The sequence below is a fragment of the Typopeltis vanoorti genome, chromosome 5, assembly GCF_054136105.1.
Source record: "Typopeltis vanoorti isolate ZY-2024b chromosome 5, IOZ_Tvanoo_1.0, whole genome shotgun sequence".
In the NCBI taxonomy this organism is placed as follows: Eukaryota; Metazoa; Arthropoda; class Arachnida; order Uropygi; family Thelyphonidae; genus Typopeltis; species Typopeltis vanoorti.
The window spans coordinates 128,609,941-128,816,996 of record NC_143553.1 but is presented as its reverse complement, the minus strand read 5'-3'; the positions used below and the strand labels follow the sequence as shown (position 1 = coordinate 128,816,996).

At 36.1% G+C, this 207,056-nt stretch overlaps 1 protein-coding gene across 1 annotated transcript; it reads left to right on the top strand.

Moving 5' to 3' along the window:
- The first annotated feature begins 20,880 nt into the window (after nucleotides 1-20,880).
- Nucleotides 20,881-187,728, top strand: LOC150106808 (ER membrane protein complex subunit 2-like). The gene is made up of 9 exons (XM_090393485.1): nucleotides 20,881-20,980; nucleotides 59,695-59,808; nucleotides 92,625-92,689; nucleotides 110,571-110,656; nucleotides 123,491-123,634; nucleotides 144,387-144,393; nucleotides 156,135-156,245; nucleotides 174,817-174,921; nucleotides 186,127-187,728. Exons 1-9 carry the CDS (start codon nucleotides 20,956-20,958, stop codon nucleotides 186,202-186,204), a joined length of 735 nt encoding a protein of 244 aa, XP_090249611.1. The 5' UTR covers nucleotides 20,881-20,955; the 3' UTR covers nucleotides 186,205-187,728.
- The last annotated feature ends 19,328 nt before the right edge of the window (nucleotides 187,729-207,056 follow it).

Sequence of the window (207,056 nt, the reverse complement as noted above, 5' to 3'; positions counted from 1 at the left end):
ATTTATTGCCTAAGTCAGAAGATATGAAAATGGAAACTAATAATCTTTAAACCAAGAGGTTCAAACAACGGTAATGGCAAAACGAATTCATTAACAGTTAATGGAATAAAATCGTTAAATTCGGAAATAAATTCATTAGACTTCTTAAAATCGGTAAACCTGCCACTGGAAATAGACGAACTATGTTAGCATATATCTCTGCTATATGCTAACATATAGCAGAGATATATGCTAACATAGCAGAGATATATGCTAACAGAATAGTGCTAACATAGACGAACTATGTTAGCACTATTCAACAACGCGATCTCATTGAGTGAGATCGCGTTGTTGAATAGTGCGACAGAAAGAGCAAAACAGCAGCTAGAGTGCATGAAAACAAAAGTAGACTGAATGAACCAACCAATAATAAAAGGTATGACAGGAAAAATAGACTTATGAATGTGAACATGAACAAAATGAAGGATAGAGTGCTGTATGGAGACTCGTTAGTACGAGGTGTGTTAGTAGAGGATTTGACAAAATCGTACCAACCTGGTGCGACCATAAAGGACGTAACTGCGTCTATTAGAGAGCAAAAGGAAAGGGTGAAAGAAATGATTGTTGTGGCAGGTACGAATGATTTCAAAGGAGATAAAATGGAAATGATAGAAGACCTGAACGAATTGTTTGAGGTAGCAAAAGAAAAGAGTGAGAGAGTTAGAATGATTAGTCTTTTGCCACGGTATGACAGTGAAATGTTTAAAAGGAGGGCTATAATTGCGAATGACTTTATGCGTGGGTTATGTATGACGAGTGGTGTGGAATTTGTGGATGTGTGGAGTGAGTTTGATGGGCGAAAGGATCTATATAAGATGGATGGCTTGCATTTGAATGGTTACGGTGTAAGAAGACTTGAGAAAGTGTTGCTGAATGTAGTGGATGTGCAAATTCAGGGAAACTAGATTTGTTAGGGGGGGGGGAATAGAGATACAGTCCTTATGGAGGCAGTTGAATGTAAGAATGAATATAATATGCCAGAGCAAATAAGGACAACAAATTTCAGTGGGATCCTTGATGCCTTATATTAACTATCCCACTCAGATTTGTTGTCCTTATTTGCTCGATATAAGGACCCCCATTAGCCCCAACTTGGTTGGGGCTAATTGGGGTCTTAAATTCATGTATACTAATACTAGGAGTATTAGGAACAAGAATGAAGAGTTTTTGGCCATGGTTGGCACTTTCAAACCACAGGTTATAGGTATTAGTGAAACATGGCTGACTGTAGATGATATAACTAGTGGGATTGAATGAGATGGGTATAGTGTGTTCAGGAATGACAGAGAGAATAAAATGGGGAGAGGAGTATTGTTGATGATAGCTGATGAACTCCAGCCAAGGAGAATAGAAGTTGAATTGCAGGATAGAGAAAAGTGCACATTTGAGGCCATTTGGTGTGAGATTGTGGCTAGCAGAAATAAATATACAATTGGGTGCTGCTATAGACCAGGTGATGGAAAAGATGGTGGTGACAGTATGCACAAGCAAATAGAAGAAATGGGTGGAAGGAGGGTGATTATTATGGGAGATTTCAACTATGGTCGCATTGAATGGAGTGAGGAGAGGACACACGGGAGGAAGGAACTGGATTTTCTGCAGTTATTAAGGGATAACTATCTGCGACAGCATGTAATGGAAAATACTAGGGGTCAGAGAGTGCTTGACCTAATAATTACATCTGAGAATTTGGCTGTAACAAATATGACCACATTGCCACCAATCGGTGAGAGTGATCATAGGGTCTTAACTTGGGAGGTGGCTAAAGCTGTAGAATTTTCAATTAAGACAGGGTACATGTGGAATCATCGGGCTGGAAAGTATGACAAGCTTAGGAGTTTGATTGGTTCAGTGCCATGGCATGTACAACTGCAAGGACTAGAAGTTGATAGTGCATGGGAGGTAGTTAAGAAGTGCTTCCATGAAGCAATGGCTGACTGTATACCTAGAGTCCGAATAATAAATCAAGTAGGGGTTAAATGGATGAATAACATCATTAAGCTTGAGTTGCAAAAAAAGAAAAAACTATGGAGGGAATTTAAGGAGAAGGGTGACCGGCAGGCACATGAACGGTATAAAGCACAGGCCAGAAGGGTGACGAGTGTGGTAAGAAAAGCAAAAAAGGATTACGGAAGAACATTGGCCATGCAGGCTAAAGAGAATCCTAAACAGTTTTTTAGATATGTAGCAAGTAAAAGGAAAAATGTACATGGCAGATTGATTTTAAGGAATGCCGATGGTAGGAAGGTAACTGAATCAGTTGAGATAGCTGAGTTACTGAGTGAGCACTTTGCAAGAATATATCATCCAGGTGGTGACATTGCAGAAACGAATTAACCAGTAGATTACACGGGAATTGTGGTTAATAAAGTGGAGGTGAGTAGTCTATTGCATAATCTCAATGTCAATACATCTGTGGGATTGGATGGTATACCAGCTCGTGTTGTACGAGAAGCAGCTAAAGAATTGTCAGTACCCTTGACCATTTTGTTTAATTTGAGTCTCGGTTCTGGGTTAGTCCCGAGCGGGTGGAAAGAGGGGAAAATAGTTCCACTGCATAAAGGTGGTTCCAAGACTGCTGTTGTAATTTACCGACCGATTAGCATATCAGGAATCATTGTCAAGGTCTTAGAGAAATTAGTCAAGAAAAGAATACAGGATTGGATAGATGAAAATGGGATATTGTATTGGGGACAACATGGTTTTGTGAAGAGTAGATCATGCCTCAGTAACTTGCTCACGTTTTATAACACAGTGATGGCTGAACTGGATAGGGGTAATGGGTTTACAGTGATACTACTGGACCTTTCCAAGGCCTTTGATAGGATACCACATGAAACCCTAATCACTAAACTGGAGCAGATGGGGATAGATATAGCGTTGGTGAGATGGATAACAGGGTGGTTGAAGGAGAGATATCAAAGAGTGGTTTATTCAGGAGTGGAGTCTAAAAGACGTCTTGTGACAAGTGGAGTGCCACATGGCTCTGTTCTTGGACCACTGCTTTTCAATTTGTTCATCAATGATATTGGAAAGGATCTGAGAGGAAGTGTTCACTTGTTTGCTGATGATGCAAAGTTGGGTTGAGCAATTGTGAGTGCACAAGATGTCAAAATTTTACAGGATGATTTGGATAGTTTGGAGGACTGGGCTAGGAAAAATGGATGTCAATTTAATGTGGCAAAGTGTAAGGTTATGCACTTTAGGGTGAAAAGAATAGCAGCAGTATATCGCATTGGTGGAATCATACTCCAGGAGATTGATGAGGCCAGGGATTTGGAAGTGTTGGTGGATAGGGAGTTGAAGTTTAGGTGGCACATTGCAAAAGTAACTAAAACAGCTCACCAAATCACTTGGCTTCTGAAAAATACTTTAACATGCAGAGACAAACAATTTGTTGTTCCTCTGTATCGAGCCTTGATAAGACCCCATCTGGACTTCTGTGCCCAGCTATGGGCACCAGGGTTTCTTCGTGATGGGGAGGAAGTGGAGAGGGTCCAGAGACGAGTGACCAAGATGATAGCAGGTCTGTGGAATGAACCTTATGAGAATAGGTTGAAGATTTGTGGGTTGCAGAAATTGGACGATAGGCGAAGGAGGGGTGATATGATTGAGACATTCAAATTACTGAAGGGTTTTTATAAGATTGATCCAGAAGATATTTTTGAAAATATGACTGGTGGTGGGAGGACTAGGGGCCATGCATGGAAGCTGGGCAAGAGCGTGGTTGACAAGGGTGTTAGAGCTAGGTTCTTTGCTTGGAGAGTGGTAAATGAGTGGAATAAGCTTCCAGAGTCTGTTGTGGGTGCTACGACCGTGAATGAGTTCAAGACAAGGTATGATAGATACTGTGTGAATGTTTAATAGTTGTTCTTGACATGATGTTGGGGCCTCCCTCGATGAGTCTGTCGACTCCTTGGAGTTTCCCGGAACAATAATAATAATAATAATAATCTATGTTTTCTTTTATCTTTCAAACATCTGGCTATTAAAGAAGGGTTTGGAAATATGGGTAACATTAAAGCAATGAACGGAACATGTGAATTATCCACATAAACTTCTACGAAAGGAGAAATTATTGTGACCTGAATGTCACTTCATATCTCAAATGGATTAGTCACTTTGCATTTTGAAAAAATGGTAAAATCAAGTTTTTAGAGTATATCACAACAATTTAAAATAATCGTCAAAGGATACATTTACGTAAGAGCCAGTATAGATCAGTGTAAGAGGTGTTTACACTCCTTGGCGTTTGACTGCCCGAAGAAAGAACGTCATTAGTTCGATTCTAGTCATTCTTTCTTCGGACAAGGAGAAGTGGAAGCCACACTCATGCCATGGGTCTGCCTCCCACTGATGAGACCTCAATAAAGGTCGATGGGTAGTGATCCTTCCCATAATGTATAGCATTATACATACCTGTAAGGATATTTGCTTTGCATTATGGGATACTAAGGCAAGTGATGTGAAGTCATTAGCTTCTATACATGAGTTGCCCTAGTCCTGATGTTTCAGGTGCAAATTTTGTTTGCTTACACTTGGATAAAGGATTAAACCAAGTATATAATTTCTTATCTTTAATTTACAGTATAACCAGGTGGAAAAACTTCCAACAATCTTTTCTTCAGTTTGCCACTGATACTCCAAGGTTTGGTTCTTGTTTATGAACTATTTGATTCTTTCTTCAATAATGGCTGTGTCTATGGTTTAAGTGTAAAAGCTGTACAACTTTCAATTTTTTTAACACTCTTTTTTTAAATGTAAATGTGATATTCAGTTTTTATCTTACTTAGTTTTAAGTAAGATAAATCACTTTTTAGTAAACATCACTTAGTTTTACAGGTATGAAAAACTAAGTGATGTTTACTTCAAGTTTCAAACTCCTCTGTACATTCTTATCTGGAATCAACTTAGAGAAAGAATGGAGTATGGTCATTATTATTATGGGCAACTTTAAGGAGTCCATAGGCCCATCGAAGGAGGCCCTAACATCATGTCAAGAACAAATATTTGACATTCACACAGTATCTATCATACTTTGTCTTGAACTCATTTACAGTCATGGCACCCACAACAGGCTGGCAGCTTATTCCTCTCATTCACCACTCTCCAAGTAACCCCACTCTTGCCCAGCTTCCATGTATGGCCCCTAGTCCTCCCGCCACCAGTCCTATTCCCAAAAATATCTTCTGAATTAATCTTATAGAAACTCTTCAGTAATTTGAATGTCTCAATCATATCACTCCTTTTCTGTCTGTCAACCAATTTCTGCAACCCACAAATCTTCAACCTGTTCTCATAAGGTTCATTCCACAGAACTGCTATCATCTTGGTCACTCGTCTCTGGATCCTCTCCAACTCCTCCCCATCCAGAAGAAACCCTGGCGCCCACATCTGGGCACAGTAGTCTAGATGGGATCTTATCAAGGCTCGATACAGAGGAACAATAACCTGTTTGTCTCTGCTTGTTAAAGTATATTTCAGCAACCAAGTGATTTGATGAGCTGATTTAGCCACTTTTGGGATGTTCCCCCCTAAACTTAATCTCTCTATTCACCAACAAACCCTAGTCCCTGTCCTCATCAATCTCCTCATCAATACACTGCCCAACCGAGCAGTGTTGGAATGACTTGTCACATGCAATCACAAACACGAACGAATATCGGCGAGTCTGGCTGCGATTGGTCGAACGTGATAATTCCGACACTGTGTTAGATCGCAGTGTATTTGTTTCGTAATCTAGAGCGTTAATCGAACAATTCCAATTAACTATTCAATCACTGTCGAAACATAAGCTGTAACCTTTAATATGTTGTATTGCATTTATATAATGTAAGCATTGTTATTATTTATAAACACAAAATTTAAATTTTCTATTTTTTCCTTGGGGGTGATGCAGTATCACAGTACTTATGTATGGGCCGCCACTGATCACTATCAACAATACACAGTGAATGAATCTTTTATTTCTTAAGTCTTTTCTCCACGTGAACTTGTTCACATACACGTTTGTGTTGGAACATGGTGTTAGTAATGACTAGTCCAAATCCTGGGCAGAAAGTGTTTGGTCTATAATTTGTTACCTTTGTCTTGAAGTTCCTTCACATAGCAGAATTATTTTGCCCTCCTTCCACTTCCTGGGGATCTTACCAGATCTAAGTTAAGCAACCTAATCAGCGGCATTGCCAACCAGCATCACAGCTTAAGAAAAATAGCTGTATTTGCAATGCGATTCCACAATATGTCAAGCCCTTCCAATTCATCTCTCTCTCTCTCTACTGCCATGTAACTATAATATTTCTGCCTGGATGATACGCAGTCAAAAATGATCACTTATTAACTATACTATTTTGTACTGTTACCTCACTGACATCAGCACTAATTAAAGGTATCCTTCTATAGTCTTTATTTTACTTACCTTTCTTTTACTTTGAGATTTACTTTGGCTCCCTCAGCTATTTTTCTATCATAATTCGATTTTGCCTTCCTTATCATGCTGGTCACCTTCCTTGAATGTGATTTGTACTGCTTAAGATCATGCCGATTCCCTTTCTCCTAATATACCCTCACAACTTTTTTTTTTCTCCGCAAGATCCTGCTTTAATATTACTGTTCATCTATGCTAACTCTTGATTTATCTTGGATTATCCTCCTAACTCTATATTTATCTTGGATTATCCTCCTAACTCTTGATTTATCTTGGAATTATTATTATTATTATTATTATTATTATTATTATTATTATTATTCCGGGAAACTCCAAGGAGTCGACAGACTCATCGAGGGAGGCCCTAACATCATGTCAAGAACAACTATTCAACATTCACACAGTATCTATCATACCTTGCCTTGAACTCATTCACGGTCGTAGCACCCACAACAGACTCTGGAAGCTTATTCCACTCATTCACCACTCTCCAAGTAAAAAACCTAGCTCTAACACCCTTGTCAACCACGCTCTTGCCCAGCTTCCATGCATGGCCCCTAGTCCTCCCACCACCAGTCATATTTTCAAAAATATCTTCTGGATCAATCTTATAAAAACCCTTCAGTAATTTGAATGTCTCAATCATATCACCCCCTCCTTCGCCTATCGTCCAATTTCTGCAACCCACAAATCCTCAACCAATTCTCATAAGGTTCATTCCACAGACCTGCTATCATCTTGGTCACTCGTCTCTGGACCCTCTCCACTTCCTCCCCATCACGAAGAAACCCTGGTGCCCATAATTGGGCACAGTAGTCCAGATGGGGTCTTATCAAGGCCAGATACAGAGGAACAACAACTTGTTTGTCTCTGCATGTTGAAGTTTTTCAGAAGCCAAGTGATTTGGTGAGCTGTTCTAGTCACTTTTGCAATGTGCCTCCTAAACTTCAACTCCCTATCCACCAACACTCCCAAATCCCTGGCCTCATCAATCTCCTGGAGTACGGTTCCACCAATGCGATATACTGCTGCTATTCTTTTCACCCTAAAGTGCATAACCGTACACTTTGCTGCATTAAATTGACATCCATTTTTCCTAGCCCAGTCCTCCAAACTATCCAAATCATCCTGTAAAATTTTGACATCCTGTGCACTCACAATTGCTCAACCCAACTTTGCATCATCAGCAAACAAGTGAACACTTCCTCTCAAATCCTTTCCAATATCATTGATGAACAAACTGGAAAGCAGTGGTCCAAGAACAGCGCCCTGGGGCACTCCACTAGTCACAAGACGTCTTTTAGACTCCACTCCTGAATAAACCACTTTCTGTTATCTCTCCTTCAACCACCCTCCTATCCATCTTACCAACCCTATATCTATCCCCATTTGCTCCCGTTTACTGATTAGGGTTCCATGTGGTATCCTGTCAAAGGCCTTGGCAAGGTCCAGTAGTATCACTATAAACCCATTACCTCTATCCAGTTCAGCCGTCACTGTGTTATAAAACGTGAGCAAGTTACTGAGGCATGATCTACCCTTCACAAAACCATGTTGTCCCGCATACAATATCCCATTTTCCTCTATCCAATCCTGTATTCTTTTCTTGACTAATTTCTCTAAGACCTTGACAATGATTCCTGATATGCTAATCGGTCGGTAAATTACAACAGCAGTCTTGGAACCACCTTTATGCAGTGGTACTATTTTCCCCTCTTTCCACCTGCTCGGGACTAACCCAGACCCGAGACTCATATTAAACAAAATGGTCAAGGGTACTGATAATTCTTTAGCTGCTTCTCATACAACACGAGCTGGTATACCATCCAATCCCACAGATGTATTGACATTGAGGATTTGCAATAGACTACTCACCTCCACTTCATTCACCACAATTCCCGTGTAATCTACTGGTTAATTCGTTTCTGCAATGTCACCACCTGGATGATATATTCTTGCAAAGTGCTCACTCAGTAACTCAGCTATCTCAACTGATTCACTTACCTCCATACCATCGGCATTCTTTAAAATCATTCTGTCATGTACATTTTTCCTTTTACTTGCTACATATCTAAAAAACTGTTTAGGATTCTCTTTAGCCCGCATGCCAATGTTCTTTCGTAATCCTTTTTTGCTTTTCTTACCACACTCGTCACCCTTCTGGCCTGCGCTTTATACCGTTCATGTGCCTGCCGGTCACCTTTCTCCTTAAATTCTCTCCATAGTTTTTTTTTTTTTTTGCAGCTCAAGCTTAACCCCTACTTGATTTATTATTCGGACTCTAGGTATACAGTCAGCCATTGCTTCATGCAAGCACTTCTTAACTACCTCCCATGCACTATCAACTTCTAGTCCTTGCAGTTGTACATGCCATGGCACTGAACCAATGAAACTCCTAAGCTTGTCATACTTTCCAGCCCGATGATTCCACATGTACCCTGTCTTAATTGAAAATTCTACACCTTTAGCCACCTCCCAAGTCAAGACCCTATGATCACGCTCACCAATTGGTGGCAATATGGTCATATTTGTTACAGCCAAATCCTCAGATGGAATTACTAGGTCAAGCACTCTCTGACCCCTACTATTTTTCATTACATGCTGTCACAGATAGTTATCCCTTAATAACCGCATAAAATCCAATTCCTTCCTCCCGTGTGTCCTCTCCTCACTCCAATCAATGCGACCATAGTTGAAATCTCCCATAATAATCACCCTCCTTCCGCTCATTTCTTCTATTTGCTTGTGCATACTGTCACCACCATCTTTTCCATAACCTGGTCTATAGCAGCACCCAATTGTATATTTAGTTCTGCTAGCCACAATCTCACACCAAATGGCCTCAAATGTGCTCTTTTCTCTATCCTGCAATTCAACTTCTATTCTCCTTGGCTGCAGCTCATCAGCTATCATCAACAATACTTCTCCCCCATTTTATTCTCTCTGTCATTCCTGAACACACTATACCCATCGCATTCAATCCCACTGGCTATATCATCTACAGTCAGCCATGTCTCACTAATACCAATAACCTGTGGTCTGGAAGTGCCAACCATGGCCAAGAACTCTTCCTTCTTGTTCCTAATACTAATAGTATTAGTGTACATGAATTTAAGACCCCCATTACCCCCAACCCTACCTTGATGCCTTATATTAACTATCCCACTCTGATTTGTTGTCCTTATTTGCTCTGGCATATTATGTTCATTCTTACATTCAACTGCCTCCCTAAGGACTGTATATCTACTCCCCCCCCCCTCAACAAATCTAGTTTCCCCTGAATTGGCACATCCACTACATTCAGCAACACTTACTCAAGTCTTCTTACACCGTAATCATTCAAATGCAAGCCATCCATCTTATACAGATCCTTTTGCCCATCAAACTCATTCCACACATCAACAAATTCCACACCACTCGTCATACATAACCCACCCATAAAGTCATTCGCAATTATGGCCCTCCTTTTAAACATTTCACTGTCATACCGTGGCAAAAGACTAATCATTCTAACTCTCTCACTCTTTTCAATTATCAGGTAAAATGTCTGATATTGCTTCCTTCAGATACCCCATGATCATCTATCTGTCATGCACTGCTACCCTGCTTCCCTTGTTTTTTATGCTATCACATTGCACATGAAGCTTCTAAACTTGTAATAATCACCATGCCAGTAGTTCCACACATATCCCTTCTTAGCTGAAAATTCCACATATGGCAGCCTCCCAAGTTAAGAATGCATGATCACTCTCCTCAAAAGAAGGGAACATGGCTACCTTGGCTATGTATAGATCCTCTGATACTATCACCATATCCAGCATGTGATGGAGTTTTCTCCATTACATGTCGTTTCAAAAAAATAACTCTTAGTACATGAATAAATCCCATTTCCTTTCTGCAATGACCTTTTTACTGCTTCCCATCTATATCATAATAGATGGAGTGTTCCATAATAATTACTCAGCTTGCACTCACTTGTGCTTATTTGCTGATGCATGACATCCATATCTCTTCCTTTGCACCCCACCCTAGAGCAGCAATTAGCTGTATATTTTGTGCTATCTGACACTGGATTGCCTCAAATGCACTTCCTTTCATTTCTCTCTCTTTCCCCTCCTACTGATTTTCTCATTTTGGTCTTCAGTGCATGTGCTATTATCAGAACAGTATCCCTCCTCCATCGTATTTTATCCTGCCTGAAAGCTCTACCTCTCGCATTCTCTCTCTCTGTAACTACATCATCCTTCATCAACCAAGGCCCACTAAGCCTATAGTTTGTGGCCCACAACTACCTTCCATTTATCACATTATTGTAGTAGACAATCTTTACTTACTCAAGCTTTTTTGCACTTCTTCCGATATCTTTCAATTTCTTTGCGCCTGTGTGGAGACACACCTGTAACCCCAATCAGGCATGTCCCCCAGGTGCTGGATTAGGGAATGCTTGTCATAGTTTATTATGAAGGGTAGGAGTAAAATAAAACACCTCCTGTGGGCCAACAGGGTAGTACGTTTTCATAAGCCTGTCTGATGGCCTCAAAAGTGACAGCCCCACCACCAGACTTGGGTACTGAAGGCTAATCCCCTACACACCTTAAAATTTTACATATTAAAAGACACAACAAAGATAATAGCGGAACTCCTAAATGGTTAATGACCAAGTGAGGAAAAAAGTATATGAGATACAGAACATGGAATGTTAAAGTTTACATGGTAAAGAAAACGAAATTAATATATGAATTTTAAAAAATCGAGATTGGACCTCCTAGCAGTCACAAAAACAAAAAAGAAAGGTCAAGGTTGTCAGAAAATGAAAAATGGGTATATACGTTTCTATTCAGGGGTTAACCCAAGAGAATAGGGGAAACAAGGGGTAGCATGTATAATTAAACCGGATCTCTAAGAATATATTACTAAATGGTAACTAATAAATGAAAAGTTGTTGACAATCACTATATATTTTAAATCAGATAACCATGTATTCATTGTAATTATTGCATATGGCCCAAATTATAATGCTAATAAAGAAATTAAAGATGAATTTCTTCAAAACTCTTACAAAAAGCAATTGAAGTTCAAGGGCATATTATACTGCTAGGATACCTTAACGGCCAGGTAGGGAATCAAGTAGATGAAGAAACAAAACAAGTGTAGGGATCACAAGGAGAAATAACCTGGAATAATAATGGAGAAAGAATAATAAATTTTGCCTTTCAAATAATTTAGTAATAGCGAATACTATGTTCAACATAGAGAAATTATTATTATTATTATTATTACGGGCGACTCCAGGGAGTCCTTAGACTCATCGAGGGAAGCCTTAAACATCGTCCACACAAATATACAACATTCTCACAGTATCTATCATACCTTGCCTTGAACTCACTCACCGTCATAGCACCCACAACAGGCTCTGGCAGCTTATTCCACTCATTTACAACTCTAAAAGTAAAGAACCCAGCTCTAACACCCCTCCTAACTACACTCTTGCCCAGCTTCCATAGGTGTCCCGTAGTTCTCCCACCACGAGTCCTGATCTCAAAAATATCCTCTGAATTAATCCTATAGAAACCCTTTAGCAATTTGAATGTCTCAATTATATCTTCCCTTTTCTGCCTATCAACTAATTTCTGCAACCCACAAATCTTCAACCTGTTCTCATATGGTTCATTCCATAGACCCGCTATCATCTTAGTCACTCGCCACTGGATCCTCTCCACCTCCTCCCCATCAAGAAGACCTAGGTGACCTAATCTGGGCACAGTAGTCGAGATGAGGTCTTATCAAGGCTCGGTACAGAGGTACAATAACTTGCTTGTCTCTGCTCGTCAAGGTATTTTTCAACATTCAAGTGAGTTGATGAGCTGATAGCTACTTTTGCAATGTGCTCCTTAAACTTCATCTTCCTATCCACCAACACTCCCAAGTCCCTGGCGTCATCAATCTCCTGGAGTACGGTTCCACCAATGTGGTATACTGCTGCTAATCTTTCACCACAAAATCCATAACCTCACATTCTGTCACATTAAACTGACATCCATTTTCTTTAACCCAGAACTCCAATCTATCCAAGTCATCCTGCAGGATTTTGACATCTTCTGCATTCACTATCACCCTACCCAACTTTGCATCATCAGCGAACAAATGAACTGTTCCTCTTAGATCCTTCCCTATATCGTTAATGAACAAATTTAACAGCAGTGGTCCAAGAACAGACCCCTGCGGCACATCACTAGTGACAGGCCGTCTTTCAGACTCTACTCCTGAATAAACTACTCTTTGATATCTCTCCAACAACCACCCACCTATCCATCTCACCAACCCTATATCCATTCGCATATGTTGTAGTTTACCGATTAGAATTCCTTGTGGTATCCTGTCAAACGCCTTTGCCAGCTCCAGCAGTATCACTCTAAACCCATTACCCTTATCCAAGTTAAGCTTGTTATAAAACTTGAGCAAGTTACTGAGGCACGATCTATCCTTCATAAAGCCATGCTGTTCCCTCCTACAGTATCTCATTTTCATCAATCCATTCCCGTATTTTTCCCTTGACTACTTTCTCCAAGACCTTGACAATGACTCCTGATATGCTGATTGGTCGGTAATTTGCAACTGTAGTCTTGGATCCTCCTTTATGCAGTGAAACTATTTCTCCCTCTTTCCACACCTTCGGGACTAAACCAGACCCGAGACTCAGATTAAACAACATGATCAAAGGCAGTGATAATTCCTTAGCCGCTTCACGCAAGACCCATGACGGTATACCATCCAATCCCACAGATGTATTCACATTAAGGTTCTGTAATAGACTATTCACATTCACTTCATTCATCACAATTCCTGTATAAACAATTGGTTCCTTCATTTTTCAATGTCACCACCTGGATGATATACTTTTGCAAAGTGTGCGCTCAGTAACTCCACTATATCGACTGATTCAGTGACCTCCTTACCATCATCATTCCTTAAAATCATTTTGTCGTGTACAGTTTTTTCTTTCTTGCAGCATATTGAAAGAACTGTTTGGGATTCTCTTTAGCTTACATAGCTGGTTTCCTTTTATAATCCGTTTTTCTTTTTTTACTACACTCATTACCCTTCTAGCCTACACTTTATACCATTCATGTGCCTGCAGGTCACCCCTTTCTTTAAATTCCCTCCACAGTGGTTTCTTTTTTGCAGCTCAAGTTTAATGGTGTTATTCATCCATTTAACCCCTAGTTGTTTTACTATTCGGACCCTAGGCATACAATCAGCCATAACCTCCTGTAAATGCTCCTTGACCACTTCCCATGCTCTATCGACAACCAACCCTTGCAGTTGTACATGGCATGGCACTGATCCAAGCAATCTCCTAAGCTTGTCATACTTGCCAGCACGGTAATTCCACATATACCCTGTCTTAATCGAAAATTCCACACCTTTAGCCACCTCCCAGGTCAAGACCTTATGATCACTCTCACCAATAGGTGGCAATATGGTCATATTCATTACAGTAAAATTCTGAGATGCTATTACCAGGTCAGGTACTCTCACACCCTAGTATTTTCAATTACATTCTGTTTCAGATAGTTATCCCTTAATAATTGAATAAAATCCATTTCCTTCCTCACATGTGTCCTCTCCTCCTTCCAATCAATGTTACCATAGTTGAAATCCCCCATAATAATTACCCTCCTTTCACTCATTTCATCAATTTGTTTATGCATACTATCTCCACCATCTATTCCATCACCTAGTCTATAGCAACACCCAACTGTATATTTTATTCTGCCAGTCTCAATCTCACACCAAATAGCCTCAAATGAGCTCTTTTCACTATCCTGCGATACAACTTCAATTCTCCTTGGCTGCAGTTCATCAGCTATTATCAATAACACCCTTCACCCATTTTATTCTCTCTGTCCCTCCTAAAGACACTCTAACCTACACATTCTTTCCCACTAACTATATCATCTTCCACAGCCATGTTTCACTAATGCCAATAACCTGTGGCCAGGAAGAGCCAGTCAAGGCCAAAAATTCTTCCTTCTTGTTCCTAATACTCCTGGCCATAGTATACATCCCACCCCTATCTTGATGCGTTATTCTAAATATCCAATTCCCAATTTTGTTTGTCCTTAGTACTGGCTCAGGTACATTATATACATTCTTACACTCAACTATCTCACTAATGTCAGCATATCCACTCCCCCCCTCCTTGGTAGTTTTAGTTTCCCTAGTTCTGAACATCCATTTTCACTTCATTCAGCAACACTTTTTCCAGTCTCCGCACACCAAATCCATTCAAATGCAGGCCATCCATCTTGTATAAATCCTTTTGCCCATCAAACTCATTCCACATGTCCACTAATTCCACACTACACCATCTGCATAACCTGCGCATAACGCCATTTTTGATTATGGCCGTCCTAAACTCCTCTCTGTCATACAGCGGCAACAGACTCACCATTCTAGATCTGTCACTCTTTTCTTTCGCTACCTTTAACAATACTTCCAAGTCCTCTCTCATAAAAAATTTATCTCATTTCAATTCATTAGTACCCGCCACAATTATCAATTCTTTCATCCTCTGTTTTTGCACTCTAATACTCTCACTTGCATCCTTAAATTTCGCACCCGGTAAACACGATTCAGTTAAACTCCCATCTATCACTCCTCTTAATAACGAGTCTCCATACACTCTCCATACGTTAGCCGAATCGCTCTGGAAAGAGTTTTGCAGGTGCTCTAATTGCCACTGCGCATTTTGTATCATTGCGCGCAACCTAGCGATCTCACTTCGTACAAATAATTCCTCATTTTTTTTATCATTTAAACCATTTTCTCTCTCTGTATAGTTGCTTTCACTCTTTCTTTGATCACCGCTCTCATTGGCATCTTATACATCGCAATTCCCTATCAAGCCACTATTTTCACTCACATTCTGGCTTTCTCCAACCGTAACTTGTCTCACAACCGGACACATACTTCAACTCCTCACTTTGCTTACACTTTCTGGACATTCTCCCACCACTATCACTTTCAATCCAAACTCCAGCCTCATTCGGGAATGCATACATCCCACACGCAAACTCTCTCAGATTACAGTTTTTGAACAATAGCGTCATATTTTTGGACTCCATTATCTTACGTCGCATTGGCACCATATTCAAATCTATGAAACGTATCGTTAAATACTAAATTAAATAACGGAATTCACACCAAAATCACACAGACACAACAAGCTACCAAAATCAGACAATATTACGTTATGATGTAAACCTATATTCTAATTTTCACTCAAAATTATACTTAGCTTTCGGGAGCTCTCTCACTACCGACCGTGTATCCCTCTCAATATACACCTCGATATTTTAGGTTGTGATGAGTAGGCTATGGATGGCTGATTAGAGAACGGATTTTAGGAAGTGTGGTGAAGAACGTCCTGATATTGTATTTTTTAAGGACTTTAGCTAATTTTTTAGAGACTGTGCTAATGTATAGAATGGAGATGCTACCTTTAAAATTTATAGTTTCTGTTGTGCACTGCCTAGGAGGACCCAGAAGAAATTCCTTAATCGTTTTTTCAGAGTATCCATTTTGTTTAAAGATAAGAGTGAGGTGATTTATTTCTTTTTGTAGTTCATCTGATTCATTCAAGAGAGAGAGAGAGAGAGAGAGAGCGTGCTTTGTGGCCTAAGGTAGATATAGTTCCATGTTTTTGTGGTGGAAAATGATGAGAAAGATTATGCAGATATCTATTGGTATGAGTAGGTTTTCTGTATATAGAGATTTTTAATTTTTCAGAGCATCGTGTAAGCATGACATCCAGGAAAAGTAAGGAGTTATTATTTTCTAGATCAGCAGTAAATTTTATATTAGGATGTTGGATGATTAGATGATGAAGAAAATGTATGAGACATGTGCGCCCATGATTTCAAATAATGAAAATATCATCAACATATCATTTTCAAACTCTTTGGTTTAAATCAGAAGGAAGATGTGGCTTTCGTTTCAAAATCTTCAAGGAAGATGTTAGCTGGAGCTGGGGACAAAGAATTGCCCATTGCCAGGCTTTGTTTTTGTTGGTAAACGGAGTCCTGATATCTGAAGTAACCAGAATGAATGCAATGTTTTAATAAAGCAAACATTTTTTGGGATAATTTGTTCTTTAGTAATGTAAGTACCTCGTCTGTAGGAACATTAGTAAATAAAGAAGTAGTGTCAAAACTTGCTAGAATGTCATTTTCATTGATGGGAATATCTTTTATATCAGAAACGTAATCTGTGGTGTTTTTGATGAAAGATGAAGATTTATTGGAGAAACACTTGTGGTACTTTGCTAGATATTTGGAAAGTTTATACGTAGGTGAGTCAATTTCTTCCACAATTGGGCGAAGATGGATGTTTTCTTTATGTATTTTGGGAACTCCATAGATGCGTGGGATAAGAGGATGTAGGGAGCGTAAAGAGAGGCAAACATTATGAGAAAGTTCACTCGTAGTCTTTAACAAGTTGTTTGTACGGTTTTGTAATTCTCTTGTAGGATCTTGCTGAAGAATTGAATATGTCGATTTATCTTCAAGTAATTGAAGCATTTTGTTGTGGTAATCTTCAGAGTTGAGGATGATCGTGGAATTGCCTTTATCCGCAGGTAAAATAATAATGTTACTGTTCTGTTTTAGATTTTTTAGGGCTTGTCTTTCAGCCAGAGAAATATTATCGAATTTAGAGAAATATGATAATATTTCTCTGACTGAAAGACAAGGTATAAGGATATAGTTGAGATATCTAATGTGCAGTTCATAAAGGTCATGGAGAGTTTCAGAGCAGTGGATGGTGAAGAGAAGAGACTCGCTGAGTGAGGAAGAATTATACTCGTCTGTGTAGCTCAGTGGATGTGGCGTTTGCCAACCACGGCGCTTGACCGCACGAAGGAAGACTTGGTTTCGAGTCTAGTCGGCGACTAGAGGAAATTTTTCTAAGCTTTTTTCAACCGGTTCCCGAGTTAGTCGATCTCTGGCACGGGCAAGCAGGTTTTTCCTCCCGGAAACTCTGGTTTTTCGTCCTGTAAACTCAAGAAAATCGACCGTAGAACCCAAATTATTTCAGACATTAAATATATTGTGTTAGGGACCACGAGATGGCGGCACATTTTAGCCGTCTCTCTTCACTGAGTACCGCTTAATTAGTGATAGCCTTGGGCCATCTATCTCTGATTGGTACCAGTGGAGATTGAACTGCCCACTCAGTCTCCAAAAGTTAGATAGGGCTAAATGGCCTCGCCTACTTCCAGTATACGGGAATAAAAAAAGGCGTAAGCTGATATTAATGAGGCTGTGGGCTTGATATTATATCACCGCGCATTTTGAAGAAATATCCCAAGGAATTTATATCTGCCATGGCATATTTGTTCAATATGAGTCTTACATATTGGTCAAGTTCCAAAGGAGTGGAAGGAAAGCAAAATTGTATCGTTTCGTAAGGAGATGGCAGCATTCAAGCATCAAATTATAAGCCATATATCGAGTATTGTGGTTAGAGTGTTGGAGAGGATGGTGAGAATCAGGATCCAGAATCAACATCAGCATTGTATGTGAGAGATGAATACACAGTAGTATGCTTAAACTTTGATAAGGCTTTTGATACATTACCGCATGACATGTTGATAGTCAAACTAGAACAAATGGGGGTAGGATATCAGACTAGTGCATTGTATTGAAATTGCTGTGTTTGTGAGGAGATTCTGGTTGCATCGTATAAGGCTCTGATTAGTCTAATAAATCTGTGCACTGATTTAGTCACCTGGTTTTTCAAAAGAATAAAGAGATGTTAGAAAGGGTTCAGAGTCGATTGACCAAAATACTTTCTGATTCCTGGAATGTTTTACATGAAGAACTGTTGAGACGATTCAATTTGCAGACTCTAGTGGATAGAAGGAATATGGGTGATATGATGGAGATGTACGGGGTTGTTACAGGATCAGTGTTGAAAAGATTTTTCATAAAATAGTAGGAGACTGAGGAAGAACAAGTGGTCATCCTTGGAAGTTGTGCAAAGACGGTGTGAACAAGGATGGGAAAATCAGGTTTGCAGGTTTATTGCATGGAGAGTTGTGAATGATTAGAAGTCATTGCATAAAGGCATGGTGTCTACAGAGAATTTGAATCTGTTTAAAGCACAGTATGATGAGATGGTGTGTGGCAAAGGAGTGATGATTCTGTGATGAATCTCTGACTCCTTAGGGTCTTAGGATAATAATAATATAAGAAATAATAATAACAATACACTTTGGCACCGTGTCTTCAAGATATGAAGGAAGGAACTAGAGAAACATTTGGTCTTTGTTTGTTCGACAGTTCCCGAATAAATCGTGCTGTGATACATGAAGGAGTTTCTTTCTCTTAGAAACTCAGTGGACAATGGAGAGAGTAATTGGGAAAAGGATGGGATGTAGAATTTATGTTTGGTGGGGATATAGTGTTAGAGGTTTAGAAAATAAGAGATATTGGGAATGATGGTGGATAAATAAAATAAATCAGCTAACGCCATTTATTCCCTTATAGGAGGCAAGGCCCTTATACCCTATTTAGCTTTTGGAGACTGAGTGAGCAGTTTAATCTTCACCGGTAGCTAATCAGAGATAGCTGGCCCATGTCTATCACTAATTATAGCAGCTGCCGATGAAGAGGCTGGCAAGCATGCGCTTGCCATCTCTTGGTACCTAACCCTAACAAGATATGTTACTGTCTGAAATAATGTGGGTACTACGGTCGATGTTCTTGAGTTTATGGGAAAAAAAACCGAGTTTCCTGGAGGAATAACCCGCTTGCCCGTGCCAGAGATCGATTAACTCGGGAACAGGTCGAAGAAAGGCTTAGAAAAAGTTCCTCCAGTCGGCGACTAGACTTGAACGTAAGTCTGACTTCGAGTGACAAAGCACAAACGACACAAACGCCACTTCCACTGAGCTACACAGGCGTTCTGATGGTGGATAAGGAGCTAAAATTTAGTGGACATATTTCCAAAACTTTGATTTTGATGACAACACAACGAATTTTGGGTATGATGTGGAGGACACTGATTTGTAGATGAAAGGAGATTCTGGTTCCATTGTATAAGGTCATGATTATGCCACATGTGGACTACTGTGCACAGATTTTGTCAACTGGTTTTCTAAAGGACGAAGAAATTCTGGAAAGGGTCCAGAGGCGAATAACTAATGTAATTTCTAATCTCTGGAATGCTGAATAGAATAACGGTTGAGAAGATGTAGTTTACAAAGTCTAATGGATAGGAGCATGAAGGGATGATATGGTAGAGATATACAAGTCAGTAACGGTTGCTATAGGATTAACGTTGAAGAGGTTTTTCATAAAATAGAGGGAGATCGCTGAAGAACAACTTGTGATCTCTGGAAGCTGTATAAGTTGGATGCGAGGAAAGGAATGAGAAGCAGGTTTTTCCAATGCAAAAATTTCTTAGAAATTCTGAGCAGTTTGTGCATTGGAAGTTTTGAATGATTGGAATGCATTGCCTGAGACAGTGGTGTCTGTAGATAATTTGAATGTTTTTAAGGCAAGGTATGATGAGCTGTGTGTATGACAATGGGATCGCCTAAATGAGTGTTTGACTTCGTGATGTCTAAAGATAATCATAATAATAAGTCAATCCGTGGTACAGGAAGGAGACTTTTTCTCTGAAAAGCTTGTTTTTAATTGTCAACTCATAAAAATAGGATATAGAACTCGCATTTATTTACCTAATGGCAGCGGTTCTCTTCTCCAATCTCCCTGATACTTTATAACCATCATATACCTGTTAGCTTAGCTATTAGTGATCTTTCAATGTGGAGAGTAGCTCTACACTGATCTCCAAAAGTTTGTTAGCTAAAGCTAAAACAGCGTCGCCTGCTTCCTATTTTGAATAACGAGGTACTAGGCGATTTTTTTTAGCTTCAACTAAGACAACTTTGCGTACTGGGGATATCCGCTTTGGTTTAGAATGTTAAGAAAAATCTTCCTACTTTCACGGAAGGCAGTTATTAATTACCAAAGGTCTCATCATCTGCCCTTTGATATTATTAACTAGTAGGAAGAACGAGATGTTCTACGCATCTCGTTCATCATTCAAGGTGGAACTACGAGTTTGTTCGAGGGAATTCCCTTACTGTAACAAACTTTCTTTGAAGCCATGAACGCATTCATTGGGTCTTCGAGAACGTCGATTGTATCTGTGTGAACTATTTTCCCATATAACATCCCCTCTCCCTAATATCTAATTTGTAGTACTGTAGTTATGATTAATTTGTATTGGCAAAAAATATGTACATGTTTAATCGTTTTTTTTTTTTTTTTTTTTTTATTTAACTTTGAGCTCTAGGTACGAAACCTATAAACCCTGTTGTCTTAAAATATAACATGTTGAATATTTGATTAACACTGAAATTGCGATTTTCTTTAATGTTGGTAAAGCAGGTGGCTTCCTGATTACATTTCAAAAATATGGCGTCTTTATTAACTTGGGATGGTATGTGAAGTTAGATTTTCTATTATTTTGCTCTTTTAAAATAAAAAAGTGTGATTGTAATATTCACTCAGTTAATGTTGTAAATGAAATTTCAAAACACCAATGGTTTGTTTAAAAAAATAAGTACACTTAATTTGGGAAATTGCGTCTTATTTTCAGATTCTGGTTACAAAGTATAAATGGAGGAAAAATTCTGCGAATTAAAAACATTAAATCCACTAAAAATTAAAGAATCTTTTAAAAATTATCATCGTTTTATTTATTTATATAAATTTCCTGACCTAAAACAGTGGGTCTATGTTAACTTGATCTCAGAAATGAACGACTTTCTCACCTCATATAGTTCTTTATTAATAAGGCAACCAAGTATAAAGAAATCTTCAGAAAATTTCTGAGAAACCCCTTTTGTACTTGAATTTCAATTAAAGTTAATGGCATAACTCTAGAGGGATATATCAGATAGATCGTGGTCTTATATGTAATGCATGTGGACGTACGTGATATACGAACAACTAATGTTAATATACGAATTCACCTCAGGAGAATATGGATGAAACGCTCTTTCCCAAGAAACATTTTTAATTAGAGGGTAGGAGTTTAGCAGAACCAGCCCAAAAAAATAACATACACACACACATCCTATGTTTTATTTTGATCATAATGAAAACATATTGTTAAGGGAGATTTTCATTTCCCAATAATAATATATGATGGTTGAACAAACATTCTATTTATACAGGATTTGTAATATTTCACAGTGTTTCTTAACATCCATAATTGATTTTTATTTGAGATGATCAGTTGCCAAGTATAAAAAAAACACATAACACATGAACAATGCAGGAATTGTAACTATGCCAAAGTGTGCATTTCGCCCATTCATTTTACATGTCACAATCTTGAGCACCTGTGTAACATAGTTGAAAGAATTTTGTGCCCTAAAGATGGAAAGATCTGAACAAGAGGAATCTTTGTGAGAGGTTTTTATTATTTGAATGTAAAGTTTTAGAGATCACAGGTTTTCTTTCTGTTGCAAAACATGATCTGGCCCTTAGAGCAAGCACACTTAGTAGACATATATATTAATCTCATATCTTTATTAACTTTGGCACAATCCATTGCTAATAGAGGAAGCTGCTAAATTTTAAGTAGTTACTATCCTAATTTTCTAATTTACGCTCATGCGTGGACCCACACTTTATCGTGTAGGCATGAAACTAAAATCCTAATTTCAGTTTCATGCCTACACGATAATCCTAATTTGAATAGGTTGGTTACTGTTTATTCCAGGAGTGTCTTTTGTCTGTAGAAATGTGTGTGTACATGGCCAGTTTGCCTGTTCTGAAGTATGAAAAACTCAAGTTTTTGGGTGAAAAAAAACCCTTCTACCTCCATATGAGACCAGCTTGTTCACCTGTAGTCAAAAGAGACTAGCTTAAGGTTCCTACCATCATGAACAAGAATCGAACCCAGGTCTTTCCAACCAAATGGCTTCATCTATACTGACTGAGCTACAGAGACTCTAAGCATTTATTAAATTTTTTTATTTGACTCCCACCCAAAAGTAAATCTCTAGTACATTGGTACTGTGGGTGAGCTGGGGGTTTTTATTTTATTTTTTGAATTATGTATTTATTTGTTAATTTTTTTTTCAACTTTTTTAAGACCCTTTATACTTCTAATAAGCATTGGTAATGCTTTCATACTGGGCAATAAAATTTATTATTATTATTATTATTATTCGTGACACCTCCAAGGAGTCCGAAGACTCATCGCGGGAGGACACCTACAACTGTCTCAACGACTACACCGAACCTCTACTACGAATCATCTCCCACTTAAAGACATTCACAAGCATCCATATCCATGATGAGACTTGAACCACCAGGTTTGCACACATACTGTAATATGGAAATTTTCCTTAAGATGCAATGTCAACAGCATCTAGAAATTAATAGCTTTTCAACTACTAGTTCCTACTGATAAGCATTTAAAACATCCAATATTCTCATATAAAAGATTCTTATTATATGTCTTTTTTTTTTTGCAGAAGATTTGTTTGTAAACCACAGAACAGTTTTTTCAAAGTTCAGTACAGATATATAGAGCAACATTACTAGACAAAATTTGTCTTAAAGCTTTGGTTTACTTTTTTCATTCATATGTTCTTGATTTTGCCATTTTGTTATGTTTGTAAGTACATTTTTAAAAGTATATGCCATTTTGTTAAATTGAGCAATCTGGAAAGTGCTCAGTTTAACAAACAAATTCTGTACATAAAAATATATTATTATTATGTGACACCTCCAGGGAGTCCAAGGACTCATCGAGGGATGACACCTACTCTACAACTTTGTCTCTACCATCTACAACGAACTGCAACTACACAATGCCACTACCGCCCACCACTAGTATTTCCACAGACAATCACAAACATCCAAGCCCACGGCTGGATTTGAACCTGCAGCCTTTTGGCTGGAGAGCAGATATGCTAACCAGGCCAGCATTATTTGCTTTAACATCACTACTGTTATGTTACTGTCATGTAGCAGTCTGCTTCTTTTTATCTGTTGTAAGAATGTGGTAAGTTCCTCTTCAGCATGTGACCAAATAGCAAATATCTACAAACAAGTTGAAGGTACTGCTATGGGTAGCCCTCTGCCTCCACCTTTGGCAAACTATTTTTTGAGCCATCTGGAAGATATCTTGTTCATCTATTCATTCCCAACCCTCTCTTTGGTTTCGTTATGTCGATGATGTCTTTGTTATTTAGCCACATGCTGAAGAGGAACTTACCACATTCCTACAACAGATAAATGGCCTTCACCCACGCATTCAATTCACTATGGAAAAAGAAAAGGCTGGTAATTTACCATTCTTGGACATCCTCCTTACTCGCACATCCTCTAGTACTTTATCAACAAGTGTCTATCGAAAACCTACCTACCTTTACTGGCAGATGCATTCATCAACAGTCTGCTCATCACACTTCTCAAAAAATCGGTGTTATCAAATTTTGAATTAATAGAGCACATAAAGTGTGCTCCTCCCCCTTAAGCTTACAACAAGAACTTTTCACTATAAAAAAGTTAATACAGTCTAATGGTGACAACCTAATGAAATCCAGCAGATAATTGACTCCTATGTTCCAACACCTCAGGATTCTTCAACAGACCAACCGCAGAGTTCCAATCCCTTATGTTTTAGGCATCTCAAAACCTATTGGCAGAATTTTGAAGAGGTATCATCTTATTCCCACATATTTTCCTATCAACAAAATTTCTCACTTGTTGCCATCTACAAAAGACAAACTGTCACCTCTATCATTAGCTGGTGTTTACCAGATACCATGTGATGCAATGTATCTTATTTTGGACAAACAGGCCATTCTGTAGAAAAAAAAAGAATGAAAGAACATCAATATTATATCGAATACATGAAACTTCATAAGTCTGTCTGGTCTAGCACAACATAGCATTGACACTAATCATAATATTCAGTGGGATAAAGCTTGTCTTCTCCACAGATGCAGGTATAAATATGAATGCCTTTTTAAAGAAAGTTGCAAAGTCCTCTTACATTGGCCGAATTTAAATCGAAATGACTGTCTCTCTCTCCCAAAAGTTTGGGAGACTCTTATTTTATGCAACCATCGATGAAATTATTATCTTTAAAGAATTATTTTATAATATTTTATTAATAGTAATTTTCTGGCACGTAGCAACAATTTTAATTGGTAATCCACCGACTGTTCTGTGTTTTGTATTCCATTCCTTTAACTGTTTGTTCTACACTGATGATGTACTGTTACTTTCAGTACGAAATATTTATACCTTTAATTCATTAAAGTTATTACTGTTGGTTTTATACGTGTTAAGTTATTAATTTTAATTATTCCACAGGTACCTCTAAAGATTAGACTAGATAAGTATGGAAGGAGGTAAGTTATAGAATGGAAGATGAGAGGAAAAGGAAGGACAAGAGGCAATTCCTAGTAGTTGTGATTGAGTAGTAGATATTTTACATGGGAGTGGTCATCATTTAGTTTTTAAGTAGGAAAGAAATGAATATCTCATTGAAAAGAACAACATGTAAGAAACTTTTATTGTTATTATTAAGACCCCATGTAGTCACAGACTCATCTAGGAGGTCCCTTTTGTCATATGCATAGCTCATCATACCAAACCTTAAACGCATTCAAATTCTCTGCAGACACCACATTCTCAGGCAATACATTCCAGTCATTCACAACTCTCTCCACGCAAAAAAACCTGCTTCTCACTACCTTGCTCACACCTTCCTTATACAGCTTGTTCTCCCCCAATCTCTTACCATTTTATGAAAAACCTCTTCAACATTAATCCTATAACAACCCCTTACCAACTTGTACATTTTTATCATATCACCCTTATTCCTCCTATCCACTAGACTGCAAATTGCTTTGTCTCAACCGTTCTTCATATTCAACATTCCAGGGATCAGAAACTATTTTGTTCAATCACCTCTGAACCCTCTCTAACATCTCTTCACCCTTTTGAAAACCAGGTGACCAAATCTGTGCACAGTAGTCCGTATGTGGTCTAATTAGAGCCTTATGTGATGGAACTAGAATCTCCTTATTTCTACGAGTTGGTTTCCTCTGCATCATTCTCACAATTTTGGCAATATGTCCTCTAAATTTTAGATCCTTATTCACAATCACCCAAAGAGCTCTTATTTCCTCCACTTCCAACCATATATCCCCACCAAGAATAAAATTCTACATCCCATCTTTGTTTTCAAATTTTAAAGCCTTACATTTTGCAACATTGAACTGGTATCCCACTTCCATGCCCATTCATTCATTTTATTCAAGTCTTCTTGTAAGGCCACAACATCTGCTCTACTCCTCATAGTTAATCCCAACTTTGCATCATCTGCAAACAGCTGTATATCCCCATTCAAATCTTCTCCAATATCATTAACATTCAGGTTAAACAGCAATGGCCTTAAAACAGATTCCTGAGGCACATCACTCTAGTGACTTTCCTCTTCTGGGATATTGCTTCCCCCATAAACAACTTGTTGACACTTATCAGTCACTCTCCAATCCAATGCACTAGTCTAATATCCAACCCCATCCACCTTAGTTTGATTATCAACTTATCATGCGGTAATCCATCAATGCCTTTGTAAAGTCTATTTTTAAAAGAATTAGAGTTTAGCACTTTTACGGGTAACTGTAGACTGAACTACAGACATATTATTCAGAAAAAAAAATCAAGAACAAGCACCAAACTTTAATTTTAGTGGCAAACTGTGAGGAATCTTTTATTGATTCAGTTAGGAAGACATATGGTGATTTTCTCTGTAAGAAGAAAATAAGAACATATGGTGGACAAAAGAAGTACTCCTGGAAAAGAAGAAATCATACTGAAAGCTCCTAGCAAATAAGTCAGCAGATACTCTAAATGAATACAGAAAAAAATGTAAAAGAACCAAGCTATCTGTAAAGGTAGCTAAATAAATGGCATGGCAAGGCTTTGTTAAGAATATTATTATTATTATCTGAGACCTCCAGGGAGTCAAGGACTCATCGAGGGAGGCTGTAAATTACCCAACCCAGCTGTCATACCTTCCCTTAAATTCATTTACATTAGATGCATGCACTACTCCTAAGGGTAAATTATTCCACTCACTCACTGCTCTCTGAGAGAAAAACTTAGCTCTTACCCCTTTCTTGACTGAGAACAACCTTAACTTCCATGGATGCCCCCCATGTTCTCTCCCCGCCTTCCATATAACGAAAAATTTCATCATTTGAAATGTTATAACACCCATTCAAAAGTTTATAGACCGCTATCATATCACCCTCTTTCTCCTGTTAACCAGAGTCTGTAATCCACATACTCTCAATCTGTCCTCATAATCTAAATCCCATAATGTGGATATAATCTTTGTAACTCTTCTTTGCACCCTTTCCATAGCTTCTTTATCCCCTTGGAACCCGGGAGACCAAATCTGAGCACAGTAATCTAAGTGTGGTCTTATCAAAGCCTTATAAAGAGGCAAAATTACTTCCTTATCCTTACATGTCAAGGTTTGCTTCAGCATAGAAATTATCCTCTGAGTTGTATTTGCAACTTTTGCTATGTGACATTTGAACTTTAAATTCTTATCCATCATTACACCAAGATCCCTTGCCACTTCAGTTTCTTGTAGCATAACCCCGCTAATATAATATGCTGCTGGATCTCTGATCACGTCAAAGTGTATAACTTTACACTTACTAACATTAAACTGACAACCATTTTTGTTTTTCCAGATTTCCAGTATATTCAAATCATTTTGTAATTGCTGATATCAGTAGCATCCCTGATTGCCCTGCCTATCTTCGCATTATCAGCAGACAATTGCAAATCTGATGATAGACCCTGCTTGAAGTCATTAATGTACAGATTGAACAATAATGGCCCAAGGACTGAACCGTGAGGTACACCACTGGTTACCTTAAATCTGGCAGATTCACACCCACTGTATACTACTTTTTGATATCTGTCTGTTAACCATCCCCTGATCCAAGTCAATAGATTATGTTCCAATCCCATTTTCTCTAGTTTACGCAACAGCCTATCATGCGGTATCCTATCAAATGCTTTGGAAAAATCCAATATTATCATAGAGTATCCATTCCCTTTATCCAACTCGGCTGTAACATTGTTATAAAATATGAGCAAATTGCTAAAACATGACTTTCCTTTAGTAAACCCATGCTATTCCCTGCAGAGTATAGAATCCTTGTCTACCCATTTCTGTATGCGAGTTTTTACTAACTTCTCTAAAATCTTCACTACCACACCAGAAATAATAATAGGTCGGTAGTTAGACACATCAGTTTTTGCACCACCCTTGTGCAATGGAACTATATTACATTCCTTCCATTCCTGTGGTATCATTCCTGAGCTGAGACGCAAGTTATACAAATGTGTGAAAGACCTAGCCATTTCAACTGAACATTCCTTTAACAAACAGGCAGATATTCCATCTGTCCTTATTGACAAATTCTTATCCAGGTTATGCAAAAGCTCTTCAACCTCATTTTCATGAACCTCTAGCTCTTCATCCAACGTAGCAGTAGCAATTTTCACCATACCACATACACCTGGTTGATATATCTTAGCAAAGTGAGCACTCATTAACTGAACAATCTCCTTAGCTTCTGACACTCATGTACCATCTGCATTCAATAAAGTTATTCTTCCACATTCATTTTTTCTTTTGCTTGCGGCATAACGATAAAATTCTTTTGGATTGCCTTTAGCTTGCATGGCCAATTTCTTTTCATACTCCATTTAGCTTTTCTCACAATACTCGTTACTTTTCTGGCCTGAGCTTTATATATTTCATAACTCCTCTCACTCTTTTTCTCACGATACTCTTTCCACATCATCTTGTGGATTTCTAGCTTAATAAGGCTGCACATCCATTTCACACCCAACCTATTTACTCTTCGAACACTAGGGATACGTTCAGATAACGTCTCATTAAAGCACTTTTTCAAAGATTCCCATGCATTGCTGACATTTTTTCCATTCAGTAACAGATACCATGGGACCAAAGATAGTATTCTTCTAAGTCGATCATAATTTCCAGCTTTGTAGTTCAGCATGTAGCCTGTTTTAATCGGAGCTTCAATACAAGTGGATACTTCCCAAGAAAGAACAGCATGATCACTGTCACCAATTGGTGGTAAAATAGCTATATTCTTGACAGAGATCCCTTCTGACGCTATGAGCAAATCCAACACTCTTTGACCTCGTTCCTTCTTTCACATGCTGCTTGAGAAAGTTATCCCGCAACAATTCAATAAAATCCTGTTCTTTCTGATAATGAGATTTCTCTTCTACCCAATCAATGTTTGGAAAATTAAAGTCACCCATAATGATCATTCGCTTGGTACCCATAAGGCTGAATTGGCGATGCATTTCTTTGTCCCCTACTACTGGGTTGCCAGGTCTGTAGCAACACCCCACCATATATTTCATTCTGTTAACCTTCACTTCACACCAAATAGACTCAAACTCATCGCTACATGGGGCATTGTTACCATCATTGTTTTCTTATATTTCTACCCTAACTGGACTTAAGTCATCTGATATCATTAGTAGCACTCCTCCTCCTCTCCTATCTCTTCTGTCATTCCTAAAAATAGTATATGCGTTACATTCAATCCCACTTACCATACCTGATTCTGATAGTCACATTTCACTAATGCCAACAATCTTAGGCCACATTGTATTCAATAAAGCAACAAACTCAACCTCTTTGTTTCTGATGCTCCTGGCATTTGTGTATACACATAATAAATTATGACCTAGCCTATTCTTATAATTAGATATGCAATTTATTTGGTCTTGTTCTAGAATTTTCTCTTATACTTAAAAGGTCCGAACCCAAAGCATATTTTTCCACTCTTGCGCCACATACATAACCATGTTCAAAGGCATTTATATCTTTATCACATTTGTATACCATAGCTGAACTTTCACACACGTTTTTCCCATTCTTCCCTTGACAATCTAGTTTCCCTGACTCTGCATTAAGTCTCATACCAAGAAGTAATTTCTCCAGACTTCTGATGCCAAATAAATTCAAGTACAGGCCATCGTTCTTATACAAATCTCTTCTGCCATCAAACACATCCCACACGTCTAAAAACTCGCATCCATATCTTCTACATAGCCTGTGCGTGAAATCATTTGCTATCATCGCCCTCCTTAACTCAGTACTATCATATCTAGGTAGTAATCCTACAATTTTTACTCTCTCACATTTCTTTCTCGCTTCTTCCAACAGACCTTTCATATCTGCTCTCATACTATGTTTGTCACCACTTAAATTATTAGTACCTACCAGCACTACCATTTCTTTTACATTTCTTTTTTGGTTTTCAATTACGTTTCTCATATTTTTAATTTTCACTCCTGGGAAACTAGAAGTGGTGACTCCCTCCGCAAGCTCAAATTTTAAAATTGAGTCATCATACGATATTACCTCTTTTTTCTTAGATATTAACTGACTTACCTTGTTGTTATTAATATTTTGATTTCCAAGTTCAGTATTTTCCTGCCTGTTCTTGTTCTCATCCTTTTTCTTATCCTGTCGAAGTTTAAACAAATATTTTTCCACGTTTTCCAATTCCCTGGTGGATTTCCTAATAATTTCTTTTAACCGAGCTATTTCTAATGTCAGTGTATCCTCAGATAAATTATTATCATCACTGCAGCAGGGTTTTTGTTCAGGACAAATGCTCTCCTCAGTAGCAACTTTAGCTTTAGTCACTGCCTTGTTACAACGAGTTTTTGGCGCCATTTTTAAGAGTAGTAAAAACTAATAATTTTTCTGAAATTAAAACACTTTAGTACAATAACTATACTAATACATCTTATCCATCTGTGTTCATATCAATACTGTTAAATCTATTACAACATGTCTGACGAACACATAAGCCTATCCACGCGTTTAAATATTCTTCACAGAGGTAACATCGTACGTAAGGCACGACAATATGGTAAATGGAAAGTAAAATTGGCGTGGCAACTGAACAGGTTAGCCTTCTTAAAAAAGGTGCCAAGATACCAAACTGTATAAAAATTAGGAACAAGTTTCACTCGGTCAAAGCCCAACATATTTATATACAAGCAAGTTTAGCATTATTACGAAAACAGGTATACGCACCTCACCGAGAACTTTCAAAAATAAATTCCTCGATCAGTGTACTACGTGATATATTATCTGACATTTTGAACCTGGAGCTATGGGATATCTTGGATAGAATCTCCAACTCGACAGCCAATAAAGAATTTGCTAAAGTTAAAAACTGACACCGGAAAAAATTTGAAATCCTCCAGCAACGCAATGTTACGCAGCGGCCGCAATTTCATCAAGATGGCATCGTTGTGAACCTATCATCGACAACCTTATCCAAAGAGGCCACGAGTGCATTAAGTCTTGGACATAATTTTGCCATTACTCCTAAAGAAGTTCCTAAAACCAAAATAATGGCTTCCGTTGAATGCGGGATATACCACTTGTCTCCAGCTATAGCCAATAATATTAGGTTAGACGCGGCCAATATCCTAATCCATTCTAAGCCTCCCAAAAATAATGCACATAAAGAAATAATAGCTCTAAAAGAACTATGCAATAATAACCACATTACAATAACCAAATCAGACAAAGGAAACGCCACTGTAGTAATGGATACAACAGAATATGAAAGCAAAATGCATGCACTGCTCCAAGACCGGTCGACATATCAAATCATAGATCGAGAGCCCACCAACTCACAAAAGAATACGGTGTGCAAGTTACTGAACAAAGTCACTTCCTGGCCAAAAGAAATTGTCAAACAACTCAAACCCTTGCACGTTAAAACACCCAGAATATATGGTGCTCCTAAAATACACAAACAAGGTACACCTTTGCGTCCTATTGTAGATAGTATAAACAGTCCTGCATATAAACTAGCTAAACATTTAGCCAAATTACTAGCCACTTACACAGACAATTCTTCCTCTCCCTCTTTTGTTAAAAATTCTACCCACCTAAAAAGTATTTTAGAAAACCACACCTTAAATATTTCAGACCTAATGGTGAGTTTTGATATCAACTCATTATTCACTAATGTACCACTGATTGAAACACTTAACTTACTAAATTCACAATTTCCCCCAGATATATTTCAGCTATTTAAATTCACAGTACAGGCAGGTTATTTTACATGGAAAGAGAAAATATACAAACAATTAGATGGTACAGCTATGGGTTCCCCCCTTTCTCCCCCTTAGCCAACTTCTACATAGACCATCTGGAAAAACTAGGTATCAACACAGTCATTCTCAAACCTAGTCTCTGGCTACACTATGTTGATGATGTGTTTGCTATTTGGCCACATGGCCCAGACACATTGAATACATTTTTAGTGCATCTAAATAGCCAGCACCCTAAAATCCACTTTACAATGGAACAAGAAGACAATGACTGCCTGCCCTTCCTGGACACACTGATCACACATATTCCAGAAGGTTTCTTATTTTCAGTTTATAGAAAACCCACACATACAGGGAGATACTTACACAAACAATGACACCATCACCATTCTCAACAATATGGTATCTTTAAAGCACTCTCTCTGCGGAACTTTCTCACCTACGTCACACCTTCTTAACCAATGGTTATAATCCCATATGATAGATAACATACTAAATGCTACCCAGAAATCTCCTTTATCTACCATAGAAGACTACAACAAAACTATCACCATCCCATTCATTAAAGGCACATCTGAAAAGATATCTAGCTTAACAAACACCAACTGCGCATCGTATTTAAACCTTATGTGAAATTAGGTTTAAATATGGTGTGCAACTCTCATCCATTCACCTGAGGACAAATGCACTCCTTTATCACATCCAGGAGTCTATGAAGTGCCCTGTTCTTGCCATCAAGCCTACTACAGACAGACAGGAAGAACTGTGGACATCTGCCTCAATGAATGCAAAAAATATATCTGACATTTTCGCTATGGCAAGTCAGGCCTGGCCGACCATGCTTTGGATACCCCAGCACACAGGATCAATTGAAAAAAGCAAAAGTAATGCACAGAAGCTTCTACAAGTCAGAAGGGTTCCTGGAATCAACAGAAGCCTTAAAACATATTCCAAACCTTAACAAGTATGGCTGTATAAATCTACCAAAGATTTGGGAGACAGTCATCATAAGACCAAATTAATATTTATTACTTTTATTTTATTTTATTTTTGTCAAACTATCTAAGACTATTATTTAGACTACTATTTCAAAACTTTGAACTACTTTTTTTTTTTTTAACCTAGATGGTGCCCTATTAGGGCTTTAGTCTTGTGTTGCATACTGCAATTACTTATACTAGCCCCACTGTTACACCGGATTGTGGTTGTCTTGCATTTGTAACAAACTTTGTGTTGTGTGCTCTGAAGATCATCATCATCAAATTCCTGCCATGTACCCTCGAGGGGTGTACAGGATATGATAGTACTACATGAAAAAAATTACATCATTACTAACTTCCTATCTACAATTTTCCTCCAAATCAGTCTGTTACTTGTCAAGACTCCAACATTATCAGATCTTATATTTCTATCGTCTAAGGCACTTTGTACCATATCAATCCACCTATATCTTGGTCTTCCCCTGGGACGTTTTGCTGCCAACCTGGCAGAGAACACTTGCTTTGCTAATCTTTCCTCACCCATTCTGTTTAAGCGACCATACCACCTGAGATTAGCTCTGCTAACGCATTCCTGGATGCAGACAATGTCAAGTTCTTTCCTAATATCCTCGTTTTTAATATGATATTGCCATTTATGCCATCTGTTCATGCCTCTAATCTTTCTCAGGACTCTCATATCTGCAGTCTCTAGTCTTTGGTCAAGTGTTTTACTTCTGACCCAGCTCTCAGATCCATAAGTTAAAACTGGTTTAAACACTGTCTTGTATACAGCTAATTTAGTGTTCCGACTAATTTCTCTCTTATTCCATATGAATTTATTCAATTGACTTCCCACCATACCAGCTTTGCTGATTCTGTTGTCTATTTCTATATTTAATTTACCATCGTCAGTAAAAATCGTGCCTAAGTAGCTGAAATGTTTTACTTGTTCCACAGGTTCTCCATTCACAACACAGTTGACATTTTCAATGATTCTGCCTATTTTCATTGTCTTTGTCTTTTTATTGCTGACCTTCATACCATATCTATTACAACAGATATTCAATTTAGTCAGAGAATCTTGCAGACTTGTAGCGGATTTATTTAGAAGTATAACATCATCCGCATAAAGCAAAGAGCTGACATTAACATCTCCAATTTTGATATCATGTTTAATACCACTTTCCTTCATAATGTGATCCATATAGATAATGAATAACAGAGGGGATAATGTACATCCTTCTCTCACACCAGATTTAACATTAAACCATCTTCCTGTACTTCCTTCAATTCTAACTGCTGATTTACAACTCAAATAAAGACTAAGTATTGCTTGATACAATGCCCCATTGACACCATATAACTGCAGCGTATTGAATAGCTTCTCTCTTGGCATCTTGTCATACGCCTTTTCCAAATCGACAAAACTTAAATACAGATCTTTGTTATATTCCCATGCTTTCTCGACTATTTGTCGTAAAGTGAAGATCTGATCCTGACAGCCTCTATTTGGCCTGAATCCAGCTTGTTCTTCACCAAGCTTTTCTTCCACAATTCTTCTCAACCGTTTCTCAAGTATACTTGCATAGATCTTGCCAGGAACACTCAGTAGGGAAATACCTCTGTAATTCTCACATTCAGTTTTATTTCCGTTTTTATATATGGGTACTATGAGAGCTCTACTTCAATCATCAGGAATTCGTCCCTCTGTCCAGGCTTTCTGAACTATGCAGTGCAGCCACTGTAAGACTCTTATACCACCATACTTCAGCATTTCTGGTCGAATATCATCTACTCCTGCTGCCTTTCCACATTTCAAGCCTTTGATGCCTTTTTCTACTTCAAGTATGGATATGTATTCCTGACTGCATGCCTGGTCAGTGTTTTTTACAACTGTGCTGTCATCACTGCTTGTTTCATTTAGCAGTTTTTCAAAGTTACTCCATACTTCAAGGATATCTTTTTCTCCCGTTTTATGTCACCTTTATCATCTCTAACTCCTTTTACAGCACTCTTTCCTCCATTCCTCCAGAATATTTTGCCACCTTCTTGATATTTATTTTCTATATTCTTGCCAAAGTCCTCCCATGACTTTTGTTTAGCTAGTTTTACACAGTGTTTAGCATTCTTGCATTTGTCTCTATATTCTCTAAGAGCACAAGCTGACTTATTTGACAGGAACTTTTGATATGCTTTCTTCTTTTCCTTAACTGCCTCTTTAACTTCCTGTGTCCACCATGGAGTTCTGATTTTTTTATCCTTGCAGACAACCTCACCACATGCCTCTCTGCCAGAATCAATCAATGTTTTCTTCAGAGTTTGCCACTGAATCTCCAAGGTTTGAGTCCTGTTCTCAAACTCTTTCATTTTTTCTTCAATAATCTTTGTGTATTTTAGTCTACAGTTCACATCTGAGAGCTGCTCAACTTTTATTCGCTTTAAAACTTTCTTACATGTTATTCTTTTCAATATGAAATTCAATTTTATCCTGCTCAAGACTAAATAGTGATCACTTCCAATTTCAAATCCTCTGTGCACTCTGGTGTCCTGCACCAGGGGAAAAACATCATTATCAACAATAACATAGTCAATGAGACTTTTCTTATTCCTAGCGTCTTCTCTCCATGTGAATTTGTGCACATTTTTATGTTGGAACATGGTGTTAGTAATAACCAGTCCATGTCCTGAGCAGAAATCCAAGAGATATTTTCCATTATTATTAGCTTTGCTCTTTTCTCCAAATTTTCCCAAAATATTTTTGTATGACTCACAATCATTTCCTACTCTGCTATTTAGATCCCCAACAAGGACCAACTTTTCCTTTTTCATTGTGTCAGTTGCGTTTTCTAAAACCTCAAAAAATTCCTCCACTTCTACCTTAGTAAAACCTTCTGTGGGACCATAGGCACAAATAAGTCTCATTGTCCAGTTCCCCATTCTCATATTTGCCCACATTACTCTACTTGAGACTGACTGCCATTCAAGAAGATTAGCCTCGTATTTTGTGTTGAATACTATGGCTACTCCTTCTTTTCCTTGATTGTCATTTCCTGAATATAACATTTTGTATTTATTGCTCAGAAAGATCTCACCAGTTTTTGTCTTTTTTGTTTCAGTCACCCCTATTATGTCAATCTGGTACTTATCTAATTCCTCAGCTAGCTCTATTTCTTTGCCATTCAGGCTTCTTATATTGATAGTACCGATCTTTAACTCTGGTGATGTTGAGTTGGGGTTTGTTTTCAGATTTGTTCCAGTAGCTGACTTTTCGCAGTTCGCCCTGGTTCCCTGGCGAAAACAACGGGGGCCTTGTTTAACCGAGCGACGCCCCAGCCGGCATGAAATTTTGTCATGTTGTACCATCATTTTTGAAGATGCTGGATATAATACCAGCGAAATATTAGCTTTTAAATTAATAAATAGTTATTTTCTTATTCATCTGTGTTCATATCAATACTGTTAAATCTATTACAACACAACTACACTAATAAAACTACAATAATATACTAAAATACACAATTAAATATAAGCAAACACTTAATAAATCAACAAAAATCACAAATCTTTCAGGAGCTCTCTGACAGTACGTCTTTTCACCTGCTAGCCTCGACACCGTATATACAAGATAAATATCAGGAAAGTAGCAAAATATTTTGGGAACATTGAAAAAAACTTAGAAATAGATGACAGAGTATTGTAAAAGGAATTAGAGATGAAACAAGTGATAAAAATCTGAAGAAAATGTATGTCTGAATTCATTATTTTTGAAAAATTGAAATGAAACAAGCAGTAACAGAAGTAGAAAACATTCAAGAATGCAAAGACAATGGCCTCAGATAACGACGTACTTGGTTAACGACGAGTAGCTGTAAGAAAAAAATCTCTTGGTTAATGACACAGGCTTTAGTTAACGATTCAATTATGTGAACCTCTATCTGATCTAAAATACCGGAATTTTCCAATCGCACTCAGCCACGCACGGGAAGACATTGTCGAATAGAGAACAGCCATGCGGCATAGCTGTGTAGCTCAGATATGTTTGACCCATCATAGCCAGCTGTTTACGTTTTCCATTTATTGTTTCTTTTCTTGTAGTGTACTGCTTTATTTTAAAATTTGTGGTTATAAATGCGTTTTATGATGGAAATGACTATTTAAACATTTATTTTTTGTGTGTTGATTCATATAGACAATGAATCGGTGGGTGCGTGTCACTGTTCGTTCTCCATCAAAAGGTAAAATCAAATCTCATCTGTATAATAATCATATCTATAAGCTGCTAATCAGTGTATGTTACAGGCTTCTTTTTGAGCAAATGGAAAATCTATTACTAATTTGGATCAAAGAAAGAGAAATGGCGGGCGATACTACATCTCAAAATGGAATCTGTCAGAAAGCTAAACAGATTTATCAAGATTTGAAAAAGAAGACTTCAGGATCGAGTTCTGAGGTAGATGATGATGATTTCAAAGGTAACAGAAGTTGGTTTGACAACTTTAAAAAAAGAACAGGAATTCATAGTGTGGTCAGACACGGAGAGGCAGCTAGTGCTGACAAAACAACAGCAGATAAATTTGTCAATAGCTTTACAAGAATTATAGAAGAAGGAGAATACCTACCTCAGCAAGTCTTCAATTGTGATGAGACTGCGTTAATTTAGAAGAAAATGCCCAACAGGACATTTATCACAAGAAAAAACACTTCCTGGGCATAAACCAATGAATGATAGGTTAACATTGCTTTTAGCAGCAAATGCAAGTGGAGACTGCAAGGTAAAACCAATGTTAATCTACCACTCAGAGAATCCCCGAGCATTCAAAAAGTTCAATGTCTCTAAATCCAATCTCGGTGTTTTGTGGAAGTCTAACAGCAAAGCCTGGGTCACAAGAATAGAATTTAGAGACTGGATTCGCAAAGTGTTTGGACCAACTGTCAAAGCCTATTTGAGCAAAACAATCTGCCTCTGAAAGCCATTTTAACCTTGGATAACACATCTGGCCATCCAACGGGCATACAAGAAGAGCTACCAGAGGAATTAGATTTTATCAAGGTGATTTTTCTTCCTCCCAAGACTACATCTCTGATTCAACCTATAGATCAGCTAATAATTGCAAATTTTAAAAAAACTTTACACAAGGGCACATTTTACCAGGTACTTTGAAATGTGTGAGGCTACCAACATAACCCTAAGATAATTTTGGAAGGAAGAATTCAACATTGTCATAGCAATTAGGCTAATTATAAAGGGTTGGCAAGAAGTAACAATGAAATGTCTCAAAGCAGCATGGAGGAAACTGTGTCCTTCCTTTGGTAATGAAGAAACTTCAGATGAAGGACACAAATTGGTAAAGGATATTGTGGCAACTGCTCGTGATCTTAACTTGGAAGTAGAGGAAGAAGATGTTGAAGAATTATTGGAGATGCATGACTGAGAACTGGCTACTGATGAGCTAAAAGAACTTTTCAAGCAGCAATGTGAAGAAAAGGAAATGGAAATTTCATCTGAAGATGAGGATGGAGAGAAAGAACAAATTACGACTGCTGAAATCGAAAATGTTTTGGCAAAGTGGGAGGAAGTTCAAAATGTTGCTATGAAATGGAATCCAAACAAATTTGGGGTTATCAGAATTGCAGATCTATTTAATGAAAAGTCCATGCAGTTTTTCAGAAACATTTTAAAAAAGAGGCAGAGGCAAACAACCCTAGACATGTTTTTTACAGGTCCATTTGTCAAAAAACTCCAAAGTGAACCCAGTTGTCCTTTTGGTGAAGATTGATAATTAAAAACTGTTTTCATTAACAATTCATATTATTAATGTTAATTTTTTTGTAGCAAATACATATACTGTATAATAAATAAGTGATATTTATCATATTTTTATGACATTTTAAATGAGTTTTATCTGTATTTTTAATATATACTATGGTTGTGGGGGAGGAGCCGGAACAAATTCGATTTTCAATTAAATCTTATGGGGAATCGCGCCTTGGATAACGACGGTAATCCTGGAACGGATTCCCATCATTAACCAAGGCACCACTGTGTGTGTGTGTGTGTGTGTGTGTGTGTACAAACTTTGTTTGCTTACACTTGGATAAAGGATTAAACTAAATATATAATTTATAGTCTAACCAAGTGGAAAAAACTTCCAGCTGCCATCTATATCAGTTCCATCAGGGTTTTTGACCTTGTTGTAGGTTGCCAGCACACCACGGAAAACCATCCCAGGCTTAACTGTGCTTAACATGCTACAAGCATGACTGATGGTTAGTCAGCCAAGATCCTGGTAGGAGAACACAGCTAATCATCCCCCCCCCCCTTTATGCAAGGATACTTGCATAAAAATCTTCACCACAAGTGACTAAAATGGAAATGCAGTAGACATCTATCCAGAAGAGAAGATCGGTGATGGACTGGCCATTCTCACAGGGTTAACTTCGGCCTGTAAACTGACTTATGTCAGACTTCTGTGCCCTTGGGACATGTGGGGATATGACTCAAATGGATTATTATACAGAGCAATACTAATGCCAAAAGAAAGAAAACAAGGCCAAGGACATCCTAAAAGAAGGTAGAGTGATGAATTGTCAAATTTTGTTGGGTAGAATTGTTCCTGTTCTTGGTCAACCATTGCCGAGAACAGAGAAAAGTGGAAGGAACTGGAGGAGGCCTTTGTCTGGCAGTGGGCAGAAAATGGCTGAAAAGAAGAAGACCTTCATAAATCTTACTTAGAACAATTGAGGAAAATTGTGGAAAAGAATATTGGAGGAGAACAAGCAGGGTTCAGGCGAAATAGGGATTGTCAAGATCAGATGTTCACTGTATGACAAATAGTTGAGAAATCATGGAGATATAACAATGATCTGTACTTAAATTTTGTAGATCTGAAAAAGGTATACAACAAGGTGCCAAAATGCTACAATTATATGGGGTAAATGGAATATTATTTCTAGCTAAGGTTGTTGATTGGTAGAGCCTCTGCTACTAATGGCCCACGCAAAAGGTTAAGCAAGTCTGAGCGTGGTTAGTAGTCGGAAGGAGATAAATCGTTCGATGTTGTTGGCACTCTGCTGAGGACTGGCCATTCTCACAGGGTTAACTTTGGCCTGTAAACTGACTTATGTCAGACCTCTATACCCTTGGGGATATGACTCAGATGGAATATTATACAGAGCAATACTTAGGCTATGTTTAAGTTGTAAGTCAGCATTTACTATAGAAGGAAACATATGAAGATGGTTTGTAAAATCAGGTGTAAAGGTTGCAGCTTACGGTCTCCACTTTTATTCATCATGTGTTCAATTTTGTTCATCATTAATCATCATATGAATGAGTGGAATTGGTTTCCAGAGTGCTTTTTCTGTTAATGGGTTAAAGGAGAGGTGTGATAGATTGTGTGTGAATAGTTTAGGTTTCCTGCGATGAGTCTTTAGACTCCATGGCCCATACATTATGATTATTGTACGGGCATATTGCCTGTACAATATGATAATCATAATAATGTTATTATTCCTCTTTATAAGGCCTTGATACATCCACATCTGGAGTACTGTGCTCATGTCTGGTCTCCTGGGTTTCTTGGGGATGAGGAAGCGGTTGAGAAAATTCAGAGGCAAGTGACTAAAATGGTGAGTGGTAAGGGGATATAATAAAAACATTTTATTGGATTTGATGCGGGGAAAATGTTTCATCACTTGGCTGGAGGGGCCAAAACAAGGGCCATCTCTGGAAGTTGAATAAAGATGTGGTTAGCAGGGGTGTGAAGACTAGATTTTTTGCTTGGAGAGTGCTGAATGAGTGGAATAGGTTGCTAGAGTCAGTTTGAGTGCTTTGTCTATTAATGGGTTCAAGGAGAGGTATGATAAATGGTGTGGATAGTTTGGGTCTCCTTTGATAAATCTTTAGACTCCATGGAGGTACCTATACAATAATAATAATAATCTATATAGATCACATTATAAAAGAAAGTGGCCTGATATTAGAATTGGAGATGTCAAACTTAGTTCTTTGCTTTATGTGGATGATGTACTCCTTAACACATCCAGTATAAGTTTCCAGAGTCTCTAACTCAACTGAATAACAGGTGTAACAAATTATTTAAATTAAGGGGATATTAAATCCCACATTGTTTTAAAACCGAATAAGAAACTCAAAGATTGGAATCAGAGAGTTTCATGCCGAATATAGTAAACTATAAAAGTATCGGCGATTACTAGCGTGAGCTAATGCAAGTAGCCCTAGTACGTAGTACAAACTCGGCCAACTTGCAGCAAAGGTGGTAAAGTTCTTATTGCTATTCCTGGTATTTTCCATAATGTAAAAACACATTTCCTAGGAAATGTGTTTAGCCAATAAGCCTATTGGCTCTTTATATTTAAGTAAGCGTAACAAATTTTGCATGAAAATCAGCAATAAAAATGACCAAAATTATGAAAATAGGCAGGTATATACATAACTTCAACTGCATTCTCAATGGAAAACCTATAGAACAAATAATATATTTCAGGTGTTCAGGCACAATTTTTAGTGAAGATGACAAATTAAATTTGAAAATTGAGACAACAGAATAGGCTAAGCTGGTATGGTGGGAAGCCAGTTAAATCAATTTATATGGAATAAGAAAGAAATTAGTCTGGTAGTAAGGCTTATATATTAGCCATTCATCACTGTATTTTTTTAAGGAAATTACACCATAGGTCAATATATTAACTAAAATAAATTTAATATTTCCAGTATTTTGGCAAAGTCAAATTGCCATCATCAGCGAACAAAATATAATAAGATATGTCATTCAACCACTACACTAAGTAATGAAGCCGAAGCATGTCCTTGACGTTTGGCTGAAGTACAAAGGATGAGAGCTTCCCAAACTGGGGAAGTTTCGTGCATCCAAATTTTTTGAGGTTAGGGTTTTTTCTTAAGTCAGAAGCAGATTCAAGGCAGTGTCTTTTGCAGCAAATATAAATACAAAAAACTTTTCCTTGAACCTGCTTCTGACTTAAGAAACTACCCTAACCTCAATAAATTTGGGAAGTTTTCATACTCGGTATTTCAGCCAAACTGCCAAGGTCATCCAATTTAGTCCACGAGAGGACATTAAGACTTTAGGCCTACTCTCAGGTTGACATGCTTCAGCTTTGTTACTTAGTGTAGTGCTTATGTGCACATATCTTATTATATTTTTTTACCTAATGATGACAGTTTGACTTTGCAAAAATACTGGAAGTATTAAGTAAATTACCTTGTAATTTCCTTAAAAAATACAGTTATTAAGAGAGAAATTAGCCAAAACACTAAACTAGCTGTATATAAGACTATGTTCAAACAGTTTTAAGTTATGGACCTGAGAGTTGAGTTAGAAATAAAGTACTTGATCAAAGATTAGAGACAACAGATATGAGATTTCTGAGAAAGATTTGAGGAATGAAGAGATGACATCAATGGCAGAATCATATTAAAAATGAAGATAATAGGAAAGAATTTTGCAACTCCATTTGTCATGAATGGGAGAGGAAAGGTAAATGAGGCTTTTGATGCCAAGATGGAAGGGAAAAGACCCAGAAGAAGACCAAGATGAAAGTGCCTTAGCAGGCTGAAATGTTAGATACAATATTGTTCTGCTGACAAGTAATAGATCAATTTGGAGGAAAATTGTTTACAGGAGATTAGTAATAATGGAAACTTAATCATGTAGTACTCTAATAGCAGCTTCCACACTTCTTGAGGGTACATATCAGAACATTAATGATGGTTTCATATGGAAAGCAATTGATGAAGATACATTGAGTCATTTATTGTGAAGAGTGTGATTGAGTTTAAAATACTATGATAGGAGAGGAAAGGTAAATCGAGGTGTTTCAATGGAATCTAGTACAGAAACATATAAGCACAGTAAAAATATTACTTATTGATTTTTAAATATCAAATATTTTGGAAAGAATAACTATCCATCCTCACAAGGACTATAAGAAAATATAACAATCAACTAACCATTCAAAGTAGATGCTGCACACCAAAGATGATTTGCATACCAGAGAAGAATCTTTAAGCGGCATGCTAATATCATAATACAGCTTACTACATGAAAACACAAATCAGAATTAATTATAGCACTCAGAATCAAAATTTCTGCCACTTTCAGCATGGAAATCAGCATTCTAATTCAAATTAATAACTTGTGTGGTGGCTGGGGTTAAAAAATAGTCCCAATGTAGCCCATGCATGTCGTAAAAGGCGACTCAAATGGGTATCCAGTCCCTGGGGATATAGCCGGGTTCCTTCTTGTAAGGTTGGGGGCAGGGCTAACAACTCTGCCCTTTAAAAACTCAGCTTGTTAAGAAAGTTAAAAGGAAAATTAACTGGACAGACTTCACAGAACGACTTGGACAATGGAAAAAGGATTATGAATATTGGTTTGGAAGCTGGAATGTCTTGAGCCTGAACAGACCAGGAGCATTGAGGAGAGTGTGTGAGGAACTACAGAGATATAGAGTGCGGATAACAGCATTGCGGGAAGTGTCATATTTGATGCCAGTATACATAATATTTTATACAGTGGAAGAGATCAAAAACCTTTGGTACTGCATCCTTGGTTGATAAAGAAAATGGAAACACTCAGTTCTTGATTTTAGACTGGTTAATGAATGACTTTGTGTACCGAGAATAAAGTTTAAGATGTTTAATATTTCACTGATACGTGCACATGCACCAACCGGGGACTTGTGCGAAGAAGACAAGATGAACTTTTATGAATTACTGGAGAGGATATATGATCAGTTACCAAAACATGATGTTAAAATGGTTCTAGACGACATGAATGCCAAAATAGGAAAGGAAGAGACCTCAACCAACAATTGAAAGAGATAGTACACATAAAGAAAGTAATGAAAATGGCACAAGACTAAGTGGCAAAAATATGATCATGTGTAGAACCTGTTTTCCACATAAAAAAAAGTGCATAAAGTGACCTGGAGATCGGCAGATGGAATAACAGAAAATCAGATCATGTGATGATTGATAGACATGCAACAGATATCTTTGATGTAAGAAGTTTTAGAGGAGCAGATTGTGATACAGATCATTATTCGTTAAGAATTAAACAAAGAATAAAAATTAATAAAGTGGGTAGTGGAAAGAGAACACCAAGATATGACGTCCAAAAATTAAAAGATGGAAAGATCAGACAAAAGTATGTTGAAAGATTGAGAGAAGAAATAAATGAAGAGAAAGAGGATGAATATGCCAATGATATGACTATAGATAAAAAATGGGAAAGAATCAAGAATAAAATTATCGAAGTGGCTGAAGAAGTTCTGGGATTTAGAAACAATGATAAACAAAATGAATGGTATGATTTGGAATATAGAAAATGTGTCACAGACAGAAATACAGCTCGCCTAAAGATGCTTGAATCGGAAAACTTGAGCAAATGAGAATGAATGTAGAGAAAAATGAAAACAAGCTAAAAAGATGTGCAGCAGAAAGAAGCATGAATGGGAAAAACAAGGCTAAATGAAATTGAGATGATGAAGAATACTGGACAAATCAAGAAAATGTATAATAAGATAAAAGAAATTAAAGGCGGATTTCAACCCAGAACAACTTTCTGCGGAGACCGTGAGGGTAACTTGCTTGGTGGAAAGGAGGACATTTGAGAAGGTGGACAGAATATTTTGAAGATCTCCTTCGGGACAAAACAAGCTTGGAAACTAATGTTCCAGAAGAAGGTGAATTTAACGAACCCCTAACAAGTATAAGAAAAGCTGAGACAGAGGAAGCACCAGAGTTACACGAGGTGGAATTAGCCCTATAGAGAATGAAAAATAATAAAGCACCTGGCGAAGACGGAATACCAGTCGAGCTATTAAAATATGCTGGGCAATCAATTAATCAAAATTCATGAGTGCTTGTCAGAGGTGTGGAAAGCTGAGTCTGTGCCTACTGAATAGGATACTTTTATTATCTTCCCTATCCATAAGAATAATGACAAGTCTCTGTGCCAAAATTATAGAGGAATATCACTGTTAGCAGTGATTTACAAAATATTTGCAGGGATACTGGCAGCTAGATTGCAGCCTTTCATAGAAGAAACACTGGGTGACTATCAGTGTGGTTTTAGATATGGTAGATCAACAATAGACCAGATTTTTACAGTACAAACCATAACGGAGGAATGCTATGAGTTAATATTAATCTGCACCGTTTGTTTGTGGACTTTAAACAAGCCTATGATAACATCAATAGAGATAAGCTATTCAAAGTTATGAAGGAATTCCAAATTCCACTCAAATTGATAAGATTAGTGAAAATGACACTCAGAAATACCAAGTGTAGAGTGCAAATACATGGTGAATTCACACCAGAGTTCAAGATTACCAAAGGATTATCACAAGGACATCAACAATGCTTTTCAACCTATGCCTTGAAAGGGTAATATGAAATGTAATCATAAACAGAGGTGGAACTATTATGAATAGAAGTCTACAGCTTTGGCTTTTGCAGATGATGTGGACTGTACTGGAAGGACTGAGTGAGGCCTCAGAGAGGGTTATAGACATGAGGGAGGAGGCAAAGAAAATGGGACTACAAACAAATGAAACTAAAACAAAATACTTAATTGATGAAAGCCAAACGGCTATTTTTTTTTTTTATCCCCTTAACTTTTTAAAATACTTAATTGTTGCCAGAGATAAACAAAAATTTGGAAACATCCAAAGTTCCATTGTAGATGAAGAAACCTTTGAACAAGTACAGCAGTTTACATATTTGTGCTCAGTAATAACAGAAAGTAATGATGTGTCAGTTGAAATTACTTATAGAATAGCTGCAGCAAATAGTACTTATTACAGTATTCTACCATCATTAAAATCTAATCCAGTAAAATCCAGCTATATAAAGTAATCCTCAAACCCATACTTTTGTACAGCTGTGAAACATGGACAATGATCCAGAGAGATCAAAACCAATTACAGATATGAGAACAAAAGGTATTAAGATATTAATCTTTGTCCCAATTAATGAGAATGGACTTTTGAGAGAGAGGAATAACAAAGAAATAATGGAGAAATTTAATGAAGTAGATATTATTACCAAAATAAAGGTGAGAAGACTGAGGTGGCTAGAACATGTTCAGCAAATGATGGATGACAGAGTTGTTAAAAAGGTCTTTGTGTCTGGACCGGGTGGATCTAGACCCAGAGGATGACTCAAAAGGAGATGGCTCGACGATGTGGAGGATGATTTAAAGAAAATGAGAGTAAAAAACTGGAGGAACAAGGCACAGAATCCTGAAGAATGGAACGCTATCCTGAGACAGGCCTAGGTCCTAAATGTACTGTAATTCCGAGGAGTAGTAGTAATTCAAATTAATGAGATGTAATGGAATCTTAAAGAGATGAATAATCATTCTTGCCTCAAATGGCTTCTGTGAATGAAGTTTGTCCTTCTAGAGGATCCAATACTCAGTGTTGACACCTCCAAACCAGTTATCTTTAATTGATTGAAACCGCTTGTAATGGGTCTAACTCCATGGAAGTCTTAATAATCACAGTAATAATATTTTCCATATGAAGTGGATTACTAATAAATTCTTATTTATGTATAAGCTGTGCAACGACTACTGTTCAGCATTCTATTGAGGAGCACTCTTTATTAGCATATGATGTACAAGACTGATATTTGTAACTGCTTTTATTTCAGTTATTCCTTTTTTGACACATAACCATTTATCAAATTATCTGTGATGAGATCAGATACATTACAAATTTTAATTAGTTACCTGAGGAAACAAAATTTTATTGGTTAAATTATTAGTTCTGTTAGTTATGTAATATAAAAAAATGAATAAAATCATTATTATTTTGTTTTTCTTAATCACTGCAATCCCTCGATTAATGCGCCTAATGCATTCTTTAAAATGGTCGTTTCGAAAACGCATTAATCAAATATAATAACCTGTGGGAGAAAATATAATTTGTTCCTCAAATTTTTTTTTTGACCCTTAATTTTTTTATAAAAGAATTAGGGTATGTCTCAGGGCCTAGTTTAAGGAAAACCATAAAGCTGAAAGACAAAACATATTCAGAATATAAATTTATTATTCTACTTCTTAACAAAGAATTGAGCTAACGTAGTTTGGCAGGTTTCGTTTTTTCATACAACTGACAGTATGGCCCTATTGTCTTTTCTGCTATTCTGCAAATTTTACTGCTTCTCTCATCAGGGTCAGCCTCCAAGTATTGCTGCTTAAAAACTTCCATTGTACGAAAAATATTTTCAACTTGTTTCTGTGAAATCTCTTTAGGCTGACTGTCAGTGGTTAAATTTTCTTCATATTCTTCAGGATCTTCCACCTGTGCATCTAAATTTAGCAGGTCAGAATAACTCAATTCCTCAGAATGAGATTTAATTAACTATTGGACGTTATCATTGTCAATCTCATCAAAACCCAGTTTACGTCCGATGTTGGCAATTTCCTCAACAACATTATCCATTTTATTTGAAAAGCCTCTAAAATCATTTGCACAATGTGTAAGAATGTGCTTCCAGACAGCTCACATATTGTTGGCAGTAATTTCATTCCAAGATTGATGAATATACTTTGATAGAAGATTTAGCATTAAATTTCTTCCAGACATCTACTGATGTCATAGAATTGTCTCCAGATGTTGCTTCTATTGTCTGTTTATATGTTCTTCTCAGGTAGTATGCCTTAAAGGTTTCGATAATCCCTGGTCCATAGGTTGTATGAGAGAAGTTGTATTTGTGCAGTACAAATATCAATAATGTTCTCATACAATGAATCAAGAGAAGTAGGGTGACCAGGTGCATTGTCTAAAATAAGCAGATCTTTAAAATCAAGATGTCATTTGCAAAAATTCTGAACTGGACAAAAATAACTTGTGAACTATCTTTTGAATAAAGCTTTTGTAATCCATGATTTCTTGTTAGACTTCCAAATAACAGGGAGGGAAGCTTAATTAATGCCTTTGAGGGTCCTAGTATTTTGTGCTCTATAAACTACCGTGGATTTTAACTTTAGATCTCCTTCGGCATTGCCACCTATTAGAAGAGTCATTTCTATCCTTCGTGACTTTATGACCAAGCTGAGATTTCTCTGATTTGCCCAGAAAAGTCATGGAAGGTATTCGCTTCCAAAAAAGGCCAGTTTCATTGGCATTAAATATTTGTTGGTCACAGTAGCCCCCCTTCTTTCACAATTTTCTTCAAAATCTCTGGATAATTTGTGGCCACCTACGATTCAAACATTATGTAAGGTATTTCTCTTTTTGAAATGCTCAAACCTCCCAGAACTAGCATGGGATTCTTCTTATTTTCCATCATTGATAACCCTTTCTTTCAAGGTTGCAAAGAGACTTAATGTTTTTGATTTAATAAGGTCATGCTTAGTGGGATCCGTTTTTGGTTACAATCTTCCCCTGATCTATGTAGAAAGAAGTCTCTCTAATTCAATCATTATTATACTTTGATTTCAAGTGGTCTCATGCATTCAATCATTATAATACATTGATTTGATCGTCAGCTTGTTGAGAGCTCCTGAAAAGATTAGTAGTATTTTGTGTTAACATTGCCAATTTTACTAGAATTTTAAGTAGTATTGTTTGCTTTTTGTTTCTTGGTGTGTCTGTGCAATTTTTGTGTGTTTTCTGTTATTTTAAGTATTATTTTTAAGATAAGATAGCGTGCATATGGCACCGATAAACAAAAAAATGGCGGCCAGGTCGCCATGTTTGTTTAAGAGTTTTGATGTAAACGAATTTATGCAATGTGCTATCTGTGAGATGTATGCTTTGCGAAGAGCGGTGGGAGCGGTTAGAGGGTGATAGTGGAGTTAATATGTGCAGAAAGTGTAAGGAGAATGAGGATCTCAAGCGTGTTTCGGGTGGCGAGAGTGATATCGTTAATGATAGCCAGAATGTAGAAAATGGCGGTGTGATAGAGAATTGCGTGGTAGTGTCAGATAGGTGTGAGAGCGTCGTTGAAAGTGTAAATGAAGGTAGAAATACAGAACGAATGGATGATTTGATTGATAATGAAAATGGTGAGATAAATGCGAGTAGTGAAATTGCGTGTTTGAACGGTGTGATACACAGAGCGAAAAGGCAACTGGAGCGTATGGAAAAATGTGTGCTGAACGTACTGACTAATAACCGGCATAAGTCTGTGACGACAAATAATAGAATGTTCATAAACGTCAATAAAATGAAGGAGCGAGTGCTGTATGGGGATTCGCTATTAAGAGGTGTGATAGTTGAAAGTTTGACGAAGTCGTACCAGCCGGTTGCGAACATAAAGGGCGGCAGCGAATCTATTCGAGTGCAAAAACAGAGGGTGAAAGAGATGATAATCGTGGCAGGAACAAATGATTTGAAAGAGGACAAAATGGAAATGATAGAGGATGTGAGGGAATTACTTGAGGTAGCAAAAGTAATTTTGCTACCTCAAGTAATAAACACTTCACTGTCATACGCAGTATGACAGTGAAGTGTTTAGAAGGAGGGCCATAATTGCCATTGACTTTATGCGTGGATTATGCATGGAGAGTGGTGTGGAATTTGTGGATGTGTGGAATGAGTTCGATGGGCGAAAGGACTTATATAAGATGGATGGGTTACATTTGAATGGAGTTGGTGTACGGAGGCTTGAAAAAGTGTTGATGAATGATGTGGAAGTGGATGTACAGACTCAGGGAAACTAGATTTATTAAGGGGGGGGAGAGTAAATATGCAGCCTTTAGGGAGGCAGTTGAGTGTATGAATGAGTATATTATTCTCGAGCGAGTACGAAGGACAACAAAATGGGATAGTTAGTATAAGGCATCAAAGTAGGGATGGGACAAATGGGCTTCTGCAATTCATGTACACTAATGCCAGGAGTATTAGGAACAAGAAGGAAGAGTTTTTGGCCTTGGTTGGCACTTCCAGGCCACAGGTTGTTGGTATTAGTGAAACGTGGCTGACAGAAGATGATAAAGCTAGTGGGATTGAATGCGACGGGTATAGCATGTTCAGGAGTGACAGGGTGAATAAAAAGGGGGGAGGAGTGTTATTGATGATAGCTGATGAGTTGCAGCCAAGGAGTATAGAAGTTGAACTGCAGGATAGAGAAAAGAGCACATTTGAGGCTGTTTGGTGTGAGATAGACTCTAGGAGAACAAAATATACAATTGGGTGCTGCTATAGACCAGGTGATGGAATCGATGATGGGGATAGTATGCATAGGCAAATAGAAGAAATGAGTGGAAGGAGGGTAATTATTATGGGTGATTTCAATTATGGTAACATTGACTGGAAAGAGGAGAGAGCACATGGGAGGAAGGAATTGGATTTTATGCAGTTATTAAGGGACAACTATCTGCGGCAGCATGTAGTGGAAAATACCAGGGGGCAGAGAGTGCTTGACCTTGTAATTGCAACTGAGAATGTGGCTGTAACGAACATGACCATGTTGCCACCAATTGGTGAGAGTGACCATAAGGTCATGACTTGGGAGGTGGCTAAAGGAGTGGAATTTACAATTAAGACAGGGTACATGTGGAATTACAAGGCTGGTAAGTATGACAAGCTTAGGTGTGTGCTTGGTTCAGTGCCATGGCATGTAAAACTGTAATGGCTGGATGTTGATAGTGCATGGGAGGTGGTTAAGAAGTGTTTGCAGGAGGCAATGGTTGACTGTATACCAAGAGTCCGAATAATAAATCAAGTAGGGGTTAAATGGATGAATAACACTATTAAGCTTGAGCTGCAAAAAAAGAAACAATTGTGGAGGTAATTTAAGGAGAAAGGTGACCAGCAGGCGCAGGAACAGTATAAAGCTCAGGCCAGGATGGTAACAAAAGCAAAAGCAGATTACGAAAGAAAATTGGCCATGCAGGCTAAAGAGAATCCCAAACAGTTTTTTCAATATGTTGCAAGTAAAAGAGAAAATGTTCATGGTAGAATGATCTTAAAAAATGCCGAGGGTAGGGAGGTAACCGAATCAGTCGATATAGTGGAATTACTGAGCGAGCACTTTGCAAGAGTATATCATCCAGGTGGTGACATTGCAGGAATGGAAGAACCAACAGCTTATACTGGAATTGTGATGAATGAAGTAGAGGTAACTAGTCTATTACAGAACTTCAATGTCAATACATCTGTGGGATTGGATGGTATACCAGCTCGTGTCGTACGTGAAGCGGCTAAAGAATTGTCAGTGCCTTTGACCATTTTGTTTAATTTAAGCCTCGGGTCGGGGTCAGTCCCAAGGGGATGGAAAGAGGGGAAAATAGTTCCGCTGCCTAAAGGTAGTTCCAAGGCCGCTGTTGAAAATTACTGGCCAATCAGCATAACAGGAATCATTATCAAGGTCTTGGAGAAAATAGTCGAGGAAAATACAAGATTGGATAGACGAAAATGGGATACTGTATCGGGGACAGCATGGTTTTGTGAAGGGTAGGTCATGCCTCAGTAACTTGCTCATGTATTATAACACAGTGACGGCTGAACTGGATAAGGGTAATGGGTTTACAGTGATTCTACTGGACCTTGCTAAGGCCTTTGACAGGATACCACATGGAATTCTAATCAGTAAATTGCAGCATATGGGGATGGATATAAGGTTGGTGAGATGGATAGGAGAGTGGTTGACAGAGAGATATCAGAGAGTGTTTATTCAGGAGTAGAATCCACAAGACGGCCTGTGACTAGTGGTGTGCCACAAGGATCTGTTCTTGGACCACTGCTGTTTAATTTGTTCATTAATGATATAGGAAAGGATCTGAGAGGAACAGTACATTTGTTTGCAGATGATGCAAAGTTGGGTGGGGCAATAGTGAATGCAGATGACGTCAAAATTTTGCAAGATGATTTGGATAGATTTGAGGTCTGGGCAAAGTTGAATGGATGTCAATTTAATGTGGCAAAATGTAAGGTTATACATTTTGGGGTGAAAAGATTAGCAGCAGATTACTACATTGGTGGAATTGTACTCCAGGAAATTGATGAGGCATGAGATTTAGGAGTGTTGGTGGATAAGGAGTTGAAGTTTAGGGGGCACATTGCAAAAGTGGCCAAATCAGCTCATCAAATCACTTGGTTGCTGAAGAATACGTTGACAAGCAGAGACAGGCAGGTTATTGTTCCTCTGTAATCGAGCCTTGATAAGACCCCATCTCAACTACTGTGCCCAGATTTGGTCACCTAGGTTTCTTCTTGATGAGGAGGAGGTGGAGAGTATCCAGAGGCGAGTGACCAAGATGATAGCAGGTCTGTGGAATGAACCTTATGAGAACAGGTTGAGGATTTGTGGGTTGCAAAAATTGGTTGATAGGTGGAGGAGGGGGGATATGATTGAGACATTCAAATTACTTGAAGGGTTTCTATAAAATTAATTCAGAAGATATTTTTTAGAACAGGACTGGTTGTGGGAGGACTAGGGGACATCCATGGAAACTGGGCAAAAGTGTGGTTAGTAAGGGTGTTAGAGCTGGGTTCTTTACTTGTATAGTGGTGAATGGGTGGAATGCACTCCCAGAGTCTGTCGTGGATGCTGTGACAGTGAATGAGTTTAAGGCGAGGTATGATAAATACTGTATGAATGTAGAATAGTTGTGATGAATATGATTTGGGGCCTCCCTCGATGAGTCTGACTCCCTGGAGTTGCCCGTAATAATAATAATGATGATGAACTTGAAGCAGCCTTGCCTTTCTCTTTGTATTTATCAGCTATGCTTAAAATTGCTCTTATAGTTGATTCACCAATTTTGTGTTCTTGTCCTATCTTTTCTCTGGACTCACCTTTTTCTTTATTATTTAAAGTTTTTCTTCCATTGAGATTACTTTTCGAATCTTTTTCACACTTCCATGTTTTTGCTCACTAATTCTTCTAGTCATGATTAAAGGTTGGGAAATATTTTAAAATAAAGTAAGGAAACCATTTGCAAAGGAGGCATGAGATATGATCAGCAAATTGCTTTGGGTGTAATTAGCAGGTGACATAAATTTTGGTGTTAAATTTGGAACATAATGTAGTATGCCATTAAAAAATAACTTTGTAGAATGTTTTAAATCAGTAACTAAATTATTTCATCCTGGTGAGTGATTTTTTAAAATAGTTAGCCATAAAAAATGTATAGATAGAAAATTTTTAAAATCGGTAACATTTATTTTTAAGATATATATAGATGCACTAATTGAAAATGCACTAATCTGGGAGACATTAATCGAGAGATTACTGTATATATATTTATGCCAGAAGAAATCTGCCAAACTTCAAGGGTTTATTCCTTGAGCAGTTTTCATCAGTAAATGTTTATATCAACATTGATCTGATTTCGTCTGCTAGTGACTGCATATATTATGATCTGGTTGCTTCATGTAGTTCTCACATGCATTGTTAGAGCTTATGAATAATGTTTGGGTATTATTGGATTTTCTATGGTTGTGTGTGCTCTTGCTGAAAAAATGGCAGCTAATTTTTAGGTGGAAACCTGGGTGGGCAGAAGTCGCACACCCAGTAGCCTTGGCAAGGGACCAGAAGGAGTGACTGCCATTTTAGAAGGAGGCGAGTTTGCAGCATTTGGCTCCTTCAGAGTCTGACGTAGACTTAGTGACGATTCATTTGCAACCGTTGTGAGCTGCAGAGAGGGCAGCTGGAGTTTGATCTTGAGCCAGTTGTGGTAAGAAGAGGTTTTTTTTCTTTTACAGCATTGGCACTTTTTGAGGATGATTTCTGTTATTCGGTCGGAGCAGGTGTTTGGATTAGAACAACTGAATGTAGTCAGACCATACTAGAAGTTATGGAGGTCCTCCCAGTTGGCTCCCTTGTAGTGCTAAAGGACACGAGACTGAACTGGTGAGTGTAGGTTGTTTTGCAGCAAAAGAGCTTGTATGAGATTGTCGTGTGAGTTTCCAGGAGGAGACAACCACAGTATACCTGGAAGGGGAGCTTTTTAGGAAGAGGTCAAGTGTTGGCAAATTGGAGGGCGGGGGTGTTGTATGGTATTCTGGTGGTAAGATAAATTATCTGAGATTGCTGATGGCAAACACCTCAGCACATCTCTACCTGCTTGATTGGTAAAACTGGAGAAGGGGAGCCAATATGAGTTATGGTCATTGAACTCCCTGAGAAGGATGACCTCACTATTGGGATACTTAGACTATAGAAAGTCAAGGTTTAGAGAGAGAAAATTGAAGAGGTCGGTCGTTGATGGAGTATGGAGAGCTGTAGAGGGAGCATATGAAAAGGGGTCATGTTGATGTGGTAGAAATATGGCATATTAAAAGACGTCTATAATCTAGGTCTCGGGGGGGGGCATCTTTTTTAATTAAAAAGTTTGTTACCGAATCTTCTTTCCACAGTGGGCAGTGCACTACATGTTGATGACTTTATGACATGACGGTCATTGAAAGGCGCAAACTTCGATAGGGAATTAATTGTATGTTCATGGGCCCTTAGTAATACTAAGAGCCCATGGGTCCTGTTTTTAGCAGAAAAACAGGACCCATCTCTCTCTCTCTACACTTGCTGAAAATGCTCTCTTCAACCCCATAGTTAAGGATATCACAAACCATTATCCCAGTAGCAATAGAAACCAAGTTCTTGGGACTAATTTTTTCAGAAAACTTGCATCCTTTGCATGTATTCATCAACTAAGTGAAGTGCAAGAGAGCACTGAATATGCTTAACATTCTACTATCTACAGAATAGGGTAGTATAGATCGATCTTCCTTGCTTGACCTTTATCATGAACTTGTTTACTCAAAGCATAGATGTTTACAGGTCCCAAATTTATATTCTGCAAAGTAGAACATATACACAGAAGAGGATTGGTTTGATTTATTTGATTTACAGCTGAAGCAACTCAGGCTATGAGGCCAGTATATTTAAAAAAAAAAAAAAAAAAAAAAATCAGCTAACGCCTTTTTATTCCCGTATATACGGGAGTAGGCGAGGCCATTTAGCCCTATCTAACTTTTGGAGACTGAGTGGGCAATTCAATCTCCACTGGTACCCAATCAGAGACAGATGGCCCAAGGCTATCACTAATTAAGCGGTACGCAGTGAAGAGAGACGGCTCAAATGTGCCGCCATCTCGTGGTCTCTAACCCTAACACGATATATTTAATGTCTGAAATAATGTGGGTTCTACGGTCGATTTTCTTGAGTTTACAGGACGAAAAACCCGAGTTTCCGGGAGGAAAAACCTGCTTGCCCGTGCCAGAGATCGACTAACTCGGGAACCGGTCGAAAAAAGGCTTAGAAAAATTTCCTCTAGTCGCCGACTAGACTCGAAACCAAGACTTCCTTCGTGCGGCCTAGCGCAGTGGTGTGCAAACGCCACATCCACTGAGCTACACAAGCTCCTGCCAGTATATTTATGTATGTTAATTGTGCTTGTGCTAATGGCCAGTTTGCCTGTTCTGAAGAATGAAAAAAACGAGTTTCTAGGAGGAAAAAACCCACTATCTCCATATGAGAGACCAGCTAACTCACCTTTAGTTGAAAAGCCCTGATAAAGATTTTTCACATCCTAGACAGGATTCGAGCCCAAATTTTTCCAACCCAAGGGCATTTTCAAAACCTACTGAGCTAGGGTGGTTCTGCACAGGAGAGGAAATGGGAGGTAGAGAACTCAATGAGTCTATGCCATTTTCCTCTCTTGTGTATGATGTTCTACAAGTATTGCATCTGATCTGGATCCTTGGTTTTGATGTGTGATTGTTCTGGACCCAGCCACTTTGGAATAAGTAGAAATGAAACTACAACTGCTGGGTCAACTCATACTTTTTCCATAAGCTGTTTGTCAATCCCTTATACAGACTACAGACAGTTAATTAATTAATGATAGTCATCTTACCATAAACCATTAACAAATAAATTGCATGAGATTAAGCCTGAATTTAAACCTTGGCAGTCTAGTCTGTATTGAAAGAAAGGAGGAGGAGTTGTATTTGCTGGATTTCGCATAGTCATCTTATATGTTCTTATCTATTGAGTTCTATTAATTGCAGAAAATGAAACTCAGCTACAAATATTACTACATATATTTAATAAAGCAGCAAAATTATATAATATGAAGATATCAAAAACTAAAACAAAATGTATGCCAACATCACAAGAACCACAAAGATGCAAATTAGAATTGGAAGGCACTATTATTGAACAAATGACAAATTACAACTATTTAGGTATACATCTGAACTGGGAAGGAAGGTCACATCTAGAAGTCAGAGAGGGGTTGCAAAAGCTTTACGAATATCAGGATGCTTGAATGAAACAATATGGAAAAATAAACATCTTAGAGTAGAGACAAAAAAAAAAAAAACAGAATTTATAAAGCAGTAATCAGGCCTATTATGACATATAATGCAGAAACAAGACCAGACACTAGAAAAACAAGAAACAAATGCTAAACACGGGTTAAATGAATATATTAAGAAAAATGTAAATAAAACTAGACTAGATAAAATAAAAAATACAGATGTAAGAAAACAACTTGAAATACAATTAGATATCAACCAGTAAACAATTAGATATCAACTCAAAGAATAAAATGAGTTGAATATGTGGAGAGAAGGAGTGAAGATAGAATAATAAAACAAGTTATCCGAAACCAAAGAATAAGAGAAAAATAGGAAGACCTAGAAAAAGACTAAAAGATACTATTAAAGAAGATGAAGTCTCAAAGATATTACATCTGATGAGCGAAGAAGAAGATCTATTGAGTGCTGATGACCCACGTATGGGTGAACAATGACATCTTCCATATCTGATTTCTAGTGGATTGCCAGTACTCAAGAGAGAAATGCAATTTTTACTGATCTGGCTAAGCAATATTAAACTCTATCGGCAGATCTTATCAGAATCAGACAAACTTCATGAATTTTTACTTTTTACAAAGAATTAATTTATTCAAATGAAACTGATCATAAATGCAATTTATACACAATTCTACATTGCTCATTTTAAAATTTGTGTACTTGTACATAACTTGTTATTTATTTTTCGCTACCTTGTATACTACAATAAAGAGCCTAGAGTATTTTTTTCGACGTAAATTAAGTTAAGGGGGGATAATAAATCCCTCATTATTTTAATGCCGAATAAGAAACTCGAAGATCGAAATCTAAGAGTTTCATGCCGAAGAACATTCAGCGAGTCCAAACGCAAGTCAACACCTGGTAGTACAATACTAGGGCAACTCGGAGCAAAGGTGGAGCAAGTTTCGATCACTGTCCTTAATATTTTTTCGTAATGTAAAACTCAGCTCCTAGGAGATGTATTACTGTCTTACATTATGAGGAAAGGTCACTACCCAGACTGGTTTCGACCTTTCTTCGAAACCAGGCTGGTTTCGAAGTAGGTAGACTTGGATAATACCAAGGTTTACGTGAACTTACATACTCTGTAGTCCACAAATTCTCAATATGTCTTCATAATCAGTGTTCCACAATCCTAATATCATTTTTAACACTTTCTCCACTATATCAGAATCACAACAGAAACCAGGAGACCAGTCCCGGACACAGTAATCTAAGTGAGGTATTCTGCTGAAACCTTTGCAATGACACAGTATGACCTTTGCTGCCCTTGTAGCAATAAATGTCAAGCTAACTGACCAGCCTGCTTGTCATTGTGCTTCTTAATATCCAAATGATATTTTGAGCTATTTTGTTTACTTTTGCAATATGATCTCCAAACTTCACTTCCTATCAAATGATTGAAGGGATTTAAGTACAAAATCTGGATAATGATAATAATCAGTTGCATGAGGAGTATAAAAAGCAGACTAGGAAGGTGACTTAGGTGGTAAGAGGTGGTAAGAACAACAGTATTGCAGTATGAACAGAAATTAGCAAATCAAGCCAAGAAAAATTCCTTGAGTGTTTTTCTTATATGTATCAATAGGAAGGAAGAATAATGGTAAGATGATTTTAATGGATGTTAACCGCAGAATAGTGACTGCTGAGAGATCACAAAATCTCTCATACAGCAGCTCTGTCTGTCTGCCTGTCCATCCGTGCAGATTAACAAGTGTTGGAGAAAGAAGGAATCACAGATAGATGTTTCAAGTTTTTCCACTTGGTTATACTATAAATTAAAGATGCCAAGAAATTATATTCTTGGTTTAGTTCTTTATCCAAGCAAACAAAGTCTGTGTGCAAAGTAACTTCATGACTGGGCAACTCGTATATAGAGGCTAATGACTTCATGTCACTTGCCTTAGTATCCCATAATGCAAAGCACATATCCTTACAGGTATGTATAATGCTATGCATTATGGAAAGGGCTACTACCCAGACCAATTTTGACCTTTATTGAGGTCTCATCAGTGAGAGACAGAGCCAGAAGTGATACCTTTTAGCTACTTGTATATGGAAATATGACTTCTGCATTACTTCAACCTTGGTATTCTATGAAAAATCATATCCACATTAATCTGGTAATTATCCCTTATCAACCTATATCTCGATCATGTCCCCCTCCCTCTTCTTTTATCCACTAGGTCCTGCTATTTAAATTCTCTCACTGTACTCTATTCAACATTCCAGAGACTCAAAACCAATTTAGTCAGTCGCCTCGGAACCCTCTCTAACAACTCGTCATCCTTTCTAAAACCAAGCAACCAAATTTGTGCATGGTAATTCATATGCATCCTGATCAAAGCTTTGTATACTGGAATCATAACATTCTTACTTCTACATGTCGATGTTCTCCATATCATTCCCCAACATATTGTGTTGTCCTGACAATTTTAGCCAAATGTCCACGAACTTTCAAGTCTCCATGCACCATCACTCCCAGATTTTTCATCTCCTTCACCTCTAAGATATCTCCACCAGTCCTATACTCTTCATTCCATCTTTGCTTCCCAAATTTTAAAACCTTATACTTTGCTATATTAAACTGACATACACACTCATCCATTCAAACAGTCTATTCAAGTCCTCTTGCAAGGTTACATCTGCTCTACTTCTCATAACTCTCCCCAAATTTGCATCATCTGCAAACAACTGTATATCACCATCCAAGCCTTTTCCAATGTCATTTGCATACAAATTAAACAACAATGACTGTGAAATGGAAGTAAAGAAGTATTTTGAGAAGTTTGACAGAAACCTAATTATTCTGGTAATTGTGAACCTGTCCTAAGAAAGTCTTCTACTATGTAGTTGCTTGCAGTTTTACATTAGTGGAAAGTTTTTACATGTACATGGGAATAGCTTAAAAAGACTGACTTTACATATATGTCTATGTCAGAGCCCCCCCCCCTCTCCCTTCCCATACACAACAGGCTGCAAAACATAGCACATCAGTATTGGTTGGCAAGAGGTCAGTTTGAAGCCAGATAGTAAATTAATGTTGATCAGCAGATGTCCATGTTCTTACAGTTTTGCAAAAAAAGTGAAGAAATGATGGTGGACAGCCCAGCAGAGCATTATGCATATAAATATCTACAGAATAGAGATAGGACAGAATGCGAAAGAGTGATTAGAGTGAATCTGTGTGAGAGGAGTCATAAATTAATCTGATTGCATCTTCTGAACAGCTTAAAATTTTTTTCTTAGGGAAGTTATAGGTGCAACATCTGAAATGTGTGAGCAGTTTTCGAAGGTTGAACAGATTTGGAATTTATATACTGTATACAAGTGAGAAGTAGGTAACGTTCTGAATGAAAAAGTATACCAGGCTTTTCGGAGCCTGAAGAAGCTGTGGCTGAGATGTGTCTGAAGAGATGCCTCTGAAATGCCTGATATGAAATAAGTATTACAATTAATTAACACATTCAGAATTCCAGATTAGATTTTAGTGCTATTATAGTGTACTGCATTTGAGTATCATCCACTTGAGCATTACACAGACCTAGAAAAAAATAACAGGATAATTATTTTATATATATATTTTTTATTTATTTAAATTTTAATATAGTTTCTAAATATTGAATTTCAAGAATTTATAAACTTTAAAATTTATAAACAGATGCTAGAGACAAGCTAAGAAATTGGAGAGAAAATAATGTACGTAGGTCGGAAGAGGTACTGGACATCTGGCAGAATGTGCTTTGCAAAAGCACATCAAAACTTGGTGATGAAAGTATGTATAAATTTAATTTTGATTTAATGTTAGATTTTTATTTAGAATCTTGCAAGTTGTTTTTATTGCACCCAAATTATTAACAGATGATTAACAAAGATTACACATGTGCCCTGATTCACTGAGCTGTATTTTGAAAGGGATGCTTAACTCCATTGGCAGTGTTTTGAATTTTTGCCTTATACCATACTTTCTTGCTTTTTTTTTAATACCTTAAAAATCGGTTATTAGCAGTTGACCCTTCACTTTTTAGAATTTCATAAGTATCAAGTTAGCTGGTATTACTGAATAACAAATACTTTATGTATAATAATACTTCTTATACAGAGACAAGTGAATATTTTGCTATCATTTGACCACAAAATGGTGCTGCAGCAAATCCATCGCATAGAAGTAAGAATTCTTAAACATAAGAACCTGGCAAACATTGCACTTAGCTGTATTTATCCCTCCCCCTCCCATACATTCATTCACCTTCATGCAATGGACAAACTAATAACTTGCCTGACAGTGGGAGTTGTCCAAGTTTGTAAGACTTAATCATACTGTTTGCAGTATATATCTAAAATATTTTTATAAAACTTATAATTTTTTATGATTTCATATGTGCATTACATGTTTATTTGTTCCTTGTTTCCAGTAGTATTTAAAATTTTGGTTCAAAACCAGGTTGTAAGTTTTGCTTAACTAAGGAGAAAACTGGAATTTAAGGAGTTTAAATATCAGGTATTTAATTTCAATCAGTTGCACTGTATTGTAATACTGAAAAAAAAAGAAAAGAAAATGTGCAACCTGCACAAGAGCATAGTCATATACTTATAATTAGCAGAAAGGATGACAAAATCACTTTCAAAATATATCTGAACGTTTTTTTTTTTTTATTATTATTTATTTTTTTTAATGTAATTCTTCTTCCCCCCCCACACACACACATACTCCCAATGAACATTTATTTACATTCCAGTTTGTAATATAGTTTTCTGGTCCAGAAACATGAATCATTATGATACTGCTAGTTTAGTGTTTTGGCTGATTTTTCTTTTATTCCATATAAATTTACTTATTTGGCTTCTTACCATACCTGTTTTTTCAGAAATCTGAGTAACAGTTGAGAATGTCCATAGGTATCATATTCTTTTCTCCTGCAAGTCATGCTTATTTTAATTTAACCAACAATCTGATGTGTTTTACTACTTGTGTTGCCAGTCCAATTTCAGGATTTACCACTGTAATACTCACATTCTTATTTTCTCTAACTTCTTCCACTTCCCATTCTTTTGTAACCATCTAATCCTGTTCATTTCTAAATCAAATATTGTTGTATTTGGATTTTTAACCTCATATCCCTGTCCCTTCTTCATCCGTATCATTTGAACAATTAACTACTCAATCCACTTTAAAAAGTATTGCAGTATATATTAATTTCCCCAGTCCAATTCTGCATTCACTCTTATGAAACATGAAAAAAACTAAAGTATGACCTTCCTTTAACAAAGCCAGGCTGTTTTCTGTAGGGGATCAAGGTATTATCTATACATTTTTGGATGTAGATCCTAATTTCCCTTTGCAGAGATACTGACTGGTCCATAATGGTTGCCTCTCTCTCTCTCCTTGCTTCATTCTTTAGGAACTGTGGTTGTGTTGAGATTTCGATAAACACTTTCATAATTGGATTTCATCATCATCATGTTCAAATTCCTGCCATGTACCCTCAAGGGGTGTACAGGATATGATAGTACTACATGAAAAATTTACATCATTACTAATGTTAATATTTATTGAATTATCCTATATAGGCTGCGCCATTGTTATTTATAATGTGTATTATAAATAATATTTCATTTACTAACAATTATTTTTATTTTTGACTCCGAGTGTCCCTATATGTTATTATATTTGCACAAAGAGTTCACTCCAATTGGTGCAATGACTTTAACTCACTCTTTCAGAATCCAACTAATCATTGACTCAATGCCAAGTACAAAATAAACACATTTAATAAAACTTAAAACAACATATATACACTTCTAGTAAAAATACATAACTACAAATACAGATTATATGGATCCAAGGCCTTATTTAAAAAATACAAACTTACTCTTAAGACAAAACACTTTTTCTTTCACAATCAAAAAAATGTTCATAGTCTTTTTCTTTTCCTGTTAAGGCTCTTTTCCAGAAGTTACAAGGTTCTGTACTTCAATTTTAGGATCCCTTTAAAATTCCTTTTTACTGCCTCACACAAAACAAAATCAAGTTCCTTCCTACTTGAATATATCTTGGCCAGTTTATAAAAACTTAGTTTCAAGATTTCCTTTTTCTTCTGTACTTATTCGTTCTTGAAACATATTATTTCCACTATTCCTTTTTCGGAATACAATATGAAATTTCCCTTTAACTGCCGCACACAAAAAAAATCAAGTTCCTCCCAACTTGAATATTCCTCGGCCAGTCTATAAAAACTTAGTTTCAAGATTTCCCTTTTTCTTCTGTACTTATTCCTTCTTGAAACATATTATTTCCACTATTCCTTTTTCGGAATACAATATGAAATTTCCTTTTGACTGCCGCACACAAAAAATCAAGTTCCTCCCAACTTGAATATTCCTCGGCCAGTTTATAAAAACTTAGTTTCAAGATTTCCTTTTTCTTCTGTACTTATTCCTTCTTGAAACATATTATTTCCACTATTCCTTTTTCGGAATACAATATGAAATTTCCTTTTGACTGCCGCACACAAAAAATCAAGTTCCTCCCAACTTGAATATTCCTCGGCCAGTGTTCTAAAAAAACTTTCCGAACGCTCTCTTGTTTACCACTGTAACTTGGATACGCAACGCTTTTCTTGTCAGCTGTCAATCAAACATCAAGTTCACTCCGGGAGCATGCGCACTTCAACAACGTCAGAAACTACGCATTGTAAAAATATGGCTGACTCGCTGTATCCACCAGCGCTGAAGAAAGTCTTTCATAAACACAAAATTCAACATTTAAAAATACAATAAACTTTCTTATAAATAATACAAATAATCAATTAAGTAAGTACTTCAATATTTTTACTTTTTTTTTACATATTACTTCTAACATAATATTTTCATAACGAGCACATCACAAGTGCAGACACTGCGTGTATGAAAACAAAAACTAACAAGCAAAATTAATACGTAAAAATATTCAGAATTTTTAATATGATTATTTTTACATCAGTTTCATTTTTCTGTGAAAAAAAAATTTTTTATTTTTAACCTACGTCTAAACAAACTTTTAATATTTATTTCTAGATCGTTATATTTTAAGTTGTAATGTAATTATCTAATCATTATGTATATCTTCTGAATCACTAGTTTCAGAATCATCTGACACTAAAGATAATTCTGAACTTTCTTCTTCCAAATTAGTATACTTAAAAATTTCATTTTTATACCTTTCAAACACTTCATTTAAACTACTTGAATGATGTCCTAAATCTATAGAATCATCACTATCAGAATCAGTTTCTACAGGTTTTTGAGATTCTAAAAGTTTCTGGGATTCCTTATCCTTACTAACTAAATTTGAGGTATCTTTAACTTCCCTTTTCTTATTTAATCCTATATTTATCAACCTATGAAATTCCGCTATACTTTCATCAATATTAGAATCAATTTGATTATCATTATTCCTACATTGTACATCATCTGAAACGTGTCTTAGGATTTCTAAAATTTCTTGTATTTTGGTTCACTTTACCAAAGTTTAATTTTTTCTTTCGCTGCATATTTGAATTATGAATATTAGATCTATTCCCTTTCCTATCATTTAACTTTGAATAAGATTCACAATTAGTATTAGGAAAACTACATTCATCCTTCAATATTTTATTCATATTATCACCTAAAGTAACTAAATTTTTATTTCCCAAAAAGTACCTTTTTAATCTATCAGAATGTACATTTAAAATTTTACTAGGATTATTGACATCTTGAATTCTAAAATTCACAGGAGAAAAATTGTCTAAAATTCTAAATGGACCTAAGGCTTTCCTTCCTAATTTCCCAACTCTTTTAATACTAGATTTATCATCTAACAATACTAAATCACCTGGTACAAAAGATTTATAATTTCTAAAGTGATTTATATAGTGTCTAGTCTTCTGAGAACTTATTTGCTTATTCACTTTATGAATAACGTGAATTTTATACTTTTCCTCATCTTGATTAAATTGGCTATTCCTAGACAAATCATCAATATCAGATTCTAGAGATCTAGATAAGTAATCAGCAACTATATTTCTTTTTCCTGGAATATAAGTTACATCAATATTATATTCCTGCAGTTCCAGTGCCCACCTAATTATACGTTGATTTTTATCCTTCATAGTACTTAGGAATGACAGAGGCTGGTGATCAGATCTTATTTGAATAGGTTGTCCTAACAATAAGTATCTAAATTTTCTCAATGGAAAAATTATTGCTAGTGCTTCCTTCTCTATGGTTGAATAATTCAACTCTGGACCTGATAATTTTCTGCTTATAAAAGCTATTGGCTTAAAATCTTCTCCTTCCTTTTGTTCTAGTACAGCAGCAATGCAATCATTTGAAGCATCAGCAGAAAGATAAAATACTTCACCAAACTTAGGATAAATGAGGACTGGAGCTTTAGTCAATGCCAGTTTTAGTTTGTCAAATGCTTCTTGTTGAGCTTCACCCCAATTAAATTTAAAACCTTTTCTTGTCAAGCACACTATGGGTCTTAATAGTTGTGAACAATTTGGAATAAATTTTCTATAGAAGTTTAACATGCCAATAAATCTGCGAACTTGTCTAACTGTTTTAGGAGGTTTAGCTGATAATATGCCTTCTACATTTAACTGAGTTGGCATAATTCCCTTGCTATTTATTTTATGACCTAAATACTGAACTTCTTTTAAGAAAAATTGGCATTTTGAACACTTTAGAGATAGATTTGCCTCATCTAATCTCTTTAAGACATTCCATAGAATTTTACAATGGTTTTCTATATCCTTTGAATAAATTAGAAGATCATCCTGAAAACAGATGACTCCATTTCCCAACATATCAGATAAGACAGAATTCATTAAAGACTGGAATGACATAGCAGAATTTCTTGCACCCTGTGGTAATCTACATAATTGATATTTCTGCCATCTGGTAGTAAATGCAAAGTATTTTCTGTCTTCCTTCTTCAAAGGAATTTGAAAGTAGCCAGAGTTTAAATCCAGCTTTGTAAAATATTGTGCTCCTTCCAAGCATATCAATAATTCCTCAATTTTGCATAGAGGGAAATCAATAGGTTTTGTAACCTTATTAATGGCTCTCAAGTCTAAAACAAATCTCAGGCTTCCATTTGGCTTTTCAATTAAGATAAATGGACTGTTCCACTGAGAATTTGACTTCTCAATTATTCCTGCCCTTTCATATTCCTGTAGTAGTTTCTGGCAACGCTCCATATATTTCAGTGGAGTCTGATATTGTCTAATATAAATAGGAGATTGAGTACAAATCTGTACTGAATGTTCTACTGCATTAGTGCAAGACATTGAAACAATATCTTCTGTGAAAACATCAGAGAAAAATTCAAAGGCAGATTTAAAAAACTTCAGAATTCTATCCCTTTCTTCATTAGTAATTGCTGATTTCATTGAATTCTGCACCAAATTCTCCTTAAACTCTTGAATATTTTCCTTCTCATCTTTCTTTAGAGTGTCAATATTAAATACTTGATCAATATCACTAGTATCTAGAAAAACTTCAGGAGACTGCTCTAATTTTCCACTGTCACCTGATTTCCTATCCAAACAATATTCTATTCCACACAATGATACTGTATTATCAACAAAATTACACACAAACCCATGACGTTTCAGAAAATCAATTCCAAATATTATTTGTACATTTGGATTTGAAGATTCTGGAAGAACAATTAATGAATGAGAAACTTTCAATGGAAAACAAGGAATTGAAATAAAGACATTGATTTGCTTATAAGCTGAAATTTCAGATTCAAATATTCCTTTTAAATTAATTGGATTGCTTAAAACTGAAATATCATTTGGAATTAGAGATTTAATTTTGTTAAATAAGCTATAAGAAATGAGTGAAATGTGTGCACCTGTGTCAAGTAAGATTTCACAAGGTACATCTTCAATAAATCCTTGTAATACTGTTAAAGGATTACTTTCATTAGCATAAGGAGCTAATGCTACATCAAACTTTCTTTTATGGTTATAGCTGTCTTTGGCTTTACCCATGTTTAATGAATAGTTTGACATTTCTGTCCTTGCCAGTATAATATTGGAATAATAACTAATTCCAGATTTACTTTTATTCTCTGATTTCTTATTTTGAAAACAAGATCTATCTCTAACATAACAATCTTTAGCAAAATGACCCTGTTTATTACATCTAAAACATTTTGGAATATATCTTCTATGAGATGCTTTATTCCTGTTAATGTCATCAGATTTACAAGAAAAAGATTGATTATCTGTAAGATTTTTCGATATTGTTAAATCCGACATCATCTTAAACAGAAGTTCCTGTCCTTGTACTATGGGTCTCTGTTGTCTTTCTATTTCTTCACTCAGAAATGTTTTCAGTTCCTCATATTTTTCCAAATCATGTAATTTTACTCTGGAATCAGATGCTGGAATATCTTTAGTAAAATTCACAGAAGTTTCCTTAGACTTTTTCTTTTTATTTTCAGCTTTACCCTTTTGAAGCTTTTCTTCTCTCATTTTATCAGTACCCACAATGCTAGAAGAATGAGTTTGATTATGCTGAAAAGAATTTACTTGCTTATTGCTTGAGGAATGAAAAATATCTCTTAATCTTTCTTCCTTTTCTTTAACAAGCTCAAAACATTGTTCAAGGTTTCTAACTTTTTTTTTATACGCTGTTTCTTTTAAATTATCCTTGAGGCCAAGCCTAAATTGATTAAAGAGCAACCATTCTAAAGAGGATTTCTCTTCAGATGAAATATTGAATCCATGAGCAATGGTCCACAATCTATGATAATATTCATAAACAGATTCCTTATTACCTTGGATACACTGTTGAATCTTCCAAATGTTACGCCCTAATTCTCTTACATTTGAAAATTCTGATATTAGCAAACTTTTAAAGGTTGCATAATTGTCAGTATCTCTTAGTAAAGGAGATGTATTTAAAAATGTTTTGGCTTTTCCCAACAATTTATTACGAAGTATAATTAACAAGTGAAAATCTGACCAATTTCCTAAATCTTTAATTTTTTCTGCATACCTAAAAAATGTTTCTATGCTTTCACTACTATCACCTGAGAAAGAAGGTATTACTAAGGTTGGATTTATTAACCTAAAAAATTCTTCATCATTAACTGAAGGAACTTTACTACTAATATTACTATTTTCTGTAGCCATTTTTTTTTTTGATTTGAGTCAAGATTTGCCTTTTGGATTCTAAAATAGTTTAGTCATAACCAATTATCCTGTCGTCGACTGCGCCATTGTTAATATATAATGAATTTATCCTTTAGAGGCTGCGCCATTGTTATTTATAATGTGTATTATAAATAATATTTCATTTACTAACAATTATTTTTATTTTTGACTCCGAGTGTCCCTATATGTTAATATATTTGCACAAAGAGTTCACTCCAATTGGTGCAATGACTTTAACTCACTCTTTCAGAATCCAACTAATCATTGACTCAATGCCAAGTACAAAATAAACACATTTAATAAAACTTAAAACAACATATATACACTTCTAGTAAAAATACATAACTACAAATACAGATTATATGGATCCAAGGCCTTATTTAAAAAATACAAACTTACTCTTAAGACAAAACACTTTTTCTTTCACAATCAAAAAAATGTTCATAGTCTTTTTCTTTTCCTGTTAAGACTCTTTTCCAGAAGTTACAAGGTTCTGTACTTCAATTTTAGGATCCCTTTAAAATTCCTTTTTACTGCCTCACACAAAACAAAATCAAGTTCCTTCCTACTTGAATATATCTTGGCCAGTTTATAAAAACTTAGTTTCAAGATTTCCTTTTTCTTCTGTACTTATTCGTTCTTGAAACATATTATTTCCACTATTCCTTTTTCGGAATACAATATGAAATTTCCCTTTAACTGCCGCACACAAAAAAAATCAAGTTCCTCCCAACTTGAATATTCCTCGGCCAGTCTATAAAAACTTAGTTTCAAGATTTCCCTTTTTCTTCTGTACTTATTCCTTCTTGAAACATATTATTTCCACTATTCCTTTTTCGGAATACAATATGAAATTTCCTTTTGACTGCCGCACACAAAAAATCAAGTTCCTCCCAACTTGAATATTCCTCGGCCAGTTTATAAAACTTAGTTTCAAGATTTCCTTTTTCTTCTGTACTTATTCTTTCTTGAAACATATTATTTCCACTATTCCTTTTTCGGAATACAATATGAAATTTCCTTTTGACTGCCGCACACAAAAAATCAAGTTCCTCCCAACTTGAATATTCCTCGGCCAGTGTTCTAAAAAAACTTTCCGAACGCTCTCTTGTTTACCACTGTAACTTGGATACGCAACGCTTTTCTTGTCAGCTGTCAATCAAACATCAAGTTCACTCCGGGAGCATGCGCACTTCAACAACGTCAGAAACTACGCATTGTAAAAATATGGCTGACTCGCTGTATCCACCAGCGCTGAAGAAAGTCTTTCATAAACACAAAATTCAACATTTAAAAATACAATAAACTTTCTTATAAATAATACAAATAATCAATTAAGTAAGTACTTCAATATTTTTACTTTTTTTTTTACATATTACTTCTAACATAATATTTTCATAACGAGCACATCACAAGTGCAGACACTGCGTGTATGAAAACAAAAACTAACAAGCAAAATTAATACGTAAAAATATTCAGAATTTTTAATATGATTATTTTTACACTAACTTCCTATCTACAATTTTCCTCCAAATCAGTCTGTCACTTGTCAAAACTCCAATATTATCATTACCAGATCTTATATTTCTATCGTCTAAGGCACATTGTACCGTATCAGTCCACCTATATCTTGGTCTTCCTCTGGGTTGTTTTCCTGCCAACCTAGCAGAGAACGCTTGTTTTGCTAATCTTTCCTTGCCCATTCTGTTTAAGTGACCATACTACCTGAGATTAGCTCTGCTAATGCATTCCTGGATGCCGACAATGTCAAGTTGTTTCCTAATATCCTCATTTTTAATATGTTATAGCCATTGATGCCATCTGTTCATGCCTCTAATCTTTCTCAAGACTCTCATATCTGCGGTCTCTAGTCTTTGGTCAAGTGTTTTACTTCTGACCCAGCTCTCAGATCCATAAGTTAAAACTGGTTTGAACACTGTCTTGTATACAGCTAATCTAGTGTTTCGACTAATTTCAACATAAATTCCATATGAATTTATTCAATTGACTTCCCACCATACCAGCTTTGCTGATTCTGTTGTCTATTTCCATATTTAATTTACCATCTTCACTAAAAATCATGCCTAAGTAGCTGAAATGTTTTACTTGTTCCACAGGTTCCCCGTTCACAACACAGTTGACATTTTCAACACTTCTACCTATTGTCATTATCTTTCATAATGAAAATAGGTAGAATTGACTCACCTTCATACCATATCTATTACAACAGTTATTCAATTTAGTCAGGGACTCTTGCAAACTTGTAGCAAATTTATTTAGACGTATAACATCGTCCGCATAAAGCAAAGAGCTGACATTAACATCTCCAATTCTGATATCATGTTTAATACCACTTTCCTTCATAATGTGATCCATATAGATAATGAATAACAGAGGGGATAATGTACATCCCTGTCTCACACCAGATTTAACATTAAACCATCTTCCTGTACTTCCTTCAATTCTAACTGCCGACTTACAACTCAAATACAGACTAAGTATTGCTTGATATAATGCCCCATTGACACCATGTAACTGTAGCGTATTGAATAGCTTCTCTCTAGGCACCTTGTCATATGCCTTCTCCAGATCGACAAAACTTAAATACAGATCTTTGTTATATTCCCTTGTTTTCTCAACCATTTGTCGTAAAGTGAAGATCTGATCCTGACCGCCTCTGTTTGGCCTGAATCCAGCTTGTTCTACACCAAGCTTTTCTTCCACAATTCTTCTCAACCTTTTCTCAAGTATGCTTGCATAGATCTTGCCAGGAACACTCAGTAGCGAAACACCTCTGTAATTCTCATATTCAGTTTTATTTCCCTTTTTATATATGGGTACTATTAGAGTTCTACTCCAATCATCGGGAATTTGTCCCTCTGTCCAGGCTTTCTGAACTATTCACTGTAAGACTTTTATACCACCATATTTCAGCATTTCTGGTCGAATATCATCTACTCCTGCTGCCTTTTCACATTTCAAGTTTATGGCTTTTTCTACTTCAAGTATGGATATATATTCCTGACTGTATGCCTGTTGTGTGTTTTTTATCACTGTGCTATCACTGCTTGTTTCATTTAGGAATTTTTCGAAGTAATTAAAGCCGGCGAAGGTTGGTCGATTGGTAGAGCCTCCGCTACTAATGGCTCAGTTAAGTAAGTTTGAGCGCGGTTAGTAGTTGGAAGGGAGCCAATCGTTCGATGCTGTCGGCACACTCTCCCTCGATGAGTCTTTGGACTCCCTGGAGGTGTCAAAATAATAATAATAATAATAATTACTCCATACTTCAAGGATATCTTTTTCTCCTGTTTTCATGTAATCTTTATCATCTCTAACTCCTTTTACAGCACTCTTTCCTCCATTTCTAATCTTCTTCAACAACCTCCAGAATATCTTACCACTTCTTGATAATGTACAGATTGAATAATAGCTGACCAAGGACTGATACTAGTGGTACACCACTAGTTATTTTTATTTATTATTTTTTTTGTTAATCTTTGTACTGGTTATGGGCAGTACTATCCTTACATCATGTCCAGACTTGATATAGACCTAAGCCTTTACAAGTGTTTTACCCTATGCCTGTTCTAGTTATCATTGTAGTCGTTCTCTGGTGGCAACACCATGCCACCAGAGTGCCCTGTAGGGCCCTCAAGGAAAGAACTTTAATATCCTTCTGCATAAGCCTAAGCTGTTTTAAGTCTTTATAGCTTAAAACAGCTTATTTAAAGATCCATCTGAAAGCAATCAAGAATAACAGCAACAAAAAATACGACTTTTCACAAATGGACAACAAATTTACAATGGACATTGAAGCAGAGCTCAAGAAACAAAAAAGCACACCTCAGGAACAAAGCATTGAATCACATTGGACACACCTAAATCAAACCATTGCAAATGGTTGCAAAAACTTAAGCCATGGTTTATGAATAAATCAGGACAAAACCAAAATAATGGTTTTAAACAACACAGAAGAGATAGATGTAGAAGGAATTGAAATTGTCGAACAATTTCAATTACCTTGGAGTGATAATAACAAAAAAAGATGGATGTGAAAAAGAGGTAAGAAGAAGAACAGCACTAGCTAAGAAAGCAATGACTGAATTAACTAAAATCTGGAAAGACAGTCACATCTCCAAAGAGACCAAAATTAAGCTTGTAAAAACCTTAGTTTATTTGATCTTTCTCTATGCTTCTGAATCTTGGACAGTGACAAAAGATGACAGAAGAAGAATTGAGGCGTTTGAGCTCTGGTGCTGGAGAAGATTGTTAGGAGTGTCTTGGACAGAAAAATGAACAAACAAAAGTATCCTAGAAGAACTGAATATCCACACAAGACTGATAAACATAATTGACAAGAGAACAGTGCAATATTTTGGACACATGTAGAAGGGAAGGCAACTGCCTGGAAAAAATAATCATCCAGGGCAAACTGTGTGGGAAAAGAAAAAGAGGAAAACCACCCTACAGGTGGATTGACCAAATATCATGAATCACTGGACTTAAACTAGAACAAGCAATAAGAGAAGCACAGGAGAGAAAGAAATGGTGAAGCATCATCAGGAAGGTCACGAGTCCTCAGACATGAGGAGATCCGAGAGAGAGAGATAGTTATCTGTGCTTCATACGCCATGTAAAGAGATGGTGGCGCTAGTAAACCTCAGAGTTGTCCTATGCTCCTCTCATATCTTGCTAACTCGATCTTGGTTATTCTTGTAATAGTTTATCTTATTATTATGGCTATAGGCTAGTGGGCACCCTGTTCCCACCACCTGGGCATCAATTACCCAAACGTCACCATCTCTTTTAATCACTAAGTCTGGCTTAAGCAAACCCACGGAGGTCCTATGATGTGGTTCCACTGCAGTCTCGCAACCTTTGTTCTTAAAGCAGTTATTCAGAATGGAGACCATGGCATCATGCCTCCACACGGGGACACCATGGGTGCGGAAGCAACACTGGGCTATATGAGATAACATCTCACTGTACTGGCAGCCAGCCCTACAGTTTGAGTCGTCACTACCCCACGAGTTGTGCGGGCTCAAGGGTGCAGGGCATTGATCCTCGTTCTGATAAGGTCAATTTACTCGAACCCAGGGAGCAGTCTGGCCATCCCTTACCCAGTCATGCTGGGGAGACACCAGATATGGCTCTTCTAAAGGAGCACCATCTACAGAACAGTGCAGCAGAGATGCCCATCTCTTGTGTTCTGTGGATGCTGACTCGATTAAGATACTTTGATAATGGGACCAGCCTTTAGCCCATCTAAAGTCTTCTTGTATTAATGGGCTGGAGAAAGCCTCTGCAGATAGGGGAAGAAGATAGTTCTACCTTCGCGATTCTGGACAGCCACAGGCGTGGGATCAGCCATCTAAATGATGGAACCTCGAGCCTGCTGTCCTTCACCCTTGCATGGAAATATGCAGTAGGGGTGTCAGGTGGCAGTCGGAACCATGATCTCACAGCTGGGAAAGGAGAAACAGTCTTTGCTGGGGCTTGAGAGGAGCTTTCCTCAAAGAAGCGATCCCAGCTTCTAGGATGAAAGGGACAGAAGACCCTTCCCTTTGGGGTGAACACGATACCTAGATATTTCCACTCTTCCAGGATGGTCAAAGCATTCAATGGCCTCCTGTGCAGGGAAAACTCTATAGTCTTGACCTTAAGCTTCTTGTCATGACAAGAGTTAAAGAGCAAGACTTCTCTGCATTAATAGAAAGGCCTCGAATAGAGAACAAGTGAACTGCCCGGTCAAGGAATTCCTGCAAGCCAACAAGCAGAAGATCATCCGCAAAGTCCATAGCATTAAAGGAAGAAGTGCCTAGAGAGTAACCTATATGGCTAGGAAGAAAGTGAAGAAACTCATCTATGATGCAGTTAAAGAAAATGGGAGATAGAGGATCACCCTGGCGAACACCCGCACTGCGGCAATAGAAGTTGCATGGTACTCTGTAATGATAGTGATGGAGCTACCCAAGTATAACTCCATAACATAGGAAAGAAAGGGTTCTGGACATCCAGCAATAGACAGTGCTCGAAGGAGAGCAGGAAGGGAGATGCTATCAAAAGCCTTTTGTAGGTCCAGCGATGCCATATATAGAGGCTTAAGGCGGCAGCAGGAATCAGAGAGAAGAGAAGAAGAAGAAAGAAGATATATATTCTTGGCACAGCAGTCCGAAGGGACAAAAGCTCTCTGTCTATAATCATGTTGTATACATTAAGTTTCAGTAAGGAAATACCGTGAGTAGACATATTTCCTACTATTATGCATTTGCATAATAGTAAATGGACTTGCAGAGCATGCCATCAACACTAGACATACAGTTCAGTGGAACAAGACAAAAGTCATTCACAAAAGTCAGTTCCTAATGAAACAGCTTTACAAAGAAACATATGAAACGTTACTTCACTCCTCTAAATTAAACAGATCTGATGGTCTACGTCAGTGTTTCTCAACCTGTGGTCCGCGACGATGGGACAGGGTGGTCCACAGGCAGACTTAAATTAATTAAATAAATATGTATTTTTTAATTATCTAAACAAATTAAAATTGAATAAGTAAGTAAAACTTATTGAAATCAAATGGAGACTTAAAAAAAAAAAAAACAAATATCGTCAGAATGTTCAAAGGCAGAAGCAATAAAACTATATTGTTATTCACTTCACCGCTTTTATTATTCGTCATTCTGCCGCTAAATTTGTAGCAGCAGAATGACAATAATAAAAGAGGGGTGAAGTGAACAATAATATAGTTTTATTGCTTCTGCCTTCCCTTGCTGTTTTGTGAGATTTGAAGTGAACATGTGTTATCCACATTTCAACCAAGGCTCAGGATATCTTTAGAAGTGCCGTGTTGTGAGTTAACCCTAGTATTTATATATTTTTCGGAAACGTTTTTTAATAATGGAAAAGTGGCTTAGAACTAGGACTTTTGAAAAGAAGGGCAAATGAAACAGATGATGCTAACCCTAATTGTGATACAAGTGTTGTAACGGCAAGTAAATCTGATACTATTAAAGAGAAAGAAACAAGCAGTTCAAAGAAAAAATACAGTAGGAAATATAACAGTTCGTATTTGGAATTCGGGTTTACTTGGTGTGAAGATGAAAGTGAACAGAAACCTCAATTTTAAACTCAATTCTAAACATCACAATGTTTAGTTTCTAAACATTGTAATATGAAAAATAAGCCAATTGAATTTTTTCAGCAATGCTTAGGGACATTAAATCATGGGAAAGATATAGTTTTGGCCATGGGTTCCATTAATAGCGAGGCACTGGAAGCATCCTATCTCTTAAGTTTGCATATAACAAAAACAGGGAAACCTCATTCTATCGGGGAAAATTTTCTACTTCCAGTTATAAAAGATGTGGTAAAAATGATGTTTGGCAACAAGTTACTAAAATATGTTGATTTGATTCCTCTTTCAAATGACACTGTCGGTTGCAGAATTAATGATATGGCAGGTGACGTAGAATCTCAGTTAATGTAAAGAGTTAAGAAGAGCCCTTATTATGCTTTACAATTAGATGAGACTACTGATGTTACAAGTGATGCGCAGTTAATATGCTACATAAGATATGCGCATCATAACAACATTCTGTTTTGTAGAACTTGGCCATCCCGAACAACTGGAGAAAAAATATTTCACACTATCAATAATTACATAATACACAAGAGGATCCAGTGGGAAAAAATGTATAGGCTTCTGTTCAGATGGAGCTGGCACCCTTACAGGCAGGCATAGTGGGATTGTTTTTATGGTCAAGGAAGTAGCTCCGGATAAGAATTGGATACATTGTTTCATACATAGGGAAGCATTGGCATTCCTTTGGAGGCCAACATTTTAAATTCTCGACCATTAAATAACCAGTTATTTTCAGTACTCTGCGATGAAACGGGCAGTGAATATATACAACTTTTGCTTCATTCTGAAATTTGCTGGCTTTCCAGGAGCAAAGTACTAACAAGGTTATTTCAATTAAGGCACGAAGATTTATTATTTGTAAATGAACATAATTCTGATTTTGCATCACTCCTTGTTGATGAAGCTATCTCACTATCCTATCTTTCAGACATTTTTTCGAAATTAAATAAACTAAATCTCTCCCTTCAGGGAAATTCTTTAACTGTTCTTGATGCCTACGACAAAATAAAGGCGAAAAAAAATGGTTTTATGGATTAATTATGTAAAAGACAGACAATTTGCACCCTTTCCAACATTGGAATCCTTTTTAGTGGAAAATGATATTTTTGTTTATTCTGAGTTTCTGGAAAGGGTTTGTGACCAAAAAATCTGAAACGAAATTTTGAAACCTATTTTCCAAATAACTTTTATAAGAAATTTCTATGGATTCGCTATCCATTTCAGGCTTGCAGTCACGAGAACGACCTTCCGTTATCAAAAAAAGAACAGTTAATTGAGCTTTCAAGTGACAGTGGGCTTAAAATGCATTTCCGTGAGCTTCGTTTGGCTCAATTCTGGATCTTGCCTTCAGTGAAAAGTGGATTATCTGAAAAAGCACTGAAAATCATCATGCAATTTTCTACAACCTACCTTTGTGAGAAAGGATTTTCATCACTCCTTCAAATAAAAACAAAATACAGAAATCGTCTGTGTGTGTGTGTGTGTGTCGATCTTCGACTGAATTTGACCAATATTGAGCCAGATATCCAGCAACTCTGCAAGGGCTGAGAAGCTCAACTATCTCATTAAAAGTAAGTAGTAACATAATTAGATCATATTATTTATTTGTTTAATAAAAATTTAAACTTTGTTCAATGATGATACACTTTTAATCATTTACTTCCAATTTAATTAATTATGTTTCCATATGTATTCAAAACATTCTTTTAGATTTATTATGTTATAAATGGCACAGATTTTCCAAAAGAATATTGAAAAGAATAACATGTAAGAAAGTTTTAAAGCGAATAAAAGTTGAGCAGCTCTCAGATGTGAACTGTAGACTAAAATACACAAAGATTATTGAAGAAAAAATGAAAGAGTTTGAGAACAGGAATCAAACCTTGGAGATTCAGTGGCAAACTCTGAAGAAAACATTGGTTGATTCTGCCAAAGAGGCATGTGGTGAGGTTGTCTGTAAGGATAAAAAAATCAGAACTCCCTGGTGGACACATGGAGTTAAAGAGGCAGTGAAGGAAAAGAAGAAAGCATATCTAAAGTTCCTGTCAAATAAGTCAGCTTGTGCTCTTAGAGAATATAGAGACAAATGCAAGAATGCTAAACACTGTGTAAAACTAGCTAAACAAAAGTCATGGGAGGACTTTGGCAAGAATATAGAAAATAAATATCAAGAAGGTGGCAAAATATTCTGGAGGAATGGAGGAAAGAGTGCTGTAAAAGGAATTAGAGATGATAAAGGTGACATGAAAACGGGAGAAAAAGATATCCTTGAAGTATGGAGTAATTACTTTGAAAAACTGCTAAATGAAACAAGCAGTGATGACAGGACAGTGGTAAAAAACACTGACCAGGCATGCAGTCAGGAATACATATCCATACTTGAAGTAGAAAAAGCCATCAAAGGCTTGAAATGTGGAAAGGCAGCAGGAGTAGATGATGTTCGACCAGAAATGCTGAAATATGGTGGTATAAGAGTCTTACAGTGGCTGCACTGCATAGTTCAGATAGCCTGGACAGAGGGACAAATTCCCGATGATTGGAGTAGAGCTCTCATAGTACCCATATATAAAAAGGGAAATAAAACTGAATGTGAGAATTACAGAGGTATTTCCCTACTGAGTGTTCCTGGCAAGATCTATGCAAGTATTCTTGAGAAACGGTTGAGAAGAATTGTGGAAGAAAAGCTTGGTGAAGAACAAGCTGGATTCAGGCCAAATAAGGCTGTCAGGATCAGATCTTCACTTTACGACAAATAGTCGAGAAAGCAACAAAGGAATATAACAAAGATCTGTATTTAAGTTTTGTCGATCTGGAAAAGGCATATGACAAGGTGCCAAGAGAGAAGCTATTCAATACGCTACAGTTATATGGTGTCAATGGGGCATTATATCAAGCAATACTTAGTTTGTATTTGAGTTGTAAGTCAGCAGTTAGAATTGAAGGAAGTACAGGGATGGTTTAATGTTAAATATGGTGTGAGACAAGGATGTACATTATCCCCTCTGTTATTCATTATCTATATGGATTACATTATGAAGGAAAGTGGTATTAAACATGATATCAAAATTGGAGATGTTAATGTCAGCTCTTTGCTTTATGCGAATGATGTTATACTTCTAAATAAATCTGCTACAAGTCTGCAAGATTCTCTGACTAAATTGAATAGCTGTTGTAATAGATATGGTATGAAGGTCAGCAATAAAAAGACAAAGACAATGAAAATAGGCAGAATCATTGAAAATATCAACTGTGTTGTGAATGGAGAACCTGTGGAACAAGTAAAACATTTCAGCTATTTAGGCACGATTTTTACTGAAGATGGTAAATTAAATATAGAAATAGACAACAGAATCAGCAAAGCTGGTATGGTGGGAAGTCAATTGAATAAATTCATATGGAATATGAGAGAAATTAGTCGGAACACTAAATTAGCTGTATACAAGACAGTGTTCAAACCAGTTTTAACTTATGGATCTGAGAGCTGGGTCAGAAGTAAAACACTTGACCAAAGACTAGAGACCATAGATATGAGAGTCCTGAGAAAGATTATAGGCGTGAACAGATGGCATCAATGGCAATATCATATTAAAAATGAGGATATTAGGAAAGAACTTGACATTGTCAGCATCCAGGAATGCGTTAGCAGAGCTAATCTCAGGTGGTATGGTGACTTAAACAGAATGGGCGAGGAAAGATTAGCAAAACAAGTGTTCTCTGCCAGGTTGGCAGCAAAACGACCCAGAGGAAGACCAAGATATAGGTGGATTGATACGGTACAAAGTGCCTTAGACGATAGAAATATAAGATCTGATAATGTTGGAGTCTTGACAAGTAACAGACTGATTTGGAGGAAAATTGTAGATAGGAAATTAATAATGATGTAATTTTTTTTCATGTAGTACTATCATATCCTGTACACCCTTTGAGGGTACATGGCAGGAATTTGATAATGATGATGATTTTCCAAAATGTTGGTAATTCATACTTAGGTTTTTAAAAAAATTACGAAAAGTTAAATTGACATAGGGAAATAAATTAAAAACACTATGTTTATTTTTGAAGTAAAACTTTAATTCCAACAATCTAAAATGTTATTTTTCTTGCTTTTCTGTTCGCAAAATTGTTTATGACATTGTTGAAGCCTATTTCATCATTCAGTTGCTGGTTTATAGACAGTAAAGCATGATTTGTTAAACACCAAAAAAGTGCCACCCAGAGCAGATCAGCTACCCCTTTGTAACTTGGTGGTCCGTAGAATTGTTTTCTGCATTTTACTGGTCCTTGGCCTTAGAAAGGTTGAGAAACACTGGTCTAGTTTATAGAGTACTATCTCCCACAAGGGAGATAATACTCTATAAATCAGCAAATCTTTCCTAACTTGTAATTGTATACACACACACACACACACACACACACACACACACACACACACACACACACACACACACACATATATATATATAAATTTAGGAAATTTAACCTAAGCTACTTAGGGTGGCGCTTTTGTGAATATAACAGTTGTTTAATTAACCTTTGTACCTGTACTGATGATGCCTGTGATACTCAGGCGAAAATTCTATGAATAAAGAATATTTTACGTGAGTTAATTCTGTTATTATAATAGCTGTATATGTTGCTGAATATCCTACCAAACGCCAATTGTGGTAAAAGCGAGGTAGGAGATAATAGGACAGAAGACCTTCCCTTTGGGGTGAACATGATACTGAGGTATCTCCACTTGATATAGGCTTAAGCCTTTACAAGTGTTTTACCCTATGCCTGTTCTAGTTATCATTGTAGTCGTTCTCAGTTGGCAATGCCATGGCACAGTGTGTCCTGTAGTGCCCTCAAGTAAAGAACTTTAATATCCTTCTGCGTAAGCCCAAGCTGTTTTAAGTCATTATAGCTATCTGTGCTCCATTATACTCCTTATAGCTATCTGCATTACAATTCTCTTTTGAGTTGTATTTGCAATCGTTGCTACATGGTCCCTGAACTTCAATTTGCTATCTACTAATACTCTAAGTTCCCTAATTTGATCAGTTTCTTTTAGCTATAATACAAAATTGGATATCTAATCATGCCAAAGCGAATGATATTACATTTACTGACATTGAACTGACATCGATTTCCAATGCCCACAATTCCAGCTATTCAGATCATTTCTGGTTACCCTACCTATTTTTGCATCATCTGCAAATTGCAGGTATGTTTCCTGTCAAATCCTTCCCAATATCATTAATGTACAGATCGAATAACAGCTGACCAAGGACTGATACTTTTGATACGCCACTAGTTAACTTAAATCTTGTAGGCCCGCATCCCCCTTATACCACTTTTTTGATATCTGTTAGTCAGTCATTCTCTTATCCATTGTAATATTTTATAATCCAAGCCCATATTCTCCAATTTATGCAAGTCTTCCATTCTGTATTCTGTCCAAAGCCTTAGCAAAATCGATACGTATCATGTTTTATCCATTCCTCTTGTCTAACTTAATGGTAACATTCATATAAAATGTGAACAAGTTGCTAAAACATGACCTTCCATTAGTAAACTCAGGCTGTTTATTATAAAGTAGAGATTCACTGTCAACCCATTTCCGAATATGAGCCCTGATCAATTTTTCCAAAATCTTCACCAACGCTCCTGAGATACTGATTGGTCGATAGTTGGATATATCGGTCTTTGCACCACCCTTGTGCAATGGGATTACCATACATTCTTTCCATTCCTGCAGAATCTTCCCTGTTATGAGACTCAAATTATATAGCCTGTTCTTAGGAATAGCCAGTTCAGCTGAACACTCTTGTAGCACATGTGTTGATATCCCATAAGTTCCCATTCGCTGAATTGTTATTCAGTTTGTGCAACATCTCTAATACCTCTAAGAGGTTCATTAATACCTCTTCATTCAGTGAAGAGGTATTAGTGAACTCAACGTTGCATACACCAGGTTGATAGCTTTTAGCAAAATGGGCACTCATTAGTTGAACAGCCTCTTCTGCATCTATCACCCTCACACGATCTGCATTGAGGAGAGTTATTCTTTCATATTCATTCTTTCTTTTACTTGCATATTGAGGCTGTCTGAATATGAAAAGAAACTTGCAGAGCCAGTTTCTTTTCATATTCAGACTTAGCTTTCTGTACAACACATGTAACTATTCTAGCCTGCTGCTTATAATTTTCGTAACGAACATCATCCTTATGCACACGGTATTCCTTGCACATCATAATTTTATTACTAATCTCTTGCTTAATAAGATTACACATCCATTTGACTCCTACCCTATGTATTCTTTGAACTCTTGGGACACATGCTGATATTGCATCATTTAAATATTTTTAAAATGCTTCCCATGCGTTGTCGATATTTTTCCCATCCAGCAACTTATACCATTCTTCTGAACTTGGTATACTCCTCCGTCATAATTTCCTGCTTTGTAGTTCAGCATGTAACCTTTTCTGAATGGAACGTTCATACACTTTCCAAGTGAGTACCACATGATCACTGTCACCATCCAGAGGCAGAATAGTTATATTTTTAACTGAAATACTCTCTGACACTATAATCAAATTTAACACTCTTTGACCTCAAATTCCTTCTGTCAAATGCTGCTTGAGGAAGCTGTCTTCCAAAACTCAATAAATTCACTTTCATTCTTCTCATGAGAATTTACTTCTACTCAATCATTATTTGGATAATTAAAGTCTCCCATTATGATTACTCTTTTTTTGCCCATCTTTATTTGATGATGCATTTCTTCATCACTAGCAACCAATCCACCAGGTCTGTAATAACACCCTACTATGTAATTGATCTTGTTAGATTCCACCTCGCACCAGATGGCTTCAAATTCATTGCCATGTGAAATACTGTTACTAGTACTACAATCATTGGTCTCAACACTAACTGGATTCAAGTCACCCGATATTATTAGCAGCATGCCCCCTCCTCTTTTATTTAGATTATCCTTCCTAAAAATACTGTACCCTTTTACACTCAATACCAGTCAGTATGTCTGATTCTGATAGCCAGGTGTCACTAATGCATACAATCTGAATTCCAACATATTGACCAAGGCAACAAACTCTATCCCTTTGTTTCTGATACTTTTAGTATGTTTATTATGCAGTCAAGAGTATGTTTTTTTACATACTCTTGACTGCAGTCTGCATGACACAGTTGAACAACTTGCAGATCTCTCTTCTTTTCTAGTGCCTTATATGTGTAGACATCTTTGCACACATTTGATGGGTCCGAACCAGACGAACACAAAGTCAAAATTGTTCTCTTCTCATAATCATTTTCATGATAATATCCATTCCCATTATTAGTACAAGTATAGAACATTGTTGCTCTGACTCTCTGTGTTAGGTCTCATACCAGTTATTAGTTTTTCAAGACTCCTGATACGAAATGCATTCAGGTGTAGGCCATCTCTCTTATACAAATTCAATCTTTCCTAACACTCACTCCACACATCCAATCCTTCCCCACAGCCTATTCATTGAATCATTTGCCATCATAGCCCTTCATTTGCCATCGTTAGCCCTTCGTCTTAATTCATTTTTATCATATCGAGATAATATACTTACTGTTTTCACTTTCTCACTCTTCACTCTCGCCCTTTCCAAGAACTCTTTCATGCCCTCTCTCATACCGAATTTATCACTAGTGTTAGGTCTCATACCTACTACAATTATGATCTCATTTCCTTTTCTTGTCTGTTGTTGAATTACTTGCATTATATTTTTAATTTTTGCTCCTCGAAAACTCAAAGTTATAACCCACTCATCAACAGCATGTTTTGTGATAGTTGCCTTACCAAATAATATCCTTCTTTTTACAAACATTGTTCATTACTTACTGACTTACCTGATTCCATGCTTTGTTTGCTGCTTTCACTATTTTTGAGGTTAATTCATTTTCAATAACCTTCTCAATATCTCCAATAACCTCCTTAGTGGGGCAAGCTTTCTTGTTCTCAACTTTGCTGCTCTTTTTAGCGTTATGTTTCTTTTGTGTTTTTGGCGCCATTTTAAACTATATTTATTATTATAATATCTTAACAAAAATATGTTATTAAACACTATATATGCACCAAAAACATGAAAATCTACATTAATATACTACAAAACACACATTTGCTAAGGGGAAAATGCAATAAAATTAGTGATCACCAATTTTACATGACTTCTAAATTCAGCAACCAATCACAATTTAGCTTTGAACCCAATATCTTTATTACAGTGGATAATGCAGTGCATTATTCACTGTAAACAAACAGAGATTGTGGAACAGTCTCTGCTTTTCTCTGCAGTTTTCAGGCTAACTAATAGAATTTGAGCACACAACGCCGTTTATTTAAGAATCTCTCACACTCTCAGTATCCAAGGATAAATATATTTTTAACTAAGTAATTTAAGGAAATTACAACGTCACTAGGATATATATTAAAATAAATTTTAATAATATACTTCAATATTTTGGCAACGTCACGTTGCCATTTTCAAGAAACTTAAGAACAAGACATATGCACGCAGGCACAACAACAAACACTAAATCAGGAAGAAGCAGGAAGCTATTATTTCTCCTAAAGTCCTGATGGTGCTCCCTAGCAGGCAATGTTGGTATTCTTGGGCGATTGAGCTGAAGGTCTTCTGATGTAGGTTTCCCAAATTTGAGGCAGTCTCATGCAGCCAAATTTGTTGAGGTTCGGATTGTTTCTTAGGGCTGAAGCTGATTCCATGAAAAGCCTTTCATGCTTGTATTTACTACGGTGTACTATCGTGGCTTTCTTCCACCGTATTCTATGGCAGGTATCCAGCGCATGGTCAGCAAGATCAGAATGGCAGTACTGATGAAACCGGATGTAGTCCTTGTGTTCTGAAATTCTGATATTGGCTGTCCTGCCTGTTTGGCCAAAGTAGGACAGCTTACAGCTGCAAGGGACCTGGTATACACTAGGCAGGTCTAGGGGGGGGGGATTGGTCTTTAGTAGAGCGGATAAGGGATGCCAATATTCTATATGGTCTGTAACAAGAAGTTAAGTCATTTTTTTTTAGGATTTTTGCAATTTTTTCCGAGGTGCCTCGGATATAAGGTATGGTGATGGATTTAGAGTAATCCTTGTTGTGAGGGGGAAGGGGTTGTGGTTTACTGGTTTCAATATTTTTTGGATTTTTTTTTGGGGGGGGGGGTGTAGCCATTGGCTGAGAAAGTGTTGAGAATGAGGTTTAGTTCTGTGGTTAGGGCATTGTCATTCGAGCAGATAAGTTTAGCCCTGTTGTGTAGTGTCTTAATGACTCCATATTGTTGCAAGGAGGGATGGTGGATTGTTAGTGAATGTATCTGCCTGTATGGGTGGGTTTTCTGTAGACTGAGAAAACCAAGGTTCCATCAGGCTGGCAGGTGACTAGTGTGTCTAAGAAAGGAAGGCAGTTGTTTTTTTCTTCTTCCAGGGTGAATTTGATTCTGGGGTGTTGGTTGTTTATGTGTTAGGAAGGAGAGGAGTGCATCGGAGCCATGTGACCAAATAGCAAACACATCATCAACATAGCAAAGCCAAATGGTTGGTTTTTGTGGGGCAGAGTTTAAGGCTTTTTCTTCAAAAGTCTCCATATAAAAGTTGGCCAATGGTGTGGAGAGTGGTGAACCCATGGCTGTCCCATCTAGTTGTTTGTAGAATTTTCCCTGCCAAACAAAATAGCCTGCATTCATTGTGAACTAGAATAGGGCTGAGATATTGGGAGGAAATTTAGCTTGGATTAGCTCTAAGGATTCTTTGAGTGGGACATTTGTGAATAAGGAAGAGACATCAAAACTGACCGTTATGTCAGTGTGTTTGAATGTAAGGTTTTCTATGCTGGCTTTGAAGTGGGCTGAGTTTTTTATATATGAAGGTGTGTTGCCAGTATAGTGTGAGAGGGCTTTGGCCAAATGTTTAGCTAGTTTGTATGTGAGGGAATCAATGCCATCCACTATGCGATGTAATGGCACATTTTTCTTATGTATTTTTGGGAGTCCATAAATACGGGGGGAGGGGGGGGGGCTATGGGGAATCAGCTTCAGCCCTAAGAAACACTGACATAACAGTCAGTTTTGTTGTTTTCTTGTTTTTCTTTAATTCCAGTAGAGATTTAATTTCCTTACTGGGCATGTTGACTTTTGGTGGTTTAGCTTTGGTCAGAACACAAGCTACATTTAGTGTAATATCATTGGCAATGTGGCTTGGAAGGTGTCGAATCCCGCGTTCAATTCTTTTTCATAATATCTTCTGCAGGTATTCTTCTGGGCGCAATGGCGAAGTTGTGGCCACGTGCAAGGGCGTCGAGTGCTTGCTTACAAAGCTGTCCTACTTTGGCCAAACAGGAATGACAGCCAATATCAGAATTTCAGAACACGAGGACTACATCCGGTTTCATCAGTACAGCCACTCTGGTCTTACAGACCATGCGATGGATACCAGCCATAGAATACAGTGGAAGAAAGCCACGATAGTACACCGTATTAAATACAAGTATGAAAGGCTTTTCATGGAATCAGCTTCAGCCCTAAGAAAGAATCCGAACCTCAACAAATCTGGCTGCATGAGACTGCTTCAAATTTGGGAAACCTACATTAGAAGACCTTCAGTCCAATCACCCAAGAATACCAACATTGCCCGCTAGGGGGCACCATCAGGACTTTAGGAGAAATAATAGCTTCCTGCTTGTTCCTCATTTACTGTTTGTTGTGCACATGTCTTGTTCTTAGGTTTCTTGAAAATGGCAATGCGACGTTACCGAAATATTGAAGTATATTATTAAAATTTATTTTAATATATATCCTAGTGACGTTTTAATTTCCTTAAATTACTTAGTTAAAAATGCATAACTAATGTCTAAGCCTTTCCACGAGAATTACGATAATTCATGGAGATGATATCACACATAAAGCACGCCATTACGGTAAAATGAAGTTAAAGCTATCATGACAGCTGAATCGTCTCGCCTTCCTAAAATACTGCCGGGATAACCAGGTAATTCCTAACTGTGTGAAATTCAAGCACCATTTCTCTTCAGAAAAAGCACTTCGTATTGATAACTGTGCCAGCCAAGCCTTACTCAGAGAACAAATTGCCGCGACTCGCTGTTTCCTGAGTGAAACTAACTCAGCTATACAGGAAGTCGAAGATGACCTTTCAAGCACCTTAAGCCACGAAATTTGGTCCATTTTATACAACATCTCGTGCACTGCAGCGGAGAAAGAATTTAAAAAAGTACGAGATCGACACATCAAAAAATTTAAAAATTTAAAAAAACAACTTGATCTCGAAATCACAACTTCCTACCGAAACGGTAGTCAACCTTTTGTCAATTAATGTAAAACCTGAAGCACTTGATGCCCTCGCACGTGGCCACAACTTCGCCATTGCGCCCAGAAGAATACCTACGGAAGATGTTATTATAAGAATTGAACACGGGATATGACACCTTCCAAACCACGTCGCCAACGATATTAGACTGGATGTGGCTTGTGTTCTGACCAAAGCTAAACCACCAAAAGCCAACATGCCCAGTAAGGAAATTATAATCTCTACTGGAATTAAAGAAAAACAAGAAAACAACAAAACTGACCGTTATGTCAGTGTTTCTTAATAATCCCCAAAGCTGATAAAGGGAACGCCACAGTATTGCTTAACCAAAAGGATTACACAGGTAAGCTGGAAGCTTTATTGTTAGATCGGGCTACTTACCTCCCTATCGAGTACAATCACACCAACTCACAAATTAGAAAACTTCACAGGCTCCTTAAGACGGTCACTTCCTGGCCTGTCCAAATCACTAAAAAATTAAAACCATTTAACTCCATACCCCCCCCCCCCTGTATTTATGAACTCCCAAAAATACATAAGGAAAATGTGCCATTACGTTCCCATAGTGGATGGCATTGATTCCCCCACATACAAACTAGCTAAACATTTGGCCAAAGCTCTCTCACACTATACTGGCAACACACCTTCACACATAAAAAACTCAGCCCACTTCAAAGCCAGCATAGAAAACTTTACATTCAAACACACTGACATAAGTCAGTTTTGATGTCTATTTCCTTATTCACAAATGTCCCACTCAAAGAATCCTTAGAGCTAATCCAAGCTCAATTTCCTCCCAATATCACAGCCCTATTGCAGTTCACAATGAACTCAGGCTATTTTGTGTGGCAGGGAAAATTCTACAAACAAATAGATGGGACAGCCATGGGTTCACCATTCTCCACACCCTTGGCCAACTTTTATATGGAGACTTTTGAAGAAAAAGCCTTAAACTCTGCCCCACAAAAACCAACCGTTTGGCTTCGCTATGTTGATGATGTGTTTGCTATTTGGCCACATGGCTCCGATGCACTCCTCTCCTTCCTAACACATAAACAACCAACACCCCAGAATCAAATTTACCCTGGAAGAAGAAAAAAACAACTGCCTTCCTTTCTTAGACACACTAGTCACCTGCCAGCCTGATGAAACCTTGGTTTTCTCAGTCTATAGAAAACCCACCCATACAGGCAGATACATTCACTAACAATCCACCATCCCTCCTTGCAACAATATGGAGTCATTAAGACACTACACAACAGGGCTAAACTTATCTGCTCGAATGACAATGCCCTAACCACAGAACTAAACCTCATTCTCAACACTTTCTCAGCCAATGGCTACCCCCCCCCCAAAAAAAAAAAATCCAAAAAATATTGAAACCAGTAAACCACAACCCCCCCCCCCCCCCCTCACAACAAGGATTACTCTAAATCCATCACCATACCCTATATCCAAGGCACCTTGAAAAAATTGCAAAAATCCTAAAAAAACATGACTTAACTTCTTGTTACCGACCATATAAAAAATTGGCATCCCTTATCCGCTCCACTAAAGACCAACCTCCCTCCCTAGACCTACCTGGTGTATACCAGGTCCCTTGCAGCTGTAAGCTGTGCTACTTTGGCCAAACAGGCAGAACAGCAAATATCAGAATTTCAGATCACAAGGACTACATCCGGTTTCATCAGTACAGCCATTCTGGTCTTGCTGACCATGTGCTGGATACCTGCCATAGAATATATGATGGAAGGAAGCCACGATAGTACACCGTAGTAAATACAAGAAGTATGAAAAGCTTTTCATGGAATCAGCTTCAGCCCTTATAAACAATCTGAACCTCAACAAATTTATCTGCATGAGACTGCCTCAAATTTGGGAAATCTACATCAGAAGACCTTCAGCCCAATCACCCAAGAATACCAACATTGCCCGCTAGGGGGCACCATCAGGACTTTAGGAGAAATAATAGCGTCTGCTTCTTCCTCATTTACTGTTTGTTGTTGTGCCTGCGTGCACGTGTCTTGTTCTTAAGATTCTTGAAAATGGCAACATGACATTGCTGAAATATTGAAGTATTTTATTAAAATTTATTTTAATGTATATTCCTAGTGACGTTGTAATTTCCTTAAATTACTTAAATTAGTTAAAAATGCATAACCCTAAGCCTTTCCACGAGAAGAATATAAATATAGCAGAATTCAGCAAACTTATCTCTGAACATTTTTATTATAATTAATTAATAACGGAATCACTTATGTTAATTTAAATCTTTTTATTTGTAAAATTTTCTTATCACATAGGAATATTTTATTATTTTTTTGAATATTTTTTCCTGCCTTTGCACATAATAAGAAGCACAAAAATTATCTTTTTGTTAATCTTGTGATCTGTGCTAATTAAAACAGCCTTCTGATGTAGTTTACAATGCTACTAATTTATAGATATTTGATTATTTTTTCTTTCAGTATCACACGAGGGTTTGCAAGACTAGCACAATTCATGCTGTGTGTGTGGAAAAGGATTAGAAAAGAAGATATCTGTTGAACTTGAAATTGCTGAATATGATAATCCTTGGGAATATGTTCCAGAGAATAGAAGTGTGTGGACTGAAATAGGTGAAGCAAGTTTAAGTTTGCAGCTGGGCTATAAAATTATGTTGGTCAGTTCTAATCACGTTGTGACAGGCTTGTTACAAAGTCAATGTTTGATGGATGCCAGTGCAATGTAACAGTGCCCTTATAGCGGGTGAAGTTAGTCTTGATCAAACTGATAAATCCTCACTCTGTGGGAGTGAGGATTTATCATTTGGCCAAACTGCCATTATCTGAACATCATCAAGAATTTTTTGTGAAGTTTTTGGTATACTACCCCAAACATGAGTTCAGTATTCTATGATTAGACACATTTAGGATTTTTGTGTTGAGTTAGTAGCCGGATGGGGAGAAAAGTAGTTGCTAAGCTTTTTAAATGTTCAGGAAGCTATTGATGCAATACAATGTGATGAGTTTGTGCCAGGAAAAACTGAAAGTGCAGTTCAAGGAGAGAGAGAGATATGATTTTGTCTAGCAATCTGATTAGAATTTGTCTAGAATCTTATTATCTTATTAATGTTAAGGGAAGGCGAGTTAAGATTTTTTTTCTTTTCGAGAAACAAGGACTTTAAAGTAAGACTGTTTTGGTGGCCTTGAAAGTGACAAGTTATTTTCACTTCATTGAAGAAAGATGTGGTAATCTGTGTTTAAGGCACTGATTGTAGACCTTGAAGTTTGGGATGATTATCAGATGAATAGGAAGAATGAGGTATGTTATCAGAATTATGAAGTGGACTAAAGGTCAACGAGAGGGATCATTTATATATGAGAAACAAGAAGATAGGTAATAGAATAGAACCATGGTGCAGAAGTATGAACACCAGAAGCCATTCACCATGATCAACTAGTTAGTCAGGAAGACCAAAGGTTGGCAACTGCAACTTGCTAAGCAGGCCTTGATGCCAAGCCTGATCGGATTATTTCATTGTTGCTAAACAGTGTTTGTAAACGTAAAATATTACTCATTGCTCCATTACACTTGTTATTGATACAAGTTCAACTCCACGCATTATCTTTCCATAAGCAGAATTTATTTCACTTTTATTGCTATTTAACAGTTTCTTATATTTGTATGTAGGTTCTCATTAGACAGTCTTATCAAACAACCATTTATCTTTCAGAAAGAAATCCTAGAGCTCTCTAACTAAAAATAAAAGAAACATATGACATACATTGAATAAATCAATTTTAATGGTAGAAATTTTTATCTTCAGTACAACTGAAAAAAATTGACCAGTATGATATACAGTTAGCTGAGAGATAAAAAGCATCATAACAACTTTAGTAAGATAACATGTTAATAAAAATTAATTAATTAAGAAAGGTTAGCAGATTGAAAAAGTGCTAGCTTTCTTAAAGGAAATAAATGTAGGCCAACTGATCTATTTAAGTTTGGATAATATAGTAATGTTTTACAAGTTTCTTTATAAAGAATGTTCCATAAGGAATCTGCTCTTATATAGGATTTTAATCTCATTCTAGAGGACTCTATGCTTAGTAGAACCAGCATGTTCAGGAAAGCCAGATTGTTCAAACTCATTTATATGTGATATAAAATTTATGTTCCTCACAGTGGACAGAAGTAGATCTTTGTCCAGATTGTGCAAAATAAGACAAACCAAAAGAGCAAGGAATCTGATAGATACCTGAAAAATTAAGTGGAGGAAATATGGCTTTTCCCATGTTAAGGAAGTATCTGAAAGTATTGCAAAAATTTTAAAGCCTATCAAAATCTATGCAACATTTCATGCTATCAAAAAAAAATCTCTACTTTTGAAGAGAGAAAGTAAAGGTTTTTCTGATACAAGCATGAAATACTTCATAGCTGTTGAGAGGCTTTAAAATTTTTGCAATACTTTCAGATATTCCTTTAGCATGGGGCATTTTAATACAAGTAATTTGTTCTTTAGAAGAAGAGGCAGGAATCCTATAGCTTTTAAAAGCTTTGTTAATAAAGGCTGCTTTACTGAAACCATTTGTAGAAGGTTAATTTTACATAATGCAATTCTTTATGTAATAAATTATCTGCAGAACATAAAGCATGGTTACAGTGTATTACGGTCTTAATATTTCCTTACATTTATTTTTATTAGTAGCATTTTTTAAAAATTAGGAATTGGTTGCCTGTATGTTAACTTACTAAAGCTATTGTTGTGCTTTTTAGAATTTTTCTGTTAATTGCATATTATGCATTTCCATTTTTTGAATTGTACTGAAGATGGCTTGGACATAGTTGAAAATTCTGCTATTAAAAATTGATTTATTTACCATAAGTCATCCATTTCTTTTATTTTGGCATTATGTCTATTTACATTCTTCCACTTCTAAAACAGTTCTCTGGGTATCCTTCAAAATAACTTTTTGATTGACAGCTGAAGATTAAATCAGGGCTGCTCTATCTTCCACCACTACTACTGTGACATGAAGGTTTTGCAGTATAACTTAAATTCATAGTAAACAGTAGAAGTACTTAGAAAAGTAAAATGTCTGCATGCAGGATTATTTTTAGATTTTAAAAATATATAAATCTCTTTATATGCAATAAACAAGCCTAGTCTTGACTATTAACATAAATTGTCAAACTGGCTACACTGAACACCAATTTCTTAATGTTAATGACTAAAAGCTTGGCTTAAGGTAGTTTGTTTGTTTCTGAATATAGCTGAATAACTATAAAAATATTAAGATATAATACAGTTATTTTAATGAGTGGAATACACACACAAATAATGTATTTCTTTAACAGTACCATTTCTAGGTGTATTTACTGTACAGGCATGTTAGCATGGCATGGTATTAAATTCCTTCCTGATAAATTGTGGGATATCGAATTAATCCTGAATTGAAATTAAACTGTTAAATTATAAATGATATTTGCTCACAGCAGCTTACTGTATTAGTTGAAACATGCTGCTATCACTTAGGAGGGAAGTCTATGTTTAGTTGAAAGCTAGTGAGCATTTTGTGCCATGTTAAAAAGCTAATAAGTTTGAGAACAAAATCAGATAGAAAAGCATTTTTTGAAGTCAGTGCAATCAGTTACAACTAAATGATCACACTAGTGCAAGAGTAACTTGTATTTGAATTAGAAAGAAAAAAAAAAAAAAAAATATATATATATATATATATATATATAAGGAATGTTTATAATTTGTTTTGATTCATAGAATATTTATATATTTCATGAAGAATTTCATTCTTCTGTTTTTATCTTCTTTTTCTCAGTCAATAAAAATCTCCATTTTAAGAAATTCACTGTAATCCTTCACACAGTTCAATAAATGAAAGTACATTACTAGATCATGTAAGATATTGTTTGCCACGTGTAGGTAAAAAAGCCTAAAAATGCAATACAACTATTTTCAAACCTTGTGGAAATTTTTTTTTTTCACTTGAATATACATTAAATTAAAGTTGCCAAGGAATTATATTGTGTAATTACATAGGAAAAGTAGAGATCCAACATTATTTAAAAAGCTGAATGTTTGTAGAAACTTATGAAAGGTTCATAAACTTTGACCTGAGAGCTTATGAGAATACAATCCTCAGCATCAGAGTAGACTTAGCTTGCACTACTTAAAAGAACACAACCGTTGGCCAAGCGCCTGTATATTCACCTTTTATTAGGGCATTATTTTCGAACTGTTGGTACTCTTTAGAGACCAGACTCTCTTAAGGTTTCTGCCTTGTCTCTGAAAAGAACCAACCAGTTTGAAACAGCTGTCAGGCCCATAAAACCTTTAAAAAATTCACTGATAAAAGGCAAACATATGGGTGCTTGGGCAGTGGTCGTGTTCTTTTAAGTAGTGCTAGCTAAGGCAACTCCAATGCTGAGGATTGTATTCTCACAGGTTCTTAGGTCAAATTTTTCCAAACTTTCATAAGTTTCTACAAACATTCCGCTTTGAAACAATGTTGGATCCTTAATATTCACTTTTTCTATGTAATTTTACATAGTTGAAATGAAGTCATATGGCACTTTTTTTTAGTAATTATATTGTTTAATTCTTTACAAGTAGTCATGAAAGTAATTCACATGCAAGCTTTGTTTGCTTACACTTGGATAAAGAATTAAACCAGAATATAATTTCTTGGCAGCTTTAATTTAATATTTTCAAGCCTTTGTTTCATCTGTGATTGTTACAGATATTTGCCAAAATTATGCCTATTAAGTATTTGGAATAGCACAGAGTTTTATTTTTATTTTGTTAATATTTAACAGTATACTGGAAAGAATTAAATAGTTAACTTTTGATAATACATTTTTCTATATTTTTTCTTGTATTCATTTTTAGAATGGCTAATTTATGAACAAGTCTGCCTTGCGGCTCTTGATTGTCATGATATGGAAGTAATTAAGGTAGGGTAAATTTCAATTTTTCTTGTTATGTGAAACATTAATAATGTGAACAGCATTAATATTTTTTCAAGTGATTTGTTTGTAATGTAAATGTTTGCCATGTATCTTTATTTCATACTTGAATAAAAATTGTGCCCCTTTAGTAGTATTGAAACCATACCTCATTCATGTGGTATTAATTACTGATTATAAAATATTCTAAAGAAATGTTAACTCTCCCACTTTCCTTTCTCTCTATCCAGCTTATGTTAATAGCCATGGAGAGTAAGTTGACAATATATACACACTCTTTTTTTTTTTTTTTAATTTGTTGATTTGTTGATTAAGATATTGTAGATTTGTATCCATGATGGTACATTGAAACATGCGAAATTCCAAAGCTCAAGCTAAAAAAAATAAATATTTACTGTAAACAAATATTTGTATATACAATGGATATAATTGTGCATATTAAATTATTCTCCGTTTCTTCTAAAAAAATTCTGCAGAAGTGCAACTAATAAATAACTTCTACTATTTTGTATATAACCTTCTGATTCTATAACATTCTTTATTATACAAAGATAATGTCCATTCTAAGAATTTAGCAATATGACAAAAAATTATATCTCTTTTATTAATATGTTGTCTCACAGCTACTATTTCTGAGAATGATATTAATATACAGAAAGAGGGAATATAGCACTCAGCTAAAAGTTTTCTACTTTTATTTAACTTTATGAGGAACTTAATCTTTAGCAGATATATCAATCACAATCTTTTCCATAGATCACAATAAACTAAACTAAAAATCCCACTTTTCATTCTTTTTTAAGCAGGCAACTTGAAGAACATTTTTCTTTAATTTCTTGAAGTGGGCCATGAATATGATTGCTCTCACAAATAAAGTACAACATTAATTGAGCAGTTCTAAAGATGCCAAGAAATTATAATAAATTTAGTTTAATCCATTATCCAAGTGTGAGCAAACAAAGTTTGCGCCTGAAAGTATCTTCAGGACTGGGGTAAGGTGGTACAACACCAGGACGACTCCTTGCAAAGGTGGAGCAAGCTACCAACAGTCCTAACTCAGTATCTCCCATAATGCAAAACACATCTCCTTGCAGATGTGTCTAATGCTATGCATTAAGGGAAGGGCCACTACCCAGACTAGTTTCGACCTTTATTGAGGTCTCTTCAGTGGGAGCCAGGCCCAAGTGGAAATACCAGTAGAAGTTCTTCACCAAGCTTCTCTTCAACAATCCTTCTAAACTGTTTCTCAAATATACTTTGATAAATCTTGCTAGGAATACTCAGCAGGGAAATACCTCTGTAATTCTCATATTCAATTTTATTTTCCTTTTTATATATGGGTACTATGACATCACTACTCCAAACATCTGGAATTCCTCCTTCTGTCCAGGCCTTTTGAACTATGCAATGTAGCCACAATAAGACTTTTATACCTCCATACTTGAGCATTTCTGGTCGAATATCACCTATTCTAGTTGCCTTTCCATACTTCAGGCTTTTGATGGCTTTTACTACTTCAAGTATGGATATGTATTCCTGATTGCATGCCTATTGAGGGCTTTTTACCACTGTGCTGTCACTGATTGTTTCATTTAGCAATTTTTTAAAGTAATTACTCCATACTTCAAGGATATCAATTTCTCCCATTTTCATGTCACCTTTATCATTTCTAATTCCTTTTACAACATTCTTTCCTCCATTTCTGAGCTTTTTCAACAACTTCCAGAATATCTTGCCACCTTCTTGATATTTATTTTCTATGTTCTTACAAATGCTTCTCATGACTATTGTTTAGCTAGTTTTACACAGTGTTTAGCTTTCTTACATTTGTCTCTGTATTCTCTAAGAGCACAAGGTGACTTATTTTCCAGGAACTTTTGATATGCTTTCTTCTTTTCCTTCACTGCCCCTTTAACTTCCACTGTCCACCATGGACGTGTGATTTTTCTATCCTTGCAGACATCCTCACCACATACCACTCTGGCTGAATCAATTAGCATTTTCCTCAGAGCTTGCTACAGAATCTCCAAGGTTTGGTTCCTTTTCTCGAACTCTTTCATTTTTTCTTCAATAATGTTTGTTTATTTTAGTCTATAGTTCACATCTGAGAGCTGCTCAACTTTTACTTGCTTTAAAACTTTATCACATGTTATTCTTTTCAATATGAAATTCAATTTTATCCTTCTCAAGACTAAATAGTGATCACTTCCAATTTCAAATGCTCTGTACACTCTAGTGTCCTGCATGAGGGAGAAAACATCACTATTGACAATAACATAGTCAATGAGACTTTTCTTGTTCCTTGCCTCTTCTCTCCATGCGAATTTGTGCACATTTTTATGTTGGAACGTGGTGTTAGTAATAACCAGTCCATGTCCTGAGCAGAAATCCAAGAGATATTTGCCATTATTATTAGCTTTGCTCTTTTCTCCAAATTTTCCCAAAATATTTTTGTATGTCTCATAATCATTTCCTTCTCTGCTGTTTAGATCCCCAACAAGAACCAACTTTTCCTTTTTCATTGTATCAGTTGCTTTTTCTAAAGCCTCAAAAAAATTCCTCCACTTCTGCCTTAGTAGAACCTTCTGTGAGACCATAGGCACAAATAAGTCTCATTGTCCAGTTCCTCATTCTCATATCTGCCCACATCACTTTACTTGAGACTGCCTGCCATTCAACAAGATCAGCCTTGTATTTTGTGTTCAATACTATGGCTACTCCTTCTTTTCCTTGATTGTCATGGCCTGAATATAATATTTTGTATTTATTGCTCAGAAAGATCTCACCAGTTTTTGTCTTTTTTGTTTCAATCACCCCTATTATGTCGATCTGTTACTTATCTAATTCCTCAGCTAGCTCCATTTCTTTGCCATTTAGGCTTCTTGTGTTGATAGTACTGATCTTTAACTCTGGTGATGTTGTGTTGGGGTATGTTTTTAGATTTGTTCCAGTAGCTGACTTTTCACTGTTCGCCCTGGTTCCCTGGCGAAAACAACAGGGGCCTTGTTTAATGGGGCGATGCCCAGCTGGCATGAAATTTTGTCATGTTGTACCATCATTTTTGTATTTTGGTTTAACCAATAGGAATACAATTTGGTCAGTTAAATCCCAAATTGCCAGCCCATCCTTGTTCGTTCAGTATCCAGGTAGATACCCAACAGAGTGCTCCATAAGAAGATGAGGATTGGTCATTAGTTCAGAAGCCCTGGTCGGTTCTCCGCATTCGTTTAAAGGCTATGTGGAGGTCTCCTCTCAGTTATACAGCTTTGACCCACTTCACTTTCTTATATTTTGTGAATTTTATCTTTTCTTCTTTATTATCTTACTATTGTATTAGTTTTATTAAATCCTTGTCGGTTGCTCCTTTGTAAAATATTTTCTTTGCTTTACTTTTCCTTTTATCTGTCAGCCTACTTTGTTACTTAAATTTTTCTGCTGTTAGGTAGAACTCGTGTATTAAGTCCATCTAACTTAACAGTCCCTGAGCAATCGCACAATATCAATTAAGAAATTTATTTGATCTTAATGACTGCGCCACTTAATTGATCTTTTTATGTTTGAAAGTCCTATACAATATCTTTATATTGAAGTCGTGGCTTGTTACTGTATTCTACTCCTGCAGGCTCTTTAATATTTTTGGAATAGTACATTGGCTAAGTAATGAGAACCAGGTATTTTCAAAACAAAACCATGTTTATTATCAAACTACAGGATATGATACAAATCACATAATCAAAAGCACTTAAATACACAAAGACATTTTGCTATTTAAGCAACAGAAACTATAGTGTGTTCACTATCAGAAAACTTATTGTACTTTGAATTTACAGCATCTTCTATGACACACCACTTGGCCTGCAAGCATGCATAAATATTCCAAGAAGGATCACATTAACTTTCCTCCAACATATTCAATACTTAATTGATACTAATTCAGACATTATCACAAGCAACTTATGAATTGGACATACTTAGCAATACAAGTTCTTCCCTTATTCAAAATTCAATTTAACCACCAGTTAACAAGTAACCTCTCTCAATCTTTTACGATTTCGAGTTACAATCATATAACATACTACAAAAAAAATAATGGCTTACTTGCTAACAAACTCAAGAGGAAAGTCAGATTTATTTCGTATCACACATAGAGACTTCTGTCAGGTCAGTCTTCGAGAGTTTTCCTTCGTCGGATGCACTGGGATTCTGCTGAAGCTGCCGGGAGCCTAGTGCAAGCTGGTGGCGGGGAAACATTGGGCAGGAAGAACGATCATCCTGGAACTAGGGAAAGAGCCCCCGTAGACCACGTAGGTGAAGAGCCAAGCAAGAGACCTAGAACCACATGCTGCATTGCCTTTTATTTTATTCTCAGTCCTCTGTTCTTAATTTGGAGTACTCCAGGATTAGCCAGAAGCAATGAAGGAATTGACGTCATTGCTGGTCTCCAGACCTTGTGATTTTGGTTGTATTCAGCACTAATCCAGCTTAACTCCTATTAAACTTTTACAAACAAGTCTAAAGTGCATGTTCATTCTAATAGTAATTTATTCTTTTATATTTTTACATCTTACTAAGCACATTTTTATCTTATAATTTCAGACAAAAAAATTGGAAAATCTTTAGCGAAAATTCTCTTTAAAAAATAATTTCTCGCGAGAGTATACATAGGCCACCCTTTCCTCTAAAAGAATTAAACTCAAAGGTTTATTTTTTTTTGATGGTGCATCCCTCGTTCTCTGGAGATGACCTTGACTAGTCTCTTACACTTTCAAATTTCAAACTTTGGTTGACACATACGACAAGTTGCCACAGAATTGGTGATATCATTTTTCATTCCTTTCCATGTGTACCTTTCACTAATCTGATGCCACGTTTGATCAAATCCCGTATGTCCGTTTGAATCATGGAACGTGTAAATTATCCATGGAATCAAGACTCGGAACAAGAATCCTTTCTGCAAATTTTCCCGAGACTCTCTTCTTTGATATGAGAAGTCCGTTTTCATCTAGGTGAAGTGTTTTGAGGAATACTCGTTTCTTGGGAAGTTGATCACCTCTCTTAATCTTTTCATATATAAACCTCAACTCAGGATCTCCATTCTGAGCCTCTATAATATGGGGCTTACCTCAGGTTTGGGGATGAGGAGGTTTATATATGACTCTTCCTATAGTTTCAGCACTGCTTAGCTTGCCTATGCAGTGCTGAAACTATAGGAAGAGTTTCAGCTGACACTGGCTGACCCTGTTAAAAGGGAAGACAGTACAACACTGGAAATGGCATATGATTCAGTAACTATTCCCTTTTCGAGACTTCCGTTCACTACGGGAATACCGGAAGAGTCATTCGAGTCAAGTCGGCACTTGTCTTTATCTTTCTTTCTTTGTCGATTCATAATATCTCTGCATTTATTTACTGGCTTGGTTCTTTTGTCAACCTTTTCTGCCTGAGACCTAGGATCACTGCCGCCATTTTGTGCACGTTCAATTCCCATTAGGGAAACATTCCTTTTACGGAAATCACAGGAGAAGTTGCACTTATGCAGAAAATCCAATCCTAAAATAATTTGAATGCTCGGACGAGACGATTTAGGAAGAATTAACAATTCTTAGGAAACGTTCAAATCAAACTCAGGTAGCTTAATGCCTACTTTTATCTTTCTCTGAGTACATGCATTAGTTTTTGAGATGCCTGTTAGCTTGGTTGGCTTTCTCAGCTCTATCACGTCATTTGTGATATGGGTACTTACTCTCTTGAAGAACGACCCGGTTATAGCTGAGACATGGGACCCAGTATCCAGTAGGATATTACAAGGTGTCCCTTCTACCAAGCCTTGAATGACTGTCAAAGAACTATCAGATCTCTTTCTGTTGTAATCTTTTCATTTTCTCTGGTCATTTTGAGAACATTTCTTAGTAAGCATGACATTTGATTCATATCTCATTCTCTAGGGGGGGGGGGTTGAATTTCTCCTCATAAAGCAGTTAATAGCCAAATGTCATACCTTGTTACAGTTGTAAATTCAGGTGGCTTTCTTTTGCCTTTCTCTTCACTATCCCCCCCCCCTTTCCTGACATGCATTAAATTTGGGGGCCATCATTTTGAGCTCACCTTTGATAATGGCATCTCGTTGCTCCATTACTGGGTGATGTAACCTCTCTATCTCATGCTTAATTAATAATCTTACTGACTCCATGTCAAAGGAATCAGTTACTTTAGGTTTGGTGGTTAATTTCTCTTCGTCCACAACCTTAATCTGAGTTTTATTTTCTAGGTCTTTGTCCTTTTCTTCCACTTCTCTTGGGGATTTTTCTTTCAGTGTATCAAGAACTTTTTTAGGGTTACGGGTGGAATCACCTACTTGTTTAATAGAGTGTACTTCTTTGGGGATAGAGGCAGGATGTATATCACCAAGCCTCTCCTCTCCTCTCTGTCTCTGACTGCAACGTAACACTTTTTCAAGTTCTTTATTTTCTTTTATGTCCTGTTTATTTTAGTTCTTCCCTTAATCCCAATAGAAACTGATGGAAAACTGCCCAATCTAAATGCGGCTTATCCTTCTCAGAAACACTCAGGCTACTTGCAAGAGTTAGCAATCTATTATAGAAGTCTGTAACACTTTCTTTGTTTCCTTGCCCGCATTTCTGTAACTTCCAAAGATTGTGGCTTACGTTCCTCACTTTGGAATATTGGGATATCAAAGTAGCCTTAAACTTTGAATACTCTAACGTGTCTTTAAGAATAGGGGAAGCATTTAAAAAGATCTTTGCTTTACCAACCAGTTTGTTTCTTAGGAGAATCAGTAACTGGAAGTATGTACACCTCCCAATTTTTCTTAATTCCTCTACAAAACCAAAATAGGAATGAATATCATCATTATCATTCCCGGAGAATGATGGAATAACAAGGTGAGGATTTACAGTCCTAAAAAACTCTTTGTCATCCATTCTTATGTCAGTGCTAGTTAGCTTACAATCATAGTATCACAATTCATATAAATTCAATTTCAAATTGCAAAAAAATGCTACTTTCTAAACTTTACCTTTTCCTTAAGCCAAAACTATCCCAATCCACTTTAATTGAATTTTATTATGTGGATTTTATCCTGCCGACGGCTGCACCATTATAAATTTTTATCTTTTCTCCTTTATTATCTTACTATTATATTAGTTTTATTAAATCCTTGTCGGTTGCTCCTTTGTAAATATTTTCTTTGCTTTACTTTTCCTTTTATCTATTCTTTTATCTGTCAATCTACTTCCTTATTTAAATTTTTTCTTGCCCTCCCTTTTTTCTGCTGTTAGGTAAACATCGTGTAATAAGTCTATCTAGCGTAACAGTCCCTGAGCAATCGCAATATCAATTAAGAAATTTATTTGATCTTAATGACTGCGCCCCTTAATTGATTTTTTTATGTTTGAAAGTCAGGCGAGAAGATAACAAACAATAAGTTAATACTTCTATACAATATCTTTATATTGAAGTCGTGGCTCGTTACTGTGTTCTACTCCTGCAGGCTCGTTAATATTTTTGGAATAGTGCATTGGCTAAGGAATGAGAACCAAGTATTTACAAAACAAAATCATGTTTATTATCAAACTACAGGATATGATACAAAACATATAAAAGTTAATAAAAGAATTGTTGTAATAGATTTCACGGTATGATATATATTATACCGTGAAATCTATTACAACATGTCTGACGAACACATAAGCCTATCCATGCGTAATAAAAGAATTACTTAATCAAAAGCACTTAAATACACAAAGACAACTTGCTATTTAAGCAACAGAAACTATAGTGCGTTCACTATCAGAAAACTTATTGTACTTTGAATTAACAGCATCTTCTATGACACACCACTTGTCCTGCAAGCATGCATAAATATTCCAAGAAGGATCACATTAACTTTCCTCCAACATATTCAATACTTAATTGATACTAATTCAGACATTATCACAAGCAACTTATGAATTAGACATACTTAGCAATACAAGTTCTTCCCTTATTCAAAATTCAATTTAACCACCAGTTAACAAGTAACCTCTCTCAGTCCTTTACGATTTCGAGTTACAATCATACAACATACTACAAACAAAATAATGGCTTACTTGCTAACAAACTCGAGAGGAAAGTCAGATTTATTTCATATCACACGTAGAGACTTCTGTCAGGTCAATCCTCGAGAGTTTTCCCTCGTCGGAAGCACTGAGGTTCTGCCATAGCTGGAGCATAGAACAAGCTGGTGGTGAGGAAACATCGGGTGGCGGGAAGAACGATCATCCTGGAACTAGGGAAAGAGCCCCCGTAAACCTCGTAGGTGAAGAGCCAAGCAAGAGACCAAGAACCAAAAAGCCTAGAACCACGTGCTGCATTGCCTTTTATTCTATTCTCAGTCCTTTGTTCTTAATTCGGAGTACTCCAGGATTAACCAGAAGCAATGAAGGAATTGATGTCATCGCTGGTGCCAGACCTTACGGTTTTGGTTGTATTCAGCGCTAATCCTGCTTAACTCCTATTAAGCTTTTCCAAACAAGTCTAAAGTGCAGGTGCATTCTAATAGTAATTTATTCTTTTATAGTTTTACATCTTACTAAGCACCTTTTTTTCTTATAATTTCAGACAAACGAATTGGAAAATCTTTAGCAAAAATTCTCTTTAAAAAATAATTTCTCACGAGATTTTTTACAATTTGTCTCTGTATTCTCTAAGAGCACAAGGTGACAACTTTTGATATGCTTTCTTCTTTTCTTTCACTGCCTCTTTAACTTCCTGTGTCTGCCACCATGGAGTTCTGATTTTTCTATCCTTACAAACATCCTCACCACATGCCTCTCTGGCTGAATCAGTCAGCGTTTTCTTCAGGACTTGCCACTGAATCTCCAAGGTTTGGTTTCTATTCTCAAACTCTTTCATTTTTTCTTGAATGATGTTTGTGTATTTTAATTAACAGTTCACATCTAAGAGCTTCTCAACTTTTATTCACTTTAAAACTTTCTTACATGTTCTACTTTTCAATGTGAAATTCAATTTTATTCTGCTCAAGACTAAATGGTGATCACTTCCAATTTCAAATCCTCTGTACATTTTGGTGTCCTGCACCAGGGAGAAAATATCACTATCAACAATAACATAGTTATATTCTAAGTAATAAGAAGTCAATGAGACTTCTTATTCCATGCCTCTTCTCTCCATGTGAATTTGTGCATATTTTTATGTTGGAACATTGTGTTAGTAATAATCAGTTCGTGTCCTAAGCAGAAATACAACAGGTGTCGTATTTCTGCTCTGCTATTTAGATCCCCAACAAGGAGCAAATTTTCCTTTTTCATTGTGTCAGTTGCTTTCTCTAAAGCCTCAAAAAATTCCTCCACTTCTATCTTAATAGAACCTTCTGTGGAACCATAGGCACAAATAAGTCTCATTGTGCAGTTCCCCATTCTGATATTTGCCCACATCACTCTACTTGAGACTTACTGCCATTAGCGTATTTAGTGTTGGTTACTATGGCTACTCCCTCTTTTCCTTGATTGTCATTGCCTGAATATAACATTTTCTTTTTATTGCTCAGAAAGATCTCGCTGGTCTTTGCCTTTTTTGTTTTGGTCACCCCTATTATGTTGATTTGGTACTTATCCATTCTTCAGCTAGCTCCATTTCTTTGCCATTCAGGCTTCTTATGTTGATAGTGCCGATCTTGAATTCTTGTTATGTTGAGTTGTGTAAGTTTTAGGATTTTATTCTAGTAGCTGACGTTTCACTGTTTGCTCTGGTTTCCAGGCGAAACAACGCGGTCCTTGTTTAGCTGGGCAACGCCCTAGCCAGCATGAAATTCTGTCATGTTGTACCATCCTTCTATATTTTGGTTTAAGCCAATAAGAATGCAATTTAGTTGGCTAAATCTCAAATCGCCAGTCCATTCTCGTTCGTTCAGTATCCATGTAGATACCCAACAGGATGCACCACGAGTAGGTGAGGATTGGACATTAGGTCAAAAGCCCTGGTCGGTTCTCCACATTCCTTTAAAAGCCATTTTGGAGGTCTCCTCCCATTTATACAGCTTTTACCCCTAAGCATCCCAAACCTTTCAGAAGTTTGTAAGTCCTAACTATATTTTCCCTCTTTCTCCTGTTTGCTAGTGTCCACAATCCACAAATTCTCAAACTGTGTGTACAAAATGTACTATAAGTTTGCAGCTAACCTTTCATGAGTAGGAGCAACATAAAATATATGTATTCCACATTTTGATATCTGACATTGTGCCATCCTCTTATCTATGCTAATATATTATAATCCAATTCCCATATTCATTTGTGATATTAATATAAAATGTGAGCAAGTTGCTCAAATATGACCTTCCCTTGGTAAACACATGCTGTTCATTGCAAAGTATAGAATTTTTATGAACTCATTTCTGTACATGAGCTCTTAAAAATTCTTCACAACTCCAAAGATACTGTGAGGGTCAAAACTTAGATACATCAGTCTTTGCACCACCCTTGCCCAATGGGATTATCACACATTCTTTTCAATCCTGTGAAATCTTCAATTTTTGACGACTCAAATTATGTAGCCTGGTCAGAAAAAAGCAGCCAATTCATTACAATTTAGCATCTGTACTGATATCCCATCGGTCCCCATTCTTGAATTCTTATTCAGTTTGTGCAACAGCTCTAGTACCTCCTCATATCACTGAGTTTTTTCATCCTGTGAAGAGGTAGCAATGAGCTCAATGTCACATACACCAGGTTGATAGATTTTAGCACAATGGGTAATCATTACTTGAACAATCTCTTCTACATCAGTCAATGTATCATCTACATTCAGCAGAGTTATTTTTTTGTACTCATTCTTTCTTTTACTTGTAGAATAATGATAGAATTCTTTTGGGTGAAGAATTATAGTTGTAACTGGCCTGCTCCTTATAATTTTTATAACTCTGCTTTTTTATAATTATGCACTCCATAAGGATGACATCAGTTTGCTCAGATTCTTGACACCAAATAAAGAAAATCCATTCAAGTGTGGACTTTCCCTTAGATTCACTAAACACATCCAGAAAGTTGCATCCATTCCTTCGATATAACATATGCATCAAATTATTTGCCATCATAGCCATTAATTTATTTTTGTAATATCTAGGTAATATACTAATGATTTTCATTAGTATATTACCTCTCTCACTCTTAACTCTCACTTCTTCCAGTATCTTTTCTCATACTGAATTTATCACTAGTTAAATCATATCTACTAAAATTCCCATCTCTTTTGCTTTTCTTTTCTGTTTTTCAATTGCATTTATTATATTTTTGATTTTTGTTATGGGAAAACTCAAAGTAATAACCTGGTCAACAATCATTTGTTTTATGATCTACTTTACCTATTTAATTTTCATTACGCAATATCTTGCATAATGAGACACAAGAAGCATTATTGGTTACATAATCAGCAATATCAAAATGTCAGAAATGATAATAGATAGTATACAGAGGATCTGAAATAGAATCAGATAATTACCTTTTAATTGGAAAAATAAAATGGGAATCAAGATGGAAAACAACAAAAAAGCACAAGGAAAATAAGCATTTTGGATCCTTCAAAGTTAGACTTTTGGACAACAATAGTATTAAAAACTTGTACCAAAAAAGAATAAAGAACTGGATGACAAGTATAAAAGAAAATCAGAACATAGAAGAAGAATGGTCAAACCTAAAAACCATAATGACAAAAGCTGCAAAAGAAAGTTTAGGAACAAAGAAAAAGTGGCCTTAGGGACTGGGATGACGAAATTAAATGCATTATTGAAGAAAAGAAAAGAAAAAAAGCATATAAAAACTGGCTCAACCTAAAACCTAAAAACAATAGAATCAGAAATCGAACACAGCAGAAAAAGAGCAATAGCAAAAGCAGCATGCAGGAGAATAAACAGAAACAGATGGAACAATTTTGTAACAAAATTAGAGAGAGACTGTACGCTCAAAAGACCTAATATATATATATAAAATCCTTAAAGATCTAAGCAATGAAACTAGAGGAAAAGTAGATACTAATACCATTAAAATAGAAACATGGCAAAATTACTACCAAGATGGTATGATGAAAACATTCAAAACAGAAAACCACCCTTTGTAAACATCTCAGACAACTTGGAAAACATCACTCTAGAAGAACTAACAGAAGCATTAACCCAAAGCAAAACAGGAAAGACTCCAGGAGAAGACAATATAAACTTGGAACTTATCAAATATGCAGGACTTGAATTCTCGCTCAGGTTACTTAAATTTTATAATATGATCTGAAAAGAAGGAAAATGCCTACATGATTGGACCAAAGCAATAGTTATCCTCCATCTACAAAAAAGGACACAAATCTTATTGTAACAATTATTGTGGAATTAGCTTACTTAGTACCTGTTATAAAGTATATACAAAAATCTTAGTATATGAACTTAAACGTATAGTAGACCCAAGATTAATAAAGCAAAATGGATTCAGAAAAGGCAGGTCTTGCATAGACTCTGCATTTATGCTAAAAGTACTAATCGAAAAACACAGAGAAATGAACATAGAAACACGCATAGCTTTTATAGATTATACCAAAGCATTTGATAAAATTATCAGAGAAAAACCAGGAGAAGACAATATAAACTTGGAACTTATCAAATATGCAGGACTTGAATAACTAATTAATTATAATATATTTACATTATATAATAATATAATAAAAAAAAAGGTGCTTAAGGGTCAAAACTGTATAACTGAGAGGAGACCTCCACATAGCCTTTAAAGGAATGCGGAGAACCGACCAGGGCTTCTGACCTAATGTCCAAACCTCACCTTCTCGTGGTGCACCCTGTTGGGTATCTACTTGGATACTGAATGAACGAGGATGGGCTGGCAATTTGGGATTTAGCCGACCAAATTGTATTCCTATTGGTTAAACCAAAATACAAAAATGATAGTACAACATGGCAAAATTTCATGCCAGCTGGGGCATCGCCCCGTTAAACAAGGCCCCTGTTGTTTTCCCCAGGGAACAAGGGCGAACAGCGAAAAGTCAGCTACTGGAACAAATCTGAAAACACACCCCAACTCAACATCACCAGAGTTAAAGATCGGTACTATCAACATAAGAAGCCTGAATGGCCAAGAAATCGAGCTAGCTGAGGAATTAGATAAGTACCAGATCGACATAATAGGGGTGACTAGAACAAAAAAGACCAAAACTGGTGAGATCTTTCTGAGCAATAAATACAAAATGTTATATTCAGGCAATGACAATCAAGGAAAAGAAGGGGTAGCCATAGTATTCAACACAAAATATGAGGCTAATCTTCTTGAATGGCAGTCAGTCTCAAGTAGAGTAATGTGGGCAAATATGAGAATGGGGAACTGGACAGTGAGACTTATTTGTGCCTATGGTCCCACAGAAGGTTCTACTAAGGTAGAAGCGGAGGAATTTTTTGAGGCTTTAGAAAAAGCAGCTGACACAATGAAAAAGGAAAAGTTGGTCCTTGTTGGGGATCTAAATAGCAGAGTAGGAAATGATTGTGAGACATACAAAAATATTTTGGGAAAATTTGGAGAAAAGAGCAAAGCTAATAATAATGGCAAATATCTGTTGGATTTCTGCTCAGGACATGGACTGGTTATTACTAACACCATGTTCCAAAATAAAAATGTGCATAAATTCACATGGAGAAGCGGCAAGGAATAAGAAAAGTCTCATTGACTATGTTATTGTTGATAGTGATGTTTTCTCCCTGGTGCAGGACACCAGAGTGTACATAGCATTTGAAATTGGAAGTGATCACTATTTAGTCTTGAGCAGGATAAAATTGAATTTCATATTGAAAAGAATAACATGTAAGAAAGTTTTAAAGCGAATAAAAGTTGAGCAGCTCTCAGATGTGAACTGTAGACTAAAATACACAAAGATTATTGAAGAAAAAATGAAAGAGTTTGAGAACAGGACTCAAACCTTGGAGATTCAGTGGCAAACTCTGAAGAAAACATTGATTGATTCTGCCAGAGAGGCATGTGGTGAGGTTGTCTGCAAGGATAAAAAAAATCAGAACTCCCTGGTGGACACAGGAAGTTAAAGAGGCAGTGAAGGAAAAGAAGAAAGCATATCAAAGTTCCTGGCAAATAAGTCAGCTTGTGCTCTTAGAAAATATAGAGACAAATGCAAGAATGCTAAACACTGTGTAAAACTAGCTAAACAAAAGTCATGGGAGGACTTTCTCAAGAATATAGAAAATAAATATCAAGAAGGTGGCAAAATATTCTGGAGGTTGTTGAAGAAGCTTAGGAATGGAGGAAAGAGTGCTGTAAAAGGAGTTAGAGATGATAAAGGTGACATGAAAATGAGAGAAAAAGATATCCTTGAAGTATGGAGTAATTACTTTGAAAAACTGCTAAATGAAACAAGCAGTGATGACAGGACTGTTAAAAAACGCTGACCAGGCATGCAGTCAGGAAATCATATCCATACTTGAAGTAGAAAAAGCCATCCAAGTCTTGAAATGTGGAAAGGCAGCAGGAGTAGATGATATTCAACCAGAAATGCTGAAGTATGGTGGTAAAAGAGTCTTACATTGGCTGCACTGCATAGTTCAGAAAGCCTGGACAGAGGGACGAATTCCCGATGATTGGAGTAGAGCTCTCATAGTACCCATATATAAAAAGGGAAATAAAACTGAATGTGAGAATTACAGAGGTATTTCCCTACTGAGTGTTCCTGGCAAGATCTATGCAAGTATTCTTGAGAAACGGTTGAGAAGAATTATGGAAGAAAAGCTTGGTGAAGAACAAGCTGGATTCAGGCCAAATAGAGGCTGTCAGGATCAGATCTTCACTTTATGACAAATAGTCGTGAAAGCATGAGAATATAACAAAGATCTGTATTTAAGATTTGTCGATTTGGAAAAGGCATATGACAAGGTGCCAAGAGAGAAGCTATTCAATACGCTACAGTTATATGGTGTCAATGGGGCATTATATCAAGCAATACTTAGTCTTTATTAGAGTTCTAAGTCAGCAGTTAGAATTAAAGGAAGTACAGGAGATGGTTTAATGTTAAATCTGGTGTGAGACAAGGATGTACATTATCCCCTCTGTTATTCATTATCTATATGGATCACATAATGAAGGAAAGTGGTATTAAACATGATATCAAAATTGGAGATGTTAATATCAGCTCTTTGCTTTATGTGGACGATGTTATACTTCTAAATAAATCCACTACAAGTCTGCAAGATTCTCTGACTAAATTGAATAGCTGTTGTAATAGATATGTTATGAAGGTCAGCAATAAAAAGACAAAGACAATGAAAATAGGCAGAATCATTGAAAATGTCAACTGTGTTGTGAATGGAGAACCTGTGGAACAAGTAAAACATAACAAGTAAAACATTTCAGCTACTTAGGGACGATTTGTACTGAAGATGGTAAATTAAATATTGAAATAGACAACAGAATCAGCAAAGCTGGTATGGTGGGAAGTCAATTGAATAAATTCATATGGAATAAGAGAGAAATTAGTCGAAACACTAAATTAGCTTTACAATACAGTGTTCAAACCAGTTTTAACTTATGGATCTGAGAGCTGGGTCAGAAGTAAAACACTTGACCAAAGACTAGAGACTGCAGATATGAGAGTCCTGAGAAAGATTATAGGTGTGAACAGATGGCATTAGTGGCAATATTATATTAGAAATGAGGATATTAGTCGAAACACTAAATTAGCTATATACAAGACAGTGTTCAAACCAGTTTTAACTTATGGATCTGAGAGCTGGGTCAGAAGTAAAACACTTGACCAAAGACTAGAGACCGCAGATATGAGAGTCCTGAGAAAGATTATAGGCGTGAACAGATGGCATTAATGGCAATATTATATTAAAAATGAGGATATTAGGAAAGAACTTGACATTGTCAGCATCCAGGAATTCATTAGCAGAGCTAATCTCAGGTGGTATGGTTACTTAAACAGAATGGGCGAGGAAAGATTAGCAAAACAAGTGTTCTCTGCCAGGTTGGCAGGAAAACGACCCAGAGGAAGACCAAGATATAGGTGGATTGATATGGTACAAAGTGCCTTAGACGATAGAAATATAAGATCTGATAATGTTGGAGTCTTGACAAGTAACAGACTTATTTGGAGGAAAATTGTAGATAGGAAGTTAGTGATGATGTAATTTTTTTCATGTGGTACTGTCATATCCTGTACACCCCTTGATGGTACATGGCAGGAGTTTGATGATGATGATGAGATAATAAAATATCTGTGAAGTACAATTATTCAACATCAAGCTGGAAACGAATAAATAGAGGAGTATGTCAGGGTTGTGCCACTCTCACTGTTTTTTTTTAATATATACATAGATAAAATCATAAAAGAACGGAAGATAAATAATGAAGGAGGACTCAAGATAAACCGTAACAGCAGATTAGCTACTCTACTTTTTGCTGATGACCAAATAATCCTGGAAACAATGAAGATGAACTACAAAAATTATTATGCAGTCTAAATAATTTGATAAAAACATATGGTATGGAAATAACAACATACAAAACAAAAGTCATGGCCTTCAAAGGTGATAATCCAATTAGAAGCAAAATAGTACTAAACAACAAAATAATAGAGCAAGTAAATACATTCAGATATTTAGGATGCACAATGTCATATGAAAATGAAGCGATATAGAATCAAAGATATCAAACTTTTTAAATGCCTGTTACAGGCATTATAAATAAAATTTTGAAATCCAGTTATGTTCAAAAACACACACAAATAAGAATCTACAATACAGTAGCTAAACCTACCTTACTTTATGGCAGTGAGATATGGACAATAAAAAAAGCAGATAAAAGAAGAATTGAATCATCCGAAATGAAATTTCTGCACAGAACTGATGGAGTCACAATAATGGACAAAATGAAAAGCAGCGAAATCAACCAGAAATAAACTTGGAATTACAACCTCCCTAAATGAAACAGTTATTTGCTATAGAGAAAAATGGAAAGAACACATACTGAGAATGAATAGAAGTGAATACCTAAACGAATTCTAAATTACCACCCAAAAGATACCAGGTGCAGAGGAAGATCCTTAAAAAGATGGAGTTGAGTCTGGAACGGCCACTTGGCCTATAAGCCTGGAAAGGAAGAAGTAATATCTTGCCTGCTTCCATTCTTCATTGTTTCTTACTCTTCTGCTTAACTTTGTTGTTCTCCCTATGTTCCTTTAAATGCCACTCAACCTTTTGTAATTTCCACATCAGGCTATTGCATTTTAATTTTGCAGCTTCAGTGGGACAATCCTTCTGGTTCTCAACTTCACTCATCCTGTTGATGTTTTTTTTCTTATGCATTTTTGGTGCCATTTTAAAACGCTATGTAATATTTCAATATCTCGAAACTATTGTGAAAACACCAAATACATAAATACTTGAAATTCTGCATTAATATAATACAAAACACTAATTTTCTAAGAAAAAAACAACAAGCACCAATTTTATAGGAGCACTAAATAAAATGTCCACTCACAATGTTGCCTTGAACCCTCTAACTCTCTGAGCAACTTATGGACTAGGTTTCTAACACAAAAATATTTTCATGGAAGGTTATTGATCTCAGATGAATATTATCTCTTGATAATAATAATTACAATATATTCTTGTTTTCCTGCCATATCTGCTTCTACAAAACTCTACAAGAAAAATTATATTTTCTAATGTAAATATTTGTTTTGTACAGGATAAGTAATATTTTAATGTTACCATTGTGGTAAGGTATATTTGCTTCTTATTCACTTATGTTTAAGGATTTTTAGCTTTTTTTTTTTTTAATTATTTATTTTTCCAAATTAGGAATGCTTACAGATGTTAGATCAGCAGTTTCCTGGTAGCTTGAGAGTGCGTAAACTAAAGGCTATGAGATTTGAGGCATTAGAAAGGCAAGCAATTTTGTACTAGAATTTTCTACATATTTTATGTACTCTATATCACATTATATAATAATCAGTCAAATCGGAATTGCTCTATGAAGTAGTAGTCTCTTCCTCCCCTCCCCAAGTTTGGAAACATATTATGCTGTCTGTTTAGTTTGTTTGATTTATAGTCTTAGAATAGTAAGCCATATTATCTTATCAAGGTACCTTGTTTATGTTATACAAGGTACTATTTACAGTGCTCATTAGCAAACAGTTATGAACTCAACCACTATAACAAATTATGAAAAAAGTCCTGCCACAGTGCTATTCTAAAGTAAATTCACTATTGCAAACTATCCTGTAGCAAACTATTCCTTTGTATCCCATACAAAGTATAGTGAGGGGTGACTGCATATCCTGTTGTCTTTCTTAATTTGCAAGTAAATTCCACCCTTAATACAAAGTTATTTATGCTATTTTCATTTATTTAATGAAAATTATATATATCAGTGGCATTGCATACCCATTTTGGTTGGGTTGTGCTGCCATGGCTTATGCAACCCACGCTACAAAATTCACGTAGGTTTGATTGTATGATTGCATTTGTCTGTATTTGATATGATTACAATTTATATGATTGCAATTTATCAATGTATACAAGTTTTAAGAGTGTATAGCACATCGGCACTCATCTTAATTGGTCAAATGCAATTAATTGTAGGATAACTTTGAATTCTTTAATTTATCAATTAATTGTAACCAAATCTGCACAGAGTGGAAGACAATGTGTTATGTTAAGATACTGTATATTAGAAAACAGTAATGAAGGAGAATGCTATATTTGGTTGGTATATTTGAATTATTCAAAATTGTAAAATTTGAAAGAGGAGGACAAGACTTACCTCCTTCTACTACAATACTGTTTCCCATTGTAAATATGGGCAAAAAAGTTATAAATTTATTGAAAACTTGTCTGTATTATGTATTAAAAATTACCTACCACATCAGTTTACACTTCACGCACGCAAAACCAATGAAACTCAGAAAACAAAAACAGCAACTCATGACAAATGACAACATTCAATTGGATTGGTTGACACGATAACCAATCACAGCCTCAAGTGCTTTTGTCTCAGAGCTCACCCTACCTCACCTTCTGAGCAGTTTAAAACTACTATAATGCTAAGAATTTAACCCGTACATCATCTGTACATCTCTTCAAAGGTTTATGTATTTTGAACGCACACCAAGGCTATTAATGCAAGTGTAATGCAAAGTTTACATATTGAAAGTGTCCTCTTCATGAAGCATTAGTATATTGTGTTTACTTTTAGGAATCATGCGAAGTCTGGAAACAATTAGGGGAGTCTTTAATGGTATAAATGCAAAAACATAATATCAGTGATATTGATATTAAGTGCCACACCTAGCAACCCAGAATATTCACCCCTGATATATGGGGGGCAGTCTGGAAAGTTCTGATAAACACCTAGAATGAAAATGGTATTAAAGCAACTGATGCTACCTCAAGAAAGACCCTACCGAATTATGAAGGTATCTTATTTTCTTATATTTGCGTATGTTCTTGTGGTTATATCAGTTGCTTTAATATCATTTTTGTTCTAGGTGTTTATAAGAACTTTCCAGCCCCCCCCCCCCCCCCCCCACACACACCAGTTTAGTATATGGAATAAAAATTATAGGATATAGAAAATGTTGGTGTGCATAGGAAAATTAGGTTCTTAAAGTCATTTGTTCTCTCTCTCTCTCACACACAATTTCATTCAGATTACCGTATTTGCCGGCATATAAGACGCACTTTTTTTCTTTGAAAATAGGTCTGGAAAAAAGGGTGCGTCTTATACGCTGATACTCAGTTTTTTATTACTTTCATTTCTTGAAATTTTCTCTGTTCTGAGTTATGCGATTTCTTTCTTGCTTCCTTGCAGTGTGTGAGAGCATTCCAGTTACCAGAATACATTCTAGTATTCCAGTTATGGATAAATAACATTTGGTCTAGGCGCTGTGGCGGACTGTTGAAGAAGCCTGCCCTGATAGTATGGGATCAGTTTCGTTCTCACAGATCAGAAGATGTTAATAATAAACTCAAGAAATTGAAACCTCAGCTGTAATTCCAGAAGATCTAGCTACTCAGCATCAACCTTTAGATGTCTGTATTAATAAACCATTCAAGGAATTTGTGAAGGGGAAGTTGAACACTGCATCCAGAAGAGTGCTGGATGCAGTCTTCAGATTTTGAGGTTACACCATCAGGAAGAAGGAAGAGGCCTAGCATTTCGCAAGTTTGTGAGTGGTTCAAAGCTTCATGGGATGCTCTGAAAACTGAGACAGTGGTTAAATCATTTAAGAAGTGTGGCATTAGTAATGCACTGGATGGTATGCAGAGGACAATTTGTTGTATGAGGACTCAGATTCTGATTTGGAAGAGGTTTCAAATGTCTCTTCATTTAGCTCTGGAGATGAATTTCTGGATTTTGATGAAGAAGATTTAAAAGGTGGGTACTCTTTCCTAGTTAGATTAGGTATTTGTTGAAAGTAATCTACTTATTACTTTATATTTGAAATACTGTAAATTCATTATAATATTCAGTGATCCAGTTTTTTTCCTAAAAAACGTGTACAAAAAAGGGAGTGCGTCTTTTACGCTGGCAAATACGGTAATTCTGATCTGAATATATCTAATTTAAAATGTGAACATGTATAAATACAAGCAATAAAATATGTATAGACATTTGCATATTTTGGACTTGGTGAGACTTTGAACGCTGTGGACAGACCGCACAGTTAAATAAGAAAAGGTTGCTGATATTTATTTATTTGTATATTTTTTAATATCAATCCTACACAGCACATGGAAGAATCTGAAGTATATCATTACTGTGTCTGGAGTGCAAGTGGGATTGGAAAAGAAATCTTGACATTTTTCTTGCAGAGTTGGAGGTTGTAATGTTGGAGAATGCCTCATGAGAAAACTGTTCCAGAGGAGAAAGGTGGATGGAATAAAAGAGATGAGAAGCAGCAGGTTTGGTGTGTTTGCATTTGACTGAAAGATGTTGAGCAGTTTTGTTGCTCGTGTACAAATCCAATACAATGATGGATTTCATCTTTTGAGCAGTGTTTACCGAAGTAGCTGTAGGAAAAACAGCACATTTGTGAGATAGTGATTGAAATGAGAGAGGTCATCTATCAGTCAAATTGCTCTGCTCTGGACAGTATTGTTAGGATTTTAGGTGAACTACCACCCAAAGATGCAAACAGTATTTTACAGACTGTGGATTTGCAATTTGATCCTGTTGATGAATCAAAAGCAGCATCTTGAATGGAAGAGAACATCTAGTTTTTGTAGGATCCAAAAACTTAGGCTGTTGGTGTGATGTGTTTAAATGTCAGTCTGCGGGGGGGGGGGGGGGGTGTCATTCTGTCTAATGATGTGTGTGTTACTGAGGATAACGGTAGGTGAATTGAGATCCCTTTTATAAGAAAAATAGGTAAGACCATGTTTTGGTTTCATGTTGAAGGTGACCAGGTTATCCTTGTCCTATTCAGGGATGGCATGGCAATCTGTGTTTAAGGCCATGTTGCATGATTTTGAAGCTTGGGATGTTTCAGCACTGCATTTTTCTTTTTCCTGCCATACTGCCAAGGAACAATTGTTTTGATAACCTTTCCACTCCCATTCTGGTTAAGTGACTATACCAGCTTTGATTAGCTCTGCTAACAATGTTAAGCTCTTTCCTAATACCCTGATTTTTAATGTAATTCTACCATCAATGCCATCTGCTCACTGCCTAATCTTTCTCTCTCATCTCTGTGGTCTCCACTTTTTGATCAAATGTTTTATTTCTAACCCAGCTCTCAGATCCATATGTTAAAATTTGTTCGAACACTGTCTTGTGTACAGCTAATTTAGTGTTTTGACTAATTACTCTTTTATTCCATATAAATTTACTTGGTTGACTTCCTACCATACCAGCTGAGTTGATTCTGTTGTCCATTTTCATATTTAATTTACCATCTTGACTAAAAATTGTGCCTAAATAGCTGAAATGTTTTACTTGTTCTGTATGTTCTCCATTCAGGATGCAGCTGATATTTTCAATGTTTCTGCCTGTTTTCATTCTTTGTCTTTTTATTTCTGATTTTCATACCAAATTAATTACAACAGTTATTCAATTTAGTCAGGAAATCCTGCAGACTTGTACTGGATTTATATGGGAGTATAACATCATCTGAATAGTAAGTTAAGATTACTGTCTCCAGTTTTATATCAGGCAAAGTAATATTTAATTAGGAATAAACAAAGCACTGTGTAGCTCAGTGGATGTGGTGTTTGCACTCCTCAGCACTAAACCACCCGAAGGTAGACTTGGAGTTCGAGCCTAGTCGCTGGCCAGAGGGACTTTTTTCGAACTGGTTTCTGAGTAGTCAATCTCTGGCACAGGCAAGCGGTTTTTTCCTCCCAGAAACTCTGGTTTTTCAGGCCATAAACTCGAGAAAATCGACCGTAGAAGCCACACTATTTCAGACATTAAAATATTGTGTTAGGGTTATGGACCATGAGATGGCAGCACTTAGTGGCTGCCTTCTTCACTGCTTCATAAATCCATCCATATAAGTGCATTCCACAGATCTAGCAACTGGATGGCACCTTCCACATCCTCGAGGAATCTAGACAACCAGATCCACACACACACACACACACACACACACACACACAGCAGTACAGATGTAGCCCTCTAAAGGGCTACATCTGTATCATCAATGCCCTCTAAAGCCTCTCTATCCCTGCCTATCCGTGTGCTTCCCAACACCAGTGCAGTCTAATGAGCAATTTCAGCTACTCCTTAAACATGCCTCAAAACCTCAGCTCACTATCCACACTCATCCCCAGTCCCACCAACCTTCTGCATTCCAGTTTTATCAATGCTAATATAGACCTTGATATTTTCATTCCAAAGTGCATGATCCCACAGTTGGCCAGTCAGATTGTCCAAGTGTGGGATTACTGGCCACATGCAGGATGGCTATTTCAGCTAGGAAAAGTCTATAACTTTTCCTTTTGCATCATCAGCCAACAGAATACCCCCCCCCCACCTCTGCAGCAAACTAATTACTGAGCCCTGCAGCACACTACTCTCTGACATCCATCTATCAGCCACCTTCTCACCCACATCACAAGTCCCACATCCAGCCACCCCTGCTTCAGTCCACACAGCAGAGCTACATGTAGCATCCTGTCAGATGTACAAACAAAGATCAGCATCACCACTGTGCAACCATATCCTTTTTCTGACTCAACCATCACTTTATTACACTTTATTACTTAAGGGTGGACCTTAAGCAAGGCTCACCCCTCACAAAACCATGCTTCTATAGAATCTATAGAGCAGTGATGGCGAACCTATGACACACGTGTCAGCACTGACACACTTGAGGGTTTCAGGTGACACACCTTGGATGTTGAAAAATATTGGTATTCTGATGAAAAAACTAATTTCAGTTTATTAAATTAATTGTATAATATGAATTCTAGGTCTACCTACTCACTGATGAGACCTCAAAAAAGGTTGAAACCGGTCTGAGTAGTGACCTCTTCTCATAATGTAAAACAATATATATACATCTCTTAGGAGCTGGGCTTTACATTATAAGAGAATATTTAAGTTAGTGACGGAGCTTGCTCCACCTTTGCATGGAGTTGCCCTGGTGTTGTACTATCCAAGTGATCATTTACACTTGGGCCTGCCGATAGTTTTTTCGGCATGAAACTCTATGGATTTCGATCCAAGTTTCGGACCTGGCTATAAAATAGAATGGGATTTACCATCCCCCTTTCAATTAAAAGAAGAATTATCATGGTGAGGTCAGCAATGGTGCAATTGCAGAAAATATGGAAAGACAGAAACATTTCTATCACCACTAAATCAAGACTGGTCAATAGTTTGGTGTTTTCAATTTTCATTTATGGTGCTGAATCTTTGGACACTCAGCAAGAAAGATATGAACATGATAAACAACTTTGAGATCTGGTGCTGGAGAAGGATGTTGAGAGTCTCCTGGATTGACAAAAGGTCTAATGAAAGTATAATAATTCAACTAAAAATCAAGAGGCAGCTATGTGACATTTTAAATGAAAGAATTCTCAAATATTTTTTGTCATATTTCAAGACATGAAAATGACAACTGGAAAAACAACTTATCATCCAGGGCAAAGATGAAGGACAAAGAAAAAGTGGAGTCCCAAAACCAAGATGGTTGGACCAGATTAAAAAGGTAACCAGACTTTGGAGTTGCCCACTGCTGCAACAAAAGACAAAAAGAAATAGACTTTTGTGGCTAGGATCATGCGTCCTCAGACATGAGGAGAATGAGCAAGAAGAGAAATGTATAGTTAAATATCTGCATTATTCACATATGAATCCTTTGCACATGTCACAGCTGATGAAAAGAATAGACATGAATGTAAATAGATTTGTTACAGTCAAATATAAATATTCAGTAATATTTATAGTTGTGTGGTGTTACACCCTGATATCTTAAGAATGTAAAATTCTCAGTTTTCATGGTGTAACATGAAGAGCAAATAAATTAAAAACCCTGCATTAAAGCTAAAAGATGAATTATTTAAAAGAAAAAGAAATATCCTTGCATCCAATAAAATATAAAGGTGTTTGGTTGAACTAACTAACAAAAAGAAAGACTATATTAATGTTATAATATGATATAAAAGAGAAAATTTATCTATGTAAGACAGAAAAGGATTAGTCATAAGAGATGGTATGTGAGAGGCTAGAGATTAAAATATTAAGTAAATTCATAGAGAAATTTTGAAAGGGGATTAAGTTAGAGGCTAGCACAAGAAAAACAACAGAAAATCGCTTAGGGTCAATTCCCGGATTGAGACTTCGTTACGGGCTCGCCGATCAAATGACGTTTGGCAGAAAAACGGCACCCTAATTGGTCGGTAAAGTCAAGTCAAGGAGGGGGGCAGAGAAAAGAAGTTAGAGAAGGTGCCGTTAGGAGAGAAAGGGTATAAAAGGGTTAGGAACCCCCCCCCCCACACACACACACGAGGTTTTTTTAAGAGGAGACTCTTTTTTGGGTTTTGGTTCTGTTCCAGGAGAGTTCTTCGCGAGCTCTTTCATATGGATTTCACGGTGTTTTCCTGAGTGGCGAGATAGGGGTTATATCTCCGTCGTCACACACGGAAACGAAAGTGAGCAGGATTTCGATTCCGTACTTCCTATGAAGTGAGGAATGACTATATGGCATTCCTCACTTCTTAGGAACGCATTCCTAAGAAGTGAGGAATGCCATATAGTCAAAGAAAAGAAAGCATATTCTTTGTGTTTCAACTCCAGTGTCAACTACGAGAAAGGGAAAGAAGTAAAGAAATCGATGTCCACGTCGCGAGTTGTACAGCCGTTATATAGATGATTCAAAGTGTGTCCTAAGTTACGAGAGGTTAAGACCGTGTAAGCATAGTTCAATTCCAAAAGGAACATAGGAGAAACAGATTATCGGAGAGGTTATACCAAGATAGTTCGATCAGAAAAAGGTAGAGGCCCATATGGAAAATTCAAGAAAGAAAGGTACTGTAAAATATATCTCGTGTTAACTAAGATTCATCTGTATTAGTTATCATTATTCTAATACTGAACTGTTGAAGTGACCAAGAAAACAATACTAGGACTTTAGTATGTGACAGAATATAATGAAAGTAAGCTTACTAATGTTAATATTATATGAGTAATTAAGTGTCCTAAGAATTTTGCATGTCTAATATATTGTATAAGAAAGTTTAATTGTCATAGTTATGTGTCAGTGCAGTAAATGGTTTAGTTAATCTACTTAAGTTTGGATAGTTAAATAGTGTGAATTAATCTTATATGTCCGTGTCAAATGAATTTGTGTTGAATGTGTATGACGGCATGATCGTAATACCCATTATAGGATCATAGCTTAATTATTTATGATAAGCTAATGTCAGTTTGTAAATATTTAGTATAGCATTGAATTGAGTAATAACTAATATTTGAATTGTACCATGTTAAGGAATTTAATAAACCTTTTGTCCAATGATAAAACAGTTGTCTGAATTTGCTGTCCAATGCACCACTTGAAAAATTACAAACCTAATCACGCGGGAAATTAATGTGTTAAGAAACGAGATAAAGTGTCACGACTGCAACATAGTTTCACTTTCAGACATATTTTAGTTCTTTCTCCTTGTTTTTGTATATAATATCTTAAACTAAATGTCTCAAAAGGCGCAGCATAATACAAATATTAGGGATACTAAGGGGGGGAATTAACTTAAGTATTAGTAAAATTTTGGTGATATCTCGAGCATAGATAATAGTAGAACATAGATAAGAGGAAATTACTAGATAGAATAAAATTCGTAAAATGGGACACAACAGTGGTATTGTGGTTTGTGCATTATTGACCTTGTTGTCTGAGTGATTAGCATATTCACTCTCTAACCAGTAGGCTGCGGGTCCACATCCCACCATAAACATGGATATTTCTAAATTCTCTTGAAGTGGGAGATGAATTTTGCCACCCAATGTTGATACTACTTCCTCACATTGAGGTTTGAAGTGAAGCTGCTTGAAAACGTTCCATGTTTGGTCTCTAGAGAGCAGCATTTCTGGACTTGTAAAAAAAAAAAAAAAAAAAAATCAATTAAATCACAGAAAAAAAAATCTAAATTTTTTTTTTAAAAAAGTAGAAAATATCCTTGGCCTATTCATTGCACTATAGATGTACAACCTTTTGATGGGAATCGCATTAAAAATAAATAATTACTTTGATAGGAAATGAATTACATGGCATTCTATAAACACTAGTTATGCATATGAGAATTTATGAAGGACTTTGTTTTGGGCGGAAAAAATGGGAAGGTTGGAACGTTTGTTTTGCAAAAAATATCTTACCAATATATCATTAGCAGAATGTGTAAAAATTAGCCTGCTCACCTGAATCAGAAGGGACATGTTACAAGGTCAAGCGAGCTGCCACCATATGCATGGCATGTGAAATATAGCTCAGTGTGAATGTGTTGTCAAGATGAGTGAGTGAGTTACTTTGACAAATTGCATCTTTTTTTTTTTTTTTTTTTTTTTTTTTTTTTTTTTTTTTTTTTTTTTTTTTTTGATAGCGATATGCTGGTGGCTGCTAATTTATTTAGTCATGAAATGAAACAGTAATATTGCATTTGGCATTTTGGAATTTTCTGACTGTCACGAGCTATTTAGGAATTTTTATTTCCTCTAAGTGTAGCATTTAATATAGGAGAAAAGCCCTTCAGAACTTTCATAGAGTTTAGCTTCAGCAACTAAGTTTCAACATTTCTGTGTGTTAGTTCGATATGCTAAATTGAGGAAAATAACTCTGATTCCTGTCTTGTAATTTCTGAAATGGCTTTTTTTTTCCAGAACTTTGTGCAGTCATCATGCAAGGGCCTATTCCTACCAAAAGGAATAGCAATAACATTTGGTTTAAATGATGTTGATTTGAACAGGTAGTTGTGGAAAGGTTTTTTGCTTGGTTACAAGGAGGTAAGTTATATTAGACAAATTATATTCTTCTTTTAATCCTTTATCCAAGCGTACACAAACAAAGTTTGCACATAAAGTATCTATGTGACTAGTTGCTTACATATATGGCCTGCTGACTTCACATCATTTTGCTTAAGTATCCAACATAGCACACTCCCTTTTAGACAGTGGTGCACCCAGGGAGGAGGCCAAGGGGCCCTGGCCCCCCCAAAAAAGAAAAACGAAAAAACACTAGAAAATTTTCCAAAAATCTTTTCCTAATTAAAATGATTTTTTTTTTATTTATATTGTGTCGTGTCTTCTATTTCTATACTACTTATGAATTAGCCGTCACATAAGGTGGAAATACCTTATAGCTCTTGGGAATCACAGCCACTGTTGAATGTGAGGCGAACGAAGTATTGCTCCGTCGGACCAAGCGCTACTTCGTTTGCCCAAGCTGGGCCAAACGAGATCCAGGGTATCATGTATTGGCGATCACTGCAGATACTCAGTCATAGTTCGTATGCAATGCGTAGTGTGTATTCTCAAATCGTATACTTAACTCTCTTCCCCCCCCCCTCCCCAGATTAAATCTTGAGTGCTCGGCCCCCTCCAAGATTAAATCCTGAGTGCGCCACTGCTTTTGGATGTGTATATTGTGTGAAGTCAGCCTCTAGTTTGAAGGATATTTCAAAATATCTGGGTAGAGGATTAGAACAAGAATATAATTTCTTGTCTAGTATAATTTATTCAAACAGGTCAAATTAATCCAATTTTGTTTGCCAACTACTTTAAGCAGTGATCGTTAATGCAAAAGGCAGACTTGAAATGGGAATGTGATAAAAAAATCTGTGAATAATGCATTTACTTAGTTTTATAAAAATCCCAACTGCTGTAGCAAATTTCATTGCTATTCTGAAAATGTACGCTAATGAAAATGCATTTCATTGTTTGATCCCCCCCCCCCCAAAAAAATAATAATAACGGAAACTTATTGGTATAATTAAATTTGAACTTAAATATATTTTTCTAACTTGGTATTTAGTTTATGATTTTACTTTTTTTTCCTCAAAAGTAAACTCTTTAAGTAGGATATGAAAAAGAATTATATAGTTATGATTATTATAAGAATTAAAATAATAAAGATCTTTCTTGTTTTAATAACACAATCTTGCATTAATTCAAGCTTATTGATTTTGTGAAAACTTGCTTGTTGTCCAAGTAACTTTTTTCCTTAACCACTCAGAGAATTTTTAAGAATCTCTGTAGCTTAGTTGGTATTGATGATGTCCTTTGGTTTGAAAGAGAACTTTTACATGAGCTTTTCACTTGAAGGTGAGTTCACTGGTCTCATAGAGTAGTGTGTTTCATCCTGCAATACAAAAACACAATTAATAGACATAATACACTGGCCTCATAGCTTTAAGATGCTTTAGCCATAATTCCAAACATCAATGAACTTTTTGTAACCTTTTCTTTCACTGGTTCCCAAGATGGCTTATATCTCAGGCATGGATAAGCAGGTTTTTCCTTCCAAACCTTACTTTTTTCGTCTTGTAAACACAAGTAAATTCAGCCATGCAATCTTTGCTATTTAAGACAAAAATAATATACTGTTTTAGGGATCACAAAATGATGCACTTGTCTGTTTCTTCATTGGATGCCATTTATAATTAGTAATCTTGTGACAGCTATCGCTGATTGGTTACTTGTGGAGTCTGAACTGTCCCCCCTTGGTTTCCAAAAGTTGGATATGGCTAAAATGGCCATATATCCTTTAGGGAATAAAAGACTTTAGCAGATTTATTTATTTTATGACATTAATCAACATTAGTTTTCAGTCTTGCTATACCAACTGTTCATCTTCATTTATCTCCTTTTTTTGACATATGTAATAATTTCTCTTTAACAGTATTTTCAAGAATATAATCTACAAATGTGAGAAAAAGTAATTGGCATTCTTTCCATAATTTTTAGCCCATTCCCAGTGCTGTTCTATTATAGATACTGAACTTGTCATGGGTGATGGGCTTTTGCTTTTAAAAAAAAAAAGTGTGTGTGTGAGAGAGAGAAAGCTATTCAGTGGCTCAATTAAAGCAAATGGTTTGATTATATGCAGGGCTTGAAATATGTGCTTGTCAGCTTGTCCATGATGAATGAGAGTTTTTAGTTGAAGTACAAAAACAAATCAGAAAAAGAGTTTCAGTGTTATTATAATGTCAATTGTTTTATGTCATAAATAATTTTTGTATGTTTACCTTACTTAGTGCATCCATTGGGGAATGCTGGTCATTACAAATACCTGTTTTCTTGCTTATCACTATAGTAGAATATGATATGCACCCATTATTTATGCCCAATCACACAAGAATGCAACTAGTTAATCACAACGTGATAACCTAAAATTGATGCGCAGCAGATAGCAGTCATTAGCTTATTTCTTACCCACTGATGGAATATGCAGAATTTGATCATTAATGGTGGATATTAAAACTTGGAAAGTTTAGAAAGAAGTATTTATTTTCCTAAAATATGTCTTTACATTGAATCTAACCTAGATGTTTTTCAATTGTTTTCTGAGTTGCCATCATGACATCACTGGTCCTGTCCATCTTATAATGTTTGAGCCAATCAGATTTCAGAAACTCATTAATGTAGTTATGTGCATACACCTAAGAGTTTTATTTTATTGAGAGTTTTTATGATACTAAATGTTTTCAACATTTGCTTATAATGGCAGAGAAGAAATTGTTTGCTTTTTTCCATAAAGGTGATTCAAGACAAGTGTTAGAAGCAAAAATGTGGTGTGTAAAACAGTATTATTAATAATAAATAATAATATTTATCAGACATAAAATGCATGAATTTTTTCTTTATAGGCAGATAAACACTCTAGTACATAAGTAGTTAACATTTGTTTTAACACTGTTGTTATGCAGGTGTAAAATTAGCCATAGCATTAATAAAAGTATAAATTGACCAGATCCAGGAATAAACATGTGACTGTGATATACTGTATTAGGCAACCCTAGTAGAGTACACCCAGAATAATATCTGATGAGTAAGATATTTGCCTGACTGGCAAGCTAGCACAAAATTTTTCTCAAGTCCTGATTATACTCGAAAAAAACTAATTAATATGTTCTCTGTTAGTGGATCTTTTTCAGTTTGTATTAAAGCTTTAGTTTAAGACTAAAAAGAAAAATGCAAATACGTGAAGAAATAGGTCAGAATGACAAAAATACATATGAGAAACTTGTTTAATAAAATATGCATATATTTATCATAATAGGTATGAAGATGCTTTGAAGTTATATGATTCCATTCTTCAGCATGATGAAGCTAATTCAGTAATTTATAAAAGAAAAGTAGCTGTGCTTAAAGCACAGAACAAAATACCTGAAGCAATTAAAGAATTGACAGATTATCTGAAGAGGTAATTAATAATACTGTCTTTATTATAACATTACTAATATTTTTTATTATTTATTGTTGTATCTCTATATTTATGAATTTATGTTGCACATTTTCTTAATTCTCTAAGTTTTTTCCCCCACTTCATGATTGAGACTATAATCTAGCAACATTTAATTTACTTCCTGTTTGTCCAGAACTACCAGTGACAGCCCTGTCCAAGTGGAAGTAAACTAATTAGGCCCTAGCCAGGTATTTATGATCAAAGATGCATCCATCCCTGGTATGGTTTTCTGTTTTGCAATCAGGAACTTAGTTTTGCCAGGAAAGTAGTGATGAAGGCAATCATCCATTCCCAGTGCATGCTGTGCAATTTTTTCTTATTAAAACATACTTTAGTGTTTTTACTTTAAAAACCACTAAAGATATGTTTTAATAAAAAAAAATTCAACTGTTTTCTTATGTACTTTGAGAGCTACTATGTATTCTTTCATGTACCATTTCCTTTACATGTTAAGCTTGGTGTCCTATTAGAAATGAGAAACTTGTTGTCTCATAAACCTAATATCTCCATTGTTGGTCTGCCTGTTTTGAAGGGATAAAAAAAGTTTCTTGGGTTAAAAAAAAACCTCACACCTCTGTATAAAATTAGCTAACCCCTTTCTGTGGGTTAGCTAGTCTCATATGGAGATAGCAGGGTCATTCTGGTGTCATCCTCCAACATGACTACTTTTTGGACAAAGAAAGTTGTAATCATTTTAAGACTTTAGTTTCTGAAATGGTGAAAATAATGTCACCCAAGTGCAAAGTTCTAAATTTCTTCTTCATATAAGCAATGTCCTTTAGGCATATAACAAGCATTATGGTGTGTTCCAACTTTATTTCAAGAGTCATCTTTAAAATGGATGTGCTGACTAACTGCGATAGTGTAAACTCTGGAAAATTTTGAGGTCAGTTGATTAATATTTTTCCTGTTAGTGGTCTGCCAGATATATTGTATACTGAAAAATTTACCTTTGGAATACTTTCAGTAGTATTTATGTTTTGTGACTGGAATGATGGTTTTGGTTCCCCATTAAGGGTGTAAGAATCTTGATCAGACTCAGGTAAACTGAGTTACTCTTTGGCAGAACGTTTCCTCCGGCCTGTTTTTATTTGTGCAAACAAACTGACTGGAAAACAAAGACACATCTTGGTTACATTATCATATAATAAATATTGGCTCCAAATTTGGGCTATTGTATTTTCTAAATTGAGCCTTCTAAAATTCGGTTGTTAGTAACTTATATTTAAATGATCATTTTCATCTCCTGCATTACTTTTATGAAATAATAAAAATCTTTCTGCTGGCTTTTTTTTGGTTATAATATTACTTCAAAAAGTTGACATTCTGGATAAATCAGTAATAACTGCTGTTTTATCTTTTTGCAGAGGGAGGGGGAAGCATATTGGAAATTTCCCTGTCACTTTCTGTTTTAATTGTATTGAACGTATAAAATGGATTCCATTTTATACGTTCTTTGAAATTCTAGTAAAAACATCTTGTATATCAAAAAAAATTTTAAATTTTTACCATCATAATAGTCCTTTCCTTCATGTGATCAGAATTCATTGTAAAAATTATGGAAACAACAGCCGGCCAGTTGGCCAAGTGGTTAGTGTATCTGCTCTCCAGCCAAAAGGCTGTGTGTTCGAATCCCACCATGGGCATGAATGTTTGTGATTATCTTGAAAATACTAGTGGGGGGCAGTAAATGGCATTGGTATAGTTCATGTGGTTTGCTGTAATTGGTGGATTTGAGTGGTGGAGATGGAGAGTTGTAGAGTAGGTGCTCTCTCTCGATGAGTTTTTGGATTCCTTGGAGATGTCATATAATAATAATAACTACCATGTTAGAGAGAAAATCTTCAGTTTAATATAAACCAAAATAATCACTTGACGTTTCAACCTTCACATTAAGGTCATCATCTGGAGTATATACATGTATATAAAGAAACAAGCTGCACTACAATCTACATGGTATGCTAAAGTTACAATGATTTGGTCAACCGTTAAGACTACTGGCCTCACCTGGTGTGGAAAAAAAAAACAAAAAAACTTACTACATCAATGCTAGAGTCCTGTTATTATTATTATCTATTTGGTTACAAAAATAAATTAAGCTAGAGAGTAATATGTTAACAAAGTTACTCATATAAGTATACATATAAATTAAACCAGCCGGTGGTATGGATGATGGCCAATAAAAGTTGAAATAATTGTTTAGAGTCCTAAAATCAGTGTTTGCTGGAAAACTTTAAGAACTAAGTGGGCTGAATGTGTGCCATCCAAATTCTTGGGATTTTTATGCCACCATTATTGTTAAGATTAGGATGGTTAATCAAAATTTCACAGGCTTGTTTAAATTTGCATTCATACCAGGTTTTTGTATGATGTAAAGAACACATACTTTTCCAATAAATTTGGTGCAGGGTGTTAAGATTTGGTGTAGGCCTCTCAGATCACGCTCTTAGCACTTAACGTGATCATTGTGGGTGATTTCAATTATGGAAAGTGCAGTTTATTTAAAATAAGATATAATGTTTATATTTTTATCTCTCAGTTTCTAATCATTTAATCTACTTATATATATATATTCTTTTTTTTTATTTTTTATTTTTTGGAAAGCTGAGATTACATCCATTTAGCAAACCAGGCAGCTAGCAAATTTGTAAGACGTCTGAAAATATAATTACTATATATGAACCTCTGTAGCTCGATCTGAATCAGTGGATGCCCTTCAGTTGAATTTTGTCTGGAATGTGAAGAACCTTTATGAGGGCTTTTTCAAGTGGAAGTGGCACCTACACTCCCTCCCTCAGTAAAACTCATGCTTTTTATCCCACAAAAGCAGGCAAACGAACTAGTAGAAAATGCACAATCTATAACTGTAGCATATGATGCAAATAGGATTAGCCACTTAGAAACCAAGTTGCTTGGCCTTGACTGGCCATCCAGCCTAACTCAAAAAGAGGAAGATGGGATGAGATGTATATACACATCAGAAATGAAATGCAGTTTGACATCCATTTTCACAGGACATATACAGGATGTCCTCCCCCCCCCCACACACACACTATAAAAATCATAACACTAGATAATAATAAGAAAATAAATATTTTTATTTGCTTAGTTTATGATATTTCACTGGTTTTATACCCAGCATCTTCAGAGCACAAATAGTTTGTGACAGTATGCAAACACAGCAACAATTAGTTAACAGTGGGAACATTTTAAAATTGTAACAGATACCATAAAGAAGTATAGGCCTAATTGGTGCCATCTTTCATTGGGTAAAGAGAGAGAGAGAGAGAGAGAGAGAGAGGATAACAAGTATTAATTTGATTTAAAATGACTGTCTCCCAGATTTTTTGCAAATTGATACAGCTATACTTTGTTGAGGTTTTGGAGACTGCTTTAAAACTGCTGCTGATTTCAAAAGCAGTCTGACTTGTAATTACTTCTGTATGTCATTTTTTGTTTTCTCCATCTAATCCTATGCAAAGAGTATCCAAAGCATGGTCTGCTAATCCTGGCTTGTCTTAACAATGATTTGCAAGGTATTTCCCATCTTCTCCAATGCAGATCTTCACTATATCTTCCTGTCCACATTCGTGAAAGAATACAATAATAAGAATGTTGTTATAACCAAAGCAGGCAAAAGTAGCACTACTCTGATAATGAATCAAACAGAATATGATAACAGAATACACTATCTATCAGGGATGGCCAACCCATGGCATGGCACAGTGCCAAAAGTGGCACATCGGACCCTAATGATGATAATAAAAAAAAAGGAAGCCTATTTATGCAAAAAGTGTTAACCAAAAACTGATTTGTAGGGAAAAAAAAAGTTAAAACTTAATAATTATTTTTAGCTATTTTATTATTTCGTGCACATCTTTTGCACAGTGTCACAGGTTTTTGTCAGTCAGTTTACAATTGATACTCTTGCGCTATGAAGTTGTGCTTTGTTCATCCTTTGGGAACATTTGTAGTTTTGTATTTTTTTGAAAATTAAGTCTTTGTAAATTCAGTTATCAATCACAGTGCAAAAGAAAAACAGAAGTGATAGAAAGTGCAAATTCAAAAGAGTGGGAAAATGAGTTCTTATTTATAGCGAATTCATCAGGCAAACCGTTGTGCATTGTTTGTGAAAACACTTTCTTACATAATAAAAGACATGATCTTAATAGACACTATAAAACACATCAGACTGAAATAGAAGGAAAACTGAAGCTAGTGCTTGGGTCTGAGTTACAGAAAGAGAATCTTGTTTTTATATGAAATCAATATATCATGTCTATATTAGCATATTTTTACTGGGGGTTTTGAAGGGTACAAGAGTTGTATGACACATCTGAACTCATACGTGAAAAAATTAGTACATGGAATGTAAAAGGTTGGCCACCCCTGTTCTATATAATCATTTACATACAAAATCATAGTTCATAATCTTACTAATACAAAAAGAATAAAGTTCATCTGAAAAAGTCACTTCTTGCCGAAAGAAACTGTTAACAAACTCTATCCTTTTCATTTAATGCCACCCAGAATATTTGGAGCACTAAAAATTCACAAACAAGATACATCCCTATTCTCAATTCTTGATAGTATAAACTACGTATGAACTTGCTAAACATTTGGCTAAATCACTAACTCCCCTTATCCCACAGGTAATTCTTCCTTCTTTCTAAAAAATTCTGCTAACTTAAAAAGTATATATCAAAACATATTCTGAAAAGTACAGACAATGACTGCATTTGCTATTTACTGATGTGCCATTAACTAAGACCCTTGATGTATTTCCCTCCCTCTCCTCCCAATATATTCGAATAATTTGCATTTATAGTATATGCTAATTATTTCACACGAAAACCAAAATAGGTTCACCCACTTGGCAATTTGTTTGCTGTTTGGCCACATTGTCCAGACACATTAGATACATTTTGAGTGAATTTAAATACCCAACATCCTAAAACCATTTCACAATGAAAACAGAATCAAATAACTACCTGTCCTTCCTAGATACACTTAGTCACACATCTTCCAAATAGTTCATTACCTTTTTCTATATATAGAAAGCATACACATAGAGGATGATATTTGCATATAGATGCAATCACATTATCATCCAGCCCAACAGTATGGTATTTAAAAATTAACATATGAGAGTCAGAACTATCTGTTCAGTGCTGCTACTCTTGCAGTTTAGCTTACCTCCCTTTCAAAAGACATTTCGGTGATTACACCACATTTTTTATTATTCAGTTATACAATATACTGAAATAATAGTTCTCGACAAGTTTCATAAATCATAGGATTTACATCTTCGGAGGGTAAATAGTATAACTTAAAGTTTAAACAAGAGAAATTAATAAATACAAATCATAACCATCTGGCTATTCATAAACTCAAATAACAGAATGCAGATATAAAACGCTATTGACGTTGAACAATACTGGACGGTGTCTCTTGTTCATACAATCCGAGCTCAGATTGAGGTAGATTTTTTATTAGAGCTGATCACACTTGATGGAGAATTAAACCTTGATTTTTATTGCACTGGGTTGGGTTTTTCAGCATATTAGCAGCTTCTTTAAATTTTCTTATATAACTGTTGTTTTCTATGTATGACATTGTCGTTTTTTGCCAGAGTACGTCGTGTCCAGTGGAAGTGGTATGGAAAGCAAGACCGTTTTTGTTCTCTTTTGTATTGTATGTCTTTTTGGTGTTCAGCCATGCGTATTTCTCCAGATCTTCCTGTCTGTCCTATGTAGCAAATCCCGCAAGAGCAATGGATTTTGTAGACTCCTGGTTTTTTTAAGAGGATGATGAGGTGGTTTTGGTGGATGTAGGAATCTTGAGATTTTTTCCATAGGAAGGAAGGCTACTTTTACGTTGTGTTTGTTCATTAATTTGGCTAGCTTATCTGTAACATTTTTGATATAAGGAAGCGAGATTGCATTTTTGTAATCCTATTTTATTGTGTTACCTCCCTTTGTCACACTTTTTTAGCCAATTGCTGTAATCCCCCAAAAAATAGAACAAATACTAAATGTCTCCTTAAAATCTCCTTTCTCCCCTAATATATAAGACCACAGCAAAACTATTACTATCCCATAAATTCAGGGTACATCTGAAAAGATATCCAGAGTGCTTAATAAATATCAGTTCCACACCATAATTAAACCATATATCAAACGAACAACCCCATCTGTTCATCTAAACATTCTCTCTCTCTCTTTTCTTTACTCCTGGATATGATAAAGGAGTATGTGAAGTGCCCTTTACTTGTGATTTGGCATACTATGAGCGAAGAAAGATCTGTCTGCCCATAGTAAGCTTCTAGAAGCATAAGAAATACATTCAGCATCACAGTTATGGCAAATGGGACTAGCAAACCATTCCTTGGATATCCTTTCACACAGGATTAGCTGGAGAAAACCAAGTGCTACACAGAAATCATTACAAGTCAGAAAGACTGTTTTTAGAACCAGCAGCATCACTTTGCCAAAAATCTGAGAGATGGTCATTTTAAGACAAAATTAATACTAGTTGAAATCCCCCCCCCCATCTCTCTCTCTCTCTCTCTCTCTCTCTATTAAATGATAGATGGCACCAATTTATAACTTTAATTCTTTGTGTTGTCTACTACAATTTTAAACTGTTTCCATTATTAAATAATTGTTACTGTTTGCACACTTTGACAAACTGGTTATATTCTGAAGATGCTGGGTATAAAACCAGCAAATAATTAAGTAAATAAAGATTGTTTAGTGACATGAAGCTCTTACTAAAATGCGGTAAATCAAAGAGAACAAAATTTGAAATAAATTAAACTTTATTTTTAAAATGTTTTATATTTATTATAAAATGCTTTCGTCGTGATCGTCCGTTAGCATCCTCTAGCAAAAGGGTTACAGCAGATGAGCAGCTCTTCTCTTTCTCTCTGTCTGTCACCTCCGTCATTCTTAAACCAGTCCATTCTACGTCTTCTCTTCCCCTCAACTTTCACTTGTAATATAGTTCTTAAAATGCTTTGACATAATATAAAAATGGGAGACAGATTAAACACAATTCAGTGAGATGATGACAATACTATGTATATCTAGTCTAGCCATAAGTACTGTTACAACTTGAGCAGCACATAAACCTTTAATTTATCTGTAAATTAAAGGCTTGTTGAAAAACAATATAAATTTTTCCAAAGTGTTAGCACTGTTAGTGAGAAGGCCTCTGGAATAGTTAACTACTAGAACGTGGGAGATTAACTGGTTACAGTTAACTATCTCCCAAACTAAGTAACTCAGGAAAAATTTATATTGTTTTTTGACTGCACCATCCTGAATTAATTTTATAGCATGAGAAAATTAGTTTAACACTTATGGAATAGATCACTTTCTAAAATAATTACTTAAATAGTCAGTCGTGGCAATTTCTATAATTTAAGCACACAGATTCGGTTTTTATGAGACAGTGCATTGGTCAAAGATGAGGTGATAGTTTTAAACAAACAAAATATGTTTATTTTACCTTAAGCAACTATACAATCTAATATACAATTGAACAATTTCTCTCTGATGCCTATCTTGAACTCAAATCATAACCTTACAATTTAGACCAGCTATTAACAATGCTTAAATAACATACTTTAGAAAATCTAGGCAATTACTGGCTGTCACAATCTGTATCTTAGGCTAACATTCTTCTTTTTCACTATATAATTTAAGGAAATTACAACGTACTAGGATATACATTAAAATAAATTTTAATATATTTCAATATTTCGGCAATGTCACGTTGCCATTTTTAAGAACTTAAGAACAAGACACGTGCACTCAGGCACAATAAAACAGTAAATGAGGAAGAAGTCTGAAGCTATTATTTCTCCTAAAGTCCTGATGGTGCCCTCTAGCAGGCAATGTTGGTATTCTTGGGCGATTGGGCTGAAGGTCTTCTGATGTAGGTTTCCCAAATTTGAGGAAGTCTCATGCAGCCAAATTTGTTGAGGTATGGATAGTTTCTTAGGGCTGAAGTTGATTCCATGAAAAGCCTTTCATATCTGTATTTGCTACGGTGTATTATCCTGGCTTTCTTCCACCGTATTCTATGGCAGGTATCCAGCGCATGGTCAGCAAGACCAGAGTGGATGCATTGGTGAAACCAATACAGCCACTCTGGTCGAAATATTGAAATATATTAAAATTTATTTTAATGTATATCCTAGTACGTTGTAATTTCCTTAAATTATATAGTGAAAACGCATAACCAGCGTCTAAGCCTTACGTGCGATAACATGAGATGTTATCGCACATAAAGCACGCCATTACGGTAAACTGAAGTTGAAGCTATCAAGACAACTGAATCGTCTCACCTTCCTGAAGTGCTGCTGGGATAACCAGGTAATCCCTAACTGTGTGAAATTCAAGCACCGTTTCTCTTCACAAAAGGCACTTCGTATTTATAACCGTGCCAGCCAAGCCTTACTTAGAAAACAAATTGCCACCACTCGCCATTTCCTGAGTGAAGCTCTCAGCTATACAGGCACCTTAAGCCACGAAATTTGGTCGATTTTACACGACATCTCATGCACTGCAGCAGAGAAAGAATTTAAAAAAGTACGAGATCAACACATCAAAAAATTTGAAAATTTAAAAAAGGACGCGATCTCGAAACTGCAACTTCCTACCGAAACGGTAGTTAACCTGTTGTCACTTAGTGCGAAATCTGAAGCACTCGATGCCCTCGCATGTGGCCACAACTTTGCCATTGTGCCCAGAAGAATACCTGCTGAAGATATCATGATACGGATTGAACGCGGGATTCGACACCTTCCAAGCCACATCGCCAACGATATTAGACTGGATGTAGCTTGTGTTCTGACCAAAGCTAAACCACCTAAAACTAACATGCCCAGTAAAGAAATTAAATCTCTATTAGAATTAAAGAAAAACAAGAAAATAATAATCACCAAAGCTGACAAAGGGAATGCCACAGTATTGCTTAACCAAAAAGATTACACAGGTAAGGTGAAATCTCTATTGTTAGATCGGGCCACTTACCTCCCTATTGAGCACAATCCCACCAACTCACAAATTAGAAAACTCCACAGGTCACTTCTTGGCCTGTGGAAATCACTAACAAATTAAAACCATAAAACTCCATCCCCCCCCCCCCCCGTATTTATGGACTCCCAAAAATTCACAAGGAAAATGTGCCATTACGTCCCATAGTGGATGGCATTGATTCCCCCACATACAAACTAGCTAAACATTTGGCCAAAGCTCTCTCACACTATACTGGCAACACACCTTCATACATAAAAAACTCAGCCCACTTCAAAGCCAGCATAGAAAACCTTACACTCAAACACACTGACATAATGGTCAGTTTTGATGTCTCCTCCTTATTCACAAATGTCTAACTCAAAGAATCCTTAGTGCTAATCCAAGCTAAATTTCCTCCCAATATCACAGCCCTATTGTAGTTCACAATGAATGCAGGCTATTTTGTTTGGCAAGGAAAATTCTACAAACAAATAGAGGGGACAGCCATGGGTTCTCCACTCTCCCCACCCTTGGCCAACTTTTATATGGAGACTTTTTGAAGAGAAAGCCTTAAACTCTGCCCCACAAAAACCAACCATTTGGCTTCGCTATGTAGATGATGTATTCGCTATTTGGCCACATGGCTCCGATGCACTCTTCTCCTTCTTAACACACTTAAATAACCAGCACCCCAGAATCAAATTCAACCTGGAAGAGGAAAAAAAACAACTGCATTCCTTTCTTAGACACACTAGTCACCCACCAGTCTGATGGAACCTTAGTTTTCTCAGTATATAGAAAACCTACTCATACAGGCAGATACATTCACCATCAATCAGACCATCCCCCCCCTTCACAACAATATGGGGTCATTAAGACACTACACAACAGGGCTAAACTTATCTGCTCGAATGACAATGCCCTAACCACAGAACTAAACCATATTCTTAACACTTTCTCAGCCAATGGCTTGGGGGGGGGGGGGGGTGGGGGGGGGGGGGGGTGGGGGGGGGGGGGGGTGGGGGGGGGGGGGGGTGGGGGGGGGGGGGGGTGGGGGGGGGGGGGGGTGGGGGGGGGGGGGGGTGGGGGGGGGGGGGGGTGGGGGGGGGGGGGGGTGGGGGGGGGGGGGGGTGGGGGGGGGGGGGGGTGGGGGGGGGGGGGGGTGGGGGGGGGGGGGGGTGGGGGGGGGGGGGGGTGGGGGGGGGGGGGGGTGGGGGGGGGGGGGGGTGGGGGGGGGGGGGGGTGGGGGGGGGGGGGGGTGGGGGGGGGGGGGGGTGGGGGGGGGGGGGGGTGGGGGGGGGGGGGGGTGGGGGGGGGGGGGGGTGGGGGGGGGGGGGGGTGGGGGGGGGGGGGGGTGGGGGGGGGGGGGGGTGGGGGGGGGGGGGGGTGGGGGGGGGGGGGGGTGGGGGGGGGGGGGGGTGGGGGGGGGGGGGGGTGGGGGGGGGGGGGGGTGGGGGGGGGGGGGGGTGGAATGGTCCTGCAAGACCAGAGTGGCTGTACTGGTGAAAACGGATGTAGTTCTTGTGTTCTGATATTCGCTGTCCTGCCTGTTTGGCCAAAGTAGGACAGTTTACAGCTGCAAGGGACCTGGTATACACCAGGTAGGTCTAAGAGAGGTGGTTGGTCTTTAGTGGAGCGGATAAGGGATGCCAATTTTTTATATGGTCTGTAACAAGAGGTCAAGTTATGTATTTTTAGGATTTTGGTAATTTTTTCCGAGATGCCTAGGATGTAGGGAATGGTGATGGATTTAGAATAATCCTTGTTGTGAAGGGGGGGGCTCGTGGGTAACTGGTTTCAATATTGTTTGGATTTTTTTCGGGGGGGGATAGCCATTGGCTAAGAAAGTGTTGAGGATGTGGTTTAGTTCCGTAGTTAGGGCATTGTCATTTGAACAGATAAGTTTAGCCCTGATGTGTAGTGTCTTAATAACTCCATATTGTTGTGGGGGGGGGGGGATTGTTGGTGAATGTATCTGCCTGTATGAGTGAGTTTTCTATAAACTAAGAAAACCAAGGTTCCATCAGGCTGGCAGGTGACTAGTGTGTCTAAGAAAGGGAGGCTGTTATTTTTCTTCTTTTCCAGGGTGAACTTGATTCTGGGATGTTGGTTGTTTAGGTGTGTTAGAAAGGAGAGTCCCCTCTGTTTGTTTGTAGAATTTTCCTTACCAAACAAAATAGCCTGAGTTCATAGTGAACTGAAATCGGGCTGAGATATCGGGAGGAAATTTAGCTTGGATTAGCTTTAAGGTTTCTTTGAGTGGGACATTTGTGAATAAGGAGGAGACATCAGAACTGACCATTATGTCAGTATGTTGGAGTGTAAGGTTTTCTATACTGGCTTTGAAATGGGCTGAGTTTTTTTATGTGTGATGGTGTGTTGCCAGTATAGTGTGTGAGCACTTTGGCCAAATGTCTAGCTAATTTGTATGTGGGGGAACCAATGTCATCCACTATGGGACGTAATGGCACATTTTCTTTATGTATTTTTGGGAGTCCATATATATGGGGGGGGGGGGTATGGAGTTAAACGGTTTTAATTTGTTTGTGACTTCTACAGGCCAAGAAGTGACCTTCTTAAGGAGGTCACTTCTTGGCCTGTAGAGTTTTATAATTTGTGTGTTGGTGGGATTGTACTCAATAGGGAGGTAAGTAGCCCGATCTAATAATAGTGCTTTAAGCTTACCTGTGTAGTCTCTTTGGTTAAGTACTACTGTGGCGTTATCTGCTTTGGTGACTATTATTTCTTTGTTCTTCTTTAATTCCTGTAGAGATTTATATTCCTTATTGGATATGTTGGTTTTTTGTGGTCTAGCTTTGGTGAGAACGCAAGCTACATCCAATCTAATATCATTGGTCATGTGGTTTGGAAGGTGGCAGGTTCTGCGTTCAATTTGGATAATTATATCTTCAGCCAGTAATTTTCTGGGAGCAATGGCGAAGTTGTGGCCATGTGAAAGAGTGTCTTCATGCTTCAGATTAACTGAAGAAAGGTTGACTACAGTGTCAGTAAGAAGTTTTGGTTTGGAGGTCGAGTTCTTTGTCGATCTCGTACTTTTTTAAATTCTTTATCAGCAGCAGTGCACGAGATGTTGTACAAGATTGACCAAAGGCCATGGTAATACACTGTAGTAAATTCAAATTTGAAAGTATATTCATGGAATCAGCCTAAACCCTAAGAAACATGCCAAACCTGAACAAATTTGGTTGAATGAGACTGCCCCAAATTTGGAGACTTACATCAGAAGACCTTCCGCCCAATGGCCGAGAATACGTACATAGTCCGCTAGGAGGCACCATCAGGACTTTTAGGAGAAACAACAGCTTCCTGCTTCGTCCTCAGTCACTGTGTGTAATGTCTGCGTGCATGTATCTTTATTTTAAGTTCCTGTGAAAATGGCAACGTGAAGTTGCCGAAATATTGGAATAACACACTTCAAGTACAGCCTAAATGCTGAAACGCCATTTGGAACATAGGATTAAAGAGAAGAAGGAAAGGAGACCTATTGGAGTGAACTTGGTAACTGTGCCGCTCTCTTGTACAACACCCTTGGAAATGAATCCTCTTCAGAGAAGACTGATCTCTTATCAGTCTTGAACCTATCAGGCCCAGATTGTTATAATTTCTACATGACTTTACTAACAAGAGATGATTTTTTAAGCAATGCAACACTGAACATTACAGCTATAAAAATGTTCCATTTCTGTTCTCTGCAAGTGTTAGAATAGGTTTTTGCATTGGCCAACATAATTTTTTTACAAAAACACAGGAAACAATTTAGTCACAATCTTTCCCTCTAACTGCTTCATGTAGTACTTGGTAGACTTAACAAATGAGCAGTCTTGTATGACTAAATTATAAGTACAGAGCATTCTTTTATAGTAATCGGTGTTATTTGAAAGAAGTTTTGGCAAGACTTGATGCAAGTCAAAAACAAGTACTCTTTCATCTGGTTTTTACTTAGTTGATAGCTTTTTATTGATAGCTTAGTTGATTGGCACTTTCACTCTCATATCCTTTTTCAGCTTCTAAAATGTGAAAACCATGCAGGACGGAAATATTCTCTTGCTCTTCTGTTTTGCTAGCATGCCTCCTTTGCATTTAAATTCATCTTGCTTTTTTACAAGACTTGATGTAAGGTTCCTTAAATTTGTAGCCTGTTATATTGAATATGTCTCCAAAAACTTCACAACCAGCACAAGTATTTTCAGCTTTCTATTTTCATTTTATATATATCGTCATCATCAAATTCCTACTATGTACCCTCAAGGAGTGTACAGGATATGATAATACTACATGAAAAATTTACATCATTACTAACTTTCTATCTATAATTTTCCTCCAAATCAGTCTGTTACTTGTCAAGACTCCAACATTATCAGATCTTATATTTCTATCTTCTAAGGCACTTTTTGCCATATCAATCCACCTATATCTTGGTCTTCCTATGGGTCATTTTCCTGCCAACCTGGCAGAGAACACTTGTTTTGCTAATCTTTTCTCACCCATTCTGTTTAAGTGACCATACCACCTGAGATTAGCTCTGCTAATGCATTCCTGGATGGTAACAATATTAAGTTCGTTCCTAATACCTCGTTTTTAATATAACATTGCCACTGATGCCATCTGTTAACCCCTCTAATCTTTCTCAGGACTCTCATATCTGCTGTCTCTAGTCTTTGGTCAATTGTTTTACTTTTGACCCAGCTCTCAGATCCATAAGTTAAAACTGGTTTGAACACTGTCTTGTATACAGCTAATTTAGTGTTCCGACTAAGTTCTATCTTATTCCATATGAATTTATTCAATTGACTTCCTACCATACCAGCTTTGTTGATTCTGTTGTCTATTTCCAAATTTAATTTACCATCTTCACTAAAAATCATGCCTAAATAGCTGAAATGTTTAACTTGTTCCACAGGTTTTTCATTCACAATGCAGTTGACATTTTTTCAATGATTCTGTCTATTTTCATTGTCTTTGTCTTTTTAATGCTGACCTTCATACCATATCTATTACAACAGTTATTCAATTTAGTCAGGGAGTCTTGCAGACTTGTAGCTGATTTATTTAGAAGTATAACATCATCCACATAAAGCAAACAGCCGACATTAACATCTCCAATTTTGATATCAGGTTTAATACCACTTTCCTTCATAATGTGATCCATATAGATAATGAATGACAGAGGGGATAATATATATCCTTGTCTGACACAAGATTTAGCATTAAACCATCTGCTGACTTAGAACTCTAATAAAGACTAAGTATTGCTTGATATAATGCCCCATTGACACCATATAACTGTAGCGTTTTGAATAACTTCTCTCTTGGCACATTGTCATATGCCTTTTCACAGATCTTTGTTATTCCCATGATTTCTCAACTATTTGTTGTAAAGTGAAGATCTGATCCTGAGAGCCTCTATTTGGTCGGAATCCAGCTTGTTACCCAAAATTTTTGTTCCACAATTCTTTTCAACCATTTTTCAAGTATACTTGCATACCAGGAACACTGAATAGGGAAATACCTCTGTAATTTTCACATTCAGTTTTATTTCCTTTTTATTTATATATATATGGGTACTATGAGAGCTCTACTCCAATCATTGGGAATTCGTCCCTCTGTCCAGGCCTTTTGAACTATGCAGTGCAGCCACTGTAAAACTTTTATACCTCCATACTTCAGCATTTCTGGTCGAATATATCATCTGTTCTTGCTGCCTTTCCACATTTCAAGCCGTTGATGGCTTTTTCTACTTCAAGTATGGATATGTATTCCTGATTGCATGCCTGGTCAGTGTTTTTTACCACTGTGCTATTACTGCTTGTTTCATTTAGCAATTTTTTGAAGTAATTACTCCATACTTTATGGATATCTTTTTCTCCAGTTTTCATGTCACCTTTATCATCTCTAATTCCTTTTACAACACTCTTTCCTTCATTTCAGAGCTTCTTCAACAACCTCCAAAATATCTTGCCACCTTCTTGATATTTATTTTCTATGTTCTTACCAAAGTCTTCACATGACTTTTGTTTAGCCAGTTTTACACAGTGTTTAGCTTTCTTACATTTGTCTTTGTATTCTCTAAGAACACAAGCTGACTTATTTGCCAGGAACTTTTGATATGCTAGTGAAGGAAAAGATTCCTTCACTGCCTCTTTAACTTCCTGTGTCCACCGTGGAGTTCTGTTTTTTCTATTCGTGCAGACAACCTCATCACATGCCTCTCTGGCTGAATCAATCTGGGTTTTCTCCAAGACTTGCCACTGAATCTCCAAGGTTTGGTTCCTGTTCTCAAACTCTTTCATTTTTTCTTGAATGATGTTTGTGTATTTTAGTCTACAGTTCACATCTGAGAGCTGCTCAACTTTTATTCGCTTTAAAACTTTCTTATATCATGTTCTTCTTTTCAAAATGAAATTCAATTTTATCCTGCTCAAGACTAAATAGTGATCACTTCCAATTTCAAATCCTCTGTACACTCTATTGTCCAGCCCCAGGGAGAAAACATCACTATTGACAATAACATAGTCAATGAGACTTTTCTTGTTCCTTGCCTCTTCTTTCCACGTGAATTTTTGCACATTTTTATGTTGGAACATTGTGTTAGTAATAACCAGTCCATGTCCTGAGCAGAAATCTAACAGGTATTTTCCATTATTATTAACTTTGCTCTTTTCTTCAAATTTTCCCAAAATATGTTTGTATGTCTGACAATCATTTCCTACTCTGCTATTTAGATTCCCAACAAGGACCAACTTTTCATTTTTCATTGTGTCAGTTGCTTTCTCTAAAGCCTCAAAAAATTCCTCCACTTCCACCTTAATAGAACCTAGTGCGACCATAGGCACAAATAAGTCTCATTGTCCAGTTCCCCATTCTCATATTTGTCCCCACATCACTCTACTTGAGACTGCCTGCCATTCAAGAAGATTAGCCTCATATTTTGTGTTGAATACTATGGCTACTCCTTCTTTTCCTTGATTGTTATTGCCTGAATATAACATTTTGTATTTATTGCTCAGAAAGATCTCGCCAGTTTTGGTCTTTTTTGTTTCAGTCACCCCTATTATGTCGATCTGGTACTTATCTAATTCCTCAGCTAGCTCCATTTCTTTGCCATTCAGGCTTCTTATGTTGATAGTACCGATCTTTAACTCTGGTGATGTTGAGTTGGGGTTTGTTTTCAGATTTGGTCCAGTAGCCGACTTTTCGCTGTTCGCCCTGGTTCCCTGGCGAAAACAACAGGGGCCTTGTTTAACGGGGCAATGCCCCAGCCGGCATGTGAATTTGTCATGTTGTACCATCATTTTTTATTTTGGTTTAACCAATAAGAATACAATTTGGTCGGCTAAATCCCAAATTGCCATCCTCGTTTGTTCAGTATCCAAATAGATACCCAACAGGGTGCACCACGAGAAGGTGAGGATTAGACATTAGGTCAGAAGCCCTGGTCGGTTCTCTGCATTCCTTTAAAGGCTATGTGGAGGTCTCCTCTCAGTTATACAACTTTGACCCTTAAGCACCTCCCAAAAAAAAAAACAAATATATTGGAATAAAATATTTATTTCTTTATTTTGGAAAACCAAAGTTAGAAAAAACAACAGATTGATTACAAACTCACAAGTTACAGGAAATGTCTAAACTCGTGGTCATTTATATTTTTCTTTAATAAAAGTAAATATTGTTGGAAAGTTTTTATTGAACTTTAACATGTCAATTAAATTTTTATCTCTACCTTGTAACTCTAAATTTAAATTGCTTGATTTTGTACAGAAATCTATTAAAAATGATAAGTGTAACAACCATCTTTTATCACTCAAATATCTCCTTTTTCATCAAGAAAAATTTTTATATCGTTAATTAATACAAGAAATCTTTCTAAAAATTGACTTCTGCTGAGCCAGCGAACATTATTGTACAACAGAAGTTCCCTATCATCATCTGCCTGTAATTTAAATAATCGCCATTGCAGGACTTTTCCTCGAACAGAATTTACAATTTTAAATGTAATATCCAAAACATCTCTTGTGTTTAATCTTTTACTACACAGTACTTTTTGGTGAATAATACAGTGGTACATTAAAAAATCTGGATATTTGTCATCGTTTTTACATAATGAAATGAATCCTGATTTATTACCTATCATTGCAGGAGCACCATCAGTAGTAATAGACACAAGTTTAAAAAGCAGAAGTTTGTGTTGTTTCACAAATTCATCAAATGCCGAAAAAATGTCTTCTCCCCTAGTCCCAATAATGGTATAATTTTCAAAAGTTCTTTTTTACTTGAATAACCTTGAAATATCATGCGATTAAATACCATTAACTGAGCAATATCAGTGAAGTCATTTGATTCATCAAATTGTAATGAAAACGCAACACTGGTGAATTTCTGACATTAACCTGGCCTGGAAACTTTTCTCCAGCAATTGGCAATTTGAAACCTTGTCTGCGGCCTAGAAGTACTCTCTCTCTAGCAACGTCTCAAAACGAGATGCTCCTTTCTGGAAGTGGGAAACTCCTCTCTCAAGCAATGTGGTTCCGGGCGGCAACTCTGGACCGAGCGGCCTCCTCTCTGACAGCAATTCTGGAACTGGGACCCCTTCTGCTTGCTTCATTCCCTTTTTATTAAGCCTCCTCTGAGACCTCAAATGAAGTTCGGCAACCCCCAAAGAAGCGATATGAGTCTTTCATCATAAGTTTCAAGTTTGGCACGCCTATGGTTCTCCTCTGCTTTCTTTTGAATGTAAGTTGCCATCCATCGGAAAGTTGTTTGAACTCTTTCTGACTGACTTTGGAGATGTTTACACTTAAAGCCTGCAAACCTTTCTCATACATACAAGTTTCAATAATAATCTTTCTAATGCTGCCATGTACAGCTTCGGCGACAAAAACATTGCCTTTGTTTTTAACACTCTAACATATTCTTATTAAAGCAGTATATACAGTTAGCTTCAAAAGAGTTATTTACAAAAACATCTGATACAAACTATACCGAGACAAACAAAGTTTATTTTTTTACAATACTCATATGGGACTTAACCTAAGTAAAAAATAGATGTAATGTGCTTTGGAATATTTATGCTACAATCGTGTTTTTACACTTTGCCTATAATCATATTCACTCGGCTCCCTGTCTGACTTCCACTGATCCAAATTACCGTATTTGCTGGTGTATATGACACACTTTTTTTCCTTTGAAAATAGGTCTGAAAAACAGGATGTGTCTTATATGCCGATACTCAGTTTTTTATTGCTTTCATTTCTGGAAATTTTCTCTGTTCTGAGTTATACAATTTCTTTCTTGCTTCCTTGCAGTGTGGGAGAACATTCCAGTTACGTAGAATTCTGTGGATGCGAAGTGTTGTGAACGGTGATAAATTTCTGCCGTCAAATTTTCTCTAAATTTCTTGGCAAATTATCGTTAATTAATCGCTGAAAAACGTCAGCAGTGCTACAATGTTGCATACAAGTTACGTGTGATTGCATATGCTAAAGAACATGGAAACAGGGCTGCAGAGAAGCATTTCGGGCCACCCCAAACTGAGAAAATGATAAGAACTTGGCGGAATCAGGAAGAGGATCTGAAAAAAGCAACTCACAGTAAACATAACCTATGAAGTGGAACTGCAAAATGGCCAGAACTTGAGGCAGAACTGAATACTTGGATTTTAGATCACAGAAAAGTGGAACTTTCAGTGTCTACAAAAATGATTATTCATCAAGCTTTCGCTTGATGAATAATCACTAGCAGAGGGATTGCCAACTTTACTGGATCAGCATCATGGCGTTCAAGATTCATGAAGAGAAACCAGCTATGTATGCGGACTAAAACAAAAATATCACAAAAGATGCCAGCTGAATATGAAGAAAAAATTATTGAATTTCATCGATTCATCATTAATGCAAGGAAGCGAGAAAATTTTGAACTTACGCAAATAGGAAACATGGATGAGGTTCCGCTGAGTTTTGATGTGCCCTCAAACGAAACTGTAGATTCCAAGGGCACAAAAGGTGTTACTGTTAAAACTTCAGGGCACAAAAAATCTCACTACACGGTTGTTTTATCCTGCTGTGCTGATGAGACAAAATTGCCGCCACTATTGATTTTTAAAAGGAAGACGCTACCCAAAGAAAAACTGCTTAAAGGAGTGTTTGTACATGTTCATGCAAATGGCTGGATGGATGGATGGAGGAGGAATGAAGTTATGGTTAGATAAAATTTGGTCTTGGCACCCTGTTGAAGAAGCCTGCCCTGCTAGTATGGGATCAGTTTTGTTCTCACAGAACAGAAGATGTTAAAAATAAACTCAAGGAATTGAAAACTCGGTTAGCTGTAATTCCAGGAGGTCTAACTAGTTAGCTTCAACCTTTAGATGTCTGTATTAATAAACCATTTAAGAGATTTATGAAGAAGTGGAACAGCTAGATGCAGTCTTCAGATTTTGAGGTTACGCCATCAGGAAGAAGGAAGAGGCCTAGCATTTCACAAGTTTGTGAGTGGGTCAAAACTTCATGGGATGCTGTGAAAACTGAGACAGTGGTTAAATCATTTAAGGAGTGTGGCATTAGTAACGTACTGGATGGTACAGAGGACAATTTGTTGTATGAGGACTCAAATTCTGATTTAGGAGAGGTTTCAAGTGTCTCTTCATTTAGCTCTGGAGATGAATTTCTGGGTTCTTTCCTAGTTAGATTAGGTATTTGTTGAAAGTAGATCTACTTATTACTTTATAATTGAAATACTGTAAATTCATTGTAATATTCAGTGATAAAGTTTTATTCCTAAAAAATGTGTTCAAATCTAATACGCCGGCAAATACGGTAATTCATTTACCCAGACTTATAAAAAAATTACTGATTTGACAATTTTAACGAAAAATAAATAAACAATAGCAATATACCTAAAGCGAATTAAAAATAATACAAAATAATGATAAATAAAATATTATGTTTTCAGTTTTCATTAAATTTGTAAGTAAGAAGGAATACACAAGAGATCGACCAAAAATCGCTCTGCGATCGATGGGTTGAACACCCCTGGTGTAGGGGAATATTAGACTTATGCATTTTAGGTGCCCCATAAAAACAGAATGATTTAATGCACAGGTTTTATATCATTGATGATGTCTTTGGGCAAAGAAGTCACTTTTTTTTCAATAATTTATGGACTTTTTTCCTTTTGCAACACAGTGGAGTCTCAATCTATAATTTGACTCTTTTTTTTTAATCATCTTGTTTCATGATAACTGTAGCATTACCCTTTAACATTATCAGTCATTTTAGTAATCACAATATTTTTATTCTTATATAACTTTTTTTAAAGCAGCTATTTCATTCTAGGTGGTTTAGATTTGTTTAGGATGCTTGCTATGTCTAAATGTACATTATTGGTTATTGAAGGTGGAAGATTGTAAATATCCCTGTTCTATATTATCATAATTTCTAGTTTTGGAACTTGTTTATGTGTAATAGCGAAGTTATGATCTTGACAGAGAGCATTCATAGCCTCTTCCCTAAGCACCTGTGACAATAAATTTATGACCACGCAATCTCGTCAAAGTTGCATTTCGAGTGTAGCATATTGGTGGTGGTGTAGGATTTCAAATTTTTTTTTTTTTTTTTTTTGATAAAGTGTTTGCTTTTAACTTTTATGAATTCCTTTTTTTTATCATCTAGTCCCACAGTAAGGTATTCTAAAAACACCACAGAGAGCTAGGACTATTTTTTCTAATGATGCAGCTCTTTCCACAGAACTTAAATATTTTTGCCATACTTTCCTAGCCAATGGCTACACCTCTTACGAAATAGATAAATCTGAAAAGTAATAAAATATGACCTTCACATCACATTCATATCACATGTTAAATTAGCAACTGATCTGCTCTCTTAAGGATAAATTCCATCTTCCATCTTGGAGTTTATGAAGTTCCCTGTGACTGACTTGGATTACTGTGGACAGACAGGAAGATCAGTTAACATCCACCTTGGAGAACATAAGAAATACATTCACTACCATTATTTTGGCAAGCCTAAACTGGCAAACAACCATGCTTTGGATATCCCCTTTACACAGGATTAGAAGGAAGAAAATCAATGTATAATATAAAAGTTGTTACATTCCAGAAAGATTTTTTTTAGAGTCAGCAATGGCTGTGAAGCATTCTCCTAACCTGAAAAATGTGTTGCATTAAGATAACATCCCAAATTTTTGAGGTTAACTTAAGATCCACTCCTACACACACACAATCTTAATACAGTGGTGCCTCGCAATTCGACAGTTGAATTTCGTGGGCCGGCGCATGCTCATGCATGGAATTGTGCAATGTTATTTGTCATTTCTTGTTGGGCTGCGTTGGTGTTTGCTCATGTTGTTTGTGCTAATTTTCAATTCTGCATTATTCAGAAAGTAAAAATTTTGTGCATCCGCAGCTATTATTTTTTTGAGTGAAATTTAAGAATCGGTCCAAAGAGAAGTGAACAGAGGAATAATTCAGGAAAGAAACATGGTTGAGCATAGAGAAGAAGAAAGAATTGTAGATAAGGTGAAGAAAGGTAGAACAATTACAGATGTAGCTCAAGAGTATAGCGTTCCTAGGTCAACTGTGGCAACTGTTTGGCAACAGAGAGAGAGAGAAGATTATGGGTGCTAGGGTGTCTGCTGGTGCAATGAAGATTTCTGACAAGAATAGATCTTCAATAAATGAAGGGATGGAAAAGCTGCTTGTCACCTGGATTAGAGAAAGACAGATGAAGGGAGATCCAGTAACTCAGGCAGTGATCTGTGGGAAGACTAGGTTAATTTTTGAAGAATTGCAGAAGAAAACTCCAGGATGTACCTCAGATCAAACTGAGGAATTCAAAGCAAGTCGAGGCTGGTTTCACAGATTTCAAGGTAGAACAGGCATCCATAGTATTCTCACACAGGGGGAAGCTGCAAGTGCAGATAAAGAGGCTGCAGAAAAGTTTGTAAAAAAATTTGAAGATTTAATCAGGAAGGAAGGCTAACTGCTACAGCAAATTTTTAATGGGGATGAAACTAGGTTATTTTGGAAGCACTTGCCAAATCGAACTTACATCACGCAAGAAGAAGTGAAGCAGGACATAAGCCTATGAAAGATAGGCTTACTTTGTTATTGGCAGCAAATGCGAATGGAGACTTTAAACTAAAGCCACTTCTGGTCTACCACTCAGAAAATCCTCAGTGCTTTGGGGAAAAAATCATTAAGTCCAAACTGCCAGTGATGTGGAAATCCAATGCAAAAGCCTGGGTAGACCAGCAAGTTTTCAAAGATTGGATTTTTGAGGTATTTGACCCAAGTGTGAAGAAGTTCCTCACTGACGACAATTTGCTTTTGAAAGCACTGCTGATCCTTGACAATGCTAGTGCCAACCCTCAAGACTTAGAGGACATTCTTGAAATTCACTTTAAAGTCCAATTCTTGCCTCCAAACATGATGTCACTGATCCAACCCATGGATCAAGAAGTGATTGCGTGTTTTAAAAAACTTTACACCAAGGCTTTGTTCTAACGGCTTTTCGACGTGACTCACTCTTCTTACAAGACACTGAAAGTTGTACTGGTGATTTGAGTCTAGAAGAGGGGTTAACCTGTTTGTTATTACTTTTGTGAGAATTTTGTACAGATTAGAAAGAATACTAATTGGTCTATAGTTCTTTGTCCCCTTTTTTAAATAACCGTGAGTAGCATCGAGTTCAACATTCTCCATGCCATTTCCTTTATTAAAACTGCCTGGGATGGAGTGACACAGAGAACCCTTCGTGCATCATGGAAGAAACTTGTTCCTAATTTTTCTCAGGATGACAACAGTGCAGAGCAAGCAGCTGGAGAATCAAAAGCAGCTGCAGCATGCGAGAGATCATTTCGACGGTGGAGAATCTCAACATAGAAAAGGTTGATGAGGCTGATGTAGAAGAACCCAATCCCCCAGAATGTAGGTGACCCCCCTGGAACTCGGGGGGGGGGGGTACTTACGGCGCCCAATCCCCCGAGTTCCGGGCTGGTAAGAAGAAAAAAAACGTGACATAAAAACGTTTCAAATTTCGGCTTATCTTTTTATATATATAGAATAGATATATAAATTTATAATATTAATTCAAGATTGTAAGAGTGGAGGAAGGCCTTGGAATGTAACGGATTAAGATTGAGTAGGACAAAAACAGAATATATGGAGTGCTGTTTTAGTGGAAAAAAGAAATCAGTAATGATCGAAAACTATATTTTGGAGGGGAAAGAAAAGTTTAGGTATTTAGGCTCAGTGTTACAGAGAGATGATGAGATTGATGAAGAGGTGACTGGCAGAATTAGCACAGGATGGTTAAAGTGGAGACAAGCTAGCACTGTTTTGTGTGACAAGCATATCCCTGATTCATCTAAAGGGGAAGTTCTATAAGTCAGTTGTGAGGCCTGCCATATTGTATGGATCAGAATGTTGGGCTGTAAAGAAAATACACATGCAAAGGATGGATGTGACAGAGATGAGAATGTTAAGGTGGACCTTAACATTCTCATCTCATCTAGTTAATGTGTAAACCCAGGGGTTTACAAAATTCAGTGCACGCAACTTACCTATATAGGGGAAACAGGGTGCACCATCCCAAGAATAGAAGAACATAAATGCCACATTAAATTCCTCCATTATGGTAAAACAGGTGTGTTAGACCATACACTTCAAACATGTCACAGAATCAACTGGAAAGGCACTGAGTTTAAAACTGAATTTAAACAAGAATAATGGATTAGTTATTCCAAGAATCTGGAGGACCCATCTGCAACTTATATAGTATTCAGAACATGCAGAAAACCCCAACACAAGAAAACCTTAATATAAGAGGGCTATGGAGATGTTTTTAATGTAGTTCCACTAGAAAACTTTATTTATATTTATTTAGATTTTTTTTATCATTTGTATATTATTATACTTATATGTATAAAACATTTATTTTATATTGTTAATTAATTTATATTTATGTATAATTTTTTTATTATTTTTTTTTCCGCCAATGTCAGGCTAGGGTAAACGATTTTCCTGATACAGAGGTCAAAACGTCAAGTGTTATTTTCATAATTATAAGTAAATAATTACTCCAACATGTGCATTTTTGTCTCCATAAATTCTACACAATGAACATTAGAGGGTGTCAAATTAGGACTTTAGATCTTTTGTCCATTACAATTTGAATTATTTCACTTGCTCATTGTCATGTGTAAACTGTAACTTGTTTTGTGCTCTGAAGATGCTGGTTGGAAATCTATTGAAATATAATCCAGTTAATAAAAATCTTTTTATAATTTGGTTCATTTGGTGTTGTAATACTGTTAAAATAAGTTATGAATAAGGTCCACCACCTTAGCTTGTCTATTAGAGTGCCTTAGAAGAGAGAAATGTATGATCTGATAATATTGGATGAAATTTTCAGTTAGAAGTTAGTAATGATGTAACATTTTCATGTAGTTTCATATATGTGTAGTACAGAAACGGCAACTCTTTGATTCAAAATATTCTCATGTGCCAACTGAAATTTTGTGCGACATATTATTTGGTGTCTTTTAAGTATTGGGAGAATCTTTTAAAATAATCAGAAATCACACTAGAGCAGTAAAATCAAAGAACACTGTTAGAGTGATTATTGTATGTCATGTAAGATTGAATGAATGTAAAAACTCATTCCAAAGGTTCCCCTCCCCTGATCTAGACAATGCCTCTCTCCCAGTTTATCTCAAAATGTGCTTTCTAGAGTCATCCTACGTCATCCAGAAAAGATGCCATACTGATCTGGCACCTATCCAATAACACTGAAGCAAGCTTATATACAGCTATCTCAAAAAAAGAGAGAAAAATAAACTATGAAAAAAAAAAAAAGAAAGTCAACCATAAGAAGTGCCATTGCTTTACATAATTTTTCTTGTAAACAAATATCACCAGCTTAACCACCTTACCAGCCATTATGGATCAAATATGCATCCTGATACGCTTCGTATCCATCATATATTTCAATGTAATATCAATGGTATTACAATTTTAATATGCACTTCGCATCCATGGTAACTTGGACGTATATATATGTCCTAGCCGGTAGCGTGGTTAAAGAAGTTAGCTGTTGATATTTGTTTACTTCTTTATTACTTTGAGATCCACCAATTCATTAGTAATCACTATTATAGATTCATCTCCCCCTACCCCTCACTCTTCACAACAGATCTAGCCAACCTTTACCCACCTTTGGACACAAGCCATGGAAAGGTTTAGAGAAACTTGTGTTCACTTTGTGCATTTCCAGGATAGGCTGTCAGTCTGGCTTAAAGGCCCAAGCTGTCATCTAATGGTCTGCCTTGATGCACTTTGTAGGTTCAGAGTTTGGTTTCTGAGTTCCTCTCTGGTTGTGCATTGCATATCATGATGGGTGGGTTCCTCTCTTCAAATTTTCCACTAGTAGTGGGGTACCCCCAAGACTATACTTTTGCTGATATATCCTTTCTCCCTTTACATTTTCTTCTCTCACTAACCTCAAACCTTATTTATGGTTTCACTGATGACTTTACACTCAATTACTTCATCCATTTCAATTCTCTTTGTCATTTAACATTGATCCTCTGGTGTTGAAATGACCCAAGCTTCAAAATCTTCCATAAACCATGTCTTTGAACGCATGTTGACATTCTCCGTATGGGACAATTCAGTGAAATTTCATTGCTTCCAAAACACAGTCCTGTCTTATTTTTCATAAGAAACCTCTCTTCATTTCTCCTTACCTTAGATAATACTTAAAACATTAGTGAGGTCAGATTTCTTTTCTTAGGCTAACTTATACTTCCCACAATCTGCTTGTTTTCCTTTCATTCATTATGATACTCATCTGTACCACTCCTAATTTTCAAATTTGCTCAACTTGAGAACACTGTTCTTGTGGTCTGGAATAACACATCAAAATTCTCTTTAAAAATTAGATTCTTGATAAAAACATAATTTTTAAGGAGAAAAGCTTAGAAGAGGAAAATCTGTTTATGTGAATCTGCCCGTGTAAGGTTGTAAAGCCTGGTATACGTTAGTATTAGTACGTACCATGGATGGGCTAAAGGTTAGATTCTGGAACACTACTCTAAAGCTCAAACGTGAAGTTTTTTCAAGCCACTTCAGTAAGCAGGGTTGTGATCTCACACTAAGTGACAAAATTCATCTACCACTTATCACAGATAAGCTTAATAGATAATCTTCTCTTATAACTCACTCTGCCATCTTCCTTGAATATATCCTTATACCTTTTCTATAGGTATTTTAACAGGCTTAGCTCTAAACTGATCATCTATAACAGTTTAGTTACAGTCTTAACACAGCAACTCTGCATCCTCGTTCATTTCATCTACCTCTGTTCTTTCGACAACTATCCTTTCTGCTTAACCTGTTGCATGTGTACACCGCACTTGTATTATAGGTTTTGTAATGTAAAATGTTTTATTGCTGGATTACCAAGTATGTTATACTTGACAGAAATTATATTCTTGTTTTAATCCTTTACCCAACCATATACAAAAGTTTGTGCTTGAAGTATCTTCACAGTAGTTTCCTCAGTATCCCATAATGCAAAAACATTATGGGAAGGCTCACTCCTTTGCCCAGTTTTGATCTTTATCGAGGTCTCATCAGTAGGAGACAGGTCCAGGAAGATACCAAGATTAAATCAATACAGTAGTCATATATTTTCTATATACAAATAATAAAATGGTATATCATATTATTAAATCCTCTGGATCAGAGATAATTGTAAAAGTTTTACATCTCCTAGGTCTGGTTCCCACTGATGAAACCTCAGTAAAGGTTGAAACCTTTACTGAAGTTTCATTGTTCCATAATATTTTTCCATAATCCTTTACTATTCCATAATATTTTTGCATTGTGGAATGCTGAGGCAATTGATGTGGAGTCAACAGCCTCTATTCACATGCAAACTATTCACATGCAAACTTCCTTATCCTTACATGTCAATGTTGATTTCAGCATCGCATTTGACCTCTGAATTGTATTTGCAGCTTTTGCTATGTGACTTTTGAACTTCAAATTCCTGCCCACCGTAACATGAAAATCCCTAACTTCATCAGTTTCTCGTAGTACAATATAATGTGCTGTAGGAAATCTCATCATGCCGTAGTGCATAACTTTACACTTATTGACATTGAACTGACTGCTATTTCATTTAGCCACAGCTCCATCCTGTTGGCATTATTTTGTAAGTGTTGTATATCCATAGCACCCTGATTATCCTATCTGTCTTTGCATCATCAGCAAACAAATCAACATCTCCTATCAAGTCCTTCCTAATATCATTAATGTATAAATTGGACAATGAAATATGGAGTCAAAGCTTTTGACTCCATATTTCATTATTTCATAAGCATTGGAAAAACAGAATATAAAAAGGAAATATAGAAAGGAAAAAAAAACATTTCTATGTGCATATTCTTACCAACTCCTCTACAATCCACTCCAGAGATACTGATGGGTCATTAGTTAAACACATCAGTCTTTGCACTGCTTTTGTGCAATGAGCTTATCATACATTCTTTCCTGAACTGAGATTAAAATTATGCAAACATGTCAAGGGTCTAGCCCTTCTGTCTGCATCCAAATATAGTGGTAGCGCTGTGTGCTATATTATCTACACCAGGTCACCCATAATGATTACTCATTTAGTACCCATCAGGATAATTTGTAGATGCATTTCTTCTTACACAACAAATGAACCTCCAAATGTGTAGCAATACTCCACCATTATACTTGGGTAATGGATTAACAAGAATATAATTTCTTGTCGAGTATAATATTATAGATTTTGTGATCTCATGTACATAGAGTTAGTACACGCGCACGCACACACTAACTAATATTGCTTTCAACAGTTTATCTAAATGTTCTGAAAACTGACATTTAGACAAATTGACAAGTTGATGTAAAAGCATAGCTCAGTGTGCCATTGGGATTTAAAGATGCTCGGCAAAGGTTTAATTTAAGGATGTAAGAAGAGAAATTTTCATTTGTTTTCTCGCATCCCTAAATTTCTGCAACTATTAAAGGCATCTGTATTTGTTGATAATGCTAGACCCTGGCCTTTGCAGTGTTTTTAAATATTACTGGCCTGGTTAACCAAGTGTGTGATAGCACTTCTGTTTTCCAACTGAACAGCAGAATTTCAAATCCCACTACAGACACAGATGTTGGTGAACATCTTCAGTTAGTGGATGAATTTCATCATTTGGTTTGGAACCACCCTTCCAGCTTATTGGAAGCTTGAAGTGACTTCAAAACATTCTGAGTAGAATTTCTAGATCAGGGGTGGGCAAGTTTTTAAGTGTGCATGCCAACCGAAATTTTGCGGAACATATTATTATCTGGTGTCTTTTAAGTATTGGGAGAACCTTTTCAAATAATCAAAAATCACACTCGGAGTGGTAAAATCAAAGAATATTGTAAGAGTAATTATCGTAAGTCAAGTAAGATTGAATGAATGTAAAAATTAGTGAAGGAATTTTTACTTAAAACTCCTACCCTGTTGATAGCATGGATATTTTTTATTTACTCGTAAGTGTAATTCTATCTGCCATATACAATTTAAAGATGCAATTTTTAACATCAGCAAAAGAGTAAACAATAATTCTGAATTTTTTTGTTTTTGTTTTTTTATAAAGGTCAATCAGACAAGTTTTTTCACATTTTTCCAATATATTACAGTGCATAATCTCATAATCATTTTACTTGACTAAAGCACAATGAAAGAAAAAAGTAAAGAAAAAAACTTTTATTAATTCTTAATCCCTTATGAGTAATACATAAAAATTACAGATAAAATAAAATGTTATTTTACCCACATCATATAATAAACAGAAGTTAATCTTTACCATTTTTTAACAGAAAACATCAAATCAAAACTAGAAAAAGAAAAATATTGAACGTTTTATTTATTTAGCATCAATGAGACTTCTGCTGCTGCATCACTGATGACAGATAATTTATATCAGGTTTATATTTTGTAACCTTTAGAGATATGCATGTGCTACTAGTTTCATCTGTAAGGCTGCTCCTGTTTACGAGACTTAACAAAGTTCATCACTGAGAACAATGATTCACAAGAATATGTAGAATCAAAAATGGAATAGTATTCCAAGTCCTTAGTACCTCGTTTTTTGCACTTCTCTCTGTTACTCCTGTCTCTAACTGCTCTTTTCCAATATTTTCCAAGTCAGTGCCGAGGTCAACAGATTTCTGTCTCCAAATTGAGCTACTTTGAAAATCAATCAACTATATTTCAAAATCATTCAATTTATCCACGAGAACATCTGCAAGTTTAATTCATCCAGTTTTATAGTGTCTGGAAACTTAATGAATTTTGCAATCTCTTCTAATTCACTGAACTTAACAAATCTTAGAGAGAACTGCTCAGCAGTTGACTTAATGACGTTTAAAAATAGCTTTTGAAGACATTACATTGGCTGTCTATTTTGTCTTTCTTTTTGAGATCAGTGATGTATTTCTTTAGATTCAGAAAATATCTAAATCTCTCACTGTTTACATCCTTTTTGAAAACTCCTAGTTTCATTTCAAATGCCTTTATGTCGTTAAACATGACATCAAGAGTTCTTACCAGATCCCTGTAGATTAAGGTTCAAGTCATTTAAATGATCGCAAAAATCTACACAAAAACATCAGTTTACAAACCACATGATGGCATACATTTCTTTATAAGAAATTCGTTGATTGGTCAAAAAGAGATTTATCTCATCCAGGCATTCAACAAATTGTTTCAGAACAAGACCTCCACTAAGCCAATGAACATTGTTGTACATTATTAGTCCTTTGTACACTGAATCCACCTCATTCAATAGATTCTGAAATTATCTTTTATTCAAAGCACGTGCAGAAATGTAACTAACAACCTTGGTTACTGGAAAGACTTTTAATGGGATTATATTGATCAAGTGCATATAATAAACAACTATGTTATACCAACTAGTTTCACCAACTAAGGCTGTTGGCATCTTCAGGGTACATAACTGATGTAAGGCACTAAAAAGTAAAAAACTGTTACAAACTATAATCAACCGATTCCAATTATATTAAACAAAGAACAAAGCGCGTACAATACGTGCATAGAGCGTGCATGATATCACTTGTTGTTATTTAGGAGCTTTCTATAGTTGGCACTATAATTCAGTTCTGGCAACTTGATGGCTCTGATAAGGGTCTTCCAGATCACGGGCAAGATTAGTCCTTGGTTCCAGTTAAGGTTTTGTATACAGCGGGCAACTGTTTTGGCCTCCTCAAAAAGTGATATCATGCACGCTCTATGCATGTATTGTACGTGCTCTGTTCTTTGTTTAATATAATCGGAATCAGTTGATTATAGTTTGTAACAGTTTTTTACTGCCTTACATCAGTTATGTACCCTGAAGATGCCAACAGCCTTAGTTGGTGAAACTAGTTGGTATAACATAGTTGTTTATTATATGCACTTGATCAATATAATCCCATTAAAAGTCTTTCCAGTGCTTTTTGGTCAAGAAAATTAAACGTTTTTTTTTAACCTTGGTTACTGTTTGCATCAATTCTTGAAGTTCTTTAAGTCAGCTTTTGCACATAAAGTCTCCTTGTGTATGCTGCAATGAAAACCTATCAGAAGATGTTGGATACGTATTTATTTATTTACTTATTTTTAAGATGATCCCTGGGCTGTACCGGAAAAAAAGTCATTGCCCTCCCACGTTTTGGCACACGTGCCAAGGTTCCCTACCTCTCTTCTAGATTATCCCTTAATCTATCTACAGTACTAATGTATGATGAGTCTACAACCTTTTGTGGCTGGGATTTGCTAAAGAAAAAAGAACCACATTCTTTAAAGAGAGGCATCATTTTGAAAGCAGACAAGAAGACTACTGTTGTCTTGCTATATCAAAATCCAAGGTTACTTAGTATGAATCACCAGCCATTTAAAGGAAGAGTCCTGAATAACACATTACAACAAAACCACAAAACTTCTCTCCTATACTTTACAATTTAATCTGCTATTTCTACATCTGTTCATTCCAAGGGTAAGGTACATGAAAGAGGTATATTTATTTACGAAGTAGATTCATTTACTTATCAGTTCTTAGTACATTGTTTAAACTGCAGACCACTTACTATAGTGCATTCTTTTGTAAAGATTTCTGAGCACTGAATTCATTATATTCACTGTTATCTCATTGTTTTTCAAACATGCCTCACAGATGAATTATGACAATCAGTCAGAAATTTCTTAAGATAGCTACACTTTTTTCAACACTGTATAATACAGGTTACTTCATCTATTGTCGATTGGGCAATTTAGCTCTCTCTCTCAAATAGTTGTTCAGCTGATGTGGAAGCTTCTGAGTAGCAAACCATAGAGATTACCCAATCTTTATGCCAGTGAATGTGCTGCATTTAATAATATAGATCAGGCGTGGCCAACTTCATTCTATACGAGGGCCAATATGTGATGAGCGGTAGCGTCACAGACTGCACACTTTTAGACAGAACTTAAATAAAAATAAACTGCATTTTTTCAAGGCAATAGTTATATGTATTGAATTACTATATTTGTTAAATTATTTTACTACTGGGAGAACAATATAAAATACTTGAAACTGATCACTGTAACCAGAGCAGAGCAAGTGACTTTCAATGATTCGTTACTCTGGAGCGCATAGAAATCTCCCACTACTACAACTTGCACAGAGAAGCAGTAGATTTTATAAATTGAGTAATCTTTTTAAAGCAATTTTGATTCCGTGTTGAGAATATAAATTGTTTCCATCATCAGAAATAATGAATATAACTAGTATATCAATCAGAAAATCTGTGATCGAAAATAATGCTAAATTGATAATACATATAATTTAATATAGTTTTTATCCTGCCGCGAGCCACACAAAATCACGGTGCGGCCTGCGGGCCTGCTGTTGGCCACCTATGATATAGATGATTCCACTCTCGTGGCTGCATAATTGTTTTTTTCCTCAAGATATATTATGCCATATATTTACTACAAGCATTGTCACTTAGCCATTGCAACATGCTAAGCACTGTAGTTATTTTCATCATTCTGTATCTTTCTATCGTTTACTGGCTTTGGATATTTAAGTTTTTTTATACTTATAGAATGTTTACCTTAACTAAAATAATCACATGCACTGCAGGTCCAAGAACAAATGATGGGGAGTAGAGTGCAGAATCATTGGTTTAAAAAAGATAATAATAATAATGATGGCAGTAGCCCTTCTGTGCAAAAATCTGCCAAAAAACATAGTTTAATGAACAGTAATTGAATATCACTTCTGTTTATATATGATCAGTGTAATTAATCTTGATTGGATTTTTTCTTTATTTTTTTTTGCAGATTCAGTACACTTTAGGAGGATTTGAAAATATGGAATTATCAAGAGCATATTTTGCTCAAGCTATAAAACTTAATCATCATAATATGAGAGCACTGTTTGGTCTCTTTCTGGTAAGCAGCTAATCAGTCTAAACTCAAAAAAAATAAGACCTTTATTTTTGAGTATTGCTACTGTCAATATATTGTCATCAATTATGTCATATTCTCCAATGTTTTGTTACAAATTGCTTACTTGTATAATGCATGAAGCAAGCAACAAGCATCTTTTTTATGTAATGACAAATGCCATTTTCTGAGTACATGCAAGTACATCAGTTTTGATTAGTTCATTTGAATATCTTTTGACTAAAGTGTGTCTTTAAAATTGTAGTAAATATTACCTAACATTTTTTTTTCTTTTAACCATACAAACATGCATATAAATCAGATATATCAATTAATTTATGCTTCATATCCATGTTATTTCAATTGTATCCAAATTTTATTTCAGTTTCAATGGGCACTTCAGATCCATATAATTATTGAACTGTAAACATGGCAAGACTGGATTAGGTGGTTAATGGCTTGAACAGTCATTCTACCACAGTAATGCTCTTAAAGCCTCTCTAATGAGATAACCTGCTATACAACAATAAAATTAGAATAAAAGCAGGCACATGAGTGTCAGTATCCAAAACAAGTTTGGTTGCTGTGTTTTTGTGATCATACACAAAAGTTTTGCAGCACTTATCCTGAATTATGTTAGTCTTTCTCAATCTGACAGCTGTCTGATCCAACTGCGTAATGGAGTTGTACAGTTGGATCCAGATCAATGTCTCTGGAGTAGTTGTTAAGGTGTTATGGAGGATAATTAGGATTTGTATTCAAAAGTGGATAGATAACACCTTAATCCTCTATGGAGGAAAGCATGGCTTTGTTAGGCAGGTCTTGCATTAAGTTTGTTCACATTTTATGATAGTGACTGCAGAGTTGGATAAGGGGGAATAGATATATTGCACAACACCTTTGGATTTTGCCAAGGCATTTGACAGGATTTCACTTGGAAGGTTGTTATACAAACTGAAAGGGAATGAACAGGAAAATAGATTACATGGATTACTGAAAGGTAGCAGAAAGTAATGTATTGAGGTGCATTACTTTCTGCTACCTCAATACATTACTTTCTGCTACCTTTCAGAAAGTAATGTATTGAGGTGCCGAATCTAAGAGAAGGAACATTGCTGGTGAGGTACCACAGGATCATTTTGTAGTTTAGCCAATGTTATTTACTTTAATATTAATGATTTTGTGGTTGGTTTGGATAGCACAAGGAAAAGTCAGTAAGTTGCAAACAAAAGCAGAACAAATGAATTGGAAGTGAATGATTTTCATTCTGCATCCCTAGATAGTAGCACAGTCTAGAATGATGGCAGTACATGTAGTAGATGTGCATGCACATTTCGTATTTTTCAGCAGCCTAAAATGGCAGCCATGCTCGAGGAATGTACAACTGGCAAACAATGTACTGTTGTGTTTTTTGTAGGCAAAAGGACTTCCTGTAAAGGACATAAAGAGATGCATCCTGTTTAATGCAAGAAGTGTCACATGCAGCGGTTTGCAAATTGGTCCAGTAATTTTCACAAGGATACTCAAAACTTTATGGTGAAGACTGATCTGTTGAGATTGCAACAGAAGCCACTTTGAGACTGGTTGAATAGTTGATATGGGATGACAGGCCAATAATGATAAACAGCCGGGCAAATGCAATAGGTTATGCTCATGGTCTCAGCTACAGTATAATGCATGATAATTTAAATTTTTGGAAAGTATGTGCATAGTGGGTTCCCAGAAAACTGAATCCTCAGCACAAAATGAACCAAATGGGTCTGTTCTTGCAACATCTCTTCCATTATGCAGATGAAGAGGAAGGGGATAAATCATGAGTTTACCACTACCAACTTGAATCAAAGCTTACGTCTGTGCAATGGATACATCCCAGTTTACTAGCAAACAAACAAGAAGTTCAAGGTCACTCCATCAGTACAAAAGCATATGCTTATGGTCTTTTGGGATTCTCAAGGAGTACTGCTGGCCAATTTTCAGAAGTGTGGTAAAAATGTGAATACCATCATACTTTGAAATTTTATTGATGCTTCAGGATGCGATTTGCTGAAAACATCCAGTCCTACTGATGAGGACAATTGCTTCTGCATGACAGTGCAAGACCTCATCCAGCTACAAAAACTCAAGAACTGAAAAAAATTCAAGAACTTCAGTAGGTACTCCTGCAGCATCAACCTTACAGCCCAACCTTCCAACAAGTAACTGTCACCTGTTTGACCCACTGAAATAGCACCTTGGTGGCAAACACTTTACCGATGATTAGGAAGTTGAAAATGAGATGCAGAGTTAGCTGAGACAATGGACAAAAGAATTCTGTGCTGCTGGTTGGAAGAACTAATAAAGCAATTGGACAACAGTATAAATGTTGAAGGAGCTTCTATAGAGAAATAAATGTTTTTACAAGGTTCATATTTCACTTGTTTTATTTTTTATAACCATTAGTAACTTATTTATCGACTTCTCCTCATAACATTTAATTATTTGCTGATCATGCAAACTCAGAGGAAGAGTGATTGCTGTATAGAATCCTTGCAAATTTACTTGGACAAACTGGTTCTTTGGGCAAATGACAGTGAATGTCAGTTCAAAGAAAGGATTCAGTTCAGTATTGCTAAATGCAATGTTATCATTTTGGCTGAGGCCATTGCAAGCAAATTGCCATAATATTATTATGGCAATTTGCTACAAGTTGTCAACGAAGCTAGAAATCTAGGGGGTTGATAGTAGACAGAGCTAAAGTTCAGGAGATCACATTGCTAATGTGGTTAAGTCATCACATCACACTGGTGAAGAGAACACTAACCTATAGAAATAAGGAAGTAATTGAAACAAGTTTTTAAATAGAAATAGGAGATATTAATAAAAATCCATCCTTATTTTATAGCTGAATAAAAAAAAAAAATAAAACTTTGAACATTTCTGATTTTTGACTAGAGAGCTTATGAGAATACAATCCTCTTCATGGGAGTTGTCTTCGCGTGCACTACTTAGACATGAGTACTGCCCAGGCAGCCATATAGTCATTTTGTCTCCATTTTAGAGTTGTCTCCATTTTGGAAAATTATGGAGACAACTACCATGTTTGAGTAAAACTTTAATTTAATATAAACCAAAATCCACATTCGACGTTTCGACCTTTATATCAAGGTCATCTTCTGGAGCATATATACTATATACAGAGAAACAAGCTGCACTATAATCTACATGATTTGTTAAAGTTACTGACCAACCGTTTAGTGGTGGTTTGTCAGAATTCGCAGGCTTCCTTAAATTTTAATGTATGGGATGGCTATGGTTTTACTGTAATCTAGATTCTTTTTTGATGATGTTTTATGCAGTACTTTATTAATAGTATTTTTGTTATAGCCATTATTTATAAATGTGTCGCTGATGATTTTTAATTCCTGTTTCAGAGCTTGCTGGTTAGAGCAAATTGTTATAGCTCTGTTTTTAAGGGTGTTAATGACTCCATATTTTTGTGATGGATGGTGGTATGAATTAGCATGCATGTATTGGCCAATGTGTGTCGGTTTGCGGTAGACCGTGAAGGATAGACTGCCTGAAGGGAGACGTGTAACCAGTGTATCCAGGAATGGGAGTGAGTTCTGATTTTCAATTTCGATAGTAATTGCATGCGTTCATGTTGTTTGTTCAGGTGGCTAAGGAATGTGTTTAGCGTTTGTCGCCCATGTGGCCAGATAACGAACACATCGTCAACGTATCTAAGCCACACTGTAGGTTTTAGAGTGGAGGAATCGAGCACTTTGCTCAAAAGTTTCCATATAGAAGTTAGTGATTGGAGTGGGGGGGTTTGTGGTGAGCCCATGGCCATACCTTCTTTTTGTAGGTAACATTTATTTTGCCACACATAGTAACCGGAACGCAGTACGTGGACAAAGAGGGCCGTAATGTGGTGCAGAAATTTGTTCCTTACTAGAAGAATTGTCTCATTGATTTGGACATTTGTGAAAAGGGCAGAAACGTCAAAACTGACTAATAAGTCATCTTTGTCAAGTGTTATGTTTTTAATTTTGTTTATAAAGTGTTGTGTGTTCTTTATGTAGGAGGGGGAATGACCCACCAACTCCTTAAATGTTGATGCTAATTTCTTGGCTAAGTGGTAATTAGGACCTCCATCACACATCACCACCTCCATCTTCTGGAAGTGGTGATACCACGGTTGAAGTAATGGAGAACTTATATTTACCTATACAAGTTGCCACAAGGTGCTTTGACCTTATTAAATAAAAACCTCAGGATCATAGAAATTTTATTTAATAAGGTCAAAGCACCTTGTGGCAACTCGTATAGGTAAATATAAATTGCATTACTTCAGCCATGGTGTCACCACCTCAGGGTCTGGTTCCCACTGAGACCTCAATAAAGGTCGAAACCGGTTTGGGTAGTGGCCCTTCCCTTAATGCATAGCATCAAAGAGATGTGCTTTACATTATGGGAGATACTAAGGCAAGTGGTTAGAGCTTATTCCACCTTTACCACGAATTGCCTCAGACCTGAAAATACTTCAAACTTAGCTTACTTGCTTGTTTGCTTACTTGGGAAAATAGGATTAAAACCAAGTTTATAAAATTTCTTGGTATCTTTAAAGTACTTGTAGTACCTTTTAAGTAGTGCAAGCTAAGACAACTTCCAAGTGAAGGATTGAATAAGCTCTCTAGTCAATTTTTGGAAACTTTCAAAGTTACTGTTTTTTCTTCGACTATGAAATAAGGATGGATCTTTAATATTTATTCCCTGGTTCTATTTAATTTAACACTGAAATGAAGCCTTTAGCTCTCTTTTGAATTATTGAAACAAGTTTTTATCTTGTTTTAATCCTTTATCCAAGCATGAACAAACAAAAGTATGTATTTGAAGTATCTTCACAACTATGCACTAGTTGCTAAATTACACTAGTAGTAAATTTATTTGTAAACTTCCTATAATAGTACAAAATGTTGAACAATTGTTACACCTGATATCTTAGGAATATAGTATTCTCAGCCATCATGGTGTAACATGAAGAATAAATATCATAAGTTAAAACCCCTGCATAAAAAAATGAATTATTTAATGGAAAATTTCTTGCATCCAGTAATATGTATAAAACGTAAGGGTTGTTGTTAAAGTAGCTGATAAAGGAAGGAATGTATTAATATTGTAATATGACTTAAAATAAGGAATTCTAACTAAATAAGTAGCTAACAAAGGAAAGTATAGATTAATATTGTAATACGATTAAAAATGAGAGAGTTAAGTAAATAAGTAGAAATGGGTGAGTCATAAAATACGTTATGTGAGAGATTAAGTTATTAAGTAGAATTCATAGAAAAGGTTTGAAAGGGGATTAAGTCAGGCTAGCACAAGAAAAGCAAAGCTATCGCTTAGGGCCGATCCCTGGATTGAAACATTGAGAACGGGCTTGCCGATCAAATGACGTTTGGCGAGAAAACGCCACCCTAATTGGTCGATGATTAAAAAAACTAGTAGAAGGAGGAGGAAGGAAGTAAGAAAAGTGCCGTTAGGGGAGCAGCTATAAAAGGATTGGTAACCCCCTGGAGAGGACTTTTTTTGGATAGTCGCTTTTGGCCTTGGAGTTTGGTTTTGGTTCCGGTGGAGTTCACGGGGTTTTCCTGAGTGGCGACAGGGGTGATATCTCCTCATCACAACACGGAAACGAAAGTGAGCGGGATTTCGATTCCCGTTTTCCTGAGTAGGAAGCAAAGGAAAAATTGCCATAGAGTCCTAGAGAAGGAGGGATCTTCTTCGTTTCGACGCTAGTGATAACTATGCAAAGCAGAAAGCTGTAAAGAGATCGATGTCCTCGTAGCTAATAGTAGAGCAAATATATGTGTGTTAAAGTATTCCAGAGTTACGAGAAGTTATACCAGAGGTTCATTAGGAAAAGGATAAAGGCCCATACGAAAAGCTCAAGAAAGGTACTGTAAATCATAACCTATGTTAGCTAGAAATTTGTCTGTGAAAAGTATCGTGATTCCAATACAGAACTGTTGAAGTTATACTAGGACTTTAGTATATGATAGAATGTGTTATGTGTAGATTGACTAGTGTTAAAGATTTGTGAATGATTAAGAGTCCTAAGGTATTTTTGCATGTCTATTATATTGCACAAGATATTTAAATGGCATATTTGTGTGTTAGTGCAAATAACGGAATAGTGTGAATTAAGTAATTATGTATCCTAAGAATTGAATGCCTAATGTAATGTATAAAATAATTGAAATGTCACAAGTATGTGTTAGCAGTGAATGATTTGTTAATCTACTTCAGTATGAATAATCAGATAGTGTGAATTGATCTAATTTGTTCACATCAGGTGAATTTATGAATTAATGTGTATGGCGGCATAATCACAAATAGCCATATTGCTTGTAATAATTTAATGTTAGTTTATAAGTATTTTAGTTTAGTATTTGAATTGTACCATGTTTAGAAACTTAATAAACCTTTTGTTCAGTGATAAAAGAGTTGTCTGATGTTGCTAATCCAATGCACCGCTTAAAATCATCGTACCTAATCACGCGGGAAAATTTAATGTTGAGGAAAGAGATTAAGAGTCACGACTGCAATAATATTTAAATACTAAGAGATATATTCGAGATTGACTTTCTCCCTATTTATGACAACATAAATGGTGCAGTTGATAACCACTTGAAAATAATGTACTTAGTCACGCGGAAAATTTAAGTTGAGAATCGAGTTAAGTGTCACGACTGCAATAGTTACACTTTCAGATATATTTGAGTTCTTTCTCCTTGTTTATGTATGTAATATCCTAAACTAAATATCCCAAAAGGCGCAGTATAAATACAAATATTAGGGGTACTACAGGGAGCAATAACTTAGATATTGGTATAAGTTTTGGTAAAATCTCGGGCATAGAAGTTAGAAGAATATAGATAAAAGGAATTTGTAAGATTAGAGTAGAAATCATAAATTGGGACACAACACGATCATGTGTAACCTAAGAGCAACAGCTTATCCAGGTTACGATATGCATAAAGTTACAAAAATTTATGTAATTCATTTTCATTATATACATATATGTACATTCATATAATATACATATTACATATTATTATAATATAATTACATAATAAAATCACAGGAGACATGCTAATATCTGCAGAGAATGTTGCATGACAATCAATTTATTAGGAACAAAATAAAGCAGTTAAATAGCATTAAAATTTTTACGTTTTACACATGACTGTATCTTTGAATACAAATATGCTAAAAACCAATAATTTATACAATTATTTTGAACAGAGATTCCTCATTTCTGTGGGAAAATAAATACTCTTTGATTAGAGTTTTGTATTTGTTTGAGCTAGTTTCATTTCTTATTGTTAAAGGTAGTGTGTTGAATACTTTTGGCACTAAATAAGTATAATTGCTTCTTTATTTGCTTTTGGAACTATATATTTTAGACCCTTATGTCTACTAAGAAAACCATCTTGTTTGATATTTACGTATTCGTTGTTGAAACTACCATTGTTTTTTATGAATAATAGTCCCTGTAGACGTATAAATATCTAAGGGATAGTATGTTTAGTATGGTGTATTTATTACACATTGCGGTATCCTTATATTTATTTCTAGTTAAGATTTTAATTATTTTATGCTGAGTTGAGACTAAAGGCTTCAGCGTAGTGTGATAGATTCCTCCCCAAATTAATATACCATATTGTAGTGCCCTTTGAATCCAGGCAGAATATAATATTTTTAGCATATTTAAATTTAAGAATCTGTTTAGGTAGTAAAGTCTGTTTAACATAATCCTTACTTTATTTATGACATTGGTAATATGTGGTTTCCAGCTTAAACTACTATCAATTTTTAATCCCGAGTAAGTTATTACACTGACTTTTTCTATTTTCTCGTAGATGCAATTTGAATTTGTCCTGCAATTCCAATCATGCAAAATTAATTGGCAGTGAAGTTCATTTTGCCAGTTGTATTTCGCAAGTTAAATTTTACATATGTTTTTGAGACATTCAGACTGAGTTTGTTTGACTGGAACCAATTTGTTACTTTCAAAAGATCAGCATTCACGATGGTTTTCATTTTTCGGCTGTGTCTGTAGAGAAATTAGTACTGTATCATCTGCAAAAGTATTTATTTTACTGTTTAGTTTAAGATTGCAGAATCATTAATATAAATATTAAATAAAGTTGGTCCCAAGGCAGATCCTTGTGGTACACCGCAATCTACTGTTTTTGGAGCTGCTTTAACTGTTGTTTATTTTTATAATTTGTGATCTAGCATTTAAGTAATTTTTGAACCAGTTTAGGGCAGTACCTCGTATTCCTATGACTTCTATTTTTTTTTATTAAAATTTCATGTGATACAGAGTCAAAAGCTTTGTGTATATCTAGAAATACTGCTAATGTTAGTTTATGTTCATCAAGGGAAATATAAACTGTGTTTGTGAAGTTCGGTAAAGCATGTTCTGTGCTAAACTTTTGCCTGAACCCAAATTGATTCTTTGAAAAGAAGTTGTTTTTGTCCAAAAATTTCACGAGTCTAATTTTTACCAATTTCTCTGATATTTTTGAAAAGACCAGTAGAGGGAGATCGGTCTGTAATTTTTCAAATTATTGTTGTTTCCCCTTTTTGTAAATAGGTATAACTACGGCTTTCTTAAAATCTGATGGAAACGTGCTGATGATCAGTGATAAGTTAAAAATGTACATTAGGGGTTCATTAATGTACATTTGGCATTCTTTCATAATGCTTATGTTAATACTATCGTATCCTGAAGTTTTGGTTGCTTTTAGGCTAGCTATAACACTTTTGATTTCGTTTTCACAAGTGTGGAAAAGATATATGGAGTTATCAAGTCTCTTGAGAGTGCAATTCTGAGTGGTGGGTTTAGCATTTTTCAGAATGGTTTCACTGACAGTGTCAAAATGATTATAGAATTCTTCAGCTAATCCCCTGTCTCCATTTTCTCTATTCCTATCGATATCTTTAAGTATGGGGAGGTTTTGTTTTTGTGTATCTTCGCCGATTAATTTATTCATTGTTTTCTGGGGTTTCCTTGGCATTTTAGGAATTCATTTCTGTAGTATTCGTTTTTACTTTCTTTTAATTTATGATGTGTCAGATTTCTATAGTACTTGAAACTGTGTTTATAATGTTGATTGTGCAGGTATTTTTTTTAAACTTTTTATACACGTTTTCTCTAATTTTTATGTAGTGTCTGATTTCCTGTGTAATCCAGGGCATTGTTTCTTTCATTTTGTCTATTATTTTAACTTTAATCGAGTCTTGTATTTTATTGTTCAATATTGCAATAAATTTATGATACGAGGTATCAATATTTGTTTCTGTTGTTATATCTTCTCAGGAGACAGTGCTTAAGTTATGTTCCAATACTCTGGAGTCAACTGTTGTGTAGGGAATGTTTTCGGTTGTACTATCTCTGTGCTGTAGATGCAAATGCACTTTAATACTGATTGGAAAGTGATCTGCGAGAGGTTGGCGCAGAACTGCTGCTTGGATTTTGTTTCCACTTAAAGTTCTCCTGAATATATGATCTAGACACGTTCTACCACCATTGAATTCTCTCATTGGGACATTAGTATATATTGTTCGAGTACATGCATGGCAAGTAGATCTAAATATTCTTGAGCAGATCTGCTATTCCTTAGCAGGTTAATATTCGTATCCCCAATTATGAGAACATTGTCACTTCTGATCTCATCTAGACTACAAAGTTGGACTCTATGTAACAATGCGACCTATATACAGCCATTATATATATATTATGATGATCTAAATATAAATTGACATTTTCAGCTGTTTTCATTTTTATCTTAGTAATGTTATTAACAGATATGGAATTTCAGATAAAGATAATTACTCCTCCAAATTTGTTATAATTTCTACATTGATAATAATTTTTAAATCCACTTAATTGGTACAAATCAATTTCTTCGTCTTTAACCCAGATTTCTGTTAATATCAGAACATCTAGTTGATAGTTTAAATTGTCTAGTAGTAATTCAATGTGCTCTAATTTATCTTGAATACTTCTTATATTTATATGCAAAATTTTCAAGGTACTTACAGTGTCTGAGGATAAAAAGTTTCTTAATTCTACTGAATCATGACAAATTACACATTTATGAAAAGTGACATCACAGTTATTATTCTCATCTGTCATTTTTGTTCGTAATTAGTTATTACTCTTGCTGTTTTCTCAGAGTTTAGACAAGTCTTCTTCGCATCTGATTCGCCATATTTTAGATTATTATTATTATTATTACCACGGGCTACTCCAGGAGTCCTTAGACTCATCGAGGGAGGCCCTAAACATCATGTTTACACAGCTGTTCAACATTCTCACAGTATCTATCATACCTTGCCTTGAACTCACTCACTGTCATAGCACCCACAACAGACTCTGGCAGCTTATTCCACTCATTTACCACTCTAAAAGTAAAGAACCCAGCTCTAACACCCCTGCTAACCACGCTCTTGCCCAGCTTCCATGGGTGTCCCCTAGTTCTCCCACCACCAGTCCTGATCTCAAAAATATCATCTGAATTAATCCTATAGAATCCTTTTAGCAATTTGAATGTCTCAATCATATCTCCCCTTTTTCGCCTATCAACTAGTTTCTGCAACCCACAAATCTTCAACCTATTCTCATATGGTGCATTCCATAGACCTGCTATCATCTTAGTCACTCGCCTCTGGATCCTCTCAACCTCCTCCCCATCAAGAAGGAACCGAGGTGACCAAATCTGGGCACAGTAGTCGAGATGAGGTCTTATCAGGGCTCGGTACAGAGGTACAATAACTTGTTTTTCTCTGCTCGTCAAGGTATTTTTCAACAACCAAGTGAGTTGATGAGCTGATTTAGCTACTTTCGCAATGTGCCCCCTAAACTTAATCTCCCTATTCACCAACACTCCCAAGTCCCTGGCCTCATCAATCTCTTGAAGTACAGTTCCACCAATGTGGTATACTGCTGCTAATCTTTTCACTCCGAAATGCATAACCTTACATTTTGTCACATTAAATTGACATCCATTCTCCTTAGTCCAGAACTCCAATCTATCTAAGTCATCTTGCAAGACTTTGACATCTTCTGCATTCACTATCGCCCTACCCAACTTTGCATCATCAGCGAACAAATGAACTGTCCCACTTAGACCATTCCCTATATCGTTAATGAACAGATTAAACAGCAGTGGTCCAAGAACAGAACCCTGTGGCACACCACTAGTCACAGGCCGTTTTTTGGACTCTACTCCTGAATAAACTACTCTTTGATATCTCTCCATCAACCACCCAGCTGTCCATCTCACCAACCCTATATCCATTCCTATATGTTGTAGTTTACGGATTAGAATTCCATGTGGTATCCTGTCAAACGCCTTTGCCAGGTCCAGCAGTATCACTGTAAACCCATTTCCCTTATCCAGTTCAGCCATCACCTTGTTATAAAACTTGAGCAAGTTACTGAGGCATGATCTACCCTTCACAAAGCCATGCTGTCCTCTGTACAGTATCTCATTTTCATCAATCCATTCCTGTATTTTTCCTTTGACTACTTTCTCCAAGACCTTGACAACGACTCCTGATATGAGAAGAGATGTATCATCTCTTCTCATGAAAAGTTTGACCCAGAGATATTTGTAGTTGACTTCTTTACATTTCTTGGCAATAAATAGTAGGTGTTTTAGGTTTCCAGTCAAGTGCTTGTTTAAATATATTTTACTATCCTTAAAACTGTCACATATATCAGTTGTACTTAGTCTATATTTGATACTTTTGTTTCCGTCCAGCCATTTGTCTCTGATCGTTTTACTTTTAAATTTTATAATGATAGGCATTGGTCTCTTTTTCTGCCCACTAGGAACACGATGTATAGCCTCAATATCATCTTCATTATAGCTGACCTTGATTTTACATGCAATTTTCTTTGCTATTTCATGCACATTTTCACGTGGGTCATGAGGAACACCAATAATTTCTAGGTTTGAGCTAATTGCCTGTTGATTCAAGTCATCCACTGTTTCATGAATTATTTTCAGCTCCCTACGCAGCCCCATATTTGCGTTTTCTAGTTCATAGTTCTTTGTTTTAAGTTCCTTAATTTCTTGTGTTAGACCAGCAATGATACTCAGAAAGGCATCTATTTTGTTCGAGGTATATTCAGTCGAACTTCTTAAGTCGTTGATGTTTTGTTTTTAATTCTTTTATTAATCCCGTTAAATCCGTTATACATATATTGTCTGGGTTACTAATCTCTGGAATGCACGAGTCATCATCCCTGAGAGAAGTTGCTGGCGGGCATTGGCAAGCACTGAAATGGTGTCCGCTGTGCAACAAAGAGTTGAAACACTGAGTAGGTCTTTGTGTTTGCCGAATTTGCAAGAAGCGCATTTTTTTTAGATTGGCTTTCGCTGAGACCAGCACAATAAAAATTATAACTATCCATATTAGGAGTTATGGACTTTACAACCGTGTTATAAATAACTCTTTTAATTTCCCGACGTTTCGATCTTCAGTTCATATTAAGATCATTATCTGGAGCATATACAAATATACAGGACAAGCTGAGTTACATTACATACAGCAAGATAGAGAAACAGATAATGATCTTAATATGATCTTCAGTTCATATTAAGATCATTATCTGGAGCATATACAAATATACAGGACAAGCTGAGTTACATTACATACAGCAAGATAGAGAAACAATGATTCGATCATAGGTTATTCTACTGGCATGACCTCTAGTGGAAAAAAAAATTATTATTTAGAAACTACATCAAGCTAAATTCTATTTATGATAACATGAATAAACATTCTTTCTTATAGATAGTTTTCTTTCAGTAACAATGATGTCCTATTTTTAGTATTACAATTGTTATTTTTGATTTAGGATTCTGGATTAACTATTTTACTTTTATTAATTTTTATATGGAACATTTTGAGCAACATGCTTTAGATTCCTCTCCTTTAAAACCCAAAGTCTGGCTTAGATACGTTGACGATGGTTTCGCGATCTGGTCCCATGGCCGTCAGACTCTAGACACATTCCTTAGCCACCTAAACAAACAACATAAACACATATAGCTCACAATTGAAATTGAAAAACAGAACACACTTCCGTTTCTAGATACATTTATCACACATCTTCCTTCTGGCAATCTTTCCTTCACTGTATACCGGAAATCAACACATACTGGCCAATATATATACATAAACTCCTACCACCACCACCCAACACAAAAACTAGGTGTCATTAATACTCTAAAAAACAGGGCTCTGAAGATCTGCTCCAGTGAACATGCACTGAAAGACAAATTTAAAGTCATCAGCAATACTTTTCAAAAAAATGGGTACAGCCAAAACAGTATTAACAAAATTCTCTACAAGACCTCAATAAAAAACAAAGACAAACCAGACTACAATAAAACTATAACCATTCCTTACATTAAAGGGACATCAGATAAACAGAATACTACAAAAATACAACCTCAAAGCCACCTTTAAACCTCCTGCAAAATTAAAAAGCTTACTCAACTCATCCAAAGACCCACTCCCTCTGCTGGCCCACCCTGGAGTACACCATATTTATTGCACCTGTAACATACCTTATATAGGGGAAACAGGATACACAGTTCCTATCAGACAAAAAGAACATAAGCGACACATTAAATATAATAATTATGGTGAAGCTGGCCTTTCTCATCATGCTCTGTGAACATTGTACATAGAATTGACTGGAAAAGCACTAGTTGTCTACATCACACCAGAACTTGGTATGAATGCAAATTTAAGGAAGCCTGTGAGATTATTATCGACCACCTCACTCTGAACAATAATGATGATCTAAAAAATCCCAAACCTATGGAAGGCATATATTCGATCCACGGAACCTTCCTCTCTAAGAGTAACTATAAACAGGACTATAGATAATCCAGGATCCTAAATCAAAAATAACAATTGTAATGCTAAAAATAGGACATCATTGCTACTGAAAGAAAACTATCTATAAGAAAGGATGTTTTCACTAGAGGTCATGCCAGTAGAATAATCTATGATCAAATCATTGTTTCTCTAGCTTGGTGTATGTAATGTAACTCAGCTTGTCCTGTATATTTGTATATGCTCCAGATGATGATCTTAATATGACGATCAAAACATCGGGAAATTAAAAGAGTTATTTATAATACAGTTGTAAAGTCCATAATTTCTAATATGAGTGCTGTTCACCATGCAACACTAAAAGAAAAAATGATAACTTCTTTTTCACTTATCTCCACACTTCATAATAGATGTAACATCAATATATGTCTCTTTTCAAACTTTGCAGCGGATTCCCATTATGTTAGAGTTTAGTGCTAAGCGTTAAACCTATTTGTTCTAGGTACTCATCTTGTATACTAGCCCAATGGCGACCATCGAATAAAACAGCAGGTTGGATAGGCAATTTTTTAAAACTACTTGCAGAGTTTAACTTTCATATAACAGCATTACAATACCTACTAGAGTGAGTTACACTTTAAGAATTACAATAACACATTTTGAAATAGAATACTAATTAAAACATTGTTTACTATGGAGCACTTTCACAGAACTATAAGGCACTGTGCCACCAAGCAGTGCTACTTGTATTGGGTGTCCCAAAATTCACGCAAGATTTAAATTTAGCGCCATTTGTGCAGTAAAGTGTTGCCAACGAGAAAAAAAAGAAAGCGTGACTGCTGACAGTTCAGGGTTATTAAAAATGGAGCGCTACATGAAAGAACAACGCATTTTCATTGTTGAGCAATATTTTAAAAATAATGAAGGTTTGGCAGCTACAGTTCGCAATTTTCGTACAAAATCATCTTCAGCGATGAGGCTCATTTTCATCTTGATGGCTTCGTTAATCGACAAAATTGTCGCATTTGGGGTTCAGAAAATCCACGAGTGATTGTTGAGAAACAAATGCATCCACAACGTGTCTGTTTGGTGTGGATTTTGGACTGGAGGCATCATCGGTCCATTCTTCTTCAAAAATGCAGCTGGTAAGGCAGTAACAGTTAATGGTGCTCGCTATCGCAACATGATAATCCAGTTTTTTGTGCCTAAATTGCAAGATATAGATGTAGGCGACATGTGGTTTCAACAAGACAGTGCCACATGTCATACAGCCCAAGAAACAATTCAATTACTGCATGAGTCATTTCCTGGTCGTGTAATTTCCCATTTTGGTGATCAGAATTGGCCGCCCAGATCATGTGACTTAACGCTGTTGGACTTTTTTCTTTGGGATTTTTTGAAGTCTAAGGTTTATGCCAACAAGCCCGCGACCACCCACGCCTTGAAGGAGGAAATTGAGCGCTGTATCAACAAAATTCAGCCACGTTTATGCAAAACGGTCATGGAAAATTTTGACAAAAGAGTGCGTATGTGCCAGCAAAGCCGTGGAGGCCATTTATCCGATATGCTATTCCATGCATAACTCTATACTGTATACTTTATGAATCAATAAGAAATTACAATTTTTAATTAAAAACCTGTGTTTTCTATCAAAATTACTTCTTGCGTGAATTTTGGGACACCCTGTATATAGAGGCTGTTGACTTCGTGTCATATTGCCTCAGTATCCCAAAATGCATAGAACACTACATCTTTCAGATATGTATGTTTCCATCTATTATGGAAAGAGCATAGACTCAGACCATTTTCAACATTTATTGAGGTTTCAGAAGGGAGCTAAATCAATACATAAGCCATGTAAATGCAGCAGAATGGTCTCACAGTATGTTATTAGAAATGCTTTAAATAAGAGTGAGAGTTGTAAGTTTTTTGGTTGGTCAGAACATATTTTACAATAAATTATATTCTTATTTTAATCTTAAGGATTAAAGTGCTCATGAGCTCACTAAAGTTCAAAACCAATCTGGGGTATTGACTCATTCTACTGCGCATGGCAGTATATATACATTCAAAAAGAGGTTGTGCCGTATATTATGGGATACCGAAGAAACTTCATGTAGTCAGTATCGTCTATTAACAGTAAGTATTGGGTTGGCAGATAAGTTCGTTTAGTTTTTCAGAGTGGAATGAAACACATTTTATTTAATATATATATAATACATACTAGTCAGTTATATATTGACTCTCTTTATCAATGACCTCTTGCCATCTGTCCACCAACTTCATTATGCCACGTTCATAAAACTCCTGAGGTTTACAGGCGAAAAACTGATCCAGGTGTCTTTTGACAGCCTCCTCATTAGCGAAGGTTTTCCCGTTTAGAGAATTCTGCAACGATTGGAATAAATGGTAATCGGAAGGTGCCAAGTCCGGTGAATATGTAGGATGTGGCAAAACATCCCAGCCAAGACGTAACAATTTACTCTGGGTTGTTAACGGTGTGTCGGGTCTGGCATTATCGTGGTGAAAGACAACTCTTTTCCGATTTGCCAATTCATGACATTTTGTGCTAATTGCACAGGCCAGTCGTGTTAACTGTTAGCAATAGACAGTGGAATCAATTGTTCTGCTTGACGGTAACACCTCATAGTGGACAACACCTTTATAATCCCACCACACAGAGAGCATGATCTTCTTTGGGTGCAATCCCTCTTTTGAGGTTGTTTGTGGCGGTTAGCTCTTGTGCCCACACGATCTTTTATGTACCACGTTATCGTACACGACCCATTTTTCATCTCTCGTAATCATCGACTTCAAAAATGGGTCGTTTTCTTGGCGACATTGCAGCGAATCACAGATGGAAATGCAAGCAGTCATATTGGCCTCAGTTAATTCATGCGGCACCCAAACATTGAGTTTTGAAACATATCCCAGCTTGTGCAAATGGTTTTCAATGCTTGTATGGGATATGTTCAGTACTGCAGCAATCTCCTGCACTGTTTGTGATGGATTTTTGTTGATGATATCCTTCACAACACTCGAATCAACCTCGGTCGGGCGACCGGTGCGAGGTGCATCACTGACGTCAAAATCTCCTGAATGGAATTTGGCATACGCATTCTGTTAAGGCAGCATCCCCCACATACGCTGCATATTTTTTTATGGGCCTCTGCAGTTTGCCTTTTTTGAAATAAAAAATATGCCGGTAATGTACATTATTTCCTTCCATTTCTAGAAATGTGTTTTACACACACACACACAACTGAAGTAGGCTGAACGAAAATTCACTGAAAAGTTATGTGAAATGTCTTTCAACTGCACAATAGCGACAGGCAAAACGACGTAAACTTGTACTAAAGCATAAACCGAACGAACTTATTTGCCAACCCAGTAGCTTAGTTGTGAAGATATTTCTTGTCAAATATAATTTACTTTCTGTCTACTAAAAAATAAAAAAATCTTGCTACAGCTACTTCTCATCTGGATTATTTTAATAATATGTGATATACCATTTTGTTGCTTGTAGAAGGATTTCTGCATTGATTTAGCTCTGTATTTCCACAGATCTTGCACCACTAAGGAAACCTCAGTCAAGGTAAATCTGGTCTGGATAGTGACCCTTCCCATAACACATGGCAGTATACATGTCTGAAGCAGGCAGGGTTCTACATTATGGAATGATAAGGCAATTTGATGTAAAGTGTATACTTCTGTATGCAAGTGACTTAGTCATAAAGGTACTTCACATCAAAATTGTTTGCTTACTGTATTCAGAATTGTATGACCTCAAAGAGACCTTCTCCTTACTTCTTGACTCCCTAGAGGAGCCTGAATAATAATAACTTATGAAAATTAGTTCAAAAAGCACTCATCATAACTTCTTTAACCATAAGAAACAGATGCATTAAAGAAAGTAATTTAATTACTGATTCTCCTTCTGTCCTGTCAAGTCATCTCCATCCAGGAGGTTGACTATTGTGACTCACTACCTGAGATCCATAATATGCAGTAGAAAAATAAGATGGTGAGACTCTAATCTCTTCCATCTCGCAGTTAGTATCCTATGTCTGTTGATATGTGTGTTCAGGACTGGAATACAGAAACTTCTGTATGAGACCGACCAACTCGCCATTTGATTGAAAACACCTGATAACAATTCCTCTCTCTCTCTCTCTCACTCATCATAGACAGGATTCAAACCTAGGTATTTCCAACTGACGGGCTCGTCTGTACCAACTAAGCTATGGAGGCTCCACTGATTCTAATTAAATTTCACGTATTCTCCAAGATTATATATATATATATATATATATATATATATATATATATATATTAATATTTTTGTAATGCTCATTAAGAGTATTTAAATTAAAAAATAAAAAAGGTTCCAATAATTGATATGCCTGACCAGAAATCAACCAAAATCTTGTCCAATTTAAACTGCATAAAGAAATTTTTTAAGATATGAAGCAGCTACCCTCTGCTCTCTTCTTCACAATGGTGATAAATTGATTATATTAAGTATACAGTTAATTTCTTACAGAAAACTTGATGGCATGCAAGATGACAAATTATAAATACTGTCTGTAATCCTGTCTTGTAGTTTCTAATAATAAGTAAAATATGTATATATACTTGAATATATATGTATTTTGTTATTTTTCAGTCTGCCAGCAATGTAGTGGCATCTCCTAAGTGTCCTGCACAAAAAAAGAAAGAAAACATAAAATATGCAGCATGGGCAGGGCAACAGATAACAAAGAAATATCAGGTATTTTTCGTTATTACTTTATATATAACGTACTGATCTGAACTGATACCACTAATGCTCACTAGACAGACACCATTAAGACTAATTTGCTTGCTGTAACCAAAAACATCTTATGCTTATAACCAACTTTTACGGTCTCTACAAGTTACACTTTGATTGGAAAGACAGGATTTGATTCTCACCTGAGCCATGAAGAACATACATAAACATATATTTGTGTTTTTTTGCCAGCAAAGGTTGGTCGATTGGTAGAAACTCTGCTACTAATGGCGCACGAAAAAAGTTGAGCAAGTTTGAGCATGGTTAGTAGTTTGAAGGAGTTCGATGCTGTTGGCACACTCTCCCTCGATGAGTCTTTGGCCTCCCCGGAGGTGTCACATAATACTAATAATAAGTTTTTCATTTGAAAAGCCCTTATACATGTTCATTAGTTATTTTCATTATGTCTTTCTCATATTGATAATAACATAACAAGTCATTCTCAATATGAAAAGTCATATTGAGAATTGGTCCTCATATTGAGGTGGCAAGTTTTTCCTCCTGAAGCTTTGATGTTTCAGGTTCATCCCATAAACCACTATGCAAACCAACCAGAAAACACACACAATTAAAAGACCATATGCTGGGTTGATAAATTAAATTAACCAATGTTATCTACTATGTATCTGTTTCACAAATAATGAATTGGCCAATTAACACTACTGAAATACTTTTCTTGACTGTGTTTCTATTATTTTTCTAAATAATATAATAAATCTAAAGTAATTTGACAAATTTCTCTATATACAAAACTTGATTTTAATTTCTGTTTTGATTTGGGATTGTGTGATGTGAAGCAGTATTTTAAATCACTAAGGCCTTTTGTTTCATGATTTAAAAAAAAAATATATATATATATATATATATATATATATATGGGAATAAATTTTTAACTTGGGTATATTGTATATTAGGATAACCAAGCAATTTTATATGCTTGGTTATTTTAGCACCTAATCCCAAGTATGCAAACAATTAAGTTTGCGCCTGAAACAAAGTTCAAGTCTAAAGATGGTACAACACCAGGGCAGCTCATTGTAAAGGTGGGTAAAGCTTTGATCACTATTCTTAGTATTTTCCCATAATGTAAAGCACATCTCACTAGAAGATGTATACTGCAATGCATTATGGGTGGGGTCACTACCCAGACCGGTTTCAACCTTTTTTGAGGTCTCCTCAGTGAGTAGCTAGACCCTAAATACCAAGGTTTTAGTAATACAAAGCCTTATCAACTTTACCTATATAAGTTGCAACAAGGTGTATTAAGTTTTAATAAAAATCTCTGGAGGAGATATTGATGGGAATAAATTTTTAACTTGGGTATATTGTATATTAGGATAACCAAGCAATTTTATATGCTTGGTTATTTTAGCACCTAATCCCAAGTATGCAAACAATTAAGTTTGCGCCTGAAACAAAGTTCAAGTCTAAAGATGGTACAACACCAGGGCAGCTCATTGTAAAGGTGGGTAAAGCTTTGATCACTATTCTTAGTATTGCAACTTATATAGGTAAAGTTGATAAGGCTTTGTATTACTAAAACCTTGGTATTTAGGGTCTAGCTACTCACTGAGGAGACCTCAAAAAAGGTTGAAACCGGTCTGGGTAGTGACCCCACCCATAATGCATTGCAGTATACATCTTCTAGTGAGATGTGCTTTACATTATGGGAAAATACTAAGAATAGTGATCAAAGCTTTACCCACCTTTACAATGAGCTGCCCTGGTGTTGTACCATCTTTAGACTTGAACTTTGTTTCAGGCGCAAACTTAATTGTTTGCATACTTGGGATTAGGTGCTAAAATAACCAAGCATATAAAATTGCTTGGTTATCCTAATATATATATATATATATATATCATCATCAAATTCCTGCCATGTACCCTCAAGGGGTGTACAGGATATGATAGTACTACATGAAAAATTTACATCATTACTAACTTCCTATCTACAATTTTCCTCCAAATCAGTCTGTTACTTGTCAAGACCCCAACATTATCAGATCTTATATTTCTATCCTCTAAGGCACTTTGTACCGTATCAATCCACCTATGTCTTGGTCTTCCTCTGGGTTGTTTTCCTGCTAACTTGGCAGAGAACACTTGTTTTGCTAATCTTTCCTTGCCCATTCTGTTTAAGTGACCATACCACCTGAGATTAGCTCTCCTAACACATTCCTGGATGCTGACAATGTCAAGTTCTTTCCTAATATAATCGTTTTTAATATGATATTGCCATTGATGTCATCTGTTCACGCCGCTAATCTTTCTCAGGACTCTCATATCTGCAGTCTCTAGTCTTTGGTCAAGTGTTTTACTTCTGACCCAGCTCTCAGATCCATAAGTTAAAACTGGTTTGAACACTGTCTTGTATACAGCTAATTTAGTGTTCCGACTAATTTCTCTCTTATTCCATATGAATTTATTCAATTGATTTCCTACCATACCAGCTTTGTTGATTCTGTTGTCTATTTCCATATTTAATTTATCATCTTCACTAAAAATCGTGCCTAAGTAACTGAAATGTTTTACTTGTTTCACAGGTTCTCCATTCACAACACAGTTGACATTTTCAGTGATTCTTCCTATTTTCATTGTCTTTGTCTTTTTATTGCTGACCTTCATACCATATCTATTGCAACAGTTATTCAATTTAGTCAGAGAATCTTGCAGACTTGTAGCTGATTTATTTAGAAGTATAACATCGTCCGCATAAAGCAAACAGCTGACATTAACATCTCCAATTTTGATATCATGTTTAGTACCACTTTCCTTCATAATGTGATCCATATAGATAATGAATAACAGAGGGGATAATGTACATCCTTGTCTCACCAGATTTAACATTAAACCATCTTCCTGTACTTCCTTCAATTCTAACTGCTGACTTACAACTCAAATAAAAACTAAGTATTGCTTGATATAATGCCCCATTGACACCATATAACTGTAACATATTGAATAGCTTCTCTCTTGGCACCTTGTCATATGCCTTTTCCAAATCGACAAAACTTAAATACAGATCTTTGTATTCCCATGATTTCTCCACTATTTGTCGTAAAGTGAAGATCTAATCCTGACAACCTCTATTTGACCTGAATCCAGCTTTTTCTTCACCAAGCTTTTCTTCCGCAATTCTTCTCAACCGTTTCTCAAGTATACTTGCATAAATCTTACAGGAACACTCAGTTGGAATATACCTCTGTAATTCTCACATTCAGTTTTATTGATTGTATATGAATCTCAATTACATTACATATTTTATTATCTTAAAGTGATCAAATATAGTGGGAAAACATAAACTCCAGTGATTTCTGTTTACTCAAATATCTTGGGAAATGGTGTTTTGGAATAGTTGGATTTTTACAAAATTTTTGGAATAGTTTGGATCATTATTCATTATGACAAAACTAGTGCTCGTAGTAGCGTCATGGATTTTATTTTTAAAAAAATTTAAAAAAATTTTATTTAAAAAAAAAATCCAGTATATTTATATATATATAATTTATGTATTTTTTTTATATTGTTTACCATCTTTATTACCAGTAATAGTATACCAAAGTGTAATACAACATGAATGGAATGAATATATAAAAAATTAAAGAAAGAAATCATGACTTTGCATGGGAAGTTGGAATAGTTTTAACAATTGGGGGAAAAAAATTTTTTTTCCTTCTTTTTCAGGATTAGATGCAGATATTGCTGTCATGAAATACATATTTTCACCAGTCAGTTTTTGAATTTGATGCAGATTAACAAATCATCACAATGTTCATTCAGAATGCCAATTTTTATACAAATTGTTGTTTGCTCATATCATCAAATTGCTTATATGTACCTGCAAGGGTATTTAGGATACTATGATAGAACTACATGAAAAAGTCTACATTAATTCAGTGACTTCTTGTTTTCCACCAAAATAGCTTATCTGTCAGGAATCCAATATTATCAAATCTAATGTTTGTCTTTTAAGGCACTTCTATCAATGTATGTCTTAGCACTGTATCATATGAATACCACCCACAAAAAAGATTTATAAAGCATATAATCCATTAGTTATTAATTATATATATATATATATATGTTTATGTTTTCACATAGTTTGGAAACCCTGCTCTAGAGACTAAATAGGGAAATTTTGCAACCCACTTCTGGCCTCTAGTAATCAGGGCAATGGTCTCTCAGCTGGTGATGAAATTAATCTTCCACCCAAAGACAATCACTAATATCCATGCCCATGTCTGGATTCAAACCCACATTTTATTGGTTGGAGAGTGGGTATGTTAGCCATTCATCCAGCAATGGTAGCATATTTCCATGATTTCTCAAGTATTTGTTTTAAAGTGAAAATCTGATCCTGACAATGTCTATTTGGCCTGAAATGAACTTGTTCTTCTCCAAGGTTTTTTAGCCTCTTTTCACATATGCTTGCATAATCTTACCTGGATTACTGCAATAGGAAATTCCTCTGTAATTCCCATTCAGTTTTTAATAAATTCATTGGCTCCACTGAATTATGCATTGCAAACTTGTAAAGCTTTTATACCTCCATATGTTATCATTTCCTGTCAAATTTCATCTACTGCAGCCTTTTTATATTTCAAATGTTTCATGGCTTTTGCTACCTCCAGTATTGACATGTATTCAGTATTGCATTTCATATGAATATTTTCATATCACCTTTACCATATCTGATTTCTTTTACAAACATACTTCTCTATTTCTAAACTTTTTCAATAGCCTCCAGAACATTTCGTCACCTTCCTGATATTTATCTTCTGTATTCATTGATCTCCTTACTTTCTAGGAACTTTTGATATTCTCTGATTTGTATGCTATTGCAAAGCACTTTAGCCATTGCCAGTAACTGAAGAAGTTTTTTTTTAATACAGAGGCCATTTAAGCAACCAAGTGCAACACTTTTTAAGTATATACTGACTTTAAATTGAATTTGCTGACATTTATAAAACTTAGACTTAGACTTGTTTGTATGAAATTCACCACGAGTAGATTTCTTGAAGAATAGATAATCATGTTTTAACTCGTATGTTTTTTTATTTTTACTAGATGTATTTCCTCAAATGTTTCACTGTCTATATGGCTAAGAGCATCTTCAGGAGGTTTCTTAACATAATTAAAAAGCTGGCAAAAAAAAAAAAAAAAAAATGTTTTCCAACAGCCACTAATATCTGTAAATTGAAAAGACTGGAATGATAGTTTAATCCCAAGTATCATTAGGCACATTGCTTTCAGTCTCGACATTGTTGTGTAAACTCTGTGATTGCTAGCATAGGAGAGGTTTTCAAAGTTATGCATAGTAATTAATGACTTCCAAATGTTAAAGGATCATTTCTTGGTTTCTATTTAGCATGCCTTCTGAGTAAATCACCTTGAATAACCTATCAAAGGAATTCTCTTCTAAGGTCATGGAGGATGCTTTCCAATTTATTGTGTGTTGTTCTTTGAGGATGTGTACTAAAAGTGTGCTTTTTTCTTTCCTTTTGTTTTCAACTTTATTTATATGTTCTTTGCTGCAGATTTCAAAACCTCTTCCAGTTTGACCTACATATATCTCTTCACAATACAATCTTGTATACACTTAGATGTTTATAAAATGGAACTTTGTCTTTAGGAGAGCATAGAAAGTTTGTAAGGTGTTGACTGGTTTTTGAAGGCTGTTCTGATGTTGACTGCCTTTAATGTTTTGGCTATATTTCTTGATGTATTGCCAGTCTATGGTATCCATACCATAGGTTGAAGATGCTTTTATAATTAATTTCTGGGTTATCATGGGATGGTTGGTCAGAAAATAAAAGTTTCTTTAGTACCTTTTTGAGTAGCCATTTTGGAGGAACTGATTAAATAGAATTATAGAGAAGACAGCTAACGCAACGAAAAAGGAAAAGTTGGTCCTTGTTGGAGATCTAAACAGCAGAGTAGGAAATGATTCCCAGAGATATAAGGATGTTTGGGGGAAATTTGGAGAAAAGAGCAAAGATAATCATAATGGTAAGTGTCTGCTAGACTTCTGCTCAGGACATGGACTAGTTATTACTAACAGCACATTCCAGCATAAAGATGTGCACAGATTCACATGGAGAGAAGATGCAAGGAATAAGAAAAATCTCATTGACTATGTTATTGTCGACAGTGATGTTTTCCCACTAGTTCAAGACACAAGAGTATACAGAAGATTTGAAATAGGAAGAGATCACCATTTAGCGTTGAGCAGATAAAATTGAATTTCGTATTGAAAAGAGAGGTGTGTAAGAAAGTTTAGAAACGAATCAAAGTTGAACAGCTATCAGATGTGAACTGTAGACTCAAATAGATACACAAACATTATTCAAGAAAAACTGAAAGAGTTCAAAAACAAGAACCAAACCTTGGAGATTCATTGGCCAACCCTAAAGAAAACTTTGATTGATTCAGCCAGAGAGGCATGTGGTGAGGTAATCTGCATAGATAGAAAAATCAGAACTCCATGGTGGACTCGAGAAGTTACAGAGGCCATGAAGGAAAAGAAGAAAGCATATTGAATGTTCCTGTCTGGTACACTAGTGGCCAAAATTGTGGAAACCTTTTGGGAAAAGTGTATTTCTGAGGTTTAATGGCTCATAACAGCACTTTTTATTGAGTAATACCATAAAATTATATATCAATGGAAAGATAATTTAATCAAGAATATAATGCAATAACTTTTATGAAGGATTTTTTTATTAGAACAGCAGTTATAAAGAAGAAAAGTGAAACATATAGAAAAAATGAGATATGCAAAAATTCTCACAATGTGAGTTAATACTTAGTTGGATAACCTTTAGTGTTAATTACGGCCTTACAACACCTTCCTGTGGAGTGAACCAAGTTTTTTAGTTCTTCAGCTGTTATAATGTGAAACCATTGTTTAAAATTATTGTTTCTATTAATTGGGTTTTATTGGTGGGTTGCTTCTGACTAACAAGTTTCTTTAGTCGGCTCCATAGATTTTCGATTGGGTTAAGGGCTGGGCTATTCCCAGACTATTCCAGCAGTGGAATATGATTATCTTGAAACCACTTTTTACACACAGCAGCAACATGGCATGAAGCTGAATCCTGTTGAAATATAAATGCTTCGTTATCTTGGAAAAGATCACGTGCGGAAGGCTTCAGTTTGGGTTCAAGTATTTTATTTATGTATTTTTGGGCATTTATATTCCCATTAATCACGCAAATTCTGCCCACACCTATTGATGTCATACAACCCCAGATCATAACACTAAGTGGATGTTTCACGGTAGGTGTAATGCAATCGGGATGCAAATCTTCTCCAATTCTTCTCCTTACATATTTTATGCCATCACAACCAAACAGGGAGAAATTGGTCTCATCACTCCGAATAACACTGTCCCATTGTTCTGCTGTCTATTTAACATGGGTTTTAGCCATTTTAGATAAAAATGGCTTTTTTTCATGGAATTCTAGCATTTAGACCAAATTCCTGCAGTCTGCGCCGAACAGTCCTTGCACTCAACTTCACATTGAATTGTGCCATTTCATCTTGTATACACCTAGATGATTTTCTTCTGTCAAGTAGGCACAGTCTCTCAATTCTTCTATCATCACTTGCTGTTGTCACTTTTTCCTGCCTTTACCAGTCTGGTTTTGTAGTGACTGAGTCTCCTTATACCTCTTCAAAAATTTAGAAATGCCACCTTTGGTTCAGTTTCCACCAATTTTTCTTCTAATTTCTTCATAACTGTAGCCTTGTTCATTTAATAGTACCATTTTACATCGCTTTCTGGGTGACCAGTCAATCTTTGCGCCATTTCTTTAATTTTATTACGTTTTACAAGCTCACTAAATGAAAGAACACAAAAAAAACCAACCAACTTGATAGCAATCACATACACACTGACAAATGTCCTCATCTCAACTCCAATACATGATATCAATAGCTGAATCCTACTGTGACCTTATTGCCAAAACAAGATGACATCTGATTGGCTCTCTAAACACTCATGCTCATTGGCTACATTCAAATGAAGGAAAGCTACTTCATATCAACCTAAGCAAGTTGTGCTTCTTTTTTCTGGTTATTTGGCTATAACTTCTCATAGAATACAGATAATGAACAAACTTTGTTGCATAGTTTCTTGATTAAATTATCTTTCAATTGATATATAATTTTATGGTATTACACAAAAAAAAAAGTGGTGGTACGAGCCATCAAATCTCAAAAATACACTTTTTCCAAAAGGTTTCCACAATTTTGGCCACTAGTGTAAGTCACCTTGTGCTCTTAGGGAATACAGAGAAAAATGTAAGAAAGCGAAGCATTGTGTAAAATTAGCTAAACAAAAGTCAAGGGAAGACTTTGGTAAGAACATTTGAAATAAATATCAGGAAGGTGGTAAAATATTCTGGAGGCTATTGAAAAAGCTCAGAAATGAAGGAAGGAGTACTATAGAAGCATTTAGAGATGATAAGGGGGGGGGGGCATAAAAACTGAGGATAAAGATATCCTTGATGTGTGGAGCAATTACTTTGAAAGATTGCTAAATGAAATGAGCATTGACAACATGGTGTTAGAAAACACTTAACAGGAATTCCATCTGGAATATACAGTAAAATCTCGTAACTGGCAAAACCACTTTCGAAGGTCTAAATTTAAGCCTGTCAGATAAGAAAAATATGCAATGGGCTTGCATTCTGGCAAGATTTGCTGAGCAATGTTCATCTATGTCCTCACATGATGTTATGAAACTTCATTGCATACACAGTGAATTTTTAAAGCTCCGGTGACAATCTTGTAAGCAGGCAGACATTCGAAGTTATGTTATATCATCACACTAAGAAATTCACAACAACTTTCATGTGATAATACGTACTGTAATTTTTAAATGCTGTTTAAATTTGATTTTGTGAAATGTAAAATTATGTGTACGTGTTTTAAATTTTAAAAAATCCGCATGATTTTTGATGTTATTTATTTAATTATGGTCAGCAGATCGAAAAATATGACCAACAAACTTTGCATGCTACAATTTCTACACATGGCATCATAAAACATGAACAGGTAAGTTCTCGAAATATATATTCAATTATCCAGCAAAATCTCGTATCCTGAATCAGCAAAGTCCCATTGTTGCCGGTTAAGAGAGATTTTACTGTATATATATCTGTACTTGAAGCTGAAAAAGCTATCACAAACCTGAAATGTCGGAAAGCAGCTAGAATTGATGATATTCGACCAAAAATGCTCAAATATGGAAATATGAAACTTTTACAGTGGCTACACTTGATAATTCAGAAGGCCTGTTCAATGGGTCAAATTCCAGATGATTGGAATAAATCACTCATAGTACCCATCTATTAAAAAGGGAATGAAACTGAATGTGAGAATTACAGAGGAAATTCTCTACTGAGTGTTCCTGGTAAGATTTATGCAAGTATTCTTGAGAAACAGCTAAGAAAAATTATGGAAGAGAAGCTTGGAGAAGAACAAGCTTGAGTTCAGATTAAACAGAGGTGGTCAGGATCAGATTTTTACTTTAAGACAACTAGTTGAGAAATCATGAGAATATAACAAGGATCTGTATTTAAGTATCATAGATCTGAAAAGGCATATGACAAGATGCCAAGAGGAAAGCTGTTCAAAACACTCCAGTTACTTGGTGTAAATGGGACATTATATCAAGCAATGCTTAGTCTTTATTTGAGTTGTAAATCAACAGTTAAAATTGAAAGAGGCACAGGAAGATAGTTTGAAGTTAAATCAGGTGTGAGACAAGGATGTACATTATCCACTCTGTTATTCATCATCTATATGGATCATATTATGAAGGAAAGCAGCATTAAACCTGAAATCAAAATTGAAGATGTTAATCTCAGCTATTTATGTAGATGATGTTATACGCCTAAATAAATAGGACCTTTCTGCAGAATTTCCTGACCAAATTGAATAACTGCTGTAATAAATTTGCTAAAAAAAAGCCCATATAAGGATTCCCCTTGTCACGACGAGAATCGAACCCAGGTCTTTTCCAATCAAAGGGTGCAATGTTCCACTATTCTTACAATTGCGCTATGGCAGCTATTATATGATCGGATCTAAGATCTTTAATTGTGTGTCCTCTATTACATATTGCCTAAGATACATTGCTGTCCAAAACAAGGAAGAACATAATCCAGGAGAAAGCAGGGTACCAATGGAGTTAGGGCATTATGCCAGGACTATTGTTGTGTAATTAATGCAGGGTGTCCACATTGGACTTCCCTAGTTTCAACATGGGAGGTCCAACGTGGACACCCTGTATTATAGGAAATGAATTTGAAAGAAAATATTCAGTTGCTGCTGATGATGAAAAATTAGATAACCGAGCAGTATTCATGGCAGGGTAGAAACTTGCAGAAAAATTTTAAATAAGGTGACATTATGGTTAGTTTAATGTGGAAAAGTATAAAGTTCTGCATTTTGGAATAAAAGGATTACAAGCTATGTCCTATATTGATATTCTCTATCATGAAATTTATAAAGAAAAGAGAAGACTATCTTGGAAACGAACGACTCATATCATTTACTTGATTTTATAGGCTTTCATACTTTGGGCTTTTCTGAAAAAAAAAAAAAAAAAAAATCATTGTTTAATTATAAACTATTGTTTTGTTTACCTTTATTTATTTCTTTTTATGTGGCTTCCATCCACGAAAGATATAGGTAAACCTGTGGTATACGTTCGTACCTGTGGGTGAACTAAGGTTTTTTTTTTTTACATAGTGAAAACCTTACTCTAGAAATCAAACACTCAACTTTTTCAAGCCACTTCAGGCCTCCAATAAGCAGAGTGGTGGTCTTACACAGGATGATGATGTTTATCTCCTATGTAAAACATGACTATGGCCAAATTGCATTGTTGAGAATGTAATCCCTATTTTTAACATTACATCTTTGGGAAAATAAATTTCTACTATACTAGTTTTCACTTTGAGTGTGCATGCGTGCTAGGAATGAATTAACTCATAAAGTCGGGAACTGCATATGCATGGGTGTTGTTATATGATTTGATCTTTTGGAATACTGCATATGAATTATTTATTCATTCTATGATGAATGTTAATATAAAGTATTTATATATTATAGTGATACTTTATTCTAATTATTTACTATTAACATTAACATGTTCAGGAACGACTGTGTGATGATTCCCAACTCAAATCTTTAGAAGGAATGCTAGGGATGCTTCAACTGGCAGTAGCTAATTGACAACAAAAAAGGATTTAATTCTATCATTTCAAGCAGAATGTTAAAAATTGTGGTCCATATCGTTCTATTTTTCCCATTCTTTTGTGTATATGATCTGTAATAAATTTGCTATACTGGTAATTCTGTATAAAGAAAACTCAGTAATGTATAATTTGTTTAATATTTTAATTATGTATAATTTATATTAAAGTTATTGGTTAAAATTATTTTATTTTTTCCTCATGAATACTTTATCTCAAGTTGAATTTTTGACATTCCTTTGTTGGGTGTGTGTGCAGATTTTCATATTTTTACACATGCACATATAGAATGTATAATTACAAAGTAAGCAAACCTATGTATTTATTTTCGAGTAGTATTTAGCAATTATTTTCACTTAACTTGAAAGCATGATTTCGTCACTTTGGTATTGGATGTCATGAGTTTACTGGACTTATGTTTGAATACAAATACCAGTTCATCTGATTTATGTTTGGACATACTTGGAGAATAGTAATTTAAATAATTTATCTATTGTTGTCTTATTATTATCCTGTATTTGTCTTTTTTTAAATGACTTAAAAAAAAAGCTATAGAGAAAGAAGTTAGAATTGTAAGATAATTCATTGCTTGTATTTAAGTGGTCAAGACATTGTAAAACAAAATTCACATAGAACATTCACCTGCTTCTGTGCTTCTTACTAATTGTTAATGTTTTTGTGAACTGTACTGAACATCATAAGTCAGTTTTATAATTGAAAATTTTGTGTTTTCCTGTAACTAGCATTAAATTTTTGGAGAAAGGATGAACTATTAATCCTTTCATCTGTTAAAATATTTGAATACAGAGATGAATCTCATTGTTATTTCTGATTTGAACATATTTTTCAAAAGTGTGGATTTGACAATTTGAGTTTAGTCAGGTGTGAACTAAGAGTTGTTTGCACATCCCTGTTTCCAGTGTACTACCTTTTATTTGTACCTGTAAATTGTCAATATCATACAAAATGAGTTTGAGTTGTGTGCACTTTATTTAATCTTGATACTCTCATACTGATTAAAAGTACTGTTGAAATTTTTTCCATAAATTTTCTGCCTTAAAAAAAACTTTTCATTTTTTTATAATATGGTGTGCATTTTGAATTTATTTTTATATTATTCCAGAAGATCATTGGATTAGTATTACTTTCTTAAATGCATGCATTCCTAAATGGCATTACTTTACCATTTAGGAATGTGCACTGTTTTTCCAAATTGAAAATAATTAGTTGCAAAAAAATAAAATAAAAATAAAAATATCCTTCTGCAAGCTCATCAGTATGTCGAAAATTAAGCTTTTCATACTGCTTTGTTTCGAAAAATCAAATATATCAGATAAAAAAAAATGATTAGTCCTTATGCCTAAAGTAAATGAGTAACTTTAAACGCATTAAAACTGTAAAGTTTAATATTTATTTGTGATATTTTTGTCATTTAATTATTTGAAGAGGAAAAAATGTAAAATTTTATATATAAAATAGAACTTATAAATTTTTAAAAATCAGTTTAATGTGTTTGCTTTTCAGTGTTTTCAGTTTTCTACACTTGTAAGTATAAAACATTCATATATGTTGTCCTACCTTTTCAGCAATGATAAGGATAAAATATGCTACAAAAGCAAATTATTAGAATTCAAAACTCGTTTGAATGATTTTGATTGATATTTGCTTGTTTAGTTCTATGAATCATTGATCAGTACTATATGAGGATTTCAGCATTTAATATCATGTATACTCTTCTTGATATACAATAGGGCAAAGTCAAATGAATATTCCGGTTGTGTTATGAATTGTTAGATTAGCAACTGTATTTTTGTTAAGATGGTTGACTGGCATGGGGAGGGGATAATTGAGATTGAGGATAATATCCTCAATCTCAATTAGGTGAACATTTTACCTCATTATTAAAAGTGTTTTTTATAGTTTACTTTTATGATGTTGATGTAATTACTCTATAAACTAAAATAATAATTGACAATGAGCACCCTATGCATTCTTTGTAATCAAAATTCTCCATCACTGATACTAGTTTGCTGTAGAACTTCATAATTCATTCAGCAGTTGAATACGTTTAACATGCTTACTCAAAGCTTGAGTTATTCTTATATCAGTATCATTTTATAAGTATTATGCTAGAAAAGTTCCATGAAGCACAGTAATTTATCTTTCTACAGAAACATAAGTTATCATTTACTGAATTATATTAAAATTCATCACTTATAATTTATTTTGATTAATATATTTTTTTTTATTGTTTCATTCACATCCTCAGTACAGTTTAATTGATGGAATAATAGCACAAGGCATAAATAACTGAAGGATCAATAGATGTGACATCAATATTTTAATAGATTCTGTGAAGTCCTGAAGTCTTACTAGTCTTTGTAGGACTAGTAAGGTTCTCTCTCTCCCTCCCCTGGGGAAAAAAAATGAATTAGCATTGATTAGGCATGTTAAATGAGCATGAAATACTGCTTACATAATAGGAATATGCATAATCCATATCTGTTGAGATTTGGACAGTGTATAGTAATGATTAACAACTTTCTTTATACCATATAACCATCTGAGGAATTATCCTTCTGTGGGACTTTACCATTTCTTTACCATCGAACATTTGGGTGGGTGAATGTGATATCATGCTCCACAAGTCCTGACTCTTTGGCATACGATACTTGATATTACGTGATACGTTGATGTGTGGAATTTTTACTAGGGCAGAAAGGATTTATACTTGGAGGATAAATTACTTAAATGAATTTGGTGTTAGCTGCTTGGTGAAATCGATAGTGAAGGAGTAAACATTAGAGTAGTCATGGAAAACGAGGTATAATAGGGTGGATACATGAGATCTTGAACACATCAAGAAATCAAGACTGTTATGACAGAGAAAAGGAGGATAGTATGGAAGTAATAATCTTGAGAATTGTGAGACTTTGTCAGACAAGAAAACCAGTTTGCAGCAGTGGGATAAAAGTTTGGTTTATGAATCGCCTCAGACTGCTTATTTGAACAAGTCAGGTATAAAGAGTTAAGTGACTATCATCAATCTCATTGTAGATTAATGCATGTTCACTAATACAAGAAGTACCAGGAATTGAAAAAAAAATTTTTTTAGCATTAATAAGTGAAATTTGTTGATGCTAAATGAAATTAAAAGTGTAAAATCGGGAAAACTACAGCTTATTGTGGGATAGGTGAAAACAATCCTAAGTTTAAGCATTCGTGCACTGAGTGATATGAGAGTGGAATGATCAAAAAATTCTTAATGTAGGTTCTGAGATCTCATTCAAAACAGGATAGTCATAAAAAATGCAAGGGTAGTTGTGAACATCAGGAGATAATGCAGTAACTTTAAAAGCATATGAAATTTTTGCAGAATGTCAGAACCTACTACTCCCAGTCATCTTTCATTCCTTCTGCCTCAATTCTGTGGAACAGCCTCCCTCATGAAGCATTTCCAAAGGACTACAATCTCCAACAGTTCAAGAAGAATATCAACAGATTATTGTATGTCTGACACTATCCACGCACAGCATTTGTTTGCTATATGCTCTGGTGCCTTTTGTGTGAGGGAGAAATATAAAATAAAATTTAAAAAATAGATTTTTTTTTTTCTTGACATTGGATAGTTCAATTTGGCCAAAAAATTATTGGCCTTGATTCTTGACTAATGGAGGATGAAAATAGTTACAGATAGGACAAGAGAAAGGGATGTTACTGATGATAGAGGAATTGCAACTTTCTTGGTTGCAATTCTTAGAGCAGACATTTTGCAGGATTGTGAGCAGCAGTGCATTTGAGGCTACCTGGTGAGATAGAGACTAATGGTTTAAGTACAAAATACATAATTACTGCTGAGAAAGGGATACAGAGAAAGATGCATTGGCAGATTTGCACATTGAGTGCAGGGTAAGTAATTGTTATTGGAACTTCAACTCTAGAGACCGACATTGGAAGGAAATGGCATTCATGCAGTTACTAAAAGATAATTACTAAAACAGCATGTAAAGGAGAAAGGACACAAGGTTGAGAACATAGTGAAAATGAGAACATCTGTTGAAATCCCATAGTGATAACAGAGGATTTGTCCATTGTCTCCATCTGTGGAGAATCATCATGCATATTTGACCTGAAAAGTTGCTGAATATTATTAAAACCATTTCAGCAGTTTTTCAGGGAAACTTATGTGGCAGCTTAAGAAAGAATGTCAGCAGTGCATGGGAAATGGTCTTGAATAATAGAGCCTCCTTAGCTCAGTCAGTATAGACAAAGCCCTTTGGTCAGTTCCTGCCAGTGATGTGAGGAACCTTTATCTGGTCTCTTTTCAATGAAAGGTGAGTTAGCCAGTCTAATATGGAAGTGAAGGTTTTCCCCCCTCCCAGAAACTTGGGTTTTGTATCCCTCATAACAGACAAACCAGCCAGTAGAACATACAATTTACAGACAAGAATACTTAGAGGCTTTAAGTGCCTGTTAAAAAAGCCACTGATGGATGAGTAGTGTTGAGTGAGAGTTAAATGGATAATTAACAGTAAGTAGGAACTTCAAGAAAAAATCTTTTGCGTGAATATAAAGAGGAATGCTCTCTCAAACACAGGCAAGAAGCATGACCAACTTCCTAAAGAAGGCAAAATCATAAAAGAAATTAGCTGAGAAGGCCAAAGGAAATCCCAAAGAGTTACTTTGTTATGCAGCAAGTAAGAGGAAGAATGATTGGCAGGATAATGTTAATGAACAGATATCCATTCATTATGAAGAAATGCATGTGATCGCTTTGCAAGTATGTATAATCTTGGGAATGGGGGTATATATACACACACACACACACACACACACACGTGGGCTGTTCGATAAGTAATAAGACTAATTTTACTGTGGCGAAACCACTCATCACAATATTAATTTTTGTGGAATAAAGAAATGCTGTATGTATTAACAAAAGAGGTTGATAGATGGCGTATACGGGCTGATGTGCCAGAGTGTCACGTGACTAAACGCAAGTGCTTATCGGCGTGCCTACGGGGTGCGACCAGTCTTCGAAATGGAAGCGTCCTTGGAACAACGTTATGCGATTAAATTTTGTGTGCGTTTGCAAAAATCGGCATCGGACACTTTTAACATGATATGCGAAGCTTTCCACGATGAAGCAATGTCGAGGGCAAGTGTTTTTCGGTGGCATAAAACTTTTAAGGAAGGAAGGCAAAATGTAGAAGATCTTGAACGTGAGGGAAGACCTTCAACGTCCATCACAGAGACAATGATCAACACAGCAGCGATTATCATCAAGCACGTCAAAAGGAAGCGTCCATTGCTGAAGAGTGGCTTCTTATTGCACCACGATAATGCAAGGCCACATATTGCTGGTTGTGTAGTGGACGTTTTGCAGAACAACAACACATATCCTACCACACCCTCCATACAGTCCTGATCTCGCACCGTGCGATTTCTGGCTGTTTCCTCAGCTCAAGAAACCACTAAGAGGCCGCCATTTCGAAAGCAACAAAGCATGTGTAAAAGCTGCAGAGGCGGTGTTGAAAGAACTCTCAAAAAACTGACACATGTGTTTACGAAGTGGACGCAACGTTGGGACAAATGCATCGCGTCTCACGGTAGTTACTTCGAAAAAGACCATGTAAATGATGACGATTAAAGGTAATCTATTTTCTGTATAAATATAGTCATTACTTATTGAACAGCCTACGTATATGGGAAAAGAGCTCAGTGAAGCAGCGATACTTAAAAGTTTGAAAATTTTCACTCTGAATACGGTCATAGGACTGAATGGAACATGCAAGAGAATTTGTAATGCTATCTGACATTTATGAAACATTTTGATTTTGTAATAAACTGGTTATTTTAATGGTGACAAAGCTGCATGAGGAAGTAAAATGGAATGTTGGTCTTTCCTGCATTGCTGACAATTTTATGGAGAATATCGAACATCATTGCCTCCACAGCATAACATAGGTTTGCAAATCATTTTAATTGCATGACAAGATTCACTGACATATCTTCCCCTGCCCCCCCTACCTCTATCAGTGAGCTTTGTTTTTTTTTTTTTTGATTTTGGTCTTTTCATGTAGTAGCGAGCACAACACTTATGAGTCATGTGACGTTGAAATTTTTGCGGTGTGTTTGGAGTGGCTTCCCTTCGTGTCATAGGAACTCATAGGCTGTTATCTTTAGGACCCGGGTCCTAAAGATAACAGCGACGTCGAAAGTTTTGTGATGTGTTTGGAGTAGCTGCCCTTCATCTTGGAAGAAGCACCCTCGAACCAGGTCGTAAAGATAGCAGTGCAGAAGCCTCACTCTGCTCTGTAGGGGTGCCGGTGCAATCATCAGTTTAACATCTTGGGGTCCGAATGACCTCCGTATCAGATATTAAGCTGATAAGAACAGATTATGTTTGAGTACCATTTTCTGTTCTAACTGTTGTTAGACATCTTCCATGCCCAGGGCAAATCTTCACCAAGGAACACGGAAGACGTACTCATTTATAAAGTACAGTTATCGAAGCTTCAGCCTCCGCTTCCACTTCTTTAACCGTACCCTATTACCCTTTGTGAATTACCATTTTGGATCTATTAAATTCCCATTCGCCCGTTCTGTCCTTGCCCTCTCTGGCCACTGTTTGAGTCGAGAGGGTCTATAGACTTTGCAGGCTTGGGAATCCTGTTGAAACTTATGGTCTGAAGAGAAAAGACTGATAGGACAGTTGAAGATTAAAACAACTGGGCTTGAAGTGGGTGGGTTTCTATATTTTATACTATTTAAGTATACTTTGGTTGGGGTTCTTCCCAGCGAAGGTGCCAGTCCCCTGGGTTCTGTTCACCCTTTCGTTCCAAGTGAAATTAGGCTTGGAACGGCCAGGTGAGACAGGGAATTAGTATCTAGTTAGAGCACTTATTCTAATATACATAAAATATATATATAACTATATTATAACTATATTAACTTTGATTAATTTTTCTGGTTAGTTATATGATACCTCCTGGTTAGTATTATATTTGGCAGTTTCTTCTGCGTAAGGTTAGTAATAAAGTATAGATAGGAAATTTAAGTTAATAATTTTTTTTTTTTTTTAATATATAATCTAGAGATAATTAAAATTTAGAGGAGGTATTTGCTTGTTTAGAGCACTTGGCAACTTTTCACAGTTCTTGCAACCCAGAGACCATTTTTGGTGGCCACCTGAAGTTGGTCTTTCCTGCTGTGATGAAGGGTCCTGTTCTAAGTTTTCCATACTCTAACTTGCCTGAAAATTAAAATTTGCTTGGCTTGTTACTTAAATGGACAAAAGGTAAGGATCATGGTCCCCGGGGTGCTGTCTTCCTGGGCTACACCGCTTTGGTGTTTGCACTTACTCACCATCCTTCCTCTTGCCTTGAATTTGGTAGTCATAATCCTCCCACATATATGGGATTATCCTTAGTGTGCTGTCGTCCATTAACTTGACCATGTTATTGTACAGCTTTTTTCCTTCTGTGAATTGCAGTATTGAATAAAAATCAGTTGGGGTTGCCTCAGTGATATCATATATCATGCGGTTTCCCCATACCATACCAACCTTCCCAGAGCCGAAATTTTTGTTGAGAAAAAGAATTGGTTCTTCTCTGTCTTTTTCTATTACTTTTTTAACTTTCATGGTGGTTGTTCGTTTCCCATGGAAAGTTTCTGCCATTAATGGACCTAAGTAACGGATGGAGGTTTCCTCATGATCTATGAATTGCTTAATTTTTTCTTTTTTCATTTTAATGCTGTTTTGTTTCTTGACTTTTGGTGTGGGAGGTTTTGAGATATTTTCATTTTCTCCTTCAATTTCCGTTTCCTCATCATAATATTCTTCTATTTTATTTGCTTCTCCTTTCTCCTCATCTTTTTCAATTTCTTTTGGTTTTTCTCCTTCTTTACCCTTTTTATTATTTTGTTTACTTTTTGGGCAGTCAGTGGCACCACACCTTGTGCACTGTCGCACAACCCCTGCATAATTCATCAAGAGTTTCCATCCCGCTATCGTTAGGATATTTGGGACTGGTTTCTCCATTAAAATGGAAATTGTCATTTCTCCATTTTGTATGTGTGGATACTCTTCATGATATTTTCTTCGTATGCTTATTTCACGGCCATATTTACTTAGACTCTCCTTGATCCAACTGTCCTCTAGTTCTATCGGAACTCGTTGGATTCGAATGACCTTCCGAGGGAGTCCGACTGTGTTTGGCACGATGATTTCACTTTTGTAGGGAAATCCATCAATTAGTAAGTCTCTGGCCTTTGGGCTGACTGTGACCTGGAACCTGTTACCCGGGAAGTGGGTAATCCAGGTGATGTCCTTATCATTGCCTATGAATTTTATCATTTCTTTTAGGAGATCTCTGTCTTCGACTTCTTCTTCTCCTGGCACCTGGAACTGCAGGGTATTTAGCTGGCTAAAGGTAGGGGAGCCATCCGGGGGGACCGAAAAACCTAACCAGGTACTGGGGGGGGGGGAATGCGTAGTGTTGGGACAGGGGAGTGCAATGTTCTTATTTACCTATCTCCCTAGTTACAAGTTTTATACAAACTGGGATCATGTAGGTTTCTGACTGGGATGCACCGCTGAAAAAAAACTGTTTGACCTTGCCCCAGTCCGGGGTTTGTAAGTCCTATTGGACTTAGCTAGTGCCGTTGAGAACGAGCAACTGCTTGGTATCGTTATCTTATCAGCTTGATATTCAGTGCCTCGATGAGACTCATTTAAATATCAATCAAGCCGATCAGAACAGATACTTCAAACTGGTTTAGCCGGGCGGCCGAAGTTTAATCTATTCCAAAAAGAACAGATACTACGTTTTCCCTGTAGTCAGGAGCTCTCAGTTAGGTCTTAGCCAAAAGGCCGAGAAGCGATAACGACCTCCGCTCCGAGAGAAGGTGGTCGTCCCCTGCGATGACCGCACGTCGGTGGTGTGGTCTGCTTCTTTGAGGGAGACGCTAGGTCTTCGGGAGGCGAGGCCTTCCGAGACGATTCCTTCGTTCTTGTGATCACTATAGGAAGCTGGCTCGATTCGGGTCCTAAAGTTGCACCCGTTGCGTGGAAGCCTGTGGCTTATAAAGTGACTCTGATCTGTAGAGGTGGTGATGCAAGGCAAGCCCTTATAATCAGAACCCGTACCTTCATCAGCACCTATATCTATAGCAAATTCCATCTTATTGGTAGACACCAACTCAACCTTCTTGACAATTCCACCCCCCCCCCCCCCTCCCCACGATTCGTTTTCACGTCCGGCAGAGGGATCCGGGCACACATTTCCCCACGCGCCGTTCACGTAAACTGCTCTATGATCAGTAGAGGAAATGGGCTAGAACAACAGCAGTGGCGGACCGTGCAACATGCATCGTGGTGTTGCATTTGCAGGTCGTTATTAGACACGGTGGGGTAATGTAATACACAAATAAACAAAAAAAGACATGGGGGGTATATAGTACACATAAAAACAAAAAACAAAAACGTAAACTGCTCTATGATCAGTAGAGGAAATGGGCTAGAACGACAGCAGTGCCGGACCGTGCAACATGCATCGTGGTGTTGCATTTGCAGGTCGTTATTAGACACGGCGGGGTAATGTAATACACAAATAAACAAAAAAAGACATGGGGGGTATATAGTACACATAAAAACAAAAAACAAAAACGTAAACTGCTCTATGATCAGTAGTGGAAATGGGCTAGAACGACAGCAGTGGCGGACCGTGCAACATGCATCGTGGTGTTGCATTTGCAGATCGTTATTAGACACGGCGGGGTAATGTAATACACAAATAAACAAAAAAAGACATGGGGGTATATAGTACACGATTTTAAAAACCAAAGATACTTCCAAGTTCATACTTGAAAGTGATAATTACATTTCCTTAGACCTTCCCAGTTAATTCATTTCTCAGTTTTCCCAGAAAAGGTGCACACGATGTTATAAACGTGCTATACAAGTATTTTACCATTGTCTATTTCAAAACCAACTCTCTCACATCGGGATTACTCTGTTTATTCCACGTCTGTTACAACCGAGATGAAACAAAGCCTTCTGTTTGACTCGATGGTTTCATCAAATATTCTTACAATTACAGTATACAGGAAACCGACGTTCACAGGTCGTTACATTAAAGAATCAGCCCATCATCCATGTCAAAAAACAGGAATTATAAAATGCCTCATCAGAAGAGCCAAAACTAATTGTTCTACTTTTGATTATCTACAGAAAGAGCTTTCTACTATCCAACAACACATGAAACTAAATGGCTTTTCTGAAAAAAGTACTCTTCATCTTCTCAATTCTTATAATCCTCAACAAAACAAAGTTTCAACACGTCGAGGGCCTATTCCTTATATCTCCGGTATTTCAGAACCTATCGCAAAAATTTTAAAGAAATATGATTTAACAGCTACGTATTCACCTATTAACAAATTGTCTTCTCATTTTCCTTCTCCTAAAGACAAACACTCAACTTTATCTCTTCCTGGAGTTTATCAAATTCCTTGCAACTGTGATCTCTCCTATTTTGGACAGACTGGACGTTCTCTTGAAAAAAGAATCCAAGAACATCAATCCTCCATTCTTTACAACAAGCCTGAAAAGTCTGGATTGGCTCAACACGGGATTGAAACTGACCACAGCACCTTTTGGTCCAGGACTCGCCTCTTGCATAGATCCCGTTATAGGTTTAAACGTTTGTTCAAGGAAAGCGTGGAGGCCTTGCTCCATCGTTCCAATCTGAAGCGTAATGACTTTATATCTATATCAAAAATCTGGGAAGGTCTAATCAAGATTACTCATTATTTTTTTTTTTCCAATCATGTCTACTTCAAAATATTCTGTTTCATACTTAGTGATATAACATCACGCGGCGTGTTCTATTTTTAAAGATCTGTTGTTAGTATTCTAGCTTGTATTTTTTTTAAAGTGTTCTTGTCATACCACTGAGGATGGTCTGCTATTTCCAGACCGAAATATTTGGTTAATTAAACATCTTTCTTGTGTTTACGTGCATCTATTATTCAGTTTTATGTCACAAGTATCCTTAAAACAGGAAGTGATAACAAATTTGAAAAAGTTCAACAATGTCCGATGGAAAATTTTGATTTAATAGGTCTACAGTTTCTTTATGGGGGGATATTAGTGAAGAGAGAGACGATGTCGAAGCTAATTAGCATGTCTGTTGTCAGCAATTGAATGTTTTATTTTGGTGTGAAAATATGTGGAGTTTTTTATTGAAGAGGTTGAATGGCCTATGTGGGGACAGAGAAGGTTTGATAAAAATTTTGATAACTTGTAAGTCGGGCTGCTAATTGAATCAATGAGAGGTCTGAGTGGGGGAAGCTTGGGTAAACCATATATTCTCGGAGGTCTAGCATGGTGTGTTTTGAGTCTTTTTGAAGTTTCTGCATCTTGCGACGTTTCATCGAGTAGCTTGTTCAGTTTCTTCAGCTGTCTTTTTGCGGAATCATTGTCCAGTTTTGCATAAGTATTTCGGTCTCAGAGTAGTAGATTCATTTTTCGGTCATATGAAACAGCATCACGAACCGTTGTGTTTCATATGACCGAAAAATGAATCTACATCATCCCTCTCAAAAATTTGGCATCATTAAATCATTGGTAACCAGAGCACACATATTATGCTCCTACGAGGATTCTCTAAAACAAGAATTGGAAATAATCAAAAACACAGCCACTCTAAATGGTTACAATCTCAAAACAACTCAAAAAATCATCAGCAATTTCTCTGCACTTCAACCTAGACAAGAACAACCCCATAAGATTCCCATACCTTATATCAAAGACATCTCCGAAGCTGTCGAAAATTATGAAGAAATACAATCTTGCTGCCACCTACAAACCCATCAACCAGATCCAAAACTTGTTAACCTCGCCTAAAGATAAACTTTCACCTATGCTACTACCTAGTGTATATGAGGTTCCATGCTCCTGTAAACTCTCTTATTTTGGACAGACAGGCAGATCAGTTTTTAAACGCATTTCGGAACATCAAGACCATATCCGCCTCATCAAACCGCATAAATCAGGCCTCGCTCAACATGGAGTTGAAAACCCAAACCACAAGATTCATTGAAAAAGACAAAACTTCTACACAGATCTTCATATAAATATGAACGTTTATATAAAGAAAGTGCTAAAGCCCTACTCCACAGACCAAATCTAAACCGCAATGATGTTCTTACCATCCCTAAAGTATGGGAAATTGTCACACAAAATTGTGTAAAATAATAACTTAACTGTAATTAATTTTAATTTAATTTAAGTTCAGGCCGCAACACGCCACTGCACGCAATTTGGATTCCTTTGTACGTACGCGCCCTTTCTTTTGTCATTCCTAGTATTGCCATACAGTACTGATGATGTCCTAAGATACCTAGGACGAAATATTTACGTAATAAAAAACCTACTACTGTGGTTCCGTGTGTTAAATTTAGTCATGAATTCTCCACAGGTTTCTCTATATAATCAGTGATATTTATCATGTTTTAGTGAGACCGTGGCAGTTCTTCAAAAAGAAATATTATTAATAGGGACCTCTAAGGAGTCAGAAACTCATCTAGGGATGCTACATATCACCCACACGAGCTGTCACCTTTTCTTGAATTCATTCACACTTCCTGCAACCACATCCTCCAAAGGCGAACCTATCCAATCGCGCGCGCGCGCACGCACACACACACACACACACACACACACACACACACACACACACACACACACACACACACACACACACACACCACTATGAGAGAAACATCTAGCTCTTGCCATTCCTCACTACATTCATTCTCAACTTCCATGGGTGACTTCTCCCCAACACTCATAAAATGAAAAATTACATATACCAGTATTTTGTAAAACCCTTTGAAAAGTTTGCAAATATCAATTATATCACATCTTTCTCTTGTATGCATTTGCATTTCACAAATTCTCAAACCTTTTATAATCTGTACTGCACAATCTCGATATATTTAACACACTACTTTGCACTCTATCAACATGACCATAGAACCAGACGGGCCACAACAGTCCAAGTGAGGGAAATTTATATCCTTTTTCTTGCATGGAGTTCGTTTCAGCATTGCAGTTATCCTATCGCCCATGAACTTTAACTTCCTGTCTACTAAAACTCCAAGATCCCTAACCTCATCAGTTTCTTCTAGCATAATCCCACCTCTATAATATAATATAATATGACACTGGTATCTTATTACACAAAGTGCATGATTAACATTGAAATGACATCCATTTTCACATGCCCACAGTTCCAGCCTATTCAAATCATTCTGCAAAATGATTTAAGTAGGCTGGAATTGTGAGCATGTGAAAATGGCAAATTGTATGTCACCTGTCAAATCTTTCCCAATGTCATTAATGTAAAGATTAAATAACAATCGATCAAGAACTGATCCCTGAGGTCACCTTAAATCTTGCAGACTCACATCTGCCATGAATCACTTTTTCAGCCATCTTATGTTCGCTGTTACATAATTCAATGCCACATTTTTCCATTTATGCAACAGTCTTCCATGTTAAAATATATCGTGTTTCTATATATATATATATATATATACAGGGTGTTCGGGATAAATTTGACATATTTATAATTAATTATATTTTTCCGTAAGTTACATGTATTAACACACACTTCTCTTCATTTAAAAGTTTGGACCCTTCTTCATTCACATACAAGATGTCAGAAAGGATGGATAGCTGGAACCCACCTGAATCATGGAAGAGAATAACTTGTATCATGATGATTCGTGCCCGCCATCAAAATAAGGATATTACGACTGCTGCCCAATGCTCCCTGAATACAGTAAAAACAATCAGGCATGAACTAGAGACTTGCAATGGTGACTACGAGGATGTAGCAAGAAGAAAGATCCCTAGCAGACGATCTGATTGCGTTCGTACAGCAGAATTCCTCCCAAATCTGCAGGAACAGGTGTTGAAGAACCCTGGCATTGGAATTCGGGCTTTGTTCGTGGAGTTGCTAACTGTAGTCAAGCCCTGGATAACAAGGGTAGGCAATGGTAGGCCGTATGTATGGCAGCAGGATTCGGTCCCTTGCCACATCTCTGGGAAAAGTCAAAAATGGTTGTCTGAAAATTTCTACGACTTCACCAGTCCAAATGTTTGGCCTCCAAACTCCCCAGACCTTAACCCCATGGATTATTTTGTATGGGGCGCAGTTGAAAAAGACACCAATCGCACTTCCAGTAATACAAAAGCCCAGTTAATGGATAAAATTAAAACAGTTTTTGCGGCCCTTCCCAGGGAGACTGTAGCATCAGCTTGTTCGAGGTTCCGAAGCAGAATTGAAGCTGTGATCGATGCTAATGGTGGTTATTTTGAGTAAATCTTGTTGATAGTATTGTAATTAACTCTGCCTGTAATGTTTTTTTGTCAATTCATTAAATTTAATAGATACAAAGAAGATTTTCATTTTCCTTACGAAACTGTCAAATTTATCCCGAACACCCTGTATATATATATATATATATATATATATGTATATATATGTATATATATATGTGTGTATATATATATATATATATATATATATATATATATATATATATATATACACAACTTGACTTGCTGAACATATTACTTTCGTACACTGGTTTCTTAAAAAATACGTTTTTTTTTTTTTTTTTGGTCTTGCAAGAGATTCCTTATGGAAGGACTACATAAATGAAAGTCGAACATTACCAGAAATTTGAAAAGACCTTATGTACAATATCTTATTCCCATTATGAGAAATAGAATATTTTCTTAACACTACCAATGTTAAGAACTAAAAATGCGAACAATTTTAGTACTAGTCCTTGCTGTGATCTGGGTTATGATAGTGACAGTTATCTGCATACTCTCCTCCTGGATGCCTGTTAATATATTATCATATTCTCTCGTACATATTGAGCTCGTACACATACCTTTATACTGTAGGAGTGGAGGCTTCAACTCTGGATTCCAAATATTTACTGTTATTTCAGTATATATATAATACATTTTTTAACTTGCGGATATTGTATATTAGGATAACCAAGTAATTTTATAAACTTGGTTATTTTAACTCCTAATCCCAAGGTATGCAAACAGTTAAGTTTGCGCCTGAAACAAAGTTCAAGTCTAAAGATGGTACAACACCAGGGCAACTCATTGTAAATTATATATATATATATATATATATATATATATATATATATATATATATATATATATATATATATATATATATATATACAATGAGTTTACAATATATATATCTATATACAATGAGAAAAAAACGAACTGGCTTTAGTTATTATATTTCTTTTTAGTTGCTCATTTGCAAAGTCAAAAAATATTCTATAATCATAATTGTAGTCTTTATAAATACGAATATACTCCAATCACATAAATCAGAAATGCTTGTGTGTTGCAATTTTTAGAGCCAGAGCTAATGTGTTTTGCTTTATCTTAAGTATTAATAAGTGCATCTTTGATTTTTCTCTATTATGAATAAAAACAATAAAATGCTATCAGTAATATAATAGCAACACTGATCAAGTGAACTAAACAGAATGATCTAAGAGCAGAATCCCCATCGACTATGGCCAGTAAACAACTGAATATGTTTGAATTTGAATAACAGGAGCTAAAATTATTTGTATTATCGGGAAGTTCATTTAGAAGAAAAGAAAAAAAAATTGCTTCACGTGGGTGCTCAAATATATTCATGACCTTACACAATTTCTTGTTATTTTTCTATGTAAAGAATGCGTTTTATTGTGCGCTATGAGAGACAATCATCGGAATGAACTCAGATAAGTATGAAAGGCAATACATTGGAAAATTTGCTATCAGAGAAAGAACCAGGTAGATTTAGTTGGGCAGTAACACTCTTTTTTTAAAAAAAGTTCTTTTCCGTACTTTTCATTTGCCTTTTGGTTGGAAAGACTTGGGTTCGAATCCCGTCTATGACGGAGAGAAATTTTTTAAGTGCTTTTTAACGGAAGACCAGTTAAACCTAGCCAGTTTATGGAGCGAACTTTCATTTCACTCAATACACTGGCATGGAGTAGACAGTTCCAGTTTCATCCAGCATCCTTAGCCCTTGTTCTTTTGAGGTGCCTTATAATTAAACTTTTTCTGCTATTTGCAACCTGTACTGCATCTTTAAATATTTTCAAATACATACTGTATATATATATATGATTCTTTATCGTGTACCCCTGAACGGCCCAGCAGGTAACCCCGGGGGTATTTGTACCAACGGTTTGGAGCCGATGTTCTAGGGAAAAGCACCCACCGACAAGTCCCCCCCCCAAGGGCCATACCAGAAAACACTTTCCCCGGAGACTCAAAATGCTCTCTCAAGGCAAAATCCCCTAAAATCTTAACCCCCTCCCTCTCATCTGGGGGGGGGGACAGACTCGAAAGAAACCTTAGGAGAGCAAAAACTCTCTTTCAATACTAAGGAACTTGAAACTTCGGAGAGGTGTATTTTTCGTAAGAACTCTCGGTCGTGCGTAAAAGTATTTACTAAAATAAAGAGCAAAAAGGTTTCAGTGTGGAGGTGCAAAATTATAAAAATCAAGTGGGTATTAGATCCAGCCCAATTTCCAAGCCGAATGTAGAAACTATAAAAGGTTCGTAAAAATAACTGACGAAAAATATCCGAACTGAGGCCTTTTGGCTCTTTATTTTAGTAAATACTTTTACGCATGACCGAGAGTTCGCCTACGAAAAATACACCTCTCCGAAGTTTCAAGTTCCCTAGTTGAAAGAGATTTTTACTCTCTTAAAGTTTCTTCCGAGTCTACTAGAGCCTAGAGAAGGTGGGGGGGGGGGACTTCAGATTTCGGGGGATTTGCCTTGAGAGAACAATTTGAGTCTGGGGGAAAAGTGTTTTCCGGTGCGGCCCATGTGGGGCTTTCTCAGTGGATGCTTTTTCCTGGAATATGAGTGGTCCTGCTCAGTGGTAGGGTAAGCCTGTCACTGAGTGGAACCAAGACTGAGTTGATCGATCTTTCGGTCACTCGTAGGTGGTCCGGGGATCGCCTAATATTTAGAGAAGGCTTTGCTTAAGTATCTGCCTGGTGTCTGAAGAAAGCCAACCAGTTTGAAACAACTGTCAGGTCAGTGAAACCTTATAAAAAAAAAGGGCTAATTAGAAAGCGAATATATGGACGCCTGGGTAGCGTTCATGTTTTCTAAATGGTCCTGCTAGGGCGACTCGTAAATGCCGGTAGGTGTATTCCTGTAAGCTCTCTGGTCAACTTATTTTTAGGAAACTTTCATAAGCCGAAACTACATTCGGCTTTGAAATAATGCTGGATCTAATATCCACTTGATTTTTATAATGAAGGATAAATGTAAATTAGATTTCGGCATTGGAAGCTGTCTCAGAATTAGAGAAGATAAAGCCACAGAATCACGAGGTATGTTTGGTAAGTTGAGCAAAAATCGATAATAGATTATTTCATCCTTGATGAAGAATGGAACAAGTAGGCAATAGATATCAATATTTTGGTAGTTATTATCTTAGATGAACATTATAAGCTTCTTATAGTCATCTTTAAATGTGTATGCTGCAGGAAAAGAAAAAGAGAGAGAGACACTAAAAGCTGAAACTGTGAATTTTAAAACAAACGAAAGTAAAGCAAAATTTTGAATCAGTGATCTGGTCCAAGGCGCATGAGTTCATTAGAGATAATGTACATGAATAATGGAAATAATTTCCAAATGTAATAGCAAGAGCAGGAGAAGAGGCATGTGGAGGAACAAGTAGGAACAGCAAAAGAAAAGAAAATTTAAGTTTAAGAAAATTTAAGAAAGTTTAAGAAGCGGTTAAAAAACAAAACAAAACTGCTTTTTGGTAGTTTGTAAAACTTGATTAAAATGATGAATTTTCATTATTCAAATTAAGCGGATATTGAATCCCACATTATTTCTTAGCCGAATAAGAAACTCAAAGATAGGAAATCTAATCTGAGAGTTTCATGCCGAATATAGAAAACTATAAAAGTTCGGCTAGTCCAAGCATAAGCCAACAGGTGGTACATGGTAGGGCAACTCGTAGTAAAGGTGGAGTAAGCTCCGATCACTGTCTTTAGTATTTTCCCATAACGTAAAACACAACTCCTAGGAGATGTATGCTGTTATACATTATGAGAGAAGGTCACTACCCAGACTGGTTTCGATCTTTATTGAGGTGTTTTAAAGTAAAGACCTCTCTAAAAATTAGGCGATCCCTCAGACCACTCCCTATGAGTGACCGAAGGGTCGTCCAACTCAGTGTTGTTCCACTCAGTGACAGGCTCACCCCGTTACCAAGAAACACTTCTCAGCGTTGACTCTACCCAGTGGCAAGCTCACCTCACCACCAGACAGACCCATAATCTCAGAGTCAAGCAAAAACCTAACCCAAGCAGAACCTCTCATACATCAAGGAAAACAAATTCACATCAGTGAGTAGGTAGACCCAGATGTAAATACTGAAGTTGCAGTAGTGCAGATCTTATTTCTTTACTGTACGAGTTGCCAAAAGGTGCACAAATACAATTACTGAGATAAGAGCCTACAGCCTTCACTTTGGTGAAGTAAAATTATTCAAATTAAGTGGATACTGAATCCCACATTATTTCTTAGCTCAATAAGAAACTAAAAGATAGAAAACTACTGCTCTGCACTACTGCAACCTCAGTATTTACATCCGGGTCTACCTACTCACTGATGAGAGGTTTCCTTGATGTATATGAGAGGCTCTGCTTGGGGGGAAGGTTTTTGCCTGTCTCTGAGTGGGACCACCGCTGAGATTATGACTCTGTCTAGTGGTGGTGGGGTGAGCCTGCCACTGGGTAGAGCCAATGCTGAGAAGTTCTTCTTGGTGACCGGGTGAGCCTCCCACTGAGTGGAACAACGTTGAGTTGGACAGTCCTTTGGTAACTAGTAGGTAGTGGTCTGGGGTATCGCCTAATTTTTAAAGAGGTATTTACTTAAATACACCTCAAAAAAGGTCGAAACCGGTCTGGGTAGTGACCCCTTCTCTCATAATGTATAACAGTATACATCTCCTAGGAGATGTGTTTTACATTATGGAAAAATACTAAGGACAGTGATAGGATCTTACTCCACCTTTACTACGAGTTGCCCTAGCATGTACCAAATGTTGGCTTATGCTTGGACTCTCCGAACTTTTATAGTTTTCTATATTTGGCATGAAACTCTTAGATTAGATTTCCTATCTTTGAGTTTCTTATTCAGCTAAGAAATAATGTGGGATTCAATATCCACTTGATTTGAATAATTTCACTTCGCCGCAGTGAAGCCTCTTGGCTCTTATCTCAGTAAATGAATTTTCATTGTTAACAATTCAGATGAATTGTTTGATTCCCTGAGTAGACAAGGAGTTTTAGTCCTATATAACCTTTTAGAGACTGAGGGGGGCAGTTAAATTTCCACCAGACGGGAACCAGTCGAAGAAAGGCTTAGATGTTCCTCAGGCCAGCGACTGAATTTAAACCTAGGTCTACTCAGGATGCTGCTGCTGCTAATAATAAAAATAATTTTTTTTTAATTAAAATTTATGATTACATATTTAAATTGCATGTGATACATACATTTGATTACGTATGCTACATGTACTGCATACATTTGATTATATATGATACATACATTGCATTACATGCGTCTGATTCATACATTACATTACATGCATTTGATTACATATGATACATTCATTGATTACGTTTTTTTTAAAAAAATTGAATCCTTTTTTTATTATTAAAATTATGATTACATATTTACAACAGGTTTAATTGTTTTGATTTTTTTGTAACAATGAAATTCGTACAGATTTTTCTTTTTCTTTTTTTTTCTGTATAATGTATTAATAATAATAATAATACAGCATTTATTCATTTAATAATGAGTTATATATATTTACAATTTTGATTTTAATAGTGTATATTAAAAAATAAATAAATACTTAAATGTGATATATGGATTTTCCCCCTTTTATTTTATTTATTTATTTTTTTTATTGGTCTTGGATGAAGTGTAATTTCTCAGCTTTCATCCCCGAAGCTTATTTGTTAAGCTTATCGGATGACACTAGTTAGTTATTATTTATTGGTTTGTTTGCTGTGTTGGGATGTAGGATGATAGGTTTGATTTCCACTACAGCCGTTGATTAAGAATTCTCGCACGCACGCACACATACACACACGATAACTTGGAATGTATTTATGCGTCGCTGAACTGGAAGCCTGAACGAATATATTGTATTTCATTAAGTTTTTATGGTATTTAGGGTGCGTGTTTCTTGTTCATAGTATGTCCTTAGGGCTCTTTTCAGGCTATTGTAGTTTGTAAGGTTTCTGTATTTAAAAGGTAATTTGTTTAGCATGTCTGGGATGTAGAAGTTTCGCGTGACCTTTCCGTAGTGATTATTGTATTTATATGTGATATAATTAGTTGTCTGAAGTCTTGTTATATGGTATGTATTTCTGACTGTCCTATAGTTGGCATCGAAATAATGTTTTAGCAAAGCTGCATAGTGACATAAGTATTTTGCTGTCAGTATTTTCTGTTCTGACATTGCATTGTATATAAAGTCGATATTGTCTCTTTGTTCGCAAAAGATCAGTTTTATCATTTTGTACTGTGACGACATTAATCTATTTAGTTTGTAGGGTGCACAGAAAGCATACGTTGTTATAGCGTATCTTAGTATATTTTGGCATAGTGCTTTGTATATTAGTGATTTTAGGCATGTGGGAACTATGTCTTTTAACCTGTAGACTTTG

Bases quoted from the DNA above. Each gene is read 5' to 3' on its own strand.
- LOC150106808 (XM_090393485.1), top strand. From the start codon at position 20,956: ATGGCGTCTTTATTAACTTGGGATG. The intron at 110,657-123,490 runs GCAAGCAATTTT...TTATCATAATAG, and splicing joins AGATTTGAGGCATTAGAAAG to GTATGAAGATGCTTTGAAGT. The intron at 174,922-186,126 runs GTATTTTTCGTT...TAACATGTTCAG, and splicing joins AGATAACAAAGAAATATCAG to GAACGACTGTGTGATGATTC.